Here is a 282,328-nt window from a genome sequence, read left to right on the forward strand (position 1 = left end):
TCTCTCTCTCTGCCCCTCCCCCCGCTCATGCTCTGTCTTTCCCTCAAAAATAAACATTAAAAAACTTAAAAAAGAAAGAAAGAAAGAAAGAAAGAAAGAAAGAAAGAAAGAAAGAAAGAAAGAAAGAAAGAAACCGAAGGAAGATGAGCCCTTCCTTGGCAGAGAATTCAGGAAGCCCTTCTTTCTAAATTCCCAACCAAAACCAGAATCAGAAAAGTTGTAAACTGATCAAAATTCCATCCTAGGTGAACAGTGACCTCCTGGCCACCACCCTGGACAGGAGCCCAACCCAAGAGGTCCCTCTTAGCTCACCTTACTCAGGTTTAGGCCGGTGGTTACCTTGGCCAAGAGGACGGGGCAGCGAGGGGGCTGAAAGTGGAGGAAGGGGAGGAGGCATTACTGGCAGGGGGAGGAGCTTGGAAGTAGAGAGCGGCACCAGGGGGCCGCAGAGGGGGCGGAGTCTTGGCAGCAGCCTCCGCCACACTCCAGAACGTGCCTCTGCGACCTTGGGAAGCCAACCTCGCTGAACCTCAGTTCTCTGTCCGTGAAATGATCAGTTAATATCCTCTTCACAGGATTGTTGTGAAAAGCAATCAAATGTGAGGTTCAACACACGAGCGGGTGGAGTGAACTTGCTCCAAAAGCTGAGAGTAGCACATTCCCCATTATTACTGGTGCAGGTAGAGGCCATTCTGCTGAGTTTCTGTGTGCCAAGAGCTCCCATCTAGAGGTGGGAGGAGGATAGGAAGAGCCCACTGCTTCAAGGGAGCCCAGGGACAAATCCAAGCCTAAAACCTGCTTCTGCAATTAGTCACTGTGGGACCTTAGGAAAGGCACTCTACCTCACAGATTGTTTTCGTCTCTGTAAAACCAGATAACATTTTTTACCTGATGTGTTTGCTGTGAGGATGAATTGAGAACACAAAAAGCATTTAGTCTGGTACTGGATGCATTCTAAGTGTCCAAGAAATAGTCACTATTATTTAAAAAACTCGCCTTTGGGGCGCCTGGGTGGCTCAGTCAGTTGAGCGTCTGACTTTGGCTCTGGTCATGATCTCGCGGTCCGTGGGTTCGAGCCCCGCGTCAGGCTCTGTGCTGACAGCTCAGAGCCTGGAGCCTTTTCAGATTCTGTGTCTCCCTCTTTCTCTGACCCTCCCCTGTTCTTGCTCTCTCTCTGTCTTAAAAAACTCGCCTTTCTCCCTCTTACTCTCCCCAAAACTACAACCAAGGACTGACTTACTGCAGTATGTCATTCATTCATTGATTTATTCCTTCCTTCCTTCCTTCATTCATTCATTTCAACATTTATTAAGCCAGACAATGTTCTAGATCCTAGGAACATAGAGACAAGGAAGTCATTAAAGCAAAACAATATTGGGGCACCTGCGTGGCTCAGTCGGTTGAATGTCCGACTTCGGCTCAGGTCATGTCTTGTGGTCTGTGAGTTCAAGCCCCTCATCAGGCTCTGTGCTGACAGCTCAGAGCCTGGAGCCTGCTTCGGATTCTGTGTCTCCCTCTCTCTTTGCCCCTCCCCCGCTCATGCTCTAGCTCTCTCTCAGTCAAAACTAAATAAAACATTAAAAAATTTTTTTAAATAATAAAGCAAAACAATATCTTTCTTTTTTTTAAGTTTATTTATTTATTTTGAGAGAGAGAGAGAAAAAGTAGGAGGGGCAGAGAGAGAGGGAGAGAGAGAGAATTCCAAGCAAGCTCTGCACCATCAGCACAGAGCCTGATGTGGGGCTTGAACTCACAAACCATGAGACCATTACCTGAGCCGAAACCAAGAGTCGGACGCTTAACCGACTGAGCTACCCAGGCACCCCTCTATATTTCTTTGTTGTTGCATCCCTTAGCCCCCTAGGTTTTCAGTAAATAATGGCCAAATGAGTAAATTATATTAGTTGTTTTCCTGAGCACCTACTACAGGCCAGGTGCTAAGCTAAATATTTTATCTCCATTATTGCAAAGGATCTCAAAATGACAGCCCCAAACAGAAGGCCTGTAATTAAGCTCATTTACTAATGGTAAATCTGAGGCTCAGATTGGTTAGCAACTTAGTTGACTCAAGTTACACAGGCAGAAAAAGTTGGCAGTCCAATTCCGTGTACTGCCTCAATTAATGACTTGAATTACTTTTTATCATCATCATTGTCACTATGCGTGACCTCCTGAGGCTGATCTTAAGCCCAGTGAGTGTCCGGTGGGCTTTTCCTCTTCATACTTACCCAGGAGGAGCCCAGGTGTGGCACAGACTTGGATTCAAATCCAGTTCTGCATCCCTGGTTGTTATAACTTCTCCAAACCTCAGCTTCCACTGCTGGGAAATGAGGTTGAGTGGGTGTGCCACAAGAAAATGGAGAGGAAATGCCTAGCACCTTGCCCAGTACACAAGAGTCGCTTGGTAAATGTTGTCGTCTTTATTTCCTCCTTCCTCCCTGAGCGGGAGCTGCTGTCTGGGGGTCTTCGGTCTGGTGCTGAGCGCCCACGGGGGACCTGCGCTTAAGGGTCGGGTTCTTGCGGCGATTCCGAGCGCTGCCTCCAGGGGGTGCCACCACACCGACCCCGGGTCTCTGGGGTGGCTGTTCCCACAGCGGCCGCGCCGGGTCGCCTGGGCCCGGAGCTTTGGGGGATGAGGGCGCGCGGGTGGCAGGGAGGTCCGAACCCCAGCTGAATCAAAATGTTTTTGGCATCAAGGTCGTAAGTAACAAAAAACAACAATAATAGTAATAGCACCAGATCCACTGGTAACTAGTGGTTACCGATTTAAGAGGCGTTTTTGCGTGCTGGAGGCTGTGGGACTCCAGGGAATAAGCCAGGTTTAGACTCAGACCAGGTTCCAATCCAGCCCGCTCTCTCTCACCCTGTGCTCTGCAACCTTGGGCCTCTCTGCGCCTGCTTCCTCAGCTTCCAAAAGGGAAAGTATAATAATATAGTTCTTGGGAGGAATAAATGAACTTCTGGAGAGCCCACTGAGAGCAGCTTGGGCAAGTGCATTTACTGTAATCCTTACCTCTTCCCTGTGAAGGAGCTATTGTTACACTCCCTTTACAAACTGAGGGTCCACGGGGAGGAGGGGGGCTTTTACCAGGCTCCCTTGGCCTCCCTGGTGCACTCTCTCTCCCTCTCCCCCCCCCCCCCCCCCCCCCCCCCCCCCCCCCCCCCCCCCCCCCCCCCCCCCCCCCCCCCCCCCCCCCGCTCTCTCTCTCTCCTCTCCTCGCACAGCCCAGAGACCAGTCCAGGAGCTCATCCCTAAACTCACCACCCAGCAGCATCCCCTCTCCTTGGAGTTGCCCCTTCCCCTCAAACCCCCAGGCTCCTCTGGACACTGTCCTTCCATCCCCAGGTGCAGATTCTGGCCAGAAAATGTCCCCTGGCTATTCCCACTACACCCCACCCCAACCCTCCAACTGAAGCTACGGCCCTCCTCTTGCCTGCCTAGCTCTTCTAAAACCCAAAAACCCATCCAGTCCTCTCTTCCAAGAAATCTTTCCTGGGTTCTCTCCCCCCAGGTCAGCACCCTTTGCATATGCTGTTCCCTCTACCTGCAAGCCCTTTCCCCAGCCCTAATGCCTGTGACTCAGGGCACAGTTTAAATATCCCACCTTCTAGGAAGTCCCCCTCCCCTAATGTTGCTGCTGCCCCCTGTACTTCCTCTAAACAGGTCACAGCATAAAAGAATTGCTTGTTTAAATGTTCCGTCTACCCCCATTACATAGTGATGCCCTGAAAGCAGGAACCATCAAGGTTCAGCAGGAACCCTGTCGGGGTCTCCATGGTACGACAAGGCCTAGCCCAGTGCCGGAACACAGTGCACGCTCAGTAAATGCATGTCCAGGGAATGAGTGATTCGGCCCAGCTGGGTCCACTCACTGAGCCTCCTCAGCAGCCTCAGCTCAGAGGTATGTGCACAGTCACGGCAACAGAAGCACATACTCAGAGGCAACAGTCACACAGAGTCACATGCACGCACAGTCACAAAGAATCGTACACAAGAGACATATGCACAAAGCTGAATTCGTCTATTGCTCATTTCTGCTTTTCTGTGTTTACGTACCTTTGTATCCTACGTACGTGTTCACTTTCTTCTTTTGTGACTTGAGGTCCCTGAGAACAATGTCGTGTCTCCTTGACCAGCCTGGTAGCCTGCCCCCCATCAGACTGGGAATCCCAAGGGAAGTGTTATATCTCCCCAACTAGTCTGGGGCGCTGGGCCAGGGAGTCTCTTCCCCACCAGCCTGAGAGCTCTTGGAATAGTCTGTCTCCCACGGCCAACTGGGAATCCTTGGGGCAAGGGCAGTGTCTCCCCCACTAACGAGGCTTGGAGACCCAAAGACAGAATGGGATCTGATTAAGCTGCAGGAGGAGAGCTGAGCTGGATCTTCCCTATCAGACTGGTGGCTCCCAGGAGCGTGGCTGACTCTCCCTGACCCCTCTCCACCCCTGCCACCTGCCCTCCCACCAGGGTACAATGATTAGGGCTGGGTGGGGCTGCTGGGGCTTTGGAAGCAGCAGCAAACCTAACAGCAGACCACACTGCATGCACATCAGCAGGATCAGTGAGGCTCCAGCGGGGAGTGAGAGGGCTTGGGTCAGTTGTCCTGGTAATCCCGTCAGAAGTCTTCCATTCACTCCCCAAACCTGTCCAGAGTCCCTGGGCCTGGCCCTGGCACATGCTGCCTCTATTATGTTCCTTAATTCCCTCGCCAATCCACTCTTGGGAGACCATCACCCCATTTATATTACAGCTAGGAAACTGAGGCTCAGGCAGCAAGTGACTTGCCCTAAGTCACATAGCTGGGAAGTAGCAAAGCTGGGCTTCCCCCTTGCACAGGCGGCCTCCTGTCCAGGTTTGAGGAACACCGGGGAGATCTATTTGACAGGAAGCAGTGACTTTCCGTGCGTGCCTCACGTGGCCAGGTTTCTGGCTTGGACCGTGGTACTGGCTGTGGAGACAAACAGCGCCTAAGGACCAGAGGACGGGAATGCCAGCTGGGGAGACTGGGAACACCGAGGAGGGGCAGGATCCACAGGCAGCCAGCCAGGGCAGGCAGGAGGAAGGCCTGGAGCCCAGTCTTCCTGGTCCCGGTGCCCAGCACGAGCATCCCCTCCCCACTGGGCTCCTGGCACTGGAGTCCAGGATTCAAGTCCTGTTCACCATCTGACCCCCCTCTGAGGGTCTCACTTTCCGCTGAGAACCAGGGCAGAGACCGGATGGGGTCAGCGCTTGGGATTCCCGCTCCATTAAGCCTTTCTTGGCCAGGGTGCAGCCCGGGCGCAGGTGAGCGAGTTGCCACATCAGCAGGGCGAGCCCCGCCCCGTCCCCTCCCCCAGTTCCGGAGGGAGGCCCGGGAGGCCCCAGAGGACGGTGGGAAGTGGGTGGGGAGAAAGGGCCGAGCCCAGTTAGCTGCCGATTGGGGGAATGGCTGGAGAGGTGGGTGAGGGAGGCTCCGCGTGAGTCTACCCGACGGTACTAGCCTGTGTGTATCTGTGAGGATGTCTGAATGTTCCAGAGTGTACAGGAGCAGGTACACAATAGGTGCGTGCCTTTGACTCAAGTGTACACGCTGGTGTGCAAGAATGTGCGAAGGGTGTGCACGTCTTTGCGGCTGCCATTGTGCCTGTGGGAGTGGCCCTGGGTGTGCAGGAGTGAGTATGATTGTGTCTGAGTGTGTCCCTTTCGGTGTCTGTGTGAGTGCACCTGGGGGTCCAAGTGCGTGCGCCTGTGCGTTTGCCCTTCTGTCTGTGGATGTTGTGTGCAGGAGTGTGCGTGAATATGTCTGAATGTGTGTGTGTGTGTGTGGATATACTTGTGGATATACTTTTACACTTGAGTGTAAAAGGCATGTGGATGCGTTGGTGAATGTCTCTTGTGTGTGTCTTTGTGTCTGTGGGTGACTGTGGATGTCCCTGAATGTACACGAGTGTGTCGACCTGTTTGTGTTTCCAGAGTGCCTTTGTGTGACCACGTGGACAAGTGTGTGTGTGACTGTGTGTCGCTAGCAGAGTCCTCTGGGATAGGTGTGAGCCTTTGCGTCCACATCTAGCAGACCCCTCCAGCTGACCCCTGACCCATGGAAGCACAGAGCCTGCCCAACCTTCAGAACAGCCCAGTCCCCCGCCCCCCACTTCCTGGTGACTCACCTCCCTGCTATCCTTGCCCCCCCCCCAGGCCTCCTGCCTTCAAGGGCAGTCCCCCTCTTGCCCAGTTTGCTCTCCTCCCACTCAAAGGGAGTCTCAGTCCTTTCTTCCAGGCAGCCTTCTGCGACCAGACAAGGGGGACCTAGTTCTAGCCACGCATGTTCTAGTGATCTTTCACTTGACATGAGAACAGGCTCAAAGCACTGCAGTGACCTGCTGGAGGTCACATAGTGGGCACATGTGTTTAATCCCATGATTCCTAAAGCTCAGGGTGGGGCCCCCGGCCTCCTCCAGCCCCACTGATGGCCCCAGCCCAGGGCCCTGGACCTGGGAAGGAGAGAGGGAACTGACATTCAGGGAACCCTCCAGCCACTTGCTTGGCCCTTCCCATGCTGTCATGTTGGTCACCCCCGTCTTGCTCAGAGAGGCGAGACAGCTTGTCCGGGGTCACACAGTTAGGAAGCAGCTGAGCTAGGATTTGAACCCAGATCTCTCTAGCTCTCTAGCTCCAGAGCTCATGTTACTGGGTGGGGGCGCCAACCAGGCTGACTGGCCACTAGTCCTCGCAAGAAAGGCAGAAAGATGATGAGATATGGGTAGAAATGAGGAAAGGTGGCTCGAGACAGTTCCTATGCACCATCACACCGAGAGCTGAGGTGACACAGTCTCATGTGAGTCCCAACAACAGCCTGATAGGACTTCCTGTTCTAACCAGAGTCCAGCTCCCTGCCTGGGGCCTCTTCCCCTGGACTGAGGCATTGGATTGACAGAAAATGTGACAGAAAATGTGACTAAGTGGACCCAGACTTGAGCAGCCTCCCCACTGGCTGGTCACAAGTGTTTGAAATGCCACAATGCCTCTGACCTTTGTCCCCCAGAGGCTTCTCTTCTAGATCAAAACCCCAGGCTCTAGGAGAAGTGGCTAGAGCCCCCAACCCAGCCTGAGGGAGTCTGGTTGGAGCTTGGGGTCCCAGATGGATGGAAGTCCTGGGGCCAGAAGGAGCGTGAAGGTTGGGGAGGCTGGAGCGGCCTCTTGTCATCCACTATCTCCTTTCATTCTCCCAACAGCCCCTGGGGCAGCAGGCACCACTCCCATTTCTGATGAGGAAGCAGGCGCTCCGAGAGACGCATATATGGTGAAAGTGGGACTCGAATCTCCTCTGTGGACTGAAGTCCAGGGCTCTTGCTACCAGATGTGGCTCCTCTGGATCGCAGGGCTGGCTTGGCCGGGAGGAGGCCAGAGAGGCAGGGATGTGAGAGATGATGCTCCTTTGGCTCCTCTGGATGACAAGCACCAGAGAAATGCTTAGGCAAGTGCTTGAGGAGACAGCTCAATGGCAAGGCTATTTGGGGAATTGAGGAGGACAGGGCGGGTGCCCCTCATGTCCCCGCTTCACAGTGTCCCCACGGGTGCTCAGGAAGCAGACAGGTCCACTGACCCGGACACCTGGTCTTTGCCTTGGCTGCAGGTGCCCGATACTCCCACATTTGACACCGTTGGTCACAGAGGCTCCATCGTCCAGGGCCTCCACTGATGTTCTTCCTGCCTCATGTCATTGCTGTGCTTGTTCCTGAGCTCCTGATGAAACGATCCCGTTCCTAGCCTTCTTTCCCTCACTCCCCAAATCAGTGAGTCTGATTCCTGGATGGCAGTTTCAGCCAGACCACTTCAGGGGCCACTGGCCACCTCTGGTCCACTTAACTGGCAGGGCAGTTAGGTCACTTGGTTCAGAGTATGATGACCTAAGAGACCCTTAGAGAGAACTATGGGCAAGGCAGTCCCTTAGAGCATAAACAACTCCCTTCCTTTTTTTTTTTTATGTTTATTTATTTTTGAGAGAGAGAGACAGAGTGTGAGCAGGGGAGGGGCAGAGAAAGGGGGAGACACAGAATCGGAAGCAGACTCCCGGCTCTGAGCTGTCAGCACAAACCCTGATGTGGAGCTCGAACTCACGGGCTGTGAGATCATGACCTGAGCCAAAGTCGGACGCTTAACCGACTGAGTCACCCAGGTGCCCCATAAACAACTCCCTTAAATCTAGATCCTGGGTTCAGCTGCTTGCATGAAGCTGGGGACAGTGCCTTTTCACTTCTTTCCCCCTAGTGCCCAACACGGGGCTGGCAGTGTTGAGTTGCGGTGACTCAGTTGATGGACAAGCGAATGAGGTCAGCCAAGGAGTCTTGGGGCTCTGCTGAAGGCTGTGGCTGTGCAGTGGGGCCTGTGAATCCCGTGTCCTTGTCCAGGGTCGTCCTTATCTCCAGAATCAATCAACCTCCCTGCTGCTGCCCCTATGGGCTTGGGTCTCTCTCACGTGGGTCTGCTCCTCTGTGTCCGGGACACATTTGGAACACCTGGTGGCCACCCCTGCCACCCCAGACTCTCTCTGCCCGCAGGTCTGTCTGTGTATCCCTGATCCTGGAACTCAAAGCCTCTCTCCCTTGTTCCTTGCTGCCTGGCTGTCCTCCTGTTTCCGGCCTCCATGGGTGGCCCTGCCTGACCTTGTCCTGGCCTCAGGGGCGGGGTAGGGGAATGGGAGGGGTGTGCACAGTGCAGCTCTTGTTCAGGGGATCAGGGAGGGACCAATGCCTGCTCTTGTGTTCCAGTCCCTGGCTTGGGTCCTGGCCAGCCAAAGGGTGAACTGCCTCTCTGCCTGCAGCATCATCTCCGCAGGCCCATAGCCGCTATGGAAGCTGACCGAGAAGGCCCTTAGCTGGGCTCTCCTTCCAGGCTCTTACTGATCCCTTTGCCTCTAGCTCCTCCATCTCACGACCTGCTCCCTGGACCATGAAGACAGGATGTGGCTGGTTTGGCTATGGCCAGGGACCACGTGGGCATGACACAGGTCCCAGGGCTGCACTTTCAGTGTCCCATCTGGGAAATGGAGGTTGACAAATAAGGTTAGGTTAGGGAGATAGGGAATCAGTGAGGGGGTGGGGCCCAGTGAGAGGGTGGGGGCCCGTGAGATGATGGGGGTTCAGTGAGAGGACAGCAGTTCAGTGAGGGCTTGAGGTAAAAGAAATGGGTACATAAGGCTCTAGGGAAATTAACTCAATGATCCCTTCTTAACGTGGCTCAGGCCCCCGAGCCTACCCTGGGGTCTATAAGTCAGCATGACTGTGAGGGACATGGCTGGGCACCTTGGTGCCAGGCACTCCTCCGAACAGTTGGAGGGAAGCTGGAGACCTGTGTCTGCCAGGAAGGGACGCAGACAGGCAATACCACAGTCCTGAGCACCAGACTGTGAGGCCTTAGGGGCTAGGAAGCCAGGGCTGGGAGTGAGTCCCTGGGCAGCCAGCCAGAGAGAGGCAAGGAATGGCCTGGGGCCATGGAGGGCAAGGGAGACCTTCCTGGGAGCTTCCTCCTACCTCTGGGATTCTGTAGGCTGGAAGCAACTTCTAGGAAGGCATTTGGAATCCTGGGATGGCCCTATCCCGGGATCTCGAGGACTGCTCCTTCTTGCCCCTCAGGTTACAGCCCTTGGCAAGCTTCCAGAACTGGGATGGGAAGAAAAGGATGAGCACTGGGACCACATAGCAGATTCCTGAGACTTCTCAGGAAACTCCTTCCCTTCTGCCCCCTCCCCAACACCCTCCTCATCCCTGAGTCACCATCCCTTTTACAGAGGCCCTCCCCCTTGACTGAGTCAGCCCCTCTCCCTAGAGAGTCCCTAGCTCTTTCTGGGTCTCTGTCCCCTTACTGAGTTCAGGTCCTCCTCACATAGCTGTCATACCAGAAATAAAGCCAGTTTTAAATCTTTCACATGAGTGTTTCAGGCACTGTCCTTTCTTTCTCACCAGCAAGGAGGGCTGGATTACCCCTGGGCCCATCCATTCAGGTTCTATTGTCTAAAAACCTGAAGGGGCTGCTAAAGGATCATTTAATATATACATATTTTTTTAATGTTTTTTTTTTAATTTTTTTTTCAACGTTTATTTATTTGGAACAGAGAGAGACAGAGCATGAACGGAGGAGGGGCAGAGAGAGAGGGAGACACAGAATCGGAAACAGGCTCCAGGCTCTGAGCCATCAGCCCAGAGCCCAACGCGGGGCTCGAACTCGCGGACCGCGAGATCGTGACCTGGCTGAAGTCGGACGCTTAACCGACTGCGCCACCCAGGCGCCCCTTAACGTTTATTTTTGAGAGAGACGGAGAGGCATAGCACAAGCAGGGGAGGGGCTGGGGCAGAGAGAGAGGGAGACACAGAGTCCAAAGCAGGCTCCAGGCTCTGATCAACACAGAGCCTGACGCGGGGCCTGAGCTGGTGAACGGTGAGATCATGACCTGAGCTGTTAAGTCTGACACTTAAACAGCTGAGCCACCCAGGCGCCCCAGGATCTTACAATATTCAAATGTCCAAGCCTGGGCTGGTGAGGAATGGCTATTTTGCATACTTCCTTTTTAGTGAGGAAAAACTCAAAACTCTCCTCCCTCTCCTGCTCGGAGTCTGACTTGAGGAGAATCCTAGCTGGGCTCTAAACAGAAGGTACAACAATGCAGAATGTTACATGGGAGCTATTTGGGTACTAGACCTCCAGGCCTGGGGTGGGAGAAGAGGCCAGGATTTTCTCCCCATTCCCCAGAGGAAGCCAGGAGTTAGAACAGGGAGTAGAACCAGAAGAGGAAATGTTCTTGGAATGTTAAAAACTGAAGTGATTTTTTTTTTTTTTAAGTAGGTTTCACGCCCAGTGCGGGGCTTGAACTCACAGCCTTGAGATCAAGACCTAAGGTAAGACCAAGAGTCGAATGCTTAACCGACTGAGCCACCCAGGTGCCCCCAAACTGAAGTGATTCTTAGGGATTTCTTGGACCCTACACCGTGGCTACACAGGATCTGCAGATTACCACCCCCTTCTGTGTCCATGGCAGACATGATTAGTTGAGCATGGCACTCATTTGAGCAGCAGTTAGCATGTGCAATTAAATTCGTCTTCCCTTGGGGTGCCTGGGTGGCTCAGTAATAAATAAACATCTAATAAATGAATGAATGAGTGAATGAATAAACAAACAAACAAACAAACAAGTAAATAAATTTGTCTTCCCTGAGTAGTTCAACCCTTTCCTTTCCAGATAGGGAAATTGAGGCCCAGAGAGGATGCAGGAAATGTAGATTATATCCATCCCGAGGCTACCTGCCCATCCTAGAAGCACATGGGTCAGTCCCCTGAGAGGGTGAGGGACTAAAAGGTCTCTCTGGGTGGAATTGCAGGTGACTTTTATCAATGACTTTGTGCTTTTCTGCATTTCCCAGATTCTCTTTGAGCATGAATTCATTTTGTAATCAGAAGTCTCTTAATAATAATACTAGTTTGAGGCATCTGGGTGGCTCAGTTGGTTAAGTGTCTGACTTCGGCCTAGGTCATGATCTCTCTGGTCTGGAGTTTGAGCCCTGCGTCGGGGCTCTGTGCTGACAGTTCAGAGCCTGGAGCCTGTTTCAGATTCTGCATGTGTGTGTGTCTCTCTCTGCCCCTCCTCTGTTCGCACTCCGTCGTCTCTCTCAAAAATAAATATAAAATTTTTTAAAAATTTTTTTAATGTTTATTTTTGAGAGCGAGGGAGAGACAGAGAATGAGCAGACGAGGGGCAGAGAGAGGGGGAGGCACAGAATCCAAAGCAGGCTCCAGGCTGTGAGCTGTCGGCACAGAGCCCGATGCGGGGCTCGAACTCAGGAACCGCGAGGTCATGACCTGAGCTGAAATCTGACGCCCAAGCAACTGAGCCACCCAGGTGCCCCAATATAAAAAAATTTTAATAAAAAAAATAATAGCCTTTTTCCCCTGAACACCATGTGGTTCCTGCCTTAGGCATTATCTAAGTCAATCCTGACAATCACCCTGGGAAGGAGGTAGTATTATTGCTGTTATTCCCATTTTAAAGAGGAAGGAACAGGGGTGCCTGGGTGGCTCAGTCGGTAAGCATCCGACTTCAGTGCAGGTCATGATCTCACAGTTCGTGAGTTCGAGCCCCATATCATCGGGCTCTGTGCTGACAGCTCAGAGCCTGGAGCCTGCTTCGGATTCTGTGTCTCCCTCTCTCTCTGCTCCTCCCTCACTCACACTCTGTCTCTCTCTCAAAAACATTAAAAAAAAAAAAAAAAAAAAAAGAGGAGGAAGGAACCAAGACTTAGGGAGGTCCAAAAATTTGCCCCAAAGTCACATAACTAGTGGCACAGCTGTGACTCTAGCCACAGTAAACACAATTAAATCAATTAAAAGTTAATATCAGGGATGGTCTGGGTCTATGGAAGTGCTGATTTCCATGTTCTTCTGAATAATAGAAGTGGGAAGCCCCATTAGGGGGAAATGACTTGCCCAAGGTCACACTAAATGTGCTGTGAAAAAGCGGCCTGCACCCCAGAAAAGGTTTCTGAGTGGCCTGGGACGTGTGCAGAGGCCTGGCATGATTCTCCCACCTCTCCCCAGGACCCAGACACCTCTCTGCTCAGGACAATGGGGACACTGTGCCCTTGCAGAATGCAGGATAGCAGGGTACCACCTCCTGCCAAGGCTCCTGCTATTCCTCTCGGCATGAAGTGAGGAGAGAAGGAAAGACACAGAAGAATGAGGTAGGGGTGGCTCAGAGCTGAGCCAACAACAGCCAAGGACAGAGCCGGGCATGGGGGAGAAAGGAAGGTCTTCCCTCCACTGGGACTTTGGGAAAGGGCCATTTTATTTGTTTGATTTTAAGTTAAAAACATTTTTTTTTGGAATCTCTACACCCAACGTGGGGCTCGAACTCACAACCCAAAGATATAGATTTGCACACACGTCTGACATAGCCAGCCAGGCACCCTTGGGAAGGGGCCATTTTAGCAGGAGCATGGGCTGAGTGCCTCCTCCAGCCTAGCTTTTGCAATGATCACCCACTAGTGTGCCGGAACCCCTGGGCATCTTTTTTCACTATCTCCAAACACCACCTCCTCTGTGTGCCCAGAGCATGGGAAGGGGACACCGCTAGACCAGCTCTCCAAATCTGTGTGGCCCTGCCCAAGCCACTTTGTTTCTGAATCTTCTTACCTGTGAAACACAGATGACAAACCCTACTTTTCAGGGCTGTTCTGAGCAGAAGAAGTGGTCACAGAAGTAAAGGATCCAGAGTGAGTAAAGCAGCCCAGCAAATTCTGGTCATTAGTAGAGCAGGGGCTCTCCTCTCCCAGCCCGCCCCTCCCAGCAGGCAACGTGAGGAGAGCTTGTGGGAGGGAGGGGGAGGGAGGAGCCTCTTCCTTCCTACCCCTTCCAGCTGGGTATCAAGATCTGAGACCAGATGTGTGGCCAGTGACTCAGCCCTTTCCTGCCTGGAAACTCCTCCCTGCCTGCCTCACCGGGCTGGGCCAGGGAGGGTGAGACAGCAGATTGGAGGTCGGGGTGGCTGGTCCTGAGCAAACTCAGGGGAGCAGTGGGGGCAGAGTGGAGGAGGGAGACAGAAGGAGGAATGAGGATAGCATGGCCAAGCCATGCTGGGGAGGGCATGGGGGTGGGTGGGACGATGTTGAGGAAGAAGTTGAGAGTGCCCTTGAGTAGAGAGTGGCTGGCTCAGCCTGAAATGCTCATCTGCTCACCCCCTCCTCCTTCCACCTGCTCACAACCCTTCCCCAATATTTCCAAGCCAGCATCAACCCATTTGCCCTACCCTCCTATCCACATACCCACAGGGTGCTCCCTTCCTTCCCTGTTCTCTCTTCCTCTTCCCAGCCAACCACCTCCACTTCCTCACCTCCCACTCAGCAGGTCCTTTTACTGACTCCTCGAAGCACGTGGAAGCAGCAATCTGGAAGGTTGTCTCTTAGTTGCCAAATCTTGCACCCAGCCCAGCCTGATCTCTCAGCAACAGTGGGCACGGCTGGAGCCCTTCTTGGAGCTCTTTTCTTAGCCTGAGACACCACCCTGCTGGTTTCCCTATCTCTTGGACAGTTCCCTCTCTCATTTGGGCTTCCTACTCCCACCCACTCCACCCCCACCCCCATGAACATGTGTGTCGTATAAGCTCAGTCCTTCCTAGTCTAGCGTATGGAGAAGGAACGGACTTTGACTTCATATGGATCTGCTCCACTCCTGGCTCTGCCCTTTGCTAGCTGTGTAACTTTGGATAAATTCTCTGAGCCTCGATTTTCTCCTCCAACAAACGGCTTAGTATTACCTATGTCTTGGGGATCAAATGGGATAATGTCCATAATGCATTCAGCACTGGGTCTGGCACATAGCAAGTATTCAGTACTGTTTTGTTTTGTTTTAGGTTTTATTTATTTAAGTAATCTCCGCACCCAACATGGGGCTCCAACTCAATACCCTGAAATCAACAGTCACAGGCACTCACCACCCACTGAGCCAGCCAGGCGCCCCTCCATTACTGTTAATATCCTTTCTTCCTGGCCAGTTTTCGTCCCCACCTCACTCCCAACTCCTAACTGCCAGGCATGTCCTAGTGACACCTCAGGTTCCAAGCAAACGCTCATCCTTTCCTTTTCCTCCCCAAACACCAGGTTCTCTCTCTCTCTCTCTCTCTCTCTCTCTCTCTTTTTTCTTTTAGAGAGAGAGAGAGAAAATGTGTGAGCAGGGAAGAGAGAGAGAATCTTAAGCAGGCTCCATGGTCAGCTTGGGGCTTGATCCCACAACCCTGGGATCATGACCTGAGCCCAAACCAAGAGTCTGGTGCTCAACCAACTGAGCCACCCAGCATGCCCTCAGGTTCTCTTCTTGATGTCCCTGTTTCCATGAATGCTCTACCAGCTTCCCCCAGGCCCAGCCCTCGGGGATGCCAATCCATTCATTCAACAAGTGCTTACTAAGACTACAAAGCTCCATGCTATGAAAAGACTTGAAAAACCATTGTCTTTGCCCTTGAGGAGCTCACAGTCTGCCGAGGGAGACAGCCGAGCAATTAGATATAATGAGATAATTGCTGTATTAGAGGTTTGTATGAAGGAAGCCAATCCAGGAAGCCTTCCTAGAGAAGGTAGCGCTTGAGTTGGCACTTGTAGGCTGAGCAAGAGCTTGAAAAGTAGACAAAAGAGAGCAGAGGAATCATTTTCTGGCCAAGGTGTGGCAGTGTGGTGTGTGACAGGGCAGAGACTGGCTGTGTCTTTAGAGCCAGAAGCTCACATTTGCGTTCGAGAGCTCCCTTGGGGCAGCATGGAGGACTGCTGGGAGGAGGCAGAAGTGGAGGTAGCAGGGAGACCCCGGAGGAGGCTTCGTGCTCAAAAGTTTGCCGCGCACAGGCTGTGCAACCTTGGGAAAATCACTTGACCTAACTGAGTTTACATCCCTCATCCGTCAAAGGAGACAATAATAGGCACCCAAGGGGATGTTGGGGAGGGCGGAACGAGCTAATAGAAGGGAAAGTGCTGTACAGACACAAGCTGTTGTTATTGTAGACAATCTGCCAGGCAGGCTGTGTTCCAGCCACAGCCCCACCTCAGAAATGGCCTCCTTGAGTCTCCTCTGAGCTGGGCCCACATCCTCCCTGCTGGGGGTGGGGTACAGGATGCCTGGAACATGGGCACACACCTGACTCTAGATGCTGGCTCTCGCTGGCTGTGTGATAGGGGACCAGCATCTTCCCTCTTTGAGCCTCACCTCTCTCTCCAGCTGCAGAAATAGGGCCGAGAACCCAACCTGCAGGGCTGTTGGGAGAATTCTGTGCCACCTGGTAGGTGATCATTAACTGTAAACAGTTCCGTATCCCCTGCTCTCTGGCCCCCCGCCCAGGGCCTGGCACCAAGCTGAGCAGAGTGGGAAACAGTAAATATTTAATAACACACTGGCTCCAAACTCCTGACTGAAGGGACATGTGGAGGAGGCTGAGGACATCTGCTCCCCCAGCAGGGTCTGTGCAGATGTCCCCGGACTGCAGGGGCAACACTGCTAGATCCTGAGGGAACTCTTGTCTTCAGTGACTTCCTGGGGAATCCCGGTTAGCAAGGGCCCTCCCTGGGTGTCCCAGCCCCCTAACATGTCTCTTCTCTCTCTTTTTTAATGCTTAGTTATTTTTGACAGAGAAAGAGAGATCATGAGCTGGGGAGGGGCAGAGAGAAGGGGACAGAGGATCCGAAGCAGCCTCTGCACTGACAGCAGTGAGCCCGATGTGGGGTTTGAACTCATGAATCATGAGATCAAGACCTGAGCTGAAGTCAGATGCTTCACCAACTGAGGCACCTGTCTCCTATCGTCTCTTATCCATTCACTGAGCCATTCCTCACTATGCCAACCAAGCCTGTGCAGGCACTGGAGATTCAGAGATAAACATGTTTGCCATAATGCGATTGTATGTGGCTTGATCAAGGACCGACTTTCAGGAAAATCAGACTGGAAGGAAGGGACTTAACGTCTCTGGGCCTCCATTTAACCATCTATAAAATGGGGACAATACTCATCTCTCTAGGGCTGTTGTAATGATTAAGGAAGATGATTATATAAAGTACTTAGGGCAAGACCTGGAAGCTGGTCAGTCTATCAGTAGTGATGATTTTTAAACATTTTTTAATGTTTAGTTATTTATTTTGAGAGAGAGAGAGAGAGAGAGAGAGTGCAAGCAGGGGAGGGGGGGGGGCGGACAGAGAGAGAGAGAGAGGGAGAGAGAGAATCCCAAGTAGGCTTCCAGCGCAGAGCCTGATGCAGGGCTCAACTCACGAACCATGAGATCATGACCTGTGCCGGAATTAAGTCATTTAACAGACTGAGTCACCCTGGCACCCCAGTGGTGATGATTTTAAATCTTGAGGTGATGTCTGCTGGGCAAACTCTGTGGGTTGGGAGTGGGAGTAGGGGTGGGCGTAGGGACTGGAGGCAGGGAGGGATTCTGCATGGGGACGTTGGAGAAGGCTCAACACGAGCAGCATTTGAGCTGGTCCTGAGGAGAAGTGCTCTAACAAATCACAAAATGGGGAGAGGCAGGTTGGGTCCCGGGACTGAAGGGCTCTATGTTTCTAAGAGGCTGGGATTTACTCTGGAGACAACAGGAAGGGATTTAGCAGAGGAAGGGCAAAGTCCAGATTTAGCTTTAGAAAAGGTTCCCCTGGGGGCGCCGGGGTGGCTCAGCTGGTTAAGCATCAGGTCAAGATCTCACCACCTGTTGAGTTCCAGCCCCCCCATCGGGCTCTCTGCTGTTGGTGATGAGCCTGCTTCAGATCCTCTGTCTCACTCTGTCTCTGCCCTTCCCCTGCTCCCACTCTCTGTTTCTCAAAAATAAAATAAACATTAAAAGAAAGAAAGAAGGAAGGAAAGAAAGAAAGAAAGAAAGAAAGAAAGAAAGAAAGAAAGAAAGAAAAGTTCCCCTGGGGGCATGTGGAGAAGGGACTGAGGTTGGAGGCAGGGGTCAGGAAACTGGAGGAAGCTGGGGTGATCTGATCTTGCTGGGTGTTGGAGCCCTGTATCACTTAGTCACCTGCCTGGTGCTCACCTAGGTCAATGAATCAAAGGTTCCAGTCTCTGCTCCTTAACAGAAATTTATAGGAACAACGCCTATAGCTCGAAGAGTCGACCAAAAGACCCAGAGCAATCCGGGGCTGAGGGCCTGTAGGGCCTCCCTTCCTCCCCAGTCCAGAGGTGCCACCCCTCCCCCTGCCCCTGGGCCTGGGCCTCCCCTTTGTGAATCTGTCTGCCTGTGAACGTGTGGTTGTCTGCCGGCTGAGGCAGCAGAAAGAGCATTTTGGAGTGAAGCAGAGCTACATCCAAATCCTGATTCTGCTGCTAAGTTAGCTGTATGATCTTGGTCAAATTTCTTAACCTCTCTGAGTTGGTTTTAAGGAAAATGTTCCGACTTGTAGTATCTTTACATGCTTGTAGGTAAGTGCATAGAAAAAGTATACACTGCCCACTAGCATTGCCAGTGTTTGGGTGGCCTGGGGGATGTGGGTGAAGAGACAGTTTCCCATTTTATCCCATTTCCTTCCGCATTGTTTGGGCCTTGTATACACTTATGTATTCTACATTATCGTATTTGTAAGGAGCCTGAATACTGCTACCAAACTCACCGGTTGTTGGAAGGATTTTTTTTTTTTTAATTTTTTTTTAACGTTTATTTATTTTTGGGACAGAGAGAGACAGAGCATGAACGGGGGAGGGGCAGAGAGAGAGGGAGACACAGAATCGGAAACAGGCTCCAGGCTCTGAGCCATCAGCCCAGAGCCCGACGCGGGGCTCGAACTCACGGACCGCGAGATCGTGACCTGGCTGAAGTCGGACGCTTAACCGACTGCGCCACCCAGGCGCCCCGGAAGGATTTTTTTTTAACGTTTTTATTCCTTTTTGAGAGACAGAGACAGAGAGCAAGTGGGGGAGGGGCAGAGAGAGAGGGAGAGACGCAGAATCTGAAGCAGGCTCCAGGCTCTGAGCGGTCAGCACAGAGCCCGATGTAGGGCTCGAACCCATGAACTGCGAGATCATGACCGGAGCCGAAGTTGGACGCTTAAACGACTGAGCCACCCAGGTGCTCCCAGAAGGATTTTTGAAGGATCCCGCAGATAAAACTCCTTTCATGCTGCCTGTGCAGAATTGACCCTCACCAGGTATTAGTTCCCTTCTCTTCCCCTTGCCTGGATCTGTGCTGGGTATTTGTGTATCTGTGTTTCTACTTGTAACTGTTTATCTCTTTATATCTGTATTTGTATAACAGGGCCTTCTGGATATCTCTCTCTGGTTTATGGGCCCCTGAGCATCTGTGAATGTTCTGTTTTTGTGCCAGTGGATGTCTGTGTATGAGGGTCTGTGCTTCTGGGAATGTGTGTATTTGTGTATCCGTGTGTGTCTGAATTGGCATGTCTGTGTGTTTGTGTGTGTGTGTGTGTGTGTGTGTGTGTGTGTACGTGTATGATACGTCTGTGTAGCCATTTGTGTTTCAGTACGTCTCTGTATCTGTGTATGTTTAGACATCAGTTCTGTTGCAGTGTACCTGAGTGTTTATGGGTACATAGATGATTGGTTAATGTATGTCTGGGTTTGTGCTTTAGTACGTGCGTCCATATATCTGGGTATGCCGGTGTGAACTGGTGTGCGTGCGGGTGTGTCCACCTGTGTTTGTGTCTCAGTGTGTCTCAGTGTGTGCAGGCCTCTGTGGATTGTGGGCGGTTTCTCGGAGAATCCACATCCGGCTGTTTCCCTCTGATCGCGGGCAGGGAGCCTCTGCTCGCAGATCTTGACCCTGCTCCCAGCTTCTTGAAGGCCCCAAGTGTGGGTGTTTCCCTCTTGGCCCAGCCCTCGGGCACAGGGCCAGGCTGGCTGCCTAGGACTGGTGGAGTGGGCGTCTGCAAACACCTTGAGGGCCCCACCCAGTAGCCCCCTACGTGAAGCCTCATCAGCTGGCAGGTCACGCTGGTCATCCCCCTGTTGTGGGGGTGAGAACTGAGAACTGAACCCTTCTCCCTGGAAAGCAGTGAGCCCTGTGGATCTTGGGTCAGGAAATCCCTGCTCTCTTGGCCTAGGTCAGTGTCCATCTGGTCTGGCTTTTTGTGCTTGTCAGATGCAGCCAGACAGTTGGGAAACAAAGCACGTCTCCATGGCAACCCGCCTCTGCCTTCGAACTTGGGCAGTTCAGTGGTTTTGTGGACCCTTCTTCAGGCCCAGCTCTGGGAAGGGGGTAGGCAGCGAGGATGAGTAATGAAGTTTCCGCATATGTGCACAGCACCCCTGCACACACCCCAACACACTCAAATACTCCATACACGCACTACTTTCCTAGGTGAAATAGAATGCTCAGATGGGAAACTGGTGCCCAGAAAGGGCAAGTGTCTCACCTGAGGACTCCCAGCAAGTTAGTGGCGGGATTGAGAAGAGAACAAGGTTAAGGTAACTTTTTTTTTTTTTTTTTTTTTTTTTTTTTTTTTTTTTGAGAAAGAGCATGGGGGAGAGGCGGAAAGAGAGGGAGAGAGAGAAAATCCCAAGCAGGTTCTGCACTGTTAGCGCAGAGCCCGATGTGGGGCTCAAACCCATGCACTGCGAGATCATGACCTGAGTCAAAATCAAGAGTCAGATGCTTAACCGGCTGAGCCATCCAGGCACCCCAACTTTTTTTTAATTTTTAAAGTTTATTTATTTTGACAGAGAGAGAGAGCACAAGCTGGGGAAAGGCAGAGAGAAGGAGAGACAGAACGCCAAGCAGGTCTGCCATCAATGCAGAGCCCCATGTGGGGCTTGAACTCATGAACTGTGAGATCATGACCCGAGCTGAGATCAAGAGTTGGGCACTTAACCGACTGAGCCACCCAGGTACCCCTGAGGTGCAGTACTTTCTAATTACTTATTAAAACAAACTGCCACAGGAGTAAGTTGGATACTGTCAGTGAAAACCAAAATCATCACTTATAACTAGGGTTTCAAATTTTTAGTCCATCACAATGTCATCACTGTTTTCGCTGATTCACTCCGTGGCAGGTAAAGGTTATAAGTTGATTTATAAACTAACTTTATACGTACAAAACATTGCTTTTGTCCATTTTATCTCTCAGACAAAATTCAGGTGGCTTTTGTTTGAGGGGAAAAATAAAAATTTAAGGCTAAAAGAAAAAGTTGGAAAACCATTTTTCCACACTGTGGACAAGCTAGAAGAGAGCGGCGATCAGATCACAGACTAACTGGGCACATCTGGGAGCCTGGAGCACACAGCTGGAGCTCAGGAGATGTGTGTTGAAAGAATGAAGGGAATCAGAATTTGTTCCACACTGGAGCCTGGGCAGCAGCAACAGCTATCTCTCCTTTCTCTCTTGTTCCCCTGCTCCCTCTCCTTTTCCTTCTCCTCTTTCGCTCTCCCCTCTTCCCTCCTCAGCCTCCTAGGAGCTGGCACCAACTTAGACCCAGGAGGATCCCACAAGGCTCTGTCTCATTCCAGCCACCCATCACAAGCACCTTGGGTGTTATTTCGCCTCTCAAGCCAGTAGGGGAAATGGGTGCAAATCGGCTTAGGACCCGATTCTAAGAGGTGCTGGGAAGATCAAAGAAGACCTCTGCTGCCTCAGGTGCCAGCGGCCAGAGGAGGGGACACAGGAATGCCCACAGTGGACAGGACCTGCTTGGTTCCTCCCACCCCTACCCCCAGGTTAGGGAGGAGAGGGGATGAGGGCATCAGGCAGGAAGCCTCTTTCTATCTTATCCTCCCACTGGAAAGCATCAAAGGTGGATTCTTAGTTCGTTCTGAAATAGGAACCTCTTTGGGAATCTGGTTAAAGCTGTGGACCTTTCTCCTGAAAAACGCATCCAAGGGCATTCAAAGTTAAGCTGAACATTTTGGAGGCCCCAGGATAAGTACTTTTCTTTTTCCAGGGGTTTTAACTGCCTATCCTTGCAAGCAGCTGGCATGGGATAGGGAGGCTTGATATAAAGCAAGCGCCCAGTTAGGAAAACACACACGCAAACAAACACACATGGACACAAGCCAGTTTTAAACTCCACCTCTGCCCAGAGGTAACTGTGTGACTGTTGGCAAGTGACTCCATCTCTTCTCTGGCTGTCTTGTCCATGGAATAGGAATATTATGAACCACCCAACATCCTGACTTTGCAGAATTTCTCCTCCCTGCACTATAATTTCAGCCCCTCCAATTGGTCTAAGGATTGAGGGGAGCCACAGGTGCTCCTATTCTAGGCTGTGCGATTTGCAGGCTCTTTTCCTTCCTGGTGTCCCCCATAAAATGAGGCAGGCTCAGCCACACCTTGGCCTGGCTGCCCAGTCTTCAGTTTGTGAGAAGGCCAGGCCCAGCAGGGGACAGAGTTGGAGCCTAAGGGAGGCGGGTCTCCCGGTGGGGAGGAGGTGAGGGAGTCTTCGGTGGGTATGAGGGCAACATCAGGGTGGTTCTGGGTTTTCCCAAAACAGAGAGGGCAAAGCTGGAGGGCCTTGGGGGCAGCTGCCCAAGCCTGGTTGTTGCTGGTTCCTCCCTGGGGTTGCAGCTTCCTGCCTGGTCAGGTGACAGACTGGCTCCAGGATGGACTTTGGGCCCTGCTGACAGGGGCTGCTGGGAAGTCTGTTTCCTTAGCTGCAAACAGGGCCAGCAAAGAAATGTAGCTGAGATGAGTAGCCATGAAGCTAGAGGGCAGGGTTGCAGGCTAGCCCTTCCCTAGGCTAGTCCTCTCTGGGTGTCTCGGAAGCATGTCTGTCCATTAGGCCAGGAGACAAGAAGGAAAGCTGGGGCTGTTGGTCCGAGGGCAGCCCAGGTTGGAGTTGGGAAGGGAGAATGTCTGCCTGTTGGAGTTAACAGCAGGGAAAGAAAAATAACCCTGACCTCTCCCTACCCTCTCCTTCCCCACCTCCAAATCGGGGACTTAATCTCTGAGCGGACTCCTGGGGATTGTGGGTATTTTTTTAAGTTTTTTTTTTCTCGAAAAAGTTTTTTTAAAAAATTAAGTATGCTCTGTGCTCAACATGGGGCTTGAAGTCAAGACCCCAAGATCAAGAGTTGCATGCTCTTCCAACTAAGCCAGCCAGCGCCCCTGGGGGGGGAAGTTGTGGTTTGAGGGGAGACTTTGCTGGGGAATTATAAGAGCCACTGGCAGGGCCAACTTCATACACCCCGTTACCTGGCCCTGATGTCAGAAAGGCCCCACACTTGGTCTGCTGTTGCCTTCTTGAAAAAGATTTTTTTTAAGTAAGCTCTAGGCCCAAGGTGGGGCTCACACTTAGGATCCTGAGATCAAGAGTCACATGTATGCTCCACTTACTGAGCTAGCCAGGTGCCCTGCCTTCTTGAAATTTTTAATAATGTTTTTAACAAAAGGTCTTGCATTTTCATTTTGCACTGGCCCCTACAAACTATGTTGCCAGTCCTGGCCACCGGGAAGGAGGTGCTGAAAGGGTTGGTGGGGGGCAAGACTGATCAATGTTCCTCTCCTGATCGCCCCTTCCCAAAGCCAGAGTATGTTTGCCTTCCTCTCCCCTCCCTATGCTTCCCAATGCTTCTAGACTATCCAACAGGCCAAGGTCCTGTACATCACTCTTTCTCTGAGTCTCAGCCTTGCTCACAACACTTCTCCTTTGATTCTTACCAAGTGAGAGAGGGGAAGGGTCCTTAGGGCTAGCGTTGGGCTGGGCAGAGAGGACAAGAGGACAGGGCCCAGTGTGATCCCTGTGCCTGGCCCAGTGCCTGACCCAGAAGGGGTGCTCTGGGATGTGGGCTGGTCCTTAATGAATGGTGGCTAGTTGAGAAACTGAGGCCTAGCAATGATAGTTATCTGCCTCAACGTTTGCCACAGCTGAGCCCCTGGGGTCACTCAAGGGGCTAAGGCAGGTTAGGGAGGCCAAACTCTGTACTCTAATTATTTTCAATGTTAGAGTGAGTGCTGTCTACACCATGCCAGGGCTGACTGGAGTGGGTGGCCCAAACAAATGGATCTCTGCCCTCGTGGAGACTAGGATCAGGAGAAAGCTATGTGTTCAGAGTCAGGTTGGGTGGATGAAGACAAATTCTAACTGGTGGAGGCACCACAATGCCCTTCTTGAGGCCCAAGGAGGGACTTCAAGACCACTGAACCCATGGTTGGACCTCAGGCAATTTCTAGTCCTAGGGACCAGGCAGAGACAAGACCTAGATTGCTGGTTCTGACTCCTCTGCTGCTGACCATCTCTATGCTGTTGGGCAATCACTGTCCCCTCCTGGCCTCAGTTTCCCTTTTGTACTTTGGGAGTAAAACTCCCCACCCTGTTTCCCTCATAGCTTGTTATGGGATCAGATGATTTAAAAGTGCTGGGTCAGCTATAATAAAGAGCCAGAGCCAGGGGCCTGGAGGAAATGAGCACAGCATTTTCATGATTCTTAAAGGCTTTCTTCCCTAAGAGCTCCCTTAGTCACACTTCTTACTTACAGATCTCAAAGCACCTTGGAAACTGTGAGTTTATCAAGCCCAAGATCAGCCCTGCTCTGTGCTGAGCATCTCAGTGGGAATCCAGGCCCAGGCAGGGATGCTCTGGGGCCTGACAGCGAAGTCCAAGGGTAAACCTTAGGCACAGGTACACTGAGGCACCACTGTCCTCATTCCCCTCAACAAAGGGTGAGGCGAGAACCCACGAAGCATGGATCCCAGCTCCACGCTGAGGGTTGACACTGGGGGAAGGTGCAATGAGTTGGGGAGAAGGAGCGATGGGGTGACTCTCAATCGCCAGCCTGCCGAGGAAGGCCCACTGTCGGTCACAGGTCTCAGGTGCGTCTGAAGCCTCAGTGTCTAGAGCAAACCGTCAATACCGTCCGAGTTCTGGAAAGAATTCTCAGAATCCCCTTATTCCAGGAGAATTTCAGAACCATCCCATCTCCTGAACTGAACTCAGGATACCTAGCAGTCCCGGGGTCCAACCCGAGCATTTCTCCGCCCCCTCCTCTTCGTACCTCCTCCGGCGAGGCGGACTCCCTTTCGCGCCCCCGCCGGCACCGAACCTCAGTACCGCCCCTCCCGCCCCGCCCCGCGACCCCGCCCTCTGGGTCCCGGGCCGTCGCGCGACCCCGAGGACACGGGAGCTGCTCGCTCGGAGCCCGACCTCTCCCTCCTCGGGCCCCCCCGAGAGCCCAGAGCGGGGCCGCGGGCCGGAGGCGGCGGGGAGGGCGGCAGGCGGCGCCGCCCCCGCCCCGCGGCCGCTCCCTCCTCTGCTCCCGGCCGGCCTCCGCGCCCCGCCTGCTCGCCGCCCGGCCCGCCCCTCCCGCGCCGCTCCCGGCGCCCGGCCGCTCCCCGCGGGCTCCGCTTCCGCCGCCCAAACTTTTCTCCCGCGCGTCTCCCCGCGGCGGCCGCCTGCCCGCGCGCCCGCCCCGCGCATGGGTGCCCCGCCGCAGGGGGCCTGACCCCCGCCACCCGGTCCGCCCGCCGCGCCATGGCGGCCCGCGCGCCCCCCGCCGCACCTGCGGCCGACGAGCCGGGGGGTCCGGGCGGCCCCCCGCGCAGGAAGAAGTCCCGCTCCGGCGCGTCCGGCCTCCGGCGCGCCTTCAGCTGGCTGCGGGGCAAGCGGCGCAAGAAGAAGGCGGCGGGGGCCGAGGGCGCCGAACCGGCCGCCCCCCGGGCCAAGAAGGCTGACGACAAGGCCAGGAGGGCCAAGGGTAAAGGCCGAGGTAAGGCGGCCGGGCACCTGGGCTGCGCGCCGGGCGGCGCCGAGGGTGCGGCCAGGGTGGCTCCGCCAGGGGTCCGCGGCGCGTTGGAGGGGTGAGCCTCTAGGCACTGGGGCGGGGGGGAGCGAAGAGCCCGGGGCTCAGCCCGAGCACCCCCATTCTGCGCGCCCCACCCCGCCAGCATCTCCCAGAGTCAGCCCGGCCCCGTTCTGGAGAGAAGGGACCCCCGGCTGGGGCAGGAATCTCCTGGTTTAAGCAGGAAGTGCTGGCAATCTGGCTCTTGGGACGGTGAGGCAGTCCCCCTCCCCCAGGCTCACCCAGGTTCTGCCCTCTGCTGAGTCAGGGGGTCAGAGACTTGGCTCTGGCCTGGGGCCCATGGGAGAGGCAAGTGGCCTTGCGTCTCTGGTGGGGGTTCCTCCAGGTCTGGAAGGTCAACTGCACTCAAAAGGTGTTTCAGCCCCACAAAGGACCCAACGTGGGGCATAGCATGCTTTAGGTTCTTAACTGTGTTAGCTTTTCCCACCTGGCTCCCCTCACCACTCCCCCGGGCCAAACCGCAAACATCCACCTCCTGGGGTGGTGAGCTCACGGATGAGAACGAACCATGGCGCCCCTCCCCATCACTCCTTCCCCCAGGCCTGGTAGAAACATGCCAGTGTTGGAAGCGTGCTTACAGATGGGGGAAACTGAGGCCCAAATTAACGGAGAAGCTGTATCTGGGCTGTGACGGGTACTTAAACACAACAGCCAATTCCCTGTCTGTGGGCTCTCTGGCCTGATGGATGGGCAGCCTGAGGGGAGGTGGTGGGGGGGGGGCGGATGGCTGACTTGGCTCATCCCTGCTGGGGTCACTTTTCTTTCGGGCACTTGCTTGGTTCTTTTCTCATTTCCCCCCTCTGTTTCTGTCTCCCGTTTGAGGGGTAGGGCATGAGTCTCTGCAAGAGGGTGGGGCTCCCTTGGGGCTTGCCTTGCTCCGAAGTCTACCTTCCCTGTGGCTCCTGCTGCAGTGCCAGAGGTGAGGAAATGGCGGTGTGTGCGGGCCCATCCCATCTGTGTTTACCCTCCCAGTGTCCTTTAACCACCTCCTCTGCAGGAGAATTAGAAGGAACATTTGAGGGGTCAGGAAGAGGGTGAAAAGCCTCTTGTGTGATTGAATCCGGCCTGATCTTCCTTTTGGATGAGGGCCCTGCTCCCCTTTGGCCCAGGCACAAATAGAAGTCAGGGTGCTGGGGCAGGGATGGCTGGGCCAAGCCCTGAGGGAGGGTTTGGGTGAAGGGTGTTTCCAAGGGCTCTGTACTCCCAACTGGAGGCCCGAGTCTGTCCTAAGGCTGTCCCACTGGGATTCGGTCTGAAGTCATCCCCCTCTCAAGAGGGCTTGGGTCAGAATTGCAGCAGGATGGATTGTGGTCAGACTGTGAGGACTGGAGATAGAAAGCTAGTGGTGTACCCCAGGGAAGTGGACCCTTTTCCCCAGAGACCAGCCTGGAGGCAGGGGCTGGGAAAGCTGATCCTATAAGTCCCTGCTCCAACCTCCTGGGGTATATCTGTCATTGCTTCAGTGGCGAGGCCTCCCCCTGCGTTGTGTTTGGTATCCAGTAGCACTGGGCTTTCTGGGCAGCAGTCGGCCTGATTTGAGCCCACGTGCATGGGAAACACCTCCCTGCCCCTGGCTGTTGTTTCCCCAGGTCTGGGGGTGGCCCTGGGTATGACTGGAGGAAGTCCTGCTCCATTTTGCTCCAACCTCCTATTATTCCAATTGTTTCCTTGTCACCTGCCTGGCCCAACTTCTTTTCTGTTTATGAAGAGAAATGAATCCAATCTCTCTAATCTCCACTGGCACTGCTGATCAGGAAGGGGAAGCCCAAAGAAGGCTTAACTATTTCTGGGGAAAATGTTCAGAATGGAAACTGGGGAAGATGGGAAGGAGGAATATACAGAAAATTCTTGAGAGGTTAGGAGCTTTTGCTGGGAAGCTCCCCCATCCCAGTCTCTGAACCAGAGACCCAGAGATGCAGGTCATGGCTCCCCTAATCTGACTCCACTACAGTTAAGATAGGGAAACTGAGCTTAGAGTAGAATTTTGAGCACTTGTCTTCCAGGACTGCCCTGCACAGACTTAGAAAGAAAAGAGAGGAAATCTGACAATTATTGATTATTCTGAATGTGCCAGGAGCCCTTTATCCATTATCTCATTTGAGCCCATTTGCAGATGAAAGAATATTTGAGGCTCAGTGACAGTGAGTGCTGAATTTGTCCAAACTCGGATTTGAACTCCAACCATCTGCCTCTCCAACCGGTACCGTTTTCATAAATAAGACATACAGGTGGGACACAGACCGGGGGTAAGGCTTAAAGATCTTTTCTTCCAACCCATTCTACAGAAGGGAAAAGGCCCAGAGAGAAATAAGGGAAGTTGACAGAGTGGGAGGAGTATGAGAGTCAGGCAAATAAGAGTCCAGATCCTGGCTCAGTTGCTCGCAAGCCCTGTGATGTTGGGCAGCAACTTCTCTGGTCCCACTGATTCCATTACTGGCTCAGGGAAGACAGGGGACCTTCTCACAGGGGTGACCCTCTGGTTGGACGTTGCCTTGGTGGGTTTGTGACTCCAAGATTTCTGTCTCTGTACGATTCTCAAAAGAGGGGACGTGAAAATTTTGCAAAAGTGAAGTTACCACAAAAATGCAAAGGGTCGCTATTAATCACCTGAGCTCTAAGGACCCAGTCTGGAGGGAAGAGGCTCAGGGCTGACAGGACAACTCTGCTGCCCCTCCCAGGCTATGTGACACCCGCAGATTATTAAACCCCTCTAAGCCTCAGTTTCCTTATCTGTAAAACAGGGATAATAAATCCTGGCTTTACAGGGGTGTTTCAGGGACCCAATTAGATAACAGCCATGGAAGTGCTTTGTGAAGCTGTGGAGAAAGGTCTAGAGGGTAGCAAGTTTCTGCGGTTGTGATGCTGAGGACTTGGACGTTAGCTGATCCATGTTTGGAAATCCACTCTTGGTTACGCCTCAGATACCCATGGTGATAGTGGTGATGATGACTGAGGCGGGAGCCACAGAAAGAATCTCACCTCTGCCCAACAAGAGGACTCAGGCATAAGAAAAAGTAAACAAATAAGAAGCCATATTTTCCAGAAATATCACCTGGACTCCAGACAAGTATGTGGGGAGGAAGTGTTTCTGGGACAGATGCCAGGACTGGAGCCCAAATAGATAATCAGGGGAGGCTCTCTGCAGGAGGTGAGCAGCGTAGAAGAGCAGGGTGCCGGCGAACTTGAAGAAGTAACAAGAAGGCTGCTCTCTGGCAGACCCCGGCTGGGCATCTTTATGAGTGTTATCCTTTGTCCTCACAACAGCCTGAGAGGTGGGCAGTTATTACCATTTATAGGGGAGAAAATAGGTCACTCGGCTTCATTCATTTGAAAAAGACCTATCCTTTACTATGTAGTGTCAGGCACTGTTCAGGGTAACGTGGATACCTGGGACAAGACAGGCAAGGTCCCCACCTGCATGGAATGACAGAAGCACTCAGTCGGCCTCCAGAGGCCACACTCTCCAAACAAAACAGTATGAGGCTGGGTGTGTTTCTGACTCTGGAGAGGAGTACATAGGAGGATGTAGCCCTCCCGAAGAAGGTTACTCGCGGGCAGTGGACAGTGGCTGGGTGGGGAGTGGGATCATTCTTGGGATCAGAGTTAGAGGACTTCAGTACTCAAAGAATTCAGGAGCCACCTTGCTGAGTCCAGCAGACTTCACCTGAAGAACTCTGGCCACTCACTCAGGGAGAACTGCCCTTGGTGTGGGGTTGTGAGGAGACTCCTGAGTTTGAGTTGTGCTCTGTACACGTTCTGTGGCACCCCACGGTGGGCCACACATGCCCCGTCTTGACAAAGATGGGGTTTCATGGCCTCTGACAGCCTCTCTGGCTCTAGAATTCTGGTTTAAGGATGGGCTGGGGCCATGAGGGTGGGAGCTATGCTCAGGAAAGGAGAGGCTGCCTTTTGGCCGGTCATGTACAAGACATTGGGACCGAGTGGCCTAGATATAGTAAGGAGGGCCAGGAGAATAGTGTGAATAATGCCATCTCTCTCTGCTGAGGAAGGGGCCTGAGGAGCTCCAAAACAAAGTCAGGACCCTAAGGCACTTTGGGTAATGGACACTTTGCCTATCTAAGGACAGGAGAGTGTCTGTTTGCTTTTCAGTAAACACTCTATTTCCACATTCTGTGCCATTGCATGTGCCGTCTCCCCTACTTAGGGTGTGCATATCTTCACTTCTCTATCCACTGAACTCCTGCTCATCTCTCAAGGCCTGGCACCAGTGTTCTCATCTCTGTGATGGCCCCCAGGGAACTTACTGCCTCCAGACTAGGACAGGGTGCTTAAGGGATTTGGAATTGGACAGTATATGTTTTTCTGGCCACCTTCTTGGGTAGGACATCTCAGTGTCCTTAGCCTGGGGCCTGGACCAATTTGTTAGGGGTAGGTTTCTCTTTGCTGTGGGATACGGCCAATGGGGGAGTGACTTTCTTAGAGGAATCTGTGACCACCTCCTCCAGGCCCCTGTGAAGGGATGGGCATTATCTGCCTTGGGTCCAGATGGGAGAGGGTGCCTCACTATTGTATTTCAAAATATTGATTAAGTATTTAATATTGGGTAATAAGTACCTATACTATGTGCCAGGCATTGTTCTGGGGATGAATGAGAGACAAGGTCCCAGTCCTCATGAACCTCACAATCTGAGGGAGGAACCAGACATGGAACAGGTAATGAAGGGTCAAGAAGTGTGACAAAGGAGGGAAGCACAGTGATCCCAGGGGGAGATCAGGGATGGCTTCCCAGAGGAGGTGACATGTAAACAAAAATGGAAGGATGAAAGGAAGCTGGGGTTGAGGGATTTGCAGTGCTGGAATCAGGCAAGGCGCCTGCAAGGAGCTGGGGCCAGCTGCCTGTCTGGGTTCTGTGGGTTGCAGGAATCACCATACCTCACAGTTTTGAACACCCTGAGGGCAGGACTGGGTTGATGGTCCTTTCCCTCTGCACTGCCCAGCACAGGGCCTGGTGCAAAGTGGCTTTGGGTAATAGCTAGGTGGTCTGATATGGGCCCCAGAGCATGGGCATCTGTGGATCCTAGATGCTCAGAGTTGATGGCCTGAGATGCCGCAGGCTGCCGTAATGGCACATACAGATGGGCAGCTGAGGCCCAGAGGACTAAGTGTCTTGCTCAAGGTCACACAGCCAGCCAGCATTAAAGGTGGAGCAGGAACCCTCACCTGCCAGGCTGACCTTAGCTTCCCTACTCCTTTGTTCAGACTTCAAATGGAAAATCCGGCCCCAGAGAGGTGCCTCTACCAGGAGTGGGATGAGATGAGCAGGAAGCTGAGTCCAAGAAGGGCTCCACCCCCTCCCTTACCTCCAGCACCTTCAGGGGCTCATTCCAGCTGCCTCTCCCTCTCCCTCCTGATGGAGGCCTCAAATCCCCACCCATGGCACACATCCCAGTGTTCTGGAAATCCCCTTTGGGCTAGGATGGGCCCTCCCCCCACTATTCTGTCCGTCTCCTGCCCCTGAAGCAGGGCTGGCAGCAAAGTTTGCTGAACTGGGGTGGCTAAGCCCGGTGGCCAGAAAAATCTACACTCGTGTCAGAAAAGGACAGAGGGAGAGCCTCCCCTTACCCAGCTGTCCCCTGGAAATCCCCGTCTCCCCAAACCTTAAAGCTGCCTCAGCTGCTCCTGGCCTGTCACATGCCCATGAAAACTAATGAGAGGAGGCATTGTATATTGTTTGGGCCACCGTGACGGTGGTGGGGCAGGGAGAGCAGGTATCCACACCTCCACCTTCTGTCAACATACCAGCGTACCCCAGCATACCCCACGGCCACCTCTAGGCCCTTGGCTGACTTGGGGGAGGAAGTAAGTTGGAAGCAGGTTGGAAGCAGCTACTATGGGCCGGAGGGGTGGAATCGCTGTTGGGTCTCTCCCATTAGTATACTCCACTGTCTCTGTGCTTTTGTGTTTACTGCCCCCAGGGGCTGGTTCATCAAGGGTTGTCAGCCCTACTCACAAGGTGCCCAGCCCTGTGATTGGCATGGAGGGGAGACAGACACAGCTCAGCTTGCAAAGGGTTTAACCCCCAAATTTTCTGGCAAAGTGCATAATTCCCAGGAGGCTGCTGCTGGGGTCTGCTCCAAACAGGGCCCCCTGTCTGCTTAGGACACCCCTCTCCTCCAAACCTCTAGCTAGGCGAGGTCTTCACCATGGTTCAAGAAAGTCACCAGGCGCTCAGCCCAGTGTTGTGGTTTCTAGGAGTTCTGGTCTTCCATACCAGCTACGTCTTCCCACAGTCCTACCCTAGGCTCTCTCATGCTCTTGGCTGTGGGCAGTACTATTTCTCCAGGATCCTGGAGCAAGCACAGCCTCTGTAGTGAAAGAACATAAGACTGGGACTCTCCTGCCTGTGCCTCTTCACCTTTCCCAGTACTTAAGTGACATCATCACCACCTTCCTCCGCGTCAGCGGGCCAGCCCCACCGTCTCTGCTTCCACCAGGTCCTGTTCAACACCACACGGCAGACGTGCTGCGTGCCCGACACTGTGCTGCATTTGGGGTTACTGAGAGGAGGGAGGCGATCAGTGTCCCCGAGGAACTTGTTTTCTGGTTGGAAAGGGAGATACCACACCAAGCTGTTGTCTCGAGACGAGTGTTGGAATGGTGTTGCAGAGGGTGCTGGGGGGCCGTGAGGTGTGATCAGTTCTATCAGAGTGCAGCACTAGTGCCTGTGGGAGCACAGAGGGCTGAGCTGGGGGAGGAGGGCTGCAAGGAAGACTTCCTGGAGGAAGAGACTGTCCAGCGGGATCTTGAGGAAAATGAGGAATCTTCCAGGCAAAGGTGGAAGAGGAAGAAGCATGTGGGAAGGCTTGGAGGTGTGTATGGGTGTGTGTGTGGCAAGCAGTTTTGTGCAGCTGGAGCTCTGATGAGGGGTGTGGTGGGAGATGAGTTGACCTGGGGGCAGGGCAGTTACTGCAGAGCCTCCTGCAAAGGCCAAGGCACCTGCTACACTCCAGACGTCCTTTGAAGTTCTTTGCATACACCCTCGCTCAGCTTATGTCAAGAGATCTGGACGTTACCCTTGAGTGTTCTCTTTGCTCCTTCATACCACTTTTCTCCTTTATGGGCCCCATCTGTAAATTAGGGGAATTGGGCTAGCAGATACTCCGAGGTCTCCCAACTTTGACGCCAGGACCCTCTTCTCTGCAAAGCGGGAACCTGGTGCACCCATCTTGGTATATAGTGTGTGCGTGATGAGTGGATGAATAAAATATAACCCCTCGGGGACTGCACTGTTGTTAATCGCAAACTCTTAGCAAGGCATGGACCTGAAGGAGGGTGGGGCTTGACTCCCCAATTTTGCAGGGAGGGACAGGGTGCCCTGGAGCCACTGGGCATAAGAGGCAGCTTGGTGCAGTGGACGGGCTTACCCAGGTGGCAGAAAGGATGAGCAATATGGGGATTAGAACTGAAGGCTCTGGACTTCTAGCCCAGCAGTCTCTCTGCTACACCATGCTGCCCCTAGTAGGAGAGACAGGGCAGAGCAATGGTAAAGGAGAGTCACTGCCTAGGCTGCTGAGCCCTGAGCACAAGGGCGTTTGTGAGGACACAGAGGTGAGGATAGCCTGGCGGCCTGGAAGGTTTTTAGAAGAGGTGAAGGGAGGCCTAGGTTTGAAAGATGACGACTTGTATAAGGGGAGATGATGGGGGGCACACACACATGAGTGGCCTCACATGTTTACCTGTACACTCCATTACTTACACACACAGACACAATGTGACAGAGCCTGCCACAGTTACGTAGGTGGATACACAAAAGCGCATATCCAGATGTTTGAAAACAGACTCAGTGATATGGATAGATGCACACGGATGATTACACAGAGGAACCCACACGTTCAGGGTCACAGGTATGTACACAGGCACACAACTACACAGCCACATTCAAGCATACAGTTACCAATGCCCAATTACATGCCCTCCTTCAAGGTTATGCAGAGGCACAGATAAACAGTAGGAGTAGTAGCATGGATCAGTGGGTATTGGAGTCAGTCTGGGTTTGAGTCCTAGCTCTGTAGCTTACTGATGTTTGACTTTGGGCTAGTCAGCTGACTTCATGGAACCCCTATTTCCCCATCTGTAAACCGGGGATGATGAAACTACCTACCTTATAAAATTGTTTTGTGGCATGAAAGCAGTTTATCAGAGTGCCTAGCACATAGTAAGCGCTATATAAAAGGATGCTGTTATTGAAACACTATTAAGACAGAAATACAGTCAGATCGATACATGTGTACACACAGGCACAGAGACAGGAGATACACACACAGACACGTGACACTCACGGGGTGGTGGCTGGTGGGCCCCAGCAGCAGCGGGGCTCCGGACCCCCCTTGTCTGGAGACCTGGCCCTCGTTCTCTGGGCACCACTGCAGTCCTCAGAGAGGCGGCCGCTGGGCTGAGAGAGCTGGCGACCCGCCTGCCCCACCTGGACACGCGGGCCTTTCCCGAGCGCTCTGGGTGGGGTGGCTCAGCTGGTCTCCCAGGTCCCGGGAGGGGTGGAGCCTACGGGACGCGCGCCAGGCCCCGCCCCTCCACCGGCCCCGCCCCCGGCCCGGCCATTGGCCGCAAAGCCTGGAGGCGTGGCTGAGCTGGGGCTGGGGGCGCCTGCGGTGGCCGCCCGCGCGTCTCTCTGCTTCCCTCCCGGGGCTGCGGGCCCGGCGGCCGGGCTGGTTGGGCTGCGCTAGGGTTTCCGCGCCGGCTCCCGCGCCCGCCATGGGCAACTCACACCACAAGAGGAAGGCCCCCAGCGGCCCCCGGGCCCGCAGCTTCTGGCGGTTCGGGCGGTCGGCGAAGCGGCCGGCAGGTAGGGGCCGGGGGTGGGGGCGGGGCAGGCGGGGAGGAGGGTCTCCCTGCCGCAGCCGCCGCCACCGCTGCTGCCCCCTCCCGGGGCTTGGTGGGTGTGAGTGTGGGGGGCCGGGAATCCCCCGCACAGACCCCACCCCTCACATGCGCAAAGAGACACGCGTACATGCGAATACCCACGGGCGGGCACACGTCCATGTTCACAATTTACACAGTCACACACAACACCCACTCAAATGTACGGACATGCAGACGCAAAATCGCATACACGTTTACACCCACAGCGTCGTTGTAGAACGCACAGACCCTGAGACAGGTACATACACCTAGGTATACGGTTTACACAGCCACAGGAATTATACCACACGCGCAGATTCGCACACTCGCACACACACATCAGTCATGTAGGTACAGTTGCCCAGCGTCTTAGGCACATAGATGTACCCACGGGTTCAGAACTGCACAACCAGACTCCCACACTCAGGCTCAAAGACCGACCCGAAGGCACTTTTACACACACACACACACACACACACACACACACACACTCACACTTGTTAGCCCCCAACGGGCTGAAAGTTTGCAGGAGGGACGGGAGACAAAGGTGCAGGAGAGAAGCAGGAAACCAGGGGGCTGGAGACTATGGGCCGCCTCCATTTGACGTGATTGGGAGTTGGACTGGTTCTTTGGGCTCTCTCCCCACCCCCACCTGCGTCGCCGCTGCCTGTCGTCCCCCTTCCCCCTACCCGCGGTTCCCGTGGTCGCTGCCGCATGTCCCCCCTTTCAGTGCAGCCACCGAGCTGGAACGCAGCCCTTCCCGGCGTGCTGCGGGATCCCTCCGCGGGTCACATTCCAGCCTCCAAGTGGGGGGTGGGTGGAGGGGGAGAATGGAGAAGGCTTCCAACTCTAGGGTTGGGAGATAGGATTCCTGGTTTCCCCCAGCAGGTGCGACAGTTCAGGGTATCCCCCAGAGTCCCAAGGGTTGCTGGAGGAGGGGCTGTTGAGGGTGGCCAGTTCCCTTACCTGGTGAATCCAGAGATGGGGTAGGGGCTGGGGGTTAGATCTGCTTTCCCCCCTGAGGAAGATAAGGGGATCTCCAACAGAGGCAGGTATTCCTTCTGGCCTTTGGGAGTGGAAGAATCTTGGAGAAGGTGGGGTGGGGTTCCTTTGGCTGTGGTGGGAGAATCCACCCATGTCTTCCCAGGGTGGCCCACATTCCTAGAGGGTCTGAAATGAGCCTGATGATCTCATCCCTCCACACGGGGGCAGGGGGTGACAGATAGAACCTGTGCTGGGAATTGGAGGGGTTGGATTTTCAGTGTGACTCTGGTATGGGCTCTGGTGACCTTGAGCAGATTGCTTTCACTCCTCTGGACCTCCTGGCTCCCACGGAAGGGCCTGTCTGTGAAATTAGGGGGGCATAGCTTAGGCGACTTCTGGGACCCTTACGGTTCTGTCTAGCCATTTTATGGATAGAGAAGGTGGGCTTGTCTAAGGTCATGTGCTAGTAGCGGTTTGAAGAGTAACAGTGATGATCAAAATAACAGTAGGAAAAGGGTTAATTATGTGCTGGTAGACTGAGGATTCCTCAGAAAGCGGATTGATGAGAGACTCCAGGACCCTCCAGTAGTCTCCCTGTCCCAGCAATCCTGAAATCCATCTGACCACCTGTCTCTCTTAGATTCTGCACCAAGGGGTGGGGCTGGGCCTTTTCCTCTGCTTTCCCGTGGCCACTCTAATCTGATGGTTTCCTGAGAACCAACTGTGGGTGCTGACTTGTGACCATTTGTGGTAGGAGAGAGAGAGAGATGAGAGGACTAGGTTTACAGTCTCTTGCCCACTAGTCCCTGTGCTCTTACAGTTCCTGCTGCAACTCAGGCACCAACCAGGCTTTAAGGTGGTCCTAAGAAACCAGAAAGCAATGTCAAGACAACAGAGAAGTAAGTGTGGGGGCTGAGGAATATCCAGAAGGCTTTTGGTTGGGGCTAGTTTTAGAAAACTGGAGAGATGGTCTTAATTTGGCCTTCGAAGAAACTACAGGGTTGGAGGGAGTCCTGATTGTTGATTAAATGAGAGAGAGATAACCAGGGATGCTCTTCAGCTCTGGGAAATGGCCATGAACAAAGGCAAGAGTTGAACCTGAGCATGGAGGCTGGAGAGAAAACTGGTTGAGGCTGCTTCCTTGTGCCTGGGAAGAGAAATTCCATTGTGAATGCAAACTTCAATCCCTTTGGTTTTACTTGTGCTGAGGATTGTTAAGGCTTTCTCAGCCTGGGCCTCTGCCCAGGTATGGGACTGGGGTTTGAGTACTTATCCATTTGATTCGTTTGTGAGAGGATGAGGGAAAGGATGCAAGGCAAGCAGAGAGGGCAGGAGTCTGTAGACCATAGGGAGCCAGTGAAGGTGTTTGAGCAAGGGAGGAGCCTATGAAAGTGTTGTGTTGGGAAGATGGCGCCAGAACAGGGCAGGTGCAGGCAGGACAGGTTGGGGGGTGGAGCAGTGAGAGTGGAAGCTCAAGAGAGCAGTCTGGAGGCTGTTGCAGTAATCCAGGGGAGAGGTGGTGAGGTGAGGGCTAGGGACAGGGTGGGGGCTGTGGGAGTGGAGAGGAGTGGCAGTTGCAGACACACCGAGGAGGAGGCGGCAGAAGTGATAGGACCTGGGATTAATCAGATGTTGGGCGTATGGGCCATAGAGGGCTGTGGAGGCTTAATGCTCCAGGCTGCTTTGCTGAGGGGGTTGGTGACAGAGATAATAACTCAGAGATAAAAATGAGGTTCTGTGCTAAACCCTTTCGTCAGTTAATTCATTTGTCCCCCAACAGGTATAGAAATAAGCTGGAAGCCATTATCCTTCCCATTTTACAGATGAGGAAGCTGGAGCTTAGAGAAGTGAAGTCGCTTGCCCAGGGCCACTCAGCAAGGAGGTAGCTTTGAGATTCAAACTCAAGCCTATCAAATTTTAAAGGCTGTGCCCTTAATCAGTTTAGGAATAGATGGGTTCCTTCTTATGATTGAGGGGCCTGCAGGTCCTCTGGGCAAAGAAAGCCCGAGGCCCTGGGGGTTTGGGGAGCACAAGTGGAGGAAACACTGTGGGAGAGGGGCAGGGGTTGAGGACAGAGCACCGAAGCCCCCCAAGGGCTCAGAGAGGGAGCAGGTGAGAAATGGAAGGAGAACTGAGATTCAAGGAATGGCTGGTCCATTGGATCAATGCCCTTAGATGAAAGGGAATGGTAAGGGTGGACAGGGAGAGGCCTTCTCACTGCTGGAAAGATACTAACCTGCTGGGATTGTTTGGCCTTGGATCTCAGGAATCCAACCACACCCCCGTCCCTCCCCAGGCCCACTGGCGTCTGGTCTTGGGAAGTTTGGGGGATTGGTAAAAGATGTGAATTGGGAGTCCGGGAGCATCTCCCACCATACCAACCTCCTCTTTTTTTTTTTTTTTTTTTTTTTTTTTAATTTTTTAACATTTATTTATTTTTGAGAGAGAGAGAGACTGAACATGAGTGGGGGCAAGGGGCAGAGAGAGGGAGACTCTGAGCTGTCAGCACAGAGCCCGACGCCAGGCTTGAACCCAAGAACCGGGAGATCATGACCTAAGCCAAAGTTGGATGCTTAACTGACTGATCCACCCAGATGCCCCTGATCCTCCTCTTTTTCCCAGACATTGTACTGTCAGGTTTATACACAGCCACCCCCTTCCCCTGCCCCCGTGGGATTTATTGTTTCCATCTTGCTGATTAGGAGATTGAGGGAATAGACTAAGTCATTGGTGGAGTCAGACCACCTGGAATTCTTTTCATCCCTCCCCCTGCCTCTGTACTTGGAGCACCAGGGGTCTTTGGTAGGTCCCACAGCTGGGAAAAGTCCTGTTCCTCTTACTCACCTACCCCCCAGCTTCTCCCTACATCTCCTCCCCCTTCCTGGGAGAGATTGTGACCAACAGTGTGTCTGGACTTGGTTGTGGAAGCCTTGGGCTTGCAGACAAGAGGCTGGCCCAGCCCTCTCTGGTCGCAGGGATCACCCCCCCCCCCCCCCCCCGCTGCTGCCCCAGGCCCTGACCCAAAGTGGGGGACACTACCCTCCTAGGGGCAGAGCCCACATGCTAAGGGACCTTTAGAGATCATTTCTCCGACCCTCCCATCTCATAGATGAAGAAACTGAGGCTCGGGAAAGGGCACGTACTGGCTCAGCATCATGCTGCAATTGAGGGGCAGTGAGAACTCAAACCTTGAGGCTCTTGACTCCCAGGGCCCTGGGGTCTCTGGTCTGGGCTTGGAATTCCCTTCCCTCCCAAACAGGAGGATTAGGAGGACTAAGTCACTGAGGAGCTGATAGGGAACTCTTGTTAAAGTGTCCCTTATCAGGCTTTATCTTAATAATGGTCCTTAAGGCCACTTGGGATTTGAAGAGAGCTCCGGAAGTGGGTGGGAGTGGAGGCCTCTGGTGGTATGGGAAGAACAGGATTTTGCAGCCAGTCAGAGCTGGGTTCACACACCCTGAGTCTGCCAGTTACTAGCTGTGTGACCTTAGGTAAGTCACTGACCCTGAGGGAGTGCCTCTGTATGGCAAGGGGGATTTAGTGAGATCATGTGTGTCTCAATCAGTTGGTACTATCAATACATGTGAGTTTATTATCTGTTACCAGTAGAAAGGCAGAGGGGCCTGAGAGAGACCTTTACCCACCCCTACACCCTGGAGAGGCAGAAGCTCCCTTGAGGACCACACTTTGTGCTTACACTTGGTTGTGTGGCTTTGGCTTTCCCAGCTACTCCATGAGGTAGGTGTTGGTCCTTTACAGATGAGATTGAGGCCCAGAGAGGCTGATTCATTTGTCCAAGGCCTCTAATCCAGGCTTCCTGATTCCCAGGCTTTTCCCCTCTTGACTTCATCGTGGCTGCCTCTCCGCCATATATAAGGTAGGGATAATTGTGCCTTGAAGGAACAAAGGAAAGGGTTTTTGGAAATTGAGACTCGCACCCTGGCCCAGAGAGATTATTATGTCATTGTCAGGAGCAGATACTGACCCGGAAACTCGTTATGACATTTATTAATATTATTGTAGCTAATTCCTCCCTGCACTACTGCTGGTTCCTGCAGCCGCCTGAGGCATGGGATCCTCCTCTCCTTGTTGGGGCACTCCCTGCCCCTCCATATTTACCTTAAAACCAGCCTGTCAGCTCTGCAGCTCTGCTCTAGGGCGGGGCTTCCCACTGAGGGGAGGGAGGAGGGGGATTTCCCTTCTGCAGAAGTGGGGTGCAGAGCTCCCCCTCTTTGGGCAGGGACTGAGGCTGCATGCAGCCCCCCTGATCCCTTAACTTCCTTGGACTTAGGACCATTGCAGTGTTTGGAGTGAGACCCAAGTTCCATTGTGGGCTCAGCCACTTCCTGGTTGAGTGACCTTGAGCAAGTCACTTTCCCTGGAGCCTCCTTGTGCTCTTTGTGAAAAGGGAAGTCAGACATACCTTTCAGGTTTTTTCTTGGGTGTTCTGTGAGACTGAAGAGAAAGAGAAACTTCCACGTGAAGGTTTTTGTTATACTCATTTCCCTTTGTCTTGGAGAATAAAATCTCCATACGTTCTGGGTTCTGCTCCTATCGGAAGGCCCTGGGTTGTTCACCAGTACAGAGGGGCTTAGGACCTCTGAACACCCTGAATCCTGGCTCCCGGGCCTGGCCAGTGGTCAAATGTGGTGGGGGAGCGGGGTCAGGCCCAGGCCTGGAGGGCTCCAGCTCCTGAGTAAGGCCACCTGGGCAGCTGTTCCCTCCCCCCGTCATTCCTCTCCCCTGAGTCAGGCCTGCCTGGCTGTGGGCGCGCCACCACCCCCGCCCCTTGCTCTGGAATGGGGCAGGTTGAGGCCTCACCCCATGGAGGATGTTGCCAAGACAGTGTGTACGCATGCGCACAAATGTGCCCTTGGCCTTGGGGGTTGGGGGCTCCCTCCCCCTTTCTTCCCTGTCCCCAAGCTCAGGAAAGCCCCACAGTGGTGGGTACATGCACCTGCCTTTGTGTACACACAGCCACCTGGCTGGGCCCTGCATGAGTCTGCGGTCCTGCTCCTGTGTGAGGACACGGACTAGGGTGGCCTGCGTGTGCTTTGTGGACGTGGTCCTGCGAGCACCCACCTGTGTGTGGGGGGGCCCAGTGGGACATTTTGGAGGTGCTGGTTGGACTATATCTGAGCTCACAAACTTGCATGTGTGCTTCCTGGTGTGCCCTTCATGTTAGGGGGTGTGGCCGAGAGCAAGGTGTCTTCTCTGATCCAGGAAGCTTCCTTCCTCTGGCAGGTGGGGGAGGAGGGGAGGCGGAGGCTGCAGGCTGAGCCAGGAGCTTCAGCCCCAGGCTGCACCTCTGGACTGTGCCATGGCAGAAGGCTCTAAATACAGCCTTGGGCAAGGTCCTTCCACTCTCTGGGCCCCAGTTTCTTTGTGAGGTCCCTGCCCTCCACTGGAGACTCTGGTTGCTGAGCTCCACCCTTAGCAAGTCAGAGGTGTGTGGACCCGAGCCTTGCCTTGCCTTGCGAGGCTCAGAGAGGCCTCAGGCTCTGGCCAAGCTGTGGGTGTGGGGGAAGGGGTGTTGCTGGAGCAACCAGATGTTATCAAGTGTGAGAGCCTTGGATCCTCTGGGACTTTGCAGCTGTGGCCCTGACTGCCAGCTTGGGCCTGAGACCTTGAGCTGATGTTCCCCCATGCCCTGAGTGGAGCTCAGCCCTGAGTTTCCTTGGTTAGTGGGTAGCTGAGGATGACTGTGTCCTGTGTGGGTAAAGCCTTCAGTTTTGGAGCCAGCCAGGACTTGGGAAGTCACCTAGCTCTCGGAGCCTCACAGGTCCATGATCAACAATGGGAGAGAATCCTCGAGAACCTGCCTCCAAGGGCTATTGTAAGATCCAGGAGGGCAGAGACTGCCTTCCCCCAGCACCTGGCATTAATCACCCTACAAGTATGAGGCCTATTGCTCTTTTCAGTCTGAGCGGGACTAATAAGGGGGCAGGTGAGTCTGGCCTCAGAGAGGGAAGAGGGGAGGCTGTGGCCAAGAAACTTTGAATTTCTGGGGATGAGAGGGTCCCTCAGTCCTTGTTCAGAGGGGAGATAGGGTTTGTAGCTGGCATGGCAGACAGAGCATAACTTTTGGATTCCAGTTGTCCTGAGTGCAAATACCACCTTGCCCTTTCCCAGCTTGCCCCTTCTAGCCTCCATTTCGTCATCTGTAAAATGGGGACAAAAGGGCCTATTTCCAGGATGCCTGGGTGGCACAGTTGGTTAAGTGTCCAACTCTTGATTTCTGCTCAGGTCATGATCTCGAGGTCGTGAGGTCCTGAGGTCAAGCCCCGCATCGGGCTCCACACTGGGCTCAGAGCCTGCCCAAGATTCTCTGTCCCACTCCCTCTGCCCCTTCCCAACTATGACAGCATTTTTTCTCTGTCTCTCAAAAAAAAAGTGCCCACTTCTTAGGATTGTTGTTTAGATTGAAGTGATTTGTGGATTTACATACTATCCAGCTGCATAAAAGTTTGTTTTCTAGAGAGCAAGGGCTCATCCTCTGAGTGGTCTGAGAGGTGGGGCAGCGAATGGGGAAGGGGCTGCAGAGGGGTCTTGCAGCATGAGAGCCACTGTGAATTCTTAGATCCTTAGGGGCTCAGAGAGAAAGGTGTGGTGAGAGAGGAGTGTCCTGAGGTTAAGTTTGGGGGACAGCATTTCACAGACTTTCTCTTCCACCTTCTCAGCTACTCTTTTTGGAGTTGCCCAGGGGATCTCTTAACACTGTTCCTACCCAGTTTAACCTTCATTGTTGACCTCCTGGGGCTCTTTGAATAAAAGCCAGACTCTGCCATGGCCTACCGGGCCCCACCTTGACCTGGCTCCTGTCATTCTCTCCCTTGCTCACCGTATTTCAGCCCCACTGGCCTCCTTTCTATTCTGGGAGACACCCCCCCCCCCCGACTCCTGCCTCAAGGCTGACACTTGCTCTTCTGTCCCTAGGGCTCTGTGCCCAGCACTTACCCTGGCGGGCTCCTCCTCCTTCAAGTTTTGGTTCCAATGTCCTTTCCTTAGAGAGACTTTCCTTGATGCCTCTTATAGGCACCCCCTTCTCTATCATAGCTTCCCAGTCTTCACTAATCTAAAATTATAGTTAGTCTACCTCATTCATGTATTCATCAAATGTTTTTTGAACTCACAATATGTGACAGGCACTGATTTAGATGCTAGGGATGTACTGGTGACCAAGACAAAGTTCTCCATTTGCTATAGCTCTCAATACTAGCTCGATAAATTCTGCTGATTGAATGAATGGGTACAACTGTCTTATAAAGAGGACTTATTGGCCTTGTTTCCATTTGAGGTCATGACTTGTGTGTGATGGAGCTGGATTTGAACTTGAGCCCGACTTCCCTCCAGTTCCCTCCTCCCACCTTCCACTTTTACTGCCCTCAGCTGTGAGCTGGTTTCTTGGCTAGTTCTGTTCTCCCTACCTGGTGATTCATCAGAGTCACCAAGTCACAGAGTGAGGCCAGTGAGAAGGATCCTGGGCTGGAAGAGCAGGAGGGGGATGATGAAGCCTACCTCTGCTGTGTGACCTTGGATAGTTCATAGTGCTTCTCTGGGCTGCTTCCACCTGACCAAAGTGGGAAGAAAGTCCCGAACATACACAGGAGGAGTTGTTCCCACCGGCCACTGTGTTTCTGCTCTGGGCATCTCCCTGGCTTCCTAGTACTGTGTCCTGGGCTGTGTCCCAGCGGCTTTCTCCAGTGAACTTGCCATCACAGGCAGTTCTGGGCTGCCTGGCTGCTCCACCTCTGAGTTCCTTCCCCAGGGAATTACCCTCACCAGCCAGGAGGACTTGGGGATCATGCCAAGTGTATTTTAGTGGCTCTTCCACCCACCATCTGGCAGCTGGGACCCCTGCCATAGCTCTGGCCCCTGATGGGTTAGTAAAGGACTTGGGGACGGGTTAATGGTCTGCTCCTGGGACTGAGTGTCTTCAGCCCTGCTAGTCATACTCTCCACCAGAGCCGAGCATCTGCAGACTCGGGGCCTCAGTTTCCCCGTGAGAATCTGGGATGGTTCTTGCTACTGCACTCCACTTGAGGGGCGGGGTCGGTGGGTGGGCGGGACCAGTGGCGCAGGTGGGAGGAGGACCTGGAGAGCAGCCCCTCCCCCTCCCCTGCCTGGCGCTGGCTCTGCAGCTGGGCGGGCGACTCGCACCACTCGGTGCTGGGTTACGGTGAAGGCGGCGCCCGGCGCTCCGGAGAGGTCGGAATAGGGGACGGCCCGAGTGGCGCCCGCAGTCATGGTGGTGTTCCTGGGCCGCCGCCTTCCGGTGCTCCTCGGGCTCTTTAAGAAGAAGGGTGAGTGGGTGTGGCTGGGGAGGGGGAAAAGAAGGACCCCGACACCTCTATTTGCCAGAGCCTTCTGTAAAAAGGGGATCAAAGCCGGGGAAGGCTAATGGGTGGGGGATGGGGGGCAGTAATGAGGCCAGATTACCCTGTCCTCCCCTGTGCCTTTGTCCAGCGGCTTTTCCGCTGCCTTTGTCTGGGCCCTGCTTCGGTTTGGGAGGATGGATCCAGATGTCTCTGACCTTGAAGCCTGCAGCCCTTGGGTGAGACTGCCTCCCTTCAGGGGTACCCACACTGTACTGGGTACATCCCAGTACTTCAGTTCTGAGAGGCAGGGCACCCTCTTCCAGGTCAATCAGCGTGTGTGGAAGGATGGGATGTGGGGAGCAGAGAAGAGAGAAAAGTAGTGCCCCTGGAATTTGGGGCGTGATCATTGAAACGCTGTTTAGAGGCCAAGGTGGGGCCCCTAGAGAAGTTTTGGAGGGTGGGGTCAATGCCTGCTTACTGCTTCTTTAGGAACTGGGCTTTCAGGCCTGGATTAAGACATGGGGGCCATGGTTTATCGGACTTTCGCCGGGGGTGGTGGGGGGGAGGCGGGCAAGCAAATGTCCTTGGTTGGAGTGTGGTCCAGGTGTCCCCTCTGGGAACCTGGAGTTTAGTCTTGGCTCTGATTTGCTGGGTGACCGTAGGCAAGGCCTTTCCATCGATCTTGTTTCCCCAACTTGTAAAATGCAGGGATTAGGTGAGACTCATCGGGATTGTTGGGAGACTTAGGAGCTCTGACCTTGTAGGGTTCCTGCAGGTTCCCTGGGCAGGAGCTGGCTGTTGAAGAGTGGGCCAGGGAAGAAGAAATGGGCAGGTGTCTGAGCTGAAGACCCTCATCCTGGGGCGTGGCCCTTTAAAGGGCTTGTTTTGTTCCTGCCCCTCTCTACAAGGTGCTGCCAAGGTCACATGACCCTCCCAGCGCTTTTGCTTATGTTGTGGGTTCCATTTAAAAGGGGGGCTGGGGCTGCAAAGTGCTGACACAGCCCCCTATTCCCAGGATTAGATGACCAGCTTCCCTATGGGCGGGGCCTGTAACAGGATCCTTTGTAATGGATCCCTGGCTCCTTTGCACCAGGGGTTGGGGCCTCCAGGAGAGGGGGATGCCTGGGACTGTTCTCCCAAGAGAGGCTGGAGCTGCCTTGTCTGGGGCTAGAGGGGCCCGGAGGAGGGCCTTCTTCCCTCCCCTTCTTTCCTCTAAGGGATAGCCACATGGGTGAGTAGGGGACATAAGAGGCCATGTCCCTTATTTGTCCCTCCTACCAGGACTTCCTGGGAATTCTGGTTGTGACCTCTGAAAGCCCACACCCTTTCCTAGTGTCCCACAGTGTCTTCCTGGGCCTGGGCCAAGGGGGTGTTTGAAAGGGGTGGTTTTTTTTCTGTAAAGTAAAGCTCGGGGTGTGGAGACAAGACAATGTATTTGCTACGGGCTATGTGTATACAGGGTGCCTTACATCGGGCCCTGTGTGACATGTGGATACACAGTCGTGTATGTACTTGGGTATTGTTTGTATATGTACAGAATGGGAACTGTAGCTGTTGTGTATAGACCTAGGGGCTGGCTGTGTTCTCTGGGGGCCCCTGTGTTCGATGTTGGTTCCCAGATATGTTTATACTGGGATGCTGTTTGTGTATGTCCTGAAGCCTGTGGGTGTTGTGTGCATATATGGTGGGCTTGTGTGCCCTGGGTATGGGGAACTTTGTGTGGTGTGGGTGCTCAGATGTGTACTCTTGGGTACAGTTTGCGTATGTGCATGGGGGCTGTGTGTGTCGCGTGTATAACTCAGAACTGTGGGTTGTGTCTACAGATTGGGGGAAGCAGGCCTTGCATGTGTGTGCAGGGACCGTGTGCAGTCTTGGGACTGGGGGTGTGTTGTGGTGGAGCCTGTGCATCCCCAGGCCTCACTTCTCTTCCTCCTCTGTTCTGCTAGGCTCTGCCAAGGCTGAGAGTGACAAACGTCTAAGTGTGGGGTCCGGCCAGGGGCCAGGGTCTGTAGTGGATGAGCACCAGGACAATGTCTTCTTCCCCAGTGGGCGACCGCCTCACCTCGAAGAGCTGCACACGCAGGCCCAGGAGGGGCTCCGTTCCCTCCAGCACCAAGGTAGCCTTCACTTCCCCTCCAGTATCCCTCTTAGCTCTCCAAGGTCAGGGACCTAGCCCGACACACCTTTCTGGTGTCTTCCAGAAAAACAGAAACTGAATAAAGGTGGTTGGGACCATGGAGACACCCAGAGCATCCAGGTGAGCTCTGCCCCCAGCTCAGTCCTGACTCTGCTTTTCCCTTCCTGCTGAATCTCTGGCAAGTATGGTCTTTGAACCCTTTTGGATCTCAGTTTCCTTTTTGTATCACGAAGGGCTGGACTAGATGACCCCTCAGGGCTAGTCCAGCTGATAACCCGCTCAGTGCTAGGTGAAGCTGGGGAGAATCCAAGTCAAAAGTTCCAAAGGGAAGCCCTGAAGAGGCAACAGCAGAGGCCCACGTAGGCCTCTGGGATGTCTGAGGCCAGGGCCTGATCTCCTTCTTCCCTCAACAGTCCTCCCGGATGGGGCCAGATGAAGACAGCATCTCTTTCTGCAGCCAGACCACATCCTACACGGCTGAGAGCTCCACAGCAGAGGACGCTCTCTCCATCCGCTCAGAGATGATCCAGCGCAAAGGTGTCTGCTCACCAGCCAGGATTCCCGGCGGGGGAGGGGGCAGTGGGCACCACCTCGGTCCCAGCACCTGCTCCTTGCCCCATTTCCTCTTCATCTGGCATTTCCCAAGGCTCTGTGAGTCAGTGAATCCAGGAAACACAGTATCCTGCGTTTTTCTTGGAGACTCACCATGCACATTAACTGCAAAGCAGGACAGTTAGGAGTCAGGAAACCTGGGTTTGAGCCTGGTGTTGCTGCTTCCCAGCTGTGTGACCTTGGGCCAACCCTTAACCACTCTGATCTTTGGTTTGATGTTCTATAAAAATGAGGTTAAGAGTACTTACATTATTGGAACGAGTGCCAAGTGTTCAGCATGCTAACACATAATAATTGTTCACTAAGTGGAAATTATCACTGGAAATTATCAGCCTTCTAGAAAAGAAGTGTTTAGCTTTGTTTAACCTAGCTTGGCCCACGCCTCCTTGATTATGGAAATCTTTTTTTGCAGAGCACTGATTAGTGATTCCACAGAAGTAGTGCTCTGCAAAATGTGTCCTGAGACCTGCTCTAACGGTTTCTCTCCCCTGGACTGGCCCCCAGGGTCCACCTTCCGACCCCATGACTCATTTTCCAAATCGTCCGGGAAGTCGGGGCGGCGAAGGCGCGAGAGGCGGAGCACGGTGCTGGGACTGCCGCAGCACGTGCAGAAGGAACTCGGTGAGTCTGGCGGGGAGGAGGGCAGTGGTGGTGAGTCGGGAGCTCTGGCTGAACCCTCCGCTGACCCCCCGGTCCTCCCTGTCCCTCGCAGGTCTGCGGAACGAGCGTGAGGCACCAGGTACCCCTCGGCCTCCTGGTCCTCGGGATGCCGTCCGCATCCCCACGGTGGATGGCCGTCCAGCGGGCCCGGCCTCAGGGACAGGGGCCCGGGTGTCCCTGCAGGCGCTGGAGGCACGGGCCCAGGCCGGTGCCGAGGCCGAGGCCATGCTGCAGCGCCACATCGACCGCGTCTACCGGGATGACACCCTCGTTGGGCGGTCCACAGGAGCCCGGCCCCCGCCAGTGACACGGCCCATGTCCTTAGCGGTGCCCGGACTGACAGGAGGGGCAGGGCCTCCAGAACCCCTGAGCCCAGCCATGTCCATCTCGCCCCAGGCCACCTACTTGTCAAAACTGATTCCGCATGCTGTCTTGCCGCCCACGGTGGACGTGGTGGCCCTGGGCCGCTGCAGCCTGCGCACACTGAGCCGCTGCAGCCTGCTGTCGGCCAGCCCGGCCTCTGTCCGCTCGCTGGGCCGCTTCTCCTCGGCCTCCAGCCCGCGGCCCCGCAGCCGCCATCCTTCCTCCTCCAGTGACACCTGGAGCCACTCTCAGTCCTCTGAGACCATTGTGTCTGATGGCTCTACCCTCTCCTCTAAGGGTGGCTCTGAGGGTCAGCCCGAGGGCTCTCTGGCTAGCAGTAGCGCGGCACCCCCTCCCCAGGCGGGCAGTGGGAGGGGCTCTCCCAGCGGGGGCAGCACCGCCGATGCCTCCGACACTGTCAGCGTTCGGAGCAGTGGGCAGCTGTCCGGCCGGAGCGTGTCCCTCCGTAAGCTGAAGAGGCCCCCCCCACCTCCCCGCCGGACCTACTCACTCCATCAGCGGGGCTCAGCAGCACCCGATGGGCCCTTGGGGTTGCCGCCCAGGCCTGAGCGGAAGCAGCAGCAACAGCTGCCTCGGCCACCCACCACTGGTGGGGCAGAAGGGACGGGGGCAGCTCCGTGTCCCTCCAACTCAGCAGGCACCTGGGTGCCTGGCTTGTCTCCAGGTGGCTCCCGGCGTCCCCCACGCTCCCCAGAACGGACGCTCTCACCCTCCAGTGGGTACTCGAGCCAAAGTGGTACTCCTACCCTCCCTCCTAAGGGTCTAACAGGGGCCCCTGCTTCCCCAGGCAAGGCCCAACCCCCTAAACCAGAACGTGTCACTTCCCTTCGTTCCCCTGGGGCCTCTGTCTCTTCTTCCCTCACATCTCTATGTTCCTCATCCTCTGACCCAGCCCCCTCAGACCGGTCTGGTGCACAGATGTCGACTGCCCTGGGTGACAGGTTTGCCATACCTCCTCACCCCAAGGTGCCCGCCCCTTTCTCCCCACCCCCTTCCAAGTCCAAGAGTCCTAAACAAGCTGCCCCCGCTCCTGCCACTCCTGCTGTGGTCCCCGGGCCGGTCTCTACTGCTGATGTGAGTCCCGAGCCCCCACCAACTCCGCAGACCTCCCTGACCCCGCCACAGGAGTCACCCAGTGCCCCCAAAGACCAGTCACCCCCACCGTCCCCACCTCCATCTTATCATCCTCCCCCACCACCCACTAAGAAGCCTGAGGTCGTTGAGGCCCCATCTGCCCCAGAGACTGCTGAGGAGCCCCTCCAAGACCCCAACTGGCCCCCACCCCCGCCTCCTGCACCGGAGGTGCAGGACCTTTCCATGGCTGACTTCCCCCCACCTGAGGAGGCCTTTTTCTCTGTGGCTGGCCCTGAGCCTGCAGGCCCTTCAGGCCCCCCAGAGCCTGTTAGATCCCTGGCTGCTTCATCCTTCTCAGTTGCTGTCTCTTCCCAGAGCCAGCTTCACGGTTCCCCAGACCCTCCTCCGGCTCCACCAGCCCCACCTCCAGCTGGTTCTGTCTCGGGGCTTTTGGCCAAGCTCCCACGGAAGGAACCGGTGGGCTGCAGCAAAGGCAGCGGGGTTCCCAGGGAGGATGCTGGCGCACCCCTGGTCACGCCCTCACTCCTGCAGATGGTTCGGCTGCGCTCTGTGGGCGCTCCTGCGGCTGCTGCAACCCCGGCCTCCGGGCCGTCAGCCCCCCAGAAGCCGCTACGAAGGGCCCTGTCAGGGCGGGCCAGCCCAGCGCCTGCCCCCTCCTCAGGGCTCCATGCTGCTGTCCAACTCAAGGCCTCCGGTCTGGCTGCCAGCAAGGACCCTGCGAGTGCCCAGCCCAATGGACCGCCTGAGGTGGAGCCACGGTCTCCCCAGTCCCCTGCCTCTATGGCCAGCTTCATATTCTCCAGGGGCACCAAGAAGCTGCAGCTGGAGAGGCCAGTGTCCCCTGAGACCCAGGCTGACCTCCAGCGGAATCTGGTGGCTGAACTTCGGAACATCTCAGAGCAGTGGCCACCCCAAGCCCCAAAGAAGCCACCTAAAGCTCCCCCACCCGTGGCTCGCAAGCCCTCTGTGGGAGTCCCGCCATCCACCTCGCCCAGCTTTCCTCGGGCTGAGTCCCTTACTGCTCCTCCCACCAACGGGCTCCATGCTGAAGACAGGACTAAGGGGGAGCTGGCGGAGAATGGAAGTGTCATGCAGCTGGTGGGCCTGGAGGAGCAGAAGCTGGGCCCACCTGGCTCAGGTACGGTGGATGGGGGTGGGGGTGGGTCCCCATCACTGGTGTTGGGAAGCAGGTGTCTGAAGTCCCACTACTGGGAATTTGTTACTGGATCTTTAAGATTTCCCTGGTCTCGGGCTGCCTGGGAAGAGTGAGCGATCACCGTTGATAAGCTAGTGAAGGAGCATGGTATGTTGGGCTTTGAAGTCAGACCTACTGAGTTTGAACTCCAACTTTGCCATTTTATCTACCCATCCTGGCCTTAAGTTCCTCACCATAAAGTGCAGGGCAATGATGCCTACATTAGCATGTCAGAGGTATTGTTTGTAAAACATCTAGCTGGTGCTGTTGGCATCGGTCAGTTGAGGAGGTGAGGATGTGCCTTGGGCTCTTAGTAGCCAGAACTAAGCCAAGAGGCCCCTTGCTGAATGTCCCTTCTTTTCCCCCTGCCGCAGACCCACAGAAAGAGCTGGTCTGACCGCCAGGCACCTCACTGGCACTGCTGACCCATCCCAGGAATACAATCTCAGGGACCTGAGCAGCTCCAAGGATGAGACGATACGGCAGACACTTAACCTAGTAGAGAGGATGCCTGCAGCCTTAACGTTCACAGCCTTCGATATTTATGCAAGCCTGGTGTTGATCCTGCCCTCCAAGTCATCCAGCTCATGCCTTTTCCTCCCTGGATGGATTCCCCTTTGGCAGCTGCTGCTTGTCTTGGCCTTAGCCTCATCTTGAAGGAGGTAGCTGGTGGGAGTGGGTGGCTGCGCCCCCTGCTGGCCCTGAGGCCACACGGTTGGGAGGAGAGCGCCTCACATGAATTTTTCCTCCCCCCCCCCCCCATGTCCAAATCATGCATACTGTAGTCCAGAATCAAAGCACTTTTGACAAGTGGCTGCATGTCCATCCTCCAGGGCCCATGAAGCCTCATTCTAAGGGCCTGTTTACATGGCGGCAGCATCAGTCCCTGGTAGCCAGCCCATAGCTGGGACCAGTCTGCTCCCTCCGATCCAGTTTGCTCATTTCCTAGTTCTTGGAGGTGGGCGAGTCATTGTATTCCCACAGGTTTCTCCAGGCTGGAGGTAGGAGCGGGGCTGTGGAATTCCAAAGCACAAAAGGGGCAGCAGGGGTTAGCCCTCCTGTGCCTCAACTGACCACCAACCACCTGCCTTCCAGTTCTGCCAGGTGCTCCATGCAGGGGACAAGAAGTGGGGACTGCCTGGGCCCAAATGAGGGAGGGGGTGGGAGGGAGAAGAAGAGAGGAGGTCCACAGGCTCTGTCCTCAGAGAGTGGGAGGACAGAACAGGGAGGCCTCTCAGCGGGCACTTGGTAATGCCAAGCATCTGCCCCCTTGTTTCACTTGATCAGGTTGGGGTGGGCAGGCAGGCGCAACACTTCAGAGGCAGGAGCCCATGGGCTGTGGCAAAGCTGTGTCCCTTTCAGCTGTGCAGGAAGCCCTGAGGGAGGCGGGTGGAGGGTCTGGCCAGGGGAGCGCTTATTTGGGCAGTGGGCCCAGACCTGGCCCTACAGATTACATTCTCTGACCTTTCTCTTTACTCGGTGCATGTTCTTTCTGCAGCTGCCTTTCAGCACAGGTGGTTTCACTGGGGGGAGCTGACGCTGAGTGACAAGGATGGGAAGGAAGCCAAAGGTGCATTCTATTCCAGACTCTTCCCTAGTCAGTGAAGGGGGTTCAGTGCTCCTGGGGAGCAGGCTGGGCGATTGCCCCCTGGCCATCAGCTTCTGCTACTGAGGTCTCCTCTAGGAATTTTAATGACCTATTTTCAGCCTGTGCCTCCTACCTAGGTAAGCTGGCTTCCCCACTGGCCCCGGTGCCTCCCTTCACAGTAGTGTGACTGCCACCAGGGCCACCCCTTCTGGCCTGATCCTCTTTCCTCAACAGTGACTTGGGCTTGAGGAACCTCACTTTTAGCTGCTTCTGTGGAGAGGCCGAACCCCTCCCAGAACCAGAGCTGGGAACACAGGGGATGTGGTACGAGAGCCCAGGTTCCTGGGGCCCTCCCTCACTGCGGTCTTCTCCCTGTGGCTGTAAACCAGCGTTCTGTAAACCAAGGTTTCCCTTGCCCTTTGGGTAATGGAGAGCGGCTGCTGGGTACATGTCGCACCTGTCCAGTGAGCCGGGGAAAGAGGAGAGTCAGTCAGTATGCACTGCTCTGCTCAGAGCTCCTGACCAGCCCCCTGGGAACCAAGACCAGGCCAAAGCCTCCACGAAAGAAACCTGGCCCTGGCAGCAGCCTTGGAGCTGTTGGAGATGGAGATGGGAGGGAGCCCAACTTCTGTGTCTCTTCCCCGTCCCCCCCCCCCCCCCCCCAACGTTACTTGAGCTCCTTATCCTCAGTTAGAATCTTCTGAGCTTGTTTCCCCACTGGGTGGGACAGAGTACAAAGGAGAAGGGAGGATCTAGAAGAGGCAACCCTTCTTTGTCCTCTGGGGTAAATGAGCTTGACCTAGTGCAAATGGAGAGACCAAAAGCCTCTGATTTTTAATTTCCATAAAAATGTTAGAGAGAGAGAAGTATATATATATTTCTTTAAATTTTTGAGTCTTTGATATGTCTATACAAACAATCCATTCCCTCTGCCCTGAAGCCTGAGTGAGACACATGAAAGAGCTGTGTGTGTGTGTTTCATTCAAAGGTGTTAATTAAATGATTAAAACGTGGCTGTGGTTTGCTGTTTCTTAATGGAGGGACAGGGTGGTGGTCTGGGCCCACTATTATGAGAGGATGTTCTTTCTGCCTCCTGTAAGCACCGGACCCCAAAGTGGGACTCTTCTGCTTTTATCACGAAGGAAAAGTCAAAGTGTTGGTCATCCATCCAATTCACTATCTCCCAACATTACAGGGTCAAAAGTCCAAGATCTGAGCAGCCTAGGTTGGGTGAGGGGCCCAGAAGCTGCTCCACACCTTTTCCTCTCTCCTGGGATGGTCCAGCTCACAGGCCTCATCCAGACACCTTTGTTCAGATAGTTTATTTGAATTCACGACAGTGATAGTGATTCTGATTGAGATGCCTATGGAGAAGTACCCCACCCTCTCTGAAGGAGGATTCAGGCTGTGCCCGCCCTACTTCCGATATTAATAACACACAGCTGGTTTAGGGAATGTCTCAACCCAACAGAATCAAGGCAGAGAAATTCCAGGAGCCCTGGGGGCTGGCCCTGCCCCCAATGCCAAGCCTCAAGGTTGGCGGCCACTGGGGAAAAAAGCTGCCAACCCCTCGGTAGACCACTAGGTTCTCTGTTTTCTCTTCCCCTTGCTTTTGGAATCCCACAATTTCCTGTTGGGGAAAGGCTGTAATTAGCCCAGTTCAGGCACCAGATCCCAGACAGAGACAGCCGCTGGGATAACTCTAGGAAAACAGGAACCAATATTTTTCCAATTAGGACGACTGTGGCATAAGCCTTTTCTAGGACTTCTATTGAAACCAGATTTCTCCAGTCAGCTGCCGAGGGAAGAAGGTAGAGCTGAGCTCCCTGCTGCTGCCTCACCCGCATGACTAGCTGGGAGGTCAGCGGCTCACTTCAGCCAGACAGCATGGTTCTGGATTCTGGGGAGGCTGAGCTGCCGCTTACTGAGTCCCACACCTGATAAAGTCCCAAACTTCCTGCTTCGGTGTCCTGGGAGATGGATAAATGGGTGACGGACGGAGCAAATTAAGACAGCAGATGACTCAGGGTGACGGGAGAAGGGAGGAAGGTGCCCGGTTGGCTAGCTAATGTTGCCCCCTTTCAGTGATTTACAGGAGATGCACCCCAGCTTTGTCATGAAGTTGGCTTCCTTCCACTGTGCGATGCACTCCTCGGAGGTTTTAAAGTCAGCCTGCATGGAATAAGCAAAAGCAGTGAATGTGGGGACAGCGGGACTGCAGGAGAGCAGGCTCTCTGATGCTCTAGCAGTGTGGACGGGCCCAGCTTCTCTGTGAGCTGCGCACCCAGCTCTCATTCTTCACCTCGGGAAGCTCATTTTAGGCATTTAGTTTAGGAAAACAGTCACGAGTAAGTGCAAAGGACTATGTACTGAGACCTCCATCTCAGCGTTCAAATAGTGAAAACCCAAAGAGAATCTCAACGTCTAATAAGGTTAGATAATTTCATTAAATTATAGTAATTATGATACAATAGTATATACAATAAGATCCCCCTCTCAGTGTTTAAAAAGATGGGGAAGTTTTTCTAGCACCAAGTTAAATAAACATATGGTGGGACTCAAACTGTAAATATATCATCTCCATGTATAGAAAAAGTCCAGAAAGAAATGACCACTAATGCTATTTTCTAGTATCACTAGGTGGCAACACTATGCATATTTCATTTTCTTCATATCCCCTCCACTTTAGACATTTCTACGATGAAAATTTTTTATTGGGGCGCCTGGGTGGCTCAGTCGGTTAAGCATCCAGATCTTAGTGATCTCACGGGTTTGTGAATTCCAGCCTTGCATCGGGCACTGTGCTGAGTGTGGAGCCTGCTTGGCATTCTCGCTCTCTCCCTCTGCCCCTCCCACATTCTCTCAAAAATAAATAAATAAACTTAAAAAAATTTTTGATTTTATAGCCAGAAAAAATAAGTGATTTAAAAAACCAGCCTGGAGGGGCGCCTGGGTGGTTCAGTCGGTTAAGTACGACTTTGGCTCAGGTCATGATCTTGCAGTGTGTGGGTTCAAAGGCTGGGGGTGGTGGTGGGACCCTGGCTTCATCCCTGCTGGTGACCCTGTGTGGCCCTGGCAGGTATCCTGCCAGGTACAACAGGGACAGGCCTCTGATCACGGGCTGAAGATCAAGTGAGGAAACGTCTGAAGTCCCTCACACGGTGCCTCAAATAGCCCGTCCATGCTAGGTACGTGCGAGGGCTCCCGTGCTGCTCAGACACCTCCTCCGGGGCGGTCTGGACTGAAGGAAGAGAGGGGCTCAGACGCAGGAAGGCCCAGCGGGGGAGAGGGCAGTTGTGGACTCAGCAATAGCAGTCTGGGGACACGGTCCAGGCGGCCCAGGCCAGAGAGGGGGCACTGTAGCTTTTTACCTGCAGCTTCTCGAAGACCTTCTTCTTGGGCTTGAGCTCTTCATCCGGTTGGCCCTTCTCGTAGCCCTTCACGAACACTCGCTCCCCGGGAGCAGAGCCGGCAGGAGGGTCCAGAGGCTCAACCTTGCGGTTTACCCCTTCTCTGGGAAGACACACAGGAGAAGGAAAGAGTGAGACTATGGACTCCCTGCAGCGGCCAGCGAAGCCAGAGCACCGGGGCCTTCGCTGCGGGGCTTTAGGGCCTCCTCAACGCCAGAGGCCCAGGAAGTCCTCGGTGCCGTACCACATTTGTGCGTTGGGTTAACCGGGGCTAGACTGAAACCCTCTGTCAGGAGAGACACCGAAATCTAGGCTTTTAGGGGAGGAAGTATGACATAACAGAGACAGCAAGGCCTGAACAGCCAGTCAGAATTAGGCTTGAATCCTGGCTCCATCTCTCACTAGTAGAGAGACTTGGGCACGTACCTGCTGCTTTGAACCTTCAGTTCCTGTGGTAATAAAATTAACTTTGGGTAAAGCGCTTCACTCGCAGTACGTGCGTGGTGAGTAATTCCTTCACGCATCATGTTTTGGACAGTTTCTCCAAGTGTTCCGCCTGATGCCTGGAGGGCATCACGTGGGCCAATTCCCTGCATTTCCTGCCCCCCACGCTCAGGCCCGCGCCCCACCCCAAGCTCTCACTCACATAGAAGCACACAGAAGCATGCCTTGGGACTCGACACCCCTCATCTTCTGGGGTTTCAGATTGCACAGCACCACCACCAGCCTATCCCGCAGGTCCTCCTCGGGCACAAACTGCACCAGGCCGCTCACCACAGTCCGTGGTTCAGCTTCCCCCACATCGACCTTCTCCACATACAGGCTGTCTGCGTCTGGGTGCTGCCGGCAAGAGAGGTTAGTCCCGGACGGTATCGTGACGGAAGGGACCATGGGGGTCCGGCGAACCCTCTGACTGCTGAAAGGGGCATCTACTCTCCAACAGAGGCTCCTAAGGGACCCTCTGCAGCAAACTCTTTCCAGGTCCCAGAGAGCAGACAGGAGGATGGGCCTTGAAGCTCCATTTTACTCTCCCCCAAGAAGCAGGGTTTGACTAACATGAGGTGCAGGGAGTCTCCTGCACAAGTAAATGGCCCGGACTGTCTGGGCGGCTACCGCTATGGCCACGTGCTACACCGGCTGAGTCCTGCGTGGCCTGGAAGATGAGCGGAGGACAATGCTGGCCTCACCATCTGAAGGAGGCAGCCATCTCCAAGTACTTTCAGTAGTCTCTGTAGTGAAAAACAATGCTGGGAAAGAAAGAAAAGTCCACAACAATGGTCCCAGGTCGCTGGCTGCATAACCTTCTGTCTCTGGGTAAAAGGAAGTCCCTCTCCCTTCCCCATTTGCAGGGGTGGGTGGGATGGGGCAGGGAGACAAAGTGGCTGTTCCAAGATAAGGCCTGCAGCCAAGTCCAGACAAGCCAGTAGAGACCAGAAGAGTCTATCAGACCAGATTTAACTGATAAGCAAGCTCCCTCTGACTAATATCCTCTCCTCCCCAACCCCGGCTCTGAGTTCCTGGCTGTGTCTGGTTGCAAAAGGTCCAGAGGCAGCAAAGGGAAAAAAAGCCTGACACCTGGAACTAGACACCTGTGTTCTGACTTGCAATATGACCTCAGGGATGTTACTTCCCATCCCAGGCCAGGTTTCCTCCAGATGGAAACAGACAAACGTGACCCCTATCGGCCTCTCTGGGATGTGGTGAAAAATGAGTACCTTGTCCACACTAATGACTTTGCCCACACGGATATCCAGCCGGGATGGGATGACCTCCTCTGGTTCTGAATTCTTGGCAGGACCTTTGGCAATCGGCTCTGGGAAAGAAAAGAACCCCAAGGGATCAGAACTCTCTTCCTCTGCCATGACAGGTCAAATGCTGACCCCACCAAATGACGACACTAGCAGGGTTTAGTGCAGAATCCCCAGAATCTACCCATTTAGTTTTTTCTTTTTTTTTTTTTTTTTAAGTAATCTCTATGCCCGACATGGGACTTGAACTCATGAACTAGGCGTCCCTACTTATATCTTCTCTAAAATAGGACTGGCAACCTTTGGGAAGGGACAGTAGTAGCTTTGCTACCTCTAGGTGTTTCTATTCATGCATCCCACATGAATTGATGGAGTCTTTTCTGGGAGAGTCACACAAAACCATCCAAGTTAGTAACTCAGCATCATGGGTCAATGGATGGCCAACTAAGAGCCAGTCAGAAGCCCATGCAAGGGAACTGGGCGAAGCTGAAGATGAGCTTTCCTAAGGAGCTGTGCAGACTCTGCCTGAGCAGTTGTGTTACCCTCATGGTCTAACCCAACTGGTCTCTTAACTGAAGAGGATTTTGTGAAGTATGAGATCACAGGCCATGTCTCACACAGTAGACTGGTATGACAGGACGTAATCACTTCACAGCATCGCCCAAACCAAAATCCAGATGACTCCAGCTCCATTCCAGGAGTCAATGGGGTACGATATTCCTGTACTTCGGGCCCCCTGGCTTCTCGGGCTCTCAATTTAAGGCAGACCTTCTTCTGAAGCCCACTGACAGGCTTTCTGTCCTGATGATGCCAAGCACCCCTTGGCCCTCCCCCTCCCTGGCTCGCCTTACTCTGCTTTGAAGGGTCTGGGTAGGCAGCGCTGGCCAGTTTCTTCAGTGCAGGAGTATTAAACTTTTCCCGGATAGGATCCAGCAACTTGTTCAGGGCGACTTCAACAGAATTCTTGAGGTCTCCAGGGTGTACAACCTGCAAAAGCGTCCAAAGGCTCTGTGAGATGGGGCGCGTGGGATGGGGCACAGGACGTCCAAGTCCACTAAGGATAATGTGTGTGGAGGGTGCAGGGTGTTTCCCCAGCGGTCTCTATTTTTTTTAAAGTTTATTTATTTATTTTCAGAGAGAGAGAGAGTGTGCAAGTGGGGAAGGGGCAGAGAGAGAGAGGAGGGGGGGGAGAGAGAGAGAGGATCCCAAGCAGGCTCCATACCACCAGTGCAGAGCCTGATGTGGGGCTCGAACTCATGAGATCATGACCTGTGCTAGTGAGCTCCCGGAGCCACCCAGACACCACTGCTCCCTACAGTCTTACTTGATCCTTAGAACAATCTTGTGAAGCTGACAAAGCAGAGAAGGGGAAACAGGTTCAGAAAGATTATCTCACTGTCTGAGAGTTAGGGTTTTTGACTCTGAATTCCATACCAACTTGAGGGTTTGTAGAGGCTGAATGTTTTTATTAGTCAAAGACTTCTAGTCCCTCCATTCATGCTTAGAAGAATGGCACCAACCAGAGGCATTTAGAGGCAGAGAAACATTCACATATGCAACCCAAGGAGACAGCCCGAGGGGGGCCAAGCCGCGTGAGCCAGAAGAAAGAAGAAGGGCTCTGGAGTTAGACCGGGGTTAGAGTTCCAGCTAGCTGTGTGACCCCTGGACCAGGCAGTTAACTCCTCTAAGTCTGGGATTCTTCACTTAAAAGCTGAAGATAACACCTATATCTCAGAGAGTCAGAATGAGGATTAAATCACATAACGTGGGTGAAAATGGTGAGGAGTGCAAGTATGCAGTTAAGAGTTGAGCAATTCTTCTTGTGTCCCATGACTCGTGCTTTTATATCCCAAATCTGGCCTGAAAGCACCTGTCAGCTATTCCGAGGTGATGTCTCTTAGGCATGAACACCTGTAATACAACAATACCTACATTTTTGTTTCTAATATTCCTTCATTTCCTTGGGAAATTTTTGAGAGAGAGGCAGAGCATCAGTGGGGGAGGGACAGAGAGACAAGGAGCCACAGAATCCGAAGCAAGCTCCAGGCTCTGAGCTGTCAGCACGGAGCTTGACATGGGTCTTTTTTTTTTTTTTTTTTTTAATTTTTTTTTTCAACGTTTATTTATTTTTTTTGGGACAGAGAGAGACAGAGCATGAACGGGGGAGGGGCAGAGAGAGAGGGAGACACAGAATCAGAAACAGGCTCCAGGCTCTGAGCCATCAGCCCAGAGCCTGATGCGGGGCTCGAACTCACGGACCGCGAGATGGTGACCTGGCTGAAGTCGGACACTTAACCGACTGCGCCACCCAGGCGCCCCTTGACACGGGTCTTGATCTCACAAACTGCGAGGTCATGACCTGAGTCGAAATTGGACGTTTAACAAACTGAGCCATCCAGGGGCCCCGGGAATGTGTAATTTTAACAACAGGAAAGCTTTAGACCGGCTCTGTCCAAGATGGGAGCCACTAGCCTCACGTGGATATTTCAGTGTAAACCGAAATGCAGTTTCTCAGCTTCAATGGGCATGTTCTAAGGCTGACCAGCCACACGTGGCCAGTGGCATCTGTGTGAGGAGGCAGTGCATACAGACCATGTCCATGGTCACAGAAAGTGCTATTGGCTAGTGCTGCTCCAAGCTCTTTTTTCAGACACATTTCTTCTATCCTTCTCGTTACTCCCACAAATGACCATTCACAGGACTGAGGAGTACAGTGTGGGTTTTGTGGCCGGTCTCAGACTGCAGACAGAAGGGTTTCAGAGCAATGGCTGTGAAAAACATCCAAAAGATGGGCTTTGAGGGCCGCAGAGCTCAGAGGTCACCGAGCCTTTTCTTCTACTTGATGTTCTGTCCCTTACACAACAGTGTCCTGCAGTGGTCTTCCGGGCTCTGCCTGAACACCTCAGTGACGGGGACGCAAGGTCAAGTGAGGCAGCCCAGTCCAACACCACACAGTGGAGGTCACTGCACAGCTCTCCCTGATGTTGAACCCGAACACACCTACCCCCGTGGTCCCCGCCTGCAGACCTGGTTTAGCTTTCTGGTGCCACAGGAAGAAATCCAACCCCTCTCCCACGGGAATCTGTCATGTATTTGAGGATGACGGAACACAGGCCTGATTCCCAACTAAACATCCCCTGTTCTTTCAACTGTGCTCTTGTGACAAGGGCTTGGGTCTGTTCCCTATCACAGCATCCTCCTTCTCCCCACCAACACAGCCCACATGGTCAAATAAACTTCAGAAAATTGAAGTTCAGGGCTGAATGCACAACCCCAAATGTACTCACAACAGTGGAGAACTGAATGATCAACTCTGTGGTTCCAGACTCTACACTTCAGATGACTTACACTAAGACTTCATTACGTTTCTGACAGCCCGATCACATTGCTGATTCAACCCAAAGTCAGAGTCAGTCAAAAGTCCCCATTTCATTCTCCACATGCACCATGGCCATATCTTCCCTTTATGACCTGGCCCTGCCTATCTCTCCCACAACACTCTGCCTCACCTTTTGGACTCATGTTAGATCAAACCACTTGTAATTCCATACTATGCTGTCTCACCTCACCATGTCTTTGCGCAATTTCTTCCCTCTGTTTGGAGGCTGTCCCCTCTGTAAAGCTTGACCAGCCAGGCAATCACTTCCTCCTATTATATTTCTGGACCATACATGTACATCGTCATCGTAGAGTCACATAGCAGTGATATTTGTTTCTATGTCTGCCTCTCCCACTGGACCATGAGCTTCATGAGGATTTTCTAAAATTTATTTATTTATTTATTTATTTATTTATTTTTAATGGTTATATTTATCTTTGAGACAGAGAGAGACAGAGCATGAGCAGGGGAGGGGCAGAGAGAGAGGGAGACACAGAATTCGAAGCAGGCTCCAGGCTCCGAGCTGTCAGCACAGAGCCTGATGTGGGGCTCAAACTCACAAACCATGAGATCATGACCTGAGCCGAAGTCAGTTGCTCAACCGACTGAGCCACCCAGGCACCCCTTAAAATTTATTTTTGAGAGAGAGAGGGTACGAGTGAGTGAGCAGTAGAGAGAGAGAGGGAGAGAGAGAGAATCCCACGCAGACTCTGCACTATCAGCGTGGAGACCAAAGTGGGGCTTGGGCTCATCCGGTGCAGGGCTCGAGCTTACGAACTGTGAGATCACGACCTGAGCCAAAGTGGGATGCTTAACCGACTGAGCCACCCAGGCATCCCCTTCATGAGGATTTAATCCTCTGTAATGCCAGCCCCTACCATGGTGCCTAACAGATGGGCACCTAGCAATTCTTTTGTTAAACTGTCTGTTGAGATCATCAGTACCCTTTAGCTAGCTACCTTCCACAGGTGTTTCTTTTTTGAACCTGGACTTTGCATCTCTCCCTGAAATGCTTCATCTTGCTGGGTCTGGTTCTTCATTCCAGGCTAAATCCTTTGCAGAATGATGAGGACATCAATATACGAGCTTCGTGCCATCTGCCCATCTAAACTGTGAACCACCCGAATCCTCATTAAGACACTAACACAATACACATCAGCATCAAGCAGAGCCTTGCGGCACATATTAGAAACCTGGCTGGGCCAAGATGGAGACGTCTGTCAGAAGGAATTCAGTGGGGATTACTCCTCCTTTGGTATTACCTCATCAGCAAAGTCCTTTTCCAGGTCCAAGTAAGCGGTGTAGGTTTTGTTTCCACCCCATTTCTCATCTCGAAGGATCACAAATTCTGTAAGAAAATGGATCTATGCCAACAAACTCATTGATAATGGCAGAGTCAGCATTTCTAGCTCAAATATTATGGGTGTTTTAGTTTTTATTATATATTTTGAACTTTATATGGCATTTTATTGTTCTTAAATCAGATGAGCTAGCAAACCAGCTGGCACCCAAGCTCAAGGGGAAGGATCGTGCCTTACGTTTCTTTTGTATTCCTCTAATTAAGCATGCCTGCCTTCATCTCTACACCCCTGCCCACCCTGACACCCCACTTAGAACCTAACCTTGCTAACAACCCCACGGGCAGTGAAATGACATCCCAACTCCAAATGCACGTCGGTATATGAGAAGTCAGAGCACAGAATCAGGGAAGCCATCGGCGAAGGAAGATTCTGACAAATCACAAGGGCGACCCCAGCACTACTTTTGCTACCTCGGCCTGGCCTCTGAGAAGCAATAAAAGGGTGTCTTACCAGACTTAAGGGGAAAGAGGACATGCTTGATGAAAGACAGAACTCCGTTGTTCTCCACGTTCCCTGGCTCACAGAAGGCCTTCTTTAGTTTTTTCTTTACATCCTCCTTCCGGTCAAGGAGATCAATCTTGGACTCCTAGAAGCCATGGAGGAGAAGGGACCTCTTATGGTGGGAAATGAGATATGCTCAACGAATCTGTGTATTTCCATTTTTTTTTTTAAACGAAGGTTTAAACAGTAACAGCTTCAACAAAAGCAGAATTAATCAGAGTCAAGAGCCACTCACAATATTGCCCCCCAACAAAAATAATTAATTCAGTTTTCCTGTGTTCTTTCCAGGCCTTGTCTATTACACACAGAATCGTTACAAATCTGTAGTTCGAGAACAAGTGTCTACTCTTTGCTTTGTCACTTGAGACTCTATCATAAGTATTTCTGAGTGGCTACCTCACCCTCACTTGTAATTTTTATGGTGTATTATAGTCCTGATTACTAGTGACAATATAATTTCTTTAACGATTTCTAAACTGTTAGATTATGTTCTAATTTATACAATTTATATACATTACAATGAATATCTTTGCAGAGTTGTTTTTTTTTTCCTCCTTCTCTGAGATTATTTCCTTAAGCTACCCGAAACTGCTAGGCCCAAAACGATTTTCTGAAAGGGGAAGACTAATTGACATTGCCACAAACAATGTGTGAGGGGACTTGTTTCACAGCAAGCCCCCACACTAGGTACTGTATATTACCTAGAGCCATTTTTCCTTTTTAGGGTAATAGGAGTTGTTTCTTATTTTGAAGTGAGTAAACTCACGGATCTCTGGGTTCACAGTGGTTACCAAATTCCGGTCCACGTATGCCTGTGTATGAATCACCTGGGGTGCTTGTAAAAAAATGTGAATTACTGGGAGATGAGTCAAAATCTCTTGAGGTTGGGCCAGATATTTGTATCTTGAAAAAGCTCTCTGTGTGATTCTGATGCAGTTCGTGTTCAGGAACTGCTGCTAACTAACACGGACTTCCGGGGTTAAGATAGGGTGAGTGTCACCAAATAGGGTGAGTGATAGGATATTTTGTCAGAGAAATAGCTGATACATGGATCATCCTAACATAGAGAAAAACGAATGAGTATATTCCTTTAAAAATAATAAGAAAAGTTTCCATGCATATATTTACTGATCTCTGATCAAAGATTGAGAAGTCAGATTTAAAGAACTGGATGGGCACCCAAACGTGACTTCAATCGGAATCACCTAGTAGAATCTGAAAGAAAATACAGATTCCTGAGTTGTTTCCCAGAACCGCTTTATCAGAATCTCTAAGAACAGAGTCTAATCAATGCTTTCCCTAGGTGGTTCTCGAGGTCAGCTGTGTTTGGGAACCCCGAACTCAAACTTCCACATCTCTGGGTTCCACAGAGCCCTCCATTCTGTACCCTTCGTGATCAAAACAAAAGTGCATTTTCCCTAAGCAGTACTTTTAAATGTTAAAAAATATTGTATTTGTCATATTAGTTATATCAGATATCACTCTAAGAATCAAGATGCTATTTGGTGAAATGTAACCCTCGCTTCATTAACCTCATTAGTAAGGCTGAGATTTACCACAGTCGATGAACGAAAACATTACTTTTGCATGTGTGCTTTATCACACAATATCACAGCAGTAAAATTGTTAAGATTATGATTGGATCCTATCAGGACTGCTTCTGGGTCCTTCAATACTCAAGAACCACTGGAATTAATGGGATGAACCTCAGATTCCTTGGAATTCAAATCTATAAGAATTCAAGTTAGCCAGGTAACTGTTCTTTTGAGTCTTCAATATCTTCATCTCTTGCTGAAGATTTCTTTCTTTTAAAGTTTAAGAGGGAGAGAGTGCACATGCACCAGCAGGGGCAGGGCAGAGAGAGAGAGAGAGAGAGAGAGAGAGAGTGAAGAGAGAGAGGGAGAATCCCAAGCAGGCTCCACACTGCCAGTGCAGAGCCCAATGTGGGGCTCAATCCCAAGAACTGTGAGATCATGACCTGAGCTGAAATCAAAAGTCGGATGTCCAACCAACTGAGCCACCCAGGCATCTCTCTTGCTGAAGATTTCTAAACTCAAGTCAGAGTTGGCAAACCTACCTCTTCTGAGGAGCTCATTTTGCTGCCAGTTAATCCTGGAACCATAGGATTCATCAGATGGACCCGTTTTGAGTAACCAAGTGCAGGGAGGTACTGAGGGGTTAGAAAGAAACACACAAAGCAAATGTTAGTATAAACTCCTCCTCAGTGTCCTGATCCCATCTAACTTGGCAAGCAACTTAATAGTTTGATATAGTCCTTCCAATCTCTTTTCCTACTGAGTAGACTTTTTTCTTTTTTAAAAAAGTTTTTATTTAAATTGCAGTTGACATACAGTATATTAGTTTCAGGTGTACAATATAGTGATTCCGCACTTCTATACAACACCCTGTGCTCATCCCAAGTGCCCTCCTCAATCCCCTTCACCTACCTAACTTGCTCCCCCCACCCACCTCCTCTCTGGTAACCATCAGTTTGTTCTCTATAGTTAGGAGTCTGTTTCTTGGTTTGCCTCTCTCTCTTTTTCTCCTTTGCTCATTTGTTTTGTTTCTTAAAATTCCACATGAGTGAAATCATATGGTATTCGTCTTTCTCTGAGTAACTGATTTTGCTTAGCATAACACTCTCTAGCTCCATCCACATCATTGCAAATGGCAAGATTTCATTCTTTTTTGTGGCTAATAATCCATTGCATTGGATATACAACCTTTCGGTGGTGTATACAATAACATAAACAAAGTTTTCCCTACTGTTTTTCTACTAGTATTATGTTGTGAAGCTATTGGATTTACCCTACCACCATAAACAACTATAAAAGCTGGAAATATATAAAATGACCATTTGCAGGCATTTGACAGCAACAGGTGTAGGACTATGAATTTTGAGAGAAGGGAAAGCAAAGGTGACCCCACACTCACCCTGGCTTTCTCCTTGAGGGCATTTTCCCCAAACGAGGTGCTGAGAGAAAGAGAGTCTGACGAAGGAGAGACAGAGACCGGAGTTCTGGGCTGCCAGGAGGCTAGGACCGAGGAAAGGTTCTAGAGAGAAGTGAGCCCCCTACCCCCAAATCGAAGTCAAAATTCCCCACTCATTTATTAGCTGACTCATAGCGATGTGTGCATACGGAGATGCCAGGAAGCCTAGCAGAGAACAGGTGCTGGGAGGCTGGCGATCTGCGCACAGACTTCAGAGGCTGCACAGTGCTGGGGAGACAGAGGTTGAAGCTTAGGTCCACTCCAAGTGGAGAGGTCTTTGTGAACACCCTGAGATTTGAGTTTGAGATCCCAGAAAGGCTGTATCCTAGGAATAAGACCCACATTGTAGAAGGGCAAACTGAAACAGACTTCTTGTTTTTTTTTGTTTTTTTTTTTTTTTAATGTTTATTCATTTTTGAGAGAGAAAGAGAGAGGGTGAGGGAGAGAACGTGCATAAGCAGGGGAGGAGCAGAGAAGAGAGGGAGACACATAATCTCTTCTTTTTAAGAATTCAAAAAATTTTTTTGAATGTTTATTTATTTTTGAAAGAAGACAGAGCATGAAAAGGGGAGAGGCAGAGAGAGAGACACACACACAGAATCTAAAGCAGGCTCTAGGTTCTGAGCTGTCAGCACAGAGCCAGCCCCATTTGGGGCTTGAACTCATGAACTGTGAGATCATGACCTGAGCTGAAGTCAGACGCTTTGACTGAGCCACCCAGGTGCCCTGAAACAAACCTGCTCTGACAAAGCCTAAAACCTGCCCCAGACAGGATCAAGGTGTTAAGTCAGTAATTTAACAGCCTACAGAAAACATTGCACCCTATAAGCATAATCCAGAGTCTCTACCACATATCTACGATATCTTTGATACAATAAAAAAAGTATTAGAAATGGGGAAGAAGAAAAAAAATGATTGATAATTAAGAGAAATAAAAGCAGACCCAGGAACAATCCAGATACTGGAATAAACAGATCAGGATGTCAAAATAACTATGATTGGTGTGTGAAAGGAAACAGGAAAAGATGAACAAACTGGATAAAAGAGAATTTTGTAAAAGGGAGCTAGAATCTATAAAAAAAGAACCAAATGGAAGTTCTAAAATGGCACAGTACAATACTGGATGGATTTAACAGAAGACAGGATTGATAAGCTTGAAGAAAAGTCAATAGAGAATAACCAAACTAAAGCACAGAAGGGACAAAAAAAAAAAAGAAAACAACAGAACAGAATATAAGAGACACATGGGAGGGGCACCTGGATGGCTCAGTGGGTTGAGCGTCCAATTTTGGCTCAGGTCAAGTTCTTGCAGTTCAGGAGTTCGAGCCCCATATTGGGCTCACTGCTGTCAGCCTGTCAGCGCAGAGCCCGCTTCAGATGCTCTGCCCCCTCTCTTTGCCCCTCCCTCACTTGCGCTCTCCCCCAAATAAATATTTTTTTAAAAAGACACGTAGAACATAGTCAAGAGGTCTACCCTATGTAGAATTAGGGTCCCAGGGCAGGAGACAGAGAATAAGACCGAAGCAATATTTAAGGACATAGTAGGGGACAATTGCCTCAAATTGCTGAAAACAGACTCGGGAACCTCAGCAAAATCCAAGTAGGATAAATATCAAGAAAACTATAGCCAAAAGACATCATTGTCAAATTGCTGAAAATCAGAGACAGAGAAAACCCTAAAAGCAGCCAGAGAAAAGCAGTTATTATCTCTAAAAGAGCAACAGTAATACTTATAGGTGACTTCTCAATGGAAACTAAGGCAGCCAGAGACAATGGGATGACTCTTTAAAGGGCTAAAAGAAAAATAACTGCCAACCTAGAATTTGATATCCAGTGAAAACAGAAGAAGGATGTTTTCAGACAAAAGAAAGCTGAAGGAATTCATTACTGACGACCTGCACTACCAACACCAAATCCAAGGTGGGGGCTCTGCAGGCCGAAGGAAAATGACCCCAGAAGGAAGCACAGAGGTATAGAAGTGCAGGAAGGAGTCACGAATACCAGGAAGGGTAAGTAGGGATGAGTATACCTGAAAACTGACTGCTTGAAAAGGAGTTATAATGAAGTCTTTCGGATTTAAGACATATGTAAAAGCGAAATATATGACAATAGCACAAAGGGCAGGAAGGAGTTAAATTGCAGGTTCTTACATTGTTGAGAAGTGGTTAAAATACCTAATTTAAACTGTAATAAACTATACAGACACATGTTGTAATCTCTAGAGTAAGGATGAGCAAAACTCCTCTGTAAAGAACCAAAAAATAAATGTTTTAGACTTTGGGACTCTACTGCATATTCTTTTTATTTAAAAGAAAAATTTTTTTAATGTTTATTTTTGAAGGGGAGGAGGGGCAGAGAGAAAAGGAGACACAGAATCCAAAACAGGCTCCAGGCTCTGAGCTGTCAGCACAGAGCCCAATGCAGGGGGTAAACTCATGAATCACGAGATCATGACCTGAGCCAAAGTCAGACACTTAACAGACTGAGCCACCCAGGTGCCCCTCTACTGCATATTCTTCTTCATGTTTTGTGCAGCCCTTAAAAAATATAAAAACCTTTCTAAGAACTTGTGAGTCACACAAAAAACAAGCCATAGGTCACATCTCTGCTAGAATAATAAAAGTAGGTTCAACCAAAAACTTAACAGAGGAGATAAAATAGAATAATGTGAAATACCTAATTAAAAAATTGACATTGTAAGCATTCCCCATTCATTAAATACACCCCAAAACCATAAGCCGGTCAGAGAAAGATAAATACCATATGACTTCACATACATGTGGAATTTTTTATTTAAAAAAAACTTTTTTTTAATGTTTATTTAGTTTTGAGAGAGAGAGACAAGAGACAGAGCCCAAATGGGGGAGGGGCAGAAAGGAGACACAGAATCCAAAGCAAGCTCTAGGCTCTGAGCTGTCAGCACAGAGCCGAACATGGGGCTTGAACTCACAAACTGCGAGATCATGACCTGAGCTGAAGTCGACCGCTTAACTGGACTGAGCCACCCAGGTGCCCCAACCCATATGTGGAATTTAAGAAACAAAACAAATGAGCAAAGGAAAAAAAAAAGGTGTGTGTGGGGGGGTGGAGACTCAAACCTAGAACACCCCTAACTATACAGAACTGATGGTTACCAGAGGGGAGGTGGGTGGGGGCCTGGGGGAATGCACTGAGTCATCTATAGAACTGGTGAATCAGTATACTGTGCACCTGAAACTAATATAACACTGCATGTTAACTACGCTGGAAATAAAATTAAAAACTTAATAAAAAAGACATCCAAAAACCATTTTAAATACACTATACAATATTCCATTACAAGGAGTTATCATAACATATTTAACCAATCACTTGTCATTGGATAGGAATTTATTTCTAGTTTTTTTTAAAAAGATATTTAAAAAAACTTTGAGAGAGTGTGTGCGAGGGAGAGGGGCAGAGGGAGAGAGAATCTTGTTTTTTTTTTAAGTTTATTTATCTTGAGAGAGAGACAGAGAGAGCATGCGTACACAAGTGGGGAAGGGGCAGAGAGAGATGGAGACAGAGAATCCCAAGCAGGTTCCACAATGTCAGTGCAGAGCTTGATGCGGGGCTCAAACTCACAAACCGTGAGATCATGACCTGAACCCAAGATGGATGCTTAACTGAATGAGCCACCCAGGAGGCCAAGAGAGGGAGAATCTTAGGCAGGTTCCACGCTCAGTATGGAGCCCAACGTGGGGCTCAATCCCATGACCCTGGGATCATGACCTGAGCCAAAACTGAGCTGGGCATTCAACTGACTAAGCCACCTAGGCACCCCAGATTTTATTTTTACGTAGTCTCTACACCCAACATGGGGCTCAAACTTACAACCCTGAGATCAAGAGTTGCACATTCTACTGACTGAACCAGCCAAGCACTCTTATATCTAGATTTTTCCTTTAAATTGATAATGTGGTAAGTACTTTAATATATAACCCAAATTGCACTTTTAAAATTATTTCCTTGGGGTGCCTGGGTGGCTCAGCTGGTTAAGCATATAATTCTTGGTTTCGGCTCAGGTCATGATCTCATGGTTCGTGAGTTCAAGCGGAGCCTGCTTGGGATTGTCTCTCTCTCCCTCTCTCTCTGTCCTTCTCCTGCTCACACACTCTCTCTCTTTCTCAAAATAAATAAACTTAAAAAGAATAAAGAAATAAAATAAAATTATTTCCTTAACATTAATTTGTATAATTATTAAGGCAAACTACCCTTCAGGAATTTACATTTCCACTAACAGTGTTTTCTCCATGCCCTTGCCAAGATGAGGTTTTGAGCAGCTTTCAAAAATACCAACCATTTCTCAATAGTCCTTTTCAACTTACGTTCTTTCCCCAAAAAGAACTAAAGGGTTTGCTCTTATTTCTTCCTTTAAACCCTGCTAAACCTCAACTCAGATGAGTGGTTTATGTAAGATTCACAGCAATACAGACTGAATGCTCTGAGAAAGATCAGTAGTTCTGCCTGGTGGTACCTTTCCCTAGAAACTGCACTACTAGGGAAGAAGCAAATCCAACAGGTCTGGGGGCAGTTTCCTGGTGGCAGCCAGAGCATGGGCTTTTTTTCCCCCTTTTTTAAATGTTTTATTATTTATTTTTGAGAGAGAGAGCGAGTGTGAGTAGGGGGAGGGGCAGAGAGAGAGAGGGACAGAGGACCTGAAGGGGGCTCCGTGCTGCTAGCAGAGACCCTGATGCGGGGCTTGAACTCATGAACCGTGAGATCATGACCTGAGCCAAAGCTGGATGCTTAACTGACTGAGCCACCCAGGTGCCCCTACACAGGTTTTTATTTTTTAAAAAAAGATTTTTCTTTTTAAGTAATCTTTGCATCCAACGTGGGGATCAAACTCACAACCCCAAGACCAAGAGTTGCATGCTCCACTTACTGAGCCAGCCAGGTCTGAGTGCTAATTTCTGCTCAGTCGTTAACTGTGTGATAATGGACAACGTTCTTTCTCTGTAGTTATGAGTGGTGGGACTGGGATATTCAGTAAACTGTAACTGCACACCTCTGAGGCACAAAAGAAAAAAAAGAAAAGAGGACACCAACCTTTTCTGCAAAGGTGAAAATCTTTCTCTGATCAACACCTCCAAACTGGGCATCTACTTTCAAATACTCTTCATCTAAGGCCTGTGGGGGGAAAAAAAAACCACATGAGCACAAACTCCTACTGTATTTCTTCTATATGGATCTGAGAAATCAGAAGCTTGAAATTCATTAGGTTTTTTTCAGAAAGTAAAGCTAGGAAGCAAATAAGCAGCATCCAGTCTCCCTGTTGGCCTCAAGAGCGGGAGAAATATTTGCTGAATGCCTGCGGTGAATAGTACTCCATGTGGATGTCATGGGGGAAAAAAAGAAGAGCTTCTGCCTTTAAGAAGCTCACGATCCAGTGGGGAAGGGAGGGAAGAAGGAGAAGACACAATATGGTTGTGTCAAAGATACAGTGAGCAAGGCAGCCTGTGACAAATGTCAGATAATGGCATAAGAATAAAGTGCTGTGAGAGATCAGGAGAAAAGGGCACTATTAAACTGTTAAACAAACAGGTATTGTCACTACATGCCAGGCCTAGAACCAGCCCTGTGGACGCAGAGTTGAAGCGGACCCAGACTCTGCCTTTAATAAGCCAATTAAACAGTTGAAAAGAGAGACATGTTAAACAGATAACTTGAGTACAGTATGCGAAGGGCTACCCTGATGTTCATTCATGGAACAGTGCTAACACAAAGAAAGAAAGAAAGGCTGATCTCTAGCTGGTCAGACAGGTGGCAGTGAAGGCTTCCTGGAATCAGACTGTGGGCTGAGCTTGGTTTTGAAGAATACATAGATGTTTTTCACCATGCAGCGGAAACAGATGTCAGAGGGCACAGAGGTGTGAAATGTCTAGGGAAATTATGAGTGATTCGGTCTGCAAAAGCACAAACTTCAACGGATGCAGGAAGTGGTTAATGATGGCATCAGAGAAGTAGGGACCCTAAATGTCATGCTAGGGTGCTAGCATCATCCCGGCCCACACCGTAGAAAGACCATACCAGTAAGAGGGCAGACAGAGCACTGAGTGGAGGCCTTTGGATTAGAACAAAGAAAATAGCTAGAAGGCTGCTATGAGAGTCCAGGTAAGAAACAATGCTGAACCAAGTCAGTGGGAATGTAGAACAAGAACAAACCTAAGAGATGTTAAGAAGCAGAATTGATAAAATTTCATGTCTGATTGAATGGAGGGATGAGGAAGAAGGAGAGGAAGAGAAAGGTGAGCAAGCAGGAATAATCTACAACAGCACTGTCTAGTAGAATATTTTGGAATGATGAATATATTCTCTATCTGTGTTGTCCAGTAGGTGAGCCACTAGCTACATGTGGCTTGTGAGCACTGAAATATATGTGAAAGATAGCCAATGTGACTGAAACCTAAAAATTTAAATTATTATTTTATTTTTTAGAAAGAGAGCGCATGAGCAGGGGAAAGGGGCAGAGGGAGACAGAGTGTCTTAAGGCGGCTCCACACTCAGCGCAAGAGCCTAACACAGGGCTCGATCCCACAATCCTGGGATCATAACCTGAGCAGAAACCAAGAGGCGCTCAACCGACTGAGCCGCCCAGGTGCCCCAATTTTAATTATTTAAAAAAAATTTTTTTTGAATTTTGTCATCTTTCTCCTTGTTCATACAAATATAATGTACACACACATGAAATATGATGTGCTTTGTTTAACGGAAAATAGGACCATGCCTGAAATTTATTTTTGCACCTCACTCTGAAATTTTCTTCACTAAAGTGATTATGATTAACACAGAGAAGATGTGTGACATTGCAAAGCGTTCTCTGGGAGGTCTGGTCTCTGTGTGTGTCCTGTAGTGTGCAGACATGAAAAAACAAACCCATTTACTACATATGTGTAAACAGCCTGGTCATCAGGCCATTTTCAGTCAATAGTCACATCCAGTGTAACTCTGTACAGAAGACTTAGGGTGTGGTTTGTAAGTACGATCTGTAAATAACTGGTATGAATTCCCATGGATACCTGTGTAAATAGATTTGTTGGCTGAAATGTACTTTAAGAAAATATAACATCTGGGGGCACCTGGCTGGCTCAGTTGGTGGAGCGTGTGGCTCTGGATCTCAGGGTTGTGAGTTTAAGCCCCACATTGCGTGTAGAACTCATTTACTTAAAAGAAAAAGAAAATTATAAAAAATCTGTAAATAAACTGATTTGTAAACTAAAAAAAAAAAAAAAAAAAAAAGATGTGTGAGATAAGTAGCGTTTTGAAGGACAGATGGGGAGGATCTACAGCTGAGAAGTCAAAGGCTTGCAAGAAAGGGGAGGGGAGGGAGGCAGGAAGGAAGGCCCACAGCACAGCCAAGGAACGGCAAGTACATGGACTTAATGGAGGCTGAGAGAGAGGTTTATGACCAATAGTTGGAAACAGAGCAGAAAAGGTCACTGGGTGACTCCCTCCCTCGAGTACCTGCAGTCCAGGATACAGCAGACCACTCAGCAAAGGGTGTTCCACCTGCTTTACCACCTCAGCCCCGGCTTTCTTGGCATCATGTTGTGTGACCACGGAGGAGAGTCTGTACACATCGAGTGTGTACTCTCTGAAGAGGAAAGGAAGAGGGGACAGCTGTGAAACTGGGCCAAGGCCTCACTATGATCCTAAAGCACATTAATTCACTCTCCCATTCCAAGAGAGCATGGCAGCCTGGTAGCTCCTAAAATGTAGTGGTCCATCCTCTTATTCAAAATATCACTCTATTTTTTTTAAGTTTATTTATTTGAGAGAGAGAGAGAGAGAGAGAGAGAGAGAGAGAGAGAGAGAGAGAGGCAGAGAGGGAGAGAATCCCAAGCAGGCTCCACGCTGTAACCACAGAGCCCGATGTGGGATTCAATCTCATGAACTGTGAGATCATGACCTGAACTGAAATCAAGATTCAGACACCCAACCCACTGAGCTACCCAGGAGCCCCTGAAGGTCTTAATTTTAATTGGAATTCATTTATCTTTTCCTGTGATTTGTGCTTTTGGTGTTTTTGTTGAATCTTCCTTACCCTGAGATTATAAGATAGTCTTACATATGTACAGTCTTTTTATGTTTTATAGTTTGGCCTTTACAGTTAAATCTCTAATCCTCTTGGAATGGAGGGATCAATTTTTTCCCCATATGGGTAACTAATTGTCTTGCACCATTTTTTCTTAAAAAGTATATTCTTGGGGCGCCTGGGTGGCGCAGTCGGTTAAGCGTCCGACTTCAGCCAGGTCACGATCTCGTGGTCTGTGAGTTCGAGCCCCGCGTCGGGCTCTGGGCTGATGGCTCAGAGCCTGGAGCCTGTTTCTGATTCTGTGTCTCCCTCTCTCTCTGCCCTTCCCCCGTTCATGCTCTGTCTCTCTCTGTCCCCAAAATAAATAAACGTTGAAAAAAAAAAATTAAAAAAAAAAAAAAGTATATTCTTTCTCTGCTGATCTGCAATGCCAGCTCTGTCATAAATTAAGTTTCCATGTTTATGAGTATCTATTTCAGAATTCTCTATTCTGTTCCAGTGGTTATTACTCTATCCTCATGTTATATAAATGACAAAGGATTTGCTAGGAATGCAAAGGATTTGTCAGGAATTCATAAGGAACTCCTAAAAAAAAGAAAGGAAAATGGGCTACTTGCAAAGATACTTCACAGACAAGGAAACAAAAATGGCCAAAAAAGACATGAAAATAACTTTTTTCAGATAAATATTTTCAAGTATTTTACTCCTACACTTGAATGGTAGTTCAGGTAGGCACAGATTTTTTAGGCTGTAAATTGGTTTCCTTCAGAATCTTATTTTATTTATTTTTCATTCACTCACTCACTCACTCACTCACTCACTCACTCATTCATTCAGAGCATGTGAGCAGGGGAGGGGCAGAGCGACAGGGACAGACAGAATCCCAAGCAGGCTCTGCACTTTCAGCACGGAGCCCAATGCAGGGCTCTAACTCATAAACCGTGAGATCCTGACCTGAGCTGAAATCAAGGGTCAGATGCTCAAACAACTGAGGCACCCAGGCACCCCTAACATGCTAGGTTTTAAGACTCATCTAGAGGGACACCTGGGTGGCTTAGTTGGTTTGGTATCTGACCCTTGAGTTTGGCTCAGGTCATGATCCCAGGGTTGTGGGATCGAGCCCCACATCGGGCTCTGCATTGGAGCCTGCTTAGGATTCTCTTTCTCTCTCCCCTTCTGTCCCTCTCTCCCACTTACCTGTGAGCACGCAGTCTTTCTCTCTCTCTTAAAATAAATAAATAAACAAATAAAAATAAACACTAGCATGATATAGATTAATTAGCAGTACTAAAAAATTTTTTTTTGAAGTCTACTTATTTATTTTGAGAGACAGAGCAAGCAGGGAAGGGTGGAGAAAGACAGAGAAGAGAGGGAATCCCAAGCAGGCTCAGCACTGCCTTCGTGGAGCCAGGTGTGGGGCTTGAACTCACAAACTGTGAGATCATGACCTAAGCTGAAACCAAGAGTCGGACGCTTAACCGACTGACCCACTGAGGTGCCCCAGCAGTTTTTTAAGGGCATCTTAGATTAATTGAAATACAGTGTCTTTTTTTTTTTTTTTAAAGATTTTATTTATTTATTTTTTTAAATTAAAAAAAAAAAAAATTTTTTTTTTAACGTTTATTTATTTTTGAGACAGAGAGAGACAGAGCACGAACGGGGGAGGGTCACAGAGAGAGGGAGACACAGAATCTGAAACAGGCTCCAGGCTCTGAGCTGTCAGCACAGAGCCCGACGCGGGGCTCGAACCCACGGACCGTGAGATCATGACCTGAGCCGAAGTCGGACGCTTAACCGACCAAGCCACCCAGGCGCCCCAAGGTTTTATTTTTAAGTAATTCTACACCCAAAATGGAGATCGAATTCACAACCCTGAGACCAAGGGTTGCATGCTCCATGGGCTGAGCCAGCCAGGTACCCCTGAAATACAGGATCTTTGTATTCCCACTTTTGTTTGGTTTCTGGCCACTGAGTATTCTTGACTAATTTTTCAATCTACTGATCTGAAGCATTCAGGAAATGTAAAAAAATATTTTATCCAGCATTTTTTAGTTGATTTCAGCAGTAAGGCTGGTCAGAGTACCTAGTGTGACAGACTGCTGGAAACAAAAGTCCTTATCCACATCTCAAACACTCTTACAGTTTTTCTGTCCATCTCTCTAGGCTGTATTCTAGGCGAATCTCTAGTTTTCTCTTCAACTTTATTCAGTCTAGAGTTGATGCCTTCTATTGAAGGCTGGTTTGTGGGGCTTTTTTGCTTTTTTAAAGTTTATTTGTTTACAATCTCAACATCCAACATGGGGCTTCAACTCATGACCCCAAAATAAAGAGTCACCTGCTCTTCTGCCTGAGCCAGTCAGGTGCCCCTGTGGGGTTTTTTGTTTTGGTTTGGTTTGGCATTAATGACTAATTTTTACATTTCTAAGATTTCTAAATGATTCTTTTTATTTCTATACATTCATTTTCATTTCTGCCTCTGTTTTATAATTTTCTTTTTAAAAATGGATGTTATTCCTTAGCATGTTAGATCTATGTCTTTTTGTTAATATCACAGATAGAACACTCAAAAATGGTGGGCAGCTTGGTTTAATTCTTGGTATGCTTATATTCTAATCTCCATAGGCCTGAAGTTTGATAAAAGTCCCTAAAGACCCAGGCAGGTGACTAATAGTGCCCCCACTCCCTGGCTCTACTCTCCTTGATAGGTAGGGATGGGAATAGGAAAAGGGGAAAAGCATTCCTTTATGCTTTGGCTTTAAGCAGTAAGCCTGGTTTGTCCCCACTGCCAGCTTCCTGCCTGGAGCCCAGCAAACCTGTAACTTCAGCCCAACTCACCAATTTGCATTTCAATTCTGTGTCTCTTACCACAGAGATATTTGGCTTGTTTTTGAACCTGGCTATGTCCTTTGTTTTGTTTTGTTTTTTTAAATATTTTTATCATTGCTGTTGTCTGGAACAGAGGGAGTGCATCAAAGTGCACACTTACAAAGCCATCTTTCTTTGAAGTCACTTTTGTATATACAAAAAGATCAAGTGACTTTGAAGCAAGGTAGCTTTATTTATTTATCCCATCTCCTCCTACCCCAAATTCTATTCAATTCTAGAATAAAAACCTTGCCTGAATCCTTCACTGTTATGATCCTGGTACCTAGAACAGAGTCTGGCATATAGTAAGAACTCAATAAGTGTTTGCATGACTCCTTCCCTCACCTTCTTCAGGTCTTGGTCTAATATCTTCTTATCATAGAAGTCTTCTCTAACCACTCTATTCAAACAGAAACCCCCCACTCCCCAAGAACTTTCTCTCCCCCACTCACCTGCTTTGCAGCACCTATCACCATCTGACACACTATATATACGTTACTCGTTCATGTGTTGTCTTTGGCTGTATCCCCTTGCTTAAACGTAAGGCCCGTTAAGATAGGGGTTTTTGTTTTAGTTTACTTCTGTACACCCAGGACCCAGAACAGGGCTTCCCATCTAATAAGTGCTTCATAAATATCTGTAGAATAAATGTAAATATAAACGGAATCTCAGGCGCTCTACTGAAACTGTGGATTCAAACATCTGTGTACGTTAGAGTGTTATGTGCCTTATTTGAAACTTTAAATGTTCAAAGTGAGGAAGGATAAAGAAAATTATGATCAATGAAGTAAAAAGAGAAATGAACTTGTAAGCAAGAGATCTGCGCTCACATCCTGGCTCTTCTACTTACTGAAAGTATAAACTTGAGAAAGTTAAATCTGCATGTGTTTCCTTATCTGTGAAATAGGACATACCAATGCTTACCTTAAAAAGTTGTTCTGGGGTGCCTGGGTGGCTCAGTTGGTTAAGTGCCCGACTTCGGCTCAGGTCATGATCTCACGGTTCATGAATTCGAGCCCCACGTCAGGCTCTGTGCTGACAGCTTCAAGCCTGGAGCCTGCTTTGGATTCTATGCCTCCCTCTCTCTCTGCCCCTCCCCTGCTCACACTCTGTGTCTCTCTCTCAAAAATAAATAAACATTAAAAAAATTAAAAAAAAAAAAAAAAAAAGTTGTTCTAAGGGTTCACATGCAAAAGTGACCAGTAGAGTGATACATAGTTTAATTGAGGTTTTAAAAATTAAAAAAAAAATATGGAGATTATGAGGCGGCAGGGAGAAATGACTTAGGAAATTACTTAAGTTAAAAATATTAGGACAGAAAAATTGTATCTTTGCTAATATTACAAGTATGAATAAAATTGATAAACGTATGAAGCAGTAAAAATTGTTGGGGAGGTGAGAAACAAGTGAAATATTTTTCTTTCACATTTATTTTATCATTATTTGCTGAGGCTGGAGGCTGGAAGGAAAAAGGGAGGCTGAATTGTTTATCAATTCATCACTCCTCCATATGCTGGGAGCCCAGCAAGGCCAAGGACTTTGCTTTGGTTACATTTGTATCTCCAGCAAAATGGATAGTACACAGGCCTTCACAAGTCAGTACATTTCTGATGGATGAGTTAAGAGGACAAAGAGTATAAATTTTTTAATGGCTTTTAATTGGTAGGGCCAAAGCACTGCTAATCCAAATTTACAGAGTGCCTGGACTCCACAGGACCTGTAATTAGCTAGACGCATGAGAGCTACAAGGAGGGTGGATGATCCAGAACTTACTTGCTGAGCTGGTAATCAGTGCCTTTGACGAACCTGAGCTTCTCCAAGGGCACACCAATGCTCTCCAGCATTGCCTTGATCACATTCTCATAGTAGCTGGTTCGGAGTTCTAGAAGTTCCCATGGGGCTTTCATGTTATCCAGGTAAGCGTGAAGGTCCGCAAACAGAATCGTTACCTGGTCATAACAGATGAGGGACCGCCAAAATGTGATTCTGTCCAAGTCCCTCCAAACACCCCTCTTTCCCCTGCCCTTGTTAAATCTCTTTCTTGGCCATTCCCCAGGGAACTCCTTGATTTATAACCTTACTTCTTACCTCACATCCTGCTTTCAGGAAGTCTGCAATCTTAGACATAGGCACGAAGTAAGCCACGTGTGGCTTGCCTGTGGTTGCTGTTCCCCAATAAACTTTAAGCTCCCGCTCCTTGAGTATCTCCTTCAGCTTGTCTTCCCCCAGAACCTCCTGTTGTGGAAGCAGAAGAGCTGGTTTAATGCTGGTGCCCCACCTTGCTCATCCTTTACCCTGTGGCAAGGAAAACAGAAGCATGTGTCATTGGGGGGTCTAAGCTCAGAGCCAGCAGGGAGGTCCAGCCATGCTCTCAGTGTCAAGTGACAGTCAACCTAAGTTGGTGCTGTTGCCAGTGAAATGCCACCATGTTAGAAAACTGGACACGTCCCTACCTGCACGATCCCTTCCATCTACTCTAACTCATGTTCCTTCCTTTCATCGTCAACTTCTTGAAATAGCTGTCTCTTCTTCTGGTCTTTATCCCATGTTGCTAAATTCAATGAAACCTTTTTAGTCCTCACTCCCTCCCGGAGCACTCTCCTCTTTTGGTCCTCCCCTATTTTATTCTCTTAGTTGTCCTCCTACTTCTTTGGCTGGTGGCTCAGATTTCTTGGCAGCGGTTCTTCTTCCTAATCATTAAATATTAGCAATCCTGCGGCACCTGAGTGGCTCAGTCAGTTAAGCGTCTCATTTCGGCTCAGGTTCTCATGGTTCATGAGTTCGAGCTCCGCTTTGGGCTCTGTGCTGATAGCTCTGAGCCTGGAACCTACATCGGATTCTGTGTCTCCCTCGCTTTCTGCCCCTCCCCCGCTCGCGTGAGTGTGTGCACGCGCTCGCGCGCTCTCTCTCTCTCAAAAATAAACATTGGAAAAAAATTTTTAAAAATTAGCAATGCTTGCAGCCCTATCTCTTCTCTTCTTACTCTACATTCTCCCTAACTGATCCCTTTCGAGTTGCTTCAGTTACTACTCATGAGCTACTAACGACCAAATTTCCTGCTCATACCCATATATAGAACAGTGTACTTGTTATCAACCCAGTTAATTCAAACTCAGCATGTTCAAAATTAACCTCATGCTCTCACCTTCCCACCTCACTCCCCACCCATCTTTTTCATTTATAGTTTCACCCCAGCGCAGTAAATGGTAACTATCATTCACCAAGTTGCCTAAGTTACCCCAAAGCTCCTAAATCCTCCTCCTCTCTGCCTCCATCGCACTCCCCTGGTCTAGGCCATCAGCTCATACCAGGACTACTGTAAACAGCTTTCTAACAGCTTGCTCTCTCCAGCCCATGTTCCAGAAAGCAGCCAGAGAGATCTTTAAAACTCAAAACTTGATTAACTTGTTCACCTATTTAGATACGGTAATGATTTCCTTTTGCCCTAAGACAGTATTGGAAAAATCCTTATAGGTCAATATGCTGCTAATAAAAGAGATCTTAGTGTCTCTTCAAGGGATGGTTTGGGGAGGCTGTTGGAAGCCATGAAAGACAAAAACTGTTTTGCTGGTTTGAATCACCTGTTAGCAGGACTTATTCAAATCCTGTTTCAAGGTGGCTGGATGGTGGATCCTGCATTCTCCAAGCCCCTGACTATTTGGACACTTGGAGAGTTCTTGCCACAAGGTCATATTACTTACTCTTGAAAACCTGAGTGAGTCATTGCCATTAGCTCTATTTATGCTTTGTCCCCAACCAGTATTATTTTGTGGAAAGAGACTAGGACAAAGGATCTGGCTAAGAGGAAGCATGCAAAAATTACCGATTGAGATCAAGTTACGAGTAGAAAGAACCCAAATGTCCACCAACGGACGAATGGAGAAACAAAATGTGATATATCCACATAATGAAATATTTCTCAGCCGTAATAAGAAAATTCTGATAGGTGTGACAACATGGATGAACTCTGAAAACACGCTAAGTCAAAGAAATGAGACATAAAAAGCCACATATTACACGGTCCCATTCATATGGAATGTCCAGAATAGGCAAATTAGAGACGTAAAGTAGATTAGTGTTTCCCTATGGCTGCGGGGAGTGGGAAATGGGCAGTGATTGCCAGTGGGTACAGGTTTTATTTTGGTGATGAAAAAGTTCTGGAATCAGATAGTGGTGATAATTGTACAACCTTGTGACTATACTAAAACCCACTGAATAGTATACTTTAAAAGAATGAATTTTATGGTCTGTGAATCGTATCTCAAAAAAGGTAAAAAGAAACCCAAACTGTGGCCGAACCGATGTATCACTGCTCTTAGAATAAACTCCAATTTTAAGCATAACTTGCAAGGCCTTCATAACCTGGTTCCTCCTTACCCCTTCTCAACAAACAAGTAAAATATATAGTACGTCAGATGGTGATAAGTTATATGGAGAAACAACAAAGAAAAAAGCTAGAACAAGGGATTAGACAGTTCTGGTGGCAGGGGGTTTGTTATTTAAATGAAGTGGTCAGGAGAGGCCTTCCTGATAATGTGACAATAGTCAGAGGCCTGAAGGAGGTAAAGAAATGAGCAATATAAATATTTATTAAGGGTTTGATCTGCACTTTGCTTATCCTACTCCTGCGAATTTAGCCTTCTCTCTGAACCAGTGTTCTTTCTCCCCTCTGGGTCTTGACCTGGGTTCTTACCTAAAATGCTCCCCGCCCTCCCCCCCCCCCCCCACCCCGACCCATTCTTCTGCTGGTTAACTTCTACTCCCGCAGTTCCTGGAAACAGCAGGAACAGATGTGGAGTGAAGTGATTTGCATCGCCAAGGCGCAGTTCAGAGATCACTTCCTCAGCCTTCCCTGACACTGCCCCAGCCCTCTCCCCTAAATTCCTCCCAAAGCTCCACGGGTAGTACTTGACAGTCCTTGTTTCAACTGTAACTAAGTGCCTGAATTATGGGTTATTCTTAACGTCTGATTCCCTCTCCAGACAAGCCCTGGGAGGGCAGGGCCCTGACGTATCGCCTGGCACATAATAGGGTGGGTGGGGTAGCAGCCCTAGATTCAAAGCTTGGCTCAATACAAGGTGACTGCACACAGGTGAGCCCACTGTCATTTCTGTGGGACCCAGATGACTGCTGCTTGACTGAACGACTGACCGACCAACCAGCAGTCTCTCTGAATTGCCTCGGTGCGGAGCCCCCGACCCCACACAGTTAGGACCCTGTAGTGGCACTCAGGGTCACTGGACCTCGAGCCCCCAGTCCTTGACAGCGCATTTCCAACCCCGAGGCCCTACCTGCAGGTTCCGGGTGATAAGGTGCAGCTTCTCTTCAGGGCTCGGAGCGTCCCCCATGGCACCGTCGCCCCTGCTTCCCGCGCTCAGGCCGGCACCGCGCCGCTTCCTCGGTCGCCGCCGCCGCCGCGTGCCGGGAAGTGGCACGCGGGCCCAGTTAGGTTGCATCAGCTGAGCTCGTCGCTCGGCTTGCTCGGCCTGGACCCTTCGCCTGAGAGCGGCCAGGGAAGAGTCAGGAGCAGCTGAGAGTCGAGCGGGTCGATGAGACGAGAAGGGGAGGAGCCAGTAGGCAGGATAGGCGGTACGGGGGCGGGGTCGCCGCGCCTGCGCGGGGCACAACCCCCTGAGGGGCGGGGCGGCTTCCTGCCAATCACTGCCTGTTTGCCCTCCCCCTTGCGCTGGCCCAGTTGGCTAGGGGTGGGGGAGGTCGGGGAGGGGGCGATAAAATGGCGCAGGGGGCGGAGTGAGGCGCAGTCGTTCGCACAGGCTTCGGCCCCGCTTCCGGAGGTGAAGAGCAGGAGGGATGAAGGGGTCAGCGTTCCCGGCTGGGAGGGGGGATGGGGGCGCCTGTTGCTTCTCCAGGGGGCCGTACATGTCTGTCCACCCTGTTGAAGGGTTAGGAGGCCTTCGCCCTGCTGGGAAAGGGCTCGTTGTCGTTCCTGAGGTGATGGCGGCGGGAGGGGGAGTGTCCCTGCGCCCCACCTCCACGTCGGCTGGCGACAGATGCCCCTCACCCTGCTGAGGAAGAGGGAGGCTGTTGGGTCACCTGCGAGACGGAGAGCGCCGTCCGTCTCCCTGCCCAGTGGGGGTGGGAGGATGGGTGTGTTAGGTGGGTTGGGGGTGCTGCTGCTCCATGCCCCACTTGGGGGGCTGTTGCTAGGGAGAAGATCGTGGTCTTACAGCAGCCCCTTAAGGGCGGAGGAGAGGATGACCCACCCCTAGGGCTGGCGGGGCGTGGGTCCCGCGGAAGTGTGGGTGTGGGTGGTCACTATCAGGGTGAGGGGTGCACCACCGAGGCCTGCGGAGGAGGTCGGTTTGGCCCCTCCGGGGGGAGGGGCGCGGAGCAAGCCCGCGCTTCTCCCGCCTTCCACCGGGAGGCGGGAGTTTCTTGGTGTTTTCGGGGGAGGGAAGAAGGGAAGAGAGAAGGCCCAGCCCCAAGGGCGATGCTGTGCTGGGGCCGTTGCATTCGTAAGGAAGAGCAGGGGGAGCCCAAGTAGTGTCCTACGAAGGGTGGACTTGGGCCCGGAGGGGTTCTCGGGACTGGTGGTGCTACCAGTTCTTTCTTGGGCGGAGGGAGGGTAGTTGGCACCGCAGCGGGGGGCCCGGAGAAGGGAAAGAAGTGATTGAATTGCTCACCTGCTGCCCCACCCTGATCTCCAGTTTCTTCTGGATTTGTTAGAGGCTGCGATCTTTGGCAATCCTGCCTAAATTAGTTTAAAGACATTTTCTTCTAAAGAAGAAACCTGTTGCTGCATTTTTTTAATATTTAGTTTTTATGCCCCTGTGGGATGAGAGTCCTGGAATCCATATCTAGTGAAATGTTAACCTAAAGCAGAGATTTCCAGCCCTAGGTTGTTTTTCTGTCCTACGGTGTTTCCAGTTACTTCAAAGGAAGTTGCAGAATTCTTACAGATAATTTCAGTTCACTTTGATTTTGTTTAAATGTTATGCCCATTTTATAGAGAGATAAAGCCTAGTGAGTGTCTTTTGTGCCGCGTGCCTCACATGTATTGGATATGGGAAAGGTTGGAAATCAAAGGCCTGTCCCTTGGAAATATTCTTTGCTCTTGGCCATAGCTTGGTAATGGTCTTGGTTTTAGAACCTTGAAAGAGGGATATGGGGTTGTGTCTGGTGTTGCAGTTTTAGTGGCCTGAATAAAATAAGGCTCTGTGCTTTAAGGCAATAGGTTTTCTTAGGTACGATAAAAATAGAAAGGGAACCAGTTTCTGAGGTTGCAGCTAGGTGGTTTGAGAACAGAGCGAGGGGGTGGTAAACTGAAGTGTGAAGAAGGGGGTGGACAGGTGAGAGAGACATGGAAGGACAGAATAGGGTCACAGAAGGGATGGGGAGCAGAGGAATAAGAGACAGACTTGGAGATGGGAAAAATACTCTTCCCTTAAAAATAAAGAGATCTCATTTTAGGTGGCAGTTACAAAGCAAGTGCCAAGAAAGTCAGCTAATGGTAGGATGGCAGACAGAGAAGTACTAAGGCCGTCTTGTGGAACTTCATTTTAGAACTTAATTTTATCTGAGTTTTTTTTTCCCCCCACCTCTTGCAAATTCATTAAATACCAACTTTCATTAGTATAGGGCTTTTAGGTTTAGAGTGCTTTCATAAACATCCCCTCATTTGATCTTCATAATCGGTGTTTGAAGTTAACAGTGTATAATTATCCCCCATTTTTCAGATGAGTGTTCTCATCTGTATTGAGGTTCAGAGACTTTCAGTGACTTGCGGAGGTCTCTGAATTTTAGTGCAGTTCCTCTATACAAGACACTTCAGTAACCATTAATTTGCAGGATTTGCCTGATATTTCAGACGTGCACACAGCCTGGTCTTTGATTCAGTGGCAATATGGTTGAATGCTGGGTTAAACTAGAAGAGATTAGAGTATACTGGATAATTTCTTAACAAGCAAGGACCTAGGGGGAGTTCTCTATTAGATTAGCACTCTTTCCTACCATTTCTATGCTTCCTTAAGATTCTCTAGGGGTCAGGGAGGTGATGATGTGGGATGAAATAGAAACTATAGCCAGTACTTATTTAGCTTTTCCATTGTGCTTCTATTGTGCTAAGTGCTCTATGTTCACGGTCTCATTTAATTCTGGCAACAACACTATGAGGTAGCTACTGTGATGGTCTCTATTGTACAGAAGAGGACATTTGAAACTTCAGAATGTAATCATTGTCTTTCTCCACTGGCTTCTTAATTTAGAAATATTTTTATTCAATATTTTAAGCATATGAAATTTGTAGGAAGTAACAAAATAATACCATTATGCACACCATTCAGCTTTATCTTTCTTATTGATGTAGGCAAGCTGAATCTGAGGACTCAGAGGGGTCTGAGGCTCAAGAGAGTCCTTGGCTTAGTTCAGGATAGAAATCAAATGTGAGCCAGGAGGAAGTGAGAACAGAGTTCATTGAATAGTGTAAGTGAGAGAGTAGAGCAGATGGAGTGTCTGGGAGACTTGGAAAAGGAAAAGTGAGTCTCTCTGTCACTTGGGGTTATGAATTTATATTGGAAGGGGGTCCAGGGTACATGTTCTTTCAAGAACCCAACATAGCCTCTGATCAAAAGTGAGTGTCAGGAGAACAATAGGTGTTATTCCATAAATTACCAAAGGGAGGGGGTATTGATGCCAGTGTTGGCCAAGGTTTGGAGCTAATGTCCTGGAACATGTTTGGGATCCAGTTGTCTTAGATGTTATCAGGTGTTTCAGGGCTTAGGATGGAACTTAGAGGAATGATTAACTTTCTTGCCTCCCCCTTGGAATGGGAACATAACTTCCTTTATTTTACTTTCATTATGTTGCCATATTTTTTTTTAAGTAGTTTCTACACACCTAACATGGGGCTCGAATTCATGACCCCAAGATCAAGAGTCTCAAGGTCTACTGACTGAGCCAGCCAGGCACCCTCCGCCATGTTTCTTGGAGGTCTTTTTGTTATTTATTTATTTATTTATTTATCTATTTATTTTTTAAGAAGTAAAACATTACAGATAGAATTGAAGGTACTCATGCCCCCTTGACCTTCCTCTTCCCTCTCTACCACCAGAAGTAACCACTATCCTGAATTTTGTGCTTCCTAGTCCCATGCATATTTATTATATTATATAATATAATATATATCTGGTATATATCTATCTGGTATTGTTTCTTTAACAAATTGCAAGGAAAAAAAAGATGGGGAACCTATAGATTAAAATATAAAACATGTCAGCCAATTGCAGTGTGTGGACTTATATGGAAACCGATTTTTTTCAATCTTAAAAAATAAGACATTTATAAAATAATTGGAAACCTGAACCATGTATTTTATGATAAGGAATTCCTGTTATTTACAGATGAAATGATGTGATGCCTGGGATTTGCTTCAAAATAATCCAGTAAAGGGGGGAAGTGGATGGGACAAGATTTACTATGGGCTGATACTTGTTGGGGCTGAGTGGTAGATCTTTGAGAGTTTGTTATACTGTTGTGATTTTTGTATATGTTTTAAGTTATGTATAATAAAAAGCATTTTTAATGAGGAAATAAAATTGTGGAGAGAATGATTTGTGCAAGTTAAAAATTATCTGTATATTGTATTGTTTTGCATAATTTTGCTCCCAAACCTATTGGAACATTCTCTGAAAGAAACTCAGAAGAGCCAGCTCTGTGCTTCTGGATGTCATGTAGTAGAGGGATTGATGTTTTCAGTTCTTGTGAAGGATATTGATCCTATGTGTGCACAGTAAAGTTTGCCAATAACCATGATTGTCTTCCAGTGAGGTTTGGCTGCATTCAGGAGTATTTCTCATGTTCTTCTGTTCTACCTGGGAAGTCCGGGGAAGCCTGTGTTTAATAAAGTGGCTTAAGTTATTTTTGCTGAGGGATTAAAAGCCCTCTTCAGTATCTTTATCTTTCATAGTATGTTAGAGAGTGTGAAATTGGAAAGCTCTGCCATTTGCTGACTGACCCTGGGCAAATCTCTGACAAGGGTAGCAGGAAAAAGCATTACCTTTGGAATTAGACCTGGGTTTAGATCCTTGTTCTAGCATTATTAGCTCTGTGTGCTTGGTTAAGTTACTTCCTGCCTTTTTTTTTTTTAAGATTTTATTTTTTAATCTCTGCACCCAGCATAGGGCTCGAACTCACGACCCTGAGATCAGGAGCCACATGCTTTACAGACTAAGCCATCCAGGCACCCCTCTTAATGCTTCTTAACCTGAGTTTCCTAAGAGTGAACATTTATTGAACTCTTCATTTGGGCAAGCCAACTGCTTGAACTAGACCTTTTGGAAGAAGTTTGAATGAGAATGGAGATAGTGGCTTAGAAAGGGCTTCTCAGAAATAAAGCTGCTTAACCCGGTGCCTATGATACTTGTGCTTTACACCTACAAACTTTACATATAAACTTTTTCTTACTGCTGCCTAAAGAAATAATATAAAATAACCCAGTCACTGTGCAGAGAAATTACTTTTTCTTCATAGAGGCACCTGTTTCAGTGCCTGCAGTGCCTGGAACTCTCTCACAACAATGCTGGAATATTGGTAAAATAAGATAAAAAGTCTCAGCAGCCCTAAGTTTAAATGCAACAGAAAGCTTAGTTTAATATTGTAGAGTTATGTTGAGTGAAATTAGAAGTCGTAAAATGTCTCGTAGTGACTGGTTTATAATAGGTACTTAATATTTCTTTTTGTCCCATCTCATAAGATGGGTAAGTTTAAGTTCCTTCTTTAATTTTTTTTAAATTTATTTTACCCCTAGTTTTGTTGAGATACAATTGACATATAGCACTGTATTAGTTTAAGGCATACAACATAATGATGTATGTACATAATGCTAAATGATTACCACAGTAAGAGTAGTTAACACATACCAACTCACATAGTTATAAATTTTTCCTTGTGATGAGAACTTTTAAGATCTACTGTCTCAAGCAACTTTCAAATATAAAAATACAGTATGGTTAACTATGTAAATCCTTTCTAATGCTAGTGTTCTGTAATACCTCTCTTTTTCTTCTCATTCTCTAGTACTTTATTATTCATACCATTTTATATTTTCTGATATTAGTGCATAACTTTCAATGTTGTCTTCCTACCAAGGTAGGAGACTGTATCTTTGTTTTTAAGAAGTCATATAGAAATATGTCTTGCTCAGTATTGTGTGATGATAGTAGCTCAGAAAATGTTTTCTGAAAGAGTGCATGAACTAAAGCTAAAATTCAGAGTGTGAAGGAAAAGTGGGGTGGGGGGAAATCACAGTTAAAAGGCTAACAGGGAGTTTTTGAAATTGAGTTTAGTGTATAAGCATTTCTTAATAGCTTCTCAGATCTTGACGTGATGTGTGAAATACAAGCTTTATGACCTTTACCATCTAGAAAATAATTTCAATTAGGTCCATCACTGTGTAAAAGCTAGGTTTTGATTACATAAGTAATATACAAATATTCAAGTAGAATAGTTGACATTATTCAGAATGACACTGAAGTCTTCCCTTGAGATCTCTTGGTCCCATCATAGGTTATAACAGTCATCAGTTTTATATTTTTCTGGATCTGTTCTTTGCATTTATATATAAACTGAAAATGAGATGTTGGTATGTGTGATCATGATGAACTTCTAGATCTTGGTGGGATCTTAGACATTGCCTAGTCTGCCTTCCCACCCCTTTCCCATTTTATAAATGAGACAAATCCAGGGATTTAGTGACTTGCCCAAATTATTACAGCTGGTTAGTGACAGAACCAGGACTATAAGCAAGGTCTCAAGACTCCCAAGCCAGTATTTGTCTTACGGGAGCAGATGATAATTCTCAAGAAAGAACAAATTGTTGGGAGGAACAAAACTAGTTCCTTAGTTGCATAATTTTCCCTCTAAAGATTTTTCTTTGATGTTCTTGACTCAAAATCCAACTTTCTGGTATTTAAAAAAAATCAAGATCAAAATTAATAGGTGGAGCACCTTAAAGCATAATACAGTTGACTTTGTAATTAGCAGAGTTGAAAGTGATGAGAAGATCCTCTAATTTTCTTTGTGCCTGCAGGAAGGTGGGAGTCAATCATTTTGACAAGTCTCCTGAAAGGAACAGCTAGCAGGAGCTGAAACCTTTTTCCATTTGGTCTCGTGGCAAAGAGATCACGCCAGCAGCTCCACACAGTATGGAAGACAATTCTTGTATTCTTAAAGTTTTTTTTTTAACTTTAAAAGTTATACGTGTTTGTTTTTTCAAAGTGTAAACTGAAAATCCAAGCATTTTACACAATATATATTTGTTTTCCTTCTATGTTGTGGATATTATTCCATGCTAGTATATAGTGATCCATTTCATTGTGTTTTTAAATAGTTGTAAAGTATCCCATAGAATGAGTGTACCATGATTCCACTAAATAGTTCCGGTCATGGACATTAAGGTTCTCTCCAATATTTGGCTATTTTGAATAATTCTGCTTTGAACATCCTTATAAATGTATCGATGTGCATTTGTATAGATACTACTGTAGGAAAAATTGCCAGAAGTAAAATTGTGGGGTCAAATGGTATTGCAAATTACTCTCCACAAAATATTGTGCTGACTTAATATTCTTACTCTGATTGTGAGAGCGCTTGTTTCCTACATCCTTACCAACTTAGATATTGTGACATCTTAATTTTTACTATTTTGTTAGGAAAAAAGCATGTCACTGTTCGAATGTGTATTTCCATGATTCTGGTAAGGTTAAATATCTTAAAATTCTTTCTCATGTTATAAGTCATGGTGCAAAGAATTTGAAATATTAGGATACTACCACTCTATAAAACAGAAGTTGATATAGGGATTTCCTGTACCTTGGTGAAACTGTTTCTTATTTTTCCAGATATGACTTGCTCACTAGTGCCCTCTGAACAGTCTTCTGGGACTTCTCTTTTGCCTAAAGACAATGCCCCATTTTCATGGGGCTCCTCGGATGAGGATGGATTGGATGACTCCTTGCTGGATCTGTCTGAGGGAGAAGAAGATGATGGCCATTTCAGTTTCACAGAGGAAGATATTCAGGAGCTCTTGAAGGATGATGACCTATCAAATGAGCACTTTTCTTGGGGAGGAGGGTTGCTTAAAGATGACAGCAGTCACGTTGAAAAGGGAGGGAAAGGGGATCAAATTCTATTTGATACTTCCCAAGAGAAAAATTCATCATACACCTTGGGACCAGTAGCTGAGACCCCTGGCCTCTTAAAACTACCTCAACTAAGTACATCAGTTGGTCATGGCCCAACTCCTACTAAACCGTTAAACAGACACTTTGCACTAGAAAAGAATCTTGTAAAAGTAACAGTTGCACCATTTAATCCAACAGTTTGTGATGCTGTGCTTGATAAGGACAAGACTGATTTATCCAAAGATCTTGAAAAGCCCTCCTCCCTTGGGGAAGAGATGAGAGAAGATGGTCTTAGCCCAAATGAGAGCAAACTCTGCACTGAGTCTGAAGGGATCAGTCCCAATAATTCTGCTTGGGATATGCCCCCGCTCTCTTCTCCAGACAGTAACTTTCAGCAAACTGTGTCTGATAAAAATATGCCTGACAGTAAGAAAGCTACACCTGTATTCTCTCAGATCTTGGACAATTCAGAGACTCCTCATTTGGGGTCATCCTGGAAAAATGGATCACATAAATCAAATTGTGAAATGACGTTTCCAGTTGTTTCCAGTTCATCAAACAAAGTACGTATATTTTTTCAAGGTAAAGAGAAAAATTATTTTCATTCACAAGCTGTATAGCAAAGCTTTGTATTCATCAAACAAATTGGGATTTGAACCCTGACTAGAACTGTGACCTTGGGAAAATTATTTAGCCTCTCTGTTCTCTCATATTTCTTATCTATAAATTGGACTAAATAATACTTCACACATATATGGTAAGGATTAATGAAATAATGTCTATATGGTAACTGGTATATACTATTAAATTGCTATTATTGGCTAATTACTAAGATAATGATGATATTACTATTACTTTTCCTTTTTTGGGGGTTTTAACCCTAAGTCTCAATCTCTGGTTGCTATGCTAAATGAGATACAGCACCTGATCAGCCACTGAAGAGCTAAAAAATCTTCGACAATTTACCTAACCTCTTTAAGCCTGATTCCCTGTCAAATGGACATACAACTTAGGGTTTCTTTCTTTTCCTTAAAATTAGTTATTATCTCATTGAAGGCATCTGCTATAGTGCTTGTTACACAGTAGGGTACAGGAATATGCCTTTGTAGCCTAATAGTTTAAGAATATGTCTGTAAATGGTGTTTTCAGTTTTTTGTTTTTTTTTTTTTTATGACTATCTTCTGCTTTGAATGAAAGCAGAATGTTCTTGACAAGGATTCTGGGAAGCCGAAAGTCAACGAGAGAAGACTAGGCAAAGTCATACCTGTTCTGCAAGCCAAAAGAAGGTAACAGTATGATAATATTCTGGTTTCTGTTGGTTCTCTTCAATTTCTGTCTTCCACTCCTCCATTTCCCCTTAATGTGGAATAACACCATGCACCAGGAGTAAGCATACTTTAAGTTCTGAGACCACTAACGTGTAGCTGTCTAACCTTGGGCAAGTCAAATAATCTATGTTTATTTGTCAACAAAATGAGGCGAATGATGCCTTCCCTGCTGTTTCTCACAGTTATTTTGAAGAGTCAGAAAGACCTATTAGTGAAAACACTGTATAAATGTAAGATTTCTTTTCCTGTGTATGGGGAAGCCTGGTCACAGGTACGATAGGAAGTTAGAATAATTTGAACACAAACATTAAAATACAACTATGAGAAGATCATTTAGTCATCTCTTCCAACTTGAATGCAGCTGTCCTTGAGGGAAAATTCTAGTAGAGGTTGCAGATTTGGGTCACTTTACAATCTGTTCTCTTGTTGCCAGGAGATGGCAGTGTCTCTACATGGGCCTTTTCAATTAGCAGAGCTTTTTTTTTTTTTTTTTTTTTAATGTTTATTTATTTTTGAGAGAGAGGGAGACAGAGTGTGAACAGGCGAAGGGCAGAGGGAGAGAGGGAGACACAGAATCGAAGCAGGCTCCAGGCTCCAAGCTGTCAGCACAGAGCCCGACGCGGGGCTTAAACCCACAAACTGTGAGATCGTGACCTGAGCCGAAGTCAGATGCTTAACCGACTGAGCCACCCAGGTGCCCCATAGCAGAGCTATTTTTTAGGTTGAGTCAGATTGACTTCCCTACAAAGGGATTAAAAAAAATTTTTTTATTACACAGATATTATATTTATTTTGCTTTAAATTTTTTTTAAGTTTATTTTGAAAGAGAGAGAGAAAGCACACAGGGCAGAGGGAGAGAGAGAATCCCAAGCACTCTGCACCACCAGCACAGAGCCCTATGCAGGGCTCAAACCCACAAACCACTAGACCATGACCTGACCTGAAGTCAGGAGTCGGAAGCTTAACCAAATGAGCCACCCAGGCTCTCCTCTGCTTTAAATTCTTTTTAATGTATTAGAAATAAGGCTAAAGTTTCCTTTGACTGCTATCCTTAATCCCAGTTTTTTTGTTTGTTTTGTTTTCTTTGCACAATTGAGGGAAACTTGGTGAATTACTTACAGTGGAAGTTATACCAAAGAGCCAAATCAGGCTACTTAGAACAGTTACGAATTTATCATCTCCATATTCTAATCCACTGACTCCATAGTACAGTGCAAACAGGATGAGCAAGGGCCAAAAATTGTTCTTGCCAAGGTCACCAGTATTCTAACTGCCACACCCAGCTGGTTCTTTTTGGTCTTTATCTCTTTGAGTTTTTCTGTGGCTCTGTGAAGTTATTTCTTGATTAACCTTGAATTACTCAACAAGTGCTTACTTTCTCTGGGGACTGGATAATCTTCACTTTCCTATGCCTTGTTAACAGGAGGTTGTATCTGTTTCTCATCTTCCTTTTTTTCTCAGCTCCATACTTGATTTCAGCTTTATACTATGTGACTAACACTGTCTTCTGTCACTGGATCTTAAAGAGTATTTTGCCTCTGAAAGTTAGTTGTTCTAACTGATCAGCAATATATGACTTCTCTCTATAAACACTACACTCATGGTTCTAATGGGCTGTTTTTCCTCCCGGTTTGCTTTGTTCAAGGACTAATGTTCCGACGTTTTCACAATCAGATCTAGAAAAGCAGAAGCAAAGTTATCTCAAGGAAGTCATTGCTCATATAGAACACCCAAAGGACACTAACCAAGGTAACATGGTAACCAGAGAATGGCATGTAAAAGATGTGATGGGACTTCTTTTTTTTTTCCAGTGTAATATAGATTAAACTGGGAGATTATTTTGAATTTTCTAAAATCAATGAGAAAGATAACTTCTTTACCCAAAGATTTTTACTTTAAAAGATTGCCTAACCAAATAATTCCCCAAGTGGTTTGGCTAACCTGTATTAGAGAGGGGTCCAAGGAGACTCATACCACTATGTGAAGAGTGCGTCTTCCATGGCTGAGGGCTGTAACCAGACCTGTAGTTTTCTGATAGGGAATTTTTTTGTCTGAAAAATAGAAGTGGATGACCAAGGGCTGCTTAGTAATCACTAGTGTTTTATATAGAATTATTTATTTTCCCTGTTTCCTTCAGGATTTAAATGTAAAAAGGCAGGCATTTCAAATAATATTCTGTATTTGCATTTGAATAAAAGCTCCTAAAAGGTTTTGACTACCTTCCAGATTCTTCAAGCTGAGTTCTCCCTAGTTCATTAAAAGCTACTACAAAGCAAAGTGGCCGGATTCTTTCTCCAGCCCTCAAAAGATATAGGCCCTGTTATCATTCATCCTGGACTAGTAGCTGGTGGGAAAACTCCTAAAGGGAGGGGAACTTGTGGGCTATACTGAAGGGGCTGAGGTTAGAGAGGTACTGATAAAAGTTATCTTCTCCTAAATATCACTCCATATTTGGTCATCCTCAGCTTCTTTCTCTATTCATTTAGCAAATCTTCCTCAAATATTTTCAGTGGTGCTAGGTTTGAAGATTAGGAATTTGAAACGTAAAGAGGACCAAAGTAGGGTCCTAGCTTTCTAGGAATTGATAGTCCAGAGAAGGTAAAGATGATTATGCCACAATATTGATTAGTGTTCTAAGAGAATTATGTATAACGTGCACTAGGAACAAGGAAGAAGCCCTTCTGTTTGTGTTTGGGGAGAGTGGAGGACACCCTAGGTAGGCTCCATGGGGAAAATAATTCTGTTATTCTAAGATCTGTCATAAATTACTAGTAAGAGTTTTAGGAGAATTCTTGACCAAAGATTCGGAGGAGACTACTCCCATCCCTTTTTTTTTTTTTTTTTTAAACAAATCTTTAATTAGTAGTTTTGGAACTGAGGCATCAGCCAGAAGAAGTTTTTTTTCCAGGTCCTTTTATTTTTTCTTCAAAGACTTCATTAAGGAATCAAATACTGCTTGTACTGATGGCTCAGCCCTCTGCTTGTGAGATCTCTTTGTTTGAACTATTTTAAAGTTTTGGTTTTTTTTTAAGTTTATTTATTTAGAGAGAGAGAGAGGGCGAGAAAGAGACTCTCAAGTAGGCTCCACACTGTCAACACAGAGCCCGACACAGGGCTCAAACTCATGAACTGTGTGATCATGGCATGAGCCAAAATCAAGAGTAGGATGCTTAACCAACTGAGCCACCCACGTGCCCCTTGTTTGAACCATTTTAAAGGTCTGGTGGAACTAGAGACACCCCTCTCCCATTGGCCCAGACCCCCTCGCTGCGGGTCATTAACTGGAGGGGCAGATTGAAAGAAGTTTGTGTGTGTTTAACCTCTGTGGAAGAGACTTGAGCATTGCTTTTCCCTCTGTGAGGTGACTTTCTTTTATGTCCTAGGCAATTCACACTGATGATACCCAATTATATTTCCCTTCTCGTTTGGGGCATTTAGAAGAGAAAATTTCACAAGAAACGCAATGAGCAGCTACTCATGTTACAGCGTCTTTCCAGTCTCTTTCCCACTTAGCAGTTCCTCTCCCACTTTACCATAATAATCTGTATCCCATAAGAAACAGCTAGAATAACATGCATAGGGGAAAGACAGCATACTTTAGTGGTTGAGAGAGTAAAGTCTAATCTAGAGTTAACTTCTGGGTTCATACCCTAACTCCACTGCTTACTGGCTCTGTGACCTGAGCCAATAAAACTCAGTTTTCTCATTTGCAAAATGGGTATAATAATGAGGTTTAGCATATGTGAAAATTAATACTTGTAAGCACAAGTATAATGCACAGAACAGTACCTAGCCACTAACAGTACCTAGCAGCCAACATTTATTGAATACTTGGTGTTATTTGCAAGAAAGGGTATCTTTCAAACTGAAGTTTTTATAGGTAAAGTAGTATGATGTCAGGTGTTTGTTTTCAACTCTTAAAAAAAAAGCCAAAACCCTGGAAAATTAGAGGGAACAACTTTTACAAAATGTTGATTAATTAAGCTGAGTGATAGTTATGTGGGGATTCATTATATTTTCTACTTTGTTTTTTGTTAATTTTTTTTGAAACATTCATTTTTGAGAGACAGAGTGGGAGGGGGAGGGGCAGAGAGAGAGGGAGACACAGAATCTGAAGCAGGCTCCAGGCTCTGAGCCATCAGCACAGAACCCGACACATGCTCAAACTCACGGACTGTGAGATCATGACCTGAGCTGAAGTCGGATGCTTAACCAACTGAGCCACCCAGGCGCCCCTATATTTTCTACTTTGGTGTGTATTTGAAAATATCCATAATAAAAGGTCATTATTATTATTTTTTAAGTGTGTTTTTTAGGGGATTCTTTTTTGAATTGCCATCATCACCAGTTTTATTCTAAAAATTTCAGAGTCCTCTAGCACTTGCTTCTGCTTTCCAGGAACCCAGTGTGATACCATGTTTTTGTGTTACTTCCCACTGCCCACTACTCATGCGTCCAAAGTTTAAAGATTCTGTACAAAATTGCAGAGGAGAGTGGGGATATATTTTATTCCTCCTCTATTTATATATGAAGTAAAGAGTAGCCAGAAACAAAAAGAGGAAGCATATAGTGCCTCCTGTCCTTTTTGATATGTTAAGTGCTATTTCACCTTGGAAAAGTATAACTCTCCAGGTTCTTTATTAGAAACAGAGAAATTAGTAATGTAGTTCCTGTCAATTCAGTTTGAGTTCTCTCCATTGGGTTAATGTTCTTTCACTTTATCAATAATGTGTATGTTATTGATACAGAATATGATAATACAAGTCATCCTTCAACTCCAGTATTCTAATATAAATATAATCTCTTTTTAGTTTAATGCCAGGTGAGTCTTTAATAGCATTTACAAAGAATTACCAACTACTTCCTTCCTGACATTCCAGCTAATGGAAAACTTTATATGGAATTATAAGTTCTTAGAGTAGAAAAGGAGCATTAAGATCTTCTCTTTAATCTCCTAACATATAAATCTGTTCTATATATCTTTGCCAAGTGACCATTCAGCTTTTGCTTAGAATTCTAATAACACAAAACTCATTAACTCATGAAGCAGGCCATTCATTGTTTAAAAAATTCTGATTGTTAGAAAGTTATTCCTTACACTGAGACAAACTCTACTTCCCTATAGTTTCCAGTGGTAGTTCCTAGTTGTGCCCTCTGGGATCACAAAAAATAACTATTCTCTTCCATATACTTAATGTCTTCTAAGGACCTTTTCATGTTAATTATCTCAAATTAAGATTTTTAATGATTACAAAGTATTATATAATTTATTATTCCATTTGGATAATTAGGTTGTGCCCATTTTCATTAGTAATGCTGCAGTGAACATTCTGGTCAATAAATATTTATGTACAACTCTTATTTCTATAGGATGAATACCTAGAAGTGGAATTGCTGGGTAAAGTATATAAATATTTTAAAAACCTCTGTTACATGTTACCAGATTGTCCTGCCCCCCAAAAAATGTATTAATTTTTATTGTCACCAATTTGATAGGTAAATTTTAACATATTTTGTTTTAATAATTAGTGAGGTCAAACATTTTTTATTTATGTTTATTGGAAATATATACTTGATCATGATTTTTAAAAATCATCTAGTATCTAGTTTATATTCCAGTTTCCCCAGTTGTCCCAAAAATGTCTTCTTGTAAACTGTTCAAACAGGATCGAATCAAGGTTCACGTGTTTAATTATTGTCTCCTTAGTCTCTCTTAATCTAGGTCACTTGTTTTGTAGATTGTCTCACATTCTGAATTGTGTCTGATTGTTTCCCTGTGGTGTCATTTAACTTGTTCCTCTATCCCCTGTATTTCCTATATATTGGAAGTTGGATCTGGAGGAGGGTTTAGATTCAGAGTAAGCATTTTTGACTGGTATAATTCATAGGCACTGTTATGTATTCGATCTTTATCAGATTAGGGGACACCACACAGTAACAGGGTGTTCTTTTTTTCTTTTTGGCATGGTGTTCTAACAGTGATGCTAAGTTTGATCACTTTGTTAAAGTGTTAACTGTCATATCTTTCCATTGTAAGGTGCATTTTCCCCTTTGTAATTAGTAAGTCATCTGTGGGTGTTGCTTTGGTATCATTTGAATATCCTGTTCCACAACAATTCTTAATTGTTTTAGTATTCATTGATGATCCTTGCCTAACAGCTACTACACAGAGAATTGCATAGAAAGTATTCATTTTCTAAATAATTTCTAATATAATTTCTTTTGCAATGAATACCTTCCATTCTTCTATAAAGATTTTTTTAGTATCACTATTACCTCATAGATTCTTAAAAATTAATGTTACAGTGGTCATTATATATAGTCATTACTTTTTAAAATTCTGTTTGTCTCAAGTTTGACCAGTGGGGACTCCTTCCTTCAAGTGGGCTCCTGTGTCTTCTGACATGACCCCATTAATCTTTTTTTAAATTATGGTAAGAAAAGTAATACCAATTGACCAATTAAATCATTTTTTTAAGTTTATTTATTTATTTTGAGAGAGAGAGAGTTGGGGTGGAGGGGAGAACGTGACCAGGGGAGGGACAGAGAAAGAGAGAGGGAGAGAATCCCAAGCAGGCTCCTCACTGTCAGCATGGAGCCCAATGCTGGGCTTGAACTCAGTGAACTGTGAGATCATGACCTGAGCTGAAACCGAGAGTCAGACACAACCATCTGAGCCACCCCGGCACCCCACAATTAAACAGTTTTTAAGTGTGCAGTTCAGTAGTGTCAAGTTTATTCACATTGTTGTAAAACATCTACAGAACTTTCTTATCTTATCAAACCCATTATAAAACAACTAGCCTTTTCCCCTTCCCTATAAACCCTGGTAACTGCCATGCTAATTTCTGTTTCTGTGAATTTGCCTATTTTAGATACCTCATATAAGTGGAGTCAAACAGCACTTACCTTTTTGTGATTGGCTTATTTCATTTAGTATAATGTCCTCCGTGGTGTAGCATGTGTCAGAATTTCCTTCCTTCTTATGGCTGAATAATAATCCATTCCATGTATATACCACAGTTTGTTTATCCATTCATCCTTCAATAGACATTTGAGTTGCCTCCATTTCTTGGCTATTGTGAATGATGCTGCTGTGAACATGGGTGTGCAGATATCTCCTCAAGACCCTGCTTTCAATTCTTTTGGATATGTACCCAGAAGTATTGCTAGATGGTATGGTAGTTCTACTTTGAAGTTTTTGAGGAACTTCCTTACTGTTTAACATAGTGGTTGTACTATTTTACAGTCCCACCAGTAGTGCACAAGGATTCCAGTTTCTCTGCACTCCCAGCACTTGTTATTTTCTGTTTTCTGGGAGTAGCTGCCCTTATGGTGGTTAAGTATTCATCAGTATTACAACTATGTAAATATCGTTCACTGCCAAGCCAAGCACGATACTATAGTTTCATTTTCTTGAATAATTTATTTTTCTGGAGTAATTCATGCTCTCACTTATTTTTTATTTATTATTATTTTTTTTAATGTTTATTTTTGACAGAGAGAGAGAGGGCGAGCACAGGCAGGGGAGAGAAGAGGACAAAGGATCCAAAGCAGGCTCTGCGCTAATAGCAGTGAGCCAGATGTGGGGCTTGAACTCATGAACCATGAGATCATGACCTGAGCCAGTCAGATGCTCAAGTGACTGAGCCACCCAGGTGCCCCTACCTCACTTATTTTTTAAACTACAAATTAATTTGTCTTTAATCTTTTTGCAGTTTATATCCTTATCTATGTTGTCTGTGTGTCTGGGTTGTGCCCCTCTACAAATGCACAAACATACCTAGTAATCTATCAATTCCTTTAATAATTTTTTCTGGAGACCTTCCTAGAGCCTTGTGTCCTTCTGCTCCAATTTATACTGCTTGTTCTCCAGCTTTGCTGCAGAGCTATCATCCTGGTATTTCTTTTTGCTGCCCTCCTCAGTTGACTCCTGTTCCTGGACCCCTATTTCTTCCTCTTGATCTGTTTTGGTGGAGCACCTTCTCTGAGAATTTCTAAGAAAGTGTGACATAAATTTGGATGGCCCTCTGTATCTGAAAACGTCTTTATTGCCATACTTGATTGGTAGTTTGGTAGAGAATTCTAAATGGAAAATCATTTTTATTCAGAATTTTGGAGACCTACATCTAGTCTTCTTGTTAAGAAGTCTTTTATTAATTTAATTTTTATTCCTTTTTGTGTAACTGTCTTTTTCTCTCTGGAAGTTCTTAGGGTCTTCTCTTTATCCATTATATTATGCAAAGTGTTCTACTTGCTGGGATATTTTTTTCTTACTGACTTCTTTCCTTTTTTTTTTTTTTCCTAAGTTTTTTTTTTTTTCAACATTTATTTATTTTGGGGACAGAGAGAGATAGAGCATGAACGGGGGAGGGGCAGAGAGAGAGGGAGACACAGAATCGGAAACAGGCTCCAGGCTCTGAGCCATCAGCCCAGAGCCTGACGCGGGGCTCAAACTCACGGTCCGCGAGATCGTGACCTGGCTGAAGTCGGACGCTTAACCGACTGCGCCACCCAGGTGCCCCTCTAAGTTTATTTTGATAGAGACAAAGACAGCATGAGCAGGGGAGGGGCAGAGAGAGAGGGAGAGAGAGAGAATCCCAAGCAGGCTCTGTGCTGCCAGCAGAGAGCCAGATGTGGGGCTCAAACTCATGAAACTATGAGATCATGACCTGAGTTGAAACTACAAGTGTGGTGCTTAACAGATTGAGCCACCCAGACGCCCCTTGACTTCTTTATTTTTATATTCACATTTATGATTTCTGAGAGCCTTTTCCTGTTTTGTTCCCTTTGCATATTGTGTTGTTCTTATTTATGAACTAATTTCTTATCTCAAGATTTTGTTTCTTTTTTATTGTAATTGAAATTTAGTAAACTGCACAAATTTAAAGTATACAACTTGTCGAGTTTTGACATTTGTATACACCCATGAAACTCATGCAATTGAGATAAACATACCACACCCCAAATTTTCTTTGTGTCTCTTTCTGGTCCTCCCTCCTACCTTTCCTTGACTCCTTTATTCCCCAGGCAACCACTGATCTGCTGTCACTATAGTTTGTAATTTCTAGAATTTTATGTAAACGGAATCATATAGTATATACTAGCTTCTTTCTTGAAGCATAATTATTTTGAAATTCATCATTTTGATAGTTTATTCCTATTCATCGCTGAGTAGTATTCCATTATATAAATATACCACAGTCTGTTTATCCGTTCACCTATTGATGGGTATTTGGGTTGTTTCCAAATTTTGGCTATTACAAATAAAGCTGTTATGAACATTCATGTACAAATCTTTGTATGGATATGCTTTCATTTCTCTTGAGTAAAAATCTAGTGGTAAAATGACTGGATCAGATTGTAGGTGTATGTTTAGCTGTTTTTTGTTTTTGTTTGTTTTAAGAAACTACCAAACTATTTCCCAAAGTGGTTGTACCATTTTATATTCTCACCAGCAGTGTATAAATTCCAGATCCTCCCATATTTACAAAGGATTGTTCATGCCGGTGTATAGAAATTCAGTTGATTTTTGTACATTGACCTTACATTCTGCAGCTTTGCTAAATTCACTAGTTTGTTTTGGTACCTATTTTGTAGATTGCATCAGTTTCTACATCTGTGATCATGTCATCAGCAAATAAACACATTTTTACTTGCTCCCTCAAATATGGATGCTTTTTATTGGCTTTTCTTGCCATATTGCACTGGCTAGAACCTCCAGTACAGTGTTTAATACAAGTAGTACAAGCAACTTGTTGCTGATCTTAGGAAGAAGACATTTAGTCTTTCACCATTAATTATTATTTTAGGTTTCTCTTAGATACCTTTATCAACTTTAGGATGTTCTCTCCTATTTATAGCTCGTTGAGAGTTATATTAGAAATAGATGTTGGATTTTATTAAATACTTCCTCTGCATCTGTTGAGATGATCATACAGTGTTGTTGTGTTTTTTAAAGTCCATTAATTGAGAATTGTATTATTTGATTTTCTAATGTTAAGCCAGTTTTGCATTCCTAGTCTTATGCATTCTGCACTTGGTCTTAAGGTGTTATCCTTATAATGATAGCACTGGGTTGATTTGTTAAAATTTTGTTATGAATTTTCATATCTGCCTTAAGGGGTATTGTTTTATACTTCTCTATAATCTCTTGATCTGGTCTTGGTATCAGAGTAATGTTGGTCTCAAAGAATGAATTAGGAACTATTTCTACCTCTTCAAATTTTCCAGAAGAGTTTATATAGAAGAAATGGTATCTCTTCCTGGGTGAGCTTTGGTGGTCTCTCAAGGACTTTGACTATTTCATCCGAGTTGTTAAATTTATTAGCAGGAAGTTAATAACATTCCCTCATTAGCCTTTTATATAGTTTTCTTTAGTGATGTCATCCTCCCATTCTTGGTATCAGTAATTGTGTTTTCTCTCTTCTAATCAGTCTGGCTAAAAATTTATGAACACTATTATGTAATTCCTTCTTTAAAAAAGAATCCAGCTTTTGTTTCACTGATTTTTCTCTATTTTTCTGTTTTCTATTTCATTGATTTCCATTCTGATATTTACTATGCCCTTTTTTTCTGCTTACTTTGGGTTTCATTTGGTCTTTTTCTAGTTTCTTTAGATGGTTGCTAAGACCATCTATTTGAGTCTTTTTTTTTCTAATTTAGTAAGGGATGTTAGGAGTAGGAGAAGATAAACTCATGCAGTCAATCTCTGTTTCTCTGGATGTATGCCTTGACCTGTGTTTTTAATCAGATTTATTGATCTATACTTTACATGCAACAAAATGCACCCATTTTATAGTGGCTTTTTTTTTAAGTTTATTTATTTATTTTGAGAGAGAGAGCAAGTGGGGTAGGGGCAGAAAGAGAGGGAGAGAGAGAATCCCAAGCAAGGCTCCATGCTGCCAGCATGGAGCCCAATGTGGGGCTTGAACTCCCAAACCGTGAGGTCGACCTGAGCCAAAATCAAGAGTTAGGCACTTAACTGACTGAGCCACCCAGGCACCCCTAAAATGCACCCATTTTAAGGGTACTTTTTGCTGAACTTTGACAAAGTTATGCACCTATTAAAGCATCACAACAATCAAGATTGATAGAACATTCCCACCATCCCCCAAATTTTCCCTGCGCTCCATCTCAGTCATTTTGTCTCTATCCCACTCCTGCACTGGGAAAGCACTGATTTCTTTTTGGTCACTATAATTAGATTTGTCTTTTCTAGAGTTTCATATAAATGGAATCATGCAGTATGTGCTCTTTTGTGTTTGGCTTCTTTTACTTGGAATAATTTTAAGATATTTATCCATGTTGCTATGTGTATCAGTAGTTCTGTACTTTTGCCGTTGAATTTTTCCTTGTATTAATATACTGTAGTTTAATCTAGTCACTTGTTGAAAGACATCTGTGTCTCTAGTTTTTGGCTGTTATGGATAAAGCATCTATGAACAGTCATACATGGGTTTTTGTATGGATATGTGTTTTCATTTCTCCAGGGTAAATGATTAGGAATGGAATTGCTGAATCATATAGGGTTTGTAAAACTTTTGCAAAGTGATCATACTATTTATTGTGGGTTTTATACTGCAAAGGCTTAAGGGTTATTTTTTGTATATGAATATTTAGTTCTAAATTTTTTGAATAGATTATCCTTTCCATGGGTTTCTGAATTCTCTATTTTGTTTGATATATATATATATATATATATATATGTGTGTGTGTGTGTGTGTGTGTGTATGTATATATATATGTGTGTGTATATATATGTATATATATATGTATATATATATATGTTTTATGCCAATATTCTACTGTCTTGATTACTATAACTGTAGAGCAAGTCTTGAAATTGTTTAGATTTCTATAATTTTCTTAAAAATTAACTTTAGCTTGTCAGTTTGTTCAAAAACACCTGTTGGGTATTTCATTGGGATTGTGTTGAATCTATAATAGATCAGTTTGGGGAGAACTGACATCATAACAATAGTAAGCCTTCTAACCTGTGAACAGGATATATTTCTCCATTTATTTATGGCCTCTTTAATTTCTGTCAGTAGCTTTTTTTCTGTCAATAACATTTTGTCGTTTTTATTGTACATATTTTGTTAAATTCATCGGTATCCTAATGCTTTTTTATAATGTAATAGATGGTCACCACCATAAGTGTAGTCACCATCTGCCATCATACAGTGTTACTCAATATTATTAACTATATTCTATATGCTGTACTTCTCATCTCCATGAGTTATTTATTTTATAACTGGAAATTTGTACCTCTTAATCTCCTTTATTTCACCCATTTCCCCACCTGCCTTCCTGCTGGCAATTAACAGTTTACTCTCTGTGTTTAAGAGTCTTTTTGAGATTTTTGTTTTGTTTGTTTGTTTTGTTTTTAGATTCCATATATAAGTGAACTCATGGTATTTGTCCTCTGACTTATTTTGTTCAGCATTATACCATCTAGGTCTATCTATTTTGTTGCAAATGATAAGATCTCAGTCTTTTTTATGGCTGACTAATATTCCTCTGTGTGTGTATATGTGTGTGTGTGTGTGTGTGTGTGTGTGTGTGTGACATCTTTTTTTCTAAACTTTTTTTTTTAATGTTTATATCTGGAGAGAAAGAGACAGTGTGTGAGCAGGGGAGGGGCAGAGAGGGAGACACAGAATCTGAAGCAGGCTCCAGGCTCTGAGCCGTCAGCACAGAGCCCGACATGGGGCTCAAACCCACAGACCATGAGATCATGACCCGAGCCAAAGTCGGACACCCAACCGACTGAGCCACCCAGGCACCCCACGTGTGTGACATCTCTTTATCCATTCATCTATTATAGACAGGTTGCTTCCATATCTTAGCTATTGTAAATAATGCCACAATAAATATAGGGGTGCATATATCATTTCAAATTGGTGTTTTCATTTTCTGTGGGTAATTACCCAGTTGTGGAATTACTGGGTCATAGGGTATTTCTATTTTTAATTTTTTGAGGAACCTCCATACCATTTCCATAGTGGTTGTACCAATTTACATTCCTATTAATACTGCACAAAGGTTCCCTATTCTCCACATCCTTGCCAATACTTGTTATTTTTTGTTGTTTTGATACTCACTGGTATGAGGTGATATCTTATTGTGGTTTTGATACTTTTGGTAACTTTTTAATAAATCTCTTAGGATTATCTGTGTTAACATGATAATATCTGCAAATAAGGACAGCTTGTTTCTTCTTTTCCCATCTATATAGGCCTTTTGTTTACTTTTCTTGCCTTATTGCACTGGCTAGGATCTCTAGTAAATTAACTGATATTAGCTGTGTATTTATCATAGATACCCTTTGTTCAGGTTTGAGGAAGTTCCCCTTCTATTGGTAGTTTGGTTGAGGAAGTTCCCCTTCTGTTTGTAGTTTGATTGGAGTTTTTATCATAAATGGGTGGTGAATTTTGTTAGTTGAATTTTCTGCATTTATTTAGAAGGTCATATTGGTATTTCTCCTTTTTTCTGTAACATGGTGTATTACATTTATTGATTTTTTTTTTAATCTTTTTTTTTCAACGTTTATTTATTTTTGGAACAGAGAGAGACAGAGCATGAACGGGGGAAGGGCAGAGAGAGAGGGAGACACAGAATCGGAAACAGGCTCCAGGCTCTGAGCCATCAGCCCAGAGCCCGACGCAGGGCTCGAACTCACGGACCGCGAGATCGTGACCTGGCTGAAGTCGGACGCTTAACCGACTGCGCCACCCAGGCGCCCCTTGATTTTTGACTCTTATGCCAACTGCATTCCTTGGATAAACTCATTGATCTTCATGAATTATCCTTAATTCAGTTTGCTAATATTTTTAACAGTTTTTACGTCTTGTTAATAAGGAGTATTGGGTTTTAGTTTTTCTTGTATTGTTCTCTAGTTTAAATATTGTGGTAATACTGGCTTCATAAAATGAGTAGGGAAATGTTTTCTCAGTTTATGTAGGATTGGTATCATTTCTTCCTTTAAATGTTTGATAGAATGTATTAGTGAAGCCATCCAACCCTGGAGTTTTCTTTTTGGCAAGGTGTCAAAGTACAGATGTAAAAGATTCAGGGCTTTTCAGAATTTCTTTATCTTTGAGTCCATTTTAAAATTTTGTCTTATAGGGAATTTGTCCATTTTATCTAAGTTGATGAGTTTATTGGCATAAAATTATTTATAATGTTTCCCTAAAGATTCCTTTAATTACTGTAGGATCTGTAGTGATGGTCACTGTTTCATTTCTAACGTTTGTCAGTTTTACTGATTTTTTTCCCCCAAAGTATATTTTTAGTTTCATATTTCTATATTGGTTTTGGCTATTACACTTAATTTTTTTCTACACTTTGTTGTTTCTTTCCTTCCACTTACTGTGGGTTTAATTTGCTTTTGTTTTCTAGCTTTTTAATATGGAAGGTTAGATCACTGATCTGAGACCTTTCTATTTTCTGCAAGCATTTAAAGTCACAGGTTTTCCCTTTAAGTGCTACTTAGGTGCATCCCACAAATTTTGATATATTTTCATTTTCATTTGGCTCAAAGCAATTTCTAATTTCCCTTGTGATTACTTCTTTGACCTATGGGTAATTAGAAGTGTGTTGCTTAATTTCCACATATTTGGGACTCTTCAGCAATCTTCTTATTTCTAGCTTAATCCCGTTGTGGTCAGAGAATATTCTCAGTATGAGTTCACTTCTTTTAAATATGCCGAGTCTTATTTTTATAGCCCACCATATGGTCTGTTTTGGTGAATGTTCCCTGTGCACTTGAAAATATATATTTCTGATGTTGGTGGAGTGTTCTATACATTTTAGTATGGTTTTGTTGGTTGCTGGTGGTGTTCAATTATATATCCTTACAGATTTTCTTACTAAAAGGAGTGTTTAAATACCTCCAACTCTAATTGTGGATTTTCATGTTTTTCCTTTCAGTTCTGTCAGTTTTTGCCTTGTGTGTTTTGAATCTCTGCTATTGGATGCATACACTTATAGGAATATTACATGTCTTGATAAATTGACACCTTTATCATTATGAACTTTTTTTTACTCTTAGCAACATTCAGTACTTACATTTTTATTAATATTCTGTTTTGGAGTCACTTTGTTTCATATTAATGTAACTATTCCAACTTTCTTTTCACTACTGTATGCATGATGTGTTTCTTTGTTTGTTTTTTTGTTTTTTTTTTTAAGTAATCTCTACCCCCAACATGGGACTCAAACTCACAACTCCAAGATCAAGAATTGCACACTCCTCCAACTGAGCCAGCCAGTGCCCCTCATATCTTTGTGGATGTCTTGTAGACACTATATAGTTGAGTATGGCTTTTTTTTCTCCCCACCTCAATCTGAGTCTTCTTTTTTTTTTTTTTAATGTTTATTTTTGAGAGAGGGACACAGAGTGCCAGCAGGGGAGGGGCAGAGAGAGAGGCAGACACAGAATCCAAAGCAGGCTCCAGGTTCTGAGCTGTTGGCACAGAGCCTGATGTGGGGCTCGAACTTATGAACAGTGAGATCATGACCTGAGTCAAGGTCGGATGCTTAACTGACTGAGCCACCCAGGCACCCCTCATAATCTCAGTCTTCTAATTTAAGTGTGAGTCCAGTCAGTATGGTTGGTTTTAAATCTGCCATCTTGTTACTTGTTTTCTGTTTGTCTATCTGTTCTTTGTTTTTTCTTTCATCTTTTCTTGACTTTTTTTTTCAAGGCTCTTTATTATTATTATTGCTAGTTTTTATTTTTTTATTTTATTTTATTTTATTTTTAATTTTTTTAATGTTTATTTATTTTTGAGACAGAGACAGAGCGTGAACAGGGGAGGGTCAGAGAGAGAGGGAGACACAGAATCTGAAACAGGCTCCAGGCTCCAAGCTGTCAGCACAGAGCCCGACGCGGGGCTCGAACTCATGGACCGCGAGATCATGACCTGGGCTGAAGTCGGGCGCTCAACCGACTGAGCCACCCAGGCGCCCCGCTAGTTTTTATTTTTTAAAAAATTTTTTAAGTAGGTTCCATCCACACCCAACACGGGGCTTGAACTCATGACCTGAAATCAAGAGTCACAGCTTCACTGACTGAGCCAGCCAGGAGTCCCCTTTTTTTGCTGTTTTTAAAGTATTTTTTAGTATTCCATTTCATCTCCATTCTATACCTCTTTGTTTTATTTTTCATGGTCGTTCTAGGGTAGTAGTTCTCACGAGGTTTTGGTCTCAGGACCCAGTTACACTTTTGCAAATTTAGGACCCCAAAAAGTGTTTTTGTTTGTGTGGGTTACATCTGTCTATACTTAATCATATTAAAAGAACTGAAAAATTATTTTTTATTAATATATTTTAAGATAATAAACTCATTGCACGTTAACAGAAATAATGTGTTTTTACTAAAAATAATTTTTGGAGGAGGCACCTGGGTGGCTCAGTCAGTTAAGTATTCGTCTCTTGATTTCAGTTCAGGTCATGATTATTATATATTAAATGTTCATATACAGTTGCATCTATTTCTAAAGTGTTGTTTTCTCTTCTATTTTTAGTCTTCTCTGTCTATACAGGGAAGAATGCTATACCCTTTTAATTATAGTGACCTTATAATATGCATTTACATCTACTAAGGCCAGCAGTCTGTCATGTACACCATTGCACCCATTCCCCCATTTTTTTCCTCACTATTTGTTGCTTATTTGTTCTTCCAAGTTAACTTTATAATAAAAATTTAAGCTCCAGGAAAAATTCTGATGATATTTTCATTGGAATTATGTAAAATGTACAAGTTAACTTGGTTAAGGATTTCGGCTGAAGTCATGACCTCATGGTTCATGAGTTGGAGGCCCGCGTCAGGCTCTGCGCCGACAGCGTGGAGCCTGCTTGGGATTCTCTGTCTGTCTGTCTGTCTGTCTGTCTGTATCTCTCTCTCTGCCCCCACTCTCAAAATAAACATTTAAAAAAAATGCAGTAAGGGTGCCTGGGTGGCTCAGTTGGTTAAGTGTCCGACTTCGGCTCAGGTCATGATCTCCTGATTTGTGGGTTCGAGCCCTGCCTCGGGCTCTGTGCTGATGGCTCAGAGCCTGGAGCCTTCTTCAAATTCTGTGTCTCCCTCTCTCTCTCTCTGCACCTTCCCCACACATTCTCTCTCTGTCTCTGTCTCTGTCTCTCAAAAATAAATATTTAAAAAGTAAATAAATAAAAATAACTCTTAAAAAAGTAACCTCTACATGGGGTTTCAACTCATGACCCTGAGATCAAGAGTTGCAGGCTCCACTGACTGAGCCAGCTAGGTGCCTCTAAAAATAACTTTTTGAAAATGAAACCAAAAATTTTGGGAAAGGAATGGCATTGATTTACATTTTACAAATCTCTTTTAATGCCTGGCTAAACAGAAGACTGCTAGATCCTCACTTGTGGTTCTGCACTCTAAATCATGTCGTACAGCCTCTTGAGAACTCCACAGTACACTTTTTTAAAAATGTTTATTTTGAGAGAGAGTGCACACACGCACGAGAGAGAGCAGAGGAGGGGCAAACAGAGAATCCCCTGATACGGGGCTCCAACTCACTACCTAAGATCATGACCTGAGCCAAAATCAAGAGCTGGACGCTCAGCTGACTGAACCACCTTACACAGGCACCCTACACAGTGGAAATGCAAGTGGAAAAGACAATAACATCTTAGTGTTATTATGAAAATCATTCTGACCTCGTTAAGCCTCAGAATGGTATTGAGGGACTCCCAGGGATTCTTAGACACACTTTGAGAGCTGTGATTCCGTTGTTGACAATATGCATCTTTGACTTATCAGTCCATCTTCAAAATAATCCACCACTTAACACATAAAGCCCTAATAACAATATACTTCCAAATCTCCAGTCTGTTTTTTTATGTAATTGTTTTTATATACTGTGTGTGTATATATATATATATATATATATATATATATATATATATATACTTTTCACATTATTTTTACTTTTTTTTTTAATGTTTATTTATTTTTGAGAGAGCGTGAGCAGGGGGACAGGGAGAGAGAGGGGGACCGAAGATCCAAAGCAGGCTGTGCGCTGACAGCAGCCAGCCTGATGTGGGGCTTGAACTCTTGAACCGTGAGATCATGACTTGAGCCGAAGTTGGATGTTCAACCGACTGAGCCACCCAGGTGCCCCAACACATTATTTTTATTTTAAACAGTTATTTTTGAAAGACTTTTTTAAATGAGAAAAAGTCTTTTCTATTTACTCACATACTGACTGTTTTCAGTGCTCTTGATTCTTTTCCATCCGTTACTTTCCTTTTTCCTGATGAACTTTTAGTTTCTTGTAGTGTAGGTCTGCTGGTGAGGAAGTCTCTTTGCTTTTGTTTATTTAGAGTGTTTTGCCTTCATTTTAAACTTTTTATTTTGAAAAGTTACAGACTCAGAGACTCACAAGAAGTTTCAAGGTGCACCTCAATGGTTTCCCTTCTTGGGAATCAAGACTCTGAGCAGTCTGAAAACAGTTGTTTCATATATTTTGCCCAGTTTCTAGTTGGCTCACAGTAGGAGGTAAGCCCATTCATCATGCCTGGAAGTCTCTGCTTTGATTTTTCCTGGAGATCACAAGCAGCAATGGTTATGTAAATTCTGATTTTGCATTTGGCATTACTGTCAAGGACATTCCTATATCACTCAGTATCCCCTACCTAACACATCACTTCAAAAATGAGTTATATAATACATAATATATAATAATTCCTATTTCTTTCTTTTGCTTTTTGCCCTGTCTGCAAGGAAATCAGTCAAGATTTGCAGTAGATCATCGCAGTTTTGTTGACCTAGAGGTGACATGTTTGCATTCTTGTTTTCCACTCATCTCTTTTTCCTTTTTATTCCTATTTTATTAATGTATTTATAAAAGCAGTAGCCTGCACCCATATAGCATATATTGTTCTTTTCCTCTTCATTCTCTTTCCTGTATTAGGTTTTTTTTTTTCTTATTGCAAGGAATAGAGAGAGACCTTGTGATTGCCTTTAAGTAATTGGAGTTTAAGGATTTACAGGAGAAGATGAAGATTAGACACTCAACAATATAGCCAGTTCTCATAGTAGAAAGAATCAGCTGTAGATCCAGGCCCCATGTCCCCCAGAAACTGGTGCCTTTGTTCCCTGTCCAGGTTTTCCTTGCTGACTCAGTGATTCTCATACTTATCTTTCTCTGTGACCAGTGCTTCTATTAGCTGTCTCACGTGTCTGTTCTCTCCTGGAGCCCTGCCTGTGTGTTCTCTCTCATTTTCATTACTAAAGCTCGCACTCACATTCCAAAGGAGAGTGTCTGACTGATTTACTTAAAGACCTATTGGTGCCAGGCCAGCTCTTTAGGTCCTTAGCCAGCTGAGAGATTCTCTGTTCTTGGGTCATGTGCCACACTGAATTAAACAGGGTCATGTATAAAGTGTGAATCTAAGATTTCAGGAGGGCCATCAGCATAGCAAGCACTCAACATCTTCCATTCCTCCTCCTTTCTAACCATTGATTGACCTGACTTACTAAGGACAGGTATTAGACTGGATTTCCACCAAAACTAGTCATCTATATATTTATAGATTAAGGTTTAGACGGACTGTTTATCTAATTCCCGAAATGTTAGGGTTTTTTCCTCTTACTTTCATTCTTAGATGAATTTCATTCTTAGGCACAAAACAAAGGACAGTCTTCACCACCTTTTAGCCACAACTTAAAATAAACCCATGGTACTGATTGTTGGTCCAAGAAAGCCCATCTGTTAGAGACTGTGAAGAGAAAATTCAAACATTTCCATTCTTGTTAGCATCTCTAAATTTGGAAGAAGAGATAGAAGCTATGAGCTGAAATAAGGTTCTTTGGATTATTAGCTCCACCTGGGTTTGAATCCTGGCTCTCCCATTTACTAGATGATAGATGGGTATCTTTTCTAGGCTTCAGTTTAATCACGAATAAAATGGAGATCATGGTATTTGCCCCATGTGGTGGTTAGGATTAGATGATAGGGTACATGCAAAGCTGTTAGCAAAGTGCCTGGCACATAATAAATGCTTGATAAATGTAGTTTTCATTATCTCTAGATCATTAAGTCTTATTAATAATTAATGTTCCCATAGTCCATCTTAGTTCTTAGTGCTAAGGAAAACTAACATTTGTTGGTGCATGAGCTGAGACCTGATTATTGAGCCCTTGTTTACTTACCACTGTGTGAGGTAATGAGTATGCAAGTACACATATTGTGGTAGGATTCTTGCTTTCTAATCCCCAGTGTGAAATGTCAGTCCCAGAAAAAATTGTAAGGAAATTCAACTCGATGGTATTATATTGTTATTCAGGCTGTTACTAACTGTGTGACCTTGGGAAAATTGCTTCTCTATGTCTCAGTTCCTTCATCTGTGAAATGGGGAAAATACCTCATAGGATTATTATAAGGAACAAATGAGTTAATATATGTAAAGCTTGGGGCACCTGGGTGGCTCACTTGGTTAGGTGTCCAACCTTGGCCCAGGTCATGAGCTCATGATCTCGTGGTTCATGAGTTTGAGCCTCGCGTTGGGCTCTGTGCTGACAGCTCAGAGCCTGGAGCCTGCTTCAGATTCTGTGTCTCCCTCTCTCTCTCTGCCCCTGCCCTGCTCATGCTCTGTCTGTGTCTCTCTCTCTCTCTCTCAAAAATAAGAAACATTAAAAAAAAAAAAAATATATATATATATATATATATATATAAAGCATATATATACATATAAAGCTCATAGGACAATGTCCAGTAACATGGTGAGTGCTATATGTAAGTTGCTGCTGCTAGATTTTGACTCCTAGCAGTTTAATACTTGAAGCCTTGGGCTTAATCGGCCACTTTTTCCTCCTTTTAGTTTAAAGTGAATAGGTTTTTTGTTTTTTTCGTAATGTTTATTTATTTTTGAGAGAGAGCGAGCAAGTGCGTGCATGTGTGTGAGGGGCAAAGAGAAAGGGAGACAGAGGATCCTGTGGGCTCCTCCATGCTGGCAGCAGAGAGCCTGATGCAGGACTTGAACCCACGAACCATGAGATCATGACCTGAGCCACCCAGGTACCCCAAAAGTAAATGGGTTTCTTCATAGGAGGCTTATAGCATATCTTTAGCCTCCGTCATCAGGATAGTTTTATAGGCTGTAGCTGGTAAGAGATGAGTGAACTGAAGGACATGGTCCACAGATAATCTTGTTCCATTTTGAGATTGGACGCCACAATACCCATATCTTGCCAGCCATCCTTTGATGATGCTTTGGCAGGAAAAACATATCTTGAAATCCTTCAAAGCTGATTTTTCCCCTCACAGAGACATTTTTTTTTGCCGGCCTAGAAGGATGGGGTGCTGGGATGTGAAAGTGGGATATGGGAAAGGCAATTTGAATTGAGACCTTTGATTTTAGTTTAACATCCAGCAGGCAAGGGATTTTCTAATCTAAAGCTACTTCCCTTCTTAAAGGAGAAACTCTTTTCTGGTTTATATTTCCTTCTCAAGAAGTGAGATTCATATGTTTTCTTCCTATATTAGTGAAATTGAACATCTTTTCATTATGTTTACTGATCACTTGTATTACTTTGGTGAATTGCCCATTTATGTCCTTTGACCTCTTTTATTATGAGGAGATTACTTCTGTAGAATAAGGGCATTAAAACTTTGCCGTATGTGTTTCAAAGATATTTTTCATTTTGTCAGTTGTCTTCTTTTACCCTTGGTTGTACTTTTTAATTTTAACTGCACAGAAGCTTGTGATGAATCTATACATTTTTCCTGAAAAGTATCATCTCATTATGGTTAGAGAATTTCTGCTGAGTGCTGTAACACATATCTGAGTTTATGTGTAGACTGATCCACTTAATAAACATTTTTCCTTACAGAGAGGTGATTGATTGTCACATGATTTGAAGAGTCTTTGCAAACTAACATAGGCCTGTGGCTGTAACACCTTAATAACAATAGTTACCACTTACAGCTTTGTGCCAGGCAATATGCTAAGTTTTTATGTGCTGTATTCCTAATATTCAACTTCATGCTACATATTATTGTCCATATTTCATAAATGGGTCAAGTGGGCCTAGAAGTGAAATGATTTGTTCAGGGTCTTAGAACTAGGTAGTGGCTGGATTGGAATTTTAATTTAAGTCTGCCTAACTTCAAAGTATATACTTTCTCTACATAGCTTGGCTTCTTGAGGCTTCAAATAAATTAGATTCGTCCTAAAAGTTAAGTAAATATCTTTTATCAGAACTTGAAAAGATGGGCTGTAGCCTAGTTAAACTGCTTCCGGTTTCTGAGAGCACAATGAAGGCAATGAGAAGTATGTAAACTGGCCGAAAGAAAAGTCTGTACCGTCTAGGGCAGTGGTTTTCAAAGAGTGGTTCCCAGGCCAGCAGCCTCAGCATCACTTAGGCCTTTATTAGAAATACAAATTCTCAGGTCCCACTCCAGACCTACAGAATCAGAAGGTCTGGGGTTGGGCCCAGCTATCAGTTTTATAATACTTCTGGCTGATTATGATGCATGTTAAAATTTGAGAACCACTGGTGAAGGGAAATTATTTTATTCTCTCTCATCATAATTTCTGCTTTTGTGAGTTTCTCCTAAGTCTCAGCCCCTAAGTGCAAAATTAGCATTATCAGAAAAGCATAGAGTCAAACAGGAGCCAGTTTTGAGATCGGTTTAATGAGCATTTAAAGCAAGTCCACCTCACCGAGCCACAGTTTCCCATCTCCAAAGTGATGTTTTAAAAAAACTTTTTTAATGTGTATTTCTTTGTGAGACAGAGACAGAGCACGAGTGGGGGAGGTGCAGAGAGAGAGAGGGAGACACAGAATTCGAAGCAGTCTCCAGGCTCCGACTGTCAGCACAGAGCCCGACATGGAGCTCAAACTCGTGAACCATGAGATCATGACCTGAGCTGAAGTCGGACGCTTAACCGACTGGGCTACCCAGGTTCCACCTCCAAAGTGATGTTTTAGTAACATCTATCTCCATAAGATAGTATGTAAAGCGCATAGCACCTTGCCAGTCTCCCAGATGGTTGAGAAATTGCCTCTAGCAATTTTTCTTGTTTAGCAAAAAGGCCCCACCTGCCTTCTATTCTCAACTTCTTTTTTTTTTAATTAATTTATTTTTTTTCCTCCAGCGCTTTATTTTTTTTATTTAAAAAAAATTTTTTTTTCAATATATGAAATTTATTGTCAAATTGGTTTCCATAATTAATTTATTTTTGAGAGAAACAGAGCATGAGCGGGGGAGGGGTGGAGAGAGGGAGAGAAAGAATCCCAAGCAGTCTCTGCACTATCAGTGCAGAGCCCGATGTGGGGCTTGAACTCACAAACCATGAATGAGATCATGACCTGAGCCAAGAGTCAAACACTTAACCGACTAGGCCACCCAGGTGCCCCAACTTCTCTCGTTTCTTGAATGTATTTTGCTGTCTTGTATCTCTGAGCCTTTGTATTAGCTATTTCTCTTGGACACCCCCACCTCTACCCCTGTCTGCCTCACTAACTTCTAGAGATCCTTTTGATCCCTGCTTGTAGTTTACTTCTGGAGAGGGCTTGCTCAAACCTCCACCCTCCAGTCTCTGCTCACATAGCAGCCTGTGTTTCTCCTGTCACTGCACGTATCACAAATTTTGGAATTGCCTGTCTCCTTATATAAACTTAATTGAGGGCAGATAGTGTCTTGTCTACTACCATATTCTAGGGACCAGTAAAGTTCCTCACACACTATAGGAGCTAATAAATGTTGAATGAATGAATGGTGGCTGTCATTATTGCCGCTGCTGCATCGTCATCGTCATCATCACCATCATCGTCGTCGTCATCATCATCACCACCACCATCTGAGAGCGAGCTTCCCTCTCTGGCTTATAGTTTTTGTGCTGACTGCTTGTGATAATCATAGATAGTATTAGGATCAGTGCCTGTTTTTTCTTTCCCTGAAAGCACGGGCTTTGACCTAGACTGATATGGTAGTTCATTGAGCTGCTTCCTAACCACGATCCCTCTGTGTCACAGGTGCCTTGGGGGAACTGTGCGCCTTGATGGGTCAAGTTCATCATGTGCCAAACCCAAAATGGCAGCATCCTTCGGACCTCACCATGCGGTGAGTGGGTGATGAGGAGGAGGGGGAAAAGGGTAGAATTTGGCCACGGGAGGAATGTGGTGGGGAATTGGGTGTAATTGTATAGTTCCAGAGGTAGAAAAGAAGCGGTAGAGTATAGTGGAGTAAGAACTGGACTGAAATCCAGGAAGCGCGGGGTCGGGTACTAGCTTTGCAGTTTATAACCAGATGTATGATTCTGACCAAGTCACTCCATTCCTCTGGTCCTCACATCAGTAAAACTAGTATGTTGCACTAATTGACGTCCAAGGGTCTTTCTGTTCTGAAATCTTCTGGATTCTTGATGCACGGTGGTTTTACACATCGATTCAGTGACTTTGATTCAGTTACAGAAACTTTGGAGTCATCTTTGACTTTCACCCCATATTCAGTCCATTAGCAAATCCTGTAAGTATATCCAAAACTTGACCATTTCTCATCATTTTCACTCGGACTATTGCAGGTCTTCTAAATGGTCTCCCTGCTTCTGCCCTTGCCCATCTACTATTGTCAACTCGGCAGCCAAATTCAGATTCTCTGCTCAAAACTTTCCATCTCACATTTCCCACCCTCACAGTCCCCTATAAAGACCATGGCCTGACATTGTTAGCTCACCAACCTCATCTCCTACTACTCTTCCCCTTGCTCATTCTGTTCTAGTCACACTGGCTCCCTTGCTATTTTTCTAATATGTCACACGTGTTCCCACCCCAGGGCCTTTATGCTCAGTGTTTCCTCTCTAGTTGCCAAAATGATAGCAAATCTCAGAAAGACAGGGCAGTGTAATGGTTATTAGATGAACTCTGGAGACAGGTATGAATTCAAATCCAGGCTCTTGTACTTACTCCACTTTATGACCTTGGGCAAGTTATTTAACCTGAGACTCAGTTTCCTTACCTGTACAAAATATTGAGAGTGCTTTTCTGGCAGGATTGTTATCAGCATTAAATGAGGTGAGGTATTTACAGAATTCAGCAAGTACTTGCATATAGGGCCAGATAAATGTCATAAGATGTTATAATTATTTTCAGTTCTGGCTACTCATAATCACCTGTGGAGATGTCTAAAAATACAGATGTCCAGGCCCTGACTCAAGGGATTCTAAATCATTAAGTCAGGGGTTGGGGTGGGGGTGTGGTGCAAGAATCTCAGTCTTTAAAAAGCTTCCCAGGTGGTTATTAGGAAGAGCTGGGGTTGAGAATGAGCTCAGATGATCATACAGGGTCTTTTTCAGAAGTACAGCCTAAAGGACTGGGGGTGACTAAAGGAGAATCTCAAGAAACTTTGAGTCCGTGCTATTAATTATTCAGCCTCCAAACTTGCAATGTGATACTCACATGATGACTTACCTTCTCTGGGAATTTTATTCTAATTTTAACTGCTGAGTCCTGAGCAACCTTGAGCTGTGTCAGACAGTGAGGTCCTGTTGGAGGTACAAGCGTGATGCAGTGAAATACAGATCCTGTTCTAAATGTTTCCTGAGGGAGAGAATTTTTTTTGCCTACTTGAGTGTTATTATACATTATGTATTAGGTTTTCTTAACATTTGTGTATGTGGCATATATCACCATAATACCTATGTGGCAATTTGGCTTTGGGAGTTGGAAGGAAATAGCACTTACATTGTGACTTTCATATAAATAAAATAGTACAAAGTTTCTAAAATTGTGAGGATTGAAATGTAAAATTAGTGTCTGCTATCCAAAAGTAAAGATACTCTTCAGATAGTTGCCTGGGCCATTTTTTGTGTACAAATAGCCATTCCAGCCGAAACACTCATTTTTCCTGTTTTTATTTTCCCTTTCTCCTGATAGAAACTACGCTCGGTTCCGACAGAAACCTCTGCAAAGATACAGTCTGACTCAGTGGGTTGACAGGAACATGCGAAGCCACCATCGGTTCCAGCGTCTCCCAGATTTCCCACCGAGTCCATTTGTCTCACCCCATCAGCAGTGAAGGTCTCTATCCAGGGTCCTGTTCCAGGTCCTGTTTGGAGCAGCAGCTCATCTTCTGCTCTTTTGTGCTTTGTAGATTTTGAATTTTATTTTTCACGAGATTTTTATTTAAAGAACTTGCCACCTTTTGGAAATTCCCGTTGCTGACTTGAAATTTTTTTGTATAACGTCCTTCTTGTTTGTCTGTGTGCATGCGTTTAAGCACTGTTAAGTTTTTATTTTTTTTATTTAAATTGAAGGTGACCACTAATTGAAAGCCAGCATCAAGCCAGAATACCTAGGCTCAGGCAAAGCACCCACCTCTGCACAGAGGTGAAGTCTACTTCTGGTGCCCAAAAGAAATCATCTTCTAATCTCCTGTAAGGAAGAGATTACCAGGCTGCAAGCCAGCATTAATTACTGCTAATGACTTATAAGAGGATATAAGTCACTTTTAACAACCCCTCTTACTTCTTTATTTGAATCTCTGAATACCTGTCAGTATTTTAAAGTCGGTAATCCAGCACATCTGAAGTAGGATGGAGCAGGACAAAAATCCTGTTGAAGGGACAAATTAAAAGTGTAAATCTTCTCTCTTTTTTGTACTTACTAGCCTCCTTTATTTATTTATTTTCTTTGCCCCCTGCCCCCATTCTTCATTAAATTTGTTTTGCACAATAGGTTTACAAATGTTACACATCTTAACTCTGACAGAAGACTGCTGACTAACCCTTGTTGATTTGTGGTCTTGAGACTGATTGTCTTCTCTTTTCTCAAGGATTTGCCTTCTTTTTCCCCAGTGACCACTGTGCTCCTTAAGTTCTGTTGGTGTGTTCCTGTATCCTGTTAGACATAGACATGCCTCTTAAGAGCAGCCTCCCTGCTCTCTTTTTTTTTTTTTTTTTTTTTTTTTTTTATTTTTGGGACAGAGAGAGACAGAGCATGAACGGGGGAGGGGCAGAGAGAGAGGGAGACACAGAATCGGAAGCTGGCTCCAGGCTCTGAGCCATCAGCCCAGAGCCTGACGCGGGGCTCGAACTCACGGACTGCGAGATCGTGACCTGGCTGAAGTCGGGCGCTTAACCGACTGCGCCACCCAGGCGCCCCCCTGCTCTCTTTATTAAAGAGCTTCCCACCCAGAGTCTTCACTCTAGGACAGGCCAGCAAACCAGTCCTACTGAGGTGTGAGTTGGTTTTCAGTTTCATCTGCTCAACTCCAACTTCAAGTGTGAGTTGATGTGTTAGTCAGTGAGTCCATCATCCTGTGGGAGAGACTCTGGAGAGACACTCTGTTGTCTCCATTAGTAGTTAACAAGAGGTGCCTTTAGCTTCCGGATGTTACCATCTCATTTGGTCAAACCTCTGATACACAGCTTGACAAAACTGATAATGTGGGTCTAATCAGTTGTGATTAAGCCTGTGCACGAAAGCATTACCTGACCTTCAGGTTAGGTATTCTACCTTAAGTTGACAGACTTTGTGCAGCCTAATGGATGTCAAGGAGTTCGTCATTCTTTCTATACAGCCAGCTCTAGACATCTTTGGGGAGATTTTGCAGTCCGGCATTCACGCTACTGTTCACGCTCCGTGGAGGCTGGGCGTAGTCACTGTGGCGCAGCCTGTGGTACCAGGCTAGCTGCCTCCTTCTGCTTTTGTTGTTCCATCAGCCCATCTCTGCACTCATCCTAAACAGCCTACCCGGCTTTAGAAAATGACTTGGGAAAAGTTTAGTCATTCAAGCCACCAGTAAACTTAGATGGATGCCACTAAGTGTTTACTGTTTTTATCCAGGTGAGGAGTCTCTTCCTTGGACATTTGGTTTAGATTCTGGAACCAGATGCAAAGAAGTTCTGTTCAGAGCCAAGAGTCAAAATCGATTTCAGTTGGCATAATGGACATTTACTCAATCAGTCACTTCTCCAGATTTCCCTAAATTAGCATGATGGAGTGAGCGAGCAGACATCCACCTTTGGAACCACAGCATAATAAAAATTAATTGGAGCTGGAGTAACTAGCACTGTGGCTGTCTAGTTCTCCACAGTCGGCCCAAGGAGTGAAGGGACAGCATTTCGCTTTGGCTCATGTTCCTGCACTCCTGGTACAAGAGGGTTTAAGCCTGAATGTGTAATGGCAGCCTTGCCTTTGCCAAATCAAATGAGTGACGGGTTAACTAGAAAATGTGACAATCACATTTCCTCTTTGCTCAAATAATTCTGTTTTTCCAAAGCTTTAGCAGCTTAATTAAATCTGTTGGACTGGGGGAGGAGAGAACTGTTCTTTAGCGGTTAACATGGTATTCTTTAAGAAGAAAAAAACAAAGCCAAAGAAAACTCATTATCAGGCATGTTTGCCTTAAAGATGGTGGTAGGTAAAATCTGGAGTTTTAATCTGTATTTAAAGCTGCATATCTCCTATGTGGTGCTGGCCTCTCAGACTAGTATTTGGTGATGAGTTCTTGCTGTATTGTTTTATTGGAGTGACGGTTATGTGCATTTAACTGCCTACCTAGCTTTCTTCGTTCATGATGGCATTCTCACCACGGGGGTCTTGACAAAGAGTAAAAATGTGCTGTTTACATAGTTTACTTTTAAGAGCCTGAAATAACCTGTAGTTTTGCATCTAACACAGGCCTGATTTACTTGAGTTGTCGGGATCAATTATGAAACTGAAGTTTGGTGCCTCCTCTTTATCATGTTTTTTCCCTTGTAGCAGTTGTGTTTAATGTCATTAAAAAGAAATAAAAGTTCTTGTCGTGGCATATGTACTGTAGCCGTCTGTTGCAGGCTTTGAAGGAGGGTTCCTTCCTCTTTTGCGTGGGTAGGTTAGTGGGGTCTGGGCGGGGGTGGCAGTTAGTAGATTGTGGTACTGGGGAGGCGAGGGTGCGTGCTCCCTATTCTTCTGAGGGTAAATTACAGTGTTGAGAAAGGCGTTCCAGCAGTTCAGAAATGTTGAAATTGATTGGGATCTGCAGCTACATATAGTGCATGTCAGGAGCCTGACATAGAGAAAGCCTGAAATATCACTGTGCTGTTTTTGCAGAGGGGGAGACGGCTCAGCCCCATCACACAAGTGCTGCCTTACAGTCCTTCCCACAGCTATATGGTTGACCTCTATATCAGTCTCTCCCGAGCCACTGCTGATTAAGGAGGACGCTGAGCTATCCCAGGACATTCTCCCTTTAAAAGGGATGTGGGAAACCAGAATTGATCATACAGAATTGATGGTTGTTCTTAATCCAGCTTCTCCAGAAACTGACTGCTCCTGGAACTTGGATGAAGGTGGCATTAAGCGTGGGTAGTTGTGGGAGACACGACGTTCCTTCGATCCCTTTTGTGAGCCTAAGCTTCTTAGACTTGCCCCAGGAGACAGGATGAAGGCAGTCATAGCTTGTCACCTATATTAGCCAATGCTTTTAAAATCTCCCCTCATGCTGAGGAAATAAGTAGCAACATGTTGGGACAGGCTCTCTGTCCTGCTGTTAGCGTAAGTTTTGTCTAGTGGATATTGTATAGTCCAGGCAAAAGCTTCAATATAAATTTGCTAAACACTCAGCTGTTTGATACATATCCATTTTGTTTCTGTCAGGTGGAGATCCCTTGTCCAGGGAGTTGCTTATTTCCTTTTTAGCACCGTGTCACTGCAGACATCAAAGGTTTCAGAGACGAGGCTGCATTCTCTGAAGTGATGATGTCCTTTACCCTTAGTTCATGTTATGTTATAGGAAATTGAGGGGGAGGAGAAATGGACCTTCTCTCAAAGGAATGGGGTCATTCTCTAGCCTATTTTGAGCTTTTACAGGAAGAAAAAAAACCCAACCACCTAAAACTAGAAAGCAGAGTTCCCTGCTTTTCTCAGTGTTGTCCTGCTTTTCTCAGAGCAAACAATTCCTAAGCTGGTTCTAGGGAATGCTTGCTTTGTATGTCAGGGCACCTGTCAGGAAAAAAATTTCCACTTGTCACAGGAAGTATCAGCTGGTCAGCAGTGGAATTCCTTAATGAACAAGCTCCTGCCTTGTCAGTCCTCTCCACCTGTCCTGTCCGATGACAACTGGAACATGCCACAGAAAACCAGACCTTCCCCAGCACCCACTGAGAAGGGGGTGGGATGTGATCTCTTGGATAAGCTTTAAAACACTCCACTTGGTAGTCCTGAATCACTATCGTTCTCATTAAGGAACTATTGGTATAGGAGGAGCTCCTTCAACTTAGCTTCCAATGACACTTTGAGGGTTTGGGAACATTGTACTGATGGAGCTTGGTGCGGCTGGAGCGGGGCCGGGGCCGTGTCCCATTTATGGAAGCAATTCGTTCTTGGAGGCCACTTAAAAGCGAAATCCAAAAACTGTCAAATAGGTTTAAAGAGGGTGAGAAATAACAGCAGTCTGAAACATCACGTGACTGGGGTGGTGCAATATTACATATTTTTGTAAAAGGGCTGAATTAGCTTACCATGGATTCTAGAGGCGGCCACCCTGAAAAGCCTGGGTTGAAGGGACAGGATCAGAAAGAGCAAAGGACTCCTGCCCCACAGAAACACTCATGGTCCTTCCTCTCCTAGGCCCTGGGGCTTCCCTCTTCCTGTTCTTACCCTTTTTGTTTTTGACACATAAGGAAACCACCCCCCAGAGAAGTAACTGGCCTGAGAGGTCACGTGGTGACAAGGCAGGTTCTCTGCCCTCCGTCCAGCATTGTCCAACATTCTCCCACAGGCCCTGCGTGGCCTGCGGGTCAGGTCTCCGTCTCCAAGAACTTGCTTACATCCGTCCCAAACTGTGAGGAATCTGCGGATCTAAGTGTGGTGAAGAGGGGACCCCAGCCCAAGTCATAGCTGTAGGTTTACTGTGCAATGACGGCTGGTCTGAGAAAAGCTCAGTCGTAGAACGTGGGGTTTTTAGGGAGGTAACTAAAGAGAATGGGGTAAATTTATCTAAACCGGAAGTGTCCACTCCTCTCCCCTCCCCCTCAGACCCTCAGCCGATGTACTGCAGGCCCTGCTAAATTCCCCTTAGCAGTGCCTTCCTGACCACCGACAGCGATCTGTATTTACCTGATGCCGACTTAGGGGCTTCTCCACAAGGCACCAGACAGGTACACAGGACCCAGGGCTTGGCAGGTACCTGTCTCTCAGGTTGGGGTTAGAGTTCTGGGTGCTAATAGATTTCCACTTTCCCACCCAGCCTTCAAGACCTGTCTTCCTCCTCTTGGAACCTTCCAGAACGTCTACCCTAAGTCCTGCTCACCTGACATTTTCTCTCCAAGCTCTTGCTGGCTCTGGACAAAAAGTATCTGAGGTGTCCCATTTACCAGTTTGCTCATTGGCTAATGGCATCATTACTCCACCTTTCAGCCTGCTGTTTGGGCTCATCATGACGTTCCTTGGACAGCCCCAAACAGCAAGCTGGGAATACTGCGCTGCAGCAGGCCGCTTCCGCAGCTCCTCTCCGCTCCCCTCCTCACCCTGGGGAGAAACAAGAACCACATTCCTTCGGGTAGGGGAAAACACCCAGCGCTGCCCAGAGGGGAAAACCCTTTGTTTTAAAAACTGAGCACCAGCCTGCATACCTAGGCGATGAGGCAGCCCGAGCCTGGATTTGGGGGCCTCAGTAATGGGATGATGGAGCAGCTATTTTCTCCTCCTACACGTGCACCCCCATCTGTTCGAGATTTCCCTTCCAACTCCAGCTTGGCTGGCAGGCATGTCCCTAAGAAGCTGCAGGCCAAAATGGAGAGAGAGAACCGACTCCCTCCTCCACACATCCTGACTTGCTGCCAATTGCCAGAAAAAGAGGGCAACGTTTGGGCATTTACCAGAAGACAAGGATGTGCCTTTTCATTTGTCTTTTATTTTACATTTAAAAAGAGGTTATTGCTCTAACTGAATCAGAGGTAAGGACCTCTCCCCTAAGCAGCCTTGGCCTTGCAGTCCCATTCAGCAGGGATGGAAGTCACAAGACAATGAGTGGAGCCTCATGCCCTCCCATGAGGAAGCCCTTAGTATTGCTGACATCTGCCTTTCACCCTGTCTCTCCTCCCTCCCTGTGCTGCCACACCAGGGCGAAGCAGAGCAGTGGCTGGCCTAGCCACGAGAGCTCTTATAGACCGGATGGTGGGGCCGGTCTTTGGGTGATGGCTTTCAGCTCTCTGGCTTGGGGGCCACTGCTCTTACCATTCAGTTCAGCAGGTATTCACTGAGCGCCTACTGTGTGCCAGGCTTGTGCTAGGTGTGGTTCTCCCACATGCCTGTCCTTAGCCACCAATGGAAGACGCAGAGGCCCATCTCTTCCCACGCAGGCATTCAGCGGCTGTAACTTGCAGTCCTAGGGAAGAGTCTGCCTTCCCTTGTCAAGCACCATTTTTGTTTTGTTTTGTTTTGTTTGCCAGAAAGGGGCAGTGGAGAGAGAGACCTGTCACCTCACACCACTCAGGCTCTAGGGAAGGACATGAGGACCCTGGGTAGCTTTCACAGAACCCTGGATGAGATGGCAAGATATGGAGACCCCGGAGGCCAGGGCTGCTCTGTCTGTGGTAAATGGCTCAGGCCTGCCTTCTAGCAGCTTCCATTCCAGAGCGGGTGATTTAGCAGCCCCCAGGATGTCCCATGCGGACACACCTTTTCAGTCATGTAAGCCAACACTGTCACAATTCCAAGACTCTTCCTAAAGAAATGGGGCCAGTACCGTCCAGGTCTCTTTCCTACCTCGTCTTCTTAAGACTGCAGACTAATTATGTTAAGGGTCAAAATAAGGGCCAAAGAAGACAGAGGCTGCGGGCAACCAGCTTGGGGAATTCCTCTGCCCTCTGGAGTGAAGCCCTTCCGTCACATTTTCCAAAGAGACAAAACATAACATCTTACACACTCGCAAAGTTGTGCATCACACCGCAAGTCCTTGATGGCTGGATCCAGGAAAGGCTTGCTGGCAGCCGTGCTCCTGCCCTGTGGCTTTCCTGAAGGCTCTCAGTCTGAAAGACACAGCTGAAGTCAGTCTAGGTGCTTGTCATCTCCCGGGAGCTCTGTGCATTGTCTCAAAGAGGAAGCCAGTCCAGAAGAGGCGAGGAGGCAGAAAGAAGGCTGTGTCTCATGCAGCTTTGCCTTTTCCAGAATGGGGCCAGGCCTTTTAGTTTTGTGGCTTGTTTATTTTTTGCAGATTTTGGGTTCACAGTTCGGTTTCCTTCAGCAGACTAGGATGGGGAAGAGTGCCAACGGTGCGGCCGGCTGTGCCTCCCCCCATCCGCAGTCCTCCCCGTCCGGGTGCCCATGGACCCGGGGACAGCAGAGAAGAAAAATGAAATCCTTCTCCCTGCAGACAGGCAGTCATGCTTCGATGATGTTCACCGAGGGCTTGTTTGGAAACTGGGAGGAAAAAAATGAGAGAAGCAGCCAGGGCTAATTGAATAGACTTCTTGCAAGGTTGGAACTAGAGAGAGGACACGAGAAGGAAGGGCTGCAGCCTAAAAGCCAGGCTCTCGTCCCGCGTGGAAGGAAAGGAGTGGCCCTGCCCGCGTGCCTCGTCTCTCTGCCTTCTTAAACCCAGCCTTCGGCCTCACTCGCTTAGTGGCCAAGACTGGGTGCTGGGCCCTCGGCCCCAGGCCCCCTGTCCACCCCCGGCAGGGCCATCCCGCCGGCCGTTTCTCGCGCATCCTGCGGACCTGCCTCTGAGCGCAGCCTCAGCCACTGACATTGTTGAGGTGCTTCTGGAGATGGGGGTTAAAAAGAGGCTTCAGGAAAACGCAGCAGAAAGAGAGAAGCCAAGAGAGAGGACAGTAAGCCAGGGGGTGTGAGGAGATGGAGGGAGGAGATGTGGAGAGGGCCAGATGTTTGTTGGATAATCATCGTCAGAACCATGACATCTCTCACTTCTCCACCGTCTCTTCTGAGCTGCTCAGAGCGAGCACTGAAAAGGTTCTCATATCTGTTTTGCAGAAGAGGAAACGAAGGTACAAAGAGGTGAAGTGCCTGGTCAAGGTCACACAGCACAGCAGGAGCAGAAATGGGCCTAGAACCCCCTATTTGCGTGGTCCCACACCAACCGAGAATTCTGCCCTCCCCGGTCACCGCATCTGTTTAACCCCGCTGGCCCCTACAGAAGGTCCAAAATCGATGTGCTATGTCCCGTGTGTCACACAGGCAGCGGCCAGGCGTGGCCCTACCCAGCTGCAGCCACGCTGGGACCCGAGCTGAGCCCAGGGGCTGCCCACCCAGGTCCAAGACTCCCTCTCACCTTGCTGCGGAGAAGACCTCCGCCCTGGTGCTCTGGTGTGCTGGTTTCCGACGCACTCTTGGTCTTCTCCTTGTTGTTATTGGGTTCGTTGTCCTTGATAATGTCATACTGGCGGCAGAAGAGGGCGATGACGCCTGGGAGGGGGGCAAGAGAGAGCAGTGAGAGGCCAGAGCTCGAGGCCCGCCTGCCCGCTTCATTCCCGCTGGCATCTGCTGGGCCCCTGTTAGATATTGAGCTCCAGATGGCCTCTCCCCTGCACCACTGCACCTGTCCCCCACTAAGCCAACCCCTTTGCTGCCGCTGGGCTGATCTTCCTATGACACTCATCTGATCCCACCTTCCCCGCATTCAACCTCGGACAGCTCCCTTTTCCCCTTAGGGGAAATAGAAACCGTAACATTCGCTGAGCATGTGCCAGGCCCCGTGCAGTATGCACTGACTCGGCCGATGCCACCGTCCTCACAGCGCTGGGAGGGTACCTGTAATTACCCTCCCCAGGTTACCAGTGAGGACGCCGATGCAGAGCACCTCGGCACCTACTCCAGGTCCTGCGGTGGCGGAGCCGGGATGCACACTCCAGGGCCTGCACTCTGCTAGATGTTCATTGTTAGCAAACGAATAAGACGTGAACGTCATAGTTTTTGAAAGTCAGATACTATTAAGGCAGCCAACTCCAGTGCTGGTAGGTGTCTTCTCCATTTTTACCTCTGTGTTTTATTTATAGTGCTATTTCTTGATCTGTTTTAGATACTATCTTTTGACTTTCCACCATGGTAGATACCCCGCTTCCTTCCCCACAATCCTAACAGAATCACATCACAATCTTGGGTTAGTTCACCATGTTTATATTGTTACGGTTATCTAAATACTGTCTGTGCCCAGTCTAATAACACACCATAAACCTCTTTTGTAAAATCTTTTGTGTTTTTTGGTCCTTTTTCTACAAGTGCCTGTTTTTTGTTTAAGTTCTTATTTATTTTGAGAGAGAGAGAGAGAGAGAGAGAGAGAGATAGCTCAAACAGGGGAGGGGGCAAAGAGAGAAGGAGAGAAAATCCCAAGCAGGCTCCAAGCTGTCCACGCAGAGCCCAACATAGGGCTTGATCTCATGAACTGAGAGATGGTGACCTGACCCGGAATCAAGAGTCAGACACTTAACTGACTGAACCACCCAGGTGCCCTACAAGCACCTGTTTTTTGATGTGCCTACAGAACATTTTTTCCAAACACTTCTCAATACAGCCTGTCCTCTCAACCACCATGCTAATGCAGATTTGGCATGGTGTTCAAGTCCCTCAAAACAGACTCCAGCCTACTTTACAGCCTCACCGTCCTTTACTGTCCCCTTTCTACCTTCTCTCTTGGGTCACAGCTGCACTGAGCCAGACTGAACTCAATTTGTTTCTTCTACACACTGTCATCAGAACACTGTTCCTTGTATTGGCTGCCTGGTGAACTCCTATTCATCCTTCAAAGCTCAATCCCCATGTTTCCTCCTCTCTGCGTTCTTCCCGATTTCTACTCCTAGCCCCAGAATTAATTCCCTCTCCTCTGCCCTCATGTGATGGCACTCATCACACTGAATCACAGTTAAGTATGGGCCTCCCAGACCCGGTTCCTTGCAAGCCCAGGGCTCTCCTTAGTCACGACTATAGTACTACTATCTGGAATGGGATGGCCGTTCAGAAAATGCTGGTTAAGTACAAAGATGACGTTTGTTCTTTATCCTCAGGTAGCTCACAGACAATTGGGAAAAGGGAGAGAGACATGAGCCCAACTACCTCATCTAAGAAAAGCTAAAGAGAGGGAAAAGCAGTGCATTGTGGGAACAAGATGCAAGATGGCCATTCTAATGGATGGACTGGAGACCCAGCAACCCAGAAGGAGGCATGAATGCTGCAGCCAAGGCCAGAAGGCAAAGGGGCTGTGGATGCGTCCACCCCAGGAGCCTGAACTACTCCTGAGGGAGGGAAGGCCAAGTGCTCCAAGGCAGCTCTCAATCTACTAAGTTTTTTTTGTGAGAGGTCAGATCTGGCCCCCAGAGCAGGACTTTGAGGCTTCTCATGTTATCTCTCAGCTGCCTCCAAGCCCCCACCCTTTGCTCCTGTGAGAGAAGGGGTCTGGCCAGGGGTCTTCATTCCCCAGAAGTCGAGTGAATTAGAGCTTGGAGGCAGACTCACCAGCCCACATGAACAGGACCACCACGATGATCAGCACCTCGCCGGTTCGCAGCTGTTGGCTCCTCCCCATCTCCTTCATGGTCACTTCATCTGTGGGGAGGGGGACACTAGGTCTGAGGCTCCGTTCATTCCCAGCCACCCCTCTAGGACCAGGCCCAAGACCTTAAGTGCTTCTTTCTTTTTTTTTTTTTTTTTTAATTTTTTTTTTTAACGTTTATTTATTTTTGAGACAGAGAGAGACAGAGCATGAACGGGGGAGGGGCAGAGAGAGAGGGAGACACAGAATCGGAAGCAGGCTCCAGGCTCTGAGCCATCAGCCCAGAGCCCAACGCGGGGCTCGAACTCACGGACCGCGAGATTGTGACCTGAGCTGAAGTCGGCTGCTTAACCGACTGAGCCACCCAGGCGCCCCTTTAAGTGTTTATTTCTATAGGTGCCCAGATATCTAACAAAAAGAGATTTGAGAACATGCCTATGGCTCCCTGGGGCAGCAGCAACAGGGCCTTGACCCAAAGCTGAGAGGCTATATCCTCATTGTTTGGGGACTAAGGTGACCTCCTCTCTCAGGTACTGCTTTACTAGGCAGCAGGGTGTGGGCAGTGGGGGAAGAAACGGGGTTGGCGCTTTCCTTAAGCCTCACCCCGCACTCCCCCCCAACAGTGCCCTGGGCCTGCCTTTGTTCTTGGCCGCTATCTTCTCAGCCTCACGAGGGGTCTTGAAGAGCACTGGCTCGCTGGCTGGGCTCTGGCCCTGAATGGAGATGGCCTGCACGTGCACAATGTACTCGGTGTCCTCTTCCAGGTCCCAGAGGGCGCACGAGCGGGTGGTGGTGTTCACCTCCTGGATGAAGCGCAGCATCCGCACGTCCTTCTTCTGCCAAGGAAAATGCCAGGCCCGCTGCTGTCAGTGCCCCGCCACCAACCCCACTCTGCCCACCTCTCTGGCGGTGACATGGGCTCACCCAGCTACCATGCTTTTATAAATAAAGCCTTTACACACATAAGCTTCCTCCCCGATCCCCTCACCTCCGCAGGGAGCTATCGTTATCTCTGTTTCCAGATAAGGAGACTGGGTGCTGAGAGGTTACAGAAGTTGCCCAAGACCGTCTCCCCAGTGAGAACTTGAACCGGGCCCCAAACCTCGGTCTTATGTTTAAGATCAAAACCAGGCTCTTGATTCCCAGATTCCAGTCAAAGGCCCCTGAGCCCTCCTTACTGATCCGTTCCCTGCTGGGGTCCCCATTCCAAGCCATATGTGCAATTCTTCTGCCTGTCCCTCTTGCTCCTTGTTCCTTTCTATTTCTGCACCCCCTCCCCCCCATCCCCTGCTACTATCTTGATGTGTTCTTTCCTCCCAGACCCTCAAGGGTTACCTGCTGAGAGATGGCAAATCCGATGACAACCTCATCCTCCAGGACGTCCCAGCTCACCACTGCAGAGTTGGCCTTGAGGTGCCTGACAGTGACATTCACTGGGGCCGAGGGGCTGTCTGGGGGTGGGGAGGCACCTGAGCCTGAGCACCCCCTGCTGTGGGGCCCAGGCCCACTGTCTCATAAGTGGAAACCTGGGGAAGGCCACACAGTGGGGAAGGAAGAAAGCAAGGCCTCCATGGGGCCGGCACATCTCAGTTCATCAGTGGTTGAAGAGCCAGGCCTGAGAGGCCCCCGGCTCCTCATGTCCAGGATGGGAGTCCCCACTGGTCACACTGGCCCGATCAGCAGTCCAAGTTAGAACTGACGGGCCTGGGCTAGGGCCAGATCTAACGGAGGAGTGGAAAGAGGTTGGGGGGGGGGGCGGCACTGGTAGGGCGGGGGGAGGCATAGGTGGCCAGGGTTGCAGGTGCTGAAAGTTAGTCTGATGAAAAGCAGTCAAAAGGACTCCCAGTCCAGTGCTCTTTCTATAATACCACATTGTCAAGTGACCTTGAGGGAAGGAGAAAGACCCAGAGGTCGAGAAGAGCCAGGCCAGGGTGAGCCCTGGGTTGGGACTGAGGATCACAAGAGGAACCCCCAGTATTGTAGTGACCCAGGATCCAGACAGAACGAAGCCCGGGGAGGGGTCTATCTAGGTGAGCCTCTTCTCCACATTCTGCCAACCTCGAGAGGCAGGTAGGGAGGTGGCAGGGGAAGACGGGGTCACGCAGAGCACGTTCTCTCGGGAGAGTCAAGAGTACGGGTGGGTCAAGTCTTCTGGATATGGAAAAAGGGTGAGAGGGGGTCAGTCAAGAAGGGAGAGTGACAGGATGGTGGAGGTCAGGGAAGGAAGAACCTCTCTAGGAGAGGGGCCGTGAGTCACACAGCCTCTCTGTCTCCCAAGGGGCAAGTGCTGCAAGGGGGACACCTGGCCCTGACCAGCACCCTTCACCCCACAGAGGGGTGGACCTGAGGCCCAAGGGGCTGGGCCTGGGGCGACAAAGCCAAAGTGGAGATAGAGACAGAGGGACACAGACAGGTGGCGGCAGACACAGAACCAGAAAACAGACAAGTGGGCTATCAGAGACAGACGTAGAGAGGAAGCAGAGAGAGAGAGAGGGAGAAAGCACTGAGCCACAGAGAGATGGGTAGAGGGACAGATGAGCGAGGCGCCAGAAGCCAAAGGGACAGATACAGAGCCTGGGGAGAGCCTGGGCTGGGTTAGGATGAGGCCGGCACACGGGGCAGGCCAGTCAGTGACTGCAGTAGGCTCAGGGGTCCATCCTGCCCACCCAGAGCCCTAGGGTGCCAGTCCCCATCCCCCTCACACATGCTCACGCAAACTGGGACCCCATCCTGCTCCGACCTGCAGAGTTGTCCTGCAGGGCTTTGGGGACAGGGAGGGAGGCCCAAGGTTGGGGGACTGGTGTCCTCGGCTGCTCCCCGGGCCAGAGAAGGGAGCTCAGCTCAGGCACCTGAGGCAAAGGCCTGGGGTCAGGGCAATGGGATGAGGGGACCGGGGAATCGCAAGACCCTAGACCCCAAAGACCCCAGGGCCGGGGTGGTGGGCGGGGGGGGGGGCAGGGGCTGGAGGACGGGCCTGGGGGTCAAGAGGTGGGGAAGAGGCCGGGGGCAGGGAGGCAGGAAGGGCCCCGAGGACTCCCGCCCGCCCGCCCCGCGCCGAGCCCCCCACCCGGGCCCCCTTACCCGCCTGCACCAGCGCGAGGCAGACGCAGCCCAGCCACAGGCGGAGCGCGGCGCGGGGCGGCCCGGGGCGCATGGCGGCTCGTCCGGCCGGCCGGCCCGGGGCGGCGCAGGGGGACGCGGCTCCGGCGCCCGGCGGCCGCTGGCGCTCGCGCTGCGGCCCGCGGCCCGCCCGGCCCGGCCGCCCCGCGCCGCCCCGCGCCGCCTGCATGTCGGCTCCGCGGACAGCGACTCCCGCGCGGCGGCGGCGGCGGCGGCGGCGGCCGCGTCCACGTCGGGCGCCCGGGGGGCGGGGCGCCCCCGCTGCGGGGAGAGGCGCGGGGCGGGGTGAGGGCGGAGGGCGCCCCCACGCCCGCCCCCTCCCGGCCCGCCGGCTGCGCGGGGCTCCCACCGCTCGCCCGCGCGCAGCCCCTGTCCCCCTCCCCCACCCCCCCAGCACACGGCCCGACCTGGCCCCTGCCCTGCCCTTCCCCAGGGAGAGGGAGGACGCGCGCCCCGAGACGCATATCGGTGCCCCCCACCCCCCGCCGTGGCCCGCCCTCCCTCGGCCTAGGGGTCCCCATCCCTCACCCCAGACCGGAGGCCTCGCAGGCCTGGACAGACGTGAGCCGAGGGGAGTGTCACAACAGGGACTGGGGGGCCTAGAGTGCCTAGTAGGCGCTGGGGTGCATTCAGTAGGTGCTCAGCGTTTCACCGTGGCGGAGAAGAGGGTGCTCCGACTCACTGGAGACCTAGCTCTGTGACCCCGGCCGGCCAGTCTTTCCCCCTTCTTTGGACCTCCATTTTTTATCTCCATGAGAGTAACAGCCCGCACCTACTAGGTGCCAGACACTGTGCCGAGGGCTTGACTTGCGCGATGCCCCTTGCTTCTCACTGAACCCCTTAAGGAGTGCTCTGCGGCCCCCGTTTTGCACAGGAGACTGCAGCTCAGAGGGGTCACTTGACTTGCCCCAGGACTCACAGCAGAGCCAGAATTTGAACACAGGCTGATCTGACTCCCACACGTGTGCTTGACTCGATTGTCTCCCCACCCGGAGTGAACTCACCCACCCTACCATCCCTGAGATCCTACAACTTGCCTGTGCTAGCTACTCCCCAGCCAGAGAACAATCTGGAACAATCTCTTCCCAAGAGCGGGTGAGGGAAAAGTAGCTCCAGCCCCCTCCCCCACCATTCTAGCCTGGCTGAGTGCTGTGAGCAGTGAGTGAGCTAATGACTCTAAAGTGCAGGGGGCTTTGGAGACTTGGCAAGTAACCACAGTTAATAAAGGGCATGGATGGCTCCTTCCTCACCACCCTGGGGACACCCATATGCCTCCCGCTCTCTTCTGCCCAATCTACCCCTTTTCTTTTCCTGAAGAGGCAGAGAGCTGCCTTTGCCCTGCACCTGCGACCCTCTCCCTAACAAGGGGACCTCTGGAACAGCAGGCCTCGAGGGAAGCCCCCCACCTTGTGGCACTCTCCACCCTGAGTCCCAATCAGAGAAACAAGGTTGAGGAGGGCGGCATAGACCAAGACCCTAGGCCCCTCCACAAGGAGGGGGTCCCACATCTCCAAATGAGTCTCTCTCCACCACTCCGAAATTCCACCGTTGGGGGGCATTCCTTTGGGTCTTAAAGACCTTCTGGTCTTCCCCCAGGCTCCAGGGGAAGAGCTAATCCTTTTTTGAAAAGGGCCACTTTGCAGTTATCCCACAGAAGGTCTTCGAAATCTCCCTCCACCCACCATTTTAGATGGACAAACTGAGGTCCAGAGATGGAAAGAGCTCCCCGAAATTCACACAGTGGGTCAGGAGGAGCAATGGAACTTTCCTCTCCTAATGCCCATCCCAGGACTCCTTGCTGACCCTCAAGTTTCTGTGGGTCACTAGGATAGGAGGGGGCTCAGGGATTCTTACTGAGAGCGAACTGAACTGGCCAGCCCATCAGTACCGCCAGACTTGCTCTGCTTGGCAGACTGAAACCCCCCAGCCCCATCTGCTTCCTCAGCCACATACCTTGTGCTGGGGTGAGCTTCAGTTGGGACCTCCACCTGTTTGGGGCAGGAGCCAAGGAACCAAAGCACCTCTATCTCCTTTCTTCTCTCTTCTCTCCTCTCTCTCCCCCCAGCAGCTGCTTCTGCCCCACCCCGCCTGGCGCCGCCCCACCAGCTGCAGCTTGGCCCCTGGGGACCCCCCTCACCCACCAGGCAGGAAAAGACAACCCGGGCCTGCAGGAGCAGCTGGAGTCTCCTTAGGCCTCATCGCAGGAGCCAGCAGGAAGGAGAGGGGTCAGTTAGAGGCCACAGAGTTTTCTCCTGTCCCTGATGGGGAGAAAAGGCGAGAAGGGAGAGGGTCCTGGTGGGGTCTGGAGTCCAGTCTAGCGCAGCGGGAGGTGGGGGTGGGGTGGGGGAGGGGGAGTCTCAGCGCCACCTGCTGGCCTCTCCAGGTATAACCCCGGGTAGATGTAGGGCACTGGGAGGGGGGTGATGGCTGTGTCTAAGGGTTTCAGAGGGAGGGGGAAAGTGGTTGGAGGAGAGCGTGAAAGGCAGGGAGGATTTGGAGAGTCGTGCCTGTGGAGGTGCAGCCTTCCCAGGCCCCATGATGCACGGGGTGCTTGGGCATTACCAGATTCAGGGAAAAGTCTTGATGCCTGGAGTGGGAGCAGGGTAGGGGGTGGCAAGAGTTGGGAAGACTTAGAGCCCCCCCTGGCGCTCTTGGGAGGGGCCCCAGGACCAATGATTTATGGGCACTATCTATACCACCATCTCTTAGCACAGGGCTAAGTGCAGTAAGCACTCAATAAATGTTTGTTGAATTTGTGGGATAAAATTGTTCTCCTAACATATATCTAATGAGCACCTATTATGTACCAGGCTCTGTGCAACATTCTGTAAATACAGCATTGGAAGTATGAATGAATGCATGAGTGAGAATCTGGGTGGGGATTGAAGGATAAGCCTCTGTCCTCCCAGGCCGCACTGGTCTCCATTTGGAGGACTCTACAGGCATGTCCTAAAGGGCTGGCTAATCATGAGGACTTGGACCCTCCTGAGTGTCCAGAGCTGCCCAGAGTCCTAGCACCTCACCCAGACTGCAGGTGCCCAGCCCAGACCCGCAGGTAATCACTTAGAATGGGAAGGCTCCTCCCCACAGCCTAGAATGGTCATGGCCCTGTCTAAGGGATCTCCCTAGATACACACACCCCAAATCACAAGAGGAATCAGAAGGGCAGGAGATGGCTTTGGGTACACAAATAATCAAGCACCTACCAAGAACTTGGCTTTTTGTCCATGTTATTCTGAGTTTTAGGCTGGCACATGTTACTAGCTCCCGTTCCAGATCAGGAAGCTGAGGCTCAGAGAGGTGTGAGCACCTGCCGTGGGTCACACAGCCAGTGAATTAGGGAGTCTGCTACCTCCTCCCTTCACCCCTGGGGGCCCCTCAGGGCAGGAATCCTGGCCCAGGGTTCACTAAAGGACACACATTTTCCTTCCCTGGAGGGCCTGAGGGGGCTTGCTGCTCACAGAGGCAGTTGCTAAGCCCAGGCCCAAGATCACACCAGGGAAGGGGTGCACCACTCACCCAACAGTTTCCACATGCTGGCACATTACACACATAAGAGAAGCTTCTTTTGAATCCTCACAACCCTGAGATGTCAGGATTGTCGTACCCATTTTATAGATGAGGAACCTGAGGCTCTAAGTGGCTTGCCATACAGCTGGGAGACCCTGGTCCTGCCTGTCTAATCCCCAAAGTCCCTATCACAGCAGTGGTGACACCAGCCCAGCTCAATGCTTCCTGAGTGCCTGTACCAGGCCAGCCTGGGCCTGGGTGCTGAAGGCCTACTGATGAACCAGATCGGGCCTGGCCCTTGAGGAGAGCCCAGGGTAAAGAAGAGATACACATTTAAAAGACAGAGGGAGGGGGCCTGCCTGGCTCAGTGGGTAGAGCTTGCTACTCTTTTTTTTTTCCTTTTTTTTTGAGAGAGAGAAGGAGAGTGTGCAAGCGGCAGAGAGGCAGAGAGAGAATCCCAAGCAGGCCCTGCACCGCCAGCATAGAGCCTGATATGTGGCTCGAACCCACAGTGAGACCATGACCTGAGCCGAAATCAAGAGTCAGATGCTCAACCAACGGAGCCACCCAGGAACCCCATGCTTGCTCCTCTTGATCTCAGGGTCATGGGTTCGAGCCCCACATTAGGGGTAGAGATTATTTAGAAAAATAAAATCCTAAAAATAAAATAAAATAAAATAATATCAGAGAGAACACTACCCTCTGGACCTGGAGGCACCAAGGGTTTAAAGAGGCCAGAAGAGGGGTGCCCGGGGGGCTCGGTTGGTTAATCGTCAGACTGTTTATTTCAGCTCAGGTCATGATCAGCGTCATGAGATCAAGTCCTGCATCTGGCTCTGAGCTGGGTGTGGAGTCTGCTTAACATTCTCTCTCTCTCTTTCTCTCTCAAATAAATAAATAAATAAATAAATAAATAAGTCAGAACAGAGCATTAATTTAAAAGGAAAGCAGGGAGGGCTTCTGGGAGGAGGTGATACCTGAGCTTAACTAATCCTGAGAGTCAAATGGGGATTACTCAAATGAGGGGGAACAGGCAGAGAGAAAAAGGAATCTTTGGCCCCGAGGCCAGGGAGAGCAAAGTGTTCATGTTGGGGGGAAGCAGGGGAGACGGAGGAGGGTGCAGAGAAGGGTGGGAGGAGTTGCTATGAGCTCTGGGCTGTGACAATGGGAACAGGAAAAACAGCCCTGGATCTGGAAGACTGTTTCCAGCTGCAACAGAGGTTGGGCTAGGGAGGGCTTTAAGATTTTTTTTAAAAAATGCTTATTTATTTATTTTTGAGAGATAGAGAGAACATGAATGGGGGAAGGGCAGAGAGAGGGGAAGAGAGAGAATCCCAAGTAGGCTCCACCCTGTCAGCTCAGAGCCCGAAGTGGGGCTCGAACCCACGAACCATGAGCCCATTGACCAGAGCTGAAATCAAGAGTCCACTACTCAATCGACTGAGACGCGCAGGCGCCCCGGGAGGGCGTTATTCATCCAACAAATATGTATGAACACCTATAGGTCCTGGGGACACAGCTGTGACCAGGATGACAAGATTCCTGCCCTTGCGGATCTCACATTCCAGTGGGAGAGACAGGCAATAAACGGTGAGCTAATGACTAAATAAAATACCTTCAGAGACTCCCCTGGGCTATGAAAACGATGCAGTGATGTGGTAGGGAATGGCTGGGTGGGGTTATGTTAGGTAGTGTGCGGCAATGGGCTGGCCGAGGTGTCCTGGTTGGGTAAAAGAGACGTCCTCAAATCTCTTCTTCGGAGTCTACGAAGGAACTGACTCCCATCTCACCACACCCAGAGAGGTTGAGAATCTTGCCTAGCCTCACACAGCCAGTCAATGACAGCCCCATGCCTCAAACTGCCACAAACCCTAGGGTCCGCTTTGCCTTTGGAGACAGGTTCTCAGCTACAAACTACAGTCCCCAAGATCCCTCAAGAGCCGTGGGGCCAGAGGCCCTGTCGTAGGAGCCCGGATGTAGAGGAGGCTGCAGTAGGAAGTGAAGGCAGCTGGAGTAAAACTTCTTCCCCACCAGGGAGGGGTGGAAGGACGAGAGCCTGGGAATCAGATAGCCCTTAGACTCCAACCTCTGCTCAACCTTGACCGTCTGGGTGACCTCAGGTACCACCATCTGAAGCGAGAGTCCAAGGTTCAAGGGCCTACCCACCTTTCACATCCCAGGTACTGGAGGGTATGCCTCCGCCTTCAGGTGGTTCCGCAGAGCCAGGAAATGGCCAGCAGAGGGCGCCTCATTGGCCATAGTGAAGCCAATGTTGCCCAGAACAGAAAAGGCTCTAGGAACCAAGAGCCCTAACTGGGGGGAGGCTGTCCCGCTTTACCCCCGAGGCCAGCTCCCAGGTGCACAGACCACAGACTCAGCAGCCAGGCAGAACGTAGGTCTTGCTGTCCCTGAACCGTGCACAAGTTACTGACCTTTCTGAGCCTTGGTTTCTTCATCTGTAAATGGGCCTAACAATCATGCCTGCCTCACAGGTTTCTGAGGAGTCAGTGAAGATCAACCCCAGAGGGTCTGATCTATAGGGGCTGCTATTTTTATTAGCAGTAGTGGTAGTTGTATCTTTAAGTTCCTGACTCAAAGGGTATCCAATCAGTGGTAACTATGACAATGACAATGATGAGGATAATGATGGAGGACTCAGTCACTTTATTTTCAATTTCCTAAGCAGGGAGCACCAGCACCTACCCATCTGGGATGCCTCCAGTGACAGGGAGCTCACTATCTCATCAGCAGCCCATTTTCACTGTTAGAGCTCCTCCTGCTGAAAGGTCCCTCCTGGATGATGCCCCCGCCCAACTCATTACTCAGGGTGACCTGGCTGGCCTGGCCTCTGAATTCAGGCCCCGTCATCTCTGAAGGGTCTGCCTGAGAGGCCCATGAGGTTGAGGAGCCAGGACCTCAGCAGCTGGATTCCTGCCTTTGCTGGAAAGGTAGGGAGCTCACAAGTGAACCCAGGTAGCTTCACCAGCAGGAGATTCCTGGTGGTTCTTGTTGCTGTTCAGAGTGCCTTTTCTGCTGACTGGGAGAAGTGGAAAGAAAGCCCCTGCTGTCCCTTGGACCTTCCTTCAGTCCCCAGTCTCAAGAATGGCTGGATGCTGGAGAGGGCATCCGATGACCCAGAGCCACAAGTCCAGGAACCCTGGCATTCTAGTTGGGAGGCCTCAGCTCCTGCTCCACCTCCTGCCAGGCCTCCTCATCTGTATTTGTGGGTCCAGGGAAGTGCTCATGGGTCTGGCACCAACAGGTGTGGTGGGGAGGGCAGGAGTCAATGCTGGACTCAAATCTTGGCTCGGCCCATGCCTTCTCTGGCAAATCCCCCGCCTCTCTGAGCCTGTTCCCTCACTGGGCACCCGTCTCAGCATGGCGTTGTGGGGAGTATGTTCTATGTGAAAAGGAAAATGCAGTACCGGGCACATAGTAAGTATCCACTAATGTAGCAGGGGGTACAGAAGTGCCTCATGTCTCCAAGACCCTCCTTGTGCCTGAGTGGGCCAAGGTGGCTCTGGGAGTGGGTTATGCCAGGCACGATCATATCCTGATCCATTTCTCGGTTAGCGGGCACCTTGTGCGTGTGCCTGCGTGTGCAAGGGCGCACTTGTGTGTTCACAAGGGGGGGGGTGTGCACACATGTGCATTGGGTGTGTATGCATGTGCAAGCATGTGCGTGAGTATGCATGTGTATGTGTGCTTGTACCTAAGGCTGTCCATCCCGGGGATTCCCAGGGCACATGCCTACTTGCAGGTGCCGGTGCAGAATCCCTGCACTGATTCAGGAGACCCCTCTGTTCACTGTTACTATGGAAACAAAGAGGCAATCCTCAGTCTTGGGGAGAGCCTAAGGTGCCAGCAATGAGAGCTGACCCAGTGTTCTCAGCAAGGGAGACGGATCGGGAGCATGAGGCCCTGGCATATGGCGACCTCAGCCTCTGGGGGTTGGGTTCTGGGACTCTGGGAACCTTGGAACCTTGTGGGAACCCCACACTTCTCCAAGGCATCCTGGCTTACTGGAAAGAGCTCAGGAAATAGAGCTGGGTCCCATCTTGGATCTGGCCCTAATTTCATGCGCAGTCTCAGGCAGGGAACTCGATCTCTTTGTGCCTCTGTTTCTTCATCCAAAAAATGGGGCCAATAGTGGGTGCCAGCAGAAGCCTTGGGTTGGGATGTCACCTTTCCTCTCCCCGGAAGGACCTACCCCCTAGGCTGTATGAATGTGTACCCCTGAGCCCCACAGTGTCACACAGTAGCCTCCTTCATGTGAACCACCCTCCAGTGTCTTGTGGGATCCTCACAGCAGCTCTAGGAAGGAGGAGGTTCACAGAACTGAAGCTCCAGGAGAACACAGCTGGCCGTGGTGGGATCAAGTCTGCTGCCCCCACTCCTGTGGGCCCAGCCTTGTACCACATGTGCAATCTCTCAGGCTACCAAGTCCCGCTGCAGGGGTGACTGGGGATTCCATCAGCTTCTCTGGATTGTAAGAGGCAGGCGGGGTGGGGGAGAGTCATCCTGTGGCCATGGGCCCTGGGCAACCCCCCCAGAGCAGAGCTGAGCTGCTGGAAGGCTTCTGGAGAGCAGATCCCAATTTAGGAAGGACTTTAAAGATTTGGGGGAGGGAAGCACCTGGCTGGCTCAGTCAGAAGAGCTTGCAACCCTTGATCTCAGGGTCATGAGATTGAGCCCCACGCTGGGTATAGAGATTACTTAAATAAATTTTAAAAAACTTAAGAAAAAATTTTTGAGGGGCACCTGGGTGGCTGTCAGTTAAGCGTTGGACTCTTGATTTCAGCTCAGGTCATGATCTCATGGTTTGTGAGTTCAAGCCCTGCACTGGGCTCTGTGCTGACAGTGTAGAGCCTGCTTGAGATTCTCTCTCTCCCCCTCTCTCTTCCTTCCTCTCTCTCTCTACCCCACCCCCGTTTCTCAAAATAAATAAATTTTAAGAAATAAAGACATGTAAGAACTTAAAACAAGCTTTTGTTTGGACTCTTTAGATTTTGACTCAAGCCTCAAATGAGGTCGAGTGCCTGCATGCAGGTTGCAGACATGCATATAGAATTTCATATACAGTTACAAGTGAACACTCAGCTTCCTGCCCTTTATCCTACTTCCAAGAGTGACTATTCCATTTGCTGTGACCCCAGGAACAATTTTCAAACAAAGATATACCAGGAGAAGCTGCAGGAGCAGACTGAATGTGTAATGCGATGAAAATGTGTAAGAAAGACCCAAACGCTTATTTGCCCGAAGAGCTGTCACAGAAGGGGCCACTTCTGATTTGAGGAGGGGGCAAAAGAGTGGGCCTGGATGGGGGACCTAAGGCAAGCCATCAAACCTGAGGCCCTTTCAGCTGAGAGTTGCTTTCACCAGCAGAGGGAAGAGGAAATATTGTGCAGACAAGGGGTGGCTGGGATGTTACCTCACCTGCCTGCATCACTTTACCCCACCCCCACCTAGGTTAAAACCCATATGCAGGGAGATGGGGGTCAGGGAGCCCCCTTCCCCCAGCTTTGACTCCAGATCCCTTCTTCAGCGTAGGGGAGATCCTGGCCATCTGTAGAGGAGATGGGCCTTGGGGGAGTTTTCGGAGGAAGGTGGAGGGTAGGAGCTGAAGTGGAAGGCAAGCGTTGGGTGTATTATGAAAAGTCTCCAACACCCACTTGCTCTGGTAATGGTGGGGAAGGTTATTAAGCAGGGAGGAAGATTAGATGTGGAGAAACCGAAGGCTGGGGAGCTATAAGAGGACCAGGTGATAATATAGGGCCACCAGAGGAGGGAGTGGGGTGGAGTGGGGGGTGAGTTGGGGGTAGAGGACAGGGCAGGCCTGAGAGGAATGCTTTGGTTGAACTCTGACTTGGGAAGTAAGTGCGGGATGAAGAGAAGAGAGGGGTTCCTGGAGGGGACCCAGGCACAGGGCAGGCTGGGTGGAGGGCCATAAGCTGGATGCTGGCTAGCTTGAGGCCGAGGTGCCTGGGGGCTGGAAATACAGGCTTTACTGAGAAGAAACCAGAGTCAGTGGGGTTGTTTTTGTCAACTTTTCCAAAGCTGGGAAGGGGCCACATCAAGATGTGAACCTGGGTCTGTTTCCCTGCAATGTCTGTAAGTTCACACTGAGGAACCAGCAAAGGTGCAGCCCCTTTCTGCCTCCCTTTGGCTCGTGGATTCTGAGCGTGGCAGAGAGATCAGCTGCTCATGTTTTTTTTTTTGTTTTGTTTTTTCTTAAGAGAAAGAATGCTCACATGAATGGGGAGGGGCAGAGGGAGAGAGAGAATCTTAAGCGGGCTCCAAACCTAGTGCAGAGCCCATTTAGCACAGAACCCGCCTCGAGTGGAACCCAGCTCAGGGCTTGATCTCACAACTGTGAGATCATGACCTGAGCTGAGATCAAGAGTCGGATATTTAACTGACTGAACCACCCGGAAGCCCCTCAGCTGCTCTTACCCAGGAGCAAGTGGGGGATGAATGGAATGAATCTTACCCAGGACTTGGTGCTTTTCTTGGGGGCACTGTGGCCATCCCACCACCAAGGAGCCCAGTAACCTCAGGGACTCTGCAGGCAGAATCTTTAAGCCCAAACTTCTTCTCAGTAGGGGGACCATCTCCAACCAACCCCTGCCTTCCTGATCCCTCAACACCAGCGAGGCCCTGTTAGCTGGCTGGAGCTGACATTAACAGAGCACTGACTGTACAGGCCCAGTGTCCCGAAATTTACAAGCTTCCTCTCACTTAATCCTCACAAAGACCCTTCAGGGAGGCATTAAAATTATCGTTTCCATTTTATAGACGAAGGAACCGCCTGAACCTTCCAGAGGTGAAGGTTTGCCCCCCTCCACTGTGGGGTTGGGGGGCCGGGTCAGGTCGAGGCTGCTGTGTGACGTGGCCCAGCAGCTCTCTGAGCCCCATCTGTAAAGTGAAGCTTGCTGGAGGGACGCCACCCAACTCTGATTTCAGTTCTGCAGTCCCAGCTCGCAGGACTTTCCCAACACCCCCACCGCCCCCGTTGTGTTCCTCATGGCCCAGCTCCCTTGGGAACAGCCAGGCCCGCCCCCTCCCCCTCCCGGGCTGTGCTCTTGGCAGCTCTGAGGCCCTGGGCTCTGGTCCGGGGGTGGTCCCCGGCGGTGGGAGGGGTGGGCAGAAGCTGGGATCCGTTGGGCTAAGACTGGGGCATCCTCAGAGACCCCCAGACCCCCACCTCTGGGTCCATGGTGCTCCAGGCTGGGGTGGGCAGGGCCCTTTGGAAAGGGGTGGCTTGAGGTTTAATCACTTTATCAATGTTTGTTTGTGTAATTCAGCCCTGAGATGCTTTTCCCTCCATCTGTCCCCACCATCTGCTCCCATCAGGATTTTCCAAACCATTTGGGACCTAAGAGGGGAGGGTGGGGGCTGTGCCTCTGAGGGGGCTGGGGAGGGGCTGCTTCCACCTACCTCACTGAGAGACTTCCAGAGGGGAGCCTGGGCTCCTGAGTCACACGGAATTGGGTTCAAATTTTGGCATTGTTACTTTCTTGCTGTATTACCTCCAGCAGGTGGCCTCACTTCTCTGAGCCTCAGTCTCCACATCTGTGAAATGGCAGTAACATTATTGACTCCTCAGGATTAGTTCAGATCAAAGGAGGTGATGCCTGCAAAGTACTCTGCATACAGTAGGTGCTCAAGAGATCTGCAGTCCCCTCTCCATTCACCCCCCACTTGCTTCTCTCTCTGGCATCCCTCTTTAGTGCTAGAGGAGGGTGGCCACCTCTGGTTTCTGTACCCCAGCCCCACTCCTCAGACCCTGAGGACACGGCCTCCTGTGGGACTTGCCCTTTCTTCTATCGCCCATGGGTCCCACTCACTGCTCAGTTCTCTCAATGACCCCGCTCAACATCTACCCTAAGCTGTGCCTCTCTCTCCCCCCTGGATGCCTCAGTTTGGGGTGGGAGGGGGATGAGTATCATCATCAAGGACACCCCCCCCACCCTCACCCCCACAACAAGTTTTCATAGAGCCCTTCAAATCTGCAGGGTTCCAGGGCCACTGAGGCCTCCTGTCTACTATGCTCATGCCCAGAATTTCAGGCCTGAAGAGACTGTGGGGCACAAATGAGGCCTGTCTGGTCAGGGGTTTCGATAGGGGATGTTAAGGCACCCAGGTCACTTGTCTAGGCTCTCTGTTCCAAAAGGGGATAAGACTCGCTCCAGATTATCCAGAAGTGAGGGACCCAGGTAGGTCTCCTGACAGCTGCCCCTCTGGCCCGCTTTTCTGAGCTATATCTCAGGGCACTAAGTCTTGGGCCTTGGTGTACAATATGGGAAGCCCCAAGCCTTCCTCTTTGGCTCTGGGGGACCTCCCATTGCTTCTTAGGCCCCCAGGAGGGGAGAGGTGTCTGACTGGAAGTAGCACAGAGCCTACCAGGGTTCACACTCTGCCCTCAGATCTACCCCACTCATTCCAGGTACAGGGAAAGTCAAAAGAAGGTGAGGCTTCCAGGAAGAGGAGAAGACACGGTCCTGCCATCAGAAGCCCCATCTACTGGGGAGACAGAATTCAGACTGGGGGCCCAGAGCATCAGAGTTACCCTCATAGGGAAGAAAAACAGCGGGAATAGAAGAAGGCTCCTGAGGGGCTAAGCCAAGAAGTCAGTCTGTAGGAGGTCAAGCTGGCAGGGGGTAGTGGGAAGAAGCAGAGACAGTGACTGAGCAGCACCCTGTGAGGATAAACTGCGACCCCCCACCCCAAGGATGGAGAGGAGGATCCAGACCCAGCTGGGAAGATTCTCTGACTTCAGGCCGAGAGAGAGGAAGGAGGAGGATGGGGAGGAGAAGCCCAGGCAGTGAATGCTGGGCAGTCCCCTCATCCAGCTCCAAACAGGGCAGGCTCTCCAGGCCTAGTGGGGAAGATGGAGGAAGCTTGTCGCTCCAGGGGCCTGGGGTGGGGCCTGAGCAGCAAGTCTCTCCCTGCCCCCAGGTCCTCACACAGGAGGCAGCTGGGAACCACCCACGCATGTCTGGCATCTCTCACGCCTCCACTGGGGGTCCCAACACCAGAGCCAAGGCACACGGAGGAACTGATGTTCTAGAGGGCCCACATGTCCAACCTCCCCCACCCCCTCCACCGCCGCCTGGCTCCCCAGCTCCTCCAGTTGGGACCTCCCCATCCTCAAGCAGGAAGGACTAAGACTAGACTTTGACCATCTGAGTGGCCTGGTTGGGGACCTGGAAGTGGAGCTTTGGTCTGAGCCCTGGAGAGCCAGGGGTGTCCCGGCTGCCACCGACTTGGGAGGAGGTGTCCAGTCAGAAGGCAAATGCTGTCGGCTCACCTTCAAAGTAACCAGACTCCTCTCTCTCACCCTGAAATGGCCCCTGGCTTCCACCCTGGCCCCCACTCTTCAAGTCTGTTCTTGACAGAATGCCTGAGTGAGCTTGACCTGAAAGTCAAACCCTCACTCTGCTCAAGGCCCCAACCTAGAGCATCCCATGTCACCTGGAATAAAATCTACAATCCTTGGAACGGTCCTCACAATCTTTGGAATGGTCCTCAGCACTGCCACCATCCCAACCTCTAAACGCCGATCTCAACTTTTCCCAAAATATGTATCTAATACACCACAGAGTTGACTTGTATATTTTGTCCACTGTTTACTGCCCGCTGCTGTAACCCCACTGCCTAGAAAAATGCTGGGCACAGAAATAGTGCTTGATGAATATTTGTGCGATGAAAGGATGAAGGCATATGGATTCAAGTCCAGGCCTTCCATTCACCAGCTGTGAGACATGGGGAAAATCATTTACCCCTCTGAACTTCAGGTTGCTCATTTGTGAAGAGGGGACAATAAGGCCCACCTCCTAGAGATAAAGGACAAAATTCGAGCCCAGGATGTGTGTGTGTGTGTGGGGGGGTGGGGTGTTGCAGAAGCTGGCTGAAGGAGGATGCAGCCCCCATCCTGGCAGGAGGAGATGTGCTGGGGGGTCAACGACTCCGGAGAAGGGCTGTCCTGAGGTAAGGTGCCTACGCACTTCAGAACCCCCGAGACTGGACAGCAGAGGCAGAGCCTGGGGTCGGTCGGAAGCGAGTATGGGAGGAGCAGTTTAGATCAATGTTGGGAGGTGAGATTCATTCTGAGAGGGGTGGGGGGTGGGGGGAAGGGCGGTGAGATCCCGGGCGGTGGGCAGGAGATGGGGGCGGGGCTCTCTAAGGCCGAGGTGGGGGAGGGGCGTGTCTCCCCCCAGCCAAGACCTCCCGGACTGGAGAAATGGGAGCTGCCCCCTCGCGAAAGAGCCCCCAGCTCTGTTAGTTCGCGAGTTGAGGCGTGGTGGCAAGGAGGGCGCCTATCGAACCGCCCAGGCTCCGGATTCCGCTCGCTGAGCGACGTGCGGCTTCGCGCCCAGGTAGGGTTGGGGGTGGAACGGCCGGGGTTGCCCTCGGCTCGGAAAGACGTCTCTGGGCACTGACCCCCCGGACCCCATTCGGGCTACCTGAGTCGAGATGCTGAGGAGATGGAAACCTCTGTCCTCCTCCCCCGGCGGGCGCTCCCTAGTGAGGGGGCCGGGGAAGTGAGGGCGTCCCCTTCCCTCTCCCGGGCAGGGGCGGGGGCAGAGCCTAGCTCCCTGCTTCCCCCCGCCCCGGGGCTGGAGGGGAAGGGGAGGAACAGGGACCCCCCCCAGGGGAGGGGCTCCGGGCCAACGCCGCGGGGCGTCTCCCTGGCAGTCCCTCCCCCCGCCCCCCGCCCGCCCCTCCGGCCGCCTCTGCCGCCGCGCGCCGCAGCAGCGCCGCCTTCCCTGCGCAGTCGGTGTCTCCGCGTCGCTGGGTGAGTGGGGGCCGCTCCGGCCGGGGCTGGGTGATGCGGGGAGGGGGCAGCCCGGAGGGAGGGGGCCCCGTCCAGCCTCTCCAACCCCGCCGCTCTCGCGCCTCCCAGGGAGCCTCCTTCCGAGGGCGCTGGGGAGAAGGGGGCTCCCCAGGGGAAGAGCGCGGCGCTCTCCAGGGTCCTGACCGCCGAGTGGCCAGCGGGGAGGAGTCGCGTTCCGGCCGCCTCGGAGCGCCCCCTCCAGGAGGGGCCCGGCGCCCGGCGCTCTGAAGCGTGGGCTCAGGGCGAGAGCTGGGGAGAGGTTTGGAGAAGGTCCCCAGGGCGAGTTTCTCAGGTCGAGCTGGGGGGCCTCCCACTCGGGGGACTAGGGGTCTTTGCGGAGACAACAGAACCTTCTACCACCCTCGTTTCCAAGTCTTCCGATTTGGAGGGGCAGTTCTGAGGGTGGCAGGGAGGAGGGGGCCACTGGAAGATCTCTCCTGCCCAGCGCATCTCTCTGCCCCCGCCCCGATGACCCAGTTCCTTGGACCTTGAGGAGGGGACTAAGGGACACACTTCTCCGCCCCAGCCCCACGCATTTCCTCAGTCCCCTCCCACACACTTGTTCATTGGGTCCTCAGTCTGGGGCAGAAAAGGCTGCTTTAGAATGGAGGGTCACCAACTTGCAAAAACATGCATGTGACACTGCTGAGGACACACACAAGTCCACTAAATGGCCACTCGGGCATATCCCCCTCATACTGTGATGGGTGCGTACCTAGTCACATGCACATATATTGACTGAAACACACAGGAGTCAAATGCCATGCAGAAACCCGAGACATATGTGCGTACATGAACCCAAGCACTCACACACATGTTCATCCACATGTGCAGAGAGCTATGTGCAAATGCACACACAAGGAACATCCTCACCCTGTCTCACTCACAGCCCGAGGCTGGGGGGAGGGATTCACTTGCATACACCCCTACACTCCTGCCTGGAACTGCCTGGCTGTCTCCTCTCCATTGCCTTCCCCTCAGCCCTCCGCGCCTTAACCTCCTTTACTGAGGGGATCTTTCTGGACTATGTGAAAGGTAGGTATTGGGGAAAGGTTGGCTGGCCAGGGCTCTCACTGGAAAAGAGGCCCCTGTTATGTCTGAGAAGGGCTGCAGCTCCCTCTCCTGGGACCTGCAAGCACCCCTGGGAAAAGAAAGATGGCAAGGCTGCCTGAGGGTCCCACGTGCAGCTGGCCATGTGAGAGGTGTCAGCATGGGAGTTGGCTTGTGATGGCATTTGTGAGACATGTGGGGTCGTGGGCTGGTGTCTTGATGCACAGGGTATGGGAGCTGTTCGTGAGTGGTGCCGTGTGTCAGTACATGTGAGTTGTGGAGCAGAGGGAATGTGGTGTGGAGGCATGGTGACCCATGGTGGTATGTGAGTGGCCTGGGAGCCAGTGTATGGATTTGGTGAGCTATGTAACATTAATATGTGTCCGTGTGTATTCATTTGTATGTTGTTGTGCATGAGTCTTGTGGCATCTGGGTACACATAAATCATTTTTATTTGACACTTATGTAGCACATATATGTGTAGGCATCATTCTAAGTGCTTCACATGTATTAACTAATTTAATCCCCACAATAATGAGGTAGGTACTATTACCCTCACTTTACAGATGAGGCAGAGAGAGTATAAGGAACTCATCTAAGGTCACCTAGCTGGCAAGAGGCAGACCTGAGATTCAAACCCAGGTGGTCTGGCTCTGGAGCCTAGGTTAACACCTATCTTACACTGGCCTTTGTCAGGCACACATGTGTGGGGGAGAGAACAGGTCAGTGTCTGGGCTGCAGGTGCATTTTGTAATGAGCAGGCATATGCGAGGCAAAGAAGGAGCAGGAGGGAAGAGGGAAGAGGACCAGAAGGCCTTTTTGCACCTCCCTGGGCAACTCTGGGAGGCAGCCCTGTCACTCCACGGCTTTGCGACCTGAAACAGGTCACCTCACTTCCTTGAGCCTGCCTTCTCCTCTGTAAAGCGGGGCTAACTCCTGGACTTCACTTTGTGAGTGTGAAATGATATTCACTTGTGAAAGCCCAGTGGCCGGCACTGAGAAGGCTCTCCGGTAAATGTGAGTCCCCTTCCCTTCCTCCATCTCCTGGTCTGTTCCCTGGGAAACTGTAAGGTCCTGGGAAATGGTGTGGAGCATGTCACGGGCAGGATGCCGGGGTATGGGCTGTTGACTTTGGGCCAGCTGCTCTCTTTCATTGGGTCAAATGAGAGACTGGAGAGCCTGGTGTCTGGGGGGCCTTCCTGGAGTGGCGTCAAGGGGCCAAGAGGGCCTGACCACTTCCTCTCTACCCCTTGACCCCCTCGGGAATCCAGGTGGGACTTGGCTTGGTGGCCATGGGCAAGCAGAACAGCAAGCTGCGGCCAGAGATGCTGCAGGACCTGCGGGAGAACACGGAGTTCTCGGAGTTGGAGCTGCAGGAGTGGTACAAGGGCTTCCTCAAGGACTGCCCCACGGGCATCCTCAACGTGGACGAGTTCAAGAAGATCTACGCCAACTTCTTCCCCTATGGTGACGCCTCCAAATTTGCCGAGCACGTCTTCCGCACCTTTGACACCAACAGCGATGGCACCATTGACTTCCGGGAGTTCATCATCGCGCTGAGCGTGACCTCGCGTGGCCGCCTGGAGCAGAAGCTCATGTGGGCCTTCAGCATGTATGACCTGGATGGCAACGGCTACATCAGCCGTGAGGAGATGCTCGAGATTGTGCAGGTGGGCCCCTGGACCCCTCAGAATGCCAGATGCAGGGCCCAGCAGTTGGCACCCCCCATTCCCTTTCATCCTCTCGAGAGCCCTTGTGGGTAGGTAGTGGCGGGTGCTACTCTTGTGACCCATTTAAAAAACTATTAGGAACTGGTTTCCAATTTAAAGAAAAGTTAAGAAAACTCTCATATATCCTTTACCCAGATTCACCAATTAACTTTTGCCATATTTGCTTTATCATTACGGGCATGCGAGCGTGTGTGCAATGCTTCGCTGTTGTTCTGAACATGACCCTCTACCCCTGAATACATCAGGATATATTTCCTAAGAACAGGAACATACTCTTACATGACCCATAATATAATTATCAAAGTCAGGACATTTAATGTAGAAACTATTTTCTAATGTAGATAAATGCTATTATCTAACTTACAGACCATATTCCAGTTTTGTCAACTGTCTCGAAATGTACCGTAAGGCACTTTTTACCCAGGTTGAGGATCACACATTGCATTTCATTGTTGTGTCTCTTTAGAGTCCTGTAATCTGTAATAATTCCTCAGTCTTTGTCTTTCAAAACTTGACATTTCTTCAGAGTACAGGCCAGTTATGTTTCATTGATCCTCATTTACTCCGGAGAAAATGAATGCTCAGGTAAAGACATTGGCCCAAAGCCACACAGCCTGTAAGTGAACTACCTTGGGTCCACCATCCACTTTCCGTGAGGACACCCAGCCACCTTTCAAGTGACTGAGGGCCCATTAAAAACCTAGTACTAAGTGATATGTTTATATCCATGAGCCAGTGCATCCTTACAATAACCCCGTGAGGCTCAGAGAGGTGAAGTGACTTGCTCAAGGTCACACAGCATGTATGTGGTGGAGTCAAGTTCAAGCTGGCCACCGCTCAGAGTTGCCCCTAGAAAGGGATCTGGCTTCTAGTTCTGGAGTTGGCTTCAACTCTTAGATTTCCCATTTGTAAAATGGGGATGGTGATACTGACCTCACAGAGAGATTTAAGGACCTGATATAAATGTTCTTTCTTAGTACAAGTTTAAGTGTAGTATATATTAGCTCAATCTTCCAGAGTGCCTATCCCCCTGGCCCAGCATTGAAGTCCATCAGGGTTCTGGTTCTAGTCTATCCAGTTCCTAGTTCACTTTTTGCCTGAGCCTGTGTTTCTTCACCCATATAGTGAGGGTGTTAGCTCCCTACAGCACCAGGTTATGGCAGGTATAAAGTGAGACAGGGGCTCTAGCAGGAGAGAAAAGAGTCCTCCATATGATTGTTACTTGGCAAATGTTAGATGCTGTCAGTTGCTATTCTCTCCTCTGCACATTCTCTGCTCTAGCCAGAGTGGCCTTTTCAACATCCTTAGGATATGCCCTGAGTAATCCCACTGCACAGCTTTGCACAAGCTCTTGCTCTTTCCTTTTGCCTCTCTGAATCCTTTCCCTCTGGTTCCTCGGCTCTGCTGCTTCCCCTTCCATTGCATCCAGCCCCTACTGGATTCTTGCTTTGGCTTCTCTCTTGCTAAGCATCGGGGTATGCTCTCTTGAGCTAGACTAGCATGGGCTGCTTGGGGATGCGCTGCCCTCCCTGTGTCTATCGCTAGGGGTAAAGCCTTAATGTTTGTGACCCCCATGGACCAGGCACGAACTCTCTAGCTGACGGACAGTGGGAAGTTCTGGGGGTCCTGGTGGAAGGGCTGGGGCAATCAGGGTGATGGAAAACAGCAACAGCTCAGCGATTGAACATACCAACCAATATGAGAGATGTTCACGTTTTACCACTTTGTGTGGTTGCACTGCTCTATACTGGTAAATCTCAGCCCTGTTGGGGGCGCCAAACCCAAGACATCAGTCATGCCCAGCTTCATTCCTTCGGCCTCCTCAGGACCCCTGCCTGGCTGACCTCTGCTCCGTAGGCCCTGATTTCCTTTATGGCAGCCGGGCAGCCCGAGACGGCCAGTGCAGACAGAGCTCTGCAAATCCCAGTGACTGATTAATTACAAGTTGGCTCCAATGAAACAGTAAGTGCACAATTCCAGACAATTAATTAGGAGGCCCAGGAGAGGGCTGTCACGAGGGGAGCAGTCACTCTCTAAGTCACCTGGCCATCCTTCTCAGGACCCAACCCTGTGGACACACCACAAGGGAAAACGCTACGTCTTGGCCTCTTGGGGCTCCCACTCTGGTGGGAGAGAAGTCTGCACTGACTAGCTAAATGTGGTATCTGGAGTCTAGGGGACTGAAAGGCAGGGAAGGCCTGAGGATGTGGTGGATGAGTAATGATTATGAGCTGCTGTTTGCTGACCACTTACTCCAGCCAGCTACTATTCTAACTACAACAGTGTCTCATTCAATCGTCTGGACAATCCTAATGAGGGAGAAATGAGGAAACAGGTTCACAGAGGTTAAGGACTTGTCCAAGGCTACACATAAGGATTTGTCCAAGGGTTCCACATTAGTGGAACCAGGATGCCACTCCAAGTCCATCTTACTTCAAAATCCCTGCTGGTCATCACTACCCACAAGCATCTATCCCACAACTCTGAACGAGTGGATTCTAATTCAGTCTCTGCCGTCAATTCCCTTTCCAAGCCTCCATTTCTTATCTGGAAAATGGGGGTCACGATACCTGCTTTTCAGGGCCGTTGTGAGGTTAAGAAATAATGCATGTAAAGTACCTGGCACACGGCAGGAGCCTGATAAGTGGTAGCTAGTACTATTATTCCAGGAAGAGGCTGTATATTTTGGGAAACCTGAAAGGCATGGAGGGGTTGGTTGTGGCAGGGTCACTCACCAGGGGAGGCCTGATGATGGAGAGGTCAGCAGGCACCAAACGAGAAGTACCTTGAGTGACCAGGGCTGAATGGTTTGGACTTGGTACAGAGGGCAGTGGGAGGCACCAAAGGCTTTTAAGCCGTGGAGTCCCTGCCAGATGCCAGGCACTGTGCTAAGTTCTGAGGATATGGGTACTAGCTAGATATCCATGATCTTTAGCTGTATGCTGGAAACTAGGTGCAATCCTACAAAATTACTTTCAGAGAGGTGTCCCCAAAGGAAGAGCCCAGGAGGCTCTGGGCCAGCATATGGACCTTGACCCAGGCAGGATCAGAGAAGGCCTCCCTAAGAAAGCGCTATGTAAGTGGAGTCCCAAAGAAGAGTGGGAGGCAGCAGAAGGAGCGTGGGGCAGCATCCAGAAGGAGCTGGGTGCACGGTGGGCCTGGAGGGAAGCCTGTGTGTGATGGGAGCGAGGCGGCGGCCCACTGGGCTGGGGACGTGGCGGTGGAGATCTGTGTTTGGAAAGCTTTCAGAGGCAGCGTGGGGGACAGATGCGAGGGAAAGAGGCCGGAAGAGACCAGTACGGAGGCCGGATCTGGATCTGAGGCAAGGGAAGTTTATGGGATGGGAGAAGGGAGGCTTCTTGGCAGAGGTGACAGTTGCAAAGAGCTGGAACATCGTGGGGGATCCGTCTGGTCCTTGAGTTCTGGGGCGCCAGGACCCAGTCTATCCCACAGGCCAAGCCCTGTGTGCTCTGCCTACATTTAGCACAAATATCCTCCTTCGTGTTGCCTCCAGAGATCCTGCACGTGGCAGCTGCAGTTCTGGGCACAACTGAGCGCATGCTGTCCCCGCCTCTGGCAGATGCTCATTTGCGTTTATTTGCATAATGCCCCCGCCCTCTCTGGGCCCTGCGGCCTCGAGCCCTACAGCCCTTAGTGCGGCTCTGCGCCCCCTGCCGGCCACACAGGCGCCGCAGCCCAATGTCACCTCCTTCGTCCAGCGCCCCCTGTAGGCGGCCGAGCGCGGGCTGCCCAGGGCCCCGAAGTTTCAGAAAAGCAGCCCTAAGCCGGTACTCATCCTGGAGCCCGCAGCGCCCCGCACCAGCTCCTAAGCCCGATGTTCTAGCCCCTTCGCTATCTGGGTCCCGATATCCTCCAACCTCTCTCCTGGCCCACTGCACTCAGCCACCCCCAAATTCTCGGCGCCCACTCAGCTTCCTGCTGCAGGTCCTTTGTACGTGCAGATTGCTCTGCCAGCAATGCCTTTCCCACCTGGCGCTCCAAGGGAACTTGGTCAGGGCCCGCTCCAATAGCCCCCTCTTCTGGGAAGCCTCTCCAGGCACTCCTTCCTAAACTAACCCCCCTTCCCGTTCCCCCACGCCTCCGTGACCATCTCTCCACCTCACCCAAGCGGGGGCAGCAATCTTCTGCGTGTGTGGAGGCCGTTTTGGATGCTGGGGGTGGGGGGCTCGGGCAGGCTCCTCTCACTCCCTGCCTCCCCCTCCCGCCCCTCAGGCCATTTACAAGATGGTTTCGTCCGTGATGAAGATGCCGGAGGACGAGTCGACCCCAGAAAAGAGGACCGAGAAAATCTTCCGCCAAATGGACACAAACAACGACGGTGAGGGGGCAGGGATGGGGCGGGGCGGGTGCCACTCCCCCTTCCTCTTCCGCGGCTCTGCTCGGCCTCCTCTCGCCGCGCGGCCGCCTTCTCCAGCGTCACTGCTCCCCTCGCCCCGCAGGCAAGCTGTCCCTGGAGGAGTTCATCCGCGGGGCCAAAAGCGACCCGTCCATCGTGCGTCTGCTGCAGTGCGACCCCAGCAGCGCCTCCCAGTTCTGAACGACAGGACCCAGGTTCCCCCTCCTCCCTGCCTTCACTGGCCCTCTCCCGGCTTCCTTTCCTTGTGTCTATCCAGGCTGGGGGTCAGGCTGGTCGCACCCCCCCCACCCCCTTGCCCACACCCCCCACCCCCAGGGCCTGCACTCTGGGGTCTATGGAGAAGGCAACCCTACAGCAAGCAAGCGGTTAGCACCCTCAGTCCAAAAGGCAATATCTCCCTTAGGCAATGATTGAGGCGCAGGCTCTGGCTGGGTCTGCCCTCCCTTACCCAGAGGGAACTTCAGCCATTCTCCCCCGCCCCCACCCGCACCCCGACTCACACGCAGCCTCGAGCTCCTCCCCCAACCACCGGGCAAGCTCCCCCACCCCGCCCTTGTAGCTCTCAGCCTGGGTGGAGGGCGGAATCATGCCCAGGTGAGGAGGCTGTCTTCATTTGGATAGGAGGAAGGATTCCGGAGGTGTGGGGGTTTGAGGAAAAAGCTTCCTTGAGTCGTCCTTTCCTGCAGGAGGGCCTCGACCCTTCCTGCTCCACAGCTCTTGTTGGCCTGGAGGCCACGATGCAAAAGGAACCCCCCCCCCCCCCCCCGTTCCAGGCTCCCAGCTGTGGGTCCGTCCCATGAACCCCCACCTGCCTTTCAGCACTGGATGAACACAGACCCACCGATCCCTCTGTATATTTTTCCTCTCTCAGAAAGACACACACACAGGCCCACGGATGGGCAGACACATCCAGAGCCCCAACCACAGCATCCTGTGTGGGAAAGAAGCACAGGGCCCCCGGCCGAGTCCCCTCCCCTGCTGCATGCATCCACGTGGAGCATCTCTGTTCTTTTTAATAACTTCAGAATAAAGTCTCATTTCAGTGCAGTGGGCTGGGTAGCTGAGGGAAGGGGTTGAAAGCCCCACCCGGGCCCCTGAGTGACCAGTGAAACCTCTCGGGTCTGTTCCAGGAATCCTGACCTGGTCACAGTGCAGACTTGGTTGCAGGGGGCCCCAGTGGTCACGGGGCCTGGACGGGCCACCAGCTCTCAGAGGGTCAGCGGCTCAGAGCTGGTGCAGCTCAGCAGGTCATGGCCCTCCACGGGCTCTGGGCTCTCCTGCATCTGCAGAGACACAAGAGGCTGCCGGGGACTGGGTCTGCTCCTATAGGACACCCAGGGGAGGGGATGAGGGGAGGGCTGGGAGGATCTCTGGGGCAAAAGAACCTCACTACCTCCCCCCCCCCCCGCAAGAGCCAGACCATACCCTTGGGGTGCCCCCAGATTGAACCCAGATACTCCTCCCTCTCCCTCAAGACTCATCCTGGGCCTTGGGGGAGCCAGGTTTCAGCTGTGTGACTTAGCTGGGAGATCTGACCTCTCTAAGCCTCCGAGCTTCTCCCTTTCATCCTGGAGGAAAAACTACTGCTCCAGTTCTCAAGGCAGGGGCCCCATGCAGAGGGTAGGGGCAGATCAGCCTGGGCTTCCCAGCAAGGGCTCCCAGGAAATATGGGGAGTCGGGGCTGATGGAGGGGGTGGCGGGCCTTACCATGTGGTGGCTGCTTTTCCCCCACCAGGGCCTCAGTTCCAGCAGCTGGTGGGCGAGCTGGGCACAGCGCACAGCAAACACGCTCTCTGCCACGCAGAACACTAGCGAGATGCCCCAGAGGCACAGGCTGGAGCTCTGCGGGGGGGGGCACAAGGGGCAGGATGCAGGGTGGGTCTCCAAGAACCCTTCCCACCTCTGATGAGCCCCTGGGTGTCACCACCCATCCCCCCACTCCTCCAGCCCTGCCCTACCCCCTCCTGCAATCCCAGGCCTGAGCACTCACGTAAATGCGTGTGGGGTCGAAGGGACAGTCAGGCACCAGTACGAGCAGTCCGGGGCTTCCAAAAGTGCAGGCAGCCAGCAGCGCCCGGCCTTGGGTGGCAAAGGTCACGGCGATGGAGGCCAAGAGGCCCAGGGCACAGGTCAGAGAAAGAAGGGCACAGGCCGTGCTCGAACTAAACACTGTCCAGCGCTGGATGGGGGAGGCCACCGGTCAACGGATGTCAGGCTTGGTCCCAAGGGGTCAGCCTCACTCCCTCCGGGCAAGCTAGGCCCTTTGGGGTGGCTGCTGCCCCCACCCGACCCCTACAGCCCCTCCCAGGAGGAGCCACATACCAGGGGGATGCTGGGGAGGTAGCGTGACAACACAATGGCTGCAACGCCTGAGGTGATGACCTGTGGGGAAGGAGAGCAGGCAGGTGTCAGGGGCAGCTCCGGGTAAAGATTCCACCGAGGCCAACTCTAGCCCTCCAAGCCCCCGGCCCCTCATCTCCGCTCAGCTTTGGCCTCACTACCTCCATCTGCACAGAGGCACTGCCTCCTCACGGTCCAGCCCCGAAGAGATGTTTCTAATATCCGGTAACTCCCTGCCTACAACCTTCCGTGACTCCCCACTGCCTGTAGGTGTTTAACTCAAACAGGGACCTGTGTAGCCCAGGGCCACAGGGCCATGTCACAGGCTATACATGACATGTCTCTCTGGAGTGGAAAAGATTTGGGGGTAAACTAAGTAAACTCAACTGGCAAGGAACTAAGCACAAAACTGTTATTTTAACAAGTCAGAACACTTCATGGAGGAGAATTCAATGGGCTGAGCCCATGGGAGGCAGGTGGTCTGATGGCCACCCAGCAATGGCTTTACTTCACTGAACAGCCCCAAGTAAGTGCCCCAAGCTCTCTGGGCTAAGCCCCAGTCTGCAGGATGAGCTCACAGAAAGGACACTAGCTTTGGCGTCAGACACAAACGGTTTCAGATCCAGCCTGGCGTCTTTGTATCGACAGGAGGTTGGGTGAATCCTCAGTGTTGGTTTCCCCCTCTGGAAAGCGGGGGTAACAGACGCCCCCTGTTGCCAGATGCAGTTGAGGATTAACGGAGGAAATGAGGGCAAAGCTGAAGGGGTCCAGCCCAGAGCCCATCCCCGGTGGATCTCCTAACCCTGAGCTCACTGCTCTCCCGGAGTTCCTTACAAGGCTGGTGAGAGGAACACTGGGGCCACTGGGGAACCCCAGGGGTCACTCCAGGGGACACTCCACACATCTGCACAGCCCGGCCCGTCCCACTGACTGAGGCTTCTCCCGCTTGCTGGGGCATGTGATCTCCATTCACCTAAGTCTTGACGCCAGCGGGCTGTTCGAGCTTCACTTTGTAGAGGAGAGACTAGGCTTAGAGAGAGGAAGAAGTCCCTCAGCCGGGAGGTGGCAGAGACGGAACTCAAGGCTTTGATGGATGGATGTTGCCCCAAAGCTGCAGCCACCTCTGCTAACAGGTGGGAAAGAGCTCTGTGACCTTCAGAATGCCAGGCCCCTTCATTCGTGGATTCCTCAAACAGGTACTGACGCCTAGTCATAGCCACGGCCACCATTAATTGAGCACCTACCATAGACCGTGCCTAATGCTAAGTTCCTGCCAAATTTGTTTTTTCGGTGTCCCCAGAATAGATCTTAGCCATTCCCACCTCCACACCTTTGCATCTGCCATTCTCTCTGTCTCTGGAATGTCATCCCAGCTTCCTCTCCTACTTGCTGGCCCCAGCGTGCCTCCTATGTGGGCTATGGTAATTGCAGCCTATCTTTGAACTCCTACTCATCCGTCAATATCCAGCTCAGGGGCCTCCAGCTCTGTGAACACTCCTGGACCCTCCCAAGCTCAGCTGATGCTCCTTCCTTTTGTCCAGCACTGCCTTGGTTACTTCCTTGTCATCATAATAATCCCAGTTCGCAAGCGTGAGCACTAACCATGCGCCAGATACCATGACACGCACTTTACGTGGATCTCATTACGTGGATCACTTTACGTGATCTCATGCATACTCACGGGACCCTCTCAGGTGGACAATGCTACCATCCCCATGTAATAGACAAGGGAGCTGAGGCAGGGAGAGGTTGAGAGACCAGAGGCTCGGGGCTCTCTCCTTGCCCACCCCAAGCCCCCTCCAGCTCCCTCTTGCCAGTCACCCTCCCTGCCTGGCCATACCACGATGGCGGACGTGACAGAGAGGATGTTGACCACGCAGTACTGCAGAGCCACGGCATCGCGTGGGGCAACCACGTAGCGCAGCACAGTGCCGTGCAGAAGAGCGGCTGCAATGAAGCTCACATGGCCCAGCACTACCAGCACCAGCCCTGTCTTCATCAGCACCTTCCGGAAGTCCCCCACACTCAGGCCACCTGTGGGGGATAGCCAGGTCAGGGCCATGGTGCGGCTCAGCCTCTGGCAAGGAGAAGGCTGAGGCCCTGGCAGGATTAGTGGACACTGGGTGCTAAGTCTGTTTCTGGAGGGCTTGGGGTCAGTGACTTGTCTTCTCTGAGCCTCAGTTTCCTCATTTGGAAAAGGGGTTCACAACACCTTCGTGAGAGTCTTTGGGGCTCTAAGGCTGGAAAAGCACACAGGTGGTACTTAATAAAGGGCAGGAGTTCTTGTCAGTGCTCAAGGTTACGCGTGACAGGGCCACAACTTGAACCCAGGTCTCTAGCTCTAGGTCCATGATCTTTCCACGAAGCTCCCCATTCACTGATTTATTCATTCAGGAGTTTGTTACTCAAATGCTCAGAGTGCCTGCTCTGTGCCAGGCCCTAAGGTACCACGGCGAGTTTGACAGTCACTGTCTAGGCCCCAAAGAGCCCCTAGTGCACTGGGCAGGGATCAGATCCTGCTCGGGATTCAGTTTGGTGGGTAGAGCCTGGCACATAGTAGTCAACTCACAATTGCTGAACTGACTTGGGGTAAGAAACTCAAGCCTCTGAGGATCCATCTCCTCATCTTTAAAATGGGAAGAGGGGTACCTGGCTGGCTCAGTCCAAAGAGCATATGACTCTTAACCCTGGGGTCGTGAGTTTGAGCCCCACGTTGGGTGTAGAGATTACCTAAATAAATAATTAATTTAAAAAAAATAATGAAATGGGAAGAATAACCCTTGTCTCCCAGTGGAGGAGGGTCCCAGGAGGAGACAGATGGGAAGGTAGGTGGGGCATACCCTGGGGGTGCTGGGAGAAGCAAGCTCTTGGTGCAGGGAGACTGGACAGGGACAGGGCAAGTGGGGGAGGCTGGGACCAAAAGAACATCTGAGACTCCTCTGCAGATTCTGAGTGGCCAAGTGGCTACGCAGCCCCTGTCTGCACACCTCACTGGGAGGGATCTCTCCTCCTTGGGCAGCTCAGGCTGTTCCATATCTGCTCTTTGGAATGTCCCCTATGGGTCCTGGCTTGGCCCCAGAGGACACACACTATGCCTCCTGGCCCTGTCAGCCCCCCTCATTCCAGCCAGCTGTGGGAAACTGGCCAGGCCTCTAAACTAAGTTCTAGGAAGTCCCTTCCTACACCTCAGTCTCCTCATCTGTGACAGAAAGGGTTGGATCCTATTTCATATATGGGAGCCCTGTAGCTAAAAGAAATGAAAGAAAGAAGGAAAGAGAGCGAGAGCGAGAGCAAGAGCGAGAGCGAGAGCGAGAGAGAGAGAGAGAGAGAAAGAGAAAGGGACAGGGAGGGAGGGAGGATGGGAGGCAGGACGAGAGAGAAAGGAAGGACGAGAGAAAGGGAGGGAGGAAGGAAGGAAGGAAAAGAAAGGAAAGAAAGAGGAGGGTAAGAAGGAGAAAAAAGAAAGACAGAAGAAAGAAAAGAAAGAAAGAAAGAAAGAAGGAAAGAAAGAAAGAAAGAGGAAGGAAGGAAGGAAGGAAGGAAGGAAGGAAGGAAGGAAGGAAGAGGGAGGGAGGGAGGAATCACTAGGGTGGATATTCTTGGGGGCCCTGTGCCAAGAAGCAGTCCCTGGGAGCAGCAGGGTAGGGCCGCTGTCATAGCCCTTCTGTGTGACCTTGTGGTATATAAACTCGGGAGGGGCCAGCGCAGCTGGTCGCGGAGACACTTGGGGCCCTGCAGGACCCTCTGGAGCAGGACTAGGTCTCAGAGCAGAGGGCAGGTGATGGCTGGATGGGACCTTGGAACTGGGATGGCCTCATGAAGATTAACTGCTAGTCAAACAGGAAGCTTTGTCCCAAGGGCCTGACCCACCTTGCCCCATCCACCCACCTGCCTGGCAGCCCAGACACCACCTGGCTCAGGGTTGGGCTTACGAACAACAACCTCCTAGGACCAAGACTTGGTCAAACTGGAGGGACAGGGCCAGTGTGGGGCTGTGCCTGGAGCCCCGGACAGAGTGTCAGGGCAGTCCTGACCTCTCCTGTCTAAGTGATCATTCTTAGAGCACTTAGCAATGTGGTTGGCACTTCACTCTCAGGAGCCAACTTCATTCCCACAGCAGTCCTGGGAGGTGGTGCTACCACCCCCATTTTACAGATGAGGAAACTGAGGTTCATGAGGTCTCTTGGCCAGAAAGCGGGGAGTCCCCGGGTCTGTCTGATGCCCAAGAGCAGCATCAATCACTGTGCCCAAGGAGTGAGGGGAGGAGACACACCAGTCCCGCTCTGTCTGGATCCTGTTGGAGGAGTGGAAGGTTGGAGGTGGGAGGCTTTTGCGAGGCTGAGGAGGCGAAAGGGCAGGGAGCCTCTGGCTCAGGGCTCCCCGGGCCCTGGGTCTCCCTCCCTCTGCTCTCCTTCTGGGCCAAGCGCGCGCTGCTCTCTCCAGCGACTCTCCTCCCGCCTGGGGGTTCCCTCCTCCGCCGGAAAGGAAAGTGGGGACGGAGGGCCGAGGCGCTACCCCACCTCGAGAGGATACCAGCGGCCCTCCTCCCTCCACCGCATTGCTGGGGAAACTGAGGCCGAGAGCGGAAAGTGACCCTCAGAGAAGGCGGCGGGGGCCTCGCGGGCCGTCCCGCCGCGGCTCACCCAGGCGCAGACACATCTCGGCTCCCGCGCGGGCTCTCCGCGGCCGCTTCAGCGGGGCTCCGGGTGCCGCGGCCGGCCGCGGGGCCCCGCTCCCATCCCGGTCCGCAGCCTGGGCGCCCGCCCGCGCCGCGTCTGGGTCCCGGGCTCGCCGGCGCCCGGCCGGCCTCCCTTCCCGTCACCCCCCGGGCGGCCCAGCCCCGGGCGGGCCCTGGCGGCTCGTTTGCATCCCGGGCCGGTCCGACCGGCTGGGCAGCCCTTCCCCGCCCGCCCGCCCGGCTGAGTCACGGCGCTGGCCCCACCCACCCGCCTGCCCGCCTGCCTCGGCGATCCCAGCCCTCCCCAGTGGTCCCATTGCACAGATGGCCACTGAGGCTCCGAGGCGCAGCCGTCGTCCAGATGGGGGCCTTACGCGTGTTGGCTGTGGCTGCCGTGACCTGGTGGGCGCCTGGTCTGGCAGCCCCAGGGTGAAGGTTGGGAATCTACTTCTTTCTAGAAGATGGGTGGTGCAGGAGCACTACGTGGGAGACCAGAGTCTGTTTCCTGACTTACTGTAGGACCTCAGGCAAATCACTTTCCCTCTCTGGGCCTTAGTTTTACAGGGCAAAGAATGGTCTCTGTCCTGGGAGTCTTTGGTCCTCCAGGCTGAGCAAGGCACTTTATTCCCCTGTCTTGGAGGTCTCTGTTCTCTCATTGGAAAATCAGGGATAATAAATCCTCTATGCTGGTGATGAGACAGAATGAGATACAAAAATGAGATAAGAAAACACTTTGAAAATTCTCTAGAGTACCTTCAAAGACAGAGTGTAGACCCAGCGGGATCACGCAGTAGGAGCTTCACATATCCTGGCTACTGGTTACTGAGCCTCTTTAAAGTGCCAGGATGGACCCCTGCCCTCCTGTGTTTTGTCCTCAGCATCTGGAAGTGGACTTGCCCAAGAGCACCCAGCTGGACATGGTAGAGTTAATGGGAACCCAGATTCCCACTCGGGTCTCCATGTCCACGTTTCCCATTGTGGCCCAGCTGGGGCTGCCTCCCAGGGCTTTCTCAGCCCTCAGAGCAGGCCTCTGGGAAGCACTTACGTGGCATCTGGGCAGTGGCACTTCATTGTCCGTACCCTCCACTACACTGGTCAGTGGCCTTAAGCGCAGGAGCTGGCTTGGTACTTCCGACACCAGATGTCCACTGAACGTGTGCCTTTCTGCACGCCTGTTACTGGTGGCAGCTGTGCGCCCTGTGTGTCTGACACCTGGGTCAACACGCAGAGCCTCTGGAGTCTGGAGGACGTTAACACCAAAGGAGGGAGTGGAGCCCTCTGAAACTGGGTCCGGGAAGCCCCTGGGGGTCTCGGCAGGCTGCCCTGATAATCCCTCAGCAGACATGCTTCCCAGTTACCTGCTGTCTGACGGGGGAGCGGTGCACGGCAGAGACGGAGTGGGGAGAAAGACTTGCAACGTGGAAGGCAAGTTGCGGGGGGTGGGGAGGTAGGGGGGGACAGTTCATGAAGCCACTGGGCTGATGCTCCCCCAGGCTGGCATTTGAATTTTTATGTCCATGGAGACAACCTTTCAGTAGGGCAGTTGGGCAGGAGTTATCCACATGGTAAATGGTCAGACACTTGTACCTGTGACCCAGCAATTCAATTTCAAGGTCTTTACCTTACACACCAAAAAGTGCAAAGATATGTGGGCGTCGTTATGGACAAGCTGTTCCTAATAGCAAGCGGTAACACCAAAGTGATAACCAAGAGAGGTGTGGCTCCCACGGAGAGGGAGGGAAGGATTTTTGCTTTTTGTTTTATACGTGGCTATATTGTAGAAGTCTCACAGTGAGCATTTATTCATGTCTTGCTTTCGTTACAAAGACAGAAAGAAAAGGACCCCTTGTCACCACCACGCTACCCCACTCCACCAACAACTTTCTGATGACACAAGGCCACCTACCTCCCAGGGGCCGCCCTGGAGGGCACATGTGGTCACGTGTGTGAGTGCATTTGGCTTCCCATCAGTGTCAGGTGGTTCCCCTGACACAGCCCATCTGGGCCTTCTTGGAATTAGGCTGGGGGCCTGGACCTCTTAAATGCCTCTGCTTTCAGATGCATAGATGAGGATTCTCTCTTTTTATTCTTGGAATAATACTGAGTTAAAGATTATTATCCTGTTTTAAAGATGAGAAATTTGAGGCCCAGGCAGGTGAAAGGCTTTTCAAACATCACACAGCGTGGGGGCGCCTGGGTGGCTCAGTTGGTTAAGCATCCCACTTCAACTCGGCCCAGGTCACGAACTCACGGTTCTCAGTGATCTCAATGATCTCATCGTTCGTGAGTTCGAGGCCCATGTTGGGCTCTGTGCTGACAGCTCAGAGCCTGGAGCCTGCTTTGGATTCTGTGTCTCCTGCTCTCTCTGCCCTCCTCCGCTTGTGCTCTGTCTCTCTAAAAATAAATAAGCATTAAAAAAAAAAAAAAAGATCACACAGCGTGTATCAGTGGTATGGGGCTGAGACCTGTGTATTTGTAAAGGCTGCTCCTGAGTGAAGGAGGGGACTGTGGGGATGGGGCAAAGGGGAAGGGGAGCCCTAGCCTCCAGGGATGGGCCTGGCACCCTCCCAGGAGGGTAAACTGCCTGTCTGTTTCTTCCCAGATAATTTCCCAGCCATGGCCCAGCCTTAGCTCCCTGGTTATTTCCATTTCTCTTCCTTATTGCCAAGTGGTCAAAGTCCAAGCCACCCAGTGTCCCTTGCCTCTTCCCCACCCTTCTGCACACTGGCCTGGGCTTCCGGGAAGAAATCTAGGCAAAGCTCCAGTCCCTTACCCTCTACCAACACACTGTGACACACTGGCAGCTTACTGCCATTCACCGGACCTCAGTTTCCCTGTCTGTCAAATGGGGATAATGATTACTTTCTCTGCCTCCTAGATCTCTATAGTATAAATAACTTGAGAGACATGAGAGTGGGTAGAAACCTGGCCAGAGAAATGCAAGCAGTAATCCCCCTCTTCCTGGAACATTTAACAACCAGGTATGGCCCAGTGCACTTCAACTGAAGGCTGGGTCTTCCCAGGGCATGGTCTCCCGGCTGGGCTGCTCAGCTGAAGAGAGGGTTCAGGCCTCTTTGATTATTCGAACACGTCCTCCATGTAAATAAAACAATCATGCACAAACCCTACCATATTCTGGGGTGCCTAGGTGGCTCAGTCTGCTGAGCGACCGACCCTTGATTTCGGCTCAGGTCAGGGTTGTGGGATCGAGCCCTGCATGGAGCCCCTTGTAGGGCTCCACACTGAGCATGGAGCCTGCTTAGGATTGTCTCTCTCCCTCTGCCCCTCTTTTTTGCTTGTGCACGCTGTCTCTCTCTAATATAAGAATAAATAAAAATTAAAAAAAAAAAAACAAAACCCTCGGGCGCCTGGGTAGTGCAGTTGGTTAAGCGTCCAACTCTTGATCTCAGCTCAGATCACGATCTCACAGTTTGTGAGTTTGAGCCCCGTATTGGGCTCTGTGCTGATGGTGCGGAGCCTGCTTGGGACTCTTTTCTTCTCTCTGCCCCTCCCTGCTTGTTTTCTTTCTCTGTCTCTGTCTCTCTGTGTGTGTCTCTCTCTCCATCTCTCAAAATAAATAAATAAACTTAAAAAAATTAAGCCCCCCCCCACCATATTCTATTTTAGGAGTGTATATACATATGCATAAAACAACAACAACAAAAAACAAACAAAAGATCATGCTTGTCTGAGAGGAGAAGGTACTTAAAGGGGACCTTGGGATGTTTACAATTACAAATTCTAGATGCTGTGAAAGGGGACGTTTGTCATTTGTATTTTTTCCTATCTTTTACTTTTCTAAAAACATTTCAGGGGCGGGGCGCCTGGGTGGCTCCATCGGTTGAGCCTCCGACTTCAGCTCAGGTCACGATCTCGCGGTCTGTGAGTTCAAGCCCCGCGTCGGGCTCTGGGCTGATGGCTCAGAGCCTGGAGCCTGCTTCAGATTCTGTCTCCCTCTCTCTCTCTTTCCACCCCCGCCCCCACTTGCACTCTGTCTCTCTCTCTCTCAAAAATAAATAAACATTAAAAAATTTAAAAAATTTTCATTGTAGGAAACTTGGAGGAAATAACAGGAAAGTATAAAGAAGAAATCAGAGTTACCCATAATCCTCCCTGCCCTCACGGACAACCCCACTCACACTTTGGAGGGTCTTTTCCTGTGTACATGTATCATTTTCTCCCTTCCTGAAACTCCTGCCCTCTGGCTCTACTTTGCCACCCTTCTCATCACCCTGATCTGTTGCCCTCCCTGTCACCCCCCACCATCCATCAAGGACTTCAGAATTTCTGTCAGGCAGTCTGTCCTAATGTCCTCTTGATCCATGCAAATAACCCTCCAATACCCTTCCTTGATCCCCTTGGTGACCTTCATCATGACCCTGCCATCCTCTCTAGGGCCACACCTTGGATGTTCCCCTCTGGAACGCCAGCCTCAAGGGTTCCCACAAGGCCCCCTCCTGCAGAATGCCTGTCTTCCGACTCCTGGTGCCTCATCCCCTGACTTCACAGAGACCACTGGCCCATTCTGTTTCCTTCTGTTCAGTCAGCCTCTCCTGGCCGCTGGCCCAGCAAGCCTACACCCCAAGGCTGAGCGTCTGAAGGCCAGTGATCCGGGTGAGGAATGCAAAGTGGAGGACTTGAGCTTGAGGAGGAGAGGGGGATTTGAGACATGTGATTGGTGTGCACCATTCCAAACCCTCTCTCCTCCTCTCTCCTCCTCCCAGGCGTTCCTCCAGCTCCACACATGGACCCCACTCCATCCCTCATCCCCCCCCTCCGCTAATCCTCCCTGTCAGCCTGTAAACACACCCTTGTCTCTTGGATCCTAAGATGACACCCCCGCCCCTTGACCCCCTTTGCATTTCTAGCTACTTCTTTTTCACTCCTTGTTCCTGGTTGTTCCTTCTCGGTCTCCTTTGTGGACTTTTTTTTTTTTTTTTTTTCCCGCTTATTTTAATTCCAGTATAGTTAATATACGGTGTTATGTTCGTTTCGGAAGCACAATATCATGATTCAGCAATTCTATACGTTCCTCAGTGTTCATCAAGATAAGTGTACTCTTAATCCCTTCACCTCTTTCACTCAGCCTCCCCCACTCACTCCCCTCTGGCAGCCACCAGTTTGTTCTGGAAGGTTAAGAGTCTGTGTTTTGGTCTGTCTCTTTCTTCCTTTGTTGCTTTGTTTTGTTTCTTCTCGAGTGACATCATCTCTGACTGGCTTATTTCGCTTAGCGTTGTACTCTCTAGCTCCATCCATGCTGTTGCAAATGGTTCTTTGTGGACTTTTTGTCATCCGCTCTACCTTTAGATATTGGTAATCTTTTTTGTATCTTTTCTGCTTCCTTTATTGTTCCCGTTGGTTGGCTACTGTTGTCTCATGGCTCTCCTTTTATATGACAGTTCTCAAATCACCATCCCCAGACTACCTCCCCTGAGCATCGGACTCAAATATCCGGTCTCCTGACTTTCCCACCAGTCATCTCAAGCTGGACAAGTACCAGCTCATCATTTCCTCTTTTCTCCCAAACTGCTCCTTGTATATTTTCTGTTGGTGGCATCACCATGTACCCAAGTCAAAAACCTGCGAGTCATTTTTTTACTCTTTCCTCTCTTCTTTTTATTTTTCTTTCTTTTTTCTTTTTTTTTCTTTTTAATATTTATTTATTTTTGAGAGTGAGCAGAGGAGGGGTAGAGAGAGGGGGACAGAGGATCCAAAGCAGGCTCTGTGCTGACAGCAGAGAGCCTGATGTGGGGCTAGAACCCATGAACCATGAGATCATGACCTGAGCCGAAGTCGGAGGCTTAACTGACTGAGCCACCCAGGCGCCTGCCTCACTTCCCTCTCTTTCTATACAGAGTCAGTCATCAAGTCCTGCCAAGTTACATCCTAAGCGATTCTGTAACAAGTGCTTTCCTCTTTGTCCCTGCTACTATTGCCCTTGTTCATATAACATCTCTCACCCCCAGCTGTTTTTCCACACACCACTTGGGTACTCTTCCTAAAGTATAAATCCGATTATGTCATGGGGCGCCTGGGCGGCTCAGTCTGTTGGGCTTCCAACTTCAGCTCAGGTCATGATGTCACGGTCTGTGAGTTCAAACCCCACGTCAGGCTCTGTGCTGACAGCTCAGAGCCTGGAGCCTGCTTCGGATTCTGTGTCTCCCTCTCTCTCTGTCCCTCCCCCGCTTACACTCTGTCTCTGTGTCTCTAAGAAATAAATAAACGTTAAAAAAAATCAGATTATGCCACTCTTCTGCTTAAAATCAGCAATCTAAAAGAAAATTCAAAAGACATAAATAAATGGGGGGGGGGGTACCTGAGTGGCTCAGTTGATTGAGCGTCCGACTTTGGCTCAGGTCATGATCTCACAGTTGGTGAGTTCAGGCCCCACATCAGGCTCTCTGCTGTCATTGTGGAGCCCACCTCGGATCCTCTGTCTCCCTCTCTCTCTGCACCTCCCCTGCTCATGCTCTTTCTTTCTCAAAGATAAATAAACATAAAAAAAAAAAAAAGACATAAATACATGGAAAGCCATCCTGGGCTCATGGATTGTAAGACTTAATATTGTTAGGATGGAATTCTCCCCAATTGATCTGCAGATTTATTGCAACCTCTATCAAAATCCAAGCTTCCCCCACTTTCGTTTTGTAGAAATTGACAAGATGATCCTAAAATTCATATGGAAATGCAAAAGATCCAAAATAGCCAAAACAATCTTGAAAAAGAAACAAGTTGGAGGACACACACATTCCAATTTCAAAATTTACTCCAAAGCTACAGTAATCAAGACAATGTGATACTGGGCATAAGGATAGACATATACGTCAATGGAATAGATTTGAGAATAAGAGCATACAAAGAAACCAGAAATAAACTAGAACTAAAAATACATACGTGGTCAATTGATCTTTGACAAGGGTACCAAGGTGATTTAAAGAAGAAAGATAGGGCGCCTGAGTGGCTCAGTTGGTTGAGCGTCTGACTTTGGCTCAGGTCATGATCTCACAGTTTGTGCGGCTGAGCCCAGAGTGGGGCTCTGTGCTGATATCAAGGAGCCTGCCTGGGATTCTCTTTCTCCCTCTCTCTCTCTGCCCCTCCCCAGCTCACATGCTCTCTCTCTCTCAAAATAAATAAATAAACTTAAAAAAGGAAGAAGAAAGAGTAGAGGCACTTGGCTGGCTCAGTCAGTAGAGCACATACCTCTTGATATTGGGTTTGGGAGTTCAAGCCCCATGCTGGGTGTGGAGCTTAATTTAAATAAATAACCATGGTAAATTTAAATAAACCAACCATTGACTTGGAGAAAATATTTGTGAAGCATATATATATATATATATATATATATATATTTGTGAAGCATGTTGTGAAGCATAAGGGTCTAGTATCCAGAATAGACAAAGAACTATTACGCACATGAAGATGCCCAATCTCATTAGTCAGTAGGGATATGCAAATAAAAACCATAATAAGATGCTACTTCATCCCCACTAGGATAGCTGGCTATAACCAAAAAGACAGACATAACAAGTGTTGAGGATGTGGAGAAATTGGAACCCTCATTCACCACTGGTGGGAATGCAAAATGGCGCAGCCACTTTAGAAAAGTTTGGCAGTTCCTCAAAAAGCGAAACAGAGAGGTACCGTACAACCGAGCTTTTCATTCCTAGGTATGTACCCAAGAGAACTGAAGATACATATTCACACAAAAATTTGTACATGAATGTTCAGAGCAACTTTATTCGTAATTACCTCACCACATCCAAAACAGGAATCCATGCTCTCTGCCTTCTTCCTTGTTACCGTAAATGAAGTCTCCCAGGGTCTTTTTTTTTCTTTCTTTCTTTCTTAGAGAGGGAGAGTGTGAGTGGGGAGAGGGGCAGAGGGAGAGAGAGAATCCCAAGCAGGCTCCATGTTCATTGAGGAGTCTGATGCGGGGCTCAGTCTCATGACCCCGGGACCATGACCCGAGCCGAAATCGAGAGTCGGGAACTCAACCGACTGAGTCACCCAGCCGCCCCCTCTTGGGTCTTTCTAAGAGAACTTCTCTCCTTATCAAGGGCTTTGCTTCTGCAATTATATCCTTTCTTTCCTGCAACATCTAGCACTTCTTCACCAGTCAACACCCAGACATATCTCCACATCTGTGTATCTCCATCTTAAAACAATACAAAACACACACACACACACACACACACACACACACACACTGCCCCCAGACTCATTTCTCTGCCTCCCTTCCTCCTTCCTCAAATCTCATCATTTGGCAAAAGCTTCTATCTGCAGCCTCAATGATTCTTTACCTTCATGGGATGCCCATCTCTTGACTGACCCTTCATGATAGCATGCCTGAAAATTTGGGCAAAGACCTCTTCTCTCTGTCTGCACCCTCTTTTTCAATGATCTCAGCCAGTCCCTTGGCTTCTCTATTATCAAGATGTCAATGGCCCCTGTGTGTATCTCCAGCTCTGAGCCCTCACTATGTGCCAAGCTTTTGTGCCCAGCTGCCTGCTTGTCATCTCTACTTGAATGCCTAACGCCCGTCTAAACTTAGTGGACTCAGGAAGAGCTCTTGGTTCCTCTCCCCTCGATTCATTCTTCCCCTAGTCTCTCTCATCTCAGTAAACAGCACCGTCATCTACCTACACGTTCAAGCCCAAAGCACAAAAGCCTTTCCTGATTCCTCCCTTTTACTCATTCTCCATATTCTACCCATCTGCAAGCCCTGTTGCTCTGTCTCCAAACTATGTATCATGTCAAACGGCTTCTCTCCATCTCCGCTGTCCCTCCCTTCATCCAGCAGCCTCCCAACTGGCCTCTCTACTTCCACCCCTACAACCCACTTTCTACACAGCAACCATTTACTTTCAAAAAATGTAAGTCAGGTCATATAAAAACTCCCTTTCATGGCCTACGTAGGGCTTCACTGTGGTCTGCAACGCCCAGCATGCCCTGGCTCCCCTCTACCTCTCCAGCATCATATCCTATCACTCTCCCCTCAATTTCTACCCATCAGCCACACTGCTCTTCCTTTCTTTCTTTCGATCCACCAAATTAGTTCAAAAAAAAAATTTTTTTTTTCAACGTTTATCTTTGGGACAGAGAGAGACAGAGCATGAACGGGGGAGGGGCAGAGAGAGAGGGAGACACAGAATCGGAAACAGGCTCCAGGCTCTGAGCCGTCAGCCCAGAGCCTGACGCGGGGCTCGAACTCACGGACCGCGAGATCGTGACCTGGCTGAAGTCAGACGCTTAACCGACTGCGCCACCCAGGCGCCCCCCAAAAAAATTTTTTAAACATTTATTTATTTTTGAGAGACAGAGAAACAGAGCACAAGTGGGGGAGGGGCAGAGAGAGACGGAGATAGAATGTGAAGCAGGCTCCAGGCTCTGAGCTGTCAGCACAGAGCCCCATGCGGGGCTCAAACTCACCAACCGTAAGATCATGACCTGAGCCAAAGTCGGACGCTAAACCGACTGAGCCACCCAGGTGCCCCTAATCATCCTATTTTCTTTGCTTCTCCTTTTTTCAGTTTTATTGAGAAATAATTGACATACATCACTATATAGGGTGTAGGGTGTACAGTTTTCTTCGAAGCATTTCTCTCTAGGTGAAATAATCTTATTGATTTCTTTATTTTCAGTTCTTTCTACAAGAATGTGGGCCCTATGAGAGCAGAGGCCTTAAGTATCTCGTATATAGCTCACCACTCAACGCCCAGCGCCTGGAACAGTCTCAGGGACACAGTAGGTGCTTGGTGCATATTTGTTAATGGATAAATAAAGCATCAAATCAGCGCTCCTCAAAGCGTGGTCTACAAACTCCTGAGCATCCCCCAAATCTTTTCAGAGGCTCTGTGAAGTCAGAGCTATTTTCGTAATAAATACTAAGATGTTATGTTGCCTTTTTGGTGGTGGGCAAGCGATGGCGGATACAGCAGCTGGCCCCTTAAGATAAAGCGAGGCGAGGCTCCAGGCTGTATTTGTAATCACTGTATTCCTCACTGCTGTGGGTGCTCAGCAAAGGAAACAAATACAGCAGTTTCAAGAATGACTTGATGAGGGTCCCCTGGGTGGCTCAGTTGGTTAAGCGGCTGACTCTTGATTTCGGCTCAGGCCATGATCTCGTGGTTTGTGAGCCCCAGTCCCACGTTGGGCTCCGTGCTGACAGTGTTGAGCCTGCTTGGGATTCTCTCTCCTTCTCTCTCCTCCCCTTCTCCTTGTTCATGCTCTCTTTCTCTCTCTCCCTCCCTCAAAATAAGTGAATAAACTTAAAGAAAAATTTCAAAGACTGACTTGATGAAACAGTACAAATTATTAACTTTATTAAATCTCTACCCTTGACTATACTTCTTTAAAAAAATTTTTTTTAATGTTTTTATTTTTGAAGGAGAGACAGACAGAGCATGAGTGGGGGAGGAGCAGAGAGAGGGAGACACAGAATCCGAAGCAAGCTCCAGGCTCCGAGCTGTCAGCACAGAGCCCAACGCGGGGCTCGAACTCACGAACTGTGAGATCATGACCTGAGCTGAAGTCGGACGCTTAACCGACTGAGCCACCCAGGCGCCCCATTGACTATACTTCTTTTAAATATTTTGACAGGGTGGGAAGAATTCTGCTATATGCCTAAGTGCCATGGTTGTCTCAGGAAGAGCACTTGTGGAATTGTTTTGAGTTGCAAGTTGAACATCATTTTTACCTGGAAGAAGGATTGAAAGACCATGGTTATGCAAATGTAGGTTTTTTTTTTCTCATTTTTTTATTTTTGCAGACATTTTCTCTAAAATGAAAGAAGTGAGCCTATTGACTCAAGGGGGAAATTGACCATATTTGCTGCTAATAATAAAATTTCAGCTTTTGAGTGAAAATTAGCCTTTTGGAATGTTTGTATCCACCACTGTGAGTTTAGTAGCTTCCCAATACTTAAGGACTTAAAACAAATTTTTTTAAATGTTTATTTTTGAGAGAGACAGAGACAGAGCAGGGGAGAGGCAGAGAGAGAGGGAGACATGGAATCCAAAGCAGTCTCCAGGCTCCGAGCTGTCAGCACAGAGCCCGATGCGGGGCTCAAACTCACAAGCAGTGAGATCATGACCTGAGCTGAGGTCGGACGCTTAACCGACTGAACCACCCAGGCGCCCCTACTTAAGGACTTCTGATGAGATCAATGGTGACATTAATGAATATAATTTATTTTACATTGTATAATAACATGTGTCGACATTTAGAAGATCTCCATAGCTCAGTGAACCCTATTTTCCAAGTGTTACAAAATCAGTCACGGATAAAAGATGCATTCAAAGTGCATGATAGACCAATGTATTTTAACTTAACGAAAAATTGGTTTCAGATTCCACACTGAAACTAAATTTTGCAAGTCTTCATTTGTTAAGTTTTGGTATTGTATCAAAGAGGAATATCCACATACTTACCAGGCGAGGGAAAACCGTGATCATAAAGGTGCTTTTCTGGGCAAGGCCCATCCATTGCAATTCTCGGGGTGCCGATCTCTTCAATTTCCCCAAATGCGGGAGACTCGGTTGTGTAATTTAAGGCAGTGGGGGACGGCGTTCACTTTCTTCTCTTAAAAAAAGGAAAAGAGGAATATCACAGTTATCTGAAAAAGCTTTTAAAATAATCCTCCTTGGGGTGCCTGGGTGGCTCAGTTGTTTAAGCATCGGACTTGGGCTCGGGTCGTGATCTCCCAGTTTATGAGCTCGAGCCCACGTCGGGCTCTGTGCTGACAGCTCAGAGCCTGGAGCCTGGTTCGGATTCTGTGTTTCCCTCTCTCTCTGCCCCTCCTCCACTCCTGCTCTGTCTCTCTCAAAAAAATAAATACATAAACATTTTAAATAAAGAAATAAAATAACCCTCCTTTTTCCATTTTTATATCTGTGTGAGGCTGAATTTTGTTCCTATACCGCAACTAAAACAAATCTCAACAGATTGAGTAAAGGAGCAAAGAAGCAGTTATAGGGATCTAGCCGCCTTTTATTAAGCCAGACATTTAAAGAGATGCGCAAAACTGTCAAACAATGTCATTCTTCCCGCTAATTTTTTTTTTATTTGGAAAATGTCGTTATTTTTCATTGAAAAGGGTGTTATTTGTGTTAACTTTAGTGGGTTCATCATTTTTACTTAAAAATATGTTTTTAAACTTTTTGTAATGTTTATTTATTTTTGAGAGAGAGAGCATGCACGCACGAGCAGGAGAGGGGCGGGGGGTGGGGGGGATCCGAAGAGAGCTCTGTGCTAACAGCTCAAACTCACAAACGGTGAGATCATGAGCTGAGCCAAAGTCAGACTCAACAGACTGAGTCCCTCAGGCACGCTTATTTTTTAAACTCTTAATTTGACTTCGAATATGGCAAATATCGATCATGTGACCCATATGAACAAAAACCCTTTCAGGTCTTCAGTTTTTCAGAGTGTGAAGGGATCTTGCGAGCAAAAAGTTTAGGAGACGCCACTACAGATAAACACTGAAGTTAATCAGCCCCATACGTAATACCTTGGTGCACAGGCGGAGGGAACACAAGATAATTATAAACACCCCTATTTGGAAAAGGAGAGGAGGCAAAACAGCACCCAATGGTCTGCGGGGTGTATGGAATGTGTATTGCATCCTGGAGGTGGAGAACAGCAAGGATGCCCTGCCTTGGGAGAGTGAAGCTGGTCTGTCTGCTCTGCCGTGTTGGCTGGTCTCCCCTATTTGTTGTAACTTTCAGGCCACATCTTAGAAGGATTGTGAAGATGTCCTGTTCGTATTGTTTGGAACTGAGACAATGCCCTAGGGGTTGATCAGTTGCAAGCTTTCTTGTGCCAGGATTTGTTTTGTGTGGGGTTTTTTTTTGCAAAACCACTCCCTTAAAAGATGCAGAAGGTTTCTGACTATTCATATTTGGATAACTCTAGGGGTTAATAACCAAGTCAGAAGAATTGTGAATTATGGTCTCTGAATCTAGACCGGTGGGGGGGGGGGTGTCTCTCAGCTGTGGGACCTCCCAGTGCTCAGCCTAGGGTTTCCATCCTCACTGCTTTGGAGCAACTCTGACCACTAGGCTCTATCCCAGTGGAAAGCTCTTTGCATAGGCTAAGTCTCCTGTTAGTGGGGACGGGCAGGAAGGGCTTGGGTGGGGCTGCGTTTCCTGCCTTCCTGCCTTTGTTTCCACTCAAAAAACTTTTTTTTTTCAAAGTTTATTTTTGAGAGACAGAGACAGAACGTGAACAGGGGAGGGGCAAAGAGAGAGGGAGACACAGAATTCGAAGCAGTCTCCAGGCTCTGAGCTGTCAGCACAGAGCCCGATGCAGGGCTCAAATTCATGACCTGACCTGAAGGCGGCCGCTTAAGTGACAGAGCCACCCAGGCGCCCCTGTTTCCGCTCACTTTAACTTTGACATGAAGAGATGAGCTTTTTCAATCCTGCAAAGCACGTGACCTTCAGACTGTGTCAGCTCGGACTGCTGGCTCCAGGAAGTCTCTCTTGGCAAAGCTGTAGGCACACAAGGTCAGGGGCCAGGCTCCCCGGCTTCAAGCGATCATTGCAGCTCCCTGTCTAGCTTTGTGACGTTGGGTGAATGGTGCTGTGTCTCGATTCTTCCAATGTAAAATCGGGAATAACAACAGTACCTACTTCTTTGTGTTATTGTGAAGGGTCAGTGGATCAATATGGGTAAAGCTCTTAGAGCCCAGCACAGGATGAGTGCTTCAGAAATATTAGCTTTTTGGGGCACCCGGGTGGCTCAGTCAGTTGAGCGTCCAACGTCGGTTCAGGTCATAGTCTCGTGGTTTGTGAGTTCGAGCCCCACATTGGGCTCTGCACTGGTGATGTGGAACCTGCTTGGGATTCTCTCTCTCTCTCTCTCTCTCTCTCTCTCCCCCCCCCCCCCGCCCCTCTGCCCCTTCCCCATCTGCACATGCTCTCTCTCTCTCAAAGTAAATAAATAAACTTAACATTTTTTAAAAAAAGAAACATTAGTTTTTATTATTCATTATTCTGTCTGCAAAATTTGTGTCTTTGACTCCGAACTAAAGGCTTGGGAAAACAGCCAAAACAGACAACCTTCTGACATATTTCTACCAAGTCCCTGAGCTCCTACCTGTGTTAGGTACATGGTCTGAGCTCCAAGAGACCCTCCCTGGCTGTACACCTGCATGGCAGGGAGTGCCGACCTCCCAGCCAGGGATGGGGAGATCCTCACTCTCTGTACCCTACCTCCCCCCTGCCAATGCCATGTGTTAGGAATCACGACCAGTAACACCCCACTTCCTATATTCGTCAGAAACTCTTCAGTTACAGATGACAGAATCTTAACAGAAGCGGGCTTTGGATAGGGAGAAAGAATTTGTTGGATTACGGCATGGGAAATTTCAGGGACTTCAGGCACGGTTAGATCCCGGCCCTAAAATGATGTCATCTGGTGGCTTCAAATGGTGTCCCTGTCTCTTGCCCTCCGCTTCTCAGCTCTGCCTTCTGCTGTGTGGCTTCAGTGTCAGGAAGTCTGTCCACATAGTGGAAGAGCCACACTCACTTATGTCCTTCCAGCTTAGGAACCTCAGGAGAAAGCAGCCTCTAGTTCTCCGAAATTCCAGAAAAGTTTGGGATTGCCTTGAATTTCTCCAGCTCTAGCTGTGTTCCTTAGCCTTGTAACATAACACCCTGAGTGACGTCGTGTGTGACTTCAGAGGACTGGAACCACCCAGCCGGGGAGGGGAGGAAGGATTGGTATTTATCAACCATCTGTTCTGTTGGGAGGCATTGTACGCCTTCTCCTAGCAAAGATTAGCCCCTTTGGGAAGGACACTAAATCTCGCGGCTGTCTTCATGTGCCTCCAAGCTGCGAGGGGAGGGCCCCTTCTTGTGTCCGCAGCCAACCCTTCTGCCTGCCCTTGATTTCGTCCCTCTGGCTTCTAGAGACGGAGCACCGTTAAATCGCTTCCTCCCTCTCCGTATTTTCTCCCGAGGGTCCAGACGTGCATGAGTCTCTCCTACTACAAAAAACAAATCTCCCCTTCTTAGGAGAGATCTGTCTACCGTCTCTACCTCCTCACCATCCACTCACACCTCAACTAAATGAACTCCATTTTCTACTGCGGCTGTCTTCCGAGATGGCTCGCTCTCAAGTCAGCAATCGCTTCTCATGTGACGAACTCACTTCTCGGCCAGCTTGACCTCACATGTCCACTAACCGTGCTTTCCTTCCCGAAATTCTTGGGAATTTCGGACCCCGCTTGGCTTCCGCTGTCTTGCTCGTTCCTGGGTTCCCCTCGCCCCTTTTCTGGTTGCTCCTTTCTCTGCACGTGTCGGTGAAAGGTTTACGAGAAGAGAAAGCCAACTCTCCGGTCATTCACATCTGTGGTTTCAAATGCCATTTTGTCATTGGTGATTTCCCAGCTCCACGGCCCGTGTCTGTCTGTGTCTGCCCAGGCACAGGGTCCGAGCAGAGCCCTTGTCCACATATAGCGAGCGACGGATGAATTTCCTCCAGGGGAGGTGCCCGAGGAACGACAAAGCAGCATCTGCATCTAGAACTACACCCCAAGCCACTCACAAAGGCAGATGCACAGAAGTAAAGTTAAGCAGCATCTCCAGCACAGGCTAAGAGGTGGGGCAGTGGCCCTGCCCTTGCTGGATCCTTCTGGCAACACCACAAGCCTCAGAGTTCAACTGTACAGCGCCGGCAGCCTCCTCTGGTCCCTGCACCCATGAAGCCCTTTCTCTCTCATACTGCATGTGACACGGCCATGTCAGAGTGGAAAGAGTGTGAGGTCTGGAATTCCAGATCTGGGTCTGTGGCTTGCTTCTTCCTCCTCCGTATGTTTTTTTGTTTATTTTTGAGAACGAGAACACAAGTAGGGAGGGGCAGTGAGAGGGAGAGAGACCGAATCCCAAGCAGGCTCCACGCTGACAGCAGCGAGCCCGATGCGGGGCTTGAACTCACAAACCACGAGATCGTGACCTGAGCAGAAGTCAGACGCTCAACCAACTGACCACTCAGGCACCCCCCTGCTTTTTTTTTTTTTTTTTTAATCTGGCTGTGACCCCCCCAGAAAACCAGTGGCCATGTTTGGGTATGCTCACGAGCCTCTTCAGGTGTGCAAGGAAGCGCCGTGCTCGGATGACTGACAGTAATGGGGGCAGTGGAAAGGGCAGTGAGGAAGTACGGTGGGCAGGGAAGCCATCCCGGCAGCCCACGCAGGTCCCTGGGGAACAGGAACGATGATGTGGTGACGAGCTCTGGGTGTGCTTCTAATGCTTCTGTCTCCCATGTCTGGCAGCCTCGTCTCACACAGGCAGTTGGCCTCCAGCACATCTAGGTTGTTCACAGCGGCACTTGGCTTGGGCCCAAATCCTGTGTCCAATCAGCTGCAGGAAGGTCGGCAGGGCTGGCTTCATCGGATTTACATGACCTAGATCACAGTGATTCCGTGAGGCAAGACCAGCTCAGGTCCACGGGCCTTGGGAGGAGGCTGAGGGAACCGCGGGCTCTCGGCTTCATGGAGAGTGTGTTGTCCTTATCATGTCTCAATTCCCTTCTTCATTTGACGAATGAAGGGGTTGGGTCATTGATCTTCAAAGGTGTTTCCAATTCAGACTTTCCAGGAGTTTATTATTATTATAGCTTGATTGCCCACCAGCTCTAGCAAAATGGCATGTCACGAACAGGCCCATTGGCCTTAGCTTACTTAGCTCACTTGATGAGAGGCGGTGTGCAGACAATGAATAAGGCATTCAGTAAGTTCATGGATGATGGTGATGATGATAAATGAAAATATTAGCTAATACATAAAGCACTTACTACAGTCTGGGCACTATTCTCAGTATTCATGTAATCCTCACAGTCCCAAATGATGAAGCTGAGACAGAGAGGTTAAATCATTTGCCCAAAGTCATAAGCTACTTAAAAGGTAGAGTTAGAAATTCCCATCCAGGCATTCTGGCTCTGGAGTCTATCCTCTTAACCACCATGCTTGTGAGAGTACAAGCAAATTTAGAATAACAGGGAGGGTGAACGGCTGGGTGACTCAGTCGGTTAAGTGTCCGACTTCGGCTCAGGTCTGATCTCACTGTTCGTGAGTTCGAGCCCAGCATCAGGGTGTGCTGATAGCTCGGAGCCTGGAGCCTGCTTCGGATGCTGCGTCTCCCTCTCTCTCTGACCCTCTCCCGCTCACATTCTGTGTGTGTGTGTGTGTGTGTGTCTCTCTCTCAAAAATAAACAAACATTAAAAAAACTTTTTTTAGAATAATGAGAAGGGGGGATGTCTTTGGTTTTGTAATAATTTAATTTCAAGTTTGTGAATATTTTAGGCTTGACATTCATGGAAACAAGCCAGATCCTGATTTTCCACTGAGGAAAATCCCCGTGTCCTCTGTGATGGGAGGTTGCTGATCTGCTACGAAATGTGCAGCTCGTCTCCCCAGACGACGGAGCAGGGCTCAGTAGTAAGCCAATACCAGCTTCTAAAAAGAATAGGCCTTGCCAAAATCACACAACTTGACTCCAACATCGTTAGGCCCTGCACTGTGATTCTCTTAGGGAAGTTTGCTGGCGTGTATGTATACACTATCCTCATTTGCCAAGGGGCTTTGCCCACCATTGGATCCGCTGAATCATAAAACCCACGCTGCTTACACTGCCGCCTATACCAACTGGGGAGCATCTTTTCTTGTTGGCCCATTGGAGTTGGTAGCCGTGTGAGATACTTGGCAAACAGGTCAGCGCAGCATAACCAAACGTGGCCTATTACCTCCAATATCAAAAGAGATCAAATTCTCAGGGTTTCTGAGTGGTGGCAGGCGTGCAGTGAGTGCAATAGCTTATCTTTCACTGTAGACATCCTGCCATGCTCCACACTATTGCTCTGGTTTCCTAAAAACTTCATGGAGGAGGAAGTGCCCTTAATCCCCACGGGGATTATCTCCCAGCCTCTAGAACACATGTGCTTTACCGAGGCATTTAGACACCTGCTACTTCCTATTCAGCCCAGACACATGATTTCATCCCATGTAGAGCGGTGTTCTGGGAAACGAGATGACTTAAGTGCCTGCAGATTGGTTTTCAACAGAGCTGGTGAGGTGATACGACCCAGATGTAGGACAGTAAGATGTACTGTTGGCCCTGAGAAGTGAAAAGTATTCTACTTTTGACGTTTTCTGCTCCTAGGGCTAGAAGAGAAGAAAGCATCTTCCAGGTCAACAGTTGCATGGCTGCAGGTGCTGGGGCAGGTGCTGACTTGCTTCATGGAGATTACATCTGAAATAACAGCTGCAAGTCCTGTACAGGGCAAACAAATAATTTTAAATGGGGATGAGATAGAGATCAATCAGCACTCCTGGATTTCTCAGTCTTTGACGCGGCAGCAGTATCTGTCATGCCCTCAGGGGCGCACTACTGCTCTTGAATTATTCTGGTAGGGAGGGACGGTTCCAGGGGCTTTTACTCTTCTCACCACAATAGCTTTAACTGTACAGGTCGTTGTGAAAGATTCTGCCAGTTGCCAAGTATGTCTACAACAACTGTGACCACTCGAACTGGGAAGTAACCACAGGACGAATATGTGAGATAGACCCGGGCCAACATTCCTTTTAAATGGCTTGATCCCCGGGGCGCCTGGGTGGCTGAGTCAGTTAAGTGTCTGGGTCTTGATTTTGACTCAGGTCATGGTCTCATGGTTTGTGAGGTCAAGCCCCACGTCCGGCTCTGTGCTGTCAAGCACAGAGCCTGCTTGAGATTCTCTTTCTCTCTGCCTCTCTCTCTCTCTCTCTCTCAAAATAGACATTAAAAAATTCTTTGATCCCCATATATTCGTTTGCTAGATATGTTATAACAAGTACCACAAACTAGGTGGTTTAAACAACACAATTTTATTGGGCTAGAAGTCTGAGATCAAGGCGTGGGCAGGCTTGGCTCCTCTGAGGGCTGAGGGAGAATCTCTTCCAGGCCTCTCCCCTAGTTTCTGGTGGTTTGCTGGCAATCTTCGCAGTTCCTTTGCTTCTGTTCTGCTGCATCATCCCGATCTCTGGCTTCATCTTCACATGACGTTCTGTTTTTGGGTCTCCGTGTCCAAATTCTTCCTTTTCACGCGACACACATCATATCGGATTAGGGGCCTACCTCCTCCAGTATGACCTCATTTTATGCAATTATATCTGCAACAGCCCTATTTCCAATAAGATCACATTCTGAGGTATGAGAGGTTAGGGTTCCAACACATACATTTTGGAGGACACCCCTCCAAACCCTTGATACCCCACAAACCTCAATTCTAACTAGTGGAACACAGACCTTTTTGGGGATTACTGTTAGCATAGAGCTAGTTTCTAAGTATTCCCTAAAGGCCTGGGTATTTCCATTCCCCTAAGCACAGGAACATAGATAAGTGGCTTAAGATTCCCTTGGGGAACACTGAAAGATTTGCAATTACAGTGATGGTTATATTGTTGGGTGCTACCTCCAGGGTACTCCGCACCCCTTTATTCAAGGACCTTGGGCCCGAGAATTTAGTGAGAGTTCGTAACTTTCCATTTTGGTGACTCAAAACAGGTCTCTTTTTGCCAGATCTGGAGTCTTGATTTGGGTTATACCAACCAAATAGGACCTTGGAAGGTTCTATTTCATCACTCCGGCTCTGTTGCCTTGGTACTGCCCCTTGGCTCCTCCACTCCGGGACCCCATCATTCCTACTGACGTCAGGGATTCCATTTCAACGGCAGCATCTCTTAGCTTCATTCCCAGCCTATGGAGGATATAAACTACAGCACTCTCCAAGATAAGGTGTTCCTCTTATCTACATACTTTCCAATTCCTTGGTGAAAGGAACATCCTCTGAGCAATTCTAGAGGGCAAAATTAGATTAAGTCACACATATGACAAATCTGCATCAACATTTCTATCTTCATGTTTTTGGATTTATCTTCTGCTATGCTAAGGAGTTTTAGGAGTTTCAATTTGAATGTACACCGTGTGCAGTCCAGGTTTCATCTAACCAACCAGCTAAGAGCCACTCGTAGCTGCTAAAGCCAATATACTGAATCCAGAATCTCTAGAATTTCCATATCCATAAATTCAACCCAAATGAAATAAAATTTTGTTCTTTTCTTCCTGGTCTAATTTAAACCTTTAAAACCCAGGTTTCTGCTGATTCAAATGAACCAAGTCTTACCATTCTTCTGTAAGACTTCCCTCGGATCAGACTTTGTTTGCCTTCCAGAAGCACATCGGGATCTAACTCTAGTTACAGATCTGGTGGCAACATGGGGTAGTGGGTTGGACATGAGTATTGGCATTCCCTTTCAAGGCAACTAGCCAAGGTCTCCAAGTAAGACAGGACCAGCCATATTAGTGAGGGGAAGAAAGGCTGTTTCTGCTGGTAAGAGACACTAAGTGGAATCTGGATCAGAACACTGGGACTTACCTAAATCCACTCAAATGTCCCCATTTCTCGTTTCAGGGTCCCATTCTCTCCCAAACAAGGTTCTAATTTTCACATAAGAGACATGGTAAGGCTATGAATTTAACTCATGCTGTAATTCTGTAACCCAGAATCTCCTTCTGATTTTCATGTACATCGGCCTTGCAGTTGCAAGAGACAAAATTCTTCTGGGGCTCTCCTATACATGCCTGGAGCTGAAAATGTAAAGTTCTGGGGTCTTTGGGTTTTTCGCTTTTTTTCTCCTTCACTTCTTTAGCATCGCCGCCACCATCTAGGCCCTCATTTCTTACATGATGGTCCGTAGTGGCAGCCATTTGATCTGCCGACGTCCTCCAAGAGACTTTTCGTTTCAACCGAAACACAAATGTACGTAATCTTTGTCTACTTTTTTCCAATGGCAATTTATCCTCATTTCCTTCAAATCCAACAGTCATAACTAATCTAAGAGTGCCATCTTTGAGGGCCTACTGCCTATAACCACTTTCGGAAACAAACAGTTATTGGAGTTTAGTAGTTGCAAGACACAAAACCCTTCTACCTATTTTAAGTAGCAAAGGATTCAACGCAAGTAAATTAGGTGCTTGCAAGAACTGGAAAGCCTGAGCAGTGGGCTCTAGACTGGATCTCCAGGTCCACCCTGGTAGCATTCCCTCTGCCACCATCAAGATGAGGAATCATCAGGCCACCACAGGCTGACTACAAGAACACACATCACTGTTCTTTATGATCGGGAAGCCCTTCAACACTCACAAAACTACGGGCGGATATTGGGTACCACTGAAGAGAAACCCAAGGTCTTTAGATCCTTGCAGTAGCAACAAAGTGGCTGAAGATGGCCCCACAATCACTTCTTCCTTCCACATCTTATTTATACATTTAATTGGCAAAATTTAAATTATATTCAGAACCTTGGTTTAAGGAAGTTTAAAACCCATCGCTTTTAGCTTTCCAGCCTCTGGGTACAAGAAAGTGTATTAGAGGGGCGCCTGGGTGGCGCAGTCGGTTAAGCGTCCGACTTCAGCCAGGTCACGATCTCGCGGTCCGTGAGTTCGAGCCCCGCGTCAGGCCCTGGGCTGATGGCTCAGAGCCTGGAGCCTGTTTCTGATTCTGTGTCTCCCTCTCTCTCTGCCCCTCCCCCGTTCATGCTCTGTCTCTCTCTGTCCCAAAAATAAATAAACGTTGAAAAAAAGAAATGTAGTAGGCATTTCAAAACGAACAAATGCTGTACAAAGAAGTAGTTAAACTTTCCCCATTTTCTAAAGGGAGAACCAACTTTTCCAACGCATTACTCATGTTCTCCTCCAGGTGGTGCCGAAGGGCCTTTTCATCAGCTAACGTCTAGGCTATACAAAGTAGTGTTGCAAAGGATTAGAATAAGCTTAGTTTTTCATAGCCTCTGGTCTAGAGTTCTGGGCTTTTCTTAGATGACCCCCATAATCTCCCTTAACTTATTTATTCTTATTTCTGCAGGAGAAAAAAACATGGGTCTTTACCAAAAGCATTTCAGTACACCATGTCAATCTTTGCGACCCCATAATTAACGATTATTTTCCCCATTTTGGTTGAGTGACAGCAGACTCAAGAGGCAACTGTCCAAGTGTCACAGCAGGAAGAAGTGGAGCTTAGGTAAGAACACAGGTCTGGCTGCCAATTCTTGCCCCTCCCAAAGACTTCTTCGAGTTTATCAAAGTTAACTGCTGTCCTGGTAAGGCTTCAAGAGAACTGCAATCTTGAGCTGATAATTTGCATTTCACAGATTTGCAGACTGTTTGCCCCCTTTTCCAACAGTTTCCCTTTTTCACACAAGCACACCCTCCAGGGCACTTTCTTCCAGAGACTCAAAGTCCGCTAAGAGCATTTCCCATCTCAGGTGCAGGGAAATGTGCTCAGTCTGGCTGCAGTGCCCAAGAGATAAGAGTCTTCCAAGTTGTCTGTTGTCCAGACTCATCATCCTCATTGTGGTAAAGCACAGGCCAGGAAGACAAGGAGCAGGTGCATCTGTGGAAGGAAACAGAAAGCCATCTGGTCCTTAGGGAAAGGGTGTTTTCAATTCTTCCTCTGGGCCCAGGGCTAAGGTGCTAAAGAAGTTCCTTAAATATTGTGGAAGAGTTGGGGAAATTAAGAGCATGAGAGAAAAACTGACTCACAGGTCACAAAGTAAGTTACTGCCAGGTTTAGAATCTTACATCAGGTTTCATGAATCTTTTAGTTTTGCTGCTACACTATGTATGAGCTCTCATTTCTAAGGCCAAAACCCCAAGTAGTACTAACATAGCTCAATTCTGACAAATTTATAAGAGCAGATAAAATCAAATGTTGAGATTTTGATGGCATGTCTCCTATCTCCTTTCATTACGAGTTTTAGTCACATTCCTTAGTCCCTCTTACTCAAACTACATTGGCAAAACTAAGAAAGCCTTTTGGAACGGGGAATGTGTACCCGGGAATGTAACAAACAGTCGGGGTTATTGCTCGGTGATTATGCAAAACCAGTACCTTTCCTCCTCCAGTAAGAATACTCAGTCCCCAGCCTGTAACCTCCCATCATTCACTGGGACTCTCTGAAGAGTCACTGGCACAGCCACCCCTTCTCTCCTCTGAAGCACATTCCTACTGGCGGCTACAGTGCGGAAAAGAAGTAAAGCTTGAACAGGAAACTGCAGGCTGCCTCCAGAGGACAAATGAGGTTCATTTTAATCTACAGCTTCTCCATACAGCTGACTCAGCTAATTCTGCAGTCTGACCCTGGAGTCCCAAACAAGCCAAGCTTCGCTTCCTGTCAGGCTCGGAGTCGTTGGTGTATAGGGGCTCCACTGCGGTCTAACTAGAACACAATGCTTCTTCCCTGGGATTAGGAAAACTCCCATCCTGAGACTGGTCTATTCAATCAAACACTTGGCTCTGTAGGACTGTCCCAAGCCAAGGAAAATGAGAGGAGTTGAATTACGACAGAAATCTTTATTAAAATGTGTTTCTTTCAGTAATATGTTAGCATACGTACAATATACACACATACATCTGTACACTCTTTGACACACCTCACGGATTGCCACTTTCAGTTTAACCAATAAATTAAAACTAAAACAAGGAGGGAAGGGGTTGGGGGGTGGGACGAAGGGCAAAAATTTCCATGTTTTACCTGGTAAGAAATAGCAAATTTCTCAGAATTTCCCTGGGGAAAACCTGTGACCAGAGAATATTTGAAATAAAATACATAAATTCCCGCCCACCCCCCTCCCCCACAAAAAAAAAAATTCCAAAAGATGCAGTTACAAGTGTGCTTCTCAGAACAGGAGCATTCATTCCACTTCATACTCTGCCTTCTGCACCTTCTGGCTTCAAGACAGTCTTCCCCTCGGCTGGGGCGGAGAGGTTCATATGGGCACTTGGGCTCGGTGCACCTTGGGCTCTGGGAGTGGAGGGGCAGGCTGCCGTCTGGGAGCGAGGGGAGCCACACTCATCTGAGGTGATGTCCGGCACATCGTCCGACTGCGTGTCCGAGCTCTCCAGGTCACTGCGGATGCTCTCAGGCTGGGCCAGGCTGATGTCCCAAGGTTTGCCGGCCAGGCAGTCTTTCTGTTCACAGCTTTGGTGTTTGCAGGGGGGGTCCTCTTCGTTGCCGACACTGCCGCCACCGCCACCACCTTCTTCTTCATTCTCTGCCATCTGGGCGTGAACGTGGAGTGAGTCCTCTGTGCTGCTTCCACTCACCAGCTGGTAGTGGCTTGGTTTGGCTTCAATGTCCACTTGGATCTCCATATTGTTGCATTCTCTGTGGAGACAAAATCCACTTTGCTGAGTCACGTACGGGTCATGCTATACCTGTTGGTACAAGCAGTTTGTGGGTTGAGAATTAGAAAGTCCGAAACACAGGCAGTCAGGAGACGAGAGCTCACTTTTGGCAAACGTAAAAATTTAACCTAACTCTCAAGTGAGATGGTGAAGAACTAGATCTCTTTCGATGATTAAAAACACATACGCACCTCTGCCAATTTCTTTATACAACTACAAAAGAGCTTTCAAAATTCAGCTAAGGGTCGGACCCTCACACTATCTTACTCAAAACATGAAAGTGAAAGGAGATTCATAGTGTTTTGCTATTGTGTCACAATTGGAAGGAACCAGAACCCCTCCAGCAGGGGGTGCTGCAATCACACCATGTCAGTTACACTAGTTCCTCAAAAATAAAGAGAAATAGGCAACGGGAGTCACATCAAGCAATGAGCAACATGAGAGCAGAAACCACAGACCCACAGACATCAGTGAACAGCAACCGAGCTCCTTAAGTTTCATGTGAATAATTATACAATAGCCAAAAAAGACCCAAAAAAGGGGAGGGGGGAGGGAAGGAAGAAAAGGGAGAAAGAAAGAAATCTCTAAATATCAAGTGCTAACAAGAAGAATCAATCAAGAGATCTCAGACACTCCTATACCAAGAACCTGCCGGGTGAACTCAAAGGGCACACACGATATATCCCATCCGATAGCACACACAGCCCTAACAGGAGGCGTTGAGCTTCTGAAGGCCTATACCCAACTACAAACTCCAACCTCTCCTGGGCATCTCTGACTGTTCACATACCTGTCCTGTGGGTTGTAGGAACTGATTATGGAACCGGCCATAGCACGAGTGCTTGCGTTGTCACTAATTGCACCAAGACTGGCTGTGTCTTTAGGGAAAATTTCCTTTTGGACATCGGCTTGAACTTCTAACCTGTGTAAAGAGGGGACGTTCACGTTAATATGAGACCTGGGTATTCTGAGACAGTCTGCTTCCTGGCACACATCTCTTCTATTATTCTCTTGCAAACTGAGTTGATCTGATCTTCTCCAATTGTCAAATAGCTCAGATAGATGCCCACATATTTTCTCTCTAGAATACCTATTGAAATCGTCCCCTCCTTTCTATCCCCATTGCTACTACTTAACTTTAGGTGCTCAACATCTCCTCCTTGGAAAACTGCAGTTGGGTTCTCTCTCCAGCAGCCCTAAGTCCAAGTCCAACACCTTCCAGATCAGTGCCAATGTGGACAAAGACCCGATCACTCTAACAGTCCTCTCTTGGTTCTCTACTGCCAACAGGCATTTAAAGTCTTCCTGATCTGCCTCCAAGCTCTCTCTCCAGTTTCATCTCTCATCACAGTCCTAAATCATAATCGCTCTGAATTCTTTCTTTCCTTACATACCTATATACATTGTATACTCCATGACTTTGCACATACCATTCCCTCACTCTGGAAGTTTCCTTTCTTTATGTGACAAACTCATATTCAGTCCTTAACAACAACGGAGGTATCATCTCCCCTCATTCTTCCAGCAAACCAGTCATTTCCTGTTAAGTGCTCCCATAGCACCTACATACTTATTAAATCAATTCGTGCATCTCTCCTCCAATCATCTGTGAGCTCCGAAAAAAGGAGAGACCACATCTCATTTATATTACGTCTTGCACATGGGAACTCAAACACTTAGCTATCAAATTACCTCCAGGCGATGAGACTGAAGGACACAGAGGATCCGATCTCCCACAAGAGCAGCAAGCTTCCCCGATTGTGTCTCAAAGCTGAGAACCCATAACAATTTCCCTTCTTGGCTGTAACACCAGTTTGCAGTTCACCTTAAGTATTTCCTCTTAATAGGTTTCACAGTCAAACCCACCTGACTCATGCACTTCCTATAAAAAGGCTTTCACAGAACTGGAACAGCTAGACTGGTTAAGCAGCAGTTTCAGCAAGTCAGTCTCCAATTATGTCTGTCTGCTTCTTTACAAGGGTGATGGTTTTAAGAAAGCCCAGCAGTGAATTCTCTGGCATGTGGGGGCGGGATCCCCTAACAAGAGACGGCCAGAGTCATGAGATACAGACAGGTCAGCAGCAGCCTTCAGCTGCACATTTGAGCAACCACCATCCTGCTGCCTATGCCTTGCTCTGTAGCTCCAGCCTCAGATGCCCTCAAGCATGTGCCACGGCCCAAGAGAATGAGGCGTCAGATCACAGACTTGGGTTCTAGTTTTGGCTCTTCCACAGATTCAGAGAATTGGAAGAGACTTTTCACAAACACCATCCATTAGGTGCTTCCCAGATGCCAGCTTGTACAGTGACTGTGCTAGAATCACCTGGGGAGCCTTTTCCAAACATAGATCCCCAGGTTCCACTCCAGGAGATTCAATTTATTCATTTTGGGATAGGGCCCTGAAGTCTATTTTTAAGAGGCTCCCAGGTGACTGACAGGTACTCAGGTGTGGGATCCAATCCATCTGTCATCTGTTGCTTGACTCCTTAGCCAAAAGGCCTAATAGCCAAATGGCCATCTGGTCTTACTTTAAATAGTTCCAGGGATAGGCAGCTCAGTATTTTCAAGGTTATCCAATCCAATCCTTCTTTGGATTTTTATATAGATTTTCCCTATAATCTCTATAATGAAACAAAATTAGTTTCCCTCTAACTTCTGCTAAGTTGCCTTAATCTACCTCTTGGCATGAGTCAGAATCCCTTCTTCCAACTCAAGGTCCTTCAGCTATCTGAATATGTTCTGGTTTATCTCACTGGTAAAATAACTGAGCAGGTCAAAACATTTTTAGTCATAAAGTTTTACATCGTCTCAACACATGTTCATAGAATTGATTTTCCTTATCTATCAAATAGGAGTAAGAAGGTAATAAGGATCACAACACCAATAAGCCAACAACATACAGCATGAATGCTGTTCAACTGAAAGTCAGTGACGAGCCTAATGGGGAGTACACTTTAGTGATTGCCACAAAAACGTGTGCTTTCCCTTCCAGAAGCAGGCAGCTTAATGTAGTAGAGGAAGATCTGAAGTCAGGATTACTCTTTACGAGGAGTCGCTATGGTGCAGTGGGAAGAACACCAAACTTTCTGTAATTCACTTAACATTTCTGAGCCCATTTCCTCATTGTGAAGTTAAAAACACAAAACCCCCCGGCTCCACTGGTGATTACATCAAATGAGATGATACAGGAGATGTGCCCAGCACAGAGAAATGACTCAAAACAGGTATTTTACTTCTTATGATTCCAACTGGTTCTGTCAGAAATTATCTATCTGCTTACCTGCTATATTTTCCCTTGCCACTGGAAAGAATGCCACCACTCAGCGTGCCCCCTGAGAGGGCTGCAAAGCTGGCTGTTTCGCTGTATGGACCCTGCATAACACTAAGTCCATCTGTAGGGCTTCCGCTGGTGCTCAATACACTAGTCAGACCTTCAATGCTGCTCTCCCCAATGCTGGGGTTCTTAAGGGCTCTCCAGGCATCTGCCACTGGGGAAGGAACGAAATATCTCAATTGAAGATAACACAGCATCAAGACAGAGTCTGTTATTTTCCTGTAATGACTCTTCAGAGTGGAGAGCATTCATGTAGAAGAATACTCGTATGTCCACTTAATGAACAGCTACTACATGCAGCCACTACATGTCAAATGCTTGAACATATGTTAATATTTAATCTTCCCAATAACTCGGCAATAACAGGCCCAATTTCAGCTGAGGAAGTGAAATCTTAGAAGTAAATGACTTGTCCCATTCATGGCTGGTCACACAAAACTACACTTCGGATTCTAAGTCCACTATTATACCACAGAGGCCATCTAATCAAACATGAAGATTTCAAAATACGTTCAGGTCACGTGCTGATACTAGTAGGAAGCTTAAAAAACTTGTGAGACTCTCTGTGCCCTAGCTTAGTTAATACGGTAAAGCAAAAACATCAAAGTAGAAGTTGGGGGGGTGGGGAGGCGGGGAAGAAGTCGAAAGACTTGCTCTAGTCCCAGCTCTGCAGAAGCTCTTAAACCCATTTAACAGATGTTGAGACAAAAGCTTAAAGAAGTTCCCATTAAATGCGGATGATAATAGCCCTTGCCTTCCCTATTCAGAGAGCTGCTATAAAAACCAGATGAGATAATAACTGTGTAAAGTCCTCTGAAAATTATAAAGTACTATGCAGGTATAAGACTTTATTATAATCACTACTATTACCAGCATACTTGGAGTTACTTGGAATCCTACTAGTTTGTACCTGCCACACAGAGCCAAGTACCAGAGGAATTAACCTAATAACTCTGGAACAAAGAAATGAAAAGCTAAAAATACTTTACCCCCTACAAAGCTCATTACCCAAAGTAATCCAATGACAATCTCTCTGTAAAATGTACAGAATTCTACTGATTTTTATCTTCCGTCCCATAAATTTAAAGGGAAATTAAAATTCTCCCTTTACCTGTGATTGGACCATCATCTTCATCAAACTCAATTTTCACCCCCTTTCCATTGGCTGTGCTAACTCCACAGCCACCTCCACGACAGAGAGAAATGGGCACAACCCCATAGACATAAGCCAGCATAATGGGGACACCAATACCTGGGGGAGGAGAAGGAAACAAGTCAGCAGGCCATCAGGTTTCAACCGCCCTAAATTTTCCTTTCTAGCCTGAGCACAGACAAACCATTTTATAAAGGGCCACAGAAAGACAGAAGATGGCTTATCCTAAAGAGGTAGGTGGGACTAAGAGACGATGACTGGACTTGGAATTAGGCCTGGATTAGAATCCTGGCTCCAATTTACTAGCTGTATAACCTCGGACATATCTTCCCAGGGTTGTCAATGACCACAAGAAAAGTATGTACAGTGCCCAGCACAGTGAGTACACGTTGCTTTCATTTTCCCTCTTCTACTCACTGCTGACATGCTAATCCAAGAAACAATCAATAATAAAACATTAAATAAGTGGGGGCTTAGAATCCCCACGCCTGCAGAGTGTTAATTCCAAAATCTTACTGCTGTGAGAGGCAGAATGGCTTAGTTAAGAGCATAGGCTCTGAAGTCAGACTGCCTTGATTCATGTCCCAGCTAAGTGACCTTGAGCAAATTACTGCACCTTTCTATTACAATTGTGCTGCTGTGAGGATCAAATGAATTAATACATGCAAAACACTCAGAACTGCTCCTGGCACATGGAGAGCCGTAATAAATGTTACTTATAATAGTCTTATTCTAGAACAAACCCTCATGCCTCTTAAAATACTATGAGGCATTAAGCAAATCAAAATAAAAGTAATTTTATTTTGTGGGTTCCCTGGCAAGTGGAGAGGAAAGGTGAAAAACTAGGCCTTAAAGTGATATCCTTTAATTCAAACTTTTCTATGTGCCAGATGGAGTTCTAGGCACTAATTTAAGAATGAAAGATCCCAAAGTGTGACAATTTAGTGCAGCTGATAATCACAATGATAGTGCCTAAAAGAGTTAACTCCCAAGGTGGGTTTCGCATAGAATGTAGGAGCCTCCGAGGTGAAGCATCTGGCCAGCTGGCTAAACTGCTATAGTTGGAAAGCGAGAGGTATGGGGGGGGGGGGGTGGGGGAGGGGTGCTAAAGAAAAGAGAGGGAGGGAAGGAGAAGAGTTGTGGTCTCGGCTAGCTTACCCACACTAACTGCAGCAATGACCGGGGATGCAATGACTGACAAAGTCACTCCTCCTGTGATAGCCAAATTCCTCTTGTGTTTGGAGGTTTTCCTTCCCTCGTATCTGCTGTGAATCTAAGAAGAAGAAATAAAATTCAGGTCAGCAGGTTAGGATATCAATCTTTTTGCTAGGGTGAAAAAAGACAAGTGAATATTCTATCTGTATTAAAATATATCCCCCACCCACCAAGAGGCCATCTTACTCCAATTTGAACCTAACTCAGACCAGGGTGACATAAAGTAATACAGAAAAAGTTAATCCAAGAAGAGACAAAATAACTCAGAGGAGTGAGGAAAAGTATTTCACCTTTAAGTCACCGAGACAAACCAGGCCCAGGATGCTAATAAGAACTTCCAGATCTCTCGGGGTTTATGAAAATCCATTTAAGAAATTAAGGTTATTTTTATCCAAGAACCAGCTGGTTTTCAGGAAGCTCTGAAATATAAGCTCCTCCCTATTTCCTTCAAACCTTTACCAGCAAACCTGGGGATGGAACATACATAGAACTCAGCATGTCTTACCTTCCTGCCAACATAAACAGGAATGCCGATGACCATGGCAGGAATGGCAATGCCAGCAATGAGGGATATCCCCACTGGAGCACCAATCAGTGTGCCCAGCTGCCAAAGAATTTTCTTCTTACGGCTCCACGGCTTCTTGCCCCAGAATGTGCAGCCAGAGGGGCTGCAGAGGAAACATGCTGAAGTTAATGGTAATATTACAAATGCAGCTATTGTCACCAGAGGGCTTACTAAGAGCAAGAGCCTTCTTTTTCAACAGGAATGATTAATAGTTACAAGAGGTTACAGGAAATGAATATATCATATGAGGGGGAGCAAAAGACAAGGTCAGATTACTAGAGCTCTGGGCCCTTTACTTTTTGTAAAGGTACGCTTCCAGCCTTGAAACCTCTTTCCTTTCTTTTCTGTTGAACTCTGTCCTCCTTAACCTATCAACACTGATTCCGCTTCCTTGACTGATATACTACTTGGGATCCTGAACAACCTACACACTCGATATCGCATCCAAAAGCACTGTGCCCGGCAGCTAATAAACACTGATTTGCATAGTTTTCTTGGCATCTGTCCTACCCATATCCAATAGATAGTGTAAACTATGTTCCTGGGAAAGGACATAAAAAGACTTTGTCACACCCTTTATGTCAGTTTCATATTGCGAGTTTGGCTACTTTTATACCCAATCCTTATGTGTTCAACCATTTTCGCTCACTCCCTTTGTCCCATCTTCTTGACTAGACAGGATAAGCAATTTTGAAAGTAGGGATCGTGTCTTACACACTCATGTCACTGATAATCGGTATAGTGTCAGTACTCAATGCCTGCCATATTGGAAATGAAAATGCTTCATGCACACAATCAATGTTAAGTTGGTAAATATTAACCCCTTCAGGACAATATTTTAATATTCAACCTGAATCCTTTAGAATCCTTTAGGAAGTCATTACATGCAAGAAACTGTAAAAAGGTAAGTCCGACCTTAATAAACTTACGCAGTTTAGCAAAATTAGACTTGTATATGAAGCAAAAGTAGTGATGTTTATTAACAAACATTTAACGAATGCCAATATAGAAGAATGAGGCAGAAAAAGCTGGGGAAGGCATCATAGACAAAAGGGCATTTAAGTGACCTCTGAAAGGTGAATAAAAACTGAACAGGTTGAGATAAAAAGAGGTTGCTGGGAGGGCGATGTGATCAGAAAGCATTCTGAGCAGAGGCAAGAACATAAACAATTATGAAAGAACATGAACAATAAGACAGCATAGAGCAGACACAGGGAACAGCAAGCCCAGGTTACCTGTAATATATAGCATGTATAAAAGCAACATGGAAAAAGCGAGAAAATTAGATGATGACCAAATTGTGGAAAGACTTAAAGCCATGCTAGGGAAACTGAACTCTATCTGGAAGGTAATGAAAACAGTCCCTGGAAGTTGCTGAACTCGAAAAAAACATGGTCACAGGAGTGCTTCAGAAGAACTTTTTATAGCTTCCTTACTCTGTAATGCGAGGACAGACAACTATGTCTCTTTGACCTCTGTTTTCCCCTCAATCAGTAAAAGAACAAGATTATAAAGCAATGGACACATTTGCCTTCTCACCTGAGGTAATGCAAGTCTGAGATCTCTTTCATACAAAGCCAACAGAATTCACAGCCACACACTGCACAGGTCATATGATTACAGCTCCCATCATTCATCTTGATAATGTAAGCACTGCATCGTGGGCATGGCTTGATGTCATCTGCTAAGAGGGGAAGGAAAATCGGGTAGAAAAATATCCCTAGTTAAACCTAGTTTGATTTATTATTCCTAGGAATATATATAAAAAATGAGGAGGCAGTCAAAAACTCTCAACTAAGAATTCCAAATTGTGCAACCCACTTCACTGGAAGGCTGGCTATGTCTAGACCTCAGGAATTTTCATAAAATGGATCCTGTCTCATATTGAGCTGCCTATCCCCCAAACTGGCATCTTACACAGCACTTAAGCCACACTCTGAGCAAGAATACTTCCCAAGAGAGAAAGATCGTTCCAAGAAAAATGGAATTTCATCAGCCAATAGGCTGGCAGAATTCAAAGCAGAGTCCTGCAGGAGGAACAGTCTGCAAAAAAACTTTAGCTCAAGAAACTCGTTTCTCAGTCTCAGTATCATTGTGATTTGCTGTTAACACAACCCACAGACCCTTCCCATGATACTTTCAAATTCAAAACCTAAATATAAGTGGGTATGCTATGTAGCACACACCTAGTAATTTTCACAGCAAGCTAGGAACTATCCTATTAAAATGACAATTTAGGAGATTATGCTGTGCCAGGAAAAAGTAAATGGTAAAATCTTTCCTACCAGCCTCTCCCAAATGACATCAGTGAAATAAAATACATGTATAAAAGGCAATAAACTCAGTGAAATTTTTAAGTAGGTTTACTCTGACTTGCCAAGGTTCCTCCTTTTAAGGTTAATCATTAATCCATACTAATATTATTTCCTTTCCTTAACTCTGTACCCTACTTCCAAAAGCAGTGGTGCATTTAAAGCTGGTAGGAAAATAATAGAAGTTTAATACTAATTAAATGTCTTTCTGCTTACAATGAAGGTTTTGAAAAAGTCCTTAGCAGAAGGACCTAATTACTTTCCAATATGAGACATATTACTAAGAAGGTAGAAACTAGAGGGGCTCCTGGGTGGCTCAGTCGGTTGAGCGTCCGACTTCAGCTCAGGTCACGATCTTGTGGTTTGTGGTTTCGAGCCCCGCGTCGGGCTCTGTGCTGACAGCTCAGAGCCTGGAGCCTGTTTCCGATTCTGTGTCTCCTTCTCTCTCTGCCCCTCTCCCACTTGTGTTCTGTCTCTCTGTCTCTCAAAAATAAATAAATGTAAAAAAAAAAAAAATTAGAAGGTAGAAACTAGAGAATTCAATTTTGTTGCATTCCAATTTTACCAATTTATAGGTTGGAAAACCTATAGTTATTAGAGAGAGAAGCTACATATCGAATACAACGTTGAAGGTATTACCAAATATGTTCTGCTCTCTGATCCCAGGAAACACTTGGTTATACATTAAGATAATCTCTCCTAGCTTTAGGCTCATGTTATGAAATATCAAATAAAGAGAAAAATGAGAAAATGCCAACTTATACCTGGTCCAGATTCTTGCCCATAACTGAGACCTGACGTGTGCTTGGTCCGTACTCGCAAAGTCTGTGCCCTCTGCTGACGGGCCATGTCGCATGTCTGATTTGGATGCCATATTTGCTTGCAGTGGTAGCAGAACTCCGTTTGGCAGCCTTCCCTCTCACAGGTCAGCTTTGGGCAGCTGGCACAGCCATAGGCAATAACAGCATAACTGGGTGAGGACACAGGAAGAGAGATCAGTAAGGTAAGAAAGATCGGAACAAGACAGACATTATTCATCAGTGTCAGTGGGGTAACACTGACACTCCTTGTCACTACACATGATACAGAGAGAAAAGAGTACACATATCACACATAACATATAGACACAAGCATGCCGAACAAACTGTAAAACATATTCTGTGTGAGAAAGTAAATTTCTTCTTGAGATTCTAAAAAAACACAAATCACTTATTTGTGAAAAAATAGGGGAAAATACCATAGGTAGCCTGAATTCTAGCACATATTCAGTCACAGTTCAAGCTGCTTTAAAAGCAGTTTCCCACAGCAAGTTTCATAAATTACAGGGTACAAAACTATACCCTTTTGATGGTTTACTATATTTAGAGAGATTAGAATTTGTTTACATTAAAGGACAGAACATTTGTAAAACAAGCTATAGCAAAAACTAAAGTATACTTTTTTATTTTTAAGTTCCACAGTGAAGCTGGTCTGACCACACACAGCCTGAGACAAGAGCCACAGATGGATTATGACCAGCTTCTCCTATTGAAGCTCATTTTATCTTTCAAACTTTTTTTTTTTACTCAAATCTATACCTTGAAATATCTACTTCCTTGACAGGCTCCAGAGTCCAAGAATATCATTCTTCTACCTTACTAATTAATACAGAATAAGGTTATTATCTCCCTCTCCTTCCTTCTCTCTTCTGATACACATTCTTAGTAAAGACGGGCAATTCAGAATCTATCTGCACCAACATCAACTGTTTCTTATAATTCATGTTTATTTTCCAAGAATTCTCTCTCACAATCCAAAATATTAATAACTATTAGCACTTTTGACTAGTTCTAAATATGTCAACTAAATGTTCAGATTACCCTAACAAGTGAATGCTTGTTTAAAATAAAAAAAAAAAATTAAGTAATTTAAAGAAACAAAGAAGGGAAAATAGCAGTTGTGAAAGTTCAAACAATTTTTTAACAGGTCAATGACTGTAGGCTTAGGTGTTGCCATTGGGCTTTGCTGTCCCCTATTCCACTTTCTCTTCCAATTGCCAAAGACCTTAAACAACTTTTATGGAAGGCTAATAAAAGTTTTCTTGGGTTTCTTCTACTGTTTATTTGAATGTACATTAGATGTTCATAACAGCAACTCAAGTTCTCAGGTTTATTATAGATTCTGCAAGTTGATTTGAGAATGACATTGAAGGTATCGATGACATATCATCTATGTTACATAATATAGTCTGTATTAAATCTCTTCTCAGAAACAGCAAAGGGGTCAATGTATGAATGCAAATGATTCATATCCTGTAGGAGTTCTGAGCAAATTGACCCCACCTCGCCGCAAAATAACTACTACAGATAAACAATGTTTCTCCTGAAGAAAGTGACTTCCTTACTATTCTGGGTTATAGGAAAGGTACTGGATGGCCTCTGAAAAGTAGTCAACTTCTGATGATACAAATTACACAGTCAGGAAGCCTTGATCATTTCCTGATCCATTCCTACCTCACATGGTGGGAGTAAATATTTATTAACAGAATCTTTTATTTTTTCTTTAAAGAACATTTGACAAGATTGATAATGTCAATTTTGGGTGTAGACTTTGGTTCTAAGGAAGTAAAATAACCCCAAATACTCACGAACACACAGCAATCTATTACCATGACACAGAATTACTCAGGGCACGAGACTTGGCATTCCTGTTTTTGGGCGCCTGGTCTGGGCTCCTTGTCCCTGACTCATACTGCATGACACTGAGCTAATTTAAATCTCCAAGCCTTAACCTCTACCCCAAAAATGGAGGTATAGGTGCTTGCCACATTTAAGTGGAACTGCACATACTCTAAAACTGCATTTGAGATCTTGCCCTGAAAGGTATGGTATAAAAACACAGCACATTTTATCCTACTTCATAGCCTTTGCATAATCTACTCCTTCTGCGTAGAAATGTTCTTTCCTTTCTTCTTCTTGCCCTGGCAAATACTTTATCCATTTAAGAACCGGCTCAAATTTCATCTCCCTATAAAATCCACTTAATCTCTCTAGGCGGCTGGTTGCCTACTTTATGTCTATGTATGATTATTTAATATTACTTATCACATTATGTTCTAATTATTTGTGTATACATATGCTTCCCCAACCAGACTAGACTCAAGGAAAAGTATCATCCTTTTTTTTTTTTTAATCTTCAGGGTATAGTATACTGGTTCATGCTTAAAATGCTTGTGTTCAACGAATGATAGAGACCCTCTCCTGCTTAAGTTCTTTACTTTCCCCAGGCCATTCTAACTCTTCTCATGGACCATTACTCTGTCCTAAAGCAATCTTTAAACTTTATCCACGTATCTACTGGTTTATTATATGCCAGGTACTATAACTTAGTTCTAAAACTTTGTCTAAGCCCATTTTAGGAGTAAACTCCTAAATTCTGAATAGGGTAATCTTCTTCCACAGATAGTTGAAAAAAACTTCATCCTTGAGACCAAATCCACCTTGATGATCTTGTTCTTTCTCTTCCATATCCCACACTGGAGTCTCTCTCCCACCCTGCTCTTAGATTAACCAAGCACTCAGGCTTGCTAATTAGAAGCTAAATGGGGGGTGGGGAGGGAGAAGCAGCAGCTAAATAGGTGTTGGAAATTACATGCTGCTAAGAAAACAGACGTGTCCTTCTCCCTCCCCTTAATTTCATACAAATTTACCAATTTTATTCACTTCCTAAGTCTTCAGAAATATGTGTGACAGGCTAGACCACAGTATTACCTAACTTCAGCCCTGGAGAAAAAAAAATCCCATTATTATTTGATTACGTTCCACATACCCTAGTAGTTAAAGAAATGTGTTCCTGGGGCGCCTGGGTGGCGCAGTCAGTTAAGCGTCCGACTTCAGCTCAGGTCACGATCTCGCGGTCCGTGAGTTCGAGCCCCGCGTCAGGCTCTGGGCTGACGGCTCAGAGCCTGGAGCCTGTTTCCGATTCTGTGTCTCCCTCTCTCTCTGCCCCTCCCCTGTTCATGCTCTGTCTCTCTCTGTCCCCAAAATAAATAAACGTTAAAAAAAAAAAGAAAAAAAAAAAAAAAAAGAAAAGAAATGTGTTCCTATATTATGTCTGCACTTTGTAGCTCCAGGCCATGTAACTTCATTTACAAATGGACCCTGAGCATGTGTAAGGGTAGCAGATATGCACCAAGTTGTCATGAGCTGTACTCTTACTATCTCTCCCCCCTCTATTCCCACCCCCTTGGTTCAAACTCATGTCACCTCTTGGCCAGACAACTCTAAGAGTCTACTATCTAGTCTCCTTATTCTCCACTCCAATCCAAATTCCAATTCCAGAAAGTTATCTATCATGATGTTACTCTTTTACTTAAAATCCTTCAACGAAAAAGAAAAAAAGTCTTTCAAACCTAAACTTTGCATGGCTTAGATGGGGCTATCAACTTGAATCCAGTCTATATTTTCAGACTGATCTCTAGTTACTTTCCAGATCATGCTCTCCATATTGTGCATCCAGAGGCTGACCAAACTAGCCTCCAGACTTAACATTGCATTTTTATACCTCTATGTATTTGCTCATAACCCTCTGATTTAAGATGCTTTTTTCTCTACTTGCATCTTTATTTGCCTTGTAGGAATTACTACTCATACTCTTCAAGACCCAGATCAAATATTACCTGCTCTGCGAAGTCTTTTTTTTAATAAAGATTTTTTAATGTTTATATACTTTTGAGAGAGAGAGAGCACAAGCAGGGGAGGGGCAGAGAGAGAGGAAGACAGAGGATCTGAAGCAGGTTTCATGCCATCAACACAGAGCCTGATGTGGGGCTCAAACCCATGAACTGTAAGATCATGACCTGAGCCAAAGTCAGATGCTTAACTGAGTCAGCCACCTAGGAAACCCTTTCTTGACACCCTCATACAAAATCTTTCATCTATCCTCTAAGAGGATTTGTATTTTCTTTAGGATGTGTTACACTGCATTTTCTTTCTTTCTTCTTCCTTTCTTCCTTTTCCCTTTCTTTCTCTCTACCTACCTACCTACTTACCTATCATCTCTTCTAACAGGCCAAACTCCCTATCAAGAGGACCATGTCTAAGTCCTTTTTGTAATACCCAATATTTACTTAAGGTTCAACACTTTATAATTCTCAAAAGTGTCTACTTAATGATCATCTGTCCTCTTCTTACCCTCCCCCTCATTATCTGCTTCTCTTCCAAAAACTGTGCTATTCATTATCTTTATCTATCTTCAACTATCTAAATTCAATATCCCATTCTTCTGAGATCTAACTGAAAAATTTTGTTCACAGTGTTGTGGAAAAAGTTGGAATACAGATATCCTAGTCTAGAGGAGCTCTTAATCTATTCAGAGTACAAGATTCATTGTTAAATAAGGACACTAACAGAAGACAGAATAGCTGTTAAAGGAGTTGGAACACTGCAAATAGGGAAAGTTTCAGTTAAAGATGCCATCGAAAAAACAAAAACATGTTTCCTGTTGGTCTAAGTTTGGGGAAATTACACCAGATTGAAAATTACACTGTTTATTAGCAATAGCAAAATTTACAGTGTATATTAGCATGTTTAAAGGGTCCAGAAAGCTCAGAAATGTTTTTTTTTTTTTTTTTTGCTCAAGCTGGTATTTCCCAAGCTTATTTGGTCACAAAACGTTTTCCTTTCCAGTAATATGTATAATATACATTGGAAAATACTGTTGTAGGTGAAAAACGGAAAATAACATGAAAAGATGGTAGAAGACTATCATGGGGCTTGCATTATAAGGGTAGATCATATAAATAATCACTTCTTAAAGACATAAGAAGTCATCTTATATGTCAGGTATGAACAGGTTTTTTGTTTTTTTTTTTAAGTTTATTTATTTTGAGAGAGACAGAGATAGTGTGACTGGGAGGGGGCAGAGAGAAAGGGAGATGGAGAATCCCAAGTAGGCTCTGTGCTGCCAGCACAGAGCCCAATTTCGGGCTCAAACCCATGAAACCTTAAGATCATGACCTGAGTCGAAACCGAGAGTCAGATACTTAACCGACTGAGCCACCCAGGCGCCCCAGGTATGAACAGTTCTAAGCAGGGGAGTGATCTAAGATGTTCCACTTTAGAATGAGTACTTTGGCAAATATGGGAAAGATATGTGGAGCTGGAGGATGATGCAGATGGACAAGCGAGGGATGGGGGGCTTAAGAGGCTTAAGAGACTTAAGAGTTGTGAAATAGAAGGTACAGACATCAATTAAGAGAAAACGTCCAGATCAACTTTATCTCAATTTTTTACATGTCATACCAGAAAGAAAGAAAGACACACACACACACACACACACACACACACACACCCCAAAAGAGAGAGATAAAAGATGTCCAAGAAGGTTGCAGAGAGGAAAAGAAAATCCTCCCTCATTGACTGAGAATTTTGTCTTGCTCATACGTGTGCTAGAGATGAACAGAAGGTTCCTATTTACAGGATGGTCCAGTCCAGTTCTCCAGGAAGACCAACAGCTGATACTACCTGTTGGGGTCACGTAGGAGGGGGGACTGAGAGAGAACCAGCAATGAGAGGCTGGAGTGGTGGACCTGCCCAAAGAATTTAGGTCAAGACAGCCTTATCTACTATTCATTCGTACAGAAGGTCTGCTGTTGTACACCAGGAATTTTCTTTGCCTCCTCTGCTCACCCCTCAGTCTTCCGGAGATTCTGAAAGGGTTTGAAGACTGGCAACACAGTACGTGACAGGAAAACATTATATATTTACATGAGGTGGGGGTTTCTGAAAAGACCTCATGCTTAAGCAGAGACTCTAAGCAGTTATAATCAACTGCACCACTTATTAGCACTGAGACATTGAAGCCCACACTTAAACTTCTCTGGGCTGGTTTCTCCTCTATAAAATAAATTTACCATAAAGAACTATAAAAAGATCAGTTATTTGTATTTTCAGTTACATTTACCTATTAGAAAGTATGTTTTAAATGTACTTGGTAATGCTGTACTTAATAATATTAAATAATAATGTAAATGTTTCCCCACTGAAACTGGTCCTCTTATTTATGATTAAAATAAAATCATATTCAAGTATGGGAAAAGAAAAATTCATGACTCTTTGCTCTGCTCTACAAATACCTTGTAAACAAATAATTTTTAAGGTTTATTTATTTAAGTAATCTCCACAACCCACAAGGGGCTCGAACTCATGACCCCAAGAGTCAAACGGTCTTCAGACTGAAGTCAGCCAGGCGCCCCGTAAACAAATAATCTTTTAATATACAGTGTTCTCATTACCATAATCACAGTGAACCTAACGATCAGAACTCTGTAAGATCAATTACATGCCTCCTGGGGCGCCTGGGTGGCTCAGTCGGTTAAGCGTCCAACTTCGGCTCAGGTCATGATCTCACGGTCCGTGAGTTCGAGCCTGAAGCCTGTTTCCGATTCTGTGTCTCCCTCTCTCTCTGGCCCTCCCCCATTCATGCTCTGTCTCTCTCTGTCTCAAAAATAAATAAACATTAAAAAAAAATTAAAAAAAAATTACATGCCTCCTTCAAATACACACACATATACACACACAGAGCAAAGGGAGGACTTGATAAATCTGGCTGCAAGAAGTTGATTTATGAATAAAGGTGGTCAGGTTCAAGAAGAGAACTGGGGATTATGCTTCTCTAACTGCTCATCCAGAATTTTAACAGACATAGAAGAATAGAACCATTTGATTGAAACAAAACAAAATAAGCTATTTTTCTCCTGGCATTAAAAAGAGGTGGTGGGGCACCTGGGTGGCTCAGTCAGTTAAGTGGCTGCCTGACTCTTGATTTCGGCTCAGGTCATGATCTCACCGTTTGTGAGTTCAAGCCCTGCATTGGGCTCTGTGCTCACAGCACAGAGCCTGCTTTGGATCCTCTGTCTCCCTCCTTCTGCCCCTTTCCCGCTGATGCTCTCTCTCTCTCAAAAATAAACGTTAAAAACATTTTTTTTTAATAAATTAAAATAAAAAGAGGTGGCAAAATCATTGGCCACATCCCCAGGGAACTCAGACACTTGTTTGGGAAGTGACAGAATTTTAAAGTTACTCTCTATTTATCTAACACCTCCAACTGCACACCTCAAAACACTTTGTAAACATTAATTAATAAGCCTCTCAAGTCAGGAAAGGATTAGGCCTATTTCAGATAAGAAAAAACAGATAAGTGGCTCTTCACAAAAAGAATCAGAAAAGAAACTAGATTCTAGCATCCTTGGCTCTTTCAATGTTGTCCTTAGGCTACAACATTTGACAAAATGATCCAAACAGTAGCATCCCCAATAATGCCAACAATCTCATGCTTTTAAAAAGAAAAAGCTAAGAGGAAAGAATATTGGCCTTGGTTGGAGTTAAGTGTTTCAAGCTTGGTTCCACCACCCACTAGTTATATGACCCTCAACAAGTCACTCAATTTATTTAAATTTCATTTTTCTCATCTGTAAAACTAGATCAAATCTATCTTACAATGTTGTAAGAATCAAATTCAATTATGTATGCCTGGCACATGTATACTCAGCTGCCAGCTTGCTTGCTTTCTCCAAACTCTACCTTCTTTAAACCCACACATAACACACTTAAAAATATAGTTATATAATTTTTATAATTCTCTTAACTAATTAAAAAAACTCTGGATGATACTAATCCAATACTTGGCTGAAATAAGAAATGGTCTTAATTCCTTAATAGCTTTCAGTAAAGGCTTACAGTTTACCATCAAGATGGTAAGTGAATTCCTGTCCATTTTTATTGATGTGAGCAAAGACAGTGACTGATTTCATAGAAAAACAAAAAGGGAGTTTTTCCAGAAAGATAATCAGTGATGCCACATTTCTCAGTTAAAATTCAGGGAAAGACATTTCAAAAAAGTAGTTTAATATACGATTCCAAAATTAACCATGCAATGTTCTCCTAATGTTCTTTTAGTTCAGAAAATAGATCAACAGTAGGTATGATGCCCGCATATCATATGTATATTAACCTCTAAAGGCCATTAAGATCACCAGACCACCAGAAATAAGAGCCTACAAGGTTCCCTCCGACACTTATTAATTGAAAGCGAAAGTGATCTACCATAGACAAACACCATACCTCTGACTACAACCCTTCAAAGTAATTTAGAAACTCCATCTCAGTGAGGTTAAATAACACACCCATCTCTAAACAAGTCTGGCAAAATAGAAAGAAGTTAACTCTTCTAGACACTCTTAAGACAGCTTCTTTCAAAGGAGACAAATAGCATCGGGGAAATCTTAAAACAGCCTTGATATACAGGCTACAATTAAAAGCCCTTCTTAACTCCTTTGAAGCAAAGGACCATGCAGCTTTTTACTGGCATTACATTCTCACACTGCAAGGAGTCCCTAGCATCTTTTTGCCCCCAAAGCATAATACACAAGAATAAAATGATCTGCCCAAGGTCACAGAATTGGTAAATGGCACTGTCTGACTCCCAACCACTTAGATAAGCTCTTCTTTGCTGCATGCAACCATTCATGGTTTGCACTGACAGTAACACACAGATTTTTTTTCAAGGGGGGGGGGAGGGTGGTCTCCACTGAATACTTTAGATAGCAAAATCTGCTGGAATTCTGTCCCTGTAAAGACTGCATATTTTCTCACTGACCTTAACAATTCAGGATATACGGTGCATGAAAAAGACTGTCATCAAGAACTCACGATCAGAGGGGCCGGGTAACACATTTTCTCCTACCGTATCAACCTCTGGGCATCCTTCTTCTCAGTGCCCCGTTGCTTCTCTGGACAAAGAAAGGGCCCGTCCACCCCTCACTCTGCCCGAGGCAGCAGTGTAAAACCACAGCGGGCCTCCCAACAGCTTAGCACAGAAGGCACACGATGCCCCGGGTGCCCCAGAGCTGCCCGTGAGCTGTCTTTTCCCCCTTAGTGCCATTTCCACCACCTCCATTCCAACTTTCAGCCGCGGTGGTCAGAACACACCTTCTCCTGCAATGCTGCTAAGTCTGCCCATGGCCAAAGGGACACACCCCTCCGACTGCTGCGAGCCCCTCAGAATGATATTCTCATTCCATCCATTGCCAGTCATTCCCTCCCAGCCCTCATTAAGACAGGCCCCCTACACCTCTGGACAGAGGGGCGTTCACCCGACCTAAAAGCCTCTCCAGGCCTCCTGACTTGATGGACAGCTCCCTTGCCCTCGAGGACCGCTCAGCCCCCACCTCGAGCCCTCGGGTAGGGCGGGTGGTGGGTGCCTTCCCCCACCGGTCTGGCCTTGCCGATGGGGGCCGGTTACCAACCCGCCGCACTTGCCGCCTTCTCCTTCCTCCCGCTGTTCATCCCTCTCCGCTCCCTCGGTGCTGGGCCACACACGCGCACCCTGGGCGCCGCCGACCGCCTCCCCGGGCCGGCCACACGCGGGGTGGGGTCCGGTCCCCGGGCCCGGGTCCCCCTCCGCCGCAGCCCCTGCCCGGGCGGCCACGCCCCCGCGCTCACCCGCAGTCCGGGGCCGGGCACCAGCGGCAGTCGGGGTCCGAGGCCAGGTAGCGGCGCAGCATGAACTCCTCGTACTTGTGCATGAGCGGCGGGTCGGCGAGCAGCAGGCGGATGTCGTGCGGGTTGAGTCGCTCGCTGCACTCGGGGCAGCTGATGGGCACCCGGCTCTCGCTGATCTCCAGGCGCAGGTAGTGGCGGAGGCAGTCCCGGCACGAGCGGTGCGGGCAGCTGAGGAGACGAGGGGCCCGCTCGGGCGGCAGCCGCACCAGGCAGAGCGGGCACTCCACCTCCTCCGGGCCGGGGCCGCCGCCCTCCGCCGCCTCCTCATCGTCGAACCCGGGCCCGGCCGCCGCCGCGGCCTCCGCCTCCGCCTCGGCGGCCGGCTCGGCGGGCAGCGCCTCGGGCGGCGGGGCCTGGGCCGCGGCCGGGACCGGGGCGGGCGGCGGCGGCGCGGCCGGGGGCGGCGGCTCGGCCTGCGGCTTGGCCCGGGCGCGGCGGCCGCGGGCCGAGGCGGAGAAGACACTGTGGAAGGTGAGGCGCCGGCGCCGGCCGCCGCTGCGGCACTTGGGGTCGGGCGCGGCCGCGTGTAGAGATGTAGAGCGCGGCGACTCGGAGTCCTTCTCGGAGCCCATGGCCCCCAGAGGCCCAGGAGCGAGGGGCGCCCAGCGCCACCACTGCTCCCGCCTCGGCGCCCCCTCAACCGGCGCGGCGACCGCCGCCGCCTTGGCCGCCCTCCCCGAGCTAGAAGCCGAGCGGCCGCGTCGAAGTGATTATAAAGCCTCCGCCCCGCGCGCCGCTGCCCACTGCGCAGGCGCTTCGCTGAGACACCTCACAACCCGCACCGCCCCCCCCCGAGGGGGGAGGCGCTGGGCGGGGCCGAGTGGGGTGGGGCCCGGCGCGCTGGGGCGGAGCTCCGCTTCCTCCCGGTCATGGGGTTCGGGGCAGCCATCTTGAGGAGCCACACATGCAACTGCTTTTCCCGGTCCCGTTCCCCAGTTCTGTACCCCCTACCGCCTTCATCCTCGAGATGGGAGTTTTCGGTTTGCCTTTCCTCGCGGATAGGCTGACTGCCACTTCCAGCAAAAGATACTTAGGTTACTTCACCTGTAAAACCCGGACAGGGGTGGATCAGGTGGTGATTCCCAACTGGTCCACCGCGCAACAATTCTTCTGTCGTTTAAGTTAACAGCATTAATTAATAAAGAATATAGTCATTCATGAAGCATCTACAAAGTGGAAGCATTACTAGATAAGACAGACAGGGTGTCCTGTCCGCAAGGGATTTGCAGAATAAAGTCCGAATTCCTTAATCTAGCATTCAGTGCTCTCTGTGAGCTAATAAACTGTATTCCTAGGCCCACCTCCCATCCTATCCTTCTGGTAGCTTGGTTACTTACAATTGCGGAAGGAGGCCCAGCGTTTCTTTCCCCCTGGAGGTGTCTGTCCTCTGCTGTACGCAGGCTTCCTGGTGGGATGTGAGCATGCAACTACGACAGCCACAGGAACGATCAGTTAGGATGAGGTTCAGTCGCAAATGACAAAAGAAAAAAATAATAATAACTTACGATAGAAATTGATTTCTTTCTTCACAAAAAAGAAGTCCAAAGGTAGGCAGTTTTGAGCTGCTCTGCTACACTCAGCGCTTGGTTTGCAATCTTAAGTTTACCTCATTGTGCTCCACCTTTGGAAGCATGCAGGAGAGAGGGGGAAAAGTGCACCCTTTTCTTTTTAAGAGACTGCGCTGGAAGTCCCACGCATTTTTGCTGGCATCTCATTGGCCAAAATAATGAGCTACGATGAGAAATGTCGCCTTTTAACTAGGCGCAATGTGCCCGGCTAAAAATAGAGGCTCTGTGATTGATAGAGAATGGTAGAATGAATACTGGAAGGTACCAGCTGTCTTTCTCATGGGTGGCATTTACAACCACGAGAAAGGTCCCCAGGAATAAGCCCTAAGAAACTTCAAAGTTTTGAGGTAAAACAGTGGAAGAGGAGCCAGCAAAGGAAACTGAGAAGCAGGGACTGTGAGAGGAGAAAAACCAGACAGGTGTGATGTCACAGACACCAAGATGAAATGTTGCGATTGTCAATTGTGACAACTGCTGCTGAGAAGTCAGGAAAGAAGAGAGAAGTGACCAATACCGTAAGGAGGGGGCATGTTTCTCCTCAAGTAAGGAGGTTTGCTACTGGATGGCTAAAACAACAATTAATTTCTATATCTTCGTCAGAATAGGCTAGGCTCTGCTATGGTAACAAAGAACCCGAATGGCTCAACGGCTTAACCCAACAAAGGTTTATTTTTGTCACTCATGCAAAGCCTGATATGGCTCAAGGTGCTCTCCAGCCTACCGATCCTCTCTACTCCACTGGGTAACTCAGAGATCCAGGTCACTTCTACAACCTCAATACAAGGCTTTCAGGATTGCCTCAATAAGGGAAAGGTTGCTACATAGAAGGTAATGTACTGGCAATGAAAGACTTCAGCCTGGAAATGACACTCATTACTTCCATTCAGTCTATTAACCAGACCTTGTCACACAAGCCGAATCTAATGGCAAGGGAGGCTGGGAATTGTAGGGGGGGAAGCCATGGACTATTTAGTAAGCCATATTATCAAAGCCACAGCTCCCTAGAGTTGTTTTTTACTCTGTCCTCAGTGCCAAATGTCCTGATCAGTGGCAAGGTCCCTTCAAGGAGGTGTGTGCCTGTGGTGGGGATGAAGGGTAGAGAAGAGGCTGCCTTGTTCCTTGGGTCAGATTGTGTCTGAAGGAGACAGGGACTCCTGATTCCAGGCAGACCCAGACGGCTTTTAGTTGTTTCTCCCCACACAGCTGTCAGAATCCAAGCTTGCTGAAAAGCTCAACACTGACTGTTTGCTTGTCTTGGCACTGGCGTCCAAACAAACTCTGCCTCAGCTCAAAGCTGCCACCATCAGTGCTTTGGCAGAAAGCTGACCTCTCATAAATGCCATTGAACTTTGCAATGGCCCCATTCCTTTCCTACTGGGTTTTCTTCCCTCCTGGATCCATCACCCTTGAATCGAGGGACTAAAGCAATTCCTCCTACTTTTTTTTTTTTTTTTTTCTTGTGTCTCCACTTGGTGGAGACTGAGTAGTGACTCAGGGGGATGGCACGAGAGAAAGAAGGATTCTTACTCATTTTTCACTCATTCAGTAAACATTTATGATTCCTTGTGCTAGGCTGTTTGTCAGGCACTAGGATCATGGAGATGAAAAACAGAGCCTAATGAGGGTTGCAGACAGGAAAGAAGGTCATTGGGATACTAGGTGACAAAGACATGGACAGGCCAGAGGAGGGCAATGGCAAGCCTTGCTCGGAGTAGTCAGGGCTGGCTTTCCGAGGAAGAGCCCTTTGAGCTGGGTCTCAAATGAGGAGTAGAGTAGGGAGTCGACACTTGTCAGTAGGGGAAAGGGCAGAGGGAGTCTGGAGGAAAGGCATAGGAGTACAAACACAGGATCAGTCTGACAAGTGTGGACAGCAGCGTGTGACAAGAGTGGAGAATGTCCGAAAGGATGCGAGAGAGAAGAGAGAATGGAAAGCCTCTGTGTTATGACTCCATTGGATGCAAGGAAGAGAAACCCAACATGAACTAGCTGATGCTAGAAGAGGAGGTTGACTCAGGCAATCCTTTGAGACAAGTACTACAGCAAAGGGGCCCAAGGACCCACTGCAGCCAGGGAACCACCTGCACTCCTCCATCATTCATCTTTGCTTCTCTGCCTGGAAGCTCCTCCCCCTCCTCTTCCTCTTCCTCCTCCTTTTAACTGTGGTAAAGTATACATTACATAAAATCTACCATTTTTACCAATTTTTTAGTGTTTATTTTTGAGAGAGAGAGCGAACGAGCATGGTGGAGGGGAAGAGAGAGAGAGGGAGACAGAGGATCTGAAGGGGGCTTCAAGATGACAGCAGAGAGCCCGATGCGGGGCTCGGACTCTCAAACTGTGAGATCATGACCTGAGCCAAAGTCGGACACTTAATGGACTAAGCCACCGAGCTGCCCTGCATTTTTACCAGTTTTATGTGTGCAGTCAGTGACATTAAGTATATTCACTTTGTTTGTGCAACTTTTGTTACCATGCATCTCCAGAACTTTTTTATCTCTCAAACTGAAACCCTGTACCTATTAAACAGTAACCCTCTCATCTCCCTACTGTGGCTTTTCAGACCACTTTCCTCTCTAGGCTGGAACTGTGCCCAACAGCAATCCCCAGCTCATGCCTTCTAGCTCCCTCGCCAGAGAGATGAGAAATTCTCTTCCCTTTGTTCCAAATCCCCAAAATCCCGCAGGAGGATTCTGACTGACCAGGCTTGGTCACATGCTCACTCACACCCTTGATCATAGGGAATGGGATGCCATGATTGATAGTTCCCACCTGGACCATATGTTAGCCCAGGGGAAGAGCAATTCTTGTTTTCCGAAGAAGGGAGGGGCCAAAAGTGACCAGGTGAAATATGAAACGTTCACCAGAGATAGGTTGGGGCCAGGTCACCAGAAGCCTTGAACACCAGGCTGAGGACCTCAGCTTTTATTCTGTTATGCAGCGGGGCATTGTGGGAACATTTTGATGAAGGAGAGCGATATGTACAATGAGGTTGGTCTGCGAAATCAGCTCTTTCTTGAGCCTCTATTTTTGACCTTTCTCTTGCCTTTCAAGGTTGCTCTGAAAGGTAATTTTTATTCAGATGTCACCTGAATACCAACTGGGCCCCAGCTCCTTCCCCTGGCCTCAGAAGTGACCCCTACTTCTTATGACCCCTACTTTTGACAGTCCAATCTGGGTCACCTCCTGTCTCCTGGGTTTCCTGGCCCTTCCTCCCCACCTGCTTCAATGAATGGCCTCTCCATTCCCCTAGACGTTCTCCTGCCCCTGACCTGTCCTCCAACCCCCCAAGTCCAGTTAACCTCTAAAATGTTTCTAGAACCTCTCTTGGCTTCAGGCCTCATTATTTCTCTTGCCTGGACTTTGGCCCCAGCTCCTCAGTTGGACTCTTTTGTAAAGCCACCAACTCATGCCATTCCCTTCTACAGTTCCCACTGTCAGCCTCATCTCCTTCCATGCCTCTTAGAATTGAGCTATTTGACCTTTTTTTCCTAAGTAATCTCTACACTCAACATGGGGCTGGAACTCACAACCTGGAGAGCAACAGCCACAGGCTCTACCGACTGAGCCGGCCAAGCGCCCCTTAAAAATATGGGAGGCTTCACAAATTTGTATGACATCCTTGTGCAAGCGGCCATCTAATCTTCTCTGTGCCATTCCAATTTTAGTATATATGCTGCCAAATCGAGCACCATTTGGCCTTCTTGATGCTATCTAGGCATGCCCAGAATTACCAAGTTTTGCTTCCTTTGCAGATGCTGGTCCCTCTGCCTCTTAAGCCCTTCCTGTCTCTCTTCACTTGGTGTAATGGCATGCATACTTCCAGGCTCATTTCCATGGTCACAGCCCCCCTTTCTACAGTCAGCCCCACCACCCTCCCACCTTTGTGTCCCCAGGGCACGGTGTAGATAACTCTAGTATCACACCTATTACTAGGATGACCATATAATTTACTGTCCAAGCCCAGGACACTTTGAGAACGAACGGGGACACTATTATTTTTTCTTATTTAATGTTTATTCATTTTTGAGAGAGAGAGTGCGTGCACTCAGGGGCAGGGAGGGTCAGAGAGAGAGGGGAACGGAGGACCCGAATCAGACTCTGTGCTGACAGCAGAGAGCCTGATGTGGGGCTTGAACTCACAAACCACGAGACCATGACCTGAGCCAAAGTCAGATACTTAGCCAACCGAGCCTCCCAGGATCCTCAGGAATGCTATTATTATTATTTTTTTTTAATGTTTAATTATTTTTGAGAGAGACAGAGCGTGAGTGGGGGAGGGGCAGAGAGGAAGACAGAGAATCTGAAGCAGCCTCCGGGCTCTGAGATTTTAGCACAGAGCCTGACGTGGGGCTCCAACTCAAGAACCATGAGATCATGACCTGAGCCAAAGTCAGAAGCTCAACCAACTGAGCCACCCACGTGCCCCCAGGAACGCTATTATTAATTAACTGCCCTGGTTCAACGGGGGTCAGCTGGTCTCTTTCAGGAAAAGTAGGAGGTAGAGTCGCCCACCCATACCTGACATTGTTGTAAAACCTGGCACTTAACGTTTTCATTTGTCTTGTTCATGTCTCTTAGATAGTATTATTATCCCCCATTTTTAAGATGAAAGGATGGAGCCTTTGAGAGAGAGGAGACTTGTGGTCACATAGCCAGAAGGAGACAGAGCTGGCCGGGGAAGCCAGATCATTAGATTCCAAACCCTGGACTCTTCTGACTCTAGAGGTCATTATATACCACCACACCTGACCCCTCCAATACCAGAGTCTTACTGTTGTTTAGGTTGGTCATGTGTGGTCCCCCTCGATGAAAGGTAGAAATGGTGTCTTACTCGTCTTGTGCACTGGCCTAACATAGAGAAGGCCCCAGGGCACGTTTGTTACACAGATGACTTCTTGAGGATAGAACTGTGTGTCTCACCTTAAATTCTGTTGTCCCTTCCACGGCTAGTACCTAGCACGGGACTTGCCGTGCATCTATTCATTTAATAAAAATTTATGAAGCACCTAGTATGTGCCGGTACTGTGTTGGTGATACAGTGATGAGCAAAACGACAAGGTCCTTGTTCTCATGGAGTTTACTGTTCAACAGCAATCACACAAATAAACATACAGTATAAACTGGGATAAATAAATAAGGGAAAATACCCGGTTCTGAGGTTTAAGAAATATTTTGGAGGTAAATTTAATAGGTTTCGGTCATAAATTTGATGGGGGATAGCAAGATGGACATGGCTATTGGGTTTTTGCTTAAAACAGATGGCGAAACAAAGAAGGAGCAGTTCGGGAGAGACTGCGGTCGGTTTGGATGTGCGGGACTTGAGGTGTCTGTGGGATTTCTAAATTTTTTGTTTAATGTTTCCTTATTATTTTTGAGAGAGAGACAAAGCGTGAGCAGGGGAGGAGCAGAGAGAGAGGAAGACACAGAATCCGAAGCAGGCTCCAGGCTCTGGGCTGTCAGCACAGAGCTTGACGCGGGGATCGAATTCACGAACCCCGAGACCGTGACCTGAGCCCAAGTCGGAGGCTCAACCAACTGAGCAACCCAGGCACCCCCTTTAAAAAAAATTTTTTTTTAATGTTTATTTATTATTTTAGAGAGAGAGACAAAGCGTGAGCAGGGGAGGAGCAGAGAGAAAGAGTGTCTGTGGGATTTCTATTTGAATCTTCCCCACTTCCAGCCAGGTTAACTGATTCGCCCAAAGCTGCAACATTGTGGCAAGTAACACAAACCTGCTTCAGCCAGTCCTCGCAAAGCTGGCCTCCAGGTAGCACGGTAGGAAAAGGGACAGATGGGGGAAGGCAGGAGAGACGCAGAGAAGGGATGTGTTCACTGAGACAATAATCAGACCTCCCAAGCTGCAGTGAGGATCTCGGCGAGAAGCCAGGGACCTGGCAGCGGTTAACAGGACAGAGAGCCCGGGCCCCGCCCTACCCTGCTCGGCGCTGGGCCAGAGCATCCCCTGCGAGCCCGGACACGGAGGAGGGGCTGCTCCGTGCCTGGAAATCCGAGCAGCCCGGCAGGCAGGGCTGCGGAACCGCCAATCGGGCTGCGCCTGGTGGCGGCGCCACGTGACCGGCCTCCTTCCCCCCCCCACCCCCTTTTCCGGCCTTCCAGGGAAGACGGGCATCCCCGCCACCCCGCCGCCCCCGCCCCTCGCGTGCCGCAGCGGCGCGGGAGGGCGCAGAGGCGAGGGGCCGGGATTCCGCCGCAGTCCGCTGCGGCGCAGGGGGGGGGGGGGGGGGGGGGATAGACGAACGCGTTGCGGCCGCGGCGCCTGCAGTGTTTTGCGTCAAGGTCAGGCGTACCCGTTCCCGCGCAAGGCTGTCTCCAGAGTCCCTCCCTTGCCGTCGTCCCAGCCATTCCCACCGCCGCTCCTGGCCGCAGCGTCCCGGGCCCTCCTGGATCACGGCCTCAGCCTCTCGCTGGGCTTTCTGGGGGGACATTCAGAGGGATGGGAGGGTTTCAGTCCATCCCGTTCACGAGCTGCCCAGCCCCTTTTCTCATATGCACACCCCATGCCGTGTCCCTGCTCTAAACCCCACGCTGGCTCCCAGTGTCCTGTAAGAGAGCATTAAGGCCCTACAGAACCAAGCCCCAGTTTAACCCTTTACAGCCCCCTAGCCCAGAGACCCAGTTCCTCCGGACCCCTTGCCCTTCCAGGAACAGTCACCGATTGCATACTTAAGTGACTACTGTTGCCGTATCTTCTGCCTAGGGTCCCCTTTGCGAACCTAGCACATTTATAGACCCAATTTGATTGTAATAACGCAGTGGAGGGTGGAAACCGGTGCCGAAATGCCCTTTAACAAAGGTCACAAAGTTGAAAGCCTACAGGGATCAAGCAGGAGAAATAAGGCCAGTGGGTGACAGCACAAGAAAAACCTGTCTAAAGGGCAGAGACTCTGCTCTCCATTCAGGCCAACATGCTCCTTGGGAGGAATGTGGGTCCTACGATGACAGATATTACGAGTTTACATGAAATGCCACAAATCCAGATTTTCATGTGTAATCTTTGAATTTTTAAGTGTTGATTTGATTTCTTAAGAACATCCCTGCGGGCCAGTTGCGGCTCATAGATCCTCAGCATGTGACTTCCTGTCCTAGAGAAGAGGATGGCTTTGGTTGGGAAAACACTCTGAAAAACTGTTGAGGGTGAAAGTTTGTTCTCGAAGCTCTGAGACACAGCTGCTGTGGAGGCAACAAGAAAGTGGACTAGGATTTGAATTTTTTCCTAAAACGACACTGGATGTTTTAAGCTACCGAGCACTCAAGAGAATCTACCAGAAACTGGAGGACTGGGTCTTGAAAATGGGGGAGGCAGGTCTGCAGCCAGCAGCTAGCCAGGGTCACCCACCCACCACCATCAACTACCAGGAATGATTGCAAACATTTTTTCCCTTCCTGTGGGGGCTATGAGAAGGTGGGAAAGGCACCCTGTGGTGCTTTACTCATGGGGGTGTCGTGGGTGGCTGGGTGAGGGAGAGATAGGAGGGAGAGGCAACCCTTCCAACCTCTATGGCTTCCCACCGTGGGATAATGCCCGGAATGGAAATTGGAGAGCTCCTTAGGAAGAGGGAATTGGAGACAATAGCCAAACTATGGCAGCTGTCCCAAGGCTGAAGGGCTGGGGACAATGGAAAAGGAAGCAGAAGAGAAGGCTGAGGCCATCTAGGGAACCAAGTTATTTTTAGTTCACCCTGAGGTTTTTTGTAACTATGATGTGATACCCTTCTCTGTCTCCCATCCCTGGAAACCTTCAAAAAAGCCTCCTATACTCACTGAGGCTGCCTAGATTGGGGTGTTGTGGAAATAGTGGAGGGGGCCAAGTTTTACATCTATTTTGGTATAATGTTGACCAAAGACAGTACAGGCTGAAGCAGGCGCCGGGTCAGGAGAGATCAAGTGTCCCAGGAATTTGCAGTAATCTTGAAGAGGGTTTTGCAGTGGGTGCTTGGGCTCATCTTGTGAGGATCTCAAGGGGTCAGGCGGCCCGTGGCTCACATCTAGGTTGCAATAATGAAGAACCAGCTACAATTCACCGAGTTCTTGCTTGTGCCCCTGTGCCACACATATGCATTATGTCTGTTATCTCTGCAGTGATTGTGTGAGAGAGTCATACTCTCCTATATGAGGCATTCCTCATAGTCCCTATTTTACAGATGAAGAAATCAAGGCCCAGAGAAGTGAAGGGACTTGCCCAAAGCCACAGAGATTTAAAAAAAAAAAAAAAAAGTGGACTGGATCTGCTCTCCAACTGATTGCCCCCCCCCCAAAGAAATTGTCCTCTTGTCTGGGGTTTTCATGGGCAGCACTTGCCATGCAGAGTTATAAGTACCGTTTTGCCTTGCATGCCTGTCCTCTCGACTCATCTGTGAGGGGACAGGAGCCATGCTGCTAATTGACGTGCCTGGCACACAGTGGGTACTGAATACATAGTAAGTCAGTTCATTTAAGGAAGGTCAAAAGCAGTGCCCTCAAGCCTCAAATCCCTGTGTCCTTGAGCCAGTCATACACCCTCTCTAGGCCTAGATGCCTTCTGTGGAATAGGAATTATATACAGACCTCACAGGATTATTGGTGGATTTACATGAGACCAAGTCATAGAATTTCTGGAAATTGCCATACAACCGGCAGCTGTTGCTGCTGCTAATGATGATGATGGTAGTGGTGACTGAGGAAGGAGCAGGGAAGGAAACCAAGATCCGGAAGTTCCAGCACTGCATCAGCTCAGACGGGAAATTCTCAGGAGGGCCTGCCGGTGTGCAATTTCCAAGACTGCTGTGTCTTTATACGTTCATCATTGTTGGGAGACCTACTATGTGCCAATGCTTGATCTCATTTCAATAAACACTCTGGTTTTCAGTGTGCTCTCGGCTGGAGTGGCCGCCCTGAGGAGAAGGCCATCCCACCTGCAAACATGGGGCATGTGTGACTCCAGGGAGCTACTTCTGCTGTGGTTCCCGGTGCTGGCAGTGGGTGGCACTGAGCATGTCTACCGGCCTGGCCACAGAGTGTGTGCCATCGGGGCTCCCAAGGGCCCCGAGTCGAGACTTTTGTGTAGCGAATGTACCAACCCTTCCTCACCACCTGTGACAGTTCTGAGCCTGCAGCACCTACTGGACCTACAGGACTGCCTAAGGCCGCGGCCCTGGGCCAGCCTCCGCCAGCCTTCGCCATGCCTGCTGCCCTGGCTGGAAGAGGACCAGCAGTCTCCCCAGGGCCTGTGGAGCAGCAATATGCCAGCCACTGTGGCAGAACGGGGGGAACCGAGTCCAGCCAGGTTGCTGTCACCGCTCTGCAGGATGGCAGAGCGACACCTGCCAGACAGACATGGATGAATGCAGTGCTGGAGGGGGCACCTGTCCCCCATGGTGTGTCAACACCGTGGGTAGTTACTGCTGCCAGTGTCGGGAAGGGCACGGCCCATCAGCAGATGGTGTGCTCTGTTTGCCCAAGAGAGGGACCCCCAGGGTAGCCCCGAACCCCACAACAGGAATGGACAGTGCGGTAGAGGAGGAGGTGCGGCGGCTTCGGTCAAGTGTGGATGTGCTGGAGCAGAAGCTGTAGCTGTTGCTGGCCCTACTGTACAGCCTAGCCTTGAGGGCCCTGGAGCACAGGCGGCCTGACTCCAGCAGCTTCCTGGCTCACCCCTTCCAGCAGCTGGACCACATCGACCCTCTCTCTGAGTGAGCAGATCTCCTTCCTAGAGGAGCAGATGGGGTTCTCTTCCCGCAAGAAGGAGCTAGGACAGGCTTGGCCCAGGTCCCCGGCTCTGGCTACTGACAGCCCATGCCCACTGTGCTGGCCGGCACCGCTGCACCCCCACCAGTGGGCCCATGGCTGAGGGAAGGTATGAAGGTCCCGTCGGGGGGCACCTCTGATCTGTGTCAGAATAAAATGACGGCTCAGGGGAAAATAAAGCTCGGTGTTATTAAGAACAGATACTCAGTTATTTTCATTTTACAAGTGAGAAAATGAGGTTAGAGAGATGATGTGACTTTCCCAAAGGGAGCACAGCTGGAAAGTGGCAGAGGCAGGATTTGAACTTGGATCTGTGTGGCTCCAACAGTCTTTCCTCTGTTCACCAGAACATTTATCAAGCATCAACTAGGTGCTGTGCCTCCTGCAGGGGCAGGGGATACAGGTCAAGTTGGGGAGGCAGACAACTCAGCAGACACTCACAATTCAGCATGATCATCTCTCTGTTGGGGGGATGGAGGTGATAGAAGAGGGGCTGTTGCCTTAGCCTTGCCTTTCTCTGGCCCATGGACCCCTGAGGCACAAACTTGCCAAACCTCTAAATCCCTCCACCCTAAAGTGAGGAGGAGGCACACCTTCATCCCTCTTCTCTGGGTAGAGGGGATTGTTGCAGTGGGGACCAGACAATAATCAACAGCCCTGTCCAAAAGAAATCCCCCCACAACCAGCCTCTCCTCTGTCTCTGTATTTCTGTGTCTGTGTCTGTTACAGTTTCTCTCTCTCTCTCTCTCTCTAACACAAACACACTCCATGGTGACAAGAGGTAGGTGATGGGTTAATTCGGGTAGAACCAGTTTCTCCATCCTTCTGGCATGCCCTGTCTGGTGGTCCTTGGCACTTGTTGCCTCCGCTCTAAATGCAAAGTGATAGGAAACTTGCATTTAAAACCCCGTGATACATGTATTAAAAAGAAATCAGGAAGAAAAGTCGCCCAACCATCGATAGTGATTATCTCTGGGTAAAGTTACATGTAATCTCTATTTTCTTCTTTTTACTTATTTGCTTAAAACTTTTTTTTTTTTTTTGCCATGGACTATTTGTGTAATCAGTAAAAATAAAAATAAAATTATCCTCCATTTTAACAATTCTGTGTGGCCTCACAGGTGTGGGAGAGGGTCTATTAGAAGCAATCTGACAAGGGGTTTTGCCCTGAGCACAGCCAGAGCTGAACAAGACAGCATAGAGGGCAGAGGGGAAGAAGTGAGAGGTCATCGAGGATTAAAAACAAGAACCACTGTTCCTGAGAGCTTGCTCTGAGCCTAGGTCCTTCCTGGCTCTTGATGTGCATAGCTCATTTAACTCTCAAAGCCAGATTAGGAGTTAAGCTGTCGTTTCACAGCTGAGGAAACCAAGGATCCATTTTATATGAAATGAAACCAAGATTCAGAGAGGTTCCATTCCTTGCCCAGGGACACACGGCTAGAAAGTGATAGAGGCAGGATTTGAACACAGATCTGTGTATTTTTAATTCTGGACTTAGAGGCCACTGCAGGCCCTCCCAATGGCATAGTGCTTTCATATTCCCAGCGCTTCACACGCGCACACACACACACACTCACATGTGCTCCCACATCCATGCTAGTACTGTGCAGAGAAGCAGGTGAACTGAAGATCATTGTCCCATTTTCCATGTGAGAAAATTAAGGACAGAGGGGGGGCTTGCTCATTGTAGTCAGCTGAGAAGTGGGTGCACTCCTAGAAGCCAGGCCTTCTTTCTCTTTTCTGGCAGTCCTCCTCCTCCGACTACCTTTTGCCAATTGCGGAGGCTTCCTTCTGGAAACAAATGACTCAAGGTAAATTGCTGACTGAACTTCCCCTTTCTTAAAACACAGGAAGCCTATGTTGTTCGCACTTGTGGGAGAACAATTTCAGGTCAGTTACAAAGTGGGTGGGGCCACATAGAGGATTGGGTCCTGCAGGGGCCTGGCTCCCTGCTACCTGAGCTGGCAAGAGATGTGGGGGGGTTTTCTTTCCTGGGGCTCATGTCAGTGTGTCTGCCAAAATTAGGTCTGAAGTTCCACCCCAAAAAGCTGACTGAACTATTATGGAATTTAGAAAAATGAGCCCAGTGGGTGCCTGAGTGACTCAGTCAGTTAGGTGTCGGACCTGGGCTCAGGTCATGATCTCATGGTTGGAGCCCTGTATGGGGCTCTCTGCTGTCAGCATGGAGCCCACTTCAGATCCTCTGTTCCCCACTCTCTCTCTGCCCCTCCCCTGCTCTCTCCCTAAAAAATAAATAAACATTAAAAAAAAAAAAAAGAAAAAGGAAAATGACCCAGGAGGAGAGGGGAGCTTTAATAATAATAATAATAATAATGGTGATTATGATGATAGCTCAGGTTCATGGTACATTGACCTTTGTACCAGGCACTCTGCTAAGTGACTGACACATGTGAACCCACTTGAGCCTCATAACAGCCCTAGAAAGAAGATTCTATAGCTTTGGAACAAAAACCAAAACAAACAAAAAAATTCGATTCAAATCACAGCCATGCTGCTTACCAGCTGCGTGACCTCGGGGGTGTTATTTACATTCATTCAACAAATATTTTTGAGCACCTACACTCACTACACTATGCGCCGCACACCATTCAGTGAACGGAAGAAGGATCCCTGCTCTCTTAGTGCTTATATTCTACAAGGGGAAGCAGATAAACTGTAAACACAGTTAAGTTTTGTTAGAACGTATAAGGGCTAAGTACCGTTAGCATAAGTGCAGATGGGTGTAGGGGTGGAGAGGCGATCCAATGTTAAACAGTGGTGTCAGGGACCTCACCAAGAAGATGGTATTTATATAAAGTGTTAAGGAGGTGAGGGAGTTAGCCATGTAGGTAACCAGGGACAATCTTTTCTAAGCAGAAGCCACGGCCGACGCAAAAGCTCTAAGCGTGCCTGGTGGTTTCAAAGAGCACCATGAAGGCCAACATGGCTGGAAGAGAAGGAGCCAGGGAGAGAGTCCTCATACCCCCAATAATGCCCCAGTCATTCTTCCTCATACCATGCTTTGTGTGTCCTTCGTCTCTTTTTTTTTTTTTTTAATTTTTTTCAACATTTATTTATTTTTGGGACAGAGAGAGACAGAGCATGAACGGGGGAGGGGCAGAGAGAGAGGGAGACACAGAATCGGAAACAGGCTCCAGGCTCTGAGCCATCAGCCCAGAGCCTGACGCGGGGCTCGAACCCACAGACCGCGAGATCGTGACCTGGCTGAAGTCGGATGCTCAACCGACTGCGCCACCCAGGCGCCCCCTTCGTCTCTTTTTTTAAAGTGTATTTATTTTGAGAGAGAGAGAGAGCACAAGTGGGGGGCGAGGGAGCGGCAGAGCGAGAGGGAGAGAGAGAATCTCAAGTAGGCTTCGCACTGTCATCCTGGAGCCCGACCTGGGGCTCGAACTCACAAACTATGAGATCATGACCTGAGCTAAAACAGAGATGCTTAACTGACTGAGGCACCCCCATCATCTCTCTTATCATAATTTGTGATTGTTTTATTTATTTGGGCATTTGCCTACTTCTTGTTTCCTCACTAGCGCTAAGCTCCTTATAAGCAGAGGACGTGTTAGTCTTGTTCAGTGCTCATCACAGAGAACATAGAGAGTGCTTAATTCTAGTTGAGTTAATGAGTTAAATCCATTCATCCATCCATCTAGTCATATTTATGATAGAAGCTCCCCATCACGTATAACACTATTTCTCGGGATACCTCACTCTGAGTTCCAGTTCAGAACAGTAGGGCAGAGGTAATAGTTAAGAGCATAGGCTCTGGAGCTGGGCCGCATGGCCATTCCAGGTTTCACTACTTACTAGCTGGGTGATCTCAGGCAAGTTAGGGAAGTCTCTCTGTGCCTCAGTTTCCAAACCTGGAAACTGGCATCATAATAGTATCTCTCCCCAAGACTTGTAAGCAGTACCAGGTGTTTAGTGCTCATATATGTGTTGGATATTGGTGTTCTCCTTCTTTCCTCCTGTTACCAGATCCCCAAAGGAGAGTGAGAAGCGCACGGGGTGCCCGCAGCATCCCTCGTGCATGCTGCCATATCTGTGCTGTCTCTACTGAAGCAGCATTCAGTGGAGTAGCATTCAAGCAATGGTTCCTTGCTGTATAGCCTCCCAGAGTGATTCTCTGGCCCTTTTCTGCCTGACTGTCTCGAGTGGACTCTTGTTTATAATCGAGCAAGCTAACTGCTACAGATATCAATATTGAGTACCTACTTCTATGCCTGGTACTTTACCTTTCTTATTTCATTCACTCCTTATACAGACCTGAGAGGTAGTTATTAATAATCCTATTTTGCAGATGAGAGAACCAACTCAGAGAGGTGAAGTGACTTGACTAAGGTTGCGTAGCCAGGGCTCACGTGGGACTCCACGCTGCTCTCTCTCCACATTGCTCTGGCACGATTTTCTCCTCCAGCACTTGCTGCTGTCTGTGAAGACAGCCCACAGCTCAGCTCTGCCTAGACAGAAGGAATGATGGGAGTCTGTCCCTAAGCCAGAAAGATAGACAGGTCTGGGCTGCCTGGGAGGAGTCCCAGTACCTGGAGGGGGACTATTTCTTGCCTGGGTCTGTGCTTCAACAGGAGAAGCCCTCCTCCCTGTTGCCCTGAAAGCCAGAAACATTTGGTCTCTGAGGTCTGAGCCCAACTGTCACTGGGTGGCCTGATTCCCATGGAAATGTGGAGAAGGAAAACATCTGGGCCTGCTGCAGTTGCCAGGCAACAACTAGCTACTCCCTCACTCTGACAGTCAAGGAGGTTGCCTTGATGCTGTCAGAGGTTCTTGGATCTGATGCCTGGAGACCTTGATTCTGGTTCTGACTTGCAGGGCAAGTCCCTGCCCCTCTCTGGGACTCCGTTTCCCATCCCTTGTTTAAAGAGCGGTCAGACTGTGTTAGCCACAGTATGAGTAGACACTAGATAGCTGGAATCAGTGATGGCAGGGCCAGTCGTGGGGGAGAGCAGTGTCTGTCCTGTGCTAGCCTGCCCTGGCTCTGGTTACCAGCCGAGGGCAAGGGATGTTTCCTTTCTCCCCGCCCTCCCCCGCCGCAAGCAAATTCAGGCCAGCCAGACTCCATCCCAGGCCCACTCTTGCAGCTCAGTCTGGGAACCATCTTTGGCCTCGCAAGTTAGGCAGAGTCAGTGAAGCTACCGCCTACCCAGAGTAGGGAGTTTCCTCCGTTCCTGCCAAAATGAAGCCACCCAGCTCTGGGTGTTTCCCTGAACACCCATCAGAGGACCTTCTGATGCTGTTTGCAGAGATTGCATGGATGGTAAACCCTGAGGGTGGTGTGTTTTGCAGCCATCAGCAGAGTCAACACGTTCCATTTCACAACCATTACAAAAAATGACAGCAGTTGCCGAGCCCAGCAACACATGCTTTATGTCGGTGATCTCATTTAATCCTCATGCAGTCCAGGGGGATGGGAACAAAGGCCTGTGTTTTACAGATGAAGAAATGGAGCTTCAGAGAGGTGAAATGACTTGCCCAAGTTCCCAGTAAATGATGGAGTCGGGACTCACGCTCCGAGCCAGTGCCATGGTCTGGGGGTTCGAATGACAGTCCCTCTGGGGGAGGGAGCAGGAAAGTCTCAGCCTGCCCCAAGCCCCACTTTATAGATGGACAAATCAAGGCCCACAGGTCTGGACTGGCGACTGGCCCAAGGTCACACAGCAAGCCAATATGAGAGCAGATTCTAGGAACACTTTCGCCAAAGCTTCACCTCACCATTCCAGAAAACAGAAAGTGCCCTAGGCATAAACAACAAATCCCATCTTAAGGAATCCCCAGCATTTCCTAGGAAGTAGAACAGTGCCTGGGGTTTGAAAGACCAGGATATCCTGAGGTTTCAAGGTTAGGGCTGAGCGTCCTAGCGTTCCTCTAGGCAGCAAGGCGGCTGGCCATGTTGTGTCACTCTCTGGGGCCTACTGTGGAGATGTCATCTCTACTCACTCGCTGTGGTGGTTTGTGTGCCCAGGACATTCTCCCTCTCAGCTGCCTTGGCTGGTTAATGCCCACCTGCCCTTCAGATGTCAGTTTAATGTAACTTCCTCTGGGAAGGGCTCTGTGAACCCCCACGGTCTCCTAACCATAGAGTCTAGTAAGTCTTCTCTTTTCCATAATTGCACTGACACCAGTTTGCCCTGTGGACTCGCACCAGAGGCACAGTTAACTCACACCAACTTCAGAACTCACCTTCCAGCCACTGACCTCCAGGTGCATCTCCAGAATCTGATATTATCCCCACGAAAGCAAACTAATCTTTTTTGGAGAGAGAGAGAATGAGCAGGGAGGGGCAGAGAGAGAGGGAGACACAGAATCCGAAGCAGGTTCCAGGCTCTGAGCTGTCAGTACAGAGCCTGGTGCGGGGCTCGAACCCACAAACCATGAAATGACCTGCGCCGAAGGCGGACGCTTAACCAACTGTGCCACCCAGGTGCTCCACAAACTAATCTTTTAACACGCACTAGGATGACGACGCTTAATAGAAAAACAGATTGGAATCATCCCTGCTGCTGCCAGGAGCACTCCTGAATTCTCTGCTCCACCTCAATTCGTCCCTAAAGGTAGAGTCTTTTTCCTAAGGGGAGAGAAGCATTAATGTCCCAATATCTCAAGATGGCTTTAATTACCTCTTTCAGCCCAGGTCTCAGACCCAAGTATGCAAAAGATTCAGTGTGCATTATAGGCACTTTAAGGGCTTTTAAATATAATTTTGAATGCTATGCCCTTTCCACCTGAGGGCTGACTTTATAGAGGTAAACCTCCTTCAGAGACAACCCTCACCATGTGAGAGGGTATTGGATTTCTAACCCCCTCTCCCACTCCTAGACCAGAAACCCCACGAGGATCTGTTTGGGTCCATTTCTCTGTACCCATATCCAGCACCATGCTGGGCACAGTCAAGGGAATGAATCACATTTGCTCACTTGTGGAAATAAGACCAGCAGTGGTCTGTGTGGGTCTAGGTGACTATAGATGCTCCCCAAGGCTGGAAGCCACTTAAACATCAATTTGCACTCGCTCCCCTGCATACATAAGGCCAGCAGCAGTGTGAGTGTGAATGTGTGTGGATTTGTGTGGAAACTTATGCAAAAACCAGAGGCAATTACGTTTGAATCAATTTCCTATTGCTTCAGTAACAAACTACCATAAATTGAGTGGCTTAAAACAATGACAGTTTCACTGTCTTACAGGTGGAGGTCAGAAGTCCAAAACGGGTCGTACAGGGTCTATAATCAAGGTGATGGCAGAGCTTCGCATTTCTTCTGGAGACCCTTAGGAAGAATCTGTTTTCTGGGCTGTTTAGCTTCTAGAGCTGCATTCCTTGGCTCTGGCCCTTCCTCCATCATCAAAGCCAGCAGCACAGCACCTTCAGACCTCTCTCTCTCTGTGCTTGTCTCCACACATTGCCTTCTCTCTTGCAAGGGCCCTGTGATTACAACGGCCCCACCCTGATAATCCAGGGTGGTCTCCCCATTTTCAAGATCCTTAATTTAACCACATCTGCAAAGTCACTTTTGCCATATAAGGTCATGTTCACAGGTTCTGGGGATTAGGATCTGATATCTTTGGTTGGCCGTTATTCAGCCTGACTTGCTCCATTGAGCAAGACACTCAACACATGTTTGGTGAATTGCATCATAAGAAAGGGAAGAATACTGCTCCAGCAGAGAGCCCACACATGAGATCCTAGATCCCCACCTCCCCCCAAGGCTTTGCTCCAGCCTCTTCCTGCTCCAGCCTCTTCCAGGCATCACAATTTTTATTCTTATTTTATATCATGAATAAACGGTTTATAAGTTTGTTACCAAACGACAGAATCTTGATTTCTATTTATCAATGAATTGAACAGAAGAACTGTTTTGGTTAAGCATGAACTTATCTGGAATCTGGAAGGCCTGGATTCAAACCTAGGCTTTGCCACTTACTAGCTGTCAACAATAATTTTAGGGGTGCCCGGGTGGCTCAGTTGGTTGAGTGTCCGACTTGGGCTCAGGTCAGGATCTTGCCGTTCATGGGTTCGAGCCCTACATCGGGCTCTGTGCTGACAGCTCAGAGCCTGGAACCTGCTTTGGATTCTGTGTCTCCCTCTCTGCCCTTTCCCTGCTCGTGATCTGACTCTCACAAAAACAAACAAACAAAACAAACATAAAAAAAAACCCACCCCAAAACCCCAGTAATTTAACCTCTGGGAGAAGACTCAGATGATATACATTGTTTTGCTTGTTTTTTGATCTGTAAAATGGGTATAATAACAGAACCTCCATTGTAAGGTAGTTGTGACAAATAAGATAATGTATAATGTAATGTGGTTTTCAAAGTGTGGTTCCAAGACCAGCTCCATTAATATTACCTGTCAGTTAGACCCACCCCTGATATATGGAATCAGAGACTCTTCAAATGGGGCCCGGAAATCTATGTTGCAACATTCCTTCCAGAGAATTCTAGTGTAGCTCAAGCTTGAAAGCCATTTATATATATGCCTTTATGCCTTGCCTATATATAATTATATTATGTACTGTATAACATACCATATGTTATAGATACACTTAACATAGTTAATATGCTATATATTGTATTACATATAATGTGCTAGGTGTAAGGAGCCTGGCATACAATAAGCACTCAACAAATGGTTCTTCTTATTGGTTTTTGCTTTTTTTAAACGTTTATTTATTTTTGAGAGAGAGACAGACAGAGCATGAGTGGCAGAGGGGCAGAGAGAGAGGAAGACACAAAATCCAAAGCAGGCTCCAGGCTCTGAGCTGTCAGCACAGAGCCCGACGTGGGGCTCAAACCCATGAACCGTGAGATCATGACCTGAGCCAAGGTCAGAAGCTTAACTGACTGAGCCACCCAGTGCTTACTATTGATAGTTCCAGCACGTTCCCTCTGAGATGTTGAGTTGGGCGTGTATCCCTCCCCCTTCATATCCTACAAACACTGTACGTGTTAGGGAGGTCTCCTAATGCAACCTATCACCCACACAGCTGCCCTACAATGAGGCGGTCTTCCCGCCTGTCCTTGCTCACTATTTCTCCAGACAGGTTAAACCGCCTGGTCAAGCCCTTCCCATACCTGCATACCCACTGTGCACGTGCCATAGAGACCTTCCTCCGGGTGTCTCTTCTCCAAGGTACCCCTCAGCGGTGCTTAGGGGCTCTCTAGCAAGTCTGAGCCTCAGATGAGGGTGCAGGGGAAGTTTCCTACTCCCATATGGGACCTATGTTTCTACTTGTCTGTCTAGCTTTGGCAGTTACTTCACCCTGCTGACTCATTCTGCTCTGAGGTTGACCAAAACCCCCAGGCCTTTTTCTTAGGAACTGCCTGAGGTCTGGTTGGTTGGGTCACCCCAGTCCTTGACACGTGCAGTTTATTTCTTTTTTTTTTATTTTAAAATTTTATTTATTTATTTATTTATTTATTTAATGTTTTTTTTTTTTTTTTTAATGTTTATTTATTTTTGAGAAGAGACAGAGAGCAGGGGAGGAGCAGAGAGACACGGAGACACAGAATCCAAAGCAGGCTCCAGGCTCTGTGCTGACAGCACAGATGTGGGGCTCGAACTCACGAAGTGTGAGATCGTGACCTGAGCCGAAGTCAGACGCTTAACCGACTGAGCCACCCAGGTGCCCCACGTGCAGTTTATTTCTTAAAAATAACATTTACTTTTGAATGACAAGAGTAATACATCCTTGATGCAGTAATTTAGGAAAGAGAAAGGGGAAAAAAAATCACTGGTGATGGTCATTTTTATATGGACTGATTTAAAAAAAATTTTTTTTTATGTTTATTTATTCTTGAGACAGAGACAGAGCATGAACAGGGGAGGGGCAGAGAAAGAGGGAGACACAGAATCTGAAACAGGCTCCAGGCACTGAGCTGTCAGCACAGAGCCTGACGTGGGGCTTGAACCCACGAACTGTGAGATTATGACCTGGGCCGAAGTCAGATGCTTAACTGACTGAGTCACCCAGACACCCCAAATATGGACTGATTTTTTAAAATGATCCCATATTTTTGCAATCAAGAAAAAAAAACCCACACTTAAGCAACTTTCATTTCTGGGGGAAGAAAAGGAATTGGAGAAAACAAAACTAGTGTACCTGGGGATAATTGTGAATTCTAGCATATATAGATATGTCTATATATGCTAGAAATATATAATCCAAACGTATGTCAGTGTATAACAATGCCAACTCATCTCCCAGAGACTACCATTGCTGGTATTTGGGGCATAGCCTCCAGGACTTTACAGTTAACATCCTGTATGTTTAAACTTAAATTTAGGTCTAAACTTAGCATTGGATTTGGAGATAGACCTGGTTCAAATTTTGGCTCCTGTATTTATTGGTTGTATCACTTTGGACAATTTATTAAACCTCTTAGAGTCTCAGCTTCCTTGTCTGTAAGATGGAGGTATTAATATCTATCCTCCAGGATTGTGGTCAACATGAAAATTAATGAAAATAAAGCATACACTAAGAGCCTGCAAAGAGCTTATATTGGGGTTGTTACTATTATTAACTGTTCACCTGGCCAACTGCTGTTCCCTTCCAGATCCAGGTCAGTTGCCTTTTTCCTTTCTAGTCTTCCCCGGGGAAGCTCCCATACCTCCCACTCCCTTTGTCTTGTGGCTGTCCCGCCACCATCCTTCTGCTATAGCGTCAGACACACAATGCTGTACTCCCTACACTCTTAAACTCCTCCAGGGCAGAGGCTATGTTCGCCTTGTTCATTTCTGTGTCCCTAGGGCAGGGTCCAGCAGAAGGCATGCCCCAGAGTCGCTGTCAGGATACATCAAATGAGAGAATTAGAAGGGGCTGGATAAAGGGCACCTGGGTGGCTCAGTCTGTTGAGCATGGGACTCCTGGTTGTGTCTCAGGTCACGATCCCACAGTCCCTGAATCGAGCCCCACCTCGGGCTCTGCGCTGAGCATGGAGTCTGCTTAAGATTCTCTCTCTCTCTCTCTCTCTCTCTCTCTCTCTCTCTCTCTCGGCGCCTGGGTGGCACAGATGGTTAAGTGCACCCAGTCGGTTAAGCGCCTGATTCTGGCTCAGGTCATGATCTCACTGCACATGAGTTCATGAGTTCGAGCTGGGGTCAGGCTCCGCACTGTCAGTTCCCCTGCTTCGGGTTCGGTGTTTCCCTGTCTCTCTGCCCCTCCCCTGCTCACACACACACACACACACACACACACACACACTCTCTCTCTCTCTCTCTCTCTCTCTCAAAAATAAACATTATGATTCTCTCTCTCTCCCTCTACCCTTCTCCCCCGGCTCATGCACTCTCTCTCTCTCAAATTCAATTAAAAAACAAAGAATTAAAAAAAAAAAAAAAGAAGGGGTTGGATAAGAATGTTAGAGAATGGATGAATAAACATGGGGAGACCAAACGCGTGAATGGAAGGTATGAATGAGTCAGGAGCCAGTAGGCGTCGTCCAGCAGCCCAACCCTCTTTTCTCGCAGAGGGAGCGAAACCCCTTCTCTTGGGTGGGTCTTTCAGGTGGGGCGCGGGGCTCCTGCCTGGCCCCGGCTGCGGCGACACCCTGCCCCTCACAGCGGGAGCGTCTCTGGGGGCGGGGCCTTTCGAGATGGGGGGGCGGGTGTCGAGGCGGGGCCAGCCGGGGCTGGGGGAGGCGGGGCCGGAATCTGTGCACCCACACAGCCAAACCCGTTCCGGCACACGCAGGTCCCACACTCTGCTGCCCCACCCGAGGCGTGCGCTCTGGCGGAGCCCCAGCCTAGAGGGCTGAGAAACTGAGGCTTTAGGGGTGGGTGGGTGGGAGGCTGCAGCCGGGCCAAGTCTGCCCCAGCCAACCAGTTCACTTGCTGTGGAACCTTCGCCGATCCAGGTCTCCGTTCCCGCTCCCGTTTCTCCATCCCGGGAAACCCTTCCCGCTTTGGCGTGATTAAGTCTTTTAACTCTTTCCCAGGCAACCTCCCTGCAAAAAAAATCTCCGAATGCGAAAGCAAAATCGAAACCTGATACCTGACACCACTGAGTAGATAGACCCTTAGGAGGAGCGGAGAGCTGAGTCAGACGCGGGGGGAAAAGAGCCGCCTTGCCCCTGGCTCCTTCCCTGCCTTCAATTTCCTTATTTGTAAGCCGGCGGCTGTCCACCGTAACCGTGCCACGCCCCCAGGACCGCAGTGAGAACCCAGGGCGCCGTTGCCTGTAAACTGCTTGCAAGCTGTGGGAGCCGGTTACTCTCACTCTCGGAGGCCCAGCCCTTCCTGAGGCCAGCACCCCGCCCCTTGCCCCCCAACCCTTGAATTGTGGCGAGGCGGGGTAAGAGGGCCCCCGGGGACATTCCTGAGCTGGTGTCCCGCCACACCAAGAAGCTAGTGTGCGTCCTCCGTGCTGGCCTCAGGCCTACCGAGAAGGGAGTTTTTAGAGAAGGAAATGCTTGTGGTGAGACTGGGGGTGGTGGCGCAACTTCGCGGGGATCGGCTGAAAAAGCTCCCTGAGCTGGGTGCGTTCTTGTGGCGGGCGCTGTGACCCCAGCCGGCCCCCACCGCGGTCAGAAAGTACCAGGTGTTCCCCCGGTGCTTCAGGGAGCGGCAGCAAAGCCTCAGCGTGAGGAGCCGCAGCCCAGCCCACTCGCCTTCTCTGGGCCTCAGAGCCTCTCTCTCTTCCGAGCAGTTTCCCAGGGTCTCCTAGAGGCTGGCCCACTAGCCACGCCTCTATTGTGCTCCTCCAAAGGCGGCCCAGGGAAATGGCCTTGGGAGTTAGATCCGGGCTTGTGCGGTGACATGGGAGGTTGTTTCCCCTCTCTGGATCTCAGTGCTGAGCGACAGTGGGTTGTATCTGGTTCTGCAGTGGTGTGGTCGTGAACCCAAGATCCTGTGGCCAAGTATTTTTGTCAACTCTGGGGTTGGGGACAGTAGAAAGGCCCAGCCCCGTGGACAGATGAAAAGACACCCAGGATAGTTGGAGGGCTTGATCACTATTCACTGAACAGCTTGGAGAAGACCTGGCCTTCCTGTGTTTCTACTTCCTCATCAGCAGAACGGGGACATTCCCTTTTAGGTCTCTCGTTCCTTCTCTATAAAACAGGAGGGGGATGGGCTCCAAGCATCTTGGGTACTGTGATTCTGCTTCCTAGCTGTGACCCTGGGCAAGCCACTTCACCTCTCCATCTTAGAAACGTCTTCATTTCGGGATGCCTGGGTGTCTCAGTCGGTTAAGTGTCCAGCTTCAGCTCAGGTCATGATCTCACAGCTTATGGGTTCTAGCCCCTTGTCTGGCTCTGTGCTGACAGCTCGGAGCCTTGGAGCCTGCTTAGGGTTCTGTGTCTCCCTTTCTCTCTGCCCCTCCCTCGCTCACAGTCTCTGGCATTAAAAAAACATTAATGTTTATTTTATTTTTGAGACAGAGAGAGACAGAGCATGAACGGGGGAGGGGCAGAGAGAGAGGGAGACACAGAATCGGAAGCAGGCTCCAGGCTCTGAGCCATCAGCCCAGAGCCCGACGCAGGGCTCGAACTCACGGACCCCGAGATCGTGACCTGAGCCTAAGTCGGACGCTTAACCGACTGAGCCACCCAGGAGCCCCATAAATAAAACATTAAAGAAAAAAAAAAAAAGAAGAAACGTTTTAGTTTCTCCTTCTGCTAATGGGCTGTTTAGCCCTCCCCACTCTCAGGGTTACTGAGTTCAAATGGGGTGAACAGGACAGATAGAGGCACAGCCCAACTTCATCTCCCCCCACCTCCTTTACAGTCTTTGTAAAGCACACCTTGAATCTGGGGTGTGCTGTTCCCATGGTGCTGGCTGGAAGTGACTTTTGGGATCCATGCCCCTGAAAGACCTCCAGGGGCTCTCTGCCCAGATGGGGTCAAGCACCAACCTCAGGCTCCATTCAAAACCCTCTCCCGCTCAGATCTAATTCTCCTCACTCTCCAACATACACCAATAACTTCCTCAAGCAAACCTTCCTCCCCCAGCCCTTTACTTGTGATTTCAGGGTCCCAGCTGTATTTGTCATCAAGATCTGCTCTTCTGACTGTTCTCGAAATTAGACAAGGCTATCCCCACATACCCAGGAGCGGAAGCCTGGAACCTGGGGCGTATTATCCTCCTTTTCCTCACCACCACATTTACACTAGCCCACGTCATGAAGACTCTGTTCTCTGGGAGTCCATCCTATGTACCCTGGGACCTTGTGGAACATGTGGGGACATTACTGAATAGGCACACACCTTCCCTATGCTGGGCCCTGTGCTGCCATTGGAGGCACGGAGGTAGGTCAGTCTATCCTTAGGGCCCCCTGGCTGGTGGGGAGAGGGTCACATAACCACACTCCTGGACTCAACTATTCAATTTCTTTACGTTTTAAGCCCCCTACCCAGTAGAACATAGTGAGGCCTACAAACATGGGTCGAAGAGAACCGGACTGGCTGCGTGACCCTGGGGAAGCCTTCTCCCTTTCTGGACCTGTGTTTTGTCATTTGCTTAACAGTGTGGAATTGATTCGAAAAAAGCATGGCTGGGGGCTTTTCTAGTTCCAACAATCTTGGAAGCGACAACTCTCCAGGCCAGGCCATAGGAGGATGAGGGAGACAGCGGCAGGCTGCTCAGATGCCTGACTGAGGAGGCTTTCCCTGCTCCTGCCAGGCATTTTCTTGGAGGCCCTGCTCCCTTGCCCTCACCTCTCCTCCCAAGGTGGTGTAAAGCCGTTGTAAAGCTTGGCCTACAACAGAGAAGCTGCTGGTTGGTTCCTCCCGAAGCCCTGCTGGTCTATCTGACTGGCCCACAGCCCACCCTGGCTGGTGACTGTCTGCTTCTCTCCAGCTGGCATGGGGCTGGAGCCCAGGCTAGGAAAGGAGAGCCTGGATCTCTCTGTGCCCAGTGCCTGCTGCAGCAGAGTGTTCATTAAGTCCCAGGCCTGGGTTCGAACCCCAGCCCTGCCACTTTTTAGCCATGAGGCTGCTATAGTTCATTTTATGTGTCAACTTGACCGGCTCACAGGGAACCCAGACTTGGACTGGCCCTATGCGAATACAGAGGCTTTGGGCAGTTTGCTGGCTCGCTCTGAGCCTCTGTTTTGAAATCTGCAAAAAATGGAAGCCATGATTCCTTGCACAAGTACCACTCCTTCCTCTAGAAGTCCCACTGTTTGTGGAGAACAGCTCCAAATCTTCTTTGCAAGCATGTCCACGCTCTCCTCCACCCTGCCCCGGGCTGCCTTGCCAAGACGCGTGTCCCCACCACCGACTGGAAGCGCTAGCCGGACACCGTTCCCTTTCCACCCCGTCTTTGCACCAGCTGCTGCTCCCTCCTGTGGAACACATGCCTTGTCTCATCTTTTATCTACCTGGTAAACTCTCACACATCCCTCAGGGGCCATCTCTGAGGTGTCCTCTCAGGGCCTTCCCTGACTCCCTTAGGAGTTGTCTCGCGGTGCCTGGCACACCTCTGGGCTGTCGCATTATTCGTGCCATGTTGGGTTGTGGGTCTGCGTGTCTGTCTCCCCAGACTGTGAGCTTCTTGTCTCCGTGCATGAATGGGTGGCTTCCCTTTGAGTCGCTGCAGTGTTTTTCAGTTTATGAAGTACTTTTATAGATGCACGATTTCACTTAAACTCACAGCAACATGGGGAAGGAGGCAGAGCCAGATAAGAGCCCCCAGTTCATTCCCAGACAGGGCTTTTTCAGAAAGGAAAACTTGGATGGGGGCGGGTGGCGGGGGAGAGCAGGGGTTGGTTCTCTGGCTTCTCAGGCTTGCAGCTCAGCACAGGCTAGCAAGGCAAGGCTGGGTTGGATTGGGGAGGGTGGGCTAGCAGAGGGTACAAGGGCAGATAGAGACCAGAGGAGAGGGTCAGATCTGATTCCAGATGTGTCCCTCTCTGTGCAGTCCTGGGCAGCTCTCCTCACTTCTCCAGCTTTAATCTTTAGCTCCACAAAGTGATGCTTGGAAGGCCAATGTGGAGGGCACAAGATAGTCATGGGGGTGAGTGCTCTGGGGAAGGAGTGGCACCGAGGAACTTGACAGACACAGGAAATATGTGCACTCAGATTGACTCAGACACTCTAGCTCTTCCTGTCTTTCTCATAACTCATCTGTTATTGTGACAAACTCTCCCCTGGGGCCAGAGTATCCAAAGACCTGCTCATCAGAACCCAAAAATCCTCTCCATAAGGACCCAGAGAGACCCATCCCAGTTCAGGGCTTGAGGGCCCAGTGTTCAAGGGCTTAGAGCTTCCTACAGTATATAGGCCTTTTAATGGTGGTGCCCACATCCCCTGGAGAGGACTGTATTAACTTTGTGTGGGGCTCGTGCTCCATTTCATTCAATAACAGTCCTGCTTTTGTACCCTCAAGGCCAAAAAGAACTACAGTCCAGGAATCTGCTCTGAGTTCTGGGCTGCCAGCAAGGCTGGGAAATCTGCTTGGGTTCCTAGGCACCCTCAGGCTCCGCACAGGGCCGTCCCCAAGTCAAAAATCTCTCTTGAGCCATTCTTCTTTCCCTCCAAGAAGTCCTTTTCCAGGAAAGTCCCTTGGGTGTCTGTCATCCCAGGGCTAGCTTGGCCCAAGGCAAAGCCGAGAAAGACAGTGGCGATTTTACCATGTAGCTCAGAGTCCAGAAATGTGGGTTCTGGCGCTGGTTCTGACTTGCTGTGTGGACATGGGCGAGTAATTTGGACTGCCTAAGGTCTCAGTTTGCCTTTGAGTGGGGACTGTGGGCCCCACCTCACAGAGGATCCAGTAAGATCAAAGATATGGACATTCTTTGCTGTTGACATTTGAAGGATGGGAGAAAATTATTGACGGGAAGGGGCTGTGAGGTGGTGGGCCGGGAGTCAGATCCCCCTACAGCCAGATGACCTCGGACAAATCATCCTGGGCTTGGGAACACTCTTCCCCTCCACTGCTCCACTGAGGAAGTCGCTCCTCCACATGTCAGGGTTGAACTGCAACATCACTTCCTTAGGAATAATGCCTCTCCCACCTGCCCAGAGAGGTGAGCTTCCTGTTATAAAGCTCTCCAGCTACCTATATTTTTCTAAACAACCCAAATAATCACAAATAGCTCATTACTGGCATGCTGACATGTTTAGTGTCTTTCCTCCCAGCCAGCCCGTGGGCTCCTTGCAGGAATCCTGTCTGACCTGTCCTCCAGAGGTCGACACGGGGTCTGACCCATAGGTGTTCAATAACTATTTCTGTATCACCTGGCAGGTTCTTTGAGTCTTAGCTGCCTCACTGGGCTGCTGGAGAAACCCAGAAGGTCAAGGATGAGGCCCCAAGCGTGAAGTGTCTGGGCTGCCCTGTGAAGGTCTTTCTCTGAGACTAGAGGGAGGGAGTGCCCTCACCAGGAGGCAGGATGGCTTTGGCATTGGGGGAAGGGAGGGGGTGGTGTGGGCAAGCTGAGGTTCCAGAGGCTTGGCACCCTGCTGCCCCCAGATGCCTGTGAGGCCCGTGGGGGGGCTCTGCTCTTTCTAGCCTAAGAACCTTCAGATGTGGCTTGGCGCCTGGTGCTCCACTCAGCCCCTTGCTGCCTCTCGCCTGCCCCTTCCGCTCGTCTCCTTGTGCCGACACCCACTCCCCCCACCAGCATCTGCCACGGGGAGCACACGAATTCCTCAACAGACCTGGTTGGTCTGTTCCCCCACCAGGGCTTTGCATACATTGTCCCCTCAATGGCAGTGCACACCCCTTCTCTGCCTGGAAGGTGCAAGACACGTTCGACTCCGTGCTCTTCCTGTTGGGAAGCCTTGCAGGCCACCACATGCGGAGTTCGCTGCTCCTGCCTTGGGCCCCAGAGCCGCTTGGGTATTTTTCTCTCTATGCAGTACAGCACCCACCACACTGGGCTGGGATTGGCTTCCTGTCTGTCCCCAACCTCACAACTGACTGGGAAATGCTTGAAGGCAGGGATCAGCTCAGCTCCTCACTGCAGCCCCAGTGCACAGCAGCACAGGGTCTGACACCAAGGAAGGTCCTGAGTAACCAGGGCCTGGGTTTCTTGGCAGGACAGACTACTTCGTGGTATCTACAGTACCTCACCATCAGGCATTATGTGGGAAGAAGATCAAGGACCAAGGACAAGGGCAACCTTATTCGTTCACCCGCTAGGAAACTGAGGTTCATGAAGGGGTAGGGATTTGCCCAACATCCCACAGCACATCAGTGACCAAGCTCGGCTCCAAACCCAGGGGTCCTGCCGCTCGGTCCCCAGCTCTGGGCTGTAGCAGCCTCGTACAGTGTTCGGGCGTCAAGCCAGGGTGCCCGGAGGCCCCAGGGGCCCAGGCCCTGCAGCTGCTCATTCCACACTGGCTCAGCCCTTCTGGCCGGGCTCTCAGCCAACTGCAGCACGAGGCTCTGTCTGGCTGCCCCTGCCAAAAGGTCGCTGTCAGCAATTTGGGGAGGTGACTAGGCCACTTCCCACTGGGTGGTTCAGACACAGCGAGGCCTAGAACAGCGTCTCCACCGGACTGTGGGCTCTGGGCCTGGCCTTTCAGCTGCACTGTGTCCTCCTTGCCAACCCGATTAAAACTGAGTTAACAGTCTGAAGTACACAGAGCAGAGCCCAGCATGTCATATGCACTCAACATTCATTAGCATGGCATCATTATTATTACTGTGATAACAAGAACCCATGTGGCACAGTGACTAAAGGCACAGGCCCTGAAAGTGTGCCAGCCAGGGGGCGTATCCAGGCTCCCCTACCTACAAAGTTAAGCAAGGTACTTAGCTGCCTTATGCCTCATTTTTAAAATCTTTGCTTTTATTTTATTATTTTTAAAGTAGGCTCCATGCCCAACGTGGGGCTTGAACTCACGACCCTGAGATCAAGAGTCAGATAGATGCTCTACTGACTAAGCCAGCCAGGTGCCCCCTCATTTTTTCAATCTTGCAAATAGGACTGTGGGAGAATTAAATCAGTTAATATGTAAAAGGTAATTAGAACAGGGCCTGTAACAGAGTGATCACTGAGTAAGTGTTAACTTGTTAAGTGGCCCAAATCCCTGGACGGATAGAGCGACTTCCTCATTGTCCTCTCTAACCCCTCTGTCCTCAACATTAAAACACAAACTGACCACATCAGCCCTTCCCTGTTTGAAAAGTTCCAATAAATGGGCTCAAGACCAGGTGTCCACAGACGCCTTGGCAGGAGGGCGCAGTTTGCTCCTTCTTTGCCCCCGGCTGCTTCCCTGGTCTCATCTCCCAGCCCCATTCCCTTCCTCCCATGCTCCAGCTGTAGCAAACACTTGCTGTCTCCAGAGGCTGCTGCGCTTTTCCATGCCTCCGTGCCTTGTACGAGCTACAGTCTTTCCTTCTTTCACCACCCAGGAAGCCCCTGCTTGACTCTCCAGGCCCAGATGGGATGGTGACCCTGAAAGCCTTCCCTGCTGCGCCCAGCTGAAGTAGTTGCTCTGTCTTGTTCCTAGCGTATCACCCAACACTGCAATTACCTGTGAATGTGTTTCTCCCTGGACTGTGCCCTGCCCTTGTCTTTGTGCCTGGCTCAGCACAGCAGGCCGGAGCAGCTCGATGTTTGTGGAAGAGGAGGACTTCCAAGCATCCATCCAGATGCAGCTCTGGGTCAGTCCCTGTGCTGGGCACTGGGGGGGTGGGCGGGGGAGGCAGGCAGAGGCTGTCCTGGAAGGAGCGCCAGTCACCTGGGGAGCTAGGACAAGTCTGTGTGTTTACAAGTCCGTGTATTTACGAATAGAAAAGTGCCAGGTGGCTTGAGTTGGGTGTGGGCCTAATCACAATTCCAGGAGATAAACTGGAGGTTGCCAGGTAGTGTGGGGAGACCCAGGGAGGAGAAATGGTGGAGTTGACTTCATGGACTGCCAAGTGGTTCCATTTTGCCAGAGCATACAATATAAAGGGGAGATGAAGCTCGCCAGGCCTCTGTGTGGCCGGCTAGTGAGTTCAGACTTTGCCCAGCAGATGATATCCCTCCCCTGCCCACTATTCTCAGCACTTTTGACCTGGGGAGGGGTTTCTAGGGCATTTGTTTCCCACGGGAGCAATGGGTGCTCAGGTAGGAGCCTAGCAGGAAAAGGCAGCCCAGTTTATAAAACATGTTTATGTGACACAAAAACTCTCTCCCTAGTGGCTGCCTGGTAAACTCTTAATCATCCTTCAAGCTGTGGCTCAGAAGTGAACCCTTCTCTGAGGCCGTCCCCAGCCCACCTGAGCTAGGTTCCTCACTCCCTGCTCTGTTCTTCCCACTCCGTGTCTCTGATTTTACATGTGTCTCCTCTACTAGACTGGGAGCTCCTGGATGGCAGGCACTGTCTCATTCATCTTTGTTTCTGGGTCCAAGGGCCCAGCACAGACAAAAGGAAATTTTGTGCAAGTTTAAGGTGCGCAGCATGATGGTTTGATGAACCAGGACTGAGCCCAGGTTTGGGGAGTCCATCTGGTGGGGAAAGAACGCATGGCTTCAGATGGCTAAGGTCAGAGCTTGGCACACTTTCAAAGGAATCATGCCTTAGTTCTGATCCCTGTTGCCTTGCCGATGGCATGCTTGAGGGAGAAGGGAAGAGATATATTGGGCACCTACTGTGTGAAGACCTAGCGTGGACATTCTCATATAGAGAATTCTATTTAATTCTGAAAAAGGTATTGTGATCCTCAATGTACAGGGAGGAAGCTGAGGCTCACCAGGGGGAAGTGACTTGTCCACCATCTCCCAGTCAGGGAGAAGCAGAGCCAGGATCTGAACTCTTGGCTCAGTGCCTCCTTGCCTGGGGCTCAGGGGCTCACATGAACAGGAGTAAGGGCCAGGTGGGGACTCTCAAAGGGGAAGGCTGTGTAGTTCTGTGGGGGACTGGGGCCTACTCCTGGGATTATGTCCTTTGGCCCTAGACCAAGGACCCTGCAATCTGGGCATCTGCCCAGTGCTGTTACTCGTGCTGCTATGCTGGTCTCCCTGGAGCACGTGAGGGACTGCACGGTTGCCACTGCGGCCTGCGGCTCTGGCCCAGCTCCAGCCTGAGTCTGTGTAGCTCTGCAGCTTTCCCCACACCTGCCCCAGCCTGAGGCAGAAGCAGGGGAGGCTCCGGGCCCAGCCTTAGTGGCTTCAGACCAGAGGAGCAGCAGGGGGTAGTGGTGGCTGGGACCTACAAGGGGGTCATATCAGCCCTAGCCAGCACCCCAAGGGAGGGGGACTCTGGCCCACTCCCATCGCAAGGTCACATGACTTCCTTTTTGTCTCTTGGCTGCTCTGAGGAGAAGGTGTGTAGATTAGGGTGTAGAAGAGGACAGGACCCCAAAGGCCCCACTGGGTGGGGTTGGCATTCCCATGTCTCACAGGCTGCAACTCTGATAACAAACCCCCTCAATTCCTGCAGGGCCACCACGTGCCAGGTTCGGTGCTGAGAGCTCTATCCGGACTCATTTAATTTCTCACAACAGCAGACAGAGGACACAGGCTGGGAGAGGAGACTCTGGAAGCCGGCTTCCACTTTTCACTACCTTAGGCCACTCCACTGGTGCACAGACCTTCTGGGCAACAGTGGCCCCCTTTACTCACTAGCATTGTGGCTCCTGAGCCAGACAAGCTGGGTCGAAGTCCCACTTTCGACATTTACCGTGAGATCCATGTTTGTTTCCTGTCTGTGAAATGGATGCGATGAGGATAGCGACCTTGCAGGTCACTGTGAGGATTCATCGAGATGATGCATACAGAGTTTAGCGTGACATCTGGCACGTGGGAAATGCTCAACATATTGTTGTGGGTGCCCTTCCCTCCTCTCCACATACCCCTTTCTCCTCCGTGAAGCCGCCCTTCTGACTGCCGCACCCCTCACTCACTGCGTCCTCCTCCTCCTCCTGGGGCCCTCGTCTGTGCTGCATAAGTCAGCATATTCGGTTGAGTTGGATTCCTGTTGGTCACCTCTCCAGGTCGTCTCCCCACGATCTAGACTGCTCTTCCTTCTCCAGTCTCAATTCCCATTGGGAATTTACAGTTTCAGGGAAGCTGATTCTACTCCCACCTACTCTCTATTCTAAGGGTGAGACACATGCTCTGAGCTAAGCCACTAAACAACCTCTGCCCCTAGGGGTTAATCTACAGGTGGGCAGGTGAACTCATGTAGTCCACAGTGAATCTTAGGACTTGCTGGGAATGTTGGGATACAGATTCTATATTCTCTGCGGCTCCACATGGTGTGCAGTGCAAATGTGAGGTCTGGAACTGCTGCAGCCAGGAACTGAGAGAAGGCAGCCTGAGGATGATACTGAGGGTCCAGAGGTAGGACAGCAGCAGAGAAATGGAGTTCTGATCAAACCATGCCCGACTGCCAGGCTCCACTAGACTTTTCGGTTGCACGAACCAACAAACTTCCTTTATTGTTAAGTCGATCTTCTATTATTTGCAACTAAAATCATCCTGATTCAAACACTATCCAGTAAACAATTGTGTTTACCAACAAATATGTTTATTCACTTATATACCGACTAGGCCTCTGCTCCACACCAAGCACAATGTACTGATGTGGTCCTACCCTCCTCAAAGAGCTTACAGTCTGATGGAAAGCATCAGGGATTAAAATGCCTGTTTGGAGGGCTGGCTCTGATATAGGTAACCTGCTTAGCATTTATCCTCCCTCATTTAAATAGCAGAACCCTGACTTTTCTTTGGATGTCATCTAAAGGCTTGGCCAACTGACCACAGCAACTCATTCAGTGACGGGCATGAGAGTCAGCCCTGAGCCTGCAAGCTTTACAAACAGGTCCTGTACTTCTGCTGAGGGTGACTAATCTGGGAAAACATAAGACTGGGGTTTCCTCGAGCTGAAAGAGTGCAAGACTAGTTAGTCTCTGAGAGTTGGTAGCAGTAAACTTCTCTGACTTCACTCCTTCATTCAACCAGATGTCAGTGCCTCCTCCCACACCTGACCCTGTGCTGTAAGCTGGGGAAGGAGGGGTGAAGCAGACATGGCCCCTCTTCCGAGCTCAGTCTAAAGAGGACAAATGAGTAAGTAATCCACAGTAGCCATACTAGGAGTAATCAGCTTAGCCTGAAGGCATTCATTTTGGTTGTTGTTGCTGTTAATTACGTGATATGTTATACAGAGTATAACATATTAGAAGACCCAAGCAAAACTTAAAAATAAAAATTTCCTGGGGCACCTGGCTGGCTCGGTTGGTGGAGTGTGTGGCTCCTGATCTCGGGGTCATGACTTTGAGCCCCACACTGTGTGCAGAGATTGCCTAAATAAATAAACTTAAAAAAAATAAAAATCTCCCTTAGTTCCATGACTCAGCTATGATCATGCTTAATATTTTTTGTCTATAATCTTCCAGATGCTTTTCTGTGTACTATACTTAAAAAAAAAACCCAACTAAATGCAGTGTGGTATATTGAGTTGGATTCTGGAACAGAAGGGCACTAGTGGAAGAAATGGTAAAAACCAAATAAAGTCAGAGTCTAGTAACGTCCCAACGTTCATCTCTCAGTTTTGGTAAATACCATGATTATGCTAATAGTAGGGAAGCTGGGTGACGTGCATATAGAAACTCTCTGTACTATCTCTGGAACTTCCTGTAAACCTAAAATTATTCCAAAATAAAAAGTTTACTTTACAAAATGAACTCATTCTCTATTGTTCTGTAATCTATGTTTACTCACTCAATAGTTTATCTTGAAATTCTTGTCTTAAAAGAATCTATTTCATGATCACATACTATTCCTTGAATGAATCATCACAGCCTATCTCCCCTATTGTTGGAAATTTAGGTTGTTTCCAATTCTCAGTGTTATAAAAAAAGGCTGCACATCCTTAGTCATTTCCTTAGGGTACATTAACAAAGTGGAAGTGCTGAGCCAGAACTGCCAGCTAGGAAACAACATGCTGAGCACCACAAGCCGTCAATGTCCTCCAGCCCTGGATATATGTGAACTTAAGTCCTGCCAGGCACACCAAGAAACAAGTACTGCTCTCATTCCTTTATTATAGGACAACTGTCAGAGGGTTTCAAAGGATGAGCCAACAAATTCTCACCAAAGATTCTCTCAGCCCACCGCAGCCCCTCGCTGGTGTCACACCCAGCTCAAGCACACATGGATCTACCCTGTCCCAACGGTGCCCTTCCGTGCTCCCTCCCATCCTGGCCTCAAGGAGGGCAGCTCCCTGCAGGCAGCCACTGCAGTGGTCTATGGAGTAAGAGCAGGTCCCGCTGGCCCAAGGTGTGATTTCAACAGCTCCTGTTTCCATCTTCAATGACAGAAGGTCCTCCTCGCAGTGACTTTTGGGTATTGTGGTCGTCAATACCCGGCAGGCCGCCATGTTAGGACAGACTGCTTCCTGTCCGCACCTCTGGGGAAGAGACTCGGATTCCCACCCCACCGGGGGCACATCTAGCAGCTCAGGAAACACCCCAGTGAAAAGCAAACTGTTCTGGGTTGGTCCAGCAGTCCAAAGGAGAGATGGATATGGCGCTGGGGAACAGGGACAAAGATACCCAGTCTGAAACACCTGGTAGCCATGGCAGGGTCTTTTCCTTGGCAAGGAACCATAGCAAAAAAGATTAAAAAAAGGACTACTTATTGGGGTGCTATTTTTCAATTCGTATGGACTGTACCACCCATAGATGGGAGCTATGCTCATCCTTTTACAGAGGAGTTCATTCAGGCTTGGAGGTTAAGCAGCTCCCCAAGGCTACGTCAGTGCCAAGATCTAACCATAGGTCACCTCTGTCACCATAGAACCCGTGCCCACATCACTAGGCAAATGACTGAACATAGAGCGGACATTAAAACCGAGTGACTCCCTTCTTTTCAGTCCCACAGCAAAGGGCCACCCCAACTCACAAAGCACTGATGCTATGTGTTTGGGAGAGGTGGGAAGGATGGCACGTGGGCCAAGCTGAAAGTGGCCATCAACTCTGTCCACATAACCTTGCCTCTGGCTCTTCCGGGTTCTTGAGCAGAAAAACTTCCCTTCTGATGTCCCTACGCTGTTTGAAAAACATGGTTTCCAACCGAAAGCAGATTTCTCAAGTACCCTAGGGGTTCACTACATAAGAGCAGCCCTTAGTGCCAACGGCCTCCACCTGGAATGCCCCACCCTCTATGCGGAGCCGCCCCAGTCCCACCTCCTCCTGGAAACTACACGACCCTCTTCTCTGCAGCCTCACCTCCTGTACCACATAAGCAGCCCTTTCTTCACTCTCCGCTTCTCCAAAATAGACTCGAGGCAGTTTGGAAAGACTCGAGACGTGTCCAAGCACATTAACACCAAACAAAATGACTGACATGGGTGAGGCGGGTAAGAATTTTATTACGAAACCCTGACGGAGGAAAAGCACAGTATCAAACACAAGGGGTTTCCTCACAGCCAGGGCAAAGAGAAAAACAGCAGAAAATGGAGCATTTCTTACCAGTAGAAGAATGCACACCAACTGAACAGGAAGGTAAGTGATCTCCTAGCTCTAAGCTCAGAGGAATCCGTCCCCAAAGCCTTTCTGTAAGGGACCCCATCCAATGTGATGATTTGCCCCCTAGTGATCTTACCCCCAAAGTGCAGATCTATTCAGTCTGAGGGTTACCTGCAGAGGATCTGGTCTTGCCCTTATCGTCCCATTGCCTCACGTGACTCTAAGCACAGAACTGCCATGTGCCTGAGATGCCAGCAGGGCAGTGGTCCCTCGGGGTTACGATCATGCCACGCCACTAGCTGTGTGGACCCGCGGTCTGAAAGGAGTGACCGTGAAGTGGAACCAGTACAGACACCCTCCTGCTGCAGCCCTTTCCAGAAGGTATTGGCCGGGAAAACGGGTTCCTCTCTCCCCCCAGGAACTTGCTCCTCTGGCCTTCTGGAACAGGAGTGGCTCCTAGAGTTCTGCAAATCCAGTGCACTGGGGCTTCAGCACCCACAGCAGGGAAGCGAGGGAAGGACGAAATAGAAAACTGTCTTACCTGAGGCAACACTGGCAAACGGCCTCGACTTTCTTCTCCTTTCATTCAGATGTATGGCTCGTGGACTCCTCTGCATCGTGAGTGCCTGGAGAGTCTTTCCCTGCTCCCAGCAACGTGTCAAAGCAACGGTGCCGTGGTAAGATGCCAGGCTGTGGAGCTGCCGATGGGCTCCCTCTCGGCTTCTGTCACTCCTAGATGTGCGGACCTCAAAATGCACAGACATCACGTAGAAGTAACAGCAGCACTCACTCCCACAGGGTTACTGAGTGAGATAGTGTATGCAGAACCTATCATACAGTAAGCATTAAGTAGACGTTAACCCGTGAGAAATTATGAGAATACGAAAATACAGAATTCTGCAGGCAGTTTTACAGGTTCATGGACTTCTAGTGGATCCTAGCTTAAGAGTCCTTGGCCTGGTTCCTGAAAGTCAGGAAGATGACAGCTGTCGCCAATGCTTGCATTTTCTCTCTGAACTCCATCATCATGTCCTGGGCATGTGCTGTGTACAGGGAATCCGGGTCACCAGTGTTGCCAGCACACCTGAGGGGCAAGGGTCATTTCTGTTCTACTGATGAGGAGATAACTCACCCGAGGCCTCGTGGCAGAGGAGGTGCGGCCAGAATCTGTCTTCATTTAGTGGTCTAAGAAAGACTGGTGAGGCTTCCTGAGGGCCAAGGTTGCCCTTCATTCCGTTCTGTTCTGTCTGCAATGCTCCGTGCCCACAAGAGGGCCTAAGACACATTCCCTGGGTCCTCCGACTGGCAGTGAGCATCCGTGAACAAGAACCCACCTGGAGGGGCCCGTCTTGTTGCAGAGCGCTGCACAGGTCACTAAATCGCTTCAGCAACAAGGTCAAGGGGACAGACGGCGGCGTCAGAGACTGCTTTTCGAGTGCCGACTTGGCCTCTTCCGTGTGACCTCGCTGCTCCGAGTCTTGGTTTCCTTACCTTAAAATAGGAGGACAATAGTTCCGACTGCCCCAGATGCTCTGGGAGGACTGAGCGAGGTCGTGGCTATTGCAGCCTGTGCACAGTACCTGGCCTGACACCGGTGCTCCAGGCAGGGGAGTGGTTCCCTTGTCCAATCGGTTTCCGGAGGAGGAAACCAAGCCTAAAGATGTGGTCTTCTCTCAGGCCATTCTTCTCAACCATACCACGTGGTCTCCTGGCTGTTTCACAAATATTTCCCCCAGTTTGTTAGATGATGATCAAAGAAAGGAAGAATACTTTCACAGGACATTTAAACAGCTCAGGGAACGAAAAGATCAGAGCAAATGAGTCGTGTTGGCACCTGAAATGACTGTACAGGTGGGGATGTGGTGAAGTGGAGGGAGGAGCTGGCTCAGGAAGCAGGATTTAGTATGCCTGTGACCACTCTGGATCTCTCCGGAACAAGAAAGCCTGAAGAATGGCGGTGTTTCCAGCACAGCTTCCTCTGATTTGGGGAACAGCAGTCACTTCTCAGAAACCTCACTAGCAAGGATGTGTGGGCTGGTTAAGCTTCCGACTCTTGATTTTGGCTCAGGTCACAATCTTGTAGTTCGTGAGTTCGAGCCCTGTGTTGGACTCTGTGCTGACACCACAGTGCAGCCTGCTTGGGATCCTTTCTCTCTGCCCCTCCCAACTCATGCTCTCTCTTTCTCAAAAACAAATAAACTTCGAAAGAAGAAAGAAAGAAAGAAAGAAAGAAAGAAAGAAAGAAAGAAAGAAAGAAAGAAAGAAAGAAAGAAAGAAAGAAAGAAAGAAGAAAGAAAAAGAAAGAAGAAAAGAAAGAAACCTCACTGGCAAAGGCAGCCCTTCCAAAGAGCATGAAAGCTTCATTTTGGCACTTTTGCTGAGGAAGAAATGGATTTACAAAGAAGCAACCAGGAGTGTTGAAGAGGCAGCCAAAAATCTGGCTAGGAATGAGAAGCACTGGCTTTCTAGGCTGTGGACAACTGTCCACTCAACAATTATCTAGCCCGGCATGAAGCAGATATTTTTGTATCTATTCGGATCCAACTAACATTTATCAAGAGTGTGCTGTGTGCCAGCCACCAAGCACAAAGCTTCTTTTTATAAACTTCATTTAATGCCAACAAGTCTGAGAAGGTGGCATCACGCCTCTCTTTTTTCAGACAAGGAAACAGGAGCAGAGTAAATGATTGGCCGGGATTCACCGCACATCCTCTGAGCTCCAGGCACAGCGCCGTCCCCACTAAGCCAAGCTGCCTTGTCCTCCGGTGCAAGAAAAGCCTGCATCTGAACTGAGGCTCAAGAGGGTGCGGCTCATCCTAAGAGCACACACTTGGACCTCCCTGTTTCGTGACTGCTAGTGACAAGAAGGCGCTTCCAAGCCAGATTCAGAATTCAATGCCATCTTTCTAGCCCAGATCCTCTCAAAAAATGCCACAACATGGGATACAAATTTTTAACATACTTTATTGACTTAGTGGCCAAACAAGGCAGCATTTGGTCAGTTAAGAAAGGCACCTCATTGAAAATAATACATCACAGTGCTGACGAGTGATCCCAGTCACAGGATTTGAGGATGGTAAGGACAGTCTTTGGATGATGTTGCTTAGGACACTTGTTCATTTATTAACAAGAGTCCCTTCACACGTTGTGGATGGAAGATGGCAAGAGTGTAGGGATGCTGGGTGGCTGCTGAGAGCTGACCCGTGAGAACGGGTGGCCTGGTAAACAGTGGTGTACTCTTAAGGAGGGAGACCAGCCCTGCCTTCCCCACAACTGCAGTAAACTTGATTGGCTGAGCACACCGCCCCCATGAACCCCATACCTGCCAACCCCCCCCCCCACCACCCCCATCTCTTTCCCATGTGGAGATGATCTTTTGATCTCATGGTGCGGGGAACCAGGGTCAGGGACATTAGTCAAACCCTGTCTGTTCCAAGCTTTAGGAGAGACAGAACAGTTTGATTTCCTGCACTCTTAGGCTGGCAGCCCATGAGGTTCTGAGATAAAAGTTGAGGTCTTAGGGCATTGGCTTTAAAAAATATTGTCACGAATCCACAGTAAATCAAACTTCAATTTCTTAGAAACAATACTGCACTTCCCTATTTCTACTTACACACTCTAATCAGTTTAATTTCCCCCTTCCTCTGTACTCTTCCAGACTCCTCTATTATGTTTCAAGGAGACGGCCTCACTACCACATTGCTGCTCTTTGTTACTCCTTTTGGGCCCTCACCACTCTTCCCTCTCCATCCTCACCCTGACCACCCCTCCCCTCCGCCCAGCACCTAAGAGCAGGGATCACGCCGCGGGGTGATGAGCAGTGGTGCAGTCTCGCCTGGCCTTCTGTTACTAGGCTGAAACAGAGAGGAAACAAGAGAGAACAAAATGGGTTTTTAAAAACCAAGTAAATATCAGGGAAGGCTGGCATGCATGCCCCAGAAACCAAATGCATCAAACACTGGACATTTCTCTGTCAGGAGAAAGCTCTCATGCCTGCCGAGGTTAAGGCTCTGTAATTAAAGGAAGCAAAACTCTAAATCCTAACCACCCCCAAGAGGGCATATGTGTCCCACAGGATCTAGTTTCATCAGCAGCCCAAATATGCACATGTGAATGTATACGGATGGGTGACAAATATTTGAGCAAGGATCATGCACATCCAATTAGCAAACATTCAAAGACCTCAACTTTGAGGCCGAGTGCCTGCAACTGTCCCCAGTGAAAGGGGAATCAACTCCAAGGCCTATGAGGCCACCCTCACCCAGAGGACTCCAGGCCCCTGCAGACACAGCTCATAGTTTTGGTTTCACTCCTCTTCCTTGAAGTCATATGCTTCCCAGAAATGCCCCGTGACAGACTAGGTTTCTGTTCTGAATGGGTGGGGTTAGGTGACAGCCAGGGAAACAAGGCAGAGCACAGCTAGCAGGCACTCACTTGAACCAGACAAAAGGGAAGCAAGATGGCCACATACCCATGCCCAGCTTCCAGATGGACAGGGGACAAGCCCTCTGACAGTTCCACAGACAGCAGGAGACTCAGGTCAGATGGGCACGGGGACTCTAGAGCCCAACGCACCAAGTCGGCAGATTATGCTGGGGCAGGTGGCATTATATACTGGACCTGCCCCTGGTTTTCCAATGGCTTTTCCAGAGGCCACTGTTTTGTGGCCCCTAACAGTCTATGAATTGATCTGTCTGCCACAAATCAAACCAGAGCTCAAGAGGCACAGCATGGACCTCAGGAAATGCTTGATAGCTGAGAAGCTGAAGTTAGGAATACAAGTTGGTTACTGTCATAGGTGGTCTTATTTTTGGGTGATCTTTTCTTGGGGAGTTTGTGGCTACCACCATCATGAAGTCAGGGGTGAAGGATTAGATCTGGAGGGGAGAGAGTTTGAGTTTAAAAGGGACACATCTGATTTGGGTTTCATATCCTGGAGAGACTAGGTTTGAGTAAATTCTAATAAAAACGAGGCCAAGAATAGATCACCTCCAAATTACTGTTTTGTTCATACTTGGAAACTGAGGCGAACATTAAAAATGAAAACAAACAAACCTACCCTGGTCTCTCTTTGGGAAGTGAACTGGCTGTTCTCAGATGCCCAGCCTGGATGTTCAGAAGACAGTCTGAATTCAAAAGGACCATCTGCTTGGTTTCATTCTTTGGCAACAATTCACTTTTCAAACACAGGTCCCAAATGATCCCTACTTTACAGCACTGTGATGCAGATCACAAAAATATTCCGACTTGGCTTGGACCTTTCTATGGTGATATCCTTTCCCAGTAATTTCTGGAATCTGTAACGTAAATGCCTTTTGCCTCCCATTTAGGGACAAAATTAATGATCCACAGCCACACACTGACTCAGGTGGCTTTCCACTGTGGGGCTAGAAAGCAAGCGGAACTCTCCACCAACAATCTGCCATCAGGAACTTTGGCCCTGCAGTACTTTACGTGATCCCAGACTTCCACTCAGTCACTGGAGATGGAATAAATACCATGAGGTTTTAGAACTGGGGTGCCTGGTAGAGACCCAACTTAAGTTACTTTGGTTAAAAAAAAAAAAAAATCAAGAGTATGGCTAAAGAAGCAAACAGCTGATTAAGCAACTTTGTCTGTATCTTAGAAAGAAAGAAGAGTGTCCACGTACTTAAAACCAACACACACACACACACACACGACAGATGAGATGAGAGTTGCACACACACTAAAGATACATCAGGCAAGTGCTTTTTTAATCAATACATCAGATGGTATTCTTTCTGGCCTGAGGAAGCTTCCCTCTGCCTGCTCTGCAACCCCCACCACACCCTCAACAGGGATAGGAAGAAGACAGAAACTCCTTTTTTGGACCCAACGTTAGATAAACATAACCAAGTCTTTACATGTGGCTTTGGAGAAGGCCGCTAGGATGCTGGCGAACACGACATCGGGGGTCTGGGTGGCGTCGATGGTAGAGTGGATCCCTCGTTTACTGTAATACTCCACCAGTGGGGTGGTCTGAGTGTGGTAGGCCTCCAGGCGAATTTTCAAGGCCTTCTCATTATCATCTGATCGGCGGACCAAGGGTTCCCCAGTGATCTGAGAACAGGAAGAGGGCAATGAAAGTCTGGGACTGTTAGCAAGGTTTCCTTCTCTAATGCCGGATGCCGATTTGTGATGCTGTCTGATCCCCAAGTCCATCAGAGAGAAAGACAGACAATGTAGATTCCCCCCCACTAGAGAACTATAAAGAACTTTGCTACTCCTGGCAAGCCGGTCCCAGGAACAGACCAACCCGTCCAGAGAAGTTGGGGAGCCTGAGACAGCAAGCATAAGGAAAGGGGTTTGAGGGAGCAAGACGGGCAAGGCCTATCTCTCACAGCTTCTGCTTAGGCTGTTCACCCTCAAGAAAAATGCTTCCAGGATCAGAAGTGGAAAGTCAGAGGCCCCTGGGACCAGGAGAATACGCAATTGTAACTTCAGTCACCAAAGTGGTTGGTGTTTTTACTAGGGTGTCGGCCATCACCATTCTGAGAGTGGCAGGTGAAGCGAGAAAGAGCTCTGAATGGCAGAATTCCCAACCCTGTGAAATGTGACTAAGCTGACGTTATGGCTCTGAAACCTGTATGACCTGACAAACTTGTCTCAAGTGACAAAGGCAAACCCAGAAAATTCTTCCTACTGCATGTTCTAAAACAGACAAAATGGACTATCTATGGCAAATGTTACTGTGAACATGTACGAGACCCTCCCTTTTACATCTTTAAGCAACTAAAGACTGTCCTAAGAACTTAGCAACGTTAATCCAGCCCAAATAGTCTGATTCTGTAGGATACAGCAGAGTCACCAGAAGAAGACATTCTTCTGAAGTAGGACCAGTCAACACATTTCTCTTCAGTACTGTTCTCCCAGCTTGGCTCTACTTCTAGGCTTCCAAGCAGCCTTCTCCTGAGATTAGTCGACCATTTAGGCCACCAAGATGCCAGAGAGGGGCTGCTCTGGACAAAAGACAGGTATAAACTGGGCACTGTGAAGTAGCCGGTGCTGGTATCTACCTCAAACAATAAACCACCTGGAGAGGCGCTGTCTAGATAGATGAGCCACAGCCCATGTGATTTACGTAGTAGTGATACTTTGCATGGTTATTAATATTGGTAGGAGTAAAGGGAAGATGGAAAGAACAAAGAACAACAGAAAGAAAGGAAGAGAGGGGAAGGAAAGAAAAGGCAATTTCCTGCCCTGAGTTTACATACATCATCTTTCATGGGTTCCTTTGGGGGGTTGAATTCCTCGTGGTAGGAACGGCCACTCAGGGGGTGAATCAGCCTGAAAGACAGCAGATGAACATGAGTCAGGTTGCCTGAAAGTATCCCCGCACCCCAGAGGTCTCCAAGTTGACAAGCAGTGACAGAGAAGCCAGATGTGAGGACTTGTGCCCAGCACAGAACCCAGCTGTAGGCATCGCTTGCTTGGGAAGGTAACGGGGCTTCCAGGAGAGCTTACACCGTAAGGAGTTACGTTTTCTACTCTGACCTAACATGGTCACTGAGTGTCTGGCTGCCGAGGATGGCCTAAGTGCCTAACTCATCAGGAACTCGGTGCTGGTCTCACACAGCCATTCATTCTATTCACCCAACAAACATTTATTTACTAAGTGCTTAGTCTGGTTTAGGCCTTACGCTGAATCCAGGGCTACAGAGCAGCGAGTCAAGATCCCTGACCACAAGCAGTGCTTACTTTAGTGGGAAGAGACAATGGGGAAAAAAAACTAAAGTACATACGATAATCCTTTAATCGAGATTTGTGCAAAGTGCTATGGGAGGACAGAGGACAGAGAACCTAACCGTATTTTCTATCGTAGTTGGTTATAAAAAGCAGGAAGGTGCAACAGGAACAACGTGTCCTGTAGGTGCAAACACCACTAGTCGGTGCAGCACACCTCCAGCATCGTGTAGATAAAAGACAACCCAAGCATCAGAGCGCAGTATGAATACTGGCACCAGGAGACACACTGACGCGACCAGTCACGGGGTGCCCAAGAATAAGCATTTATTTGGCACTGAAAATCAAGCTGGTCACTCCATCTGTACCATGTTCCTGACCAGGAGTGGCTACGCCACAGGAGCCCAAGAACCTCAGAAGGGAAGAAGGCAGGCCAAACACTGCTTGGCAGCCAGCACCTATCTGGTTCCCCAATTTTGTGCCAACCAAGACTTCCTTATTTAACTGATGGCTGCTCTCCTTGTGAAGGTCTGCTAAACCAGAACTTCCCAACGTTTTCACCTCTTGGCAAGTGCAGAACAAAATATACAGTACTTGGGTGCCTGCCCCTCTGGAAGAATCCAGGCCTGCCCAGCCACTCTGATGGCTGAGGGGATTGATATCTCACCACATCAGCTGAGTTGGGAAGGTAAGTCTGAGTCAGACTATCAAAGCCTGGGCAGACACCTTTGTAAAGCGTAATAGTGAATTTTAATGACAGCACACTTTTGAAGGGCCAAGTGGTCCATTTACAACATTGGTGGGGGCAAGGTGAGGCTGAGTGAAGAAGCTCTACTGAGTGGCCTGGACGTGCTATCACGTGACAGGAGGTCTGGCCCTCTTTCACTGGAGTCGCTGGAGAGGTTCCCTGCGTGCCTCCACTGGGGAATGGCATCCATTGGGAGACCCAGGGAGAGGCCACTGGTATCAGCTACAGCTTTCCTTGCGGGAAGGGCTGCGGGCATGAGACGTGGACCGTGATTCTTCACCTTCTGGAAAGCACAAGGCACACAGCAGCCAGGCTGCAGCACACACGACTCTTTTCCTCCCCAAGTGCCTACATCACTATGCTTACTTGGACTCCCCCAGCCCTCCAGTTACATACAACACTCTGCTACTTCCCTACACATGGACTTCACTTTAAGGGGAACGCATGGCTTATTCCCCAGAGGGGAAATGAAAGAAAGTCCAAGTTCTGGAGGAGCCTGGGTGGCTCAGTCGATTGAGCATCCGACTTTGGCTCAGGTCATGATCTCACGGTCCGTGAGTTCGAGCCCCGCGTTGGGCTCTGTGCTGACAGCTCGGAGCCTGGAGCCTGCTTCGAATTCTGTGTCTCCCTCTCTCTCTGACCCTCCCCCGTTCATGCTCTGTCTCTGTCTCAAAAATAAACATTAAAAAAAAAAAAAAAAAGAAAGTCCAAGTTCTCAAAGTGGGGTTGGTCTCAGGACCAACCAAAACAGCTCTAAGAGCCACTGAGCCTGACCTAGAGGTGGGGGTGGCACTGTGGAGGGGATCAAGGCTGGGATTCTAGAGCCACTGCTGCCTTGAGTGTGACACTTCAGATGCCTGTTTTCTCATCCACAAAATGGGGATGGCTTGAGACATCAGGAGAGCCAACTGGTAGAATAATCAGGATACTAGAGAGCCAACATTGAATAAGTTACAACCAAAATCCACCAACCATACATATTCAAGAAATAAAATAATGATTCATAAAATTGTCAGAAGTGAGGTCAGAGCTAATCAAAAAGATATTTACAGTGGGGTCCTTATGTCACATTTAAATAAGAGCTGTATTTAACAGACTAGATCCTGACTTTTTTTTCTTCCAACCATCAGTGCAGCAGACTAGGAGGCAGAAAGCAGGCTTTTAGTGCTAGTTCTGCCACTGATCCAGAGTGAACTTAAAGGAAACGCCTTTACATTCTGGCCTGGCCTGTCCCCTCCTCTGTGAGGGAGTGGGTCACATGACAACATTCACCCCCAAACTGAGAGACTGAGTCTTCTTCATCCTCTACAACAATCCTGTAGTTTGTTCAGAATCTCTGTTCCCCACCAGCCAACCCCAGTTGAAAGTTTCTGTAACTTCACGTGTGGCTCAGAATCAGGCTCCTAGGTGGGTCTTGTCCATTTCTCCTTTCCCCCAATTTAGCCTGTATGCGAGGGCCAAACTAATGTTCTTACAATGCTGTTTCTGCCACACCTCACAGCTTAAGAACAACTCACGGGGGCGTCTGGGTTGCTCAGTCGGTTGAGCATCTGAATTTGGCTCAGGTCATGATCTCGTGGTTTGAGAGTTCGAGCCCTACACTGGGCTCATTGCTGTCAGCGCAGAGCCTGCTTCAGATCCTGTCTCCCTCTCTGCCTCTCTTCCACTTGCACTCGCTCTCTCTCAAACAAACAAAAACAAACACAACAACAAAAAAACCCAACCAACATCCCAAGACTCCTGATGCATCTACCTCTTCTTCACTTTGGCAAACCTTCCCCAGTCAAGCCCTATCCTGCCTTTCTTTTTTTTTTTTAATTTTTTTTTTTTAATGTTTATTTATTTTTGAGACAGAGAGAGACAGAGCATGAACAGGGGAGGGTCAGAGAGAGGGAGACACAGAATCTGAAACAGGCTCCAGGCTCTGAGTTGTCAGCACAGAGCCCGATGCGGGGCTTGAACTCACTGACCATGAGATCATGACCTGAGCTGAAGTCGGCCGCTTAACCGACTGAGCCACCCAGGCGCCCCTATCCTGCCTTTCTAATAGCGCTCACTCTACGACTCAGCCTGCCAGATTATTCCTCCAACTCTGGACAGACATTCTGCCACTAGCCCCATTCTCCCGCAACCTATACTCATTCCTGCCTCTACTCCCTTCCCAGAAAGCCCCACTGAAATCTTCTCTACCCAGGAAGCTCAAGTTGACACTATGAAGCCCTTCCTCCCTGCTCCCAGGCTCGCTCCTTAGGACTACCCACTGTGCTAAACAGCTCGGGTTCCATGTATGGCTTATAGACTCTCTGAGGTCAGGGATGGGCATATTGTTCTTCTGTACCCTTGCCTGGTCCCCTGCCCCTGAGTCTAGTACTGTGCCGCACACAGAGCAGGCACTCAGGAAGCTGGGCCGATTGAAGCAAAGGACCCCAGGGTCAACTAACATCTGCTTTGTACATTAGGGCTCCCAGCCCTGGTAATGTGTCTTCCTATCAACCTTACCACTTGTAGGCCTGCATCAACTTTGTCTACTCTGTGCCAGTGGGGATGCAAAAACCCAAAAGTTCCTGCACTGAAGGCACCTATGGAATAGCTAGAAACGTGAAACCTGGACATTTGGATAGAAAATTAATACAAGGTGGATCCCACCATATCTAATAAAGCCTCTCAGGAAAACACCTGTAACACTCACTCTGCTGTCTGTTTACATGTCTGCCTCTCTCCATGAAGACACAGACTGCAGACGCATGGAAAACATGTCCAACCTCATTAGGAAATCAAAGCCATAAAATTTACAAGAAAGCATTTTCCCTCGAATTAAACCCCAACATTTACATGTACTATGATGGTCACAGCATCAATTTAGTAGTAGACATCTAGAAAAACCACAACTGTACAACAATAAGGAGACAATTAAGTAAATGATGGCTCATCTACTGTGAAATACTGTGCAGCAATTAAAAATAATGGTTACGGATGTCTGGTTCAAGTTGGTAGGCTGACCATCTTCCTGAGACTCCGATAAAATGACAAGGGATATAAAAGCCATAGCCCACAATAAAGATGAGAATGGGAGGTCTATTAGTGGCTGAGAGCTTCCCACATATTTCTGGAAGGCGAGAAGCAGATGGCAGAGTGGACAGTGAAATAGGGTAGAGGAAACTGTAGCCTAAAGCAGTGGCGACCTTTCAGAGCAAATGTGTTCAGAAACAAAAACAGAAACATTTCTCTGTTCAATATTGAGAACGAGTACTTTAAAGATTTTATTTATTCTTTTTTTTTTTTCTTTTTAAGTAAACTCTGCACCCAATGTGGGGCTCGAACCGAGAACTGCATGCTCTCCCGACTGAGCCAGCCAGGTGCCCCAAGAAACAAGTACTTTGAAACAAAACATGTAACAAAGAAATAGTGCCTTTGGCTGAGACGGCTGTACCAGGAGCAAAATGTTCCTCCATTTCCTAAACTTTGCGTAGGTGGTCATATTATTTTCACAATTAATACAAAGCCTACAGCCAGGTACGGCAACTTCCAATGGAAAGCAGATTTCAAAGAGCCCTGAAATGGAGGTAACCATGTAAGGAGTGTAGTATTTTGGAAGCACCTACTGTAAGCAAGGCTCTGAACTGTGTACCTCGTGGTATCCAAAATGCACCACGGTTCCTTGCAGCCGGTGGTATTAACCCCACTCTATGTAGAACCAGCCGTGGAGAGGCTAGGAAACTTGCCTAGGGCCGGAGTGAAAAGGTGACAGGACTGAGACACTGTCTGATTTCAAATACCTTGTTCTTCTTTCCACATATCCCCATCCCACGCCACCACATCAGTGGATGTCACCAAACAAGACCAATGCATGTTAAAATGGCATTAAGCTGCATGGCTGGGTCCGGTAAGAGCAGCTCTGGTGGTCTGACGAAGCTCTGAGGAGGCAGGACCAGAAGGGACCTTCAGAGGACAAATACCTTCCTGTGATTCTTCGGATGAGCAGAGAGTCTGGGATGCTGAATTCAACCACCGAGTCAAGCTTCTCTTTCCTCTTCTCCATGAGGCTGTCAAGCTGTAAGAGAGTATGTGGCCCACCTAAGCTACCAGAGCTTGATTGGAGCCATTTCCCTCAAAGGAATTAACAGATAAAGGGCCAAGCCTTCATCTTCATGCAACGGTGACACAAAATGCAAGGCACCCACCATTTCTGCCTGCCTCACAGTCCGAGGGAAGCCATCTAGAAGAAAACCATTTTTGCACTGAGGGGTCTCCAAATTCTTCTCAATGAGCTCCACTACCATTTCGTCGCTCACCTGGAAGTCAAGAACAAGACAGCCATGGGTTGAAATCTGTTAATTACATGACATGAGCCCATCTCCAGGGCCACTAGTTTGTGTCTATACAACCTGACTACTAAACAGCATATTCTTGTGGCCCCAGAGAAGCAAAAATCTGAGCAAATGTGGAATGGCTCCATTTGGAAAATTCAGTTTCGTGATTTTTGTGGCTGCCATACACACATTCTCTTCCCTTGAGATTTTCCTGTATAATCTGGGTGAAGAAGAGGATCCCACTCGCTGTCATCTGAACAGAAGCACTCCATGTGTTAGGTCCTGAGGCCCTCTCCAGACACTAATCAGAATCCTTTCCATCTGGGGCGCCCGGGTGGCTAAGTTGGATAAACGTCTGACTCTTGCCTTCGGCTCAGGCCATGAGCTCACAGTTCATGAGTTCAAGCCCTGCTGCGGGCTCTGAGCTGACAGCACAGAGCCTGCTTGGGGTTCTCTCTCTGCCCCTCCCCCACTCACATATATATTCTCTCTCTCTCTCTCTCTCTCAAAATAAATAAACTTAAAAAAAAAAAAGAAAAAGAATCCTTTCCATCAGATAACAGCTCATCAGCAAGCAGTTGTCCTCAAAGCACAAAAAAGGTGAGGGCTTATGGCTGAGTGCTCACCTGAGGAGGGTGTTGACCAAAATGCAGAAAGGGACCAACCTTCCATTTCACGGTTCTCATTAGGCTAACAGTTAAGTGGGCCAGGCCATCCTGGACATGAGGTAACAAAGAAGGCCACTGAACTGGCAAGACTGGGTCAGAACCAAGGAAGTGAGGCTCCAGCCCAACAGACTTGTAAGCCTCTCTAAAAGCCCCAATGAGGACCCCTCCCAGCTTTTGAAAACTGGTTTTCCTTCTGAGCTTTCATAGAAAGAGAAGTTCTCTACCAGTATGACAGTGAAGGCTGCCCATCTTGGTAGCTAATGCTCTTATCTCCCGGGACCAGCTGTGAACTTGGGGACAAAGTACAAGCTGTGTGACTAAGTAAAGGCTGGAGATAAGCAATCTCATGGCAATATCCCAATTTTTTCTCAGTACAAGATCTTCTGCCAAGACCCAAAGTCCAAAATATTCGGCTTTCTAGCTTAACTCAAGGTTTCACAAACACGAAGGGAAAGAGCCAGAAGTAAAGGGGCAGGTGGGCAGGCAGGGCACCACCGGATATGGCTACCGAATCTCAAAGCCTACCAGGAGGTATCTCAGGGATAAAGGCAAAACCCAGCGCCTTCCTTAACGAACATTCTAAGATATGAAAAGACCAGAGGGCCAAGTACGAAATGACTTAAAAAAAAAAATGTCTATTTATTTATTTGTTTTGATAGAGGGAGAGAGAGAGCACATGTGCAGGGGTGGCGGGGTGGTATACCTCAAGCAGGCTCCACGCTGTCAGCGAAGAGCCGGACGTGGGGGCTCGATCTCACAAACTGTGAGATCGTGACCTGAGCCAAAATCGAGTCAGACGCTTAACCAACGTCACCCAGGTGCTCCACAAAATGACTTCTGAAGGTGACTCCCGGAGGCCAGGTCCCAGAATAACTCAGTTCCAACTAATCTATGGCACTAATCAAAGAAGATTTAGTAGATAATAGATTGTAATTGTCCAATTAGATCAACTGGACTAAAGCCCTAAGAAAATGCTATTATATCCTCCAAGTAGGAAAAATTACTTGTTAATCGCCAAGCAACTCCTCTGTTAGAGACACAGGAACACAGAGCCGCAAAAATAGAGTTAAAACACTCTGTGGTTTCCCGTGTCCTCTCTTGGATACATGCTTGAGCTCTGGCCTAAGGATGGCAGTTTAATTTCTGGCTCTAAAACTTGGGGGTATTATAAAATGCATCAGCACAAAGGAACCTCAAGAATATGGTGAATAAAATGCATGCCACAAATTCAGAATGAACCAAGAAACTCGCTCCTCTAAACATTCATAAAGTGTGCTGGTTTGTTAAAACACCCCACAGCACAGGGCTGTCCGACAGAACATTCTACAGTGATGGAAACACCTGTGCTGGCTAACAAACGTCTGAAGTGTGGAGAGTGAGACCGAGAAACTGAATTTTCAGGTAAATTAAGTCTAAATTAATCTCCACGGTCACATGTGGCCAGGGCCACCAAATCAGGCAGCGCAGATCTTGACGCAGGAAGATCAACCTTCACTGGTACCACCAAACCTACCAGTTTCCCGGCATCCATAGTTGCCTTCAGCTTTTTTCCCAGTTCTGAGCCAGAAGCCACCATGGCCCTCAGCATGTCCCCAGTAGCCAAATGGCAGACACAGAAGTTTTCAGCCAATTTGGGTGCCTGTGGAGGGGAAGACAAAGACCAAGACAGGGTTAACATGGCAGGCCGTGGCATCAGACTGCCTGGGTGTGAACCTGGCCCTGTCACTCATTGGGTGTGTGAACCCCGGCAAACGCTGACTTCCTTACCTACAATGGAGATAAGAGCACCTTATAGTATACGTAACATACGATTATAGGGTTATAAGAATTATATGACGTAAGGCATGTAAAGCACTTAGAACTGCAACTAGCACACAAGAAGCGGGTCATAAATATTAGCTACTACCACTAATTCCACTAGACACACACTACTGACACAAAGGCCTCAGTTCATAAATGGGAAGAATAAAAACAGCAGTACCAGCCCTTCAGGACATGCGAAGTTTATTTTTACTTATTTTTTAAATTTCCTTTAATGTTTATTTATTAAACAAAAAAATGTTTTTAATGTTTCATTTTTGAGAGAGACAGAGAGAGACACACAGAGTGTAAATGGGAGAGGGGCAGAGGGAGAGGGAGACCCAGAATGTGAAGCGGGCTCCAGGCTCTGAGCGATCAGCACAGGGCCTGACGCGGGGCTCAAACCCATGAACCATGAGATCATGACCTCAGCTGAAGTCAGATGCTTAACTGAGTGAGCTACCCAGGTGCCCCAATTTTTATTTTATTTTTCAAGGATTTTATTTTTCAACGTTTATTTATTTTTGGGACAGAGAGAGACAGAGCATGAACGGGGGAGGGGCAGAGAGAGAGGGAGACACAGAATCGGAAACAGGCTCCAGGCTCCGAGCCATTAGCCCAGAGCCTGACGCGGGGCTCGAACTCCCGGACCGCGAGATCGTGACCTGGCTGAAGTCGGACGCTTAACCGACTGCGCCACCCAGGCGCCCCAAGGATTTTATTTTTAAGTAATCTCTACATCCAAGGTGGGCTTGAACCTACAAACGTGAGATCGAGAATTGCACGCTCTACCAATTGAGCCAGCCAGGCACCCCGGCTGCTGTGAAGTTTAAAGGAGTTCTTGTATGTAAAGCACTCAGCACAATGCCTGGCATATAATGTGTTGAATGAGCATTTGCCGAAGGAATGAATGTGTGCGTGTCAAGTACTGTGGCCACGGGCCTGGGAGGCAGCTGGGGCAGGGTGGAGTGCAGGTCTCCCCCAGGCAGATCTGGCTTTTCTCCTTTCCTGTTACTAACCTCCCAGGGGCTCAGTTTCCTCATCTGTTTAAAATGAAGGCAAAAAGGCCCCATTTCAGAAAGTAGCTCTGAGGATCAGACAGGATGCATAAGAAGAACATTTGGCAAACAGTACACACTTGCATAGTAGTTTTAGGAGACAGTATAGCCTTTTGGTCAAGAGCTTGGGATTCAGGGGCGCCTGGGTGGCTCAGTCAGTCAAGCGTCCAGCTTTGGCTCAGGTCATGATCTTGCGGTTCGCGGGTTCAAGCCCTGCATTAGCTCTCTGCTGACAGCTCAGAGCCTGGAGCCTGCTTCAGATTCTGTGTCTCACGCTCCCTCTGCCCCTCCCCCGCTCACACGGTCTCTGTCTCTCAAAAACGAATAAACGTTAAAAACAAAAAGGCTTGGGATTCAGAGTCAACATACCTGGGTTTCAGGCACCAATGGCATGTAACTCGAGAAAAATGGTATTACCTTGCTAAGTTTCAAATTTCCTCTAAGTTAAATGGAAACAGTAGTTGTACCTCCATCACTGGGTTGATGGGATCAAATGGCACATGCACATAGTAAGTACGCAACTAGCTGGTACTGTAACCCCTGCCCAGATTCCATGTTCGTTCATACAAAAAGAAAACACTGATGCCTCTTCCAAGAACCCTGCTGGCAGCCAGGAAAACAAGAGATACGGACCCTGTCTTCTGTGAGCTCCTGGCTGGGTGGACAATACATCAGAATAAAGACGAGAACCGGAAGCCACTCTGGACAGTCCAATGTTGGTTGTAGTGGCACCCCCCACCCCTGCAGAACTTACAAGGAATGGAATCAGTTCAAGAAGCTTGACACTTAGCTTTTTGGTTCAACTCTTTTATAAAATAAGTATGGCTGGATTCTTATCCAAACCAGTTCACTGGGAGTTTTCTTGTGATTCATGGGCTGATTCAGTTCAAGCAAAGAAACAACTTCATAGCAAAACGGAGTCCAGCTGAAGAAGGCATTAAAAACTACCCTTCAGAAAACCAGTGAGGGTCAGGACCCTCTGGCAGTGGAAAACCTGGTCCTCCAGGCTGGCGTGGTGGCTGCAGACCCAGAGAACTGAGCTTTTCTGCCAATCTTTTCCGTGGTTGTTGAAATTAACTTGGGGGAACATTTTGGAGATCGGGCTTGTTCAAGGCGAAAGGCTGATGAAAACACCAGAGAAGAGCTGTAACCACAGAACCTGTTCTATTTTTATCCCCCACCCCACCCCACCCCAGACTGCGGGATTCTTTATGTGCTGTTCCAGAGGACTGGATCCTACAGCTGTGGCTGTGTGGGAGAACACTCCACGAGGGAAGACACAAGTGAGGCAGAAGAATAACTCCTTCATTCTCTGCTGGCTGCATGGGAGTCAGTGTGGTGGCAAAGAGCATGGACTGTGGAATCAGTCGGATTTACAAAGGGATCCTGGCTAAGGCACTCAACGGCTGTGTGACCTCGGGCCAGTTACTTAACTTCTCAGCATCGGTTTCCTCACCAGTCAAACGGGGATGTCTGCTGCATTGGGCAGTTGTGAGGATAAAATGAAAGCAGCACCGAAAACATCAGACACACAGTAGGCATTCAATAAATAAAGGACCTCTCTCCATAGTCGTTCTCTTTGGCATTACTCTTTACTTGCGAGTGACAGAAGCAGCCTGATGAAGTAACTGAATTGTATGCCCCTCAACTTCAAGCTTATGCTTTAGAGTACTGCTTCCACTCCGAATCACCTGGGGGTGCTGCTAAAAGGCAGATTCTGATTATATAGGGTAGGACCTGAGCATCTGCATTTTTCTAAATGTTTATTTTTTGAGAGAGAGAGAGAGACAGAGCACGAGCGGGAGAGGGGCAGAGAGAGAGAGGGAGACACAGAATCCAAAGCAGGTTCGAGGCTCTCGGCTCTCAGCACATAGTCCGACGCAGGGCTTGAACTCACAAACTGCGAGATCATGACCTGAGCCAAAGTTGGAGGCTTAACTGACTGAGACACCCAGGTGCCCCGTGAGCATCTGCATTTTTAAAAAAAAATTTTTTTAACGTTTATTTATTTTTGAGACAGAGAGAGACAGAGCATGAACGGGGGAGAGAGAGAGGGAGACACAGAATCGGAAGCAGGCTCCAGGCTCTGAGCGGTCAGCACAGAGCCCGACGCGGGGCTCAAACTCACGGACCGCGAGATCATGACCTGAACTGAAGTCGGACGCTTAACCGACTGAGCCACCCAGGCGCCCCGCATCTGCATTTTTAAGAAGCTTGCAGGCCTGGCTGTGCTGTTGGCCCCTGGACCACATTTGCTGCTGAAGCCCTGAGACACTTGTGTCTCACTGGCCATGGACCAAGAAATAGGCTCATCACCTCTGCGAGAACCCTGCTGGGGAGGGGGTAGGCTTCCAGGGTGCATGGATAAGAAGGGCTAAAACCACTAGGGAGACAGCATGGCGGTTTAATGTTCTCTGTTTCCAGTGTATTATCACAGTCATCTGGGGCACACGCTAAAATTACCAAGGCAGGCCCACCCTTAAAGTTAACGGCTGACTGGTTCTCAGGCACCACCCTGGGACTCCCATGCACCCTTTGAGAAGCCCTGGGGCAGTGGCACAAGATGGGGTTTTTGGTGGTACAGATCTGGGCTGGAAACTGGGATCTACAATCTCCTCATTGTATCCCCTTGAACAAGTTATGCAGCCTTCTTAAGGCCTCAGTTTCTTCATCACTAGAGTGCAAATAGTATCTACTTTCAGAGCTGTTATGGGGATTTAATAAAAATGATGTATACAAAAGTATTCAGCATAGTGCTTGATACTTAGTGAAATAAAGGGGAAATTATCAGTTGCTGAGATCCGACTTAATCTCAAACCCACATGTTTTCTCACCTTGAAATTATCTTTCTGCCTGCAGTCTTTCCCACTCCCAGGTCTAGTGCTCCTGAATAAGCAGTTGTAATCATCTCCTAAAATACTACTGGGCATGGCCCCCAGCCCCCCAACACACACACATTCAGATGCCTTCCATGTCTCCTCAGTGCCACAGCGGAAAAACTACAAACATTTTAGCCTAGCACTCAGTGTCCTCCACAATAAACGTCCTAATCCTCCCAAGCTCTTCAAATTTACCTCTACAGTCCCCTGTCTGTATGTCCAGCACCACTGTAAACAGCGGCTCTATGTATGACACCCGAATACATAACACAAGCATCTCTGAGGACCTTGGCTCTTCTCTGTGCAGGAACGCCCTCTCTCTTTCCTCCAGTGGTCTAAGCTCTACCCTTCCCTGCAGGCAAATTCTGAGCATATTTCTGCCACCAAAAGTACTCCCAACTATCCCTTCTTCCTCTGATGAGGACTCGTATCAACATTAGCTAACTCTGAGTGTTTGCAACATGCCAAGCGATTTTTCCATGCGTTGTTCTACTGTATTTAGTATGTGTAATACACAACAAGCCCATGAGGAAGAAACTATTTTTATCTGCATTTTATAAATGAAATTCATATATAAAGTGCCCACCATCACAGAGCTAGTAACAGCAGAGTGGGCAAGCCCCAGCTCTTACCCATGACACTATGTGGCCTTATTAGAAAATAACAGTAACAACCCAGAGCCTTAGTGGCTGTCCTGGGGGGAAAATGTGTGTGTGTGTGTGTCTGGAAGGGAGCACAAGGACTTCACCATTATGTTTCCTGATATGGATGTAGGCTACACAAATGTAATTGTGAAAATTCACACTGAAAATTCAGCAAGCTGCTCACTTATAGTATTTGTACCTTTCTCCATGTATATTATACTTCAATAAAAAGTTTTCTGAAGAGCACAGACACCTGTGTTTGAATCTCAGCTCTGCCTCTTAACTTATCATGTAACCTCAGGCCGGTGATTCTCTGAGACTATTTTCTCACCTATAAACTGGGGATAGTATTACCAACGTCACTAAGTGGGTAAGAGGAAGAAAGGAATATTCTCAACAAATTATGGTTCTTGAACTACCCTAGCGTTTGTGACCCTGAACTACCCTAGCGTTTGTCAGGGTCACTCACCCGATACTTCCCACGTGGTACTTTGTACCAGTACGCATTGTTTGCATGCGTGTTTATCTCTGCCTCAACACCTAGATTCACAGCAACAGTGAAAGATGGTGACTCTGCTCAAGAATCCGTCATGAGTTCAAATGCTGCCTTTGCTACTACCTGGGAGTAAGATACAGCTTATGGGCCTCAGTTTATCAGTAAAAGGCATGGATAACAACAGGACCTACCTCCTAGGGTTGTAGGATTAAATCAGATAACACACGTAACTTCTTTGACTCGGGGCCTGTCAGAGAACTAGGCAAAGGGGGACTATTTTAGTATATTGTATCCTCTTGGGGCAAGGGCTGCTCTCTGCATCTCCAGCACCAAAATCATCAAACACCACATGTACAGGGTAGGAGAAAAATCGAACCCAGGGCAGGAGACAGCAACTGAAAGAGCAGGAGCTTTGGAGCCATTTGGACGCAGGACCTGCCAATTACTTCCTAGGTAAACTAGAGAACTGTCTCTTGGAACTTCAGGTTTTCTAACTGTAAAAAGGGAACAAGAGTGTGGGTCTTAGGTGTTGTGTCACTGCACGGACACAGCTGACGGAGCCTGACCTGCACAATGGCAGTTGACTGCTTGCACATGCCTGGCCATGAAGAACTGGTATAAGTTGGACACATGGAAAAAAACTGTGCACAGGGGCAGGCAGAGAAAACAGGAAACACACCCCGGTTATGAGATCTGGGAGCTGCTTTAAAATACTTTGTGAAGACGGGACGCCTGGGTGGCTCAGTCAGTTAAGCGTCCGACTTCGGCTCAGGTCATGATCTCACCGTTCGCGGGTTCAAGCAGCTCTGTGCTGGCAGCTCAGAGCCTGGAGCCTGCTTCGGATTCTGCGTCTCCCTCTCTCTCTGCCTCTCCCCCTCTTGTGCTCTTTGTCTCTCTCTCTCTCAAAAATAAACATTAAAAAAACATTTTTTTTTAATAATAAAATACTTTGTGCAGAGAAGTGGATGGAGAAGGAATGGCCACCAGCTGATGGTTGCTGGGGCTGGATAATGGGTACATGGGGACCCACTATGCCACCCAGTCTTCTTTTGGGTATTCAAACTCTTCATTAAAAAAAGTTAGGATGTATCTGTAGGCTAAATGCTGCTGCCACTTTGCACAACCTCTGATTTATGAACACTGTTGTTTTTTTCAACTCCAAAAGCTACCACCACCAGTATTCCTATATTTCCACCTATGAAAAGAAAGGTGTACAGACGTTAAAGAACTTGTGTTTCCTCAAGTCCCAAATACCTCTCCTCTACTTCCACAAAGCCTTCTCTGACCAACGCCCCAACATACGCACACCCTTATAAATCAGCTCATAAGTATAAAATTCTTCAAAACTTCCTGAATACGTTACCCTTTACACTGAAATACATCCGAGTTGGGGGGAAGGGAAACGTGGCATTAAGACGAAGGAGGGGCACCTGGGTGGCTGAGTCGGTTAAGCGTCTGACTTCAGCTTAGGTCACGATGTCACAGTTTGTCAGTTCGAGCCCGTGTCGGGCTCTGTGCTGACAGCTCAGAGCCTGGAGCCTGCTTCAGATTCTGTCTCCCTTGCTCTCTCTCTCTCTCAAAAATAAACATTAAAAAAAAAAAAAAGATGAGGGAGTCAATAATTATTGAACACCTACGATGTACCAGGTCATCATCTAGGCACCTGGGGGTGCTTTACACATGTATATTAATAATATGATCTTCCAATATCCTTGTCAACTTTTTGGTCTACGTGAGTAAGGACCCTATCAGTCTTGTTCACTGCTCCACCTTCAATGTTTGGTGTTCACGAAATGTTTAAGTAAGATAGATATCGCCATTTTTCAGGTGAGAACATTTAGGCTCACAAGTTACAAAGCTTGCTAGACTATAAAACCCTCGTCTCAGCACTGGGATGGGTTGTTCATTACGCAACTACTGAAATTATTAATTTCCATATGAACTAAGAAAAAAGAATTGGTGATTTGAGCTACCCTGTTTATACTCAGTCACTCACAGCAAAAGTCTGCAGAGTCTGGACTTGCAGACTCAGAGTCTAGGCAGCAGTTTCCCTAATAATGAATGGTGGTGGCAACAGGAAAGAGGAGACTTCAAAGTTACCGAGGACAAGAGGATTAGGGAACAGTAGGTTCCAAGGATCAATCAGCCCCAGCTATAGAGAGAAAAGGAAAAGTGGTCGTTCTTGACCTAGTGCCCAGAGTCAAAAAGCATTTATCAGGAATGAGCTGAATCTTCCAGACTTCCTTTCTCATCACCCACATTAATCTATGTCCTTCATCCATTTCCGACACCATCAAGTGCCAAATCATGTTCTGGGTGCCAGAGGGGTCCCAAGAATGAGTAAAACAAGATCTTTTCAAGTGCAAGGAAAAGTGGGCACAGAGCTGTCCCCAGAACACCATTCACTTAGGCGCTCAGACTTTCAGGAATTCCCTCTTTAGAATCTAAGAACAAGCAAGAACTTGTGGCCTGGGGGGCAATGCCAGGGACCTTGGGCAGGAAGGGGACATTGGTAATCCAACCTATGGGCTTCTTAAACGAGATCATAAATCCCAACCCTGATCTATGGATCCATTAGAGCCCAAATACCAAGTGAGGACCCACACTCTGCTAAGGCAGCAGGTAACTTTAGACTCCAATCTATCCTAGAGCCCCATGGTGCCTGAGGTTCCAGACTGCAGGAAGTCAATTTTGCTATTTTCAGAAAGTGACCTGACCTCTCTGGGCTTGTTTTCTTACCTGTACATTGAAGTACCTTCTCCCATTCCCCCAACTTAACTGGCTCAGGCAGGTCATACCTCACTTCTCTCAGTGCTCCTAATCAGCACAGGCCAGCTCCCACTCTGCCCCACGTGCTGGAGATGCTCCTCCGCCTAGTCATTAATCATTACAAGCAAGGTTCCCCTACACGGGGTGCCTGGAACATAACCCTGGACAATCCACTCCCCACATCGCAGGGAATCTGGGGTCCCTGACTCTGCTCAGATGTAATCAAGATGCCTCAACTCAAGGCTCACCCTACCGCTCAAAGCCTCTCAGCTTCTAACCCTATAAAGGATCTAAATCAGTCCTTTGATCCCCCAACATGACACCTCAAGCCTAGGTGCCTCCAGAACTCTAATTCTAACTCAGACTTCCCCAACCTCCAATTGCACCCTCTCCCAAAGGCCTTACCAACACCCCCACCCCCTCCCCAGGCCTAAAGCCACGGTCCCGCTCCAGGGCGATCCGGACCTCGGCCGTCCTGACCTTGGAGTTCCACCGGCTCCATTGCCAAGCCCGGCCCTGCAGCTCACCTGGGTACCCTTGCCGGCTCCGGGCGGTCCCAGCAGCACGGCCCGTATGCCTTTAGGGCACTCTGGGGCCGGTTCGGCCGCGGGAACGTTGGGAGCCATGGCCGCCGAGCCTCTCACCGTTCAACCCGCCAGCACACACCTCGCAGGTCCAGCGCTTCCAGCCTAGCGCGCCGCGCACGCCACGCACGGTCCGCTCGCGCTAACACTGGTCCGTGTCCACGTCCGTCAAGTCGCTCCGCCCGCCCCGGAGCGCGACGGACACTTCAACTCACCAACCGCGTGGCGATACTGGGGAAGGCTGCTTTTGATTGGACAAAATCAGTGAGAGTAAGGAAGGGGCGGGCCATCTTGCACCGAGGGGGGTTGGGGCGCACAGCGGGTGTGCGGAGTGGGCGGGAAAAAGTGAAACAAGACCAGAGGCCAGGCTGGAAGTTCCAGGTTGGCTTTGACAGTTAATGACACCGGCAACCCCGGTGAAGTCCTATGAAATTGCCTGTAAGAGTGCAAATGGGCGAAATCAATCTTACAAGACAAGTTGATAATATGTATCCAATATCCTTTGGCCCAGCAACTACACTTCCAGGAATTCAAAAGACATAAAGATATGCGTCAAGATTTGTGTAACAAAGATATTAATTGTAGCACTTGTAACAGCCAAAAAGGCCCAAATAAGCAAACCAAAGAACAAAATAAAACAAAAACAAAGGCAATATCCCAAATGCTCAGTGAGAGATAGGTTAAATAAATTGCAACAAATTTGTATACTGAATCCCCCCATTGTATAAAATATTTAATCACGTGGGAAAACGTTCACCAAACAGGATACAAAATTGCAGTTACAACAAAATCCCAATTTTGAGTTACAAGTGAGGATCTCTGTACACTGTGATTACAGGAGCCTCTCCCCTGCTTTGTGCGTTAAAAAAATTTTTTTTTTCATGTTTATTTTTGATAGAGAGACAGAGTATAAGCTGGGCAGGGGCAGAGAGAGAGAGGGAGACACAGAATCCGAAGCAGGCTGCAGGCTCTGAGCTGTCAGCACAGAGCACGACGCGGGGCTCAAACTCAAGAGCTCAAACTCAAGAGCCGTGAGACCCGAGCAGAAGTCAGACGCTTAACCTTCTGAGCCACCCAGGCACCCCTTTGTGCATTTTTACATTTTCAAAAAGCTCTGTAATTAATTCTATAACAAACAGATACTACTTTTATAGTAAGAAAATAACCTTTTTAAGTCAGGAAAAGGTACTTTTTCTCAAAAGAAACGACCTTCTCTTGGAGAGGAAAAGAATTTCTACAGCTTTTTGGTGTGTGAAAGTTTCATCCACACCCCCTATGAAGCAATCCCTGACACCCTGGCAAGAACAGCCTCCAAGGGCCCCTTTGGACCTTTCGTCAAGCGTGTTGATTATGAAACACTCTTGACACAGGACCCTAGCAACTCATTTTCTGTACCCTGGTAGTGATTCTGCTCTCCCTTCAGCATGGTCTCTTTCTTCTCTTTCGCATCACAAAACAGATTAACATTCATTCCACATCTGCACACTGGCCTTCTACAAGGTGCTTGACCTTGAAGGAGGCAGAGCTTCTTAAACCCATTTTTCAGGAAAATATGGTTACAGTGGTTAACCCAAAGCCACACAGTGGCAGAGTCACAATTAAGAGTGAGGCTGATTTAAGGCGCCTGGGTGGCTCAGTCAGTCAAGTGTCCAACTTCGACTCAAGTCACGATCTCGTGGTTCATGGGTTCAAACCCCATGACCGGCTCTGTGCTGACAGTTCAGAGCCTGGAGCCTGCTTCAGATTCTGTGTCTCCCTCTCTGCCTGCCCCTCCCTGCTCATGCTCTTTCTCTCTCTCAAAATAAATAAACATTTTAAAAGTTAAAAAAAAGAAAAAGAAAAAAGATGAGCTGATGAGCTGGTACTCCAGAGAGCACAGGATTTGTGGGGATGGGGGTGAGGGTGGGGAATAAGCACATTTTTTTTTTTTTTTTCTGGTGGAAGTCTCTACCAGAGAGAGGGAGAGAGAGACTTCTCTCTATGTAGCGAAAATTCACTTCACTCCAAGAAAGCCAGAGTTCATTGTGATTTGCTGGGCCCAGGGCACCGGGCAAAGGTCATAGGAGGAGTCTTCCCTACCACCAATCCTTACGGTGACTTCTACCAGGCATGGATCCCTCAGGAGGAAAGGCAATTAAGACTACACATAAATACACAAAGTGTAAGGTTTATTCACTCAGTTTTTAATAATGTCCTAGTCTTTGGAGCCATACTGAAGATCATAAGGGGGATATTGACAGCCCAAGGGAAGGAAGGAATACCTCATTCATTTATTCACTCGGTTTAATTTTAAATAGTAATTGCTACCATCTACCCATTATTGGGTACTGCATAACAGCCCTGTACTAAACACTTTACATGCATTACCTCATTTAATTCATACAACAAAGTATACATGTATTTACTTTATTATCTGCATTTTTTTTTTTTTAATAGAGGAACTTAAGGCAACAGAGAGGTGAGCCTGTGGCTGCGCAGATCTGAGCCCAGGCCTGTCTGACTGGCTGCTGTTCAGCAGTGCCATAACAAGACGGGCAGTTTCTGTAGACTCACAGTGCAGCTGGGTTCCAGCTAGAGGGATCCTGGAGGTTTCTCCAGCTAGAGGTGAAAGAGACAGAGCTTGAAAGATACAGACGATTTGCCTTTGGGGTGGAGGACGTTTCAGGCCGAGAAAACATTCAGAGCAAACCATCAGAGGTGAGAGGGAATGAGGTATGCTGTAGATTTTCTCCAGTGGGCTTTGGGGAATTGGGAAATTTCTTAGGCAGAAAATCATGATCAGAGTCACATTTTATAAAGATCACTTGCAGGACAGACTGGAGAGTAGGGAAAGAAACGAACGTAAGACAAGCTGAGAAATATTTCTGTTCGTGTTTTGCGGTAGGCAGAGCAACCCCCCCGCCCCCAAGATGTTCACGTCCTAATCCCTAAAACTTGTGACCCTGTTACCTTACGCGGCAAAAGGGACTTTGCAGATGTGATTAAGTCAAGGATTTTGAGATGGAGAGAGATTATCCTGGATGATCTGGATGAAACCAATATAATCACAAAGGTCCCCATAAGGATAAGAGGGAGGCAGGAAAGCTGGAGAAGGAGACACAAGCAGAGGTCACAGTGGTGTGACTGCTGACCAGGGACCACAAGTCAAGGAACGATGCCAGCCTCTGAAGCTGGAAAGACAAGGAAACAGATTCTCCCCTAAACCTCCAGAGGGCACACACCTTCCGCTGACACCTTCATTTTAGCCCCATAAGACCCATTTTGGACTTCTGACCTCCTGAACTGTAGGATAATAAATCTGTGTTTTTCTAAGCCACCAAATTTGTAGTAATTTACTTATTTATTTATTTAAAATTTTAATGTTTATTTTTGAGAGACAGAGAGAGACAGAGCGCAAGTGGGGGAGGGGCAGAGAGAGAAGGAGACGCAGAATCCGAAGCAGGCTCCAGGCTCTGAGCCGTCAGCACAGAGCCCGACGCGGGGCTCGAACTCAAGAACTGCGAGATCATGACCCGAGCCGAAGTTGGACGCTTAACCGACTGAGCCACCCAGGTGCCCCCACAGTAATTTATTACAGCAGCAATAAGAAATAAATGCATGTTCTTCGGATGCAAGCAACAGAAACGGACTCTGGCTGCATTAAGGAAGGAAGGAATCCAATGGCAAGATACAGTTGTAGGACAGGCAGCCTCAGGAACGACAAGAGCCAGAGGGCTTTGGGTAATCTAGGTATCAGGAATTAATGGACAATGCTGAGGGGGATATGTATTCCCTCCTCTGGCTTTTCCCATGTGGAGGGACCCCTTTTAGGGTAACGCTCTTGCTTCTTGCCTCCCTGGGGGGAGAAGGAGGAGTGACTTTCCTGATTGCTGAGTTTAGGGAGAATGAATGAAGCTCAGTTCAGCTCTCCCCCCTCTTTCTCTTGTAGATCTGCCTGCCCACAAGAACCATGTTTTTTGTTTTTTGTTTTTTGTTTTTTCCCCTTCCTCCATGCTCTAAATTTCCCAGGGTCTGACCCGTACAGGGAAGATTGTGATTTTCAGTACTGCCTGACAGTGTGTGGAGAAGATTGGTGTTGTTGTTGTTGTTGTTGTCTGTCTTTGGAATTCAGTATTAGTCATTTCACTTGTTTGTCAGACCTAAAGGTGCATCCCCAACAGCTTTGTCAGTAATAAAGGTAATATTTTGACCTCCCTCTCTTCTACTTCTGTAGCTATCTATCATGTGTTCCCAACTTGGACGAGGCTACCCCTGAACCCAACAAATGGTTTCTCATGATGCTGTGATGAGGATGACTAACCTTGACTGTTTTCTATATGAGTGTCCTTCTGCTTCAGATTCAAAATCCTGACTTGGCTTGGATCTCACGTTCATCCCTTGGCAAAGGTGGAGAGTACCTTGATTAATAGTTCCCTCGGGACTGCAGGGATGGGAGAAGTAGTTCCCCCAAATGATGACAGTTTCTGAAATAAGAGGGAAGAGCCAGAGGGCGTGCAGAAACGACAGATGTCCCCAGTAGGGAGTATTGCAAAGGTCCAGGGGAAAGGTAATGAGGGACTGGCCTACGGAGGTAGAATTAATGGGAACTGACACCAGACCAGATGGGGATAAAAATGTCCGAGCCTTGGGGCCAGGTGACTGGGAGGAGGGTGATGCCATTAATACTCATCTCATTAATTCTTTAATTGATTCATCTGACATATATTTAGTGAGCGTATATTATGTGCCCAGCACTGTGCTTGGTGCTAGGGATCTGGTGTTAAGCAAGGAGGGCAGGGTATCCCCTGTCATAAAACTTGCAGCCAAGGGGAGGACGAAAGACAAGGAAGGTAGCAATTTCAGTACAGGGATGGGGCCTGTGCTGGGGAAGGTACAGTCTACAGTGGGAACACAATGGAGGGGCACCTAGCTCAGATTTGCGGGGAAGTGACATCTAAGAGACGTGAAACCCCCAGGATGAGGAGAGTTTGACTGGAGAAGAGGGAGGGGACAAAGTGTGTGCCAAGGTCTGGAGGCAAAGGAGACCGTGGCAAGTTGAGGAGAACCGTGGTCCTCAGTGGAGGAACGCCTCTCATGATTGAAATCCTATATTGCAAAGGGCTTGGGGTGGGGGTTGGGGGGAACAGCCATGTCTCCTCCAACAGAAGCTGAAAGGGCAGAATGTTACCTGCCCTTCTGGCAACAGGGGAGTGAGCACATGACTGGGCCTGCCCAGTGGGATGTCCCTGCCCAGGACTTTGACCTTTGAGGGAGAGAGGCAACCGGCAGGGCAGGACTGTTCTTGGAGAAGACCTGGGAGTCTTGCAGCTGTGGGGGCGATGGCCAGTAGTGTCTGTCCAACCAGGCTTCTCCTGTACCGTGTCTTTGTCCGTGTTCTTAGCCCAAATGCTTTGGGTTCCCATCCATGTCTGGGACTCATGAGCACCACATGTTATTCAACACGGCCGTTCACTCGTTAGGTTAGCCACCAAAGAGATGGGAGAGAGCTGAGAGGGGGGTCAGCCTGCTGGAGTTACAACTCGAGAGGGCAGGGGAAGAAACAAGAGGGTGGGAGGCAGGGCTTTCCCTTCTGGTGAAAAGAGAGATGGCCCAGAGGAAAAGCTCCTTTCCTGCCCGCCTTTGGATGCTGAAGGAGGACACAATGCCTAATCTAACAGCCATCCTGGGGTTGTGAGGGACGAGCTGAGAGGCTCAGAGGGAAGGCCCAGAGTGGAACCTCACTGTGCCGCTAAAGGAAACAACCTGATATCACCTCCTCTGGACTTTTTGTGGTGGGGGCCACGTTTATTTGGGTGTTCTGGTTCCTGCTGCTGCAAGGACCTCATGTGCACTACAAATCATCTAAATCGTCCCCAGTTTCTCTTTGTAAAGTGTGGAGGATGATAGCTACCTCAGGATCAGAGCGAATATCGAATTAGATAATGATTGTAAAGTATTTAGCATAGTGCCTTGTTTATAGTAAGCGCTCAGTAAATGTTCACTATGACCGCCTGCTGTCAAAACCATGGGACAGATGGGTTTGTCCCAGAAGAGGGTAGAGAAATAAAATAAGGACTCAATCTGGGGAGCGAACATCTGAGGGGAAAGAGGTGGCCTGCAAGGGAGTCAGAGAATGATTAAAGAGCTAAGAAGAAAACCTGAAGTTTCATTCTACACATCACACTCTTTTTCATCTGGAAGACTCCTACGCATCCCTCAAAGTCCAGTTTAAATATCCCCGTTTCTATGAAACCTTCCTGTGCACTCAACCCGCAGTCTCACACTCTGAGTTAGTTGTCCTGATGCTCTGGCTCCCACGGCATACCCTTCTTTTCTTGCACTTGCCATGATTTGTGGTGATTTTCTGCTTTTATATCTGTCTCCTGCCCCAGACCGTCAATGAATTTCCCTAAGAGCAGAGATGCCCTGACTGCGTCTTCCAGCCCAACCTAGCATGGGGCCTGACAGCTGGTGGTAATAATAAAAGCTAACATTTGGTGATGGGTTTTCCCGTACCAGGCGCTGTGCTAAGTGCTTTACATATGGCAAATCATTTATTTATTTATTTTTAATTTTTTTTTCAACGTTTATTTATTTTTGGGACAGAGAGAGACAGAGCATGAACGGGGGAGGGGCAGAGAGAGAGGGAGACACAGAATCAGAAACAGGCTCCAGGCTCTGAGCCATCAGCCCAGAGCCTGACGCGGGGCTCGAACTCACGGACCGCGAGATCGCGACCTGGGTGAAGTCGGACGCTTAACCGACTGCGCTACCCAGGCGCCCCAGCAAATCATTTAAATCTCATGCCAACTTTATAAGGTTGAAGAACTGTAAGAAGTGAGAAGTTATTTAAACTCAAGTGGTCTGTCTCTGTGGCCTGCATTATTACCTGCTACGACAAGTCGTCCCATCTCTAGTGAACATTGAAAAATAAGTGTTTGTTGATTGAAATGATGGAAGGAGTGTTACCAAAACCAAGGAAAGAGTTTCAGGAACGCATTAGTCAGCTTTAGGTAAGTGTTGCTGCACTGACAAATAGCACCCAAAATCTCAGCTTACAGAACAAGTCCCAGGTCAGCTGCAGGTCAGCTATGGTTCTGCCATATATCAGGGATACTGGCTGATCAGGAAAAGGCCCGATCTAGAACATTGCTGCTCTGAGGGGAAAGAGAAAAGATAGAAGGTATGCTGGAGTGGGCTCGTACTAAGGAAGGCTGATAATACGCATCTCTTTCTTTTTTTTTTTTTTTTTTCAACGTTTATTTATTTTTGGGACAGAGAGAGACAGAGCATGAACGGGGGTGGGGTAGAGAGAGAGGGAGACACAGAATCAGAAACAGGCTCCAGGCTCTGAGCCATCAGCCCAGAGCCCGACGCGGGGCTCGAACTCACGGACCGTGAGATCGTGACCTGGCTGAAGTCGGACGCTTAACCGACTGCGCCACCCAGGCGCCCCAATACGCATCTCTTTCTGACTCCATGCTCAGTGATATCACACTGGCAGGTTGAAATCAGTCATGGTGGGAGTATTTATACTGTGGAAAGCAGCAAATTCTTTTTTGCCCCCTAGAGGGCCTGTTGTTAAATATTTACCAGCCCAGCACTAGAAAAGAACAGTGATGGTCGTCCTTAAAGCTTCTGCCCAGAAATGACACAGGTCATGGAAGCACCACAGGTCACACATACTCCCATTTTACTTGCCAAAGCGAGTCTCGTGGCCAAGCTGCCATCGATGGAACCAGGAATATACTTTTCCCACCGGGACCGGCCTAGGAGGAGGGGCAGTGAATTATTTGTGAGCAATGAATCATGTAGTCTGCCTCTCTGAAGGAGTCCAAGATGAAGACTGAAAAAAAGCCTCTTGGAATTGGCCTTGAGGAGTTTGTCCGTGACCTTTAACAAGGGAGTGGGTTCAGTTGGAGGCCGGGGCGGGGGTTGGATAGAGGGGGTGAGATCCCTCATTCGTGAGGCTGTCCAGGGGAAAAGGAGGGACAGGTGAGTTGGTAACCAGAGGGAGTGGCCATTTGGAAGGCACGGTGCCTTCCAGAAACAGGCAGCCTATTTATCCGTGGGCCTGACAGTCATTTTTAGAATTAACCGATCTCTTTCTGCAACTATGTTTCTTCCACCTTCATGCTACGGATGACACTAGGGGAGGCAAAGGAGGAAAGAGAAAGAGTCTCATTCTGAGGGTTCTAAAAAGCTGAGGTCCTGGCCTAAATGGGAGGAAATATATACATATACATATACATATATATACATACATATATATATACACACACACACACACACACACACATATACACACACACACACACACATATATATATATATATATATATATATATATACACACACATACATATATATAAAAGAAACAGAGTCTGTGCCACACTGCTGAAAACTAGACATCTCTGCCCGGAGGGGAGAAGAGAGTTCGAGAGAAAGCCAGCTGAACTGTGCCATTGCTGGGCAGAAGCTTTAAGGGTTAACCACCATGATTGTTCTTTTCCAATGCTATGCTGATAAGTGCTTAACAACAGTCTCTCTAGGAAGAAAAGGTATTTGTTGAACTATCATGGGTCACTGAGAAGAGGGTCACTGTGGCTTGCCCCTCCTTGTCCTGAGTGGCTTGCGGACTGGCAATGATAGGATTCCCAGACAGGAGTGGGCAAATCCTGGAGCAAAAGAGCATCTGTCACTTTTCTGGTGGTAGGAAGGGCCCAAGAAAGAAAGCACAGGACCTCAGAGCCCCACCCCCACCCCACCATGCAGGGCAAGGCCAAGGACTTGAGACACCCCGTGAGGGTTCCCACATGATCCCGTGTGCTGCAGGGGCAGCAGAATGTGTTGCTGCCCATTGTGGGTTGGCGGGTGGTGGGCACTGGTGACAGGTGGACTAGAAGAGGCCTTGATGGGGGTATAGGGAGCTTGCAGCAGGGACCTCAGCGGAACGATGACTGGAAAACAAACTGGAACAAGAACGCGCTGTGTGCCCCCTTGGGAGGAGCCTGGTGCGGTGGTTAGCTGCTGCCCCTGCTGCTACTACTAAAACGAGCCCATAGTCCCCTAACTAAAACCAGAGCTGATTCAGAATTTGGAATCCTTGTGGACGTTAGACAAAGGTGACTCGGGCGCACGCAGCGCGCTCTGTAACACTGTTTAGTGTGGTCCGCGGGCAGCCCCATGTGATGAAATACCAGAGTATTTCTGCAGCAAAATGTATGGGGTACATAAAGATTCCAGAATCTCCTATTGTTTAAATCAGAATGTGTTTCAGGTCGAATTCTGCTGTCAAGTTACTTTTGATGCCAAATTTAAAAAATCTTTCCTGGTTCCGTCCTGGGGGTCAGCCTGACTCTTTCCTTTTCCTCCTTGCGCTCCTCCAGATCCAAGGGGTCAGCAAATACCCCCCATCCTTTCTCCTTAACACCTCTCACGTCCGTCTCCTTCCTTCCATCTCTCCTCCTGCATTCTGGCGCAGGTCACCTTCCCCTCTCACCAGGGCTATTGCAGCCACCTCCTGGCTGGCCGCCTGCAGCCTCCAGTTCTGCTCCATACTGCCCACAGAGGAGTTGCTCTGGAATGCAAACTTGGCCTGGCCGGGGTGTCCCGTCAGGGTAGGGATGTGATTAACTGAGAAATAGCAGCAGATCTGAAGAATGTCAACGTTCTTTAATGGCCCTGGGTGTGGAAACTTCTCTTTTGGAGTCCATTAAGCAAGAAACAATTGCACGCTCCCAGACGGAGGTACAGGTGGCTTGCAAAGTTCCACACTGAGATGTAAGCTGCTGCTGCTTTTCTGCAGGGGGAGGGTTCTGCTGGGTACAAGAAGCTCCCAGCCCCCCACCCCCGACTCTCAGGAGTCTGGTTCCATCCTGGCCCCTCCTGACTGCTCAGGCAGGAGCCGAGTATGTGCCTGCCTGCTTACCAGATACAAGTGATTTGTGTAAAACACATATCCCAGAGTCAGTTGGGGCTTCAGTTTGCCTGAGGGTTCTCCCTGCAACTCCCAAATCCAATGCTGACCCCCAGAGAGTGTGATTGCTCACATTCATGGCCCTGTGTCATGGGCTACATTGGCCCTGGCTGTCAAGAATCAAAGCAGGCTGGGGCGCCTGGGTGGCTCAGTCAGTTAAGCATCCGACTTTGGCTCAGGCCATGATCTTACGGTTCATGGGTTCAAGCCCCACGTCGGGCTCTGTGCTGACAGCTCAGAGCCTCAAGCCTGCTTCAGATTTAGTGTCTCCCTCTGTCTATGCCCATTCGTACCTCTGTCTCTCCTCCAAAATAAATAAAACATGAAAAAATACAAATAAAAAGAACCAAAGCAGGCCAAGAAGCCAGCTCTCTTTGTGCCCACAAAAACCAAACAGGGTCCCTGGCCTGAGAAGCAGCTCCTGATCCCAGCGGTCTCATGTACAAGAGAAAAAAACAGAGAAATGGCAACTCCAGGCTTCTTATTGTTCTAGCTGCCATAAGGCTTTAATTTTACTCTTGCCTGTGGTGATCAAGATTCTCCATAATTTAATTTTATCGAGCGAGCATTTATACCAGGCCCTATGTTCAGGTCTCTGTATGCACTCTCACTGGGTCATTACGATGCTCTTGCGACATGAGAACTATTACTATCTCTGTTTCGTGGTTGGGAAAACTGAGTCCCAACCTGGTTAGTCGGCTTTTGCTTGAAATCATCCAGTTAGTGAGAGCTCCTACCACCTAGCGTTTTCTTTTGTGAGGGATTTTTACTGTTTTCCACAGATATCTGATGTCCCTCCCTATTGATATCCTTGCTGTCTCGTCCTTAGGCCAGACCATACGACTCGCTTTGGCCAACGAGATATGAGCAGAAGTAACATGTGTGCCATGTCAGAGTGGAAGCTTTTGAGAACCAGTGTGGGCTTCATACACTCTCTTTCCCTGCCTCGGCAGTTATGGAAGCCTGTGTTGAGAGGGAGCCTCCATTTTCCTAGGTCTCTGACCACCTGCCTTGAGCAGAGACCCTTAGTTGATTCAAATGAGCCTATGTTATAGGCAAGGGACTTACTTTGTTGTTTTAAGCTACTGAGATGTTCCTGGTTGTTTCTTCCTGTATCAAAACCTAGCTAATATATATTTTAAAATTATTTTCAATGTTTATTTATTTATTTTGAGAGAGAGAGAGCATGAGTGGGGTAGGAGCAGAGAGAGAGAGGAGCACGTAGAATCTGAAGCAGGCTCCAGGCTCTGAGTTGGCAGCACAGAGCCTGATGTGGGGCTCGAACCCACAAACTGTGAGATCATGACCTGAGCTGAAGTCAGACGCTTATCCGACTGAGCCACCCAGGCACCCCAAAACCCAGCCCATCTTAACCAATCTCACCCTTATTTGGGGTCAGAATAAAGAGGCGGGACAGGAGACTCTTGCTCTATGGGCCAAGACCCACTTACTATAAGCTTGGAGTTCCAGTCACCTACACAGACCAATCCCTTCCCACCTGCCAGAGTGCACCCCTTCCTCTGTGCCCTTATCAGGCTTCACTATCCCACCGGAACTGGTACCCACTTCCCGATGTTCGTAACACGCTTCCTGCTCTTTTGCCAGTCAAACCACAACACCGAGATGTGGTTTTCTAAAGAACTGGCAAAGTCCAAGCCACCTGAATGAGAAGAGCCTTTCAGCTACTGTTTTGAGGTCACTGTGGCCAAACGCTGATTTCCATGAAAGCTACCAGTATTCCAAGAAGATGTTAACCGTGACAACTGCACACGTTGTTGGGAGATGCTGCACCCTGGACACTCCCCGTGAGGAAACCCTTGTGGAATGAACCAGAAGTTTCATTGGAAAATGATGGTGCAAAACAGAGGGCACCGGGTTGGAAGTGCTCCTAGAACAACATGTATTGCGTACGCACTTACTCTGCCTGACAGTCAGGACTCTGTGGTCCCTGTGTCAGGGATTCAAATGAAACAGACAAGTGTGGGCAGAGGGTGACGATACAGCGTGATAAGTGAGGCTGGCTGCCTAATTTAGTCATTTATTCATCGAATGCATATATATTGAACTCTCCTGATATGCTAGGGAACTGGGTATTAAGTGTAAACGAGACAGGGACTGTCTTTGCCCTCCTGACGTTTGTAGTCTAACAGCCCTGAGAGAAATAGACACAGAGTGCTATTAACCTAATCGGCCTCTTTAGCAGAGGCAAATCACCTAATCTGGGGTGCGGGCGTGGTTCTAGGATAACTTTCTGAAGGACGTGACTCCAGAAGAGATTCCTGAAGGATGAGCAGGAAGGAGGCAGCAAAGAAGGGGGAAGGGCATTCCAGGCAGAGGGAACAGTTGAAGCAAAGGCCTAGAAGCATGAATCAGCTCCGCACATCTCCTAAGTGCAAGCAGCTGGGTATGACTAAAGCCCAGAGTTTAGACTAAAAAGGAACAACAGATCCAGTGAGCGACTAGGCTGATGGGGGCCACATCTGGCTGCTGGGTCTAGGTGCTCGAGCTTAACCTGAAGACGGTGGGAGCCGATGGAAGAGTTTGAGCTGGAGTATTTATTGTATTAGTTAGGAAATAGACTCAGCTGCTATAACAAAGACGCTAAACTAACAATGGCTTAAACAAGATAGAAGTTTACTTCCTGCTTATGTGGAAACCCAGATAGGCAAGCCAGAGTGGGTGTGACCGAGGGGCCACAGAGTTCTGACTCCCGGGCATAATGGGTGCTTAGTAAATGTTGTTCTAGGAGCACTTCTAACCCAGTGCCCTCTGTTTTGCATCATCATTTCCCACTGAAACTTCTGGTTCATTCCACAATGATGAGGGACCGTGGTTCCTTCTGGCTTGTTCCTTTGACATCTTCAACATAAGGCTTCCGTCTCGTGGTCCAAGAAGCCAGCTCTGGCTCCTACCCTCACTTCTGCATTTCAGCCAGCAGGGAGAACTAAAAGGGATGGGGGAATATATACTCCTTCCCTTTACAGGCATAACCCAGAACTTGCACATGTCACTTTCATTTATATTACACCCCACAGAATCCAGTCGTATGGCCAATGCTGGGAGCCAGGGTGCTGGGAAATGTAGTTTCTCTTCTGGGCAGACATGTGCTTAGCTAAAAGGCAGAAGGAAGCTCTATTATTACCAAAGGATGGAGGCTGGGAAACGACGATCCGTCTCCAACAGGGAGTGACAATCCTATTTGCCTTTTGGAAAGATCTCTCTTAGAATGGGTGGAGGAAGGACTGGATGGTAAGAGATCAGAGACAAGGAAATAATCCAAATGAGGGTTATTGAGGCCTGAACCCAGGCAGAGACATCTGGGGTGGAGGAAGCGGACAGAGGCTTAGAGAGAGTTGGAAGTTGAACAGACCAGGACATGGTGACCAACTGACCAGACTTCTTCTTCTTCTTCTTTTTTTTTTTTTAATGTTTATTCATTTTTGGAAGACAGAGAGAGAGCACAAGCAGGGGTGGGGCGGAGATAGAGGGGGACACAGAATCTGAAGCAGGCTCCAGGCTCTGCGCTGCCAGCACAGAGCCCAATGCAGGGCTTGATCTCATGAACCGTGAGATTGTGACCTGAGCCAAAACCAAGAGTCAGACACTTAATCAACTGAGCCACCCAGGCGCCCCTGTCTTTCTATTTTTGAATGATAATCTTGTATTGGACTCCAAAGCCCGGCAGGCAGGGCTTGTGGTGGGAAAGGAGGTGGACATGGTCTGCCCTCTCCTCCCTGCCCTCTGGAGGGAAGGGACCAAAAGGAAAACAGGACCTGCTTCCTTAGGTGTCCCCTACTGGCCCTTGGCTGGTCTCTTCTTCACTGCTTATAAGGTGGCTGAGTTCCAGTCATCATAGCTGCTCAGCTCATTGTCTATAGTCCCCTAGCATGGAGCTGGGGACCACACAGACCATCCTGTAGAAGGACTCCATGCTAAAGAGCTCTCCTCTGCTGGTGGCCTCAGGCTCACCTCTTTGCCTCCAGCAAGACTGCTGCCCCCATCACATCTACCTTTTGCAGGCCCAACCCCGGGACCTATAGACATGGGCAGAATCTGTCTTTCTTCTTCTCGCCCACTGGCCACTCAGTCACACCCTTGGCCTTCTCTCTCCAGCGCCCTTTCCCCTATTTTAGTTAGCACCAGAGCAGGTCAGAAGTACCATGGCTTGGCTGACATCCATGGGAATGAGAAGTCAGTCCCTTTGGTGGCACCCCAAACCCAACGAATAATTCTCTTGGCTCTGCTCCAGTTATCTAGTGCTGTGTAATAGACCACCCCAAATTTCATGGCATAAACAACCATCATTTTATCATCCTCGTGGATTCTGTGGGTCAGGAATTTGACAGGGCACGGGGGGATGGTTGGACTCCAGTTGTGGTAGGCAGCCTCCAAGATGCTTCCCAATGACCCCTGCCTCCCGGTATTTGTGCCCTTGTGTGTCAGTCTACTCCCACTTTGTATCAAGGTGGGTCTGGGGGGCCAATAGAATATGGCAGAAGTGGTAGTATGTCACTTTTGAGTTTAGGTTATTAAAGATATCGTGGTTTCTGCCTCTCTGTCTTTTGGATCACTCTGGAGGAAGCCAGCGGCCATGTTGTTAGGCACTCACACATGGAGAGGCCCATCTGGAGAGGAACTGAGGCCTCCTGCCAACGGCCACGTGAGTGAGCTTGGAAGTGGATCCTCTGGCCCCAGAGAAAGTCTAAGATGACTGTAACCCTTGGCCGACAGCTAGACGGTAACTTTGTGAGATACTGAGGCAGAGCCACCCAGATATGCTGCTCTCGGATTCCCGACTGTCAGAAACTGTCAGCTGATACCTGTTTGTTGCTTGAAGCTGGGATGACTTGAAGGCTCTGTTGGCCTTGTCACCTGGAAAGCCTTCATGTGGCCTGTCCACGTGGCTTGGCTTCTCACAGCATAGTAGCTGGGCCCTGAGGAGCATCTGTAGAGTAAGCTTTCCAAGAGAACTTTTGGCCTTGCCTCAGAAGTCAAGCAGGGTAATTTCCACCGCATTCTGTTGTTACAAGTGAGTCACCGCAGCTAGTCCAGATTCCAGGGGAAGAGATTTGACTGGTTCTCTTGATGGAGGAATGATAAGGTCACATTGCAGAAGAGCAAGTGGGATGGGAGGTGGAGTGGCCATCTTTGCAAAATACAGCTGGAGCCCTGCTTCAGGGGGAGAAACCAATCCATTGGTCTGGCCCTCAAGAAGAAAGGGATACATGGCTTTTTACCGGCAACACACCTCCAGCCCTGGGGTTAGTGTTGATTCTGCTGAAATGGCAATTCCTATCAAACCCTGAGAGGAGCCAGCCATCCTCTGAGCTTGGAAGGTAGAGTACTTCCTGTGTTTTCTTCTCAGCTCTGGATTCTGGTGCTCATTTCTGGATAAACAAGGTAGGTCCCCCCGGCACCTTGTCCCACAGAGGCCCACTTCCTTTTCCCTCCCAGTCACAGTGCTTACGACTTTACCTCAGTCAATCCTGCGCTCACCAACTAGCTAGGAATTATGACCCCATTTTGCAGAGCAGGAAGTAATCTGACCAAGGTCACCTAGGCGGAAGCGGTATGCAGGGACTCAGCACCATGACCTCTAAGTCCATGCTCTAGGGCCCTGGGATTCCAGAAAGCCTACTGGGTGTTGGAGCCTTAGCCCTGGTCTCATCAGGGCCCTGCTGTAAGTGAGGCCAGTGTGAGCAGTGTGGGAAGGAGGGGCTCTCTGCCTGATGGTGGGGGCTAATTGTCAGGCGTGCTGTTTGGGTGAAAGGGCAGGAGAAACGAGAAAGGAAGAATCCATTTCAACTTTTCTTTTCAGGCCTCTCCCCGGTCAGTGAGTTTTTCAGTGGCCAAAGGGTGACCTCCAGAATGACAAGCCTGGACTCACTGCCCCTCTTCACTTGTTGGACTGAAACCCCCTCTCTGTCCTGGAACCTCTGCTTGGACAGCCCTCTGAGCTCCTGGGACCTGTGGATGCTGGGTCTTGGGGTGATTTCTTGACTAAGCGAACAGGTCTCTGTCCAGTGTCCATCCTGCCCTGCCCTGCCCCTCCTCTCCCTGCAACCCCTACTTCCCATCATGCCACACCCCTAGATCCCAGGAAGGGACAATTCCCAGCACCTATGGCCTGCCAGGCACAGAGCTCATGTTAGGGACCCAGAAATAAGTGAGACACTGGTCACAATCTAGTGGGAGGAGAAACATAAGGCATTATCTGTCCGATGTCAAGTTAAGGGCATGTTGAATAGGGTAAGAATCACACAAAGGAGAGAGTGGCTAACTCAGCACTAAAAAGGAGTGAGCCATTGGAATACGCGACAACATGGATGAATCTTAGAATCATCATGCAGAACAAGAGTACAGACTGTATGATTCCATTTTTATGAAGTTCCAGGCCAGGTGAAACTATGGATGATACACAGATAGAAATAAGATCAGTAGCTGCCTGGGATGAGGGGTGTTGGCTGGGAAGAGGCAGGAGGTGATGGATGTTCTGCGGAGTGTGCTGAGGAGGAGGAATATTCTAGGCGGTGAAAATGTTCTAAACCTTGATAGGAGTGTGGGTCACTTGGAAATAGTTACTTGTTAAAGCTCATCTGTACACATAAGCTCTGTGAATTTCATGTAAATTACACTTGTGAAGGGCAGTACTCAAAATAGCCCCCGGTGACCCCCCCCTCCCCGCCTCCTGGTGTGCATGCCCTTGTGCAAACCTTGCCCCCTGACTTGTATCAGGTCGGTCTCTGTGGCCCGTAGAATATGGCAGAAGTGATGGTGAGTCAGTGCTGAGACTGGGTTATAAAAGACGCTGCTGTTCATCTTAGTCCTCCCTCTTTCATGGCTTGTTCTGGAAGAGACCACGTGCCGAGCATCCCCGTGGAGAAGTGCCTGTGGCCAGGATCTGAAGCCTCCTGCCAACAGCTGGGTGAGTGAGCTGACAGTAAGTGGATTCTTCAGTCCCCGTTAAAGCTTTCAGGTATCAGCCTCCTTGGCTCACTGCTTGACCACAAACTCACAAGAGGCCCTGAACCAGACCACCCAGCTAAGTTGCCTCCTGATTTTTGACTCTCAGAAGTTGTGTGGGTTAATAAATGTTTATTGCTTTAAGCCGTTAAGTTTGGGGAGTCACTATAAATGATGAATACAATATTTCAACAAACCAAACGTGTGGGGGAAAAGAGCTTCTAAGTGCTCTTGGCCCAGCTGGCTTTTCCAGGGACTTTCAAGTGCTTTCTGTGACTCAGACTTCTGGGCTCAGTCTCTGGAACCCAGAGGTGAGGGTCCTGGAGCTCTGTCTAGACATTGGGAACTGGTGTCTCCAACGTGGCCGCGGCTCCTACCCACGGCACCAGCCCAGAAACAGCTGCACACAGTGGCCAGCCCACACCTGCTGTGGAGAGAGGACTCTAGAAATGCTCCTCCTTCCTCTCTGCCTCATGCCCATGCGAACCCGCAGGAATCCATGCAGGACTCCGGAGCTAATAACAGCTACTATTTTTGGAACACTTTCTACGTGTCAGGTGATTTGCAAAGTCTTTTAATTTACTCTTCCCAATACTCCTGGAAATTACGAACCCTATTTTACAGTGGAGAAAACAGAGACTCGGCACATTGAAGCCACATTGAAGCCAACTGCCAAGGTCACAGAGCTATTAGGGTGTGGCAGCTTTATTTATTTATTTATTTATTTATTTTTTTTGTAAATTTTTTTTTTTTTCAACGTTTATTTATTTTTGGGACAGAGAGAGACAGAGCATGAGCGGGGGAGGGGCAGAGAGAGAGGGAGACACAGAATCGGAAACAGGCTCCAGGCTCTGAGCCATCCGCCCAGAGCCCGACGCGGGGCTCGAACTCACAGACCGCGAGATCGTGACCTGGCTGAAGTCGGACGCTATTTATTTATTTATTTTTAATGTTTATTTATTTTTGAGAGAGAGAGTGAGAGAGAGAGAGAGAGAGAGTGGGGGAGGGGCAGAGAGAGAGGGAGACACAGAATCTGAAGCAGGCTCCAGGTTCCGCACTGTCAGCACAGAGCCTGACGCAGGGCTCAAACCCACGAGCCGTGAGATCACGACCTGAGCCAAAGTCGGATGCTTAACCGACTGAGGCACCCAGGCACCCCTGCTTTAGACTTAAATCCAAATTTGTCTAGTTCCCAAACTGAGAGGCAAGGAAGCAGCAACCCCAGACCTGAAAATACTTTTCTTATCTATTCCCTGTGAGAAAAAAACCCACGCATTCTTCCATCAGAGACAAGGCCGTACTCTCAACCCAGATTCCACAGAGCGATGGTATAAAGACACTGGCCAATGATACCTCAGCACCAAAAGTCTCAGAGACCATGGGAGTCACAGAGTCACAGAGGCAGGAACTGAGATCGGAGAGGGAAGTGACTTTTCCAAGGACTCCTGCCCAGGGATCTTTGGACCATACTGCCCTGTCTCTGTCACATAAGAGGGGAATGATTGCCAAGTAGGAGAAGCATAATAGGGTAAAGGATGGCTTTGGGGTAGGGGAATGAGAGAGAGGGAATTCACAGGTAACAATGGTGAAATTGAGATCTCATAATTTTGTCTTGGGTCAACCCCACAATGGCTAGGGGCTATATAAACCAGCATCACAGATGGTCCCATCAAGAGCCTAGGCAGCCCCAGAGGACATCACAGAACAGCTCCAGAACGGTGCCTGGCTTGCGGCAGGATCTGCTAACAAGCACTGCGTTACTCATTTGCTGTCACCTTGGGTTGCCCTATTCACTCACTCATTCATTCATTCATTCAATAAGTATTTATTGACCATCTGCTATCTGCTAAGTACGGTTTTAGGAGCATGGGATATTTCAGTGAACACAAAATCCTTGCCCTTATGAAGCTTAAAATATGTAGATGTAACATATAAATTCCAAAGTATCCTAGAAAGTGAAAGGAGTAAAAGAAGAAAAAGCAGGGGCACCTGGGTGGCTCAGTTGGTTAAGCGTCTGACTCTTGGTTTCAGCTCAGGTCATGATCTCACAGGTTGGTGAGTTCAAGCCCCACCTCAGGCTTTGAGCTAACAGTGCAGAGCCTGCTTGGGATTCTCTCTCTCCCTTTCTCTCTGCCCCTCCCCTGCTCGATCTCTGTCTCTTTCTCAAAGTAAATAAATCAACTTAAAAAAAAAAAAGAGAAGAAAAAGTAAAGGCGGGGGGAGGGGGGTAAGACCCAAGAGTGAAGACAGTACATACGGAGGGGGTGGATTGACATCTTTACAAGGGTGACTGGGTCAGCCTCCTTGAGAAGATTTCTTTTGATCAAAGACTTGAAGGAGGTAAATAAAGTATGCTATATCCAAGTGAGCCACGTGGACATCCGGAGGAAATACGTACCCGGCAAAATACACGCTGATATATTAAGGGTAAAGGGAAATTATGTCTGCAACTTACTCTCAAACAGTTCAGAAAAAAAATTATATGGGCACAGAGATACAGATGGACAGACAACATGTATGTGTATACACACGTATATAAATATACACGTACACAGAGAAAAAGAATGATACAAATAGTGTTAAAGTGTTAATATTTGGGGAACTTGGGTGAAGGGTATGTACTATTTTTAGAAATTTTCTGTAGGGACCCCTGGGTGGCTCAGTCTGTTAAGAGTCCGACTCTTGGTTTCGGCTCAGGTCATGATCTCACGGTTTCATGGGTTCAAGCCCCGAGTTGGACTCTGCACCGGCAGCGTGAAGCCTGCTTGGGATTCTCTCTCTCCCTCTCTCTGCCCCCTCCCATTCATGCTGTCTCTCTCTCTCTCAAAGTAAATAAACGATAAAAAATGTTAATTATAGAAATTTTCTGTATGAATTTTCAAAATAAAAATATTTTAAAAAGAATTTATATTATTTAAGTTTATTTTGAGAGAGAGAGAGAGAGAGAGAGAGAGAGAACGCCCGCGAGTGGAGGATGGGCAGGGAGAGAGGAAGAGAGAATCCCAGGCAGGCTCCACGCTGTCAGCACAGAGCCCGATACACGGCTTGAACTCATGAACCGTGAGATCATGACCTGAGCTGAAATCAAGAGTTGGACGCTCAACCAACTGAGCCCCCGGGGTGCCCCAAAAGAATTTATGTTATTAAAAATAGAAGAGGAAAGGCACTGTAGCAGAAGGAACAGCCTGTGCGAACTGTAATTCAAAAGAGTGCCTGAGGGGCACCTGGCTGGCTCAGTCGGTAGAGCGTGCTCTTGATCTCAGGGTCGTAGGTTCTAGTCCCATGTTGGGTATAGAGATTACTTAAAAATAAAATCTTCAAAATAAAGAGAGAGAGTGAGAGAGAGCCAGAGTGTGCGAAGGGAATACTCGGTGCTAGCAAAGAGAGAAAGGGAATATACTGGTGTTTTAGGAAACAACAGCCTATTTTTCCTTTGGGGAACCATCCCTTCCCCACTCTCCTTCCATATTGATCCCATCTCTCATCTGGGGGAGCGGGTAGCTCTTGACCCAGCCTTGGCCAATCAAAGACGTGCACCTCAAAGAACAGGGCCAGCAGGACAGTCCCGGGGTCCAGAGCTTTAGTGGGGTGAGAGCCTGCCTGAGGAGGAAACCGATCCAGAGGAAGGCAGAGCTCAGACCCGAAGCAAAGTCTGTGTCTGAACTTGAACCCTTCAGTGGCTTCGTTACATGTGGCAAAAATAAATTCTCTTTTTGCTTGAGCCAGTGTGAGTGTTGGGAGTTTCTT

General features: G+C 48.6%; 8 protein-coding genes, 2 non-coding genes and 1 pseudogene across 23 annotated transcripts; 5 read left to right on the top strand and 6 right to left on the bottom strand.

Annotated features, from left to right (window-relative positions):
- Positions 1-24,774: 24,774 nt before the first annotated feature.
- On the top strand, positions 24,775-52,104 carry KIAA1522 (KIAA1522 ortholog). 3 transcript variants are annotated; one of them, XM_043578632.1, is made up of 7 exons: positions 24,775-25,148; positions 45,367-45,537; positions 45,622-45,677; positions 45,971-46,094; positions 46,674-46,790; positions 46,882-49,446; positions 49,878-52,104. In XM_043578632.1, the coding sequence occupies exons 1-7, from the start codon at positions 24,914-24,916 to the stop codon at positions 49,898-49,900; spliced, it is 3,291 nt and encodes a 1,096-aa protein (XP_043434567.1). In that variant the 5' UTR covers positions 24,775-24,913; the 3' UTR covers positions 49,901-52,104. The 3 variants fall into 3 exon arrangements, with proteins under 3 accessions (XP_043434567.1, XP_043434565.1, XP_043434568.1); XM_043578630.1 differs by lacking the exon at positions 24,775-25,148 and adding an exon at positions 33,876-34,062; XM_043578633.1 differs by lacking the exon at positions 24,775-25,148 and adding an exon at positions 43,256-43,405.
- Positions 52,105-52,398: 294 nt separating this feature from the next.
- YARS1 (tyrosyl-tRNA synthetase 1) lies at positions 52,399-80,917 on the bottom strand. Of its 2 annotated transcripts, none has more exons than XM_043578634.1 (13): positions 80,694-80,917; positions 77,491-77,637; positions 77,176-77,351; positions 71,967-72,096; positions 69,552-69,632; positions 63,568-63,660; positions 61,440-61,575; positions 60,891-60,976; positions 57,101-57,236; positions 56,217-56,314; positions 55,148-55,341; positions 54,463-54,604; positions 52,399-53,263 (listed from the first exon to the last, which is right to left on the bottom strand). In XM_043578634.1, the coding sequence occupies exons 1-13, from the start codon at positions 80,856-80,858 to the stop codon at positions 53,153-53,155; spliced, it is 1,695 nt and encodes a 564-aa protein (XP_043434569.1). In that variant the 5' UTR covers positions 80,859-80,917; the 3' UTR covers positions 52,399-53,152. The 2 variants fall into 2 exon arrangements, with proteins under 2 accessions (XP_043434569.1, XP_043434570.1); XM_043578635.1 differs by having other exon boundaries at positions 77,491-77,697; positions 80,694-80,806.
- Positions 80,918-81,090: 173 nt separating this feature from the next.
- On the top strand, positions 81,091-116,496 carry LOC122482112 (S100P binding protein). Of its 6 annotated transcripts, none has more exons than XM_043578640.1 (7): positions 81,091-81,197; positions 87,449-87,561; positions 88,260-89,104; positions 89,742-89,827; positions 91,515-91,618; positions 113,886-113,973; positions 115,785-116,496. In XM_043578640.1, the coding sequence occupies exons 3-7, from the start codon at positions 88,262-88,264 to the stop codon at positions 115,924-115,926; spliced, it is 1,263 nt and encodes a 420-aa protein (XP_043434575.1). In that variant the 5' UTR covers positions 81,091-81,197; positions 87,449-87,561; positions 88,260-88,261; the 3' UTR covers positions 115,927-116,496. The 6 variants fall into 6 exon arrangements, with proteins under 6 accessions (XP_043434575.1, XP_043434573.1, XP_043434574.1 ...); XM_043578641.1 differs by lacking the exon at positions 115,785-116,496 and adding an exon at positions 95,240-95,267 and having other exon boundaries at positions 81,113-81,197; positions 89,739-89,827; XM_043578636.1 differs by having other exon boundaries at positions 81,114-81,197; positions 89,739-89,827.
- A 5,230-nt stretch (positions 116,497-121,726) lies between these two features.
- Positions 121,727-129,506, bottom strand: FNDC5 (fibronectin type III domain containing 5). 2 transcript variants are annotated; one of them, XM_043578642.1, is made up of 6 exons: positions 129,418-129,506; positions 127,672-127,787; positions 126,974-127,172; positions 126,300-126,389; positions 124,123-124,256; positions 121,727-123,254 (listed from the first exon to the last, which is right to left on the bottom strand). In XM_043578642.1, exons 1-6 carry the CDS (start codon positions 129,488-129,490, stop codon positions 123,216-123,218), a joined length of 651 nt encoding a protein of 216 aa, XP_043434577.1. In that variant the 5' UTR covers positions 129,491-129,506; the 3' UTR covers positions 121,727-123,215. The 2 variants fall into 2 exon arrangements, with proteins under 2 accessions (XP_043434577.1, XP_043434578.1); XM_043578643.1 differs by having other exon boundaries at positions 121,727-123,813.
- A 14,153-nt stretch (positions 129,507-143,659) lies between these two features.
- Positions 143,660-152,008, top strand: HPCA (hippocalcin). Its single transcript, XM_043578646.1, has 4 exons — positions 143,660-143,764; positions 146,125-146,523; positions 150,817-150,922; positions 151,044-152,008. The coding sequence occupies exons 2-4, from the start codon at positions 146,146-146,148 to the stop codon at positions 151,139-151,141; spliced, it is 582 nt and encodes a 193-aa protein (XP_043434581.1). The 5' UTR covers positions 143,660-143,764; positions 146,125-146,145; the 3' UTR covers positions 151,142-152,008.
- On the bottom strand, positions 151,800-158,145 carry TMEM54 (transmembrane protein 54). Its single transcript, XM_043578644.1, has 6 exons — positions 157,945-158,145; positions 155,142-155,335; positions 153,284-153,343; positions 152,952-153,140; positions 152,669-152,803; positions 151,800-152,244 (listed from the first exon to the last, which is right to left on the bottom strand). The coding sequence occupies exons 1-6, from the start codon at positions 157,958-157,960 to the stop codon at positions 152,170-152,172; spliced, it is 669 nt and encodes a 222-aa protein (XP_043434579.1). The 5' UTR covers positions 157,961-158,145; the 3' UTR covers positions 151,800-152,169.
- Positions 158,146-169,400: 11,255 nt separating this feature from the next.
- LOC122482401 lies at positions 169,401-169,562 on the top strand. The gene has a single exon (XR_006297181.1). It is a non-coding gene; the product is annotated as a U1 spliceosomal RNA (small nuclear RNA).
- Positions 169,563-181,348: 11,786 nt separating this feature from the next.
- Positions 181,349-202,076, bottom strand: RNF19B (ring finger protein 19B). Of its 3 annotated transcripts, none has more exons than XM_043578647.1 (9): positions 201,263-202,069; positions 191,546-191,751; positions 190,009-190,153; positions 188,410-188,572; positions 187,848-187,962; positions 186,648-186,788; positions 185,483-185,690; positions 182,993-183,124; positions 181,349-182,182 (listed from the first exon to the last, which is right to left on the bottom strand). In XM_043578647.1, exons 1-9 carry the CDS (start codon positions 201,892-201,894, stop codon positions 181,720-181,722), a joined length of 2,205 nt encoding a protein of 734 aa, XP_043434582.1. In that variant the 5' UTR covers positions 201,895-202,069; the 3' UTR covers positions 181,349-181,719. The 3 variants fall into 3 exon arrangements, with proteins under 3 accessions (XP_043434582.1, XP_043434583.1, XP_043434584.1); XM_043578648.1 differs by having other exon boundaries at positions 190,009-190,150; positions 201,263-202,068; XM_043578649.1 differs by having other exon boundaries at positions 182,124-182,232; positions 190,009-190,150; positions 201,263-202,076.
- Positions 202,077-205,367: 3,291 nt separating this feature from the next.
- LOC122482118 lies at positions 205,368-212,967 on the top strand (annotated as a pseudogene).
- Positions 206,473-206,579, bottom strand: LOC122482263. The gene has a single exon (XR_006297066.1). It is a non-coding gene; the product is annotated as a U6 spliceosomal RNA (small nuclear RNA).
- Positions 212,968-240,944: 27,977 nt separating the features above from the next.
- Positions 240,945-261,830, bottom strand: AK2 (adenylate kinase 2). Of its 3 annotated transcripts, XM_043578651.1 has the most exons (7): positions 261,604-261,830; positions 252,944-253,069; positions 250,634-250,744; positions 250,409-250,503; positions 245,236-245,308; positions 243,886-244,081; positions 240,945-241,854 (listed from the first exon to the last, which is right to left on the bottom strand). In XM_043578651.1, the coding sequence occupies exons 1-7, from the start codon at positions 261,700-261,702 to the stop codon at positions 241,850-241,852; spliced, it is 705 nt and encodes a 234-aa protein (XP_043434586.1). In that variant the 5' UTR covers positions 261,703-261,830; the 3' UTR covers positions 240,945-241,849. The 3 variants fall into 3 exon arrangements, with proteins under 3 accessions (XP_043434586.1, XP_043434585.1, XP_043434587.1); XM_043578650.1 differs by lacking the exon at positions 240,945-241,854 and having other exon boundaries at positions 243,715-244,081; positions 261,604-261,796; XM_043578652.1 differs by lacking the exons at positions 240,945-241,854; positions 250,409-250,503 and having other exon boundaries at positions 244,044-244,081; positions 261,604-261,767.
- Positions 261,831-282,328: the final 20,498 nt, after the last annotated feature.

The sequence above is a fragment of the Prionailurus bengalensis genome, chromosome C1 (assembly GCF_016509475.1).
Source record: "Prionailurus bengalensis isolate Pbe53 chromosome C1, Fcat_Pben_1.1_paternal_pri, whole genome shotgun sequence".
Taxonomy (NCBI): domain Eukaryota; kingdom Metazoa; phylum Chordata; class Mammalia; order Carnivora; family Felidae; genus Prionailurus; species Prionailurus bengalensis.

Coding starts and splice junctions, on each gene's coding strand:
- KIAA1522 (XM_043578632.1), top strand. CDS start 24,914: ATGGCGGCCCGCGCGCCCCCCGCCGCACCTGCGGCCGACGAGCCGGGG. Junction 25,149..45,366: donor GGCCAAGGGTAAAGGCCGAG/GTAAGGCGGCCG, acceptor CTGTTCTGCTAG/GCTCTGCCAAGGCTGAGAGT. Junction 46,095..46,673: donor AGAGATGATCCAGCGCAAAG/GTGTCTGCTCAC, acceptor ACTGGCCCCCAG/GGTCCACCTTCCGACCCCAT.
- YARS1 (XM_043578634.1), bottom strand. CDS start 80,858: ATGCAACCTAACTGGGCCCGCGTGCCACTTCCCGGCACGCGGCGGCGG. Junction 60,977..61,439: donor CCTCTTTCCCCTTAAGTCTG/GTAAGACACCCT, acceptor ATTTTCTTACAG/AATTTGTGATCCTTCGAGAT. Junction 55,342..56,216: donor AAGTCATTAGTGTGGACAAG/GTACTCATTTTT, acceptor TCTTGCCGGCAG/CACCCAGACGCAGACAGCCT.
- LOC122482112 (XM_043578638.1), top strand. CDS start 88,262: ATGACTTGCTCACTAGTGCCCTCTGAACAGTCTTCTGGGACTTCTCTT. Junction 89,105..89,738: donor TTTCCAGTTCATCAAACAAA/GTACGTATATTT, acceptor TTTGAATGAAAG/CAGAATGTTCTTGACAAGGA. Junction 89,828..91,514: donor GTTCTGCAAGCCAAAAGAAG/GTAACAGTATGA, acceptor GCTTTGTTCAAG/GACTAATGTTCCGACGTTTT.
- FNDC5 (XM_043578642.1), bottom strand. CDS start 129,490: ATGCGCCCCGGGCCGCCCCGCGCCGCGCTCCGCCTGTGGCTGGGCTGC. Junction 127,173..127,671: donor GATTTGCCATCTCTCAGCAG/GTAACCCTTGAG, acceptor TTTCCTTGGCAG/AAGAAGGACGTGCGGATGCT. Junction 123,255..124,122: donor GAGGTCTTCTCCGCAGCAAG/GTGAGAGGGAGT, acceptor TTTTCCTCCCAG/TTTCCAAACAAGCCCTCGGT.
- HPCA (XM_043578646.1), top strand. CDS start 146,146: ATGGGCAAGCAGAACAGCAAGCTGCGGCCAGAGATGCTGCAGGACCTG. Junction 146,524..150,816: donor AGATGCTCGAGATTGTGCAG/GTGGGCCCCTGG, acceptor CCCGCCCCTCAG/GCCATTTACAAGATGGTTTC. Junction 150,923..151,043: donor AATGGACACAAACAACGACG/GTGAGGGGGCAG, acceptor CTCGCCCCGCAG/GCAAGCTGTCCCTGGAGGAG.
- TMEM54 (XM_043578644.1), bottom strand. Junction 153,344..155,141: donor CTGTCACGTCCGCCATCGTG/GTATGGCCAGGC, acceptor CCTTCCCCACAG/GTCATCACCTCAGGCGTTGC. Junction 152,804..152,951: donor TCGACCCCACACGCATTTAC/GTGAGTGCTCAG, acceptor CCCCCCCCGCAG/AGCTCCAGCCTGTGCCTCTG.
- RNF19B (XM_043578647.1), bottom strand. CDS start 201,894: ATGGGCTCCGAGAAGGACTCCGAGTCGCCGCGCTCTACATCTCTACAC. Junction 190,154..191,545: donor TGGGCAAGAATCTGGACCAG/GTATAAGTTGGC, acceptor TTCCCCTCTTAG/CAGATGACATCAAGCCATGC. Junction 186,789..187,847: donor CATTGCTGCAGTTAGTGTGG/GTAAGCTAGCCG, acceptor CTCCTCCCCCAG/GTATTGGTGTCCCCATTATG.
- AK2 (XM_043578650.1), bottom strand. CDS start 261,702: ATGGCTCCCAACGTTCCCGCGGCCGAACCGGCCCCAGAGTGCCCTAAA. Junction 253,070..261,603: donor GAGCCGGCAAGGGTACCCAG/GTGAGCTGCAGG, acceptor TCCCCTCCACAG/GCACCCAAATTGGCTGAAAA. Junction 250,504..250,633: donor CTGTGAGGCAGGCAGAAATG/GTGGGTGCCTTG, acceptor ACTCTCTTACAG/CTTGACAGCCTCATGGAGAA.